The sequence below is a fragment of the Panthera leo genome, chromosome C1 (assembly GCF_018350215.1).
Source record: "Panthera leo isolate Ple1 chromosome C1, P.leo_Ple1_pat1.1, whole genome shotgun sequence".
In the NCBI taxonomy this organism is placed as follows: Eukaryota; Metazoa; Chordata; class Mammalia; order Carnivora; family Felidae; genus Panthera; species Panthera leo.
In genome coordinates, this window is record NC_056686.1 from 157,154,110 (window position 1) to 157,426,381 (window position 272,272).

General features: G+C 39.5%; 2 protein-coding genes and 1 pseudogene across 2 annotated transcripts; 1 reads left to right on the forward strand and 2 right to left on the reverse strand.

The window, feature by feature from the left end:
• Nucleotides 1-28,667: 28,667 nt before the first annotated feature.
• Nucleotides 28,668-225,604, reverse strand: LRP2 (LDL receptor related protein 2). The gene is made up of 79 exons (XM_042949038.1): nt 225,347-225,604; nt 186,852-186,959; nt 184,926-185,048; nt 176,120-176,236; nt 163,797-163,907; nt 163,351-163,464; nt 161,527-161,643; nt 160,346-160,498; nt 158,729-158,848; nt 152,866-152,994; nt 151,026-151,195; nt 149,799-150,016; nt 148,515-148,721; nt 145,506-145,708; nt 143,688-143,828; nt 141,363-141,566; nt 135,231-135,423; nt 133,357-133,482; nt 132,337-132,467; nt 129,602-129,739; nt 128,945-129,226; nt 127,551-127,790; nt 126,243-126,362; nt 126,029-126,145; nt 124,120-124,497; nt 122,675-122,923; nt 121,471-121,682; nt 120,452-120,636; nt 119,221-119,449; nt 118,007-118,184; nt 116,061-116,189; nt 110,335-110,501; nt 109,244-109,387; nt 105,104-105,213; nt 103,130-103,307; nt 100,771-100,984; nt 99,217-99,450; nt 97,535-97,723; nt 93,685-94,605; nt 93,387-93,552; nt 92,846-93,004; nt 91,410-91,696; nt 90,294-90,497; nt 88,938-89,180; nt 86,587-86,712; nt 85,119-85,238; nt 82,051-82,182; nt 79,732-79,933; nt 75,962-76,257; nt 74,369-74,885; nt 72,878-73,030; nt 72,186-72,356; nt 70,473-70,696; nt 68,541-68,718; nt 67,377-67,573; nt 66,188-66,433; nt 65,452-65,574; nt 64,341-64,460; nt 62,977-63,093; nt 62,153-62,269; nt 61,135-61,272; nt 59,074-59,196; nt 55,743-55,871; nt 51,321-51,452; nt 50,127-50,258; nt 48,287-48,430; nt 47,015-47,180; nt 45,232-45,360; nt 43,766-43,986; nt 42,792-42,968; nt 40,468-40,587; nt 37,870-37,960; nt 37,003-37,070; nt 36,505-36,622; nt 35,844-35,973; nt 34,761-34,865; nt 32,838-32,945; nt 29,184-29,255; nt 28,668-28,993 (listed from the first exon to the last, which is right to left on the reverse strand). The coding sequence occupies exons 1-79, from the start codon at nt 225,423-225,425 to the stop codon at nt 28,832-28,834; spliced, it is 13,941 nt and encodes a 4,646-aa protein (XP_042804972.1). The 5' UTR covers nt 225,426-225,604; the 3' UTR covers nt 28,668-28,831.
• Nucleotides 225,605-237,713: 12,109 nt separating this feature from the next.
• On the reverse strand, nt 237,714-238,756 carry LOC122227859 (cofilin-2-like). Its single transcript, XM_042952585.1, has 2 exons — nt 238,387-238,756; nt 237,714-238,149 (listed from the first exon to the last, which is right to left on the reverse strand). The coding sequence occupies exons 1-2, from the start codon at nt 238,752-238,754 to the stop codon at nt 238,017-238,019; spliced, it is 501 nt and encodes a 166-aa protein (XP_042808519.1). The 5' UTR covers nt 238,755-238,756; the 3' UTR covers nt 237,714-238,016.
• A 26,549-nt stretch (nt 238,757-265,305) lies between these two features.
• Nucleotides 265,306-265,608, forward strand: LOC122226026 (annotated as a pseudogene).
• Nucleotides 265,609-272,272: the final 6,664 nt, after the last annotated feature.

Sequence of the window (272,272 nt, forward strand, 5' to 3'; positions counted from 1 at the left end):
GTAGGTGAGTTCTCAGAGGTATAGCCTAAAAGTGGCAAATGAGGCATTAACAAAGTTGCCCTATTTGATTCCAAAAGCTAACTCTCTTGGACAGTTCCCTGTCAAGTAAACCACTTCCCTGCTATGGGGAGATGGGGTCACGATGCGGATCACTACTTTGAAATGACAGAGGGGAGCCGTTAGGGGCTGAATTGTGTCCCCTCCACATAAATAGATAGCTTGGAGCCGTGGTACCTCAGAATGTGACTTTATCTGGATATAGGGTCTTTACAGAGGTGATCAAGTTAAAGTGAGGTCATTAGGTTAGGCCCTAATCCATATGACAGGTGTCCTTCTCAAAAGGGAAATTTGGACACAGAGACAAGTACACTTAGAAGGAAGGCAATATGAAGAGACAAGGGGAGAAGATAGCCATCTACAAGCCAAGGAGAGAAGCCTAGAACAGAGCCTTCCCTCCCAGCTGTTGGAGGAATCAACCCTGCCAACATCTTGATTTCAGAATTCTAGCCTCCAGGACTGGGAGACAACAAACTTCTGTTGTTTAAGCCAAAGTTTGTGCTACTTTGTTAGAGAGCCATATGATGGTATTAACATCACATTGATTGGGCAAAATTATGGAGTAAAGCAATCCTTGTCAGCTCACCTACTCTGCCTTCTTGCTTCTAAGCATCTGTCCCAAATGAATACCTTTTAAAAACTGTGATATACCTTTCTAGAAGTGCTTCACAAGTAATTAAGAACAAAGACTCTCGGGGGTCCTGGTAGTTCAGTTAGTTGAGTGTCTGACTCTTGTTTTCAACTCAGGTCATGATCTCACAGTCATGTGATCAAGCAGGCTCTGCACTGGAGGTAGAGCCTGCTTAAGATTCTCTCTCTCCCTCTCCTTCTGCCCCTCCCCTGCTTGTGTGAGCTCTGAAAGGAAGGAAGGAAAGAAGAAAGAAAGAAAGAAAGAAAGAAAGAAAGAAAGAAAGAAAGAAAGAAAGAGAAAGAAAGAAAGAAAGAGAAAAGAAAGAACTCTTGGATTGAGCTGCTGGAGTCAAAAACCCAGTTCTGCCTTTACTACTGACTTTACTATTGATGAGTACTTAATTTCTCTAAACCCTAGTTTCCTCCTCTATAGACTGGGAATGACAAGAGTAGCTACCTAACACAGTTATAAGAATTAAATTAGTGAATGCATGTCAAGCTTAGCTCAATAAATGTCAGCTATTGTTATTGTTTATTTTGTTGGAACCTTCTCAAATTATCTAAGGTTCATGGTAGAACTTAGCTATAGGTCAGCCCCATCTTGGCCCATTATTTGAATGGATTGGCCAGAGACAAGGACAAGAGCAATATTCTGATTTTTGTTCTTCTCAATTCTATAAGTTAAGTGTGATAAGAAGGGATTAAATTCAGAGTGGAGCACTCAAAATGATGAAAGGAAGAACCAACACCTGTGGAGGAGAAAACAGCCACACAAACAGTCACCATTTTCTCAGCACCCACTGCGTCCTACCTAAGGTACTATGACAAAGACAGAGGACTGGCCTGACAAGGCATCCAGTTACTAGACATGTGTTAGAATTGGAGAAGCAGAGTGGTAAGACCCTTCAGATCTCTGACTCATCTTCTAATTTCAAAAAAAAAAAAAAAAAAAAAAAAAAAGGAACAAGAGTCCTGAAAGATAGGAAGACTGCAACAAGATTATCTGTCATTTTCACAACAGAGCAAGGCTCAGATAAGACCTGGGTTTCTTCTTTTGTGAGAAAGATAAGAGACTTCCATGATACAGAAGGAAGACTGACCCCAGAGAGTGACCTATACACATCTAAGACCCCTAACATCATCATTCCTGAAGAGCTGCAGAAATGGGCTGATGATAACAATAATACCACGTATTGAGCAACTACTATGCATGCATGGCACTATGTTAATTATTTTGCATGCATGAATACCTCACTTAACCTTCACATAACAACCTTGCAAGGTGGCTATGAAGAAGAGTAGAGTTCAGGTAGGATACTCAACTTACCCAGCATCTAGAGCTGGGGGGTATCAGTCAGGACAATCAGCTTCTACTCTGGACAGCCTCCTAGAGGCAGCCACCAGCACCAGATGCTGCTAAGGGTCCATCTTGCTCTATAAGTGTATATTTTTAGACTATCTAAGCCACAGCAATGAGAAGTTTTATTTTTTACGAGTGAAGTAAACTCACTTGATCTTCCATATGGAGTTTCGAACTATGAAAATTATCATCAAATAAGTACCACAATCATCTTGATGTAAGAACAGGTTCTTATACAAAATCTTTGGTGAATTTAGGTCTGATATTGTTTGTGCTACCATAAATTCACTGACATTATTGCCTTTCTCCCAAGTAATGACACTACAACATTTCCCCCCTGTACTTTCTTAGCACTGTGTAATGAAATGCAGTGGAAACCACAGGAAATATTGTGGTTGGGTTTTGAACTTGAGCCATCACACTCAACCCGAACACTGTGACAAGGGTACTATGGAATTAAAAAAAAGGGGGGGGGTCAAAATTGAGAGGTCCAGGTCCTTCTTTAGGTGACAAAGCAGCCTGGGGATGACAACAGAAACATCACTGGGGCACCTGACTTATGGCTCTTTGTTACAAATGTCTCCATTTAAAATCAAAACCAAGAACAAATTAGTGGGACACTCTACTTGGATGCCCCCTCAGCTCCCAGAAGCAGTGTGCTGACAAGAGGCTACATCTGATGATGCCTACAAGTATAAGTACTGGCATATTTCCTAGTAGTTAGCATTGTCCTTGGCTCTAAGTTAGGTGATGAGCATTTCCTTTGTGTCTTTTGTTTCTAGAGCCAAGTCAAGGGCTGGCAAAATGTCCTGTTGCAGGATTGCATAAGACCTCCCTCTACATCTCATCCCTAGATGGTTAAAGCGACAACTCTCTTACATTTCAGCAGGAAGTGAAGTAAGACCACCTGTTCCTTCTGTAAATTGCCAACGAAGCTTGCAAAAGATACATCACAAACCCAAAATAAGCACAAAAAGAAAGTGAATGAATGACAGTAGAAAGACATACCACGTACTGAACACTTTTTATGTGAATGTATGCATTATCTCACGTAATCTCAACAACCTTATAGTAGGTGCTATTATAACGAATCTTTTTACAGCTGAGAAAACCAGAGATTTGAGAGACATTGTCATGCCCAAACACACACACACACACACACACACACACACACACACACACACACCTGACTGAGGTGGAACTCAGTCCTAGTTCATTAGACACTTATGGATGTCTCCATTCCTCCTGCCCCTTCCTCTCACACACAAGGCAAGTTTTTCAAAATGACTTATTCATGTGTTCTAATTTATTCCCCTTTCTTCTAGGGAAGACTTAAGACTATGGTAAGAGAAGTTAGTCTGTAAAATATTTTCACATTTACCTATGCTACCTAGGCTACCCATAATCCCTCTTTTCTTCCTCCATTGTAAAATTGGAAAGGAGGAGAGTCTTTTCTAATTAATCCAAATTCTCCTGATTAAAAAAAAAAAAAAAGCTTCCCCAAATAAAGATAAGAGAAAGTTAGAAGCTAAGATTTGAGATTTTCCAGGAAAATATGTTGATATTACATTGGAGTGGAGTGGATCGCTAGGGAAACATATTCATGACTTTTAATGAAGCCAGAAGCTTTATTTCAGAAGAGTCGTTCCCAGACACTGCACGGCAGCCCATTAGGGGATTACCTCATTCAGCCGGCAGGCGGCGCAGGTTTGAATGCTCAGCATTTTCTTACAATTGCCAAAAGCCAAATGGCCACATCTCACGTGGAAATGATTGCATGAGGTGTTTTTTTGTTTGTTTGTTTGTTTGTTTGTTTGTTTGTTTTTGGCCAAGTTTAAGGGAGATTTACTTTATTTAATTATCATTTATAACAGCAAAAACAAAAACAAAAAAACCCACAAACGCCTATAATATTTTTATAAATGGAAATAGCATACTCATGAAGCCAGCCCGTGTAGCTGTGTGTCAAGCGAATTGGGCCTGGGAAGCAGTTTCAAATTGGGGAGGAGGGACAGGCAAGAGGCAAAGGGGGTCAGGTAGCAGGTGATTCACATATTTGTCTCATTCTCATCCTAACCTTGAAATACACTTACTCCTGCCACCACCTAGAAGGTGCCACGATCAAAAAGATCAAGCACTCGGTCCAAGGTCGCACTGTTGGTTAAAGGTTAAGTTAGGAGATGAGCTCCAGTGTCTCTAATTCCCAAATCCCAGGCTCTTTCCACTGCATGGACCTGTTCTTATGGTGATACTTGGTGAGGAAGCCCTAGCCTCGGTCGGCCCTTTCCCCGAGTGGTCTGGGGGCAAGACACTATGGCTTCCTGAAACTGGTCCCCTTCCTTCCTCTATTCCTCCCCTGCAACACGCCAGGCCCCAGGGAACGAATAGAAATTGCAATTCCCCTTCCTCTCTCCCTCACCTGTGCTATGTTTTTGTCAGGATTAAAGCATGCAAACCCACTGGTGCCATTTGGACACTAGGGGGCACCTGGTGCTCATAAAACCCCTGGGATTCCAGGAAGGGTCCTGCAGTTTCTGTTTGCTCTTCCTGGAAAGGAACATAATCCGTCCCTCTGCCCCTAAGAAGTATCACTTCTAATGGATAGAAATCTAGCATGTTCCAAAACAAACTAATTTCTCTGTTTAATAGCTTATCTTACTGAAGAATTCTTCCTCTTAGGCCATCTAAATCCGACATTCCTCTAGTTCATTGCTATGAGAACATAGTAAAAGTACAAGTTTCCTGTGTCTGATGGAAAACCATCATGCTCCCTGCCCCACTATTGCTAGCACCTGGGATAACCCAGGTTAACACAGAGCACAAACAATGATAAGTGTAATTTAAAAGAAGAAAAAAAAGCAGGTGACGGGCACCTGGGTGGCTTAGTCGAGTGAGAGTCCAACTCTTGATTTCGGCTCAGGTCATGACCTCACAGTTCATGAGATGGAGCTCCGCATCAGGCTCTGCACTGACAGCAAGAAGCCTGCTTGGGATTCTCTCTCTCCCTCTCTTTCTGACCCTCCCCTGTTCCTCTCTCATGCTCTCTCTCTCCAAACAAACAAACAAACAAACAAACAAACCAAGCAGGTGATCAAAAACACAGACATAAAAAGAAAAATACCCCTATCTCCAAATCCTGTGCCTGCAGCTCACTGCACGTGAATACCTTCATGGAGAAAGGCACACGGATGGGTGACATCAGCCACTTAGAGAAGCTGTCCTTCATTCCACCAGAGGAAGACCGGAGAGCAGCAGAAAGAAGGGGAACGGCGGGGTATTCTCATTTTGTGAAGCCCTCTGCAAAGGCCCAGGTGCCCCCCTACATGCGGAGGCCCTTCCAAGCTGGGCCCTTGGCAACAGTCTCTGAAATAACAGAGTCCTGGCAACACAGGTTTGACATGAATATGCAAATTAGAATATTCAAGTTGCCCACTTCCTGCTTTTGGATCTTTTAAAAAATTCAGCCACTAACCATGACTAACAAAAAATAAAGGAGAAAGAAAAAGTTTGACCTTCACTTGGTTTCTCCCACTGACCTCCCTGCGCTAGAGCCAAAGCACTTTTCAGAGGAGAGAAAAAGATGGCTGGGGTCTCAACGAGGAGCAGGGACCACTGAGCGCTAAAGACATTTTCACCTCCCCTCTCTAACAAAAGCTCGGGAATGGATAAATAGGCTATACTTGGCTCCGTCAATCAACTGCAGTTGCTCTATTTTCATTGCTACTAAGATGTATAAAAAGCTAACGTTTGCTACAAAGCCCCCATCAGTGTATTCAGGGAAATCCTGGGGGGGCTCACTGAGTAATGTCTGTAAACTTGCCAGGCCGCTAATTGTGCGTATCACTTCCTTACAGTCTCTCCATCCTGTCACTCTGGTCCCAATAATCACTTTGGCTTCCATACTTCTTTCTTTGTTCGCCTGCTCCCTGGAGGTGGGCCCTGGGGGGAGGCACCTCAAGGGCAGGCATGTCTTTATAACTAGAAGTGACAACGAGTTTGGGGAATTCAAGCTGGCTGAACATAATTATAAAAAGGAATTTTGCATCATTATCCATCGCTTTTCTGAGACAGGAACGTGAGTGGTCCCTCCCACTCTGAAGACTGTGGCAGCCCCACAGTGAGTGTTGACCCACCAACTGACCCACCCCGCCTGGGGCGGGGGGAGGGACCAATTTAAATAAAGCCTCACACCACTGTCAAACCAAACTTAATACAAATAGCTGAATGGTGAAGAAACAAAAAAACGTATTCGGTCTTTAGAAGATGAATTACACCCGTGTTCAAAATTCCTGGCACCCTTTGAGAGGGATCCATTTGTGGACATATCTTTGCTTGGGATCATCAGTGAGCAGGGAATTTTAGGCTTCTGCCTCAGGGACAGTCATGAGTTGTGGCCCAGGAGACAGGGCAGACTATGTTTTATCTGCCAGTGCAGAACCAGGAAGAGGTGGCCCCGAGGCCTTACTGACTCAGGGAACACGACTATGAAATACTAACAGGGATTAAAAAAAAGAATGCTCCCAGTTCCCACCTCTGCAGGCTGGTAGATGATCACCACACCCACACGTCCACACCCAACAACGTTCTCCAGCCCTTAGCTCTTGACTCCCCTCCAATTTTTGATAAATGTCCTTGCCTTCAGCATGAAACTGATATGCCCCCCCCCCCCCCCCCCCCCCCCCCCCCCCCCGCTCCTTCTGTGGAAATCTTCTCTAAGGCTTTGGCACCTTTTAAGGTTTCTTGGATTTTATCTCCTTATTGATATGGAAATACGTATTAGGAAGCACAGCCTTAAGGGGCACCTGGGTGGCCCAGTCAGTTAAGCGTGGACTTCAGCTCAGGTCACCATCTCATGGTGACATAAGTTCGAGCCCCGCATCGGGCTCTGTGCTGACCTCTCAGAGCCTGGAGCCTGCTTCAGACTCTGTGTCTCCCTCTCTCTCTCTGCCCTTCCCCTGCTCATGCTCTCTCTCTTTCTCAAAAATAAACATTTTAAAAATTAAAAAAGAAAGAAAAAGAATCCCAGTTGTTAGGTGGGAAAGATGAGGTGCTGGAACCACAAATGCCCCCTCCCACCCCCACCCCGGGCATGCAATATCAGAGCAACACTGGAATATGAAGGTCTCTGTCAGCCCGGTGGGCAACCGTGGTCTCCTAATTGAATGGATCTCCCCGGGTATTTCTCACTCTTAGCCTTGTCCTTTTCCCTCCTGCTGCAGATCAGTTTAGGCACCCTGGGGCCTGAAAGCCTCTACTGAGCAGTGGAAACTGGCTCTTTTCTAGAAACTCTCCTGGATGGGGTGGGGGCAAGGGTGTGGGTGAGGTGGAAACCACTTGTTAAGGTCAGGTTTAGGAATTAGCTTTTAACTTCTCAGATGCAATTTCCCCCTTCCGTCTTCATTATGGAGTATAATTAGGACGTGCCATCATATTTTATAATCTGTGAAAGGAAGTGCAGTGTTCCAGAGAAACGCATATCCAGATGGCACCAGAAAAGCTTGGTTGCAATGGATCAACCCCCAATGTCCTATTTCTTTTTCCCAATGCTTTGGCAACAATTCCTAGCATTCTTACTGTGGGCAGGGAGAGGAGAAGGAGGCAGTGGGAAGTGAGCTGGCTGCCCTTTGTGTAAAGTTTTGTCGAATCAGTTTGCTGTAGCTAACAAGGGGTGGCAGGGAACTAACTGGAAACAATTATAACTTATGTAACAGGTTAGGTCCATGAACATTTGCACCCATCTGGCCAGCTCCTCCTATTCCTCCTTTTACCTTCTCATTAAAGGGAAGATAGATGGGAGAAGACGCCAAGCAGAAATCCGCAGGGTGAATGCCTACATGTCAAACCTTGTGTATTCCAGAAGCCTCTATAAGAGTAACTCTGGTTCTGATAGCAGCCGAGGTTATGTTCAGGCGTGGTGGGGTGGGACCCTGGGTGCTTCTGGCAGCCAAGAGGCTGTGGGCACCAACAGTCCTGCCAGCTACTCATGGGCTCCTCTCTCAGCACCCCGCATCCCTTTGGGTGACAGGTCCGTCCTTGGCTGCCGAAGAACGATCTGGTCATCTTCCCCCTTCGCAACCCTGACATGGCCCCAGTCACTGCTCTCTCACAAGCATGATAAATCTTTGAAGAGGTACCTCGAGAAGCACTCCCCTGTCTGTATTTCTGTAACAGTTCTAGTGGGGCACATCTTTCCTTGGCTTTTTCTGCTCATTCAATAAGCTTCTTGCCCCAGGCCCCTTAGGAAACCTGGCTGGGAGAGGGTATGAACACTTAGATGACCACTCTCAAGATGTTCCTTGCTGTGCAAACGCAGCCAGCCTCCATCCCAGCTGATGCATCTGCGTTTTCTCTTCAAGTTGGGTTCTAGTATGTTAAGCTGCAGAAGTGCCTTTGGCCTCCAGTTTGATCATTCCAATTTATTCAAGAATTATCTGTCTGGAGCTGATAGCCCCAGAGTCTGCCTTGGCTCTCCCTGGGGGCCTGCAAATTCTTTATTATGCAAACAAAACTCCCCAATGCCCGTCACCAAAATCAAGCTCTGATTTGTCAGGATTCCAGGACAGGGTATAGAATGGGTTTCATTCTGAGACCTACACCATTAATCATCTGTTTGGAATTGGGAATGAATTTCTCATGGAAACAATGTGTCAATGGGTGGTTCAGGTCTCTCTCCAAATAGCAAGAGCCCATGGAATCCAAACTGTGGCTCAGCTGTAGAGCTAACTGTACTAGGCTCGGTTCTGTGATTTGACAAGAGAATTCACACAATCAGGAGGGAGGAGTATACAGAAAAAAGAAAAGAAAAATGTCTTTCTGCTTTTCTGGGTACAGGACTGGTCCTGGGAAAGTTCCTCAAACAAACCAGGCACATTGTGCCTTTGGCTTCCTGCCACTTCCCCCCTTGAACCCCTTCTTCAGCACCTAACAGCCTCTCCTCAAGCATTCCAGGACTCCTGCTGTTTGAAATGCTTCAGCTTGGCACCCTACCCAGGCCTGTCCTAGTCCTCAGCAGGCTGAAGTCACCAGCATTAGACCTGCTGCCCCAGTCCCACAGTCCCGCTGCACAGATCTACCATCTGGCTGAGTCATAAAAGGAAGCCAGCAAACTCAACTCATGATGAAGTGCGAGGGCCCAGCACCCAGGAGCACCCACAAAAAAGTCCTGGTAGATGAGTGGATCAGGAAGCAGCAGGGTGCAGGATGCATCCCTGGTAAAATAACGGTGGTTGTGATGCTCCATGCATTGGCCATGCTTCAGGCCCTGTGCTAAGTGGTTTGCCTACTTCATTTATCCAGCAAATATCTGAGCACCATAAACAATGGTGTGAGCATGAGGTTTAGGGTTGCAGCACAAATGAAGCAAATGTCTTTGTCCTCATGGAGCTTACATTTTTGTACATTATCTAATTTAGTTGTCATAGTCCCCAAAGAAGCCTGGAGATTAAATATGCACTATAAGAATATGCTGGTTAAGTACTGAAACCAGGACTCCGAGTCAGGCTCTCTGTGATGCGTGTGCCCATGTCTTTACTGCTGGGCCCAGCCATCCGGGAGCCAGAGCTCCCCGACTCCTGGTCCCCCACCACAGATAGGGCCAAAACCCTGGGCGTAATGGCCCCAGACTGTTGCTTTTGTCAGCCTCTTCCTTTTCTTGTCTTCTGAACTCGAAGACTCTCAAGAAGCCACACATTTCCCCCAAGCTCAGGGGAGGAGACAGGAGAGGCAGGCCAGGAGCCATGGGTCATATGTGAACCGGGGGTTGATTTTATGACCGCAGTCTCCATGGATCTAATTACAGGTTTTCTCAAGCCTCCTTGAAACCTCAAGAATAGGTAACTGTCAAAGGAGACCATCATTGTATTGATCTTGAAATAAAACATTTGGCGTAATAGATTCATTCAAAAGCTGTTACTCGGAATCTAAAGGATTGGCTTATGTTATCACCGCCACCAACAACAAAAGAATTAGGAAATATAAACTATCTTTGCAATCCAGTGTGAGACACGCACACTCACTAGTCAGTGAGTTAAAGAAGCAAATAAAGACATCTAGAGGGGCCAAGGTTCCCATGAGGTCTGAAAGTAGGTGCATTAAGTCAAGGCCAGCACAATGTTGACCACCCGACCTTTCTAGAATTGAGTACCTGTTTGGTTCTTTAGTATGACTCAGTGTTCTTCAGAAACAAACAAAACAAAACCCTGGGATACACTTCCTCTGCTAACACTTGATCTTAGGAAAATACCCTTCATATCTGTAAGCTCAGAATACCTCTCTCGTGCAATATGCAACTTTTGGTGCCACCCAAGTCACTTTTAGTTGCATATTCTCAGAAAACTGTCGGCTATCTTCCTCCATTTAGAACAGCTATCACGTGTAGTTCTGGTCAGCAAAAAGATTCTTACCCAGAAACAAAGTTCCCACTCCCATCCCTTCACTCTTACCCGAACCCCCTTTCCCACAAGGAGGCACAGTCCCTGCCCCCGTCTCCAGGGCAACACCAAAGGACCAATTTCATGCCCACCTCCCAAAGGCTGTCTCTGTCAGATTAGCTGGAGAATAAAACTAACAGAGAAGAGGTAAGGGGGAAGCAAACAGGTGAGAAGAGAGGAGTGTTAGCAACCTTCTTCTAGTGCTTACTCTGGATGGCTGATTTGTCAGGAAATCTGGCAAGTGGAAGGCCAGCCCATCTTCGTTTTTAGGTTGATTCATTCTTTGCTATATGCAACACAGTACTGGCTGGGAAAATTGTTCTGTTCTGTTCCATTCTGGTAATCAAGTATGCTAGGATAGAGTGGCAGCACCAGATGGAAGTTGAAGATTTGCCAGGTGATCCTTCGAGATACTCTTTGAGGCCCGTGTACCATTCCCCCAGCTGCTAAGTTCTCACCACCATGCCCTTTGATGGCCTTGCCCTCAGCAAGACTCACCTTATGCTGCCTCCCCCAAGGTTATGGGGGTATGATATAGAGTGAATTTTTGTGTCCTCCAAAAATTTACATGTGGAAATCTAGTCCCCCATGTAATGGTACTTAGAGGTATGGTCTTTGGGAGGTAATTTTGTCATAAGTATAGAGCCTTCATGAATGAAATTAATGTCCTTCTAAAAGAGGCCCCAGAGGGAGGAGCCAAGATGGCAGCACAGCATGGAAGTTTTCTGTGTGTTTCGCGCCCATGAAATACAGCCAGACCAACACTAAACCATCCTACACACCTAGAAAACTGATTGGAGGATTAAAACAACAATCTGCACAACCTGAACCACAAAATTCAGCAGGTACGCGGTGCGGAGAAGCGAATTTGGGGAGCGTGATGCCGCAAAAGGTAGGGAACCGCTTTTGCAGGTGGACAGAGGATGGAGACTGCGGGGAGAGCATACGGGAAAAGCACCCCTCCCCAAAAGCAGCTGGAGAGAAAGTGGAAAATTGGAAACAGCCGCAGGGACTAAACTAAAAAGGGAGAAAGGAGAGAGTTTAAATTCCATTAAGCCTGTAAACAAGGGGAACACAAAGTCTGCAACTCCACAGCTCGATACCTGGCGGTGCTCTGGTGGGAAGGGCGAATCCCCAGGAACAGAGTGGGGTCCAGGAGGTTCTCGGGCCACACGGGGAAAAGCGGTTCCACTGCTGGAAGGACATTCAGTAGAGACTGTTGAAGCCACCTGGTCCCAGCAGACCCCAGAAAACGGCCACATTCGCCGGTGCTGGAACAGGGTCATTGGGGGTGGAGCCTGGTGCCAGATGCGTTGTGATTTTCCATAATCCCTGAAACGCTGCTGCTACACTGTCTCACGGACTTTTTCTGTGGCGGGTTGTCTCTGGGCATCGGCAGCAGCAGGGTCCAGCAACCATTCCTGGGTGCAGCCGACATTCGGCCATTGCTCATCCGGCCATTGCTCGGTGAGACCCTCCCACAGAGGGGGGAACAGGTCAAAGCCACAGTCCATCGGAAGTAAGGGACTACTGGGGAAAACAGCTGCATCACAGACAAAACTCAGGGGAGCAGCCTGGTCACGGAGAGTGGAAAAGCGGGGAGTGGATGAGAGCTGAAGACAGAGGACGGGTGTGCGATTGCTGATCCGGGAGCACAAACTGGGTAGGTTGGTGGCACCTTTTCACGCCTCCCACCCAAGCGCATACGCACCTACGAGCACTGCAACAATCCACCCCAGTAGGCTAGCAGCGCCATCTAGTGGAGAGCGGAGCCGTTACATTGAGCCCCGCCAAACTGGGCCAATTTCGCTCTTCAAGAACACAAGTCTCACTGCTGGCTTAATTTATGGACTATAAAGAGCCACATAGACTGACTTCTAGGGGAAAACTAAGCAATTCGAGTCCTACTTCAATCTGCTAGCAGGTTCATCTATTCAATTTTCTTTCTTTTTTTTTCTCTCTTTTTTTCTCTTTTTCCCTTTTAAATTCTTTTCTTTTTATGGAATACAGAAAGAGAAAAAATTCATTTTTAGTTTCAATTTTTATTAAAAATATTTTTCTTTAATTTTTATAAGTATATTTTTTTACTTTTGTGTAAATTTTTTCAAATTCTACTTTACTTCCATCATTTTATTTTAGTCTACTTCAGTGTATTCACCTTTTCAAATTTTCAAACAATTTCTTTTTTCTGTCTTTTTCTTTTTTCTCTTTTTCATTTCTTTTCTTTTTCTTGAATGCAGAAAGAGAAAAATTTCATTTTTACTTTCAATTTCTACTAAAAATATTTTTATGTAATTTTTATTACTGTATTTTTTGCTTTTATGTAATTTTTTTTCAAATTCTATTTTACTTCCATCATTTTATTTTAGTCTACCACAGTGTATTCACTTTTTCAAATTTTCAAACGATTTCTTTATTCTCTTTTTTGTTTCTTTCCTTTTTTCTTAAATACAGAAAAGAAAAAATTCATATTTATTTTTAATTTTTATTAAAAATATTTTTCTTGGGGCGCCTGGGTGTCTCAGTCAGTTAAGCATCCGACTTCAGCTTAGGTCATGATCTCATGGTCCATGAGTTCAAGTTCTGCGTGGGGCTCTGTGCTGACAGCTCAGAGCATGGAGCCTGTTTCAGATTCTGTGTCTCCCTCTCTCTGACCCCCCCCCCCTTTCATGCTCTGTCTCTCTGTCTCAAAAATAAATAAACGTTAAAAAAATTTTTTCTTTAATTTTTTCTACTATATTCTTTACTTTTGTATATATTTTTTCAAATTCTATTTTACCCCCATCATCTCATTTTAGTCTACTTCAGTGTATTCATTTTTTCAAATTCTCAAACGATTTCCGTTTTTTTCCCTCCCCCCTTTTTTTTTTCTCTAATCTGTCAAACCACTTTCAACACCCAGACCAAAACACACTTAGGATCTAGCATCATCTATTCGATTTTTGTGTATGTGTATGTGTTTTTAATTTTTAATTTTAATATTTTTAAATTTTTAATTTCAATTTTTCTACCTCATTAATTCCTTCTCTCCCTTCAAAATGACAAAACGAAGGAATTCACCCCAAAAGAAAGAGCACAAAGAAACAACAGCCAGGGATTTAACCAACACAGATACAAGCAAGATGTCTAAACCAGAATTTAGAATCACGATAATAAGAATACTAGCTGGAGTAGAAAATAGATTAGAATCCTTTTCTGCAGAGATAAAAGAAGTAAAAAATAGCCAGAATGAAATTAAAAATGCTATAACTGAGCTGCAATCACGTATGGATGCAGCGGTGGCAAGGATGGATGAGGCAGAACAGAGAATCAGCGATATAGAAGACAAACTAATAGAGAATAACAAAGCAGAAAAAAGAGATTAAGGCAAAAGAACACGATTTTAGAATTAGAGGAATCAGTGACTCGTTAAAAAGGAACATCAGAAACATAGGGGTCCCAGAAGAGGAAGAGAAATAGGGGCAGAAGGGTTATGTGAGCAAATCATAGCAGAAAACTTTCCTAACCTGGGGAAAGACACAGACATCAAAATCCGGGAAACACAGAGGACCCCCATTAGATTCAACAAAAACCGACCATCAACAAGACATATCATAGTCAAATTCACAAAATACTCAGCCAAGGAGAGACTCATGGAAGCAGAAAAGGAAAAAAAGTCCCTAACATAAAAGGGAAGAAAGACCAGGTTTGCAGCAGATCTATCCACAGAAACTTGGCAGGCCAGAAAGGAGTGACGGGATATGTTCAGTGTGCTGAATCAGAAAAATATGCAGCCAAGAATTCTTTATCCAGCAAGGCTGTCATTCAAAATAGAAGGAGAGATAGAAAGGTTCCCAGACAAACAAAAATTAAAGGAGTTTGGTATGTATATATACCAAAAGCAACAAAGATTAGAAAGGCCCAGAGAACACCACCTGAAACTCCAACTCTACAAGCATCATAATGGCAATAAATTCATATCTTTCAGTACTCACTCTAAACGTCAATGGACTCAATGCTCCAATCAAAAGACATAGGGTAACAGAATGGATAAGAAAACAAGATCCATTTATATGCTGTTTACAAGAGACCCACTTTAGACCTAAAGACACCTTAGATTGAAAATAAGGGGATGGAGAACCATCTATCATGCTAATGGTCAACAAAAGAAAGCCGGAGTAGCCATACTTATATCAATCTAGACTTCAAAACAAAGACTATCAAGAGATGCAGAAGGACATTATATCACAATCAAGGGGTCTATAGACCAAGAAGACCTAACAATTGTAAACATTTATGTGCCAAATGTGGCAACACACAAATATATAAATCATTTAATCACAAACATAAAGAAACTCATAGATAGTAATACCATAACAGTAGGAGACTTCAACACCCCACTCACAGCAATGGACAGATCATCTAATCAAAAAATCAACAAGGAAACAATGGCTTTGAATGACACACTGGACCAAATGGACTTAACAGATATATCAGAACATTTCATACTAAAGCAGCGGAATATACATTCTTCTCCAGTGCACACGGAGCGTTCTCCAGAATAGACCACATACTGGGACACAAATCAGTCCTCAACAAGTACAAAAAGATCGAGATCATACTGTGCATATTTTCAGACCACAACATTATGAAACTCAAAATCAACCACAATAAAAAAATTGGAAAAGTAAAAAATACTTGGAAACTGAAGAACATCCTACTAAAGAATAAATGGGCTAACCAAGAAGTTAAACAGGAAATTAAAAAGTTCATGAAAGCCAATGAAAATGATAATACCACAACCTAAAACCTCTGGGACGCAGCAATGGCGGTCATAAGAGGAAAGTATATAGCGATCCAGGCCTTCCTAAAGAAGAAAAAAAGATCTCAGATATACAACCTAAACTTATGCCTTAAAGAACCGGAAAAAGAACAGCAAATAAACCCAAAACCAGCAGAAGACAGGAAATAATAAAGATTAGAACAGAAATTAATGCTATCAAAACCAAAAAAACAGTAGAACAGATCAATGAAACCAAAAGCTGGTTCTTTGAAAGAATTACCAAAATTGATAAACCACTAGCCAGTTTGATCAAATGAAAAGGGAAAGGACCCAAATAAATAAAATCAAGAATGAAAGAGGAGAGATCACAATCAACACAGAAGAAATAAAAACAATAATAAGAGAATATTATGAGCAAGTACATGACAATAAAATGGGCAATCTGGAAGAAATGGACAAATTCCTAGAAACATATACACTACCAAAACTGAAACAGGAAGAAATAGAAAATTTGAACAGACCCATAACCAGTAAAGAAATAGAATTAGTAATCAAAAATCTCCCCAAAAAATCAAGAGTCCAGGGGCAGATGGCTTTCCAGGGGAATTCTACCAAACATTTAAGGAAGAGTTAACACCTATTCTCTTGAAGGTGTTCCAAAAAAATAGAAATGGAAGGAAAACTTCCAAAGTGTTTCTATAAAGCCAGCATTACCTTGATTCCAAAACCAGACAGAGACCCCACTAAAAAGGAGAGCTATACACCAACTTCCCTGATGAACATGGAGGCAAAAATCCTCAACAAGATATTAGCCAACAGAATCCAACAATACATTTAAAAAATTATTCACCACGACCAAGTGGGATTTATACCTGGGATGCAGGGCTGGTTCAATATCGTCAAAACAATCAGTGTGATTCATCACATCAATAAAAGAAAGGACAAGAACCATATGATCCTCTCAATAGATGCAGAGAAAGCATTTGACAAAATACAGCATCCTTTCTTGATAAAAACCCTCAAGAAAGTAGGGATAGAAGGAGCATACCTCAACATGAAAAAAGCCATATTTGAACGACCCAACGCTAATATCATCCTCAATGGGTAAAAACTGAGAGCTTTCCCCCTAAGGTCAGGAACAAGACAAGGATGTCCACTCTCACCACTGTTATTCAATATAGTATTGGAAGTCTTAGCCTCTGCAATCAGACGACACAAAGAAATAAAAGGCATCCAAATCGGCCAGGAGGAGGTCAAACTTTCACTCTTCGCAGATGACATGATACTCTATATGGAAAACCCAAAATATTCCACCAAAAAAACTGCTAGAATTGATTCATGAATTCAGCAAAGTTGCAGGATATAAAATCAATGCACAGAAATCGGTTGCATTCCTATACACCAACAATGAAGCAACAGAAAGAAAAATCAAGGAATGGATCCCATTTACAGTTGCACCAAAACCCATAAAATATCTAGGAATAAATCTAACCAAAGAGGTGAAAAATCTATACACTGAAAACTACAGAAAGCTTATGAAAGAAATTGAAGAAGACACAAAAAAATGGAAAAAGATTCCATGCTCCTGGATAGGAAGAACAAATATTGTTAAAATGTCAATACTACCCAAAGCAATCTACATATTCAATGTAATCCCTATCAGAGTAACACCAGCATTCTTCACAGAGCTAAGACAAATCATCCTAAAATTTGTATGGAACCAGAAAAGACCCCGAATAGCCAAAGCAATCTTGAAAAAGAAAACCAAAGCAGGAGGCATCACAATCCCAGACTTCAAGCTATACTGCAAAGCTGTAATCATCAAGACAGTATGGTTCTGGCACAAGAACAGACACTCAGATCAATGGAATAGAATAGAGAACCCAGAAATGCACCCACAAATGTATGGCCAACTAATCTTTGACAAAGCAGAAAGAATATCCAATGGAATAAAGACAGTTTCTTCAGCAAATGGTGCCGGGAAAACTGGACAGCGACATGCAGAAGAATGAACCTGGACCACTTTCTTACACTGTACACAAAAATAAACTCAAAATGGATGAAAGACCTGAATGTAAGACAGGAAGCCATCAAAATCCTCCAGGAGAAAGCAGGCAACAATCTCTTTGACTTTGGCTGCAGCAACTTCTTACTTGACATGTCTCTGGAGGAAAGGGAAACAAGAGCAAAAATGAACTACTGGGACCTCATCAAAAAAAAAAAAAAACAAGCTTCTGCACAGTGAAGGAAACAATCAGCAAAACTAAAAGGCAACTGAGAGAATGGGAGAAGATATTTGCAAATGACAAATCAGATAAAGGGTTAGTATCCAAAATCTATAAAGAACTTATCAAACTCAACACCCAAAAAACAAATAATCCAGTGAAGAAATGGGCAAAAGACATGAATAGACACTTCTCCAAGGAAGACATCCAGATGGCCAACCGACACATGAAAAAATGCTCAATATCAGTCATCATCAGGTAAATACAAATCAAAACCACAGTGAGATACCACCTCACACCTGTCAGAATGGCTAACATTAACAACTCAGGCAACAACAGATGTCGGCGAGGATGTGGAGAAAGAGGATCTCTTTTGCATTGATGGTGGGAATGCAAGCTGGTGCAGCCACTCTGGAAAACAGTATGGAGGTTCCTCAAAAAACTAAAAATAGAACTACCCCATGACCCAGCAATTGCACTACTAAGCATTTATCCACAGGATACAGATGTGCTGATTCGAAGGGACACATGCACCCCCATGTGTATAGCAGCACTATCAACAATAGCCAATATATGGAAAGAGCCCAAATGTCCATCGATGGATGAATGGACAAAGAAGTGGTATATATATACAATGGAGTATTACTCAGCAATCAAAAAGAATGAAATCTTGCCATGTGCAACTACGTGGATGGAACTGGAGGGTAATATTATAAGTGAAATTAGTCGGTCACAGAAAGACAAAAATCATATGACTTCACTCATTTGAGGACTTTAAGAGACAAAACAGATGAACATAAGGGAAGGGAAACAAAAATAATATAAAAACAGGGAGGGGGACAAAACAGAAGAGACTCATAAATATGGAGAACAAACTGAGGGTTACTGGAGGGGTTGTGGGAGGGGGGATGGGCTAAATGGGTAAGGGGAATTAAGGAATCTACTCCTGAAATCATTGTTTCACTCTATGCTAACTAATTTGTATGTAAATTTTAAAAAATAAAATAGAAAGAAAGAAAGAAAAGAGGCCCCAGAGAACTTCCTTATCCCTTCTGCCACATGAGGACCCAGAGAGAAGACGACCATCTGTCTGTGAAACAGGAAGTGAGTTCTCACCAAACCCTGAGTCTCCAAGCACCTTGATCTTGGACTTCCAAGCCTCTGGACTGTGAGAAATAGATTTCTATTGTTTAGAAACCACCCTATGGTATGGTATGGACTCTGGTATTCTGATATAGCAGCCTGAACAGATTAGCACAAGGAAATTGGTGGCCAATGCCGGGCTAATACATGGATCAAAGGTTTGGCCCTTGCCTCAGTTAGGGACAACTTAAAAGGACTATATCTAGCTCCAGAGCATCCTATAGGATTGACTGAAGCCTTCATGGAAAATGTATCAGAATTTATCTCTTTGTCCTATCTTGCCTTTGTCCCACCCATCCCTATATCTATATGCATAGCTTTCCAGAACATTCTCAAGATCTCATAATATCAACATTTAGTTTCATAAAGGGATGGATCCAAGCATCTTTCATGGATAGACAAAGAATATTTTCTTCAACTCCTTCAACCTGTACATTAACTGAGTAGAAAGTGTATATATTTGCCATCAACTGGGATCTTTAGAGAAGTCCTGCTACCACAGAAGTCTCTCCACCATGAATGTAGTACACTGTGTTACCTGGCCTTGAGGGTTACCCTGCCTGGAGCAGGTGGTACCTGGTGAATAAGCAGGTGAGTTGCTGGCCCACATAGAAGTTTACATTCTGGAGGGAGAGAAAGACAAAACTAGTAAACAGACTTATATAAAAGATGGTGGCCAGGTCTAAGAAACAAAAATAATTGGTGATGTGACCCAGAAAAACAGGGTAGAAACTAGGCCAAGTGGACAGATGGGACTTTGCTGAAACTGATAACTCTGATTTGACTTAATTAGCTAAAAATATAAAAAGTAACTTCAGTAAATATAATTCTTTTGATGAATGATGCTTTTCAAAGCATGGGTCCCATGGAATTATTAAAAGGGGGCCTTCCTTTATGAAAGATTTTTGAACACTGATCTTCAATTCCCCACTTAAGAAATACAAAAGCAGGTAACTTGATCAGATTACTAATTTCTGGCCAACCTGGACCAAGACCTGAGTCTTCTCTCTAGAACAGAGATCTTTCCATTACATCATGTCTCAAATCACAAAGATGACCCAGAAACCAGTGCTGGCCATGGTTAGAGAGGTGCCCTGGATTGAAACCTCCTGGTTCAAAGCCCCACTCTGCTACTTACTAGTTATGTAGTTTTGAGCAGGCTATTTTAATTCTTTGCCTGTTTCCTCCTTCATAAATTGAGGATGGTTATAATCATACCTCCCTCAGCTTATTGTACTCTTTAAATGAGATACTAGGTACAGAAACCTTAGTACAGAAGAGCATATACTAACTTCTCGGTGGACACCAGCTATGACCTGAGTTCATATCAAGCCTGGTCTCCAAAGGCCAGAAACCCAGGGCAGTTTCATAAGTGGTTCTCGACAGCCTATTCTGTATGAGAGCACTGTTAAATTTTAGGGAGTGGGTGACCCAGGAAGGGTAGAGCTTCTCTCCCTACATCAGGTGAACTTATAGTAACAGCTTATTTCCTGTCAGGAATCTGGAAGGGTACAAGGTTAACTGCTCAGATATTGTTTAAACAACACCTGATGGGGGTGTCTAGGTGGTTCAGTCAGTTAAGCAGCCAACTCTTGATTTCAGCTCAGGTCATATTCTCACGATCATTGGATTGAGCCCTGCGTCAGGGTCTGTGCTGAGCATGGAGTCTGCTTGTGATTCTATCTCTCTCTCCCTTTCTCTCTGCCTCTCCCCCACTCATGATCTCTCTCTCTCTCTTTCAAAATAAGTAAGCATTTAAAAAATACATTCAATAAATAAAGAAACATCTGGCCATTCTATTCAATTACAAACCTTTATCAGGAGATTAGGAGAAAAAAGTCAAGATGTAAATTTAAACGGCAACTTATCAAGACCAGAGTGACCTCACATGCATTAACTTCTCTGAACCAGCCTGTGACATAGGCAGGATAAATGTGCACCTGTGAGATCATTCATCTTTCACTGGGGGCTCAGGATTCGATGGATTTCTTTCTTGCCTTAGCCTGTAACTTTGTTCATTTATTTACTTAGCCTAACATTTATTCAACACCTATTAAGTTCAGTGTTAGGAGCTATGGATACAGCAGTGAAAGCTAGCTGTTGTCCCTGAAACATTCACACAGGGTAGGAGAGACATGCAAAAAAAAACACCCATTGTAATAGATTATTCTGTAGTCTTTCTGAGGCAAGACCAGAATGGAGGCAAGCCGAGAGGGTCCGTGAGAGTGCAGGAGAAGGCCGTGCATCCCTCTTGATTAAAGCGAGACCCACCAGGAAATTACAAATAGAGTTTAGTCTAGGGTTAGATGTCTGAGCTGTTTGGCTCCGCTATCCGTGTTGAGGCAGGGCTCAGAAAAATCACTGCAGCTGCCTTTTTCTTGCATCTTTGTTCCCCGGGAACAGCCACCTTGCATGATAGGATGCAGGAGTCACACCACGAATCTTCAGCCCATCTTCCACAGAAGAAATCAAGGCCTATGTTCATTATTTCAATGCAAGTGACTCGAACAAAGAAAAGGTTAATGCTGGTTGGCACAGCTAGTCAGGGCTGGCTTGGCCCTTCATAGGGATAGAAGCCAGCACCCAGCTTGGGGAGGAGCACCCCGAGAGCCAGTCCCGCACGAGGAATTCCCTGTGACTGCAGCCCTTTCCTCCAAGGGCTCGTGTTAAAATCACATTAGTGCTAACTGACGGCAAGATAGCAACACACAGAGGCCAGGGGTGATTTATCTGACTCATCTGAGTTAGGGTCCTGGATCCAACAGTAGTTATAATAGGTTGTGCAAGTCATTTAATCCTTTCTGACTTCAATTTCTTCATCTGTAAAATAGGGGTGACAATACTAATCTACGTCATTGGGTGGTTGGGAAGATTAAACGAGTTCACGCTTGGAAAGTGCTTAGAAGTCTTGGCACACAGAAAACATGCTATAAATACCTGCTGTTATAGCTGTTAGACAGTATAGGTCACAAGAATCCATAGAAATAAAATAGGGGAAGTAAAGGAAAATTTCTCCTGGGTCATGCCGTGCAACCTACAAAGCATCTTCCCATCTGTTATCTCCATTTTCTGATCTGTGAGAGGGTAAAAATAGTAGTTCCTGTATAAAGCTTCCAGGAGAATTAAATGAGCTACTTCACATAAAGTGCTCAGTAAATGTTAGCTGCTACTATTTGATACTATGCCCTGGAACCTAGTAGATGCTCATTCACTATTTGTCGAATGAATCAGTTTATCCTCATGAGAGTCCTGTGGAGTTTATCGTCTCCATTTTCTTTTTTCTTTTTCTTTTTTTTTTTTTTTAGGTAAGAAACCGAACTTTTGCAAAGCCCAATAGTAGTGTGGGCAAGTCCAGCCAGCTAGTTAGGAAAAGAGTCATGGCTCCATCTCTACTTTCTGAGATGCCAAAACTGACTTCTAAACCAGAGCTTGGTGGCCGTTTGCTTAAGTTATTAACATTGGTGTCTTTATACTCTAAACACCACAGTGCAACCCATTCTGAGTGGTAACCCACGTGGCCATCATAGTGACTAAAGCATTCCCTCCTGGGCTGGACCTGCCTGAGCTACGTCTCCTGACATCTTTTTGTGCCATCTTTTTGCTCTGACACAGAGCAGAAGGAAATATCACACCTCGGTGATTTCCAAACATTATAAATAGCCTTCTAAGACCATCTTGGAAAACAAAAAGGCCCCAGATAGCAGATTGATGATTACAAATTCAAATTTAAAATTTTACGTTATGTCAGGGCACCTGGGTGCCTCAGTCGGTTAAGTGTCTGACTTCGGCTCAGGTCATGATCTCACAGTTCGTGGGTTCGAATCCCGCGTCGGGCTCTGTGCTGACAGCTCAGAGCCTGGAGCCTGCTTTGGATTCTGTGTCTCCCTCTCTCTGTGCCCTCCCCTGCTCGCACTCTGTCTCACTCTGTCTCTCAAAAATAAATAAATGTAATTAAAAAATTTAAAAAATAATTTTATGTTATATGTATTTCACCATAATTAAAAAATAAATTCGAGTTTAACTTTCAAAGAATGGAAGCCCTGTGATTAATTTATTTTATTCCTAGGTTCATCTCTTCTTTAATCCAGAGACCATGCATGGGCCTGGAATCTCATCAGAAGTCAGCAGGATACCATTGGTCCTTCTGGTTAAGGTCCCTTCATATGACTTAGGAAGCTCAGTATGGGCCTGGGGTCCCATGAAAGGCCCCTGAAGCCTTGGATGTATAAACAATGTTTGCAGGAGTTTTCTGCAGACAGGGGCACTTCATGGCAACTTTCAGCCCTAAAATTGACAGGCAGTCTTTCAAATACTTAAAAAAAAAAAAAAAAAAGATTTTCTAAAACGCATCTCTTTGATAGCTCACCTAGAGAGAGACAGCATTTGAGGATAAAAATTAAGATGCTGTCATTGAATCCACCTTCTTTGAAATCTCTGTAACAAGCCTAGAACTTATTGGAGCAGCTGCAGTAGGTTTGAAATGAACAGAACTCCACATGAAGGCTCAAGTACGGATAAATCATTGAACCATGGCACTTGAAAGCGAGAGGAGAACTTAGAGATAATTGTGTTCAACCCCTTCACTTTCCAGGTGAAGCTACTAATCACCGGGAGGTGAAAAGACTAACCCAAGGCACGCGGCCAGTTAGAGCTTTGCTCAATGTGACTAAAGTCCGTGTCAGCCGCATACATGAGGTCAAAGACAGATAAAGTGACACCCCCGCATGTCCCCCCCTGCCTCCTGAGTTTTTACTGCAAATAAGCCTCCATTGCCCTCCATCAAATGTATTTGGTCACTTTAAGATTCGGAAAATGGCAACAAAGTACTGTGCCAACAGCCTGAGGTTGCTCATCTTATAAAACTGAAGTGTCACTCTGAAATGCTTTATTCTTAGAACTTGCCCCAAAATAAAACCATAAAAACTCAACAAATGCACTCTTGTAACTATACAGTTGGACTCTTGGTCATAGACCGTGTCTTACCTGACTGGAGGTAAGTGGTGTTACTGTCAAGAAAGCTCAGGACTTTTTAAAGTTTTCTATTCCCTGGCTCCTAAGAGAGGCCTCTTGAGGAAATTATAACCACAATGGGGCTGAGGAAAACTAACAAACAGAACATAATGGAAGAAAAGTCCCTTGGAGCTAAGTCTGGAAACATGGGAAGGGATAAAAGAGTAAATTTCTGGGGCGCCTGGGTGCCTCGGTTAGTGAGTGTCCAACTCTTGCTTTTGGCTCAGGTTGTGATCTCACGGTTCGTGAGATACTGGGTTCTGTGCTGGACAGCACGGATGCTGCTTGGGATCCTCTCTCCCACTCTGCCCTTCCCCCGCTGTAGCTCTAGAACCTCTCTCTCAAAATAAATAGATAAATATTTAAAAAAAAAAACAAAACGTAACTTTCTACATCAGCTTGTTCTTCAATCCAGTGAAGTCCTGGGTGCTACACACTGGGAATTTTGTGAAAGACCCTACCCCTGCCTTGTTGGAACAAGAAATGTGGCTCTGAACATTGTGACTTAAATATGCACTTTACCTTTCTGGGTCTTGGTTTTCCCATCTTTCATGCCCAGGGGTATTAATTGCCTTCTCATTACACTTATGTAACAATAAAATGAGACCCCAAATTTTATCATCTCCACTCCGGCCTCATTACAGACAAGATGTGTCCATTCGTCCAGAGGCCCAAATAAAATCTTGACCATCCCCATAACATCCTTTATTAAGAAAAAAAAAATCAAAGATCAGCCTCTTGTAATTAGATCAGTAGTTCTAATGCTGGCTGTATATTAAAATCACCCAAGGAGCTTTTAAAAATATTTTTCCCGTTTTCAAAAAAAAAAACCTCTTCCTTCCTCCTCCACTCAATTAATGACAGTAAGCATGGCTACTGTGGACTGAGGGCTTCCTCTGTGCCAGGAAGTGGGCCGAATACATTCTTTACACACATTTCACATCAGACTCCCATGGCCAACCTGTTTTATAGAAGGAGCCTCTGGGGCTTTGATGAACAGCAGGAGGATGGCCTAGCGCCTATGATGAAGGCATTTGTCCTGTGATGATGGCTATCATCAGGGGGCATCAGTTTTCAGAGGAACAGAAATAGGTGCCCCTCCTCTCTGGTCCGCATAAGCAGAGACAGCACTCTATGACTGGCAATATTGTTATGTAAGTGGGACTCAATGCCCTCTAGTAGTTTCTAGAGACCTGTTCGTTTGGCTTCTTATCATTAATTGCAGAACATCACAGACACAAAGTGAACACGGAGGCTTGATTTTCAAACAAGATGCTCTGGGTTCACTTCCAGGAAGGAGTGGCTCAGAATTGGTAAGGCCAAAAGAACTGAGCAAAGCTGGTCACTTTAAAGAGCTGATACACCCAAGTGTTGTTGTTTTTGTTTTGGGGGGTTTTGGGGGGTTTTTGTTGTTGTTTTGTTTTTGGATCCATCCCTTGCAGTGGCTGGGGCAGGGCCCCTGGTGAGGTGAGCCAATCGGTGCGGATCTTCCTTTCCAGGGCATCAGAGACCCTTCATATATGGGCCCATCCAACCTTCTCTAAGCTACATATGCAGCTACATGTCTTCAGGATCTTCACCCAAGCAGTATCCGATGGAACAACACAGCACGGCTTGTGCTGCACCGTGTCTGTGCCCACTTCCCTGTCTTTGCCCATGCTATCTTTTCTGTCTCCCCTCCTCCTTGGACTTCTTTACTGACAAATTCATCTTTGGAGGTCAAATGTGAAGATCTGTGACAAGCGCTGTCCTCCTGTGCTCCCACATATTTTATTGGGATTAGTTTCCTGCACTAGACTGCATCCTCTGAGAGAAGTGGCCACGGCAGCGGGTTGAGACAGCTGGATTGAAATTCCAGCCCTGGAATTATTGGCTGTGCAACTTTAGTGTTTAACCAGAGGTGTTCAGCCACTCGGTGCCTCATCTGTACAATCTACCCAATCTACCACATAGGACTGTTATGAAGATGAAAGGAGATAAAACACGTAAAGTATTGAGAACTGAACCTGGCATGTAAACATTCTACTAGCTATTGTGATTTGCTGGTGCCTGTAACATGGGATTCTCTCGTGACAATTCATGATTGTGTGTTACTTAGGACAGCAAACAAACTGAAGGATGGGAGTTCCTAGCTCATTCAGGAAAATCTGAAACATACACCAGAATAGAGAGAATAGTATAATAACCCCCATGGACCTAAGGCCCAGCGGCAACATTTCTTGCCTTGTGGCCAATCTCTTTGTATCTCAATCCTGTTCCTCACTCTCTCCCCAGCACACACTGGCTTATTTCAAAGCAAATCACAGATGTGAAGAAAGCAACTTTAGCTTTATTCTCTTGAGGGAGCTTTCAGAAAGGAAACACATAGTCACATAGTATCCCCCTTAGCTTGTGACCATGATGAACGCAGGGGGAAGGCGGAACAGAGGCTGAGAGATCAACGGCAGCCAAGGACTCAAGCCTGCAGTCCAGGGCTCTTTCTAGGATGCCTGGGAAAACCTGTGTATCTCCAACCAGTTTCCTTAGAACCCTCCCTCACCCCAGGGCCTACATAGTTCTTAACTGTCTTTGAGCCAGTCTGAAATATTCCACCTCAAAAATCAAATGCTGGTCTTTTTCCATTTCAGAGAAAAACCAACATAATGGATGGACTTTTCAATGGAAAATTCTCCCATCACATATTTTCCTGAAACCCATGGTCTCTGCATCCCTTTGTCTGCAACTGAGTGCTGGTAGAACACAGAGAGAGTGAGTGAGTGAGTGAATCAGTGAGTGAATAAACAGGAGAAAGCTTACTGGGAAACCCTGGAAAAAGGTGACCGGTATGATCGGACAGCTTTGGGTGGACACACCTGCTGTGGTCATGATTCTATATTGCACACAATACTGCATGTCTGCTACTAAAATTGTCCCTGTTTCACGTGCTAAAATGATGAGCAACCTCAACTTCAGTCTTGTAAATAGTGCCCTGTCTCCCCGGTGTTCCTGCACTGGCAGAGTTTCCAAACAGCTGCCCTGGCTGGAAGGAAGGAAGCAGGGGGAGAACCCAGCACTGGGGGAGCCTACCAGGAGGGGCTACAGGAGGGCCAAAGTCCCCTGGAGAGGACAGGAAGGCACCAGCAGGCTCTCTGAGTCCTTTCTGGGATATACCAGGAAATGAAGCTGAGCAGAAAACGAATTCTCATAAAAGAAATTCCTGAGAACAATTTCATAGTGAGCTTAATGCCCAAAACAAATACCAAAGCTGGAAATTACAAACATTTCCAAGTGCAGGTTCTCCTGGCTCCCTTTTACCCGTGCATTCACACTTTCTACTGGCTGATGCAGCCACCCCCATGTTAATACATCAGAATACACACCCCACAGAAGCTTGAATTCCAATTTGGAACAAAACTCTCTCCAGCTGCAACTGTCCTCACTGCTCTTCTGTCAGGCTCAGCATGAGGAGCTCGGAGATCCCTCAGCAGTGGGTCCTTTCACTGAGCTCTGGAACACAATCAGATCCGAAAAGGGGGACTTGGCTCAGGGCCTACAGCGTAAGAAGAGGTGGAAATTGACTTTGAAAGGCAATTAAAGGGGCTGCCTCCCAGAGTTCAGGTGGGAACATAAGGAGCCTACTCCCCTCTGAGATTACCCCACCAGGCCTGTCAGGTCTGCATGTGCTGGGAATTCTTCCTCCCCTCCCTGAACTCTGGACACCCCTAGCTCTCAGGTTGCCTGGCACTTACAGCCCTGAGCTCTCTGCACAGCGAAATACAACCAATTCATGAGCTGGTCTTAAGAAGCACACCAAAGAAGTCTGATAAAATACACATTTATTAGAAATTTTTCAGCAGCATCATTTCCGTTTGCTTTTCTAATCAAAGTATATTTCAAAAAATTACAATAAGCTCTCAAAATACAAGCCACAAATATTTTGAGAACTCGGTAACAAAATAATCAGTAGTACATGTTTCATTCATCCATCCATCCATCCATTCATTGTTTTAAAAATGTGCAATATTAGCACAGAGAGCCAGAAATGCTACTCAGTATGGAACTTGTATATTCCTGCCATGGGTCCTGTTGTGAAGATATGCCCACTATTCAAGAGAAACTCTAGGCTCTACAGTACCTTCCGATACAAATGTATAATTTAGCCAAAAGGACCTAAAAAAGGCTCAATAAGAACAGTTTCCCTTTCTATTCATGTTCAACTTAGGAAATAAATAGTCATTATAATGATATTTTCAGACAGAAACAAAAACCCAGTTGAGGCTTTGCTTAACTGGTATTCGCTTTGCACCTTACTTGATGAAGACACAGATTTGGTTTTAGTCATTCAGCTGGTGAGCTCCAGTGTCTGGGGTAGGTGACCGCCTGGGATGCCAGGCAAGGATGGAAACTGCCCTATGGTCCATCAGGCAAAAGAGCTCGTTCAACTGGATACAAACTCTTTGCAGGACACTTGTACCTCCTGACATGGAATTTTCTCACAGACATCACAAATAAAAACGTTGACTTGACAGCTAGTGAGGTAACACATGTGAAAGTGTTCTGGCTAGACAACACAAACATGCAGAAGGGTGAAATTGAATTGGTTTTCTTCTACCTTCTGCATTATCTGAGGCATCTACGGTCAGACCCAGATGTCTAGATAACACACAGTGCCCTGTATCCATATGCCTACTAATCAGCTAATCGAATAATCAGCTAATCTTGAACATTAAGTGCTGAGGTGTAAAAATGGACCCAAGAGTGGGGCCTGGGTTTCTTTGCTTGATAATCCTATAGGGAATATGAGTGGTACCTCTTCTTTCGACATGGCGAAAGGCCCTAAGTCAATTCCTTTCTTTGTTGGGTCATTTACTGGAATGATCACCAACCAATTCAGCAGAGACTTTTCTCAGCAAATTTAATGATGTGATAATCTTTCCAAAATTTATAAATGTACAGTATATTTATAGCATTACCTTCAGATAGCTTCAGTGCAAAGATATCCATATAGTACATTGTGATAATTATTTGTAAAAATATGAGACAGCATAAGTAAAAAAAAAAAAAAAAAAAAAAAGACACACAAGACACGGTTTCCAAAGACACTTCCAACTACAGGCAAATGGGAAAAAATATATTTTTTTTAATAAAGTACTGAATGTTAACCTTTTCTTCATCTGTTTGTAAAAAATACATGTGCAAAAGTGTGTTTCTAATGATCCCTAAACAGATGGCATAGCTATACCTCAGAGTCTTCTCTAACAAGGTTTGCGGTGTCTGTAAAAGTGTCTTCCGTCGCGGTATAGGTTGGCACTGGGTCTCTCCTTGGAGAACTTTTAGCAGGAAGGGAAGGAGAGGGAGTGGGAGCCACAGCAGTGCTGTCCTTGTGTTCATTCTCCATCTAAGACCACAGGGAAAAACGAATCAGCCATTTATTCCCCCAGTGGGACTGGAAACAGTTTTGTGTGAAGAAAACAAATCTTTACCAGTTTTGCTCAGAATAATCTGAGTGCATACCCACCTTAGCCAGACAAGTTATTGCTAAGAAAGAATGCTGAACGCCTGTGGGAACAAAAATTGTCAACAATTACCTCCGCATAGATTGGGTTTTCAAAGTTAGTAGTTGGTTTCAATTTTCGTTTGAAGATACTCCATTTTGTTGCCTAAATGAAAAGGGGGAAACAGAAAACCTTCAGTAATGGAATTTTTTGCATGGATTTGTTCCTCCATGGAGGTTTTTTTTTTTTTTTTTTTTTAATTTTAAGTTTGTTTGTTTGTTTATTAGAAACAGAGCACAAGTGGGGCGGGGCAGAGAGAAAAGGGAGAAAATCTGTGCTAATAGCACAGAGCCCAATGCAGGGCTTGAACTCATGAAACTGAGATCATGACCTGAGCCCAAACCAAGAGTTGAATGCACAAGCGATTGAGCCACACAGGCGCCCAACCTCCATGTAGGTTTTAAAATGTCTTCTGAGTGAAGGAAAAAGCAAACTGGGACCTGGGACCCCATGACCTGACCCATGGGTACATTGTTCAGTTCCTCCTCAGACAGTCCCCAAACTGAAACTGAAAGTGTCTGGGCTCTTTTCATCTAATAATTTCAAAGACTTCCTTGACTTGACATGTATAGTTGACAGAATCTGTGCCAACAGAATCTAGAAGCTTTGACAGAGACAGGCAAGAGATTTCTTCAGGGGCTGCTTAAAACTTAAGGGGAAAACCAGATTGTAACTCTCATTTCCTAAAATGATGTCTTGATCCTCGGTCAACTCAAACCTATCCCTTCCCCTTCATCATTTCCTCCTGTAATCAAAATAGCAATGGTGACAACAAAAAAATAGCATCTATTGAGAGCTTACTATGTATCAGGGGTTAGTCTAAAAGTTTTACAAGTTTTCCCAATTAATCTCCCTGGCAACTCTGAGGTAGGTGCTCTTATTTTATAGATGAGGAAGGAGTCACAGCAGGCGCATATAACTGAACTGTAGGTGGAAGAGTAGGCAATGATGATAGGACTCAGCGGACCATACACTGAAGAACCCAAAGAGAAATCACCACAGACTACGGCTGGTGGCCCAGGTCTCGTTGAAAAGCTACCCATGGTGCCAGTGCCGGAAACAGCTCTGGCTGTTTCGAGATGGAAGAAGACAAAGGAACAGAAAGCAAGGGCGCGGACAGCCTACTCCAGCAGGAAGCTAAGGCAGCCCATATGTTTTAGGGGCATCTCTTGCTCTGTGAAATTAGGTGGCCAACATGTGAGGAAGTAGGGGGCACATGACTACAGGAGAAGACCATTCACTATAACCCACATGTAAGTGAACACCTACTCTGTACATGGCAGCCACCAAGAAAAAGATAAAGACATTTAGATCAAGAGCCTGGCCTCTGGACGCTTACACTTATGGGATGGGCTCCTTGGAGTTAAGCAATTACTTACAAGAGAAACTGGTGATTTTCACTTTTATCTCCTTGGGAAATCCAGTGCATGTCAACATGACTTGGAAAACAATAGAACTGAGTCATAGGAATTCTTGCTCCTAGCTTTGAGTCTTTTGAGCAGATTTACTGATGAAACATACATTTGTGAGCCACTTTGGCACATTAATGTCAACCTAGAGAGAGCCTAACCAAGTGCTGCCTTACTGCTTTAAGCCACATTAGCTGCCATCTCAGTGCCCAGGAGACAACCGATAGAGAGAGATCCCTAGACATAGCACGTAGGACAGACCTTAGAGGGTCTCAGCCTCAACTGATTAAAAACAACAAAACAGAGGAAGAGCCAACACACTGCAAAGGTGAAGATGAGAAAGAAAGGGACTATAACTGATGAAGATCTACTCTCGTCTGAAAAGTCTTTCAGTGTTCATTGTTTCTGATGACAGATGTGCAGGTCAGAGGCTGCAACATCTCCACCACATTCCCCTTCCTGCTCAGGCTGGGAGAGAGCTCTGTCCAGTGGAGAGGATCACTAGACTTGAAATGGACTGAAAGAAAAGTTGAGAATATAAAATAAATCTGGCACTGCCTTGGGGTTGAGTCCGATTTAGGGAACACTCAAGAGACACAACATTGCGACACTCAAGACTTGTGACATCCAAGTATTTCGGTGTCTGTAGAAAATTAATCTTCAAAATCCATTTTAAAATGTAGCTTAAAAAAAATTCAGTCCCTTGAAAAAATATAAAACTGAAAATTCCTTTCTAAGACATTTTTATGTGTCTGGTGTGTGTGTGTGTATGTGTGTTCGTGCATGTGTGTATCAGAAGAAGGAATTAGTAAATGAAATATGAAAAGGTAGAGACCTTTGTTATAAACTCTTCATTAGCATTAATTTAGTTCAACTTTTATTTTGATCCAAACAAGAAGAATAGGAACCAATTTCTGAGGTGCTGAAAATTCAGCATGACTTCCAAGTTAACTCTGCAGATACCAGTTATGCTTACAGATCATTTCAGAAACAAGGATTGTGTAAATAGTCAGATTTATCACTACCCTTGGATTTGTTTCTTTATATTACTTTACAGGGGTCATAGAACCTTAAAACTGAGACATTCCAGATCCTATTGCTCCCAGTTGGAAATGGGGGTGCTGAGGCAGAGTGGGGCTGATTTCTGGGATCACAAGGCATTGGGGGAGACACTACTGATGCTTAATGGACAGGGGCCAGAAATACTAAAATGTCTTGCAATGCATAGACAAACTTTTGTACCACAAAGAACTATGCCAATAGTGAGCCCAATGAGAAACATAAAGACTCTAAAAACCAGAGGAAAAATATTTTGCCCAAAATCAGACAGCTAGATCTTAAATAGCTTCATATGTGTCCATTAAAACTAGTGATGGATTATATATTAACACAAAATTTCATATCAAATTTAATTTAATTTCTCTCTGTAGACCAATATAAAAATTTCAAAGTGACTGAAAGCATGACAGAGAAGCTCTATTCGTGATCTTTTTTTCTTTTAATCTCCAGTGTTAAACCCTGTACCTGGCACACAGAGGGCAATAATGTTGTTGGATGGATAGATGGACAGATGAAGAGAGTATGAATTAGTGCCATCTCGTGGTGAATATAGGTAACAGCAGTAGAGCTAAGAACACAGTACATTATTCAGGGAACAAAGATGTAGACTGTAGAAAAACTGTATTACATGAAAAAGGAAAAGGTCTTCTATATGTGTGATTGACACAGTGAACTCTTTATTCTAAGTCATTCTGTAAAATCAAGTAACTCTAGTCTGAAGAGACTAGATCCTGAAATCTGTTGCTCCTCTTTTTTTTTTTTTTTTTTTTTTTTTAACATTTATTTATTATTGAGAGACAGAGACAGACAGAGCATGAGCATGGGAGGGGCAGAGAGAGGATGAGACACAGAATATGAAGGAGGCTCCAGGCTCTGAGCTGTTAGCACAGAGCCCGGCGCAGGGATCGGACTCACAAACCCAGCGAGATCATGACCTGAGCCAAAGTCAGCCACTCAATGCCCCAGTTGCCCTTCTTTTTTCCATATGGTCTCCCACATCACAAGGAATATCATTCCATCTCAATCCATGCTAGAAATGTGGTTTTAGTTAGTGGAACAATTTTCAATTTATTATTATTTAAAAATTACCTTTATTAACTGCCTATCTTGGGTCCATGAGCCTATCAGGGTCTCCCTAGTCTCCCCTAGCATTAGTAAACCCAGCAATTCCTAAGCCCTTTGCAAATCCCATACCATTTCAGTAGCCAGACACTATTACCTGAGTTGCATCAGCACTTGGGGAAGCCGGCTTTGTGTCTGGAGCTATTTCAGAAGGGTTTATGGGACTTCCATAGTTCTGGTTATCCACATTTCCAGATACAGTCACCTGCATGCATATTAAAGGATATTATCCAGTTTTGAAAGAAGTTTTGCTGTGAGGTTTCTTATCAGCTCTTTGGTTCTCTTTACTGCCTTGCTTTCCCACAGACATGGTCAGGCACTATTTGTCTTTTTTTTTTTTTTTAATTTTTTAATGTTTATTTATTTTTGACAGAAAGAGAGAGAGAGAGAGACAGAGCATGAGCGGGGGAGGGGCAGAGAGAGAGGGAGACACAGAATCCAAAGCAGGCTCCAGGTTCTGAGCTGTCAGCACAGAGCCCAATGCAGGGCTCAAACTCACAGACTGCGAGATCATGACCTGAGCTGAAGTCAGACGTTCAACCGACTGACTCACCCAGGCGCCCTGCACTATTTGTCTTAATAGGAGAACAATCCCGTGCCCTAGGACTAAACACCATTCCCATCTCCCCAAAATCAAAGCACCAACCACTATGTCATCTGTCTCATGCCTTAGTCCTGGGAGACAAACCCCATCACAGTCATACTCTCACTTAGTAATGACAATTTTATCGTGTTCTCTGTGCTGCCTTATTTCCACTGTTGACCATATTTTCAGACAAACAACTCCAATTGTATACTGGCAGCCAAATCTTAGAGGAACAGCATGAATTATTCCCAAACTCAGTGGAGAACTGAGACTCTTATCTTTGGATATTTAGAATAAAATTACTATTCTGAGATGACTGCATACAAGAGGTTGAATTTCTGAAACAAGAGACATAATGGAATTAATACCCCTCTAGACATTTTCTGCAACATTCATGTGATTCCAAGGTTCCCTCCTAAGCCCAAATTACCATGAATATATAGTTAACAAATTACAAGGTAAAAATTCACTCTTTTTCCTATATTTTTTACATTCACTGTTTCGTTTCTTCTCAAACATGTGTTTGTAAACATGGCCTCATTTTATTTCGAGCGAAAATGCCAAATGAAATGCCACATCTATTGTATCATGTGATCATATTTTTGCTACCTGGATATCAAAGGATCAGGAAAAATGCTTAAGATGCAACTGTTTCTGATCTTAAGAATGCTATCCATAAAATAAACCTTTTTATATTTAAAAGGTACCATATCTTATGATTTCAAATGAAGGTTAGGTATTAACCATGAAACTGCATTTCCCTGACGCTGTAGTTGTTTCAACAAAGGAAGTAGGCTAACTGCTGACAGGCACTAGAAGTGGTGTGGGAGCTACTGTTCCAGGTCCAGGGAAAAGTTCTTTCCCTTCATCTACTCACCTATGTCACCTCCCTGCTCCTCTTAAAGATGAGTGAGTAACAGGGCTGCACCAAAGGAAATTTAGGTATCTGCCTATCAACGTTGGGGACTTTAGTTTTCAGAAAAGTATGTGAAAGGCAAGCATAAGGAGGTCACCTCAAATAACACACTGGTGATACCAATAAGAACCCAGAGAGTATACCCAATCCCCCAAATCTCCACATAATGACCTGACAATCAATCACTTGTTCGTTTCACAAATATTTACAGAGAGTCTGTGTGAGTCAGGCACTGCTTGCCAAGCCCCTGAGTGGACTCATAATTCTTGCTCTGACCACTCAGCATGACAAGGCTCTTGGTCAGCACTCCGAGAATGGTTGCCAAGCCTCAGCGACTCTGCAACACGTTGGTGTCATACCCTTGGGTCAGTCCTATTATCGCATTTAGTGAACCTGAAGGGTGGGAACACTGCTTCCTTCCATTTGAGGGAAAGTTAGGAGAACCCTAGGAGGGCATTATTCAATAGCACAAGATTCAGTAGTAGCAGAACCTGAAAGAAAGGGCTGTGACTTCTTACCTGGGTTGGCTGGTGAACCACTTTGACATCACTGTCCCTGGATGCATACATTGGGTTTTCAAATATTATGGGCTGCTTCCCCATCTCCATGGCAAAGTGTTCACTCTGACGGAGAAAAGAAGTAGCTGGTTTACACAGGAAGGAAGGTGCCCTCCTCACACCTGGAGGTATACTAGTTGCTATGCCAAATTTATCCAAAAAGAACTTAAAGAAAAAGCCAGGAGACACAAGGCCTCCACACAGCAAACATCACATGAAGTAACAAATGCACTAATTCATCAGATCAAGGAAACAGAAACACTCTTTTACACCCACATTCTCTTTGGCTCGTTGATGCAAATATTCACTTGGGGATAGGTCTGCACAGCAGAGAAAAGGGTGGCTGGTGGAAAAAAGAGCAAAGAGGAGAAGAGGGAGAGGGGAAAGAAGAAAGAATAGGTAATATTGTACTTTTATGTGGAGGCTAAACATCAAAGATTTGGGAGAAAGGCAAAATATTGAAAGTTATTTTCCAGTCCTGGTTATAGACCCTCATAAAGTAGCCATTTGGTCCTCACAAGAGGTATTACTGTATCCATTTTATACATGGGGACAATGAGGGTCAGAGCGATCAAACTTCATGCCTATTATTACATTCTTAGAAGGCGGCAGAGTTGTGATTTGAACCAACCACTGCATCTAAAATCACTATGTATCCCAACTATACACATTGGTGGGAAAATACAGAAGACTAGGAAACATGGATTTCCCTACTCCTTCCCTTAACATACAAAGAGTCATCAAATAAAAACAATACCCATGCTCTCTCTCCCCTCTCCCCCAAAAAACATAAGACTCTTTAAGATTCTCATTAAACTTAACACTGTTTAGGATTCAAGTGTGGCTTAGAGCCGGGGTAAAGTGCAATTTTATTACTAATATGTTAGAGACCTTTCTGCAAAAACGTAATGTTTCCTAATTTTGTAAAGACTTCACGTTGAGAAGCATACCATTTCATTTTTATTCTAGGTTAATTTTATTCTCTATAAAAAGTGTTTCTTTTATAAAACAGTAAGCATACAGCCATTTTGCGGCCACACTCACCATCACCACTGATCTGTCAATGGCGGACTCAGGCCCAAAACCAGACACTCCAATATCCATGTTAACATCTGCTCCTGATCTGAAGGTCACCCCATTTCCATTTTCAGAGGATTTAACTAGACTGCTTAAGCTGAAATAAAGTAATTGAAACAGTGTACGATTTTTTAAGCCACCTGTTGCAATAGTACCCTCTCCTCCATATTGCTAAAGCTTACTTAAATGAAACGCTCAATTCCCACTCTGAATTCATACCTCAAATATGGTAGGAAGTTGCCTTAGCTACACAGAAGTGTTAAAGCACATTGTTGAATGCTTGACATCTAAGAGAGGGCTAACTTGGCACTTGCAGGAATAAAGCCTGGTCCAAACCACAGACTGTGTTCCAGTCTAATCTGAATCCCCACCAGTGGGCATAACTATTTGGACAATAAAGTGTGATTTGCATTCAGGCTTCAAAAAAGCATTAGATTAAGAGGTTGTGATTTGAAATGATGGCTTTTAAGTTCAATACTTTTTGTTTCTACAGAATAGGTTAAGCTGCACGTTATGCTATTTTAACTTACAAAAAAACCAAACCAAAACAAAACAAAAAACCCTGAATTATTCACATAGTCACATCACCCAAGCTTCTAAAATCAATATTCCACATGATGAAACTGACCTTGGTAGCTTGGGCAGAGAAGGCAAAAGGGAGCCAGTTCTCCTGTAGTGGAAAAATCCTAATGCTGCCAACGCTCCAATTATGATGATCAGGATGCCTGTCAACAGCACAGCCACTGCTGCCACCGAAGAGGGAAGAAAAGTGACCATATCAGCATGGGGAAAGGGAAAGGAACCAATAGACTTAAGAGTGGAAGCTGAGGGCAGAATCAATTCAAAGACTGAGTTAAATAGAATATAAACAGCTTTCAACTTAGGAGCTGTGAAGCATTTCCAGGTCACTCATATATATATTTTTTTAATGTTTAGAGTGCGAGAGAGGTGGGGGACAGAGAGAGGGGGGAACAGAAAATCCCAAGTGGGCTCTGCGCTGACAGCAGGAAGCCCGATGTGGGGCTCGAACTCACAAACTGCGAGATCATGACCTGAGCCAAAGTCGGACACTCAAACAACTGAGCCACCCAGTCGCCCCCAGGTTGCTCATATTCTTAAAACTTACTTGTTCCTGGAGGGACACCTTTTGAAAGTCCTATTTCACAATATTTTCCCATGTAGCCACTGGGACACCTGAAAGTGAAAGGAGAACTGCTCATAAGCTGTGGCATTCTTAGGCTTCCATAGCTATTGTACAAGCACATCTTCAGGTAGAGAGAGGTTTGACTGAGCAAATTACACACGGGACAGTCAGTGTATCTTGCACGACTTTGTTTATTCTGCCAAGATATGATGAGCAGCAAGAACAACTGACTTTGATCTGACTATGAAATTCACTTTCAATGCTGTGGCTATGACACCTGCAAGGTCATCAAATAAATGTACTGGTGTCTACTCTATGCAATGTTTCCATTGAGAATGAAAATGGAAACCAAGATTGTATTCTTTCCGCTGATATGTTTCCATTAAACAGTTTTTAAAGACCTCCATTTATCTTGCGCCACGTTAGAGCTTTCTCAAGAATTCTTTTTTTTCCCCTAAGTCTTTAGCCCAGTCTCTGCTCATCACAAGTGCTTGGGCTGACTCAGCTCTGCTGACAGCTGGTCTCCCACACTCCAAATGTAATTAACACCAGGTGAGTAGAGAAATTGGGGCTGTCACTTCTCTAATCCCTGTTACAGTTGGCTCACAATCCTGTGGGATCTCATGGGGGCTTGTTGGAAATGCAGAATCCCTGTGAATGAGATGATACTTATGCACAGTATGGTTTGAGAAGCACTGCCTTAGTTCTCTGCGGACTCTCCCAAGGGAGGGCAAGCTGGTCACGATGTGAAAATTAGTGAACTGGCAAGGCTCCTGTACTTGTTTTTCTGGCTACTTTGTCTTAAATTCCCCCAAGGCCTACAACTCGGACCTCAACATTCAGACTTACTTGCATTTGGGGAGGTCATTCTCATCAAAATAGCAATTTCCTCCGTACATACACCTGCATGGGGGGGGCATGTTGATAGGACTTTCGATGGCTGCAGAAAGGGAAAGCCATGCATGTGTTAGTCAGCCACACTCAGCAGAGCACCCAAACCATGCAAATGTGCTTCAGGCCCAGGGTCAGAGTGGGGAGTGGATGGGGTCAGGGCAGCTAATTAGTTTCCTCATCAAAACGTTACCTTCCACTTAAGTCAGATGAATATCCTTATCAATAATAAGGTCTTGGAGAGTAATGTACATTTGGTGGAAAGAAAGAGGCAATTTATAGCATTTTTACCCCAGTGGAGAGATGCTACACTCCAGAACATATATTAACATTTAAAAGAAACTTGTGGTAAAGAAATCTCTTAGGACATTCGTGTTCTCATTTGAAGTTTTCAGAATTCTCCTCTGCAAGCCCAGTGAAACACAAGAGTTCAATCTGGGCACACCTCAACACTTCATCTGAAGTCTTCAAAGCATCAGGGACCCATCAATCAAGCAACAATGCAGATACACAGATGCCTGATAGACAGCTGGTTAGAGATTTCCTATTTTTTAAGTCCTCCAACTTGCCCTTGCTCTGGGTCCCTGCTCCAGCTCAGCCCCCACGTACTCCTTGGAGGTGCCTGATGGGGCTGTTAGCGTTTTCATGTCTTATACCTAGAAGATGCTCAGTAAGTATCTGTCACATGTGCACTTATTTAAGGAGCTCAGATATCCTCCTGGCTCAGTCCCTCTATTTGAATCTCTACTCAAAGTTCATTTTATCACAGAGGCCTTCCCAGAGCTCTCTACCTAAAGGCCACCCAACTCCCACCCGACCCTCATCCCTCTTACCCTGCTTTCGTTTTCTCCTTTTGCTTTTACTATCTGACATTATACATTTGGGGAGGGGGGGTAGTCTCTATTTAGAATCTCTATTAGAATATAAGCTCAACAAAGGCAAGGGATCTGTTTTGTTCACTTTCATTATCTCCAGCACTTAGCACTTAGCCCATAGTAGGCTCTCAATAAATACTTATCAAATTAATTAATTAAAATGCCAAACTAAGACCCCATATGGAACAACTACCACCATTATCGTGCTTGCTTTGGTTAAAGTGCTTTTAAACAAGAATCTGACGATAATGCACTTGGCAAACAATGTAAATGAGGAAAGTAGTAGATGAAGTAACATCTTGGACAACACCGCCCATGAGTGCGAAATTGTGATAAATGTCAGAACCATCTGTCTACAGCATACAACAAATGTCAAAAGCTTGAAATTGTTTGGCTCAAAATATTACTAAATACTGTAATCTTGCCAATATTTCCCCCAGCCTCGGGATGAGAGTGGGGACAGGGGAAGAGAAGCGGGAGTAGCTGTTTTTTGGTTCCTGCGTTCATTCTCTAAACCCGCCAACTTTTCCGGCTGGTTCAGAAAAGCCAAAAGTTGGTGCCTTGTTTAACCACTTGCGCCCCCTGGTGGCCACAGGTGGTTAAGCATAGCGTCATCAGCTAAAACTGAGGGAAGGGAACCATAAAATGGGCCACTAAAAAATAAAAACAAGGATGTGAGCCACAAAATGGGCTGCTAGCAAACTACAGGATGATTTTTTTAATGAGTATTATTAAGAATTGGATACTAGCCAGGGACACTAGTTATTCCCCAGGACTTATATATACTCCCTAATTTAAGAGTCACTGAAGAAAGGTCCTGCTAGGCACAGATCATCCACAGCATTTGGGATGAAAAATAAAGCACTGTTTCCTTATTCCAGCCTCCAGCCTCCAACAATGTAAGGTGTCTTTTTTTTTTTAATTTTTTTTTTTAACGTTTATTTATTTCTGAGACAGAGAGAGAGCATAACAGGGGAGGGGCAGAGTGAGAGGGAGACACAGAATCTGAAAGAGGCTCCAGGCTCTGAGCTGTCAGCACAGAGCCCGACACGGGACTCAAACTCACGGACCGTGAGATCATGACCTGAGCTGAAGTCGGACGCTTAACCGACCAAGCCACCCAGGCGCCCCGTAAGGTGTCTTTTTAAATGTACCTTTTTCATTTGTCAAAACTTTGAAATGAGCATGTGAGGAAAAGAGTGACCCTCCTCTTGCCCTCCCATCTGCACTGGATAAGGTCCCCCACCTCAGGAACCTGATTCCCCACTTGAGGAACCCCAATTAAAGCCAGATGGATTCTGGGGCAACAGACATCCAGTATGGAGGTAAAGAAAGGAGGTAGAGACCTTATTGAAAACCCACTCTTCCAAATATCCTTACAAAACAACACAGTGGTAGATTTGGGGGCACTGGATTTGTACCCTACAGATCCTAGCAAATAATTCTCAGCAATCACTGGAACACCAACTCTGTTTGGCTCCCTAAGTCCCACTCAGCTCTGTTCATATCTCCCCATCTCTCATCCCTCCTCCGAGCCACCCCCGCTCTATCCTGCAAAGGACCCAGCCACACGAGGATTTTTTCCAGGCTCCTGCAAGAAGAGAAGCACAAGTAGGGAAGCTACTGAAGAAGGCAGAAGAGCATTCCCAGGGCCCCATGGCTGTGCAGACAGCACCCCTACCTGCGTTACAATCAGTGGTGCTTCCTGCTATAAAGGTGGAGCCTTGGGGACAGGCACAGCTGTATCCTCCAGGTCTCAGGAGGCAGAGGTGACTGCAGACATTTTTGCAGCGGTTGGGCACTGGAAAGCACATGAGGACAGTGGTTAGGGTCTGAAGAGGGAATGAATTCACCAACCAAAGATACGCCCATCAACTGAGTTGTGGCCCTGCCAGGTGACATCAAAGCCCAGCACTTCTAGGCCACATGGCACCTGGCTATTCACCTCATTTACATGACCGTCCCCATGGCACCCCATCAGAGTGGCACAGCCACCCTCCTACTTCTCACCATCCTACACTCACACTGTCTACTGGCCATCATTTATCTCCTCCCCGTCTCTGGCAGATTTGGAAGGTAGGTGTCCAGTCCACTGCACGACCACAAAAACTAATCAACGCAAAGCAATTTGAGATAGTTCAAAAGACCACAAAGACCCTATTATTATGTCAAGATTTGTCGTTACCTAAATTTGGATAGATCGTAATGTGTCCAAATTATATATTACATATGATTTCCACCCTACCCGCACAGGAGTACTTTCTTCAAGTACTTTCCTTACTTGAAAAACAAGGGAATTTAGACCTGTTATTATCAGAATCACCTGAGAGCTATGCACAACTACTGATGCCCAGTCACAGAAATTCAGATTTAAATTGGTCTAGGATGTTACAAGTGTTACCGTTAAAAGCTCCTCAAGTAATTCTAGAGTCATCTGAATTCTACCTTAGCATGTACTATGATTTCTCCAAGGTACAGATGATCTCTAAACTTCTTCTCAGACTAACATTCTGTGATCCTGATTCTCTGGCATCCGGTCTATAACTACAGACAAGGAAATGGCTATAAAATAATAAGCCATATTCCAAAGTCTCACTCAAAATCTGCCCCATTACCATTTCTTCAGCTCTCTAGAAAAGAGCTTTTCAAACTTGAATGTAATATAAACCACCTGGGGAATTTGATTGAAAAAGGCTGGGTGGGGCCTGAGAGACTTGCATGTCTCACCAGTGCTACTGGCCCACGGCCCATACTTGAGCAGGGCCTGGAGCAGGACTTCTCAAATGTGGTTCCTGAACCAGCAACATTGGCATCAGTTGGGAATTTGTTAGAAATGCAAATTTTAGGCCACCTCAGGCATATTAAATCAGAAATCTCTCAGGTAGGGCCCAGCAATCTGTGTTCAACAAGCCCTCTAGATGATTATGATATATGCTAAAATCTGAGAACTACTGGTCCAGAGTAAATGTTAATCTGGCACAGCTTGGTCTAGATTTCTGGCCTACACAGCAATCAGCATTCTCCAAAGGGGGCCCAGCCAACTCCACTGACTCCTAGGTAGCCTTTTCTACAAAGGCCAGAGAGGGGGCTCACCACATGTACCGTCCTCTCCCTTCTTGCCTTTAAAACTGCCCAGCACGAGAGCCCCAGGAGCATGGAGGACTTACGAGCTATTATACTGGTGGGGTTCCCTATATGTGAGATGAAAATAAAATCTAATTATAATTCTGGAGATTAACTAAAGTAACAAATGTCTGGATTAACACTTGAAGAGAGAATCTGACTTATAGAGCTTAATAAAAGCCTATTTCCTTTCCTCACTTCAAAAATTTCCTTCCCTTTTATCTAGCTTGATTCAGTGGTGAAGGATGAATTAGAACACAGGTAACCTGGTGAAGCAGGACCCACAACTAAGAAAATGGGAGAGAGGGGAGGGGGTAGAAATGCATGACTGACAATTTTAAACTGAAGCTCACGTAGCTCAGGATAACTTGACTAGCCTGATGTTCACGAAACCCATTGTTACCCACCTGACACCTAGCAAGGGTTTGATGCCTACTGGATTCTGTGGCCTAGAAGTACATACTTGTAACTCCAAACAATGAGGGCCGAAAAAAATTTTTTTTCTTAAACAGGCTCCAAGCCCAGTGTGGAGGCCAACACAGGGCTTGAACTCATGACCCTGAGATCAAGACCTGAGCTGAGATCAAGAGTTGGACATTTAACCAACTAAGCCACCCAGGCGCCCCAGGACTGAAATATGTTTACTTCATATCTGCTGGTGGTGTATATAATTACATTTGACCGCCAATTTTATTTTTCTTTGGTCGAAATGGTTAAAACACACACACACACACACACACACACACACACACACACACACACACCTTTCATGCACCAAGAGATCAGACTATTATAATCCACTACCATTTTCCAACAATATAGCCATTAATTTGAAATAAGATTTCTAGATAATGAGGAACATCTTACTCCAAGGGATGTTACCTGACCGATCGTATCTATGTTGATGGAAGATTCGAACTTGAGTGAGCCATGGGTTCACCATCAGCATTTTCTCCTTATCGTCTTGCCCAAATTTATCTTGCTTCCATACTTCTCCCTTATTCTTAGATATCCAGTAAAACTGGCCTTCAAAGATGTCCAGGTTATATGGGTTCATTGCTGCTTACGCACAGAGGAAAACCAAAACAAAGCAAGATAATTGAATAGAAAATTCCCTACCCCTCTTTTATGTCAGATGTCGTTATGCTTGAGTTATTCCCTAATTCAATGCCTTGAAAATCCAGGAACATTCAGGCAGACTTTCTGTACATGTGACCACAAAAGTGTGCTACTTTCGGAGATCAAGATGACAGACATTAAACTAGATTAATGTCTACTGGTTCATGCCAATTATAGAGTACTTGCTTGCTTTCAAGTTGCTGATTTGATTTTCTCTTTGGACAATAATTTGGATGGCAGAGATCCTTTTTTTTTTTCTTTGAACATAAGATACCACTTATCAGGAAAAGCTGGTAGATACTGGATCGTTGCAGTTCTGCAGAAATCTGGATTAGAAAATAAAATGTTTCTCTCCTTCTAGATGTTTCCAGTTGTACATAATAAACAATTGAGCATAATAAAAACAAATAGGTCTAGAAATGGTTAGACATGGATTTCCATTGGTACACATGACTGTCGCCCCTATCAGGGCAACCTAATAGGAAACTTGGTTATTTCAATATCTGTTGCTAAGAGTGTCTTTTAAAAATTATGTTAAAAGGATAAAAACAAAACAAAACCTTAATTACTACTAATGGATTCATTTGCATTTAAATCAGCAGCTGGAAGCTGAGGGGAGCAGTATCTAAGAAAATATATCAATCGGTTCCTAAGATTCAGATTCCTTCTGGAGAAAATGGGCAGAGAATGGAAATATATTTATTATTTAACATGGTAAATTGTAACTCATTTCTAACCTGCATTTGCAACGATTCTTCTATCAGTCCCATCATGTTTTATACTTTCAATATTGTTCTCCTTGAAGTCACTCCAGTAGATCCGGTCATTGTTCAGATAATCAATAGTGAGGCCTGTTGGCCAACCAAGGTCCTCCTGCACCAGGATGTTCCGATGTTGTCCATCCATCCAAGCAGACTCGATTTTAGGTTCTCTGCCCCAGTCAGTCCAGTACATAAGCCTGTAATGGAAAGTTTCCTCTAGTGAGGCTTCTACACTGAAACAGAGCATGAACTTCCAAAAAGGAAATCAACTATTTTTCATTGAGATCTGGGTGCTAAGTGATGCTATTTTTATACTTTACTTTAGAAGAAAGGGAGAGAAAAGGAGGGGCCAGTGCATCTGTAGTCCTTCCTGAAAACTTCCTCAATAGAGATTGCCCAGCCCTGTCCAAGTATATACATTCAGACAATTTAAAATGTATAATGACAAAGCTGTTCATTCTTCATAAAGTATTTATTGAATGCCTATGTGTGAGCAGCACTGTCCTGTGTTCGACATGTATCAGAGAACAAAACAAGAATTCCTATTTTAAAATGGAGACCAGGGATTGCACCACCTCAAATACCTGGAAAAGACCAGGCAGGCAAAAAAAATGACTGGAGCACAGCAGTCATGAACATCAAGCGATGGTGAGAGCAAAGCCCTGTCTACAAGTTCCAGGCAATACTGCATCAAGGAAGGGATACCTAACTGGTGTTACCAGTTGTTCTGGTTTTTCAAGCCAAACATACAGCGTAAAATTTGTGTGTGTGTGTGTGTGTGTGTGTGTGTGTGTGTGTGTGTGTGTTAGCAATTAAATTTAAAAAACCTAAAAGCTCTGTTTAGTTCAAGTAAAATATATCTGTGAGCCATATTCAGCTACCACTTTGCAGCCTCTAGTCTAAACCAATCACCAGGTATAAACCAATCCTTAAATTCTATTGAGAAATGTGTGGATTTTGGACAACTGGGTTATGGAAAAAATTGTGGCCAGAGGCCTTCCCCTTACACAGTATCAGTCTGAAGCTTGGATGGTCCTAAAGATCTTTAGGGCATCTGAAATTAGTCATAGATGTCAATGCAAAAAGTTCAAAGTCAATTTCAGTACAATTAGGAAAAAATAATTAAAGATATAATTTCTTGAAAATCCAGTGGCAAATATCTAGAAAATGAAAGACTCCTTCAAGTACTGGGGTGCCTGGGTGGCTCAGTTAAGTGTCCAACTTGTTTAAGTTGGACACTTGGTTAAGTGTCCAACTCTTGATTTGGGCTCAGGCAGGTCATGATCTCACGGTGTATTGGGCTCTGCACTGATAGCGTGCAACCTGCTTGGGATTCTCCCCCTCTCTCTGTCCTCTGTCCCTCTCCTGCTGGCATTCTCTGTCTCTCTCAAAATAAATAAACTTAAAAAAAAAAAAAAAAAAGGACTCCTATAAGTACTTACCCTAGTTTGGGATTCACAACCACTGCAGCTGGTTGATCCAGTTGGGTGGAAATCAGCCACTTTGTGTACCTCCCATCAAGTTTAGCCACCTGGATCCGTTTACTCTTGGCATCTGACCAGTAAATATGCCTGAATTTAAAGGGACAAAGTTAAAAATCCAAAAAATCTGGACTGGTCATTTCGAGGGAAGAGGTTTGAAGATGAAAGCATTCAGTTTGGAAGCTGGGGCCAACAAGACAACCACTTAGATACTCATGATGAGAGCAGAGTCTCCCTCCATCAGGAATGCTCCAATCTCTTCAGCCAAGGGAGCATCTTTGGAAAGTTACAAGTGGAAGAGTAAGGGATAGAGGGGACTCCTTCCTGATCAGCCAGGATCAGTGATGATGGTGGACATCACATCTGGCATTACTACGAGACATGTACTTTCCAGGTGGAAGTCACCAGGCATTGTTTAGCTGGTCCTTTAACTGCAACTGCCCTGTGAATCTGTTTCGATTCAACCAAGAGCCCCAGTGGAATTAATAGGAATCTGGCATCAGCTCCAATGAGCGGAAATAGCCTTTCCAAAATAATGAACTCAGCAAGGCCACCCTGCCCTATTTTCACTATTAGAGCTGCAGGTCTCAGTCTCTTACAAGCAGAAAGACTTCGTCAGCTTCTTCACTCGCTCTTTCATTAAGGCTGAGAAAGAAGCAAAACTTCACACATGAAGACAGATTTGCTACTGCCTGTTTGGTTTTCAGAAGGAAGTGCTACAGTCTATATAGTTTCAAGTTACTGACTCTCTGAGGCCTTGTTTCCTGACAAAAAATGCTGAAATGACTGTCCTGATAGCCTGTGGGCACAGCAGGGACCTAATTAACTTCTTCAGAGATATTCAAGTCTTCCAGGAGCATTAGACAGGTTTGTTAAAAGGTAAAAACTAATTTGTGCTGCAAATGACTCTCATTCTCCCAGAGGTCGGCAACAAGCCCCTGAGACTCCCCTCTCAAACATTTTTTTCATTATTCATTCCTTTCCAAGTCCATGGGGGAGTCTATGAATGTGTGAGCTCTGATTCCAACATAATCACTTTCCCATAAATGCCACTCCAATGCAAGGCTCCTCCTCAAAAAAGGAGCTTATGAACTTTTCCACATCAGTTTGCATGTCATGAATCTGCCTGAGGATAAACCTACTTAAGGCTCTTATTTAGAGATCATACAAAAGCTCTGGTTCTAGTCCCTGGGGCTCCAGGAGACCTAAAAGAGCAGAACAAAGCTGACACTGCTATTAACTCAACCCAAAGACTACACAGGAAAGTCAAATTTCCAATCTGTTCAGACAATACAGTCTGCTCAAAACACAAGATGTGGGTTGTTCCTCCTCAAAATAATTACCAGAGAAAAATGTCTCATCTCAACTGCCTTGCTGGTAGAATTGTGAGACTGTTCCATTTCTTCTAAAATGAATAGTGCTGCCATACTGGAAGTTAATTTTGGAATCCAAAATTCTGTCGGCAAGAAAGCTCTCCTAGATATAATACAAAATCTTGACTTCGGTGCTTTCCCAAACTTTTTCATGGCATACATAGACTATAGGAAATGATACTGTCTATATGACACCTTGGGGTAAGCAGAGGTGGTTGCTGGGGCTAGAGAAAGCCCAGGCATCAGCCAGCTGCACCAGCGCTGAATGCACCCATATCTGGGTCAGCTTAACTCACGTGGTGTGAGTTAAGCAGGAGGGAGATCTAGCCAGGAAAATAGAATTGACAAGAGGGGAACGTGGCTAAATTTACCTTCCAACCCAGTCCACTGCTAATCCGTCTGGCTGCATTATGTATTTCAGGTTCAGGTTAACCTTTGACACAAGATTATTAGTACCGGATTCAAAGTTGGGGATGTAGGCACGTTTAATAGCACCAAATTCAGAACCGTGGCCTAGCACAGTGTAATATATGACACCTGCAAGGGAAGACAAACAGGTGAGTTTCATCTTAAGAACATCAGGTAAGGGAGGAACTGGGGTCTAATCGGGTGGACTACTGTTCCTTCCTTGACATCTCTACTTCCTTATTGTTCCTATAAGACTAGTAATTCAATTACATATATCTGATCAAACTCAACACATTATACTTGAGCTACTAGCTACAAATACTTCAACTGATAGCTTATTGATACTGACTTAGCTGTCTCTATTTCAAGGTAAGTTATTAAAATATATTTCAGTCAAGAGCCTATTTTCTCTCATTAGGATCAAGTTCTAGTTTCAAAAAAAAAAAATGTATGGATAGACCAGGGGCAGACTATTCAATAACTGGCAGTAAAGGAGCTATGTAGACAAGAAATCCTATTTAGCGTATAGACTACAGGATAGTGGATGGCAGGCATTTAAAAATCAAAGGAAGACTATGGCTTCCTAGGTATTTTCCATGCTTAAAAATTTTATTGTATTGTGTAAGTGTGAAGACACTACCATAAGAAATCTTACATTGCATTGTTATTGATAGTATGCAAAGCATTTTCACATGTTATCTCATTTGATCTTCAAAAGAACTCTCAGAGGTAGTCAGGCAGACAAGAATACTGTTCTTATTTTACAGGTAAGAAATGGAGAACCAGAGAATTGTTACAATTATTTAAGGTGGTTTAGTAAAAGCATATATAAAACACTACGGGCTCATGAGTGAGTACTTATGGAACTGTGCCCAGGAAGAATTATAGAAGATGTCAGAGGAGGTGACATTTGAACTGAGTAGAAACGTTGAGTTTGAGTAGAAATTTTGAAAGGTACAGTGATGGGGAAGAACAGTCCCTACCTGAGCAAAGACAAAGAGATATGAGGTGGTCCTGAAAGGATAATCCCCAGAGATGGGAGAAGGTTTGGTTAGAAGTTGACAAAGTTTGGCTGGGACCCACCGTCATGCTAAGGCATCCAGAACATGCTGGACAGGAGGAGCTCCCTCTTCCACTCATGCAACAAAATTCACTCATTGAAAAATAAATTCCCCAAAGTTCAACACCTTATAATTCAATTAATATCAATGACAGATGTGAAAGTTCATACTCACTGAGACCTATGCCCTCAGGATCCCAGTCATAATCAATAGCCTGAATACGTTCCTCGCCTTCAAGATAATCTGAGAACTTCTCAGATGAGAGATTATACTTTCGAATTCTCACATTTTCAGGCAGTAGCAACAAAGGAGGATTACCTGTAAATAAGACAAGGGCCTCTTTATCTGTTTGAATTCTATCTGAATTCTTTTTTGTATAAAGTAGATATAAAATAGCAAGTATCCTCCCACCTTTAAAAAAAAATAAGTTTTTATAGAAATCTGACTATCTCTGCTAATCAGTAGAGCTAACTACCCAACTGGGTTGCCAGATCTGTGACAGTGGACATTCTTGCCTCCACTTTCAGGTGGAAAGCTAATATTTCTGCTAGGGATGTTATCAGTTCTTTATTCCTATCCACGGTGGGTGATGGTTTAGAACAGGGCAAGACTGAGACCCCTAGACTGTGTCCTCTTTTTCACTGATTTTTTTTTCTTTATTCACTGGCAATAAAACACAAGACTGTAGACAATCTCACAGAAGAAATACAATATGTATAGTGTTACTAAAAGTTTACCAGGAAGTCCTCATTCCTTACTCTTTACTGACAGAATTTATGATTGTTTTAGCAGGTAATCAGCTCCACAATTCAATTTATCTTCCAGCTAATGACAAAAACAGCTCATCCTTGTTCTTACCCAAAGCAGCTATTTCAATGGTTACTCATCTCGAAGTGCACTGTTTGAATTTTAAAATTTAATTTACTTGCAATAATATCAATCAAATCTCATTTAAGTAACTTTTGAAAGTTCACTTTATATATTTCCTCTGTCTTGACATTGTGCTTTATGTGACTACGAGAATTTATTTCAGTCATCTCCTTAGTTAAACGACTTGAACATTTTTTTAATTTGCTGCCTAATTACCAGACCAACTGCTCAAATGCCTTTACTCTAGTTTTCACTCAATGTCAGGAAGGTTTGGGGGGTAAAATATTTAAGTATGCTAATCAAATGTATGCTTTAAAAGCCCAATTTGTATAAAGAAATTGAACAGCCATTTTACTCTTAAATCTTAAAAATGTGATTTCCTTTTCAAGTTCTTTAAACTCCAGTACAAACTTCAAATTCAAATCTGTAAGACTTGTGAAGACCTATACCCTTCGACGGGGATATGCTGATTTTGGTCAGAACTCTGGAAATTTGGACTATATAATACTTCTGCCACACAGTCTTTCTCTTTTGTCATTTCTATCTAGTACTTATTACTGCTTTCTATCAGGCCTCTCAGATACTGGCATTAACCTAAAATGTAGAACAAATGGTTGAAATTATAAATGAGCCAGACTCTTTCTGTCTATGATCAGCAGTCCATGAACAGTAAAAAAAGAAATTACCAACAGAATGTCCTTGACTTGCCCCAACTGAATGAGACTATTTTTCATGAATTACAGGGTTCCCACACCTTAGTCTTAGAGTGGGAGCTGGAGGGTTTCATTAATTTCCTTCCGTTGACCACCACCCTATAAGCAAGCTTTTCTTGTGTAAATATTCTGGAAGGTGACATCTTGTCCACTTTTTGAAGTTTTTATCAAGGTGGACAAGATGCTAAGCCAAGAATAATAAATAATACCTGACTCTCATTTTAATTCCTACGTATTTGTTGTGGGATTGCAGTTACTGTCTTAATCTGGCAGGAGAGGAGAGAGAAGAGAGTGGATGGGTGTTGGAAGAGAAGTAGCTGGTGAATTAAAAATAAGACTGAGAGCCTAAAGCTTATTTTCTGGTATGTTGTACTCATCAGCATTTATTTCTCTAAAAGTCGATTGATTAATCCCAGCAGAACCCAGCATACCATCAGCTGCGCATCGTTTTCCATAGCGGTCACTCACAGACCTGAAGCCTTCGGCACAGGAACACTCATAACTTCCTTTGGTATTTTGGCAGTGCTGGGGACAAACCCCAAATTGCTCACATTCGTTGATGTCTGTAGATACAATAAAAGCAAATATGCACCATCTGCTCCCAACCATTCCTTAGAGACCCTGCTTCTGTTTAAATCCATACTCATAAACAATGCGGACTGAGAAAGCTGCAGACAAAAATAAGCCATGACACCATCATTTGTGGAACACTTACTAAGAGTCAGATGTGGTTTCACATGCCTCTGCTGTTTTTCCCTCATTTAGTCCTCCAGAGCGACTCTGCAATATGGAGTATTCCTAAACCCAAAGTCCCAAAGCTAGGAAGCAATGAAGATGGGGTTCAACTGCAACAGTGCAGCTCTACAATAGCAGAATAAAATTTTCACTTTTGGAAAGCCGCTGTGTGTTGGTGTTGTTCAGTTCCAGTTCCCTTGCCCTCACTAGCTTCAGGAAAGGGACTCATTCATTTGATTTTTTTTTGATTGAGTTCTTAAGCTTCAGCTTCCAAAAGAACTGTCCCAATCATCTGAGTATGATACATCATGAGTTAGAAACAGAAAATTCAAATAAGAAAAGACACTTAAAATCATACTCAGTCCTTACCATCTTGATAAGCTAGCTTCTAACCCCATACCTCAGAACTCACTTATGTTTGGCATAAGAAAGTGTGTAACAAATATATGTTGTTGGACTTTGATGAAGAAAATAAAATTTGTGTTTATTTAAAAAAAACTGGTCTCTCACACTGATACAATAAGCAGTCAGCATTACTGAAGTCTTTGGCAGACATTACTAAGGATGAGCTATCTGCCTAGCCATCTGCTAGGGATTGGCAAGATAGCATGGGAAAAAAGTAATCAGCATTCCTGAGTGTTGTTTTTTCATGTCCCAAGAAATTAGTGAGCAAAATCTTAACATCATCATTGGTTACATACATCATGAACGTACAGTTTATACTCTCAGAACTGATCGTCACCCTCTAACAGTAAAATTACTGGTGCATTTAAGTATTTTCATGAGCAAGAACCAAGAGTTTGGCCCCATTAAGGGAATTCAACAGGGGTTTAATAAAAGGGAATGAGTGGAAAACCTAAAAAGTAGGAATTGTAGGAAATATACTCTACCATCACAGGAGTTCCTGTCCAAAATACTGGCTTTGAACCCAGGTCTACAGGAGCAGATAAAGCCTCCTTCACTTAACTGCGTACAATTTTGTTCGCATAGATTCTCCGCACATGATCTTTCTTTTCCTGTATCTGGAAAAACAATCTTAGTGTTACAAATGAAAGGTATAAACACTTATCTATAGCCTATTATAGGACATCTCAAGATAACCCCTTTCCATAAGTCGTTGTGAAGGATTGAGGACCCCTGTATTCAAATATCTGGTAACACCCTGAATGCCACTTATACAAATGTATATAATGTTAGATTCTTGAGGCAATTTTTCCATTTTACTCATCACTGCCAGGCTTACCCTCAGGGCATCCAATTCCAGAGTCCAGAACTATGAAGTCAGAGGCTCTTTACAACTGTAACCATCTGTTCTGCTATTATATATATTTAGATATGTAATATCTGATATATTATATATATTAGGATTAAGATATATAAAATGATATATGTAATATATATCCTATTATATGTGTAATTAAGGACACTGATACAGGTTAGAGCAACATAACAAATAGGAGGAAATTATAAAGTTATAAGAAGACCAACTGAGATATGTATACACATATATATCAAGTGTTGGCCAGTTATAAGTCATACCACTGCTATAAGAACCATAGAGAGGCCTGCATTAAAAGGAATTTTGCAACAACATATATGAACCCAGGACTTTAAAAATATTCAGACCCTATTATCCAGTTTTCCATGTTAATACATTTTCCTTCAAAAAGAAATAAAAATGTGCACTATGATTTATCTAAGGATTATAAATTATTGATAATAAAATTTTGAAAACTTGAACAATTATGGTACACTGCATTTTATCAAATCTGAGTAAGCCACCACTGGTGCACTACTTTATGTAATACTAAAAAAGAAAAACTCTGGGACTTACACTATGGCATGTTATCAACTGAAGAATGATCCTTGTTTCAGAGATGTTAAAATGTGAAAATAAACATGCATCTTAGAATCAATGAGTTATGATTATCTACATGATGGATTGTTAGGCAATCATTCAAATTCATGATTTCAAATGATACTTTGACATGGGAAATATCTATAACAAAAATGGAGGGAAAGATTGTAACACTACATAAAGACTATGTATCTTTATTTTTTTTAATATTAATAATTTTTACACATACATGTGCAAAAAAAGACAACAGAAGTACACCAAACTTTAAGATTAGTTGTCTTTTAGTTATAGGATTCAAGTGATGTTTACTTTTGATGGTTAATATTTATTTTCTTGGTTTTATAGCTTTCATAATACAAAAAAAATTCAACAATAGTCCATTTTTATAGGGCTCATATGAATGACTCTTGTTATCCCTACTGTTCTGGGGTCCAGATACTCCAGGGAAGACTTTTAATAACTCATACTCCATCCTCACAGTTCATTGTTCCTCATTGCCCTGAATTCTTGTCTCTGCCAATATCTGTCAAAGCCATCTGGCTTTCATTTGTGTATTATTGTAACTTTGCATCTTTTATCCTGAGTCTCCATCTAACCCTCAAACCCAGGTCTTACAGGGAAGCTGACAAAGATGAACATACCTAGTGAGAGACAATGGGGGAACCAGGGGTGGGAAGGGCGGTGGTTATCTCCATAAAGGATTCAATCTTTGTCTGCCTCTCAAATGAAATTCTCTTGGTCACAGGCTTCTGAATATTTTAGCCAAAGAGACTGTGGTATCTCCTGGCTCAGTCCTTTTAAAGCAAAATAGATTTGTATCTATCTGCCTCCTATAGCAGGTAATGAGGGTTCCTTAGGGTACAATGACTATTTAAGCATATGAGGTTTGAAATGACTAAAAGCATTGAGTTCAAAAAAGAAAAATAATCACAAAATAAAGTACCATGGTATTCAATAGAATGTTGCCATTGAAGTTCATACTTCAAAGCTATATACATGAACGCCTTATAATAAAGGTCTTGTCTAGCTCTCAAGAACTACACATTGCTAAATAAGTCTATTCTGATTTTTTATTTTTTCTAGAGTCATGTCATTGTTTTGTCTTTCTAAGAATTTGGCCATTTCACCTAAGTAGTCTAATTTGCTGACATCAAGTTCCTCATAGTATTCCCTTTTAAATTTCTTTTAAATTTCTATAAGGTTGGTAGTGATGTCACCACTACAATGTTAATAAGTGTGACCTGTTTTTATTAATTTGGACAGCCCTAAGCTACACACATAACCTCTCTGGGTCTCATGTGTATAATTAGACTCTGTAATCTTCTGTGACTAAAGGTCCCATGAAGTAAACATTTCTAGACCAATTGCCTCCTTGAGTGAGTTATACTCTTATGAAGCAATAGTCCTTCAAACAAGAGCAGAAACCATATAACATTATAAGATTCTTCCTCAAATATGAGGAACTTATAACTTCTTTCATCTGAAAACAATCACCATCTTAATCCACAAACAACAGATCTATCCAAAACCAAACATGACACTGTATTTATAATATAGGCACTCTATTTTCTATTTTATGAAGGAATAAGAACACTAAGCAGAGAAATAGCAAGTCAATCTACCTTTATGGGGCTAATTATTTTCTTTATACTTCAATGATGCTAGAAAAATACTAATGTCTTTCTCTCTTGATTTTAAAATATTTTTTAAAAAGCAAATATATGCCCTGAACACCTCAGGGATCCTGTTTAAAATTAAAAGGATTGCTTCTTGGCCTTTTGGCTAAGATCAAGTGTAAAATTAAAAAGAGAAGGAGAAAGAAGGGGAGAAAGGGAAAAGAAAAGAAAGGCGAGTAGATTAGTAGCACCTGAGAACTGATATTTTAAATAAGAATTCTATGTCTTAAATTATTGACCCACAGAAGACTGAATTCGTTATGACATATCCACTTAATACCTAAAAAAAAAAAAAAAAAAAAATGCTGCTTCCAAACCTAAATTAATGTTTATGCTACTTACTCCCTTTCAATAAAGGCTGCTTTTAATCAAATGTCTTTTGAATTAAAAGTACTGTGGTCTATTGTGAGCCTTTTACATGGCAACTAAAAGAGGAACTAATGTTTGACCCATGCCCAACTTGGAAATTCTCCAAACTCCTGGGACAGTTCACATGTCAGTTGTGGCACCAAATCTAGACTCAAATCTAACACCTAGTTTTGCAAATCCTGTCATGTTCATACTTTTTAAAATATTTCATCAAGTCACATTGTTATGTCAAAAACTCCAAGCCCCACTAGGAAGTGGGTAAAATAAAAGGCAAATCAACTCATTATGACCAGTTATTTACCCTCCTTTGTAACTCACACAGGAGAAAATTTGCCAGGAAATCCTTGGGATGCCTCAGGAAAGAGCATTTAAAGCCCAAGAAGTTGAAATCTTGTGGAACTAACTAGGATGATTAAGTCATGGGCTCCTAGAGTTTGAAGAACTTTCTTTCCTAGGAAGAAACGGAGGCCTGGAGAGGTCGGTTGATGATCAAAAGGGCACAGCTAGTGGCAGAGCAAACTAGAGGTCTTGTTGGGACTCACAGGACTATTCGAATCCTGCCTCTGCCACTCTGCATGACCTCAAGCAACGTCCTAATAAAGCTCTCTGAGATTATATAGACAGACATAGTAATAGCAACCCAATGGGGTTGACTTGAGTGACAAATTAGATAATGTATGTGCAAGAATTTCATAAGAGCTCTAAAGGACTAAAAAAGTGTAAATTATTAACATGTCATCCCAACATTTCCGTCACAATATTGAACTAGAACCACCCATTGGTTGTGTTCATCATTCTTTTCCTACACAAATCCTCCCTCAACTTTAACAATAAAAATAAATGTTCCTTCCAAGGCTCCCTGTGACATCCCCATCTTTATCAACTCCCCTTAGAAGCTTTTCCCCTAAGTGCCAAAGGATACTGCATCTAGCTTATGGTCAAAAAGTATGCAGACTCATAAATGAAAAACAGCTTTCAGGTGCTGAGAGGCACCTAGTTAACGGGAGAAGGATGTGCTCTGCAGTTAGGTAGATCAGAATTGAAATTCCTGCTCAACCTCTTAACAGCAAAAAGGCATGGCCAGTTTTTTTAAACCTGTAACCCAGTTTCTTCATTAAAAATAAAAAAAAAAAATTGAGGAAGAGAATAATACCCAGCTCATAGGATTGTTACAAGGGTGAAATAAGATAATCCATGTACTGTTTAGCACAATGTCTGGTACAGAGTAAATGTCTGGTACCAACGTCTGGTAGAGTGAAGGCTCAGTAACAGGTAGCTATGACTGCAGTTCAGAGCACAAATTGAATTAAAAAGAACTATGTGGTTATCATCTACTTTATGTTCTTGCATGCTTTCATTAGGTAAACCTGAGTTACTCCAATGAACTCTAGAAATAAATATTTACTTACTGCAACCTGTTTCATCAAAATGGTCACCACAGTCATCGACATCATCGCATACAAGATGTTGTGAAATGCAATGTCCGTTGCTGCACTTAAATTCATCTTCTCTACAAGGTCTAGAGGTCGAAGCTACACCTGTAATTCAAGAACAAAAGTTAAAGTCAAAGTCAAAACCTTCTCTTCTGTGCAACAAGATGCTTCCCTCTGTGGCAAAGATGGTTATTGTTCACAAATAAGCCTGTGCTTCCCCTACATTTCCCAGTCCCCCCTGCAGTTATGTTGGGACCATGTGACTCGTTCTGGTCAATGGGCTATGAGTAGGAAGCGAGATATGTCACTGCTAGACTGAAACAAATAAAGCCCACGTGCCTCTCTGCTTTGACAACCTGGGAAGCCATGTGTTTCAGGTGGCCTAGTTACAAGATGGAGGAGGGTTGGGCAACCTACACAGGCCTTTACCTGGGTGAGAAGTAAGTCTTCATTAGGTTCACTGCTGAGAGTTTGAAATTTGTTGGGTGCAGCAGCTAGTATTAATTACCTTCAATCGTATATATATAAAGCGCTTCCATTATAAACACCTAAATTATTTGGCACTGGCTTCATAGTCAGGAGGCAAGCAATGAGGAAAGTGATATTGGAGGCAGGAAAGATGGAGACCCATATTATGCAATGGCAAAACATCTGGTAAAAGTGTGACTTGGGAAAAATCAGAAGGCAGACCAACTGCTCGATGAGCATGTCAATCTATGGAAAGAGGTTAGAAAACAGAATGTTAGTAGTGTGCATTCCTTGTCATTACCAGTTGGGCCAGATAGTATTAAGACAGAGAAAAGCTCAGGGAAGAACCAGATGATTTATAAGCAGAAATGAAATAAAGTAAAGTCTAGATGCATGGGAAGAACTGACTGCATTTAGATCCCAAACAGTGAGATTCTGCTGTTTAGAAGTCATTGAGACAGAAAGACCCAGGAAAACCTGACTTGGATGAAATGACAAAGGTACATGACAAAGGTACATGGGGAAAACAAAGCAAAAAAAGAAAGCAGATTCAAAAACTATGTCTCAAAAGTGAGGTTCTTCACTTTTAGAAGTGACTGGAATCAAACAGATGAAAAGCCTGTCAATTTCCAGGAAATATATGACCAAGCAAACCAAAATACTCTGATGGGGACTCTAAAACCCGTGGGCCCCCAAACCTACAAGCAGGGAGTGGCTGAAAGCTGTGCAGCTCCTAAAAAGGGCTTATTCTCTTGTTCCCTCTTCACCGAAGAGGGAAAAAGACAAGGAAATACTCCCAAGGGGTGGAGACAATGAGGGACAATAGACCCAGCGCTCCTCTCAGAGCAGAGCCATGGCCTCGTCAGTGAATCTCCTCCACTCCCCACTGTAGTGGCCTTCACAAAGTCTACATAGGGTAACCATACAGTCGAGAGTAAAAGGGCACTGTTAATAACTCCACCAGAGCAACAGACATAAATCAGGACTGCCATGCGCCAACATGTGTCACCTAGTGTCACCTGGTGTCTCAGAATTGCTACAGAGTGGTAAAGGCAGTAGATCTCTAATTCTTTCTTGCCCAGTGGGAATCTTTATTTCTATTATGCTTCCCCCTGATCCACCACTATCTGTTGGGGGCAAGGGGGACACAAATAAAACTTATTTATGGACCAAGGGGAACCGAATCTGGAATTGACAGCAGGGCTACAGCCTACCCATCCAGGGCTCCTAGATTTCAGTTACTGAATGGGACTATGAGTCACATCCCTTGGAGTGAGGGTGAGGGAGTTCTATGCATGGGAAGAAATGTGTAAACGGATTGTTACTGACATAAGGGTAAACTGTGGTGGAAATCATTGTTATTCATTAAATATCCATGCACTTCCCTGGGCTTCCCAGTCCCCCTTGCAGTCATATTGGGGCCATGTGACCAGTTCCAACCAAATGACCGCAAGCACAAGCAACATCTATCATTTCCAGGCCCAGAAGATTAAGAACCTGTGTACCTCTTCCATTTCTCTCTTCTCCTGCCTCAGCAACCTCGAAGACTATGTGTTCCAGGTGGCATAATTACAGGACAGAGAACTGCCTGACCTTCATTGAACTTTAAATCAACCTCTGCAATCTTCAGCTATTGAAATTTGCAGTTTATCTGTTGTGATGGCAAGCCATGATTCCTTTAACTAACAATTTACTCTTTGGGAAGAGTAAGTTTACAGCCCCTTTTATCCACTTTCAGATTTTCCCATGTGCTATAATTGTCTTGATCCATTTAAAAAAAAAAAAATGGCATTAACAGTAAGGGAAATGGAAAGGGAAGGGGGGTAGGGGGAAACTTGCCCAAAAATTTTTAAGTGTTTTATTTCTGGGTTTTCATCCTTTTGTTCTCTACCTCAAATAAACATAGCAACAATGTTATAACCATAGGTTAGCCTCTGCCAAAAGGAAAAAAAAAAAAAAAACATAAAATGGGTACAACTGGAGGACTGCAATAGTGTCAGTGTCCTCCCCAATGTCCCCTCCAGGATGAGAGCTGGCAGGGAGAATTCCAAGGCCACATCAATACAAGGGATGGAAAACAGAAAAATTAGCCATTTATGTCAATTTTCCCAAATAGTATCCTTTAAGGAAAAAATATAATTGGAGTCTGGGGAAATCATTTTCCTCGCTGACTTTTTCCTAAGTAAATTATCCAAAAAATTAATTAACTCTCCCATCCAATGAATAGATTTTAAAACATTCTCAAAATGGGGAAGCAGAGATTTTTTTCAATATCTAAAACATTAAATGCAGCCAGTTTGAAACTTCGATCTTAAAATAATCCCTTATTTTTCTCTTCTGAGAAATGAATTTTCATTTTAAAGATGCATGTAAGACAAGATCTGTTAACACCGGGGCTGCCTTATTTAACATGACCTTTTCGGTTGGACATTGAGAAGTTCATATGCCTACATTAGCAAGAAGTAACTCTAGGCTAAAAAGTAGTCAAACTTCATTTCTTTAAAACAAATAAACCATTAATTTGTGAAGTGCCAACCAGCAATTAGTGTTTGTTCTCATTTTAAGAGAAAAAAAAGGGGGGGGTGGAAGCTTATTGAATATTTAAATGAAGACTGAATAATTAAGGGACTTGCTCAAATCAGACAGGAAAAAGCGGGCAGGGATGCAACTGAGTAACACGTAGGTTTATACGTCTGTAAAGAACTGTCAACAGAGATCCACTGTCATAGGTCCAACTCGAGCCTCTACAGAATGAACTGAAATCCAAGAGGTACATTTTGCAAACTGAAGATAATTTGGGGCCCTTCGTCTTTCCTTCTTCTTTTTCACTTTTGCTTACACTGCTCCTCTTTCTCATCACTCCCATCTCCACAATCATCCACATGGTTGCACAGCTCGTGCTTATAAATGCAGCGATTGTTGTCACATCGGAACCGGTATGGTGAATCACAGGAAACATCCACTGAGAAAGGAAAGATGGCAAAACAAAAGTACACGTTAAGAGTAGAACGGGTCAGTATCTAAAATGCTCCCCGGCCAGCAACAGTCTGGCTTCATTCATCCATTCATTTGTTCATCCAATTAACCAACTGACAAATACATCTTGACTATCGAGTACACGCATTGTATCTAGGAACCAGATACAATGCCAAACAAGAAAGACACAGTCCTGGGGTGCCTGGGTGGCTCAGTCGGTTAAGCGTCTCTGACTCTGATTTCAGCTCAGGTCATGATCTGGTAGTTTTTGAGTTTGAGCCCCTCATCGGGCTCTGCACTGGCAGTGTGGAACCTGCTTGGCATTCTTTCTTCCTCCTCTCTCTCTGTCCCTCCCTCAGTTGCTCATTCTCTCTCTCTCTCTCTCTCAGATGAATAAATAAATTTTAAAAAGAAAGAAAGCCACAATGCTTGTCCTTATGAGCCACAAACTAGATGTGCTATGATAGCATCTACTGGCGAGACCTGATCCAGTTCCGGGGGAGGAGGGATAAGAAGAGGCTTCACTTGGGAAGGCTCTGAGTGGGGAAAGAGCATGGCAGGTGTTTGGGCCTGAATCAAAATCTCTGTAGCTGGAGCATGGAATGAGGGGGACAATGACAGCCATGAAGCTGGAGAGGCTGGCAGGACCCTACACAAGCTCTTACCCTAATAGCAAGGAGGCCACTGTTTGTCCCTCTGACTGCAGTTGTCATTGACTCTCTAGAGCATGAAGTTTCCCACCATGACAGACTTTCCTTCCTGAATTCCCTCACCTCTCTTACATTAAAGTTGCTATTTCACATTTGAACCCTGTCTCATTTTGTTGAATTAGACTTCTTGCTGATGCTTGTGCACCTGTGAGGAACCCAAAGGTAGAACCCAGGTTCCTTACTTGTTTGGTACAGGGGCATGGTCCTCCATGCATGTACCTGGAATTGGGTAAACTCAACACACATATGTGTTCTTCTTCTACATGGAAGGCTTTGGCTTTCCTTCTGCTTTTGCACTACACACAGGAGCAGAAGGAGAAACTTGTAATAAGGTTGGTTGGCGGGGGGCGGGGGGGAGGGAGGGGAGTCAGATCCAAGAGCTGATTCTTGGAAGTGTTGTTAATATTTATTTTTTCAAGTTCATTTATTTTTGAGAAGGAGAGAGAGAGAGAGAGAGAGAGAGAGAGAGAGAGAGAGACCGGTGCAAGCAGGGGAGGGGAAGAGAGGGAATCCCAATCAGGCTCTGCAATGCCAGCACAGAGCCTGATTGGGGGGGGGGGGGGGGTTGATCCCACAAACCATGAGATCATGATCTGAGCCAAAATCAACAGTCAGATAGTCAACTGACTGAGCCACCCAGGGGCACTGGAATTATTGTTAATAGAACTGTTGCAGAAATACTTTGCTGTGAATGACAGGTGCAACACTATAAAACAGTGTTGGTTACTTTTTCATGTGGCTATGTCTATGCCTCTCCAAGATTTAATTTTAGTAGCTGTGGGCACTTGATCTTACAGAGGGAGCAACTTCCTAAGGACTTCTTTGAAAGTTACACATACTTAAGATATTTTTCAAGATCCATTAAGTTAAAGCAAAACAAAACATGCTCAGTTCCTAACAAGAAAAGAGGTAGCAAGAAAAATGTTGAGATGCCACTGTGAAAATATAATGCATCCTAATCAAATTTCTCTGAAGGGAAGGAAATATTCTGACATGGCATTTTTGTCAAATCCTTGGGCTAAAAATGAATAGTGATGAATGTTTCAAACACAGATCTAAGGCAAAAGACCAAGTACAATCACAGTGATGCCACTCATGCATCCAGTATTCAAAAATTGTCCAACTGCTCTCTGGTATCACATGCTCCACATAAGAAACTCTGAGATTTTGCCAGATAACACCACTCCCATACCCGCCCTTTCTCTGCCTCTTACAGCACAGGTGAAGTTCTTCGTCAGAACCATCTCCACAGTCATTATCACCATCACATTTCCAAGATGACCTGATACAAACATGATTTTTACATTCGAACATAGTAGCCGAGCAATATGCACCATTGGGGAAGCGAGTGGCTGTGGGTGGGGAGGAGACAAATTCAAATTATTAGAAAAAGTACTAGTTTTGAAAAGTTAGCTTCTATTTCTCCTTTAGCCCTTTCCATTATAGCCTGCTCTTCCTTATTCATCGAGATGTTCTGTTGCCTGTCTGAAACCATGAGGGAATAATGAGGGAATACTTCTTAAGGACAGTTGTCCAATCCCAGTTTTCAAAGACGTGAGTCATTCTGTGGATAGCACTGGACTTCTTCTTTAGAGGCAAAGGCCACTCTTCAGCTGTGTCAGTACTGGCTTTACCCATCATCTATTTATACAGTTTCTTTGAAACCAGGTTTCAAGATGTGGCAACCACATCAATAATATCCATCACAGACAATCAACAACAATGAATATACATTCAGTGATTCATAAAAACTAAAATGTGAATAATCACATTGGCTTTCGTTTTAAAGAACTTTTTTATGCCATCATGCACTTTAGAAAAATGTTAGTGCTATAAATTCAGAATGCTCTACTACCCAATCCAAGTTCTTTATATCCATCTATTCATTGCTCAAATATTCTTGTTTACCTGTGTTTTTTTCCAATTAATGATTTGTATCGTAGTTAATAATGTGTAACTATTTTTCTTAGTACAGATATTTACTATATTTTCTATTTAAAATATTGTTAATGAAATGCACTTGAATGACTATTATGAACTACTTGGATACAGTGACTCAAATCCCAAGTGAACTGATAATTACCAATGAATGCATTGATAGATAATCAATGAATGCATAGAAAATCCCTATGGCTTTCTCATCTAAGAAGTAGTGGCTGATGGAGAGGTAGGTTCTACTAGGCCATATGTGTTCATTTCAGATAAACAGCACCACAGGTGCCTAGAACTTACGACAGGTGGCTTCATCAGAGGCATCCAGACAATCAGCGGTTCCGTCACATTTTGATTGTTCAGGCACACAGTGTCCACTCTGACACTGAAAATATCCAGGTTGGCAGGTCTTCAACTCTGAAGAGAAAAGACTGTCATTCCAGAAGGCCTTGTCATTCTCAGTCAGGTCCATGGAATATAGTAAGTACTTCATCACATTACTATCCAAACTTTGTGACTGGCTCACAGCAAATGCACAACTTGTGGTTAGCAAATGAATAAACTCTCAAAAAATATACTTTCCCCACTCAACAACCTATCTCTCCTCTATTAAATAATCTCCAGCTTTCTCTCACAAATCGGAATCCCCAGACCCAACCCTTAATGAGTAAAGAGCTATAAAAAAATCGCTTGGGGTTTATGATTCCTATTCTAATCCTCTGGCCCCTATACCAGGGAACTACAGTAATATATCCCTGAGGGCCACTTTCTGGGGAGCAGCAGGAAAAAATGAATGTATTTGTTGTTGTCATTTATAAGGACAATGCAGACTGAAGTCTGCTCCTAGGAAATGTTTAAGTTAAAATGAGATTTTTAAAAATCTCTTGCCATTTCCCCCTTGTATTAATCAAGACTGCTGTAAGTTAAGAATAAAAGCATAGAAAATACAGAACAGAAGGTACTGTGTTATGCTAAGGTTTATATATAACACAAATTACAAAAAAAAAAATTGTTTTACCCTGAAAAAACATATAAAGTCGCATTTGAAGTCCCTACTTCTGTCAACAATGCTGACCCTACTACCACCACCCCTGGTAAGCCTCTCAAAGCGCTCTGACAGTTACCACAGTCTCGTTCATCTGAGTTGTCTCCACAGTCATTGGTATGGTCACAGACCCAACGAGAGGGGATGCAGCTTTGATCATCACAACGAAATTCACTTTCTGAGCACTCCCGGGGGACTGAAAAGGAAAGCCACACAGCCATCAGTGAGGACCAGGAATCACACACAGAAGACAGACTTGTGAGTTGGCCTGAATACCCTCAGTGTGCGAGGCACTCCTGTGTCCCAAGTCCTAGCAATTTGCTTGGGCTGGCCGACTGTCTGCCCTCCAAAATGAGACCTTCTAACTCAATTTTAAGAATATAAAGAATGACCTTTATTAAGAGGTTTGTCCAAATATGATTTAATCTCAAGATAATTGTTGATTTCATGATAGTCTAGATAACCTCCAATAGAATTAAACATGAACTTTCTCAAATTTAAAATTCCAGTGGATCACACTTTCATGTAAGAAGTTTTTAGCCAATTGATATTTGCAGGTGCAATCAGCATTCTGATTCTCTCAATTGCCCATGGCAAACGGTGATCACTTCTTATTTCCAAAAGGTGACCAAAGTTACAATATATTCCATATTACAATTCACCTGGCTGGCTCAGTCAGCAGAGCATATGACTCTTGATCTCAGGGTTGTGAGTTCACGCCCCAAACTGAGTGTGAGGCTAACTTAAAAAAAAAGAATGCATTCCGTATTAGTCGATCTGAAATTGACATGTATATCATGAATCACTAATAATACGTTCAGGGCAGGGTCTCAAAGTTGTTTTCAGAATGCATCCAGTTATTCAAGACTGACTATCTAGTTTGATATGATCCAGACCTTTGGATTCCTTTTCTTGACCTCCCTATCCAATTCTTTGTAGTTAGCACCTTCATTGGGAGAGAGGAACTAAAACCTGACCAGTCATTTAACCATTAGCCTTCAAGATCTCTTTCCTCTGTTATTAAGGCCATTTTGGGGCAAGTGCTTAAGAAGCAAAGTCTTTGGGTTAGCACCTTTCCTTCCTTAACTTCTCTTCGTTCTGATTTTTTTTCTTCCTATTCTATTTATCTTGTTATATTTGTTCTTGATTTATTATAAGTCACCTCAAGTTCTTTGTAGAAAAAGTTAGATATAAATAAGTTTAACAAGCAAAAAACATACTTGGGTAAACATCCTTCTCCCCCAAATTTCATTATAAGCATCTTAAAAGGAGATGTTTATGTCTTTATCCAAAGAAAAAGTAGAAATGTAGCAGTCAGCAGAAAGCAAGAGGTCAGGTCATTGTCATCCTACCCATCGAGGAAGAATGGCATAGACAACTGAGTTATGGACAAAAAGAACAAGCATCACAGCTCTAGTGGCACACAAAACCCTGAACACTCACCGCAGTTTTCCTCATCTGAGTTATCTCCACAGTCATTGTGCCCGTCACATTTCCAGCGAAGAGGGATGCAGTGGTGGTTATTACAGCGGAATTCTCCCAAAGGTTTGCACGTCCTCTCCTCTACAAAGCACAGTCATTGCCAAGATTTCAGAAGCCAAAGGTCAAGAAATGCCAAGGTAGTGCTGGCTTTCTTGCGAGACAATCTGAGAATTATGCTACCATAGACTCAAAGCTCCCGGAGAGGAACACCAGCAACATGTACTATCAATATCCCTCTTTTGGCTAACCTGAACCTATCCTACTTAAACTTGAAACTGCTACAAATTAGATTCATTCTCTTTCATAGAAACTGCTCAAAAAATGAACTGGTATCTGGCTTGTAAATTTGCAACAAAGGCCTGGAAAGGAAGATTAAGTGATGCCACGAGCTAATAGAACATTTCCATCTCATTGCCTTTAGTTGATTAAATTCAGTGTTATTAAATTCGGTGTTAAAATAACCTGTTATCTTCCTTACTCTCTTCCAACTAAGCCTGGCATATACACTCACAGACATTCGGGTTTCAAGTGAAAAGTATATGGCTAACCTTGACAGATTCTATTAATTCATTGGGCCTTTTGCCCCTAAGTTCTGTCAATGTTGCTGGGGTGACTTCAGCTTTCTAATAGATGGTATGGACAGAGAGACATTCAGAATATGAAAATCTTCAGATAAGAAATACTCTGATGATGAATCATTTTTTTAGAGACAGATACCCCATCTTTTCTGTACCATCCTTCCATCAATTTTAATCAATCTATATAATTAGACAATTTAAACTTGTCAAGTGTGAATAAGGATGCCACATTTAGGAGAAATTATGTAAGTTCCTGATATCTTAACATCTTGCCCAATTACAACATCCTTTGGGATGGGATTTCATTTAAGATGATAAAAATTAAACTCCCCCCATTATCTGATAAAATGCTACAAAAATGTGCCATGTTATCAGAAGGTGCTCTTCCAGAGCTAAACAGATGAACAATAATGACACGGGAAATGCACTCTCATCTCCTAGATGGCACCTGACACTTAGGTTTTCTTGCTTTCCCCCCCTGCAGCCCCTCCTACCACAGCCTTGCTCATCACTGTTGTCCCTGCAGTCATCAAAACCATTGCACACAGCCCACTGTGGGACACAGCGGTAGTTCGTCCTACAGCTGAATTCTGTATGGTTGTCACAGCGATGGCTCACTGAAAAGAGAGGAAATAGCAAAGTCAGAACTGAAGTCTCAGTCCTGCATGAAAACAGCACCAAAAGATACCTCCCCATTGTCATATTAAGGAGTAAACAATTATCATGTTACCAACTGGATTAATTCTGGCAACATGTGTCTGTTTTAGGTGTGATCTATTTACCAAGAACAGAAAGTGTCTTAAGTTTCTTCACTATCCCAGTTACAGGATAACTATGGGGGCTGGGGTGGGGGAGAACCAGGCTTGAAGCAAAAAGAAACCTGGGTGTCAGGTCTACCACGAAATACAAATGTGATCATCCACTTAATGTGAACCTCAGTTTCCTCATCTGTAAAGTGGGAATTGGTAATACATTCCCTACCTCACAGTGTTGCCCTAAGGCTCAAATGAGAAAGCGCTAAACATACAAAATATTCTGGGTAGTAAGATGTTCGGGGTCTCGAGAGGAGGAATCAGACACTTTCAAAACTGGGTCTGGTTCCACCTGCAAGCCATACTTGGCCTTGCAGTGCCAGAGTTAGCAGGGAGAGCCAAGGGGAAGTGTGCCATGGGGCCAAAGCAGGGGCCCCTTGGTTTCCTGATCCGGGTCATGCATGTCCCTCACACTTACTGCATTCTGACACCGGCTCATCCGAGTAGTCTCCACAGTCATTGTCCACATCACACTTCCAGCCTTGAGGGATGCAGTGGTTATTGGCACACTTAAAATAGCCTGGCTGGCAGATCCTGCTGGCACAGTTGTAAACATCTTCATCTGAGTTATCCCCGCAGTCGTTCTCCGAGTCACACCGCCAGGCTTCTGGGATGCAACGTTTGTTGGCACACTGCCATTCGTTGGACTCGCAGCGGTGATGCTCTGCAAGCAGGGGCGTTGCGTTGCAAGGTGTCAGGAAAAGAAGCTCCTAATTTACGCTGATGGATCTTGGAGAGCCTGATCACAATTTCTTTTCAGAGGACGCACGTCCTAATGCGCTTATTGTCAACCAGCACAACTACATAGTCGGTTACTCTTTTGACTATGACCGTCTCCTATATTCATAAATATCTTTCTCTTGCATGCAGAATTAGGGGTTCAAGACTACTCTCTGATGGCATACTAAATTCACCCTCTCCTCTCCCTGTTCTCCTAATGGACAACGTGTTTCAAACTTCACGTTTGTTGTTATTAATGTGTTGTTTTTCGTTTGGAGGGTTTCCTTCTTGGCTTTTAAAAATGAAAACACAAATAAATATTACACACGAGTGTCCTTGTTTAAAATGAGAGTGGGAAACCCTCATTTCGCCCTCAATGTTAGCGCCCCAGGAGGATTCCTGCATGCATTCTTTCCATGCAGAGCACATGGTAAAGAATCACGGAATGCAGATGACATACGACCTACCTCAACTGTTTGCCCTATAAAGACCTTACTTTATAAAAATATAGTACGGACGCGACATTCCTTCTAGGATTGTGGACTAGTTTTTGGGTTACGGCATGCAGAAGATCCCCACAGAATCACAATCGCACACAATCTGCTATAGAAATGGGCAAAGAGGGGCGCCTGGGTGGCTTGGTCGGTTAAGCGTCTGACTTCAGCTCAGGTCATGATCTCACGGTCCGTGAGTTCGAGCCCCGTGTCGGGCTCTGTGCTGACAGCTCAGAGCCTGGAGCCTGTTTCAGATTCTGTGTCTCCCTCTCTCTCTGCCCCTCCCCTGTTCATGCTCTGTCTCTCTCTGTCTCAAAAATAAATAAACGTTAAAAAAAAAATTAAAAAAAAAAAAAGAAATGGGCAAAGAAGGCATAAAGCAATTCAACACACCACAAAGAATCTGGTCTTCATCAGAGCCATCAGGGCAATCTTGGTGAGCGTTGCACAGGAAGTGCGAGCTGGTACAGTTGCCATCCTTGCACTGGAACTGGCCTAATGGGCAGTAGCGCTGTGGGCAAAGGACTGGTTCATCAGAGCCATCCGAGCAGTCTCTCTGTCCATCACATTTCCACCAGATAGGAATACACCTGACAGACAAAACGCAGCACTTCTCTTAGCAAAACACTTGGTAGGAGAGGCTATCCAGAGAGAAGATGTCAAACCTGAATCCCAGGTGATAATACGCAGGACTATTTTACTGTGGTGTATTTTCAGAGAAAATATAACTAACTAGATAAGATGGAACAGGTTGGTTAAGACTCAAATGCATGCTGGAAAAAATGCTTTGACCTAACGATTGAATTCCTGCCACAGAAGACAGTGGAGTGTGTGTTTGGGGTTGTGATTCTGGTAGCAGGAATTGGTTGGCAATATCTGCTGGGGTGACATAAAAGGCATACAGGTATTGGTTGGAAAGGTAGAGGGCACTTACATTTATTGACAGCCTAGGTCAAGATAGGCATATGTTAGATCCTTAATCTAAGGTATTTTACTTAAGCAGACTAATCGGCCATTGAATCTTACATGCCATGATCTGAATTAACACCTCCCCCTGACTCAGTCATCAGTGGCCTACAGCCATTGTTAGGGAAATAACCTGTGGGCATGTTTTGTAACAGACACAAATGATCAAAAATGGATTTAAATGTATAATCCTGGATCCTCTGGCATAGTTAACTAAGAAGCTAGGCCAGTATATGAGTGGGAAAGAAAGAAATTCTACAACTCTTGAGGACTATTTTTCAGTGTGCACATATACAGTCTTGGGCCTGACACCTAGAACAATTTATTAGAAATAAAAAACACAGCTTGCTTTCTCTCTAAAATATAAATACTTGCATATGTAGGTATGACCTTTTGGTTAATAAATAGCTTCTATTCATGGGAGATATTATCTGAACTTGGAGACAGAGAGTCTTGGTGCATTCCGAATGAACCACATTAATTACCCAAAATCTGAGTTTATTAGGAAATTCCCATCCTTTGGACCCTCGAAGTTCAATGGGTGTCCACAGGGATGGAGAGGCAGTGGGGTGAGGGAAGAGAGAGCCTTACTTTTCATTGTTAGCACACAGGAATTGGGTGCTAGAGCACTTGGGCAGGCAGAAGTTGAGGTCACCCATATGGATGGTTCGGAAGTCATCTGGACACTCACAGGTGAATCCATTTCCTCCTGCTGTGATGAGGCAGAGATGAGAACAGCCACCATTGTTGGCCCCACAGGGATTGCTCACTAGTGAAAGAAGGAAAATATATGTTCATTCATTTAAAATATCAAGCACAGGTGAGCTGACTGCTCACCTAATCAAACTAGTCACCTCTCATAAGAAAAATCATTATCCCAGTTACATGCTTTTTCCAAAAATTCATAAATAGGACAGATGGTAGAACTGTGTAAGCAATGCTATGCTTTGAGAAAACTGATCTATGTGCTACCAGAAGTAAGGCATACCCACTGGTGTTTAGGACTAGAAAATATGTGTTTCTCAAAGTCTTTGGAGATCAGGTGGGGAACTTAGCTTAAGTTCATGTGCCCAGAACCTAACAGTTTTAATTTCTAGCAGATGCTAGAAATTTTTCTTTCATTCTGAGAATATGAGCAATAGAAGTATGGCCAAGAATGAAGCGAACAGGTAAACTGTGCAGTAGCACCTTTACTAATTTTCTGGGTCATCACTTGGAGGTAAAGATTAATTTGAACTTATATTTTATTATTAAGTAAATTCTATCCCCAACATGGGGCTCACACACAAGACTCCAAGAGCAAGAGTCTGTGCCCTACCAACTAATACAGCCAGGCGCCCCTAATTTGAACTTCTGTTTAAATAATATCAAAAGTATTTACTTCTGGGGGGTGGGAGGACCTGAATATCCTTATTTTGCCAATTCTCATTTTTCCTTACTTATAAGTTTATCATGTTTTAACAAAACACCACAACAAAGCAGGCCCACAAAATCCATTCTATCCCCAAAGCATATTCCAGACCTTTGCTAGATTATCTTTAAATTATACAATGGTTTTAACTACATGATGAGGAATATTAGTTCAAAAGAAAAAATTTTCCCTAACTTATGAGACACTGTGTTGCTCTTAACATTACTACCTTCCAGATGACAAGCATAACATATGTTTAACACATAAAATGTCATACACAACTAGACATTTAATAAATGATGTTTTATAATTATTGTAATTTTCTTTTTAAACATTTCCTTTAAATCAATCATTTAATAGATTGGTATTATGGAATGACTATTTATTGTGGTTACATAGGAAATGCCCTTATTTTTCAAAGGTGCTTTCTTAAGTATTTAGGGGTGAAATGTCATGATATTTTTAACCCACTTTAAAATACTTCAGTCCTCTCACCAAATACTTCAGCTCAGTAACTACAGCAACATAACAATTGTTAATTCTTATTAAAAACAAAAGCCCAGAATAAACCAGATGTTAAGAAAAAAAAAGTTATATACCACTATCAACAATAGCCAAACTATGGAAAGAGACCAAATGTCCATCAACTGATAAATGGATAAAGAAGAAGCGGTATGTTAATACAATGGAATATTACTCGGCAATGAAAAGAATGAAATCTTGCCATTTGCAACAAGGTGGATGGAACTGGAGAGTATTATGCTAAGCAAAATAAGTCAGAGAAACACAGACATCATATGATTTCACTCATGTGCAGAATTTGAGAAACACAACAGATGAACATAGGGAAAGGAAAAGAAAAATAAGATGAAAACAGAGAGGGAAACAAACCATAAGAGACTCTTAAAGACAGAGAAGAAACTGAGGGTTGGAGGGGAGGTGGGTGGGAGAATGGGCTAAATGGGTTATAAGCAGCCTTTCCCATATGCTTTGCAGGAAACACTAACAAGTGATGTCATTCTCTTTATAGATTATGTTTATGCTTAAAGAAATAAGAATGGCATGCACAGAAACTAAAGCAACTGGGCCAGGCTTCTCAGTCACGTACTCACCAACTGGCTGCCTGTATGGATGATACACGTGGATGTCAAACGGTTTATGTGTTGTGTTCACCAGGACAGTCCTATCTGATCCGTCATATTTGTTTCCCTTTTCAACTGTCCTTGTATTCCAATCTGTCCAATAAATAATGTCTTCAAAAATGGTAATAGCAAAGGGGTGAGAGAGTGTCCCGTCATACACGGTATGTCGATGGCGGCCCTCCAAATCAGAATACCTAGGGTGGGAGGAAGAGTCACTTAATGAAGCTAACTCCTTTCTTCTAATAGCTTTAGGGATAGATGAACTGAAAAATCAATTAATAAAATTCTACCTTCTAGTGGTAACTGAAGCCCACTCAGATCCTCCCCGAAACTCTTAGACTCTAATTAAACAAAAACCAAACTTAAAACATATTTTAGCTGAACACAAGATGTAAAAATTGAAAGAGCCATGCTTAAAAAATAGGAATAGCCACAGGAGTTCAACAATCCCTAAATCCTAACCATGGTTGCTTTGCTACAGATGCAGCTGGTTCAGCTCTTATAGGCTTATAACCTCTTACATTAATGTTCTCCATTCAACATCCTTTTGATATCCTGGGATGGACACAATTTTTGTTTCCTAAGTCACTGGAAGAAATCAGAGGATAGCAATATAAAGCTGGGATTTTGCCTTTTCACGAACATTTCTGAGGAGAAGCTGTCCTTAAGAGACAGCGAGGTTCTCAGTGTCACCTGCAAGGAATATACTAACTGAGTGAAAGTATAGGCCTGAAGGCTTCACTTTGCATACCCTGGCAGCACATTTATTATGAATCATTCCTTGGGCACTATTGATGAGTACTTTTCCAGACAAATAAAATTCCAGAGGAGGTTTTCTGATTTCAAGATATCACAGAGCATCTATGGCCAGATTTCCAGGTCCTTCCAGTTCTATTGCCTTGCTCATTGCTATGAGTCTATGTCAAAATACTGGTATCAATTTTAGAGTAGACCCTAAAACTCAAATGGGAAGTGGAACGAGCTAGCAGCTAAGAAATTTGATGTTAGACATACAATATTAAAAATATCTCCAAAACATGATAACTTATGGTAACTTACAGGAAAACTTCAAGACCTTCTTGACCAATGTTATATGTCTCAATTTTCAAAACAAAAAGGTTAGGAGTGCCTGGGTGGCTCAGTTGGTTAAGCGTCTTATTTCAACTCAGGTCATGATCTCACGGTTTGTGAATTTGAGCCCCACATCAGGTTCTGCACTGACAGCTCAGAGCCTGGAGCCTGCTTCAGATTCTGTGTCTCCCTCTCTCTCTGCCCCTCCCCAACTCGGGCACGTGCGTGCACTCTTTCTCTCTCAAAAATAAACATTAAATTAAAAAAAAAAAACAGGTTAAAAAAGGGATAAGAAAATTAAGACGAGTTGAGCACCAAGCTGTCTATAATAAGGGAGAGTTTACTACCTCCATTTCCTAGATGAAAAAGCAATAAGAAATGAAAGCACCAGGACAAAAACCTAATCTATCTGGCTTCAATCTTCACATTCTTTCTACTATACCATAACCACAGAGCTCAGTGAATTGCCTATAGGCAGTTTTGTTTAGAAATGACTTCCAAGTGACTTCTAACACACAGGTAGTTAGAAGCTGCCTGGGAATAACACACTGGCAACAGAAGCCCTGGAATAAACAGTTGCCCAGTTTACTTTATCTTTTTTTCTGTACGTACTCAATGTAACCCAGGTGGGCATCTGCCCAATAGAGTAGATCGTTGGTGTAGTCAATGGTGATGCCATTGGGCCACTCTATCTTGGTAGAAATAATCACAGACTTATTCACTCCATCCATGCCTACTCTCCCAATGTATGCTCGGTGAGCCCAGTCCGCCCAGTAGACATGCCTGTTGGAGAAAACACAAAGGGTCAGTCCTTGAAGCCGAAAGAAGTCAGTAGCCAAAAGACATCGCTTTTCTCCAAATAGAGACATAGAACTGACATGCTACAGAGTCTCTCAGAAAGGAAAGAGAACTAACAGAAAACAATCTTTAAAAAGGATGATGTATAGGAAATACTCAAGAATGAACATGATTAACTGGGGATTTCAGTGGGTTTCACATGGAGAGTTCAGTAGAGGTGGTGTTTTGGTTTTTTTTTTTTTTAACCTCAATTTTCTCTGCATGCAGCCAAAACAGGTGACTTGAAAAGTGAAATGGTATGTCATAGCAAACAGAACAATTGATGAATATCATTTGAGTATGCCATGCTTCTACCCATTATAACTAAACCATTTACCAGTTAAGAAAAGCAGAAGACAAATCCCAGCAAGATATTGGCCTTGAGATAAGTATGTGAACAGCCTTTTTGGTTACAGAGGCAGAATAAGGGCATGAGAGAAGAGCCCAAGATGACAGGGAGACAATACCCATATTGAGGGTGGAGGGCAATTCCTCTGGGATTTTCAAAGCAGAAGGTATTGTTGACATCCACACAGTGCTCGGCCAACTTGCGGCGGTATCGACCATCAAGGTCAGAGACAGAGAGGCAATTCAGGTAGGCATCCACCCAGTAGAGTTTTCTGAAATGAAAGGCCAGGAGTTACTGATAAAGCTATTTTGCTTGTTAAACAGTTTAGCTACCAAGTTTCCTATCCGTACTATGGTGGAATCACAAAGACCGCTGCTAGAAGGCACTTTCCCCCAAGAAAACAGGGGCAAGGGGAGACAGGAAACTAACCTTCCTGCAATGAGGCAACAGAAGATTCAAGATTGTGAACTACAATTCCCACCTTAAAGAGATTGTCACATAGGGAATTCTGGGGCCACACCTCGAATAAGGATTTTGGCTTTGCTTTCTTAATGCAGCATAGGGCATCCTTCTCAGGCAATGTAAAGGCTTAGAGGAGCAGGGTCACAGAAGGGAAAGCAATTAGTGTCATATGAGAGAGCCGAGGAAGCAGATTTGTCTAAGTGAATTATTGAGACCGCGCGAAGGAACTCTGAATTATGACAACCTTAAGATACAGAGAAACCTTACCCCTCCCTGGCCCTGTCAGACTAGGCTGACAAAATGAGTTGCTTATTCTGGGCAATCTTACTTAATCAAACTTAAGAACCTTCAGACACTTATTAGAATCTTTTAAAAACCTCTACCTCAAGGATATTTCAGTTCTAAATATATTGCTATTCAGTAAAATCCATTTATTTTCTATTCTTAATCTGTGGTCCTTAATCTACCATCAGCGTAGGTGAGGCTTTGAGGGATCTATGAACCTTCCAAAACCAATGCAAAGTTGTGCAAGTGTAAATGTTCTAAGTGCTTTTATCCAGCAAGAGGTTCACGACTTTCACCAGAGTCTTAAAGCAAAGGATTCAATGCCCCCTAGAATTTGAGGGTCATTTAAGATCTGATGGTCAGTTCCAACTGGAAGGAGAATGAGTGTCTCCTTGCAAGAGGGGACCCCTGTTCCAACCAACCTGGATGTTCAGACTATTTAACTATTAGCATGGCAGCATCCTTTTAAGGACGAGAATGAGGAAATGAGTATGCATAAATCTACAAGAATTGCCAGTTAATTCAGTTGGGTAAATCCTGATGAATGAGGTGTCCACAAGCTTGGATTCAATTCTCTACTAAGATAAAAACAGGGGCACCTGGGTGCCTTATTCAGTTAAGCGTCCGACTCTTGGTTTCAGCTCAAGTTATGATCTCACGACTCCTGAGTTCAAGCCCCACATAGGGCTTGGAGCTGCTTGGGAATCTGTCTCCCTCTCTCCCTCTGCCCCTCCCCTGTTCACTCTGTTTTTCTGTCTCAAATAAATAGACAAACAAATATTTTTACAAAGCTGAAAACATTGCCTATAATATTTCTTAAGAGCCCTTTTAACTTTTAAAAAGCTCCTCCATGTTTTCTTACCTGGTAACCCAGTCTACGGCCAGACTTTCTGCAGCTGGTAGTTTGTGGTTTATGACTATCTCCCTGTTTGTCTTATTCAGAAACATTCTCTCAATGACTTTATTCTCTGCATCAATCCAATACAGTCTCTTTTCTACTCGGTCAAAATCCAATGCCACAGCATTGCCCAGTCCTTGCAAAATGAGGGAGTAAAAATGGCCATCTAGAGTTAGATTTCTCAAATAGTAACGGTTGCTAAAAATGAGATAGGGCTCGATGTTACTGTTCTGCCGACAGCTTTTTCCATCTGGTTCTCGGAGGTAGCCTGGGGCACACTTACAGATGTAAGAACCCATTACATTCTCACACTTCTGGCTACAGACAAAGGGCGTCTCCTTGCATTCATCAATATCATCACAACTCCGATTGTCAAACATAAGCTTGTAACCAGGACGGCAAGAACAATAGAAACTGGTGAGGGTGTCTGTGCAGTTTTGGTCACAGCCACTTAGTAAAGGGTCATTGCATTCGTTAATACCTGTAAGTAAAAGACAGGTATTAGAGAAGCTAAAATGTCCACCAAGGACCCACCATAATGGGTCAAGCTTCCCACTCGACGGCCCAATTCTTAATGAAACATGCTAAAGGAAGACAGACAATAAGGGCTTTCTAAAGGCCATAGATTATTCAAAAGTCACCATTTTTCAACTTCCTCCCCTACTTAATGCTTCACTGGTGGTTTGAACAACTAATATAACTAGTAAGATTAAGTTTGACTTCTAATCCTATACCTGCTACTCTCCTTGTAACTAATAATTTAAAAAGTAAAACGGCGGGAGAGAGGAGAAAGAAGAGCAAAAGGAAAGAGCCTGGCAGGTGTTATGCTGGTAAAACAGCATCTCGGGGAGGGGGGGCGGGTAGGTAGAGGAATGCTGTGATTTGTAGCATCTCCCATTTCCATGGTATGACTCTCTCACATGACCAATTCCAGGTTACCAGGGCGACATCACTGAACAGGGTGCTGGGAAGAGATGTAGACATTTGGTTCTCATAAGATAGGATGAGCCAGCCAGCAGCCTCCTAAGTGTACTTGTAGCTGGTCCTGTGACACATAGCCAAGCTCACCCAGAAACTACGCAGGGAAGATAACATGTTCCCATTAATTCTATGTTTTATAAATGCTCAACTGGTTTACCTGGGGAGGTTAGAGTGAGAGGGGGTTTAAAACTCTCCCCTTCGGTCACCTGAGGATGAAAATGAATAGGCAAAGGAATCCTAGCAGAGGGACAGCTCAGGCAACAAGTCATTTCAAGGGTTCAAAGAGAATCAACACTGTTTGCCCTGTTTAACAATGCTGTTTAACTACCAATGGTATGAATTTGTTCATCTTCCATTCTCTGTAATAACTGCCCAACTGATGAATTAGCTGAACAATGTTTGTGTACTGACCTTATATACCAAGAAATCCTTGAGTTCTGATAGACAAGCGATAGTAATTTCCTAGTGATATACTATTTAGAGGACAGACTGGGAAGTCCCTGTGAGTCATAAAGGGTTGAGAATCCACATTCAGTCTCCCTGTTTTCCTTTTCCCAAAGCTTCTGCTATACTCACCACATCCTTTCTCATCACTGTTGTCTGAGCAGTCATCTAGGTGGTTGCAGACTTTTACCATATCGATGCAGTTCCCGTTGTTACACTTGAACTGATGAGGGGGGCACGTAGTCTCTGGAGTGTGGCACAAGTGCTCCTCCTCATCAGATCCATCTCTACAGTCATTTTCCCCATCACAGACTTCCTGCTTATAAATGCACAGCCCGTTCTGACAGGTAAACTCGCTCTCACTGCAGGTGGGGTACAAGCAGTCCCTCTCGTCACTGTAGTCACCACAGTCATTGCGCCGGTCACACCTGTGTAATGAGACCCAGTACCACACTTGGAAAGGTTGACAAGTCTCAACTATCACCTACTTGGGACTTTGCTTTCTTCTTCTACCTGAACATCAGGTGAACCATTTCAATAACAAGACCACCCATGTCCTTAGTTCCCTCTCCCCCAGAGAGGGAACCCCACCAATCTCCAGCTCAAGAAGAATCTAATATTTAGCATTCCATATGATTTCCCCAGGTGCTGGTTGCTACCATTAGACATGTGGATCTAGAGATATTAAAAATAATCATATTCATTTTTAAGCAGTTGACTAATTAAACACAACTTTTATAGATTTGGTGTTCATAATATCTATTCATCAGATAATGATGACAACTTATGGGCACGGGAAATATCCTGCATAGCCATGTGATAGAAGTGGCCATACCCAAGTGAAAATATATTATAAATGATGAGATTATTATGTGTCCCCTAACATATCTTCCAGTTGCAGGAATGTTTTCATTGTCCTGTTCTTCCATCTTTATTTATGATACCCTGCCACCTGTCATGAGATGTGAGTGGTCATGGTGACGGGAAGGAAGAAAAACTAAAAGTTAAGTATGGGCTGAGGGCAAAGGAACAAGGCATTTCCTATTATTGTCCGTGGACCTAGCATTCCCAGGCATCACGAGGACAACATAGTTCCCTGAAATTCTGTGGGTCTCTCCTCAGAGGAGAGACTGGTCTCTCCTCTCTATATTACTTCAAAATCCCATGAAAGTGATGGTTACTGATGAGGGTCTCGTTGACAGTAACAAAACATAAGTATAAAGGAATCATGAAATTCATAATAAAGGAATTCATAAGTATAAAGGAATCTCTTGAACAAGGATTGGTAAAGCTAATGTTTGATAGTTCATAAAAGGAGTTACCATGGAGGGCATAGGAGCTAGAGGCACAGTATTAAAAGATGTTAAGGTACCAAAGCTGAATGTGGTCAATTTTACAACTGATCTATGGTCAGGTCGCTAATCAGCAATGTCACCCACAAACCTAGGGCACTGGCAAAGTGATTCATAACAAAATGAGTGCATGTAACGGTAAAAAAAAAAAAAGCTGTGATCAGAGGAAGCTGGTTTAACCCCATTTGGTGTCCTGGGACCTATTTAACTCATTTCCAAATGATCTGAAACACCGATGCTGTCTATCCTCTAGTTTAGATCCAACTCTGAACTTAGTAAAGCAAATCACCAGGTTTTTGGACATCACAGCACATCAATATTCCAGAAAGCTGCTCACAACTCAGCCTCATCCAGGTTCTTCAGCAACATCATAATGAGCCAAGAAAAAAAAAAAATCAATAGGAAAACTGATCTCCTATATCACCATACAAAATGGGGGAACACACACTCTGCCAAGCAAGCAAAAGGATGCACATTAAGAGGGCTCTTAGTAGCCACTACTAGCAAAAAGAAGAGAACCCAAGGTTATGTTAGACTCTATCGTTCATGTGTCCAGATAAGAAGTATTTGTCGCTGTTTGTTGTTGTTGCTCTGCCATAGCTCTTGGCTAAGCAATTCAGAAAGCTGAGGCAAAAACAAAAACAAAAACAAAAAACAACCACTTGGGAGGGAGAGTGGGAGAGAGAGGGAGGAAGAATGGGAGGAAGTAAGGAACAAAGAAAGGAAAAGATGCAATCAATAAAAGTTTGGTAGGACAGGGGAAGTCAGCTGAAAGATCACAGTAGTAATGTAATGAGACAGAACTCAGAAAGTTCAGAAAGGAAGTAGAGAAATCTAGAATCTGACATAAAAAATTAAGATCTGATACAATTCTCTTCTGTAGCTCCTAAGGCTAGGTTTCCAGAATATATCTCAGACTGATGATACTAAATATTTACTGAATTCAGAAGAACAAATAGCAGAAGAGCATAAAAGAACTCTTGAGCAAATAAGGAGAAAATATATTATTCACTTTCATTTACAAAAATTTAAAATCTACAGAACACATCCATATCCATTAAATATAGACAAAGCATACTGAAACGCAATCTCACTACTAAAAGAGACAGCTCTGTCTCCTGAATGTCTTCAGGGTATCAATACGACCAGCTCTCAGCTGTGTCTACTTGGGCTTCGTCACTACCATTTTTTCGTCATCCTGCCAAGTCCCTGCTCCTTTTGCAGCATTCACAGAACGCAACTTGACCTTCTCTGGCTTCCTCAGGACTACCATCATGAACACACAGTTCCATACCACACTGGATTCCAGAAGTACTTCCGGGTACTGTTGAGGGCCTGCTTGCCCCAAAGCACATGGTTCCAGAAGCTCGGCTGCTCTAATCTTGCACCAGCATTGTGTATCTTTTCCATCTCCTTCCTTAGCAAACTGTAAGCTGACAGTTCCTGTTGCTATCCGTATGCATGTATGTCTTTTAACAGACCTTGGCACGTGCAACATCTTTTCTTAGCTCCAGTTCTATGTGTCCAAATGCCTGATACACATTTTCACCTCAGGAAGTCCCACGACATCAGACTTGCTGTCTACATAGAGCCAACTCCCTCCTGAACCCCCTCCTTTTGTTAATGTTCTTACTATTCCCCTAGTCCATCAGGATTGAAATCTACACATCATTTTTCTGCTCTACTTCCCTGTATATCCAAAAATTGGCCATGTGGGGATAGTGAGAAGGCGGGGCACCAAAAAAGTATAAACCTTTGGAATGGCCCATTTGGAGAAAGTGACAAGAAATCAAGCAACAGAATATTACAGGAGAGGTTTCCGATGCTGGCAGGCTGGGCACTGAATCTATTTGACCTGTAGTGCTCTTCGGATTTTAAATTTTGTTTCCAGCACTTAAAATCAGACTATTCCATATGAAAATCCATATTTCCAATTTCTCTAAAAACAGATCAGCACTCCCACACAATGTTGAACAGCGTTTGTATCTCTTAGCTAGAAGGTGTGTTCTCAGTTTACCTCACCTTCCTCTCCCCGCTGTTTCATTGGCTGTAAGTGCCAAGCTCCATTTATGATCATGTTTCTTTTGTTATTTTTCTTATAGCAGAGAAAGAAAATGAGGAATTTCTTGTACCCATTCCTCTATTCCAAGTGGAAAACCAAGAGTGTCACCTACTCCTGGAAAGAATTTTCTTATATCAAGCCCACTTCATTAATCTCCCTGGCCCTCTATGCAAGGTCCACATTGTAACTTTCATGAGCCATAAACCCTTTTACCATCATGGGCCCCTTTCTCCATGAAAATATTAAAAATTGTACTTAATGATCACATTGGCACAAAGGCAAATATATTAATATTATATGTTAAAATACTTTATTTGATCTAAACTCTCATTTTTTTCCTTTGATTTTGAAAGAAATCCAAAAATTTTTATAAGCCACTAAAATTTCTATGGACCCTAGGCATTGTGGTCACTATGCCTAATGGATAAGCTACCCCTGCCCCTTTGGACATTTGAGGTTACTGAGAAATTTGTTAATCCCCAATTCACCTGTATGAGTGTGGGACACACCGTCCATTACTACAGGTGAAATCATTTCCAGAGCAAGATCTCCTTGTGCAATTTTGATGCTCATCAGAGCCATCAGTACAATCCGCATCACCATCACAGACCCAGGACTGGGGAATGCACTTCCTGGATGGAGGCACATTATTTGCACAGAGAAACTCAGAACTTGAGCAGCTGTGACTGTCTGAAACCAAAGCACACAAGAATCAGAAACCACATGACAACTCATTCTAGCAGTTGAATTCATTCTGAGCCATTATTTCTCTTGCTTTATGTTATTTAATAGCCTGAGGGATGAAAGCAAATGAGGGTAAAAACACATTGACAAATAGACAAATCACTATCATAATAAAAGATTATAATAAAAAATACCTTCTAAATTCCATTTTAATTGCTCTGGACCTTGGATTTTTTTTTTTTCAGAAGTAGGAAATAAATACCTTGCTTAGTTTTCCATATAATTGATCTAAAATCATGTATTTCTCTTGGAGCTTCAGAAAACTACTCCCATTTTGTTATCTTTACACCAAAAATGCCCTATACTTGATAACAATTTTTGGTTAACAAACTGTAATTACAAAAACACAACGTGAGGGGCGCCTCGGTGATTCAGTTGAGCATCGAACTCTTGAATTCATAGTTCATGAGATCGAGCCCCGCTTCGGGCTCAGCACTGACAGTGCGGAACCTGCTTGGTATTTGCTCTCTCCCTATCTCCCTCTCTCTGCCCCTCCCCCACACTCTGTCTCTCAAAATAAATACTTTAAAAAAAACACAATGCAGGATAGGTATTTTTATGCCAATTCTTCAGATAAAAAATAAAGTTCAAAGTGGTTAACCAGATGAGTCCAAGTCACAGACCTTTCTAAAGACCTAGGGCTTCAAACCTAGGTCTTTTTTTTTTTTCCTCCAAATTTAGGGCTTTTTCAACTACATTACAGCTACCACCTAAGTAGAATTAGGGTATATAGGAGAGAAATATGTCAACAAGAGTTTTCAGCAACCATGACAACTGTTAGGAAAAAGATGAGATGCTAATCATTAATGCCTGCAGGATAAAAGAACTGGTATTTTATCCAATTTCATTGTGGATGAATGGGAGACAAAAGGAGGGGGTGTCTTGCTGAGTGGAGCTGGGAGAAAAGTACATGCCACAGTCTGTTTGTGCAGCTGCCAACTCCCCATTTTAATGGACTGAGTACATGTGGAGCTATAGACAACCACCAAAGTCAATGACATAAGGGGTTACGATGAAATGCAAACATCAGCAAACCATTGTTTTTATCATTTTACCATGGAAAGATGCTCTTCTAAGACATCTTAGCTAAGAGTTCCATGCTCTGTTGGTAATGGAGTTCTCTTATGAAATCCTGCCATTGGCAACCACGTGGATGGAACCAGAGGGCATTATGCTAAGCAAAATTTCAGTCAGAGAGAGACAAATATTCTATGACTTCACTCATATGTGGAATTTAAGATACAAAACAGATGGACATAAGGGAAGGGGAGCAAAAATAATATAAAAGCAGGGAGGGGGACAAAATATAAGAGACTCTTTTTTTTTTTTTAATTTTTTTTTTAACATTTATTTATTTTTGAGACAGAAAGAGACAGAGCATGAGCAGGGGAGGGTCAGAGAGAGAGGGAGACACAGAATCCGAAACAGGCTCCAGGCTCTGAGCTGTCAGCCCAGAGCCTGATGCAGGGCTTGAACTCACAGACTGCGAGATCATGACCTGAGCCAAAGTCGGACGCTTAACCGACTGAGCCACCCAGGCGCCCCTATAAGAGACTCTTAAATGTAGAAAACAAACTGAGGGCTGCTGGAGGGGTTGTGGGTGGGGGGATGGGCTAAATGGGCAAGGGGCATTAAGGAAAACCCTTGTTGGGATGAGCACTGGATGTTATATGTAGGGGATGAATCACTGGAATCTACTCCTGAAATAATTATTGCACTATATGCTAACTTACTTGGATGTAACTTAAAAAATAAAAATAATTAAATTTTAAAAAATTTAAAAAAAAAGATTGAGTTCTCTTTATCTGCTTCAGAAATGTAGGACATTATTTCTGTTAGCTAAATGCAAGAGAAAGAAAAAAATATTAAAATAATTTTTATCAGATTAAAGCATTGAAGTGGATGCTATCAAACAATTTCAGAGTGGAAAAAAATGGTAACATTTTACTAGTACACAACCAAAGAGGAATCTGCTGACAATCATACTCTCCAAAGACACAAAAACTAATCTCCCAACCTTCCATGGAATGTGACTCTGCAGAGGAATGAATGGTTTCACTTACCGCAGTGGTGCCTTTCATCCTCGTCACTCATGTCCCCACAGTCATTATCACCGTCACAGATCCATTCTCTTCGTATGCACCTCCCACTGTCACACTTGAACTCATTACTTAAACATGTTGCTTCATGGTACTCTGAGAAAAGATATAAAACACTCTCAGGGGAAAAGTGGTCTGTAGTCCAAAAATCTTAACAGAAGCCTGCTATCCCACAGACTGTCTAAAAACCTGAAACAGAGCACTACCCAGCTGTGTACAGCTATGCTGGGTCTTCCAACGAGTGTTGTACCAATGACCAGTGTTCTGAGATTGAAGTACTTGACTGACAGTGCAAAGCTCTCATTATCTTTTGTTACCAGGATGAGACTCGATATTCCCTTTCAGGCATGATAGAGGAATAACAGTCTTTTCCCAAGAGGGTATAAATAACTATTTCATTCATTTCATTCTTAAATCTACTTTTCATTCAAAAACATTTTGTTTGGCACAAACCATCTCCCAGCATGCCTGATCCCCGTATTCCTCCTCTCATTTTTGCTTTTCTCCATAGCACTTATCACCTTTCAACATGCTATACAATTCACTTACTTGTTTTGTTGCCTGTCCCCCCTCACTAGAATATAAGCCCCATGTGGACAGGGATCTTCGAAGTCTTTACTGACATAGTCTGGAAGTGCTTAGAACCTAAGTGCTCAAGAAATATTTGTTGAATTAAACTGATAAGACACCCTTATGCTTTAAATTAGCCATCACTGATTCAAATTCTTCCATCATAACCCCACATGTCCCTATCAACTATTTGTCACAGGTCCATACACCCAGGGACCTCTCAAAATTAACCTAGAGCAAAGTACATTAAATTTTAACTATGAAAAAGGCAGCCCAATGATAAGAGTAAGGATAACAGGACCTTTCATAAGCTGCTAAGGAAGGAGTACACATGACTACAGCCTACAAAGAGACACGGTCCCTTTGGCACACGGACACACACACACACACACACACACACACACACACAAAACATACTTCTAGAAATCCAGCCTTTAAGAATCTTCCCACATATGCACCAAGAGGTTTCTAAAAGGATGTTCATTCCAGTATTATTTTTCATAGTGAAAAAATGGAAATATCCTCAACATCCATCAGTTAAGAAAAGGAAACAACACACGGGCCGTCCATCCTTGAGATGGCAGGGCAAAGGAATAAGTAGCTTTGTGTTTGCTAAAGTGCTGACAAGATGTTGTTAAGCTGAAATGGGCAACGCTGCAGACAAATATGCATAGTGAGGTCTCCATTCGTGTGTGTTTTTGAAACTATATATTAGGATATACAGAAAAAGGTAAGGAGAATTCACACTCACCCTTAGCAGTGATTATCTCTGGGGAGTGAGATTAGAGAAGTCTAAGAAAATGAAAATTTCGCTTTTTTGTGTACATCTTACTATTTCTTTAAAATAATACTCCCGGGGTGCCTGGGTGGCTCAGTTAGTTAAGCAACTGACTCTTGATTTTGCCTCAGGTCATGATCAGACGGTTTTTGGGTTCGAGCCCCACGTCAGGCTCCTCACTGGCAGCATGGAGTCTGCTTGGGATTCTTTTTCTCTCTCCTCTCTCTCTGCCCCTCCCCCAAGTGTTCACCCCCCCCCCCCATTCTGTCTCAAAATAGATAAACTTTTAAAAAATGAAAATAAAGTAAAACTCCTTCATATTGTGAGAATGTATTCCTATATAGATTCTGAGTTTATCTTTATTTCATTGTGACAGGCAGCTGGTACCAACTGCAGTTATTGACTTTGGTTCCCATGGAGAAGTCTGGAAACTATACTTACTCTTCATATATTTGAACCAATCAGTCATATATCTAAACCAATCTCTAACACTATTCTACTCACCTAACAGTTATTTATTTCCTTTATAGATCCTCACAACTCTACATGCCCTTTGCTTTCTACAAAACTTTCAATGTTGGGAAAAAAGAACTTGGCAAAGAGCGTCAAATACCACTCTCCAACTATTAGCCACAGTATTTGAACCTGAGAGAAAACAGGAATAGAAAACAGTCTGGATTCAGCTGTAAAATTATGAAAATGGTACTAAGAAAATACCCCCCAAATAAAAAGCTTTATATATAATGATTTTACTGCAGCTGTATTTATAGTAAGGGAAAAGATAAAGCAATCGAAGTGCTTAAAATAGAGGCAGTTAACTCAAAGATAATATAACCACTCAATGGAATATCATACTGCCATTAAAAAGGAATGTGAAGACTGTGCAACCAGATAGCATAGGTCTCTCTTAACCAGATAGCATATATTTTAGGCTTACAGGACATATGTTCTCTGTCACACTCACTTGACACTGCCATTGTAGCACAAAAGCAGCCATAGACGTGGCTGCATTCTAATAAAACATTATAAAGACAGGCAGCCAGCCATGGTCATAGTTTGTAGACTGATTTATTGACAGATAAAAAAGCAATGACAGTTATATTAAAAAAATGTGCACGGATATAGATTAGAACTTTTAAGGTTAATAGCACCCCCCAAATAAATAGGCACAACTGTCTCCAGGAATACAACCAGAGGGTCTCTGAAACTTCTTGGGAAACTCAGATGACCCTGGGACCTTACCTTTCATAAGTCAGCACATAAACTGGAGGAGGACATGTGCCCATAATATGCCCCTTCCCCATATATATGATAATTCCAATCACTCTTGGATCCTCCCACAGCCTTATGGGCCAGAACTCAAACAAATTCAGAAATTCCAATTCACAGTCAATTAAAATTAATGGAGTTTAAAAGCCAGGCACAGTATTAGGGTATCACCAACATAATCTCATTTCATGATTATTAGGCAGCAACCTCCACACCCTGATCAGCTCCCCACACAGTACCCTACACAAATGGGTTTTTAATGAATGTCTGCTGAGTGGTTTCATCATCTTAACTGAGAGTAAGAGCAGAGTGCAAACATTAGGCAGCCATGAGCCTACTCTGTGTGTGGAAGTAGCTGGAAGAGGTTCTCTAGCTGCATCATAATGCTTGTCATGCTTGCTTATTACTCTCTTACCACAAGTGTCAGGTTCATCAGAGCCATCAGGACAATCTGCTTCCTCGTCACAGTACCAGTGTCTGGGGATACAACGTCCAGACGTGCATTTAAACTCCTCATTGTTGCATGTGTGAGTAGCTGGAGGATGAAAAGAAGGTAAAACCCAGGAGTAAAACACAAGCTTGTTCCCATCATTCTTAACCATCTGCCTATATCTCTGAACTAAGTAACAGGTGCCAGGGAGGGAAGACTGAGGCCTGGGAAAAGGGTTTTTTATAAACTTTCCACAGGAAGGGAGATGTAGGTGAGAAAGAGAAGACAGGCAATAGTGCTTCAGTTTTCCAGAATTTTTCTTTCTAGATTCTAGAAACCCAAAAGTAAATTTTATTTGTTAAAATATCTGTTTGACACACGAAACCACAAATAATGTATAAGAAGACTTAGTTCTATGTTTTCTGCTGTAACCTAAAATGAAATAAATTCTACTGAAATAATACTAAAAGCAAAAACAACATAAGACCATATCTGAGCTCACTACACACACATCCTTTGGCTGTGTTGAGACCATGGTTCTAAAAAGTTAGTACATCTGTGTTCTTATTCATCCTTGTTATATGGGACCTTTGAGTAAATGACTCTGCCTATGTTTGAATATTGATTCTTGTCTTGTGTAAACATAGGTAACTCTAGTTCAGATGTATTTTCTAAATTGTTATGTGGGTACGAACTAGAATCAAGTCTTAGAAATCTTCTGGTCTACGAGGCTCCCTTGCTTTGATCCATAATATCTGATGATTTTCCAGGGGTAAAATTGATGAGGAAGCAGAGGTCCCTCAAAGGTCAGCCCTGTCTCCAATCTATGTGTCCCTGTCTGATGGCTAAATCCTGAATTCTGCTTCCTCCTGCTGCTATTATACTACAACTGACACTTGCTTTCAGACTGTACCCTGGCCTGGCGAGAATTATTAAATTCTTAAATTATGCATCTATTTATAGTAATAGTTATCAAGCTTAAGAAAGGCCTTTTAAATCAGTCTACAAACCCAGGAAAAATATTTGAACCAAATTGCTAAATATGGAATAAAGATTTCTGAAACTCAAGCACATTAAAAAGACAGAAAAGGTATTTCATTTACTAATGGTGATTATAATCATATTAGGAGTAAATATAAGGACTTGACATACAAATTCTGCCTGGGGTTCCTGAAGACAAAAGGCCCTCGTCTCTGGGAGAAATGGCTCTGCAACTGTAAAAGGTCAGGTGTCAGAGCAGTTCTCTGGAAGAAATATGTGGAGTAGGGCATCCAGCCAGAAAACAGAGAGTGGGACTGCCCCTCTCATCACATCCTAAAAGAACTGCCCACTGCATCTACCATTGAGGTCAATTTCCAGTGACAAAAAGCGCAAACACCCAGACCATATATCTATGTATTAGCGGAAGACACGCGTCACGGGAACCACAGAAAGAGAAACAAGTTTATCTTACCACAGAAAACAGGGCTTTCATCACTCATGTCTCCACAGTCATTGTCTTCGTCACACAAGTAAAAATGAGGAATGCAAATATTCGTAGTCTGACATTTTACATATCCAGGCAGGCAGGCACGTTCAGCTTAGAAAAGACAGCCAGGTAAATATTGGAACGTATCTACCACATATATATATAGCATTAACAATGTCCACAAAAATAGAGCTCTTGGACTCAAAATAGCTGGGAAGACCGAAAGGGGAGCATTTTTAAAGCTATCACGGAGGCAATAACCATGACAGTTGTTTCACCATAGATTCTAGAGTAAAAAGAGGTATCTCTAGCTGGTAAGGGCAGGGGAGAAGGGAGCACGCTTACTTTGTAGTAAACCATCTATTTTAATTATTCAATTATTTAATTTTAATTATTTAATTAACTCATCAACAAGAGTCTCAACTCTTGGTTAAATAAACTGTGGCATATCCACACAATGAGGTAATATGTAGCTGTAAAAAGGAATGAAGAAGAGCTCTATATATTGACAAGTAATGATGGTATGATCTCCAGCATATTTGTTAACAGTAAGAAAGCAAGATTCAAAACAGCAGGAAAAACAATATGTGTAAGAAAAACAATATGTGTGTGAGAGTGTGTGTGTGTGTGTGTGTGTGTGTGTGTGTGTGTAATAAGAGAGATGCTTATAATAAAAAACAATAATCAGTCCCTCCTCGAGGCATCCAAGATGCTGAAAGGAAAGATGGCTAAGGGGAAGAAGGTGGCCCAGCCCCTGCTGTTGTGAAGAAGGCCAAGAAGGTGGTTAATCCCTCGTTTCAGAAAAGTCCCAAGAATTTTGGCATCGGACAGGACATCCAGACCAAAAGGCACCTCAGTCAATTTGCCAAATGGCCTAGCTATATCCGGCTGCAGCAGCAAAGGGCTATTCTCTATAAACATCAAAAAGTGCCTCCCATGATTAACCAGTTTACCTAGGCTTTGGACAGCTACTCAACTGCTTAAGCTGGTCCACAAATACAGACCAGAGACAAAGCAAGAGAAGAAGCAGAGATTATTGGACCGGGCTGAGAAGAAAGCTGCCAACAAAGGGGATGTGCCCACTAAGAGGCTGCCTGTCCTTGGAGCTGGGGTTAATACTGTCACCACCTTGGTGGATAATAAGAAGGCTCAGCCAGTAGGGATTACACATGATGTGGATGCCATTGAATTGGTTGTCTTCCTGCCTACCCTGTGTCATAAGATGGGTTCCCTACTGCATTATCATGGGGAAGGCCAGGCTGGGATGTCTGGTCCACACAACAACCTGCACCACTGTCAACGTCACACAGGTTAACTCAGAAGACAAAGGACCTCTGGCTAAGCTGGTGGAAGACATCAGGACCAATTATAATGACAGATGTAATGAGATCCACCATCACTGGGAAAGCAACATCCTGGGACCAAAGTCGATGGCTCAAGCTGGAAAAGGCAAAGGGGAAGGAACTGGCTATAAAACTGGCCTAAGTGGATGCTGTTATTTCTGCATTATAAAAGTAATAGAAAGTTCTCTTTCAGCCAGTGTCAAATAATAATAATAATATTATTATTATTATTAATAAAATAATGTTAAATTGAGAATACTTTAGAGTGAGTGGGGTGGAGAGGACAAGGAGGAAAGACTACTGTGAATGTACCTCATGATACAATTTTCACCATGAACCATGTACATTAGTTTGTATAAATAAAAACTAAGAAATAAAAACAGAAGAAGGAAAGCAATTCCTAAAATTTGGAAACAGTAACATAAGCAAACACTGCATCAAGTTAATAGCATAACAATTCAGAGAAAAAAAATTCAAAGGACTTTAAAAACCAGTATTTGGGATACATATCCCTAACAGGACATAATCTAAGAACAAGAGGGATCTAAAATCTTAGATTATGATTAGATTTACTGGTAGTAGTATTATGTGTGTGGTTATTTTGAAATTATTATAGGCATTTTGAAATTATTGTAGAATAAAGCAATAAAGTAACTATGTTAATGTAATCAGAAACCAATTTTAAGCACAAAAGAGATAGGATTTATAAAATATAAGTTTAAAAATGTAATCTTAAATTAAAATATAATTTCTCCCTTAAAAATTATATTTCCTAGCTCTAGTACACTGAAAAGCCCAGGAAGCAATGAAAGCCAAATAGGGAAGGGCAACTCAACACTGTGGTAATTTCTAAATCTACAAAAAGGAATGAGGTCTCTTGGGATAAGTGGCTAATTCCAGGTCTGAGATAGGTTATGGACTGAATGGGCCATGTTAAAATAACAGAGGAACCAACTTAGCAGAGCTCCCACGGTAAGTACTTGGTGAACTTACCGCAATTTTTCTCATCTGATGTGTCATTATCATGGCAGTTGTTTATGCCATTGCAGACAAACTGAAGAGGAATACACCTTCTATTATTGCAAGTAAACTCCGAAGTGGCATTACAGTCCCTGAACAGGCACCCTGCCTCGTCACTGTTGTCACCGCAGTCATTGTAGTGATCACAGCGGTAATGATATTGGACACATCGCCCATTGTCGCAGGTGAAGGCTGTCGGAGGGCAGGTGTGAAACGCTAAAAGGAAGAAAAGACATTGACAAGACTTCTTGATTAAAGCATTCAACAAATTAGAGGGGTGCCTGGGTGGCTCAGTCAGTTAAGCGTCCGACTTTGGCTCAGGTCATGATCTCATGGTCCGTGAGTTCAAGCCCCGCATTGGGCTCTATGCTGACAGCTCAGAGCCTGGAGCCTGCCTCAGATTCTGTGTCTCCCTCTCTCTCTGACCCTCCCCCATTCATGCTCTGTCTCTCTCTGTCTCAAAAATAAATAAATGTTTAAAAAAAACAATATATTGTTTAGAAATTAGGAATCCTAATTTCTAGAAAAATACACTCAAATAAAATGGGTACTTTGAGTTTACCTTCTAAAGCAAAATAGGCTGCAAAATGGACTGTGTGCAAAATGAGGTAAACTTTAGATTAATCAAAACATATTGTGTATGTTTTTAAAGTAAATTAGTTATCTTAAGCAAACGTTATTCTCTGTCATCTCAATTTAAAATTTTACCTCAATCACAGAAAAGCATGCAAATACAATCTCTTTAGGGAAAATAAAACTCTCAGCCCCTACAGTCTATTGGGAAAAGGTAGCTAACTTCCAGTGTTTTACTCACCCCATTACATGGAAGCTGAATACTGAATGATTTCAATAAATCATTAATGATCCTTCTGCTATGAAAATTAATAAAATGATAACAATCACCTAGTAGAGTTCTTAGTTCCATGCTAAGTCATGCTTCACATGTACCAAACCCCATGCTGTGTTTTTTATATACTGTCTCTCTCCTCACAAAAATCCTCCAGTTTCCAGAGGAGGTGTGTGAAGCTCAGAAGGGCTGGGTAACTTCTCCATGGCTTCACAGACTGTAAATGGCAGAGCTAGGATTTTATTCCAGCACCTTTGCTCTCAACCACGGAGGAAGTGCTTCCTACTGAAACATCATACATTACTCCCTGGCGGATATACCAGCTTCTATGTGATGTAATAGTCTGCATTCTCAGTTTTCAGTTCTAACAGGACACACTGGCACAAAATTGAAACCTACGCACACACAGAAGGATTCTGCACCAAAAACACGGCATAAAGACAAGTTTGCTTCCTAACGAAAGCTCTGAGAGTCCAACTCACCACAGACGATTTCCAGCTCATCACTGCCATCACCACAGTCATTATCGTTGTCACACTTCCATTGCTCTGAGATGCAGTGCCCATTGAGGCAGGTGAACTTGGAGCTATCACATCGTGTCCCATTGTCCACAATGCAGTACTTTTTGTTGTTGGCCAGATACCAGCGGCCCTCATGAGGACACTGGCACTCGGCACCATTTGGACCTGAAAAAAAGTTTCCGAATAAGCAAAGGATTTGCTTATTTTCCCCTCCAGAATAGCAGTGGCAATATTTCTATATTAAATGTGCTACAAGACAAGCCATAGAAACTCTTCCCATCAACTCTCAACTATATTCTGAGTCCTTTTTCCATGAAGAACAACCACCAATTCTAATAAATACAGCTAATTCACCTTAATCTTTAAACAGTTAGCTCTTGCCTGCACTGACACAATAGAAATCATTCTCCCTTCTCAGCAAAATCTATACAGCAATAGTACCAAAAGATGCATCTTTCTATGAACCTGTTGCTATCTATAAAACACACTATGAAACACATAATACACTATAAAATATCAAACTATAATAGTACCTCCTACGTGGAAGAAGTAAATCCTTTCATAAGGGAGGTAAGCTCAGTAATATAATTTATTTTTTTTATAAAAGTTTGTTAAGTTTATTCATTTTGAGAGAGAGAGAGAGAGAGAGAGAGAGAGCACAAGTGGGGAAGGGAAATAGAGAGAGGAACCCAAGCAGACTCTGCACTGTAAGCACAGAGCCCTATGTAGGCTTGGAACTCACAAACAGTGAGATCATGACCTGAGCCGAAGTAAGACAGGCGCCCCTCATTCATGGAATTTCTATTTAATTCATGAAGTTTGGCGGCCAAAGACTCCATGTTTCTACTTCCATCAACCTTGAGTTAAAATTGCCTTTTTTAAGAGGGCTCCATATCAAATAGAACCTATCAAAGTCTTCCTCTAAACATACAAACCCCTAAATCTATTTTATGAATTACCCTGAAATTAAGGAGAATTTTGATTTTCACCTCTTAGAGTTGAGTATCACTCAGCCTTCCCTACCAGTCATCAGCACTATTACACTACATGATTCGATCTTCATGGGCAATGCCTTACCTGGTGCACAAATATGGCTGCAGCCTCCATTAAACTCACTGCAAGGATTGCTACACTGCTGTTGGTTCTTCACAATAACGCGAATACCATTAGGCCGGAAGGGAAAACTCATGGTCATTGCCATCTGACCTGACCCATCATATTTGTTAGCTCGGTAAATTTTTTTTGTGTTCCAGTCAGTCCAATAAATGTACTGGCCATAGAGAGTCAAGCTAAAAGGATGAAAGGCTCTGTTGACAATGACCTCACGCTGTGTGCCCGTCAGAGTACTGCGCTCAATCTTCTGCCTAAAATAAAGCAAGAAACATGTTGCAATCCAGAAATAAGAAGTTCCTCAAATGGCAACCCAATGCTAACCATTCCAACCATTCCTTTACACAAGCCCCCAACTTTCTTTTCAAGGGTAGTATAAGGCAGGAAAAAAAGTTTCATCCAATGATGGAAGGTCTTGGTTTGCTTATGAAACAAGGGCCTGATCTCCAAACATTAATATAGCCTATAAGTAAGCCTACACAGGGAACCAGGCTGAAATTAGGAACAGGAGAATATTATGAAATAATACATGCAAAGCACGGAATTCAATGTTTAGTATATATTTAGTACATATGTTTAGACATATTAGTCACTCAATGAAATGTGAATTACTTATTCGTTCCTACTCCCTTAATGACAGGTTTCAATTTGACATGTACCTAGTCCTTTGAGGTATTTACCTAAAATGATCCAAACTTAGACACTTAAACATCACTGCTTGCTTCAAATGAGAAGATAAAGAAAAGATGAGATTGTTAGGTGCTAGTGTCACAAGACCAAAATCTTAAGAAAATAAGCAAAATAAGTTAAGATTTCTGACACGGAAACACCAGCAATAATAAATGAAATCATCTCATTTTTTTCAGCTGTACCATTAAGATGACTGGAATGTAATTTCAGGGCTACTTAAATAAGTTACATATAAAATTAGAATTGACCAAGGTTTATAAGAAAAAATTGCAAAATTGGCTGAGAAAAACCTATCTGAGAAGATGACCAATAGTCAAAGACTAAAGGAAAATGTTTTTAACAAGATATGGAAGACTAAAGCCTAGAGGAAACTTAATATCAACGTGCATTTAAAAGTCATTCATATTTTATAATAGTTACATGGGGCCTGGAGATTATAAATTGAGTGATTATATTTGTAATTATAATTGAAATTAACTCATCTTGTAATGTGTCTTTAGATGCTTTCTAGTTCATAATTATTCAATCTCATGATAGACCAATTTTCACAGGTACATTCATCAAGCTGAGACATAGTTCATAAAACTGTGACTCTACATTTTGGCCATGTCTATTTGGCATATTATATTTTCATCATATTATGCAAATCCCTCCTTTAGAAGTAGAAACAAGAAGTCTTATCAACACGCACAAGAATAATGAAAGACACATACAGACTGGCATCTGCCCAGTAGAGAAGGTCATTCTCGTAGTCCAGAGTGAGCCCATTGGGCCAGACCAGGCTGCTGTTCACAATAGGTACCCGGAAATTTCCTCCCAGTGTGGCTCTCTCAATTTTGGCATTGGTACCCCAGTCAGTCCAGTACATGTACCTAGTCATCCAAAAGGAGTCATAATTAATTCACCACAAGGAAGCTCACAATAATTAAAAAGGTTAAAAGAATGGCGGTCTTCTTTACCTGCAAATTTGACATTAATATGGCAAATGAAACCCACTCCATTCTCACCCACACAACTTGCCTAAAAGGGATTTACTGAGTCAGAACATTGATTCCTGATGAGCGGCCAGCCTTTCCAGCATCAACAGGAGTTACTTCCTAGTCAAAATCATTCATGCTTTTTCACACTTGAATATACAGCTATAGAGTTTCAAGCCAATAAAATGTTGGCTGTCTAGGAACATAATATAATTTCAGGCCCCACTCCCTCCAGAAATAAACATACAGAAATATGATAAACGAGACCATAGCATACCCTCGACAAGGATCTAAAACAATTGCTCTTGGCTTTGAAACGTGGGCTATCACAGTGCGCTTAGACCCATCCTCGGCCATTGAGTTAATTGTCTCATTGGTGTAGTCACTGTAATATATTCTTCTATTGATCCAGTCAAAGGCAATGCCATCAGGATTCCCTCTACCTGGACATATACCAATAAACACACACAAAGGTATTAGAATCTCAAAAAGCATTTTAGAACCTCTAGATCATCCACATGTGTTGATTACACTGTGTCAATTTCCAATATAAGCTGCTCCTGAAGTGCTCTTACCTGAAATAATGGCAGTAGAAGACCTGGTCCCTGAATTTAGATTGACATACGAAATCTGACCGTTTCCAGATCCTAAAGATTGTGTGAAGTAGATTCTGTTACTTATGTCATCATAGGCCAGGTCTACAGCAACTCTTTCCACACTTATTGGTTGGAAAGGTGGGCTATGATCCTCAGGGTCCAAGTGTAAGCTTCTCAAGGTATTTTCCAAGGCAAAGATGAGGAAATTTTCTGTTGGAATGGCACAGCTCTTGCCATCACCTTCTAGGGTTCCAAATGCACAGCCACATTTAGGGGTGTCCAATCCAGGGAGAGCAAAGCAGAAATGGGTGCATCCACCATTATTTTCCAAGCAAGGGTTGTGGTTGACCTCAGCTGGTGACCGGGGCTGAACACTCTGGTCAAAAATGGTTACATCTCTTAGCCAATTGATATTGTCCCTTATCACTGTTGGTGATTCATTGCTGTTTGGTTCCTTGCTAGCTTGGAAGATTTTTTTTAAATTTCTGTCTACCCATATGATAGAATTTCCAAAAACAGTGATGGCATAAGGAGTTGGATAACGACTGCCATAACGAATCACTTCAGACACCCCTGCCTCAATACCAATCCTTGCAATTATATCTAAAGAATCATCAACCCAATAAACATAGCGATTGCTATGGTCTACTGCCAACCCCCGTGGTGTGACAATGCCTTCTGATACAAGCACAGTTCGATTAGTGCAATCAAGAAAAGAACGTTCAATCTTTGGGCTTTGCCCATAGTCAGCCCAGAAGAGATATCTGTTCTTGGGGTCTACAACAATATCTCTGGGTCTATCCACTGTGGCTTTAAGGAGAATACGGCGGTAGGTGGTGTTGATCCGCAGAACTTCTATCAGTGTTTCAGACACGAAAGCATTGGTGAAATAAAGGTTTCCTGCAGGAAAATGAAAGAGCATGCTGGTAAGTGCAAAACCAAGAAGGAAAAAGAGGGTACCTTTCAAATTCAGAACAAAATACATACGGTTGAGGTTTGGATCAGTAAATGTTATCTTTTCCAAGATAATAACTATTTATTAAAGAAATTGTTTCTTCAAATTTAAAGAGACAGTGCCTACCTTCAGCTTCTAAAGCAGATTGGAATTTATAGCAAATGTGATAACCCACTTTCTACTGAAAAATATATTTTTCAGAACGTGCAACTGAATGTTTAACACCTAAATCTCCAAAGACTCTAATACATATTATCATGACATATCTTCTACTCCCAACATGAGGAAAGGAGTAAAGAGGGAAAGCCAGCAGTTTCTGACATTATCAATGTCATCAAGTGCTCTTTGTGCTTAGAATTAACATGAGTTAATAGTATACTCTAACCAGTGTAGCAGTTTTCATCACATGGACCTTCTACAGCCATCAAAACAAAAACCCATTTGTCTTTTGACATTACAAAACAATGTAAATGCTAGAAAGAAACAATGCTGTGGGGGGGCGCCTGGGTGGCTCAATCAGTTGGGGGATCTGACTTCAGCTCAGGTCATGATCTCACGGTTCATGGTTCAAGCCCCACGTCGGGCTCTCTGCTGACAGCTCAGAGCCTGGAGCTTGCTTCAGACTCTGTGTCTCCCTCTCTCTCTGCCCCTCCCCTGCTCATGCTCTGTCTCTCTGTCTCTGTTTCTCTCTCTCAAAAATAAAAATTGAAAAATAAATTAAAGAAAAAAAAACCCCACAATGGTGTGAAGGCAGTATGAGTAGATACTGATCCCATATTGATTCCATGTAGTCAAAAGCCTATTGTTGAACTGTCAATTCTGCTACCAAGGAACATCTATTTTGTTCCTAGGTCTGAATCAAAATTGCTCGGGAGAAATCAGGCCAATATGCAATATGTTACTGATCTACTCTGTGTATGTTTAAATCCTTCAATCCAGGCTTGGCAAATTTTTTCCAAAAAGTGCCAGATAGTAAATATTTCAGGCATTATAGAGCACATGGTTTCTTTCACAAGTACTCAGGTCTGCCACTGTAAACACAAAAAGCAGCCATAGATAATACATTAGCAAATAGGCACAGTTGTGTCTCAGTAAAACTTTACTTACAAAAACAGGCATAATCAAAAGGTACAAATTTCCAGTTATAAAAAAATAAGTACTAAGGATGTACAACATAATAACTATAGTCAACACTGCTGTATGGTATATATTAAAGTATTTAAGAGAGTAAATCCTAAGAGTTCTCATTACAAGAAGAAATATTTTTTTCTTCTTCTTTCCTTTTTACTGTATCTATATGAGATGATGGATGTTAGCTGCACCTATTGTGAATTATTGTGCACAATATGTGAAAATCAAACTATCATGCTTTATGCCTTAACCTTATACAGTGATGTATATCAATTATTTCTGAATAAAACTGTGGAACTAAAAACAGCCAGTGGGCTGCATTTGGCCCATCGGCCATAGACTGTTGACGCTATACTCTCAAAAGTAATATAGGAATTTGTAATCAGAAATGGGATTTAGGAACCCAATTAAACCCTTATCTAACCATACTATGATATTTACTATTTACAATAAACTCTTATTAGAGTACTTAGATTTTCATAATATATTTTAATATTTTTAAGTGCTGTCTACTTACCCAACTTGATTAACATACAATGATACCAATTTTTTATAGAATAGGATCATATTCTAAAAATTATAATACATTTAATACATTTGTTTCTCAGCATATCATTAAACAAAAATTAATTTAAAATTTAATTTAAAAGTAAGTACATGATGCCTGAAACTAATATTACACTGTGTGTTAACTAACTGGAATTTAAATAAAAACTTTAAAAAATAATAAAATAAAAAACAGCAGGTGATTTTGCTATATGCAAGAGTGGGAAAATGTCAAGTCACATGTGAGGATAGTTACCAACCAATTCAATGTCAGCATATCAAAGGAGAGACAAGGGTTATGATCAGGCAGGGGTTGAAGAGAGCTTCAACAATGGCTAACGAGGGAATAAGTCAGTGATGAGGAGTCCTGTTACCACCTGGAGATCCTATTTACATTCTTAGAGTTGTTTAGAATATTAATAAATGTATGTTATGTATTTCATTATAAAAAATAAAATAAATTTCAATAAAATTAAAACAGAGAAAGTGCCTAATAATCAAAGAGTTTTAACACATTAATAAGAGGAAGCAATTAAGAATTTGTCAGTTAAAATTGCTCAGCTTTGGGGCGCATTGGTGGCTAAGTCAGTTAAGCATCCGACTTCAGCTCAGGTCATGATCTCGAGGTTTGTGGGTTCGAGCTCAGAGCCTGGAGCCTGCTTTGGATTCTGTGTCTCCCTCTCTCTCTGCCCCTCTCCCACTCGTGCTCCCTCTCTCTCTCTCTCTCTCTCTCAAAAATAAATAAACATTAAAAAAAATTTCTTTAATAAAATTGTTCAGCTTTGAAATAAATTATTGTCATTTTATGGTTCACATAGTTTAATATCCTTATTTAATACCCTAAATTTTAATTTATATATTTCTAATTTAGAAATTAGGTGCTAATCTAAGTGTGAAAAAAAATCAACATAATTTTTCTAATCATTTTGCCTACAGTTCTGATGATGTTGATAATAGAAGAAAATGCATTAGCTGTTATGAATTTGTCCACGGAAGTACCTTATAATTAACTTAATAAAAGTATAGCTTAGTCTAAAAGCATAATTCAATTTATCTTAAATAATACTAATAATTCTCTAGAAAAATATTTTTGTGGTGCATATGGTGTCAGATTAAACTTTCTGGCATAAAACAAGACGATAGAGATGCAAACACAAAAAGAGACTTCTCAATAAAATCACTATATGGCTTACCTACCTGCTACCCAATCCACTGCAATACCCCGAACTCCATTTTCTCCTATTCCTTGTGTAACAATGTTTGTAAAAGAAGACCCATCAGGTCTGATTCTACGGATTGCATTATAAGATGTCACAGAACTGCTAAAATCACACCAATAAATAAAGCCAGAGAATACATCAACATCCACATGCAGTGCATTTCGTCCTGAAACATTTAAGAAAAGATCATTAAACAGTACTCTGGATCGAACTAGAACTTTAAAATGCTTGCCCTCCTTCTCACACCATCATTTCCAACCCCCTTCTCTGACTGTGCCCCCCACTGCAAAATAAAACTGTTTCCCAGTTGCAATGAGCACACCTACCACCCAGATCGTGGTTTCTAAAAACCATCTCCCACGATAAGAAACACTGGCTTCCGGGAGAAACAGCTGATTATAAGTTTGGGAATGGAAGGTTATAAGATAAGCCTAGAACACCTTCTTATACACAGAAGCAAGGAAGCACTCAAACACTAATGAGATCATGACATCATACAGGTAGCCATTTTAAGAGGTTTTACCTGGCCACAATGAATTCAACAGAGCATCAAGAGTAATTGTGGTAAACATTTATAATATATTGAATTGAAAAAAAAATAAAGTAAAAACTTGAGTCCATGATTACATTCTACACCTGAAACTAGTAACACTAAATGTATGTGCAGGTGTACATACACACACAGACTGAGAGTTCAAATGTGCTGAAATATTGACAATTTTTGTATCCAGGTGAAGGGTATAAGGATGTTCACTGTACCTTTCTTTCAACTTTCCTGTGTTTGAAAATTTTCAAAATAAAAGTTATGAGAAAAATTAATTGATTTTATATTATCTTTAGAAGATGGTAACTTAGATCCATAACTTTTTAGATATGAGTAAACAGTGCTCGCTTCGGCAGCACATATACTCCCTGACTTCTTACACTATATACTCTGCCACCTCTTCTGACCATCCACCCCTCCATTCCCTTCACTCTTTTTCTTCCCTTTCTATCTTTTATTTCTATCATTATCCTGTGGCACACTCCTTATGATGCGAGTAGACATTTAGTTCCCCCTGTGGTAACACACACCTAGAAATCTCTTGATTCATCTAGAAAGCAAGTGATTATTTTCTATGTTCACTGTATATAAGCATAAAGCAAAAATACAGTTACTAAGGAGATACTAATGCTGTCAACTTATTTCAACTCCTCAAACAGATATTAACAAATCAGATTATGGACTACTTCATTACTATTCTAAGTAGCATAATCTTGACCCTAAATCTCCATTAACTGTTCTTCTAAACACCAACTCTGATTACTTCTTGCAATCTCATGCTACATTCTATCTTTCTCTAGTCCTGTCATTCTCAGTGTGGTCCATGGACCAGTGACATCAGATGACCTGGGAACTTGTTAGGAATGTAGATTCTCTGACCCTACCCCAACTTACTAAATGCGATAGTCTGGAGATGGGGTCCAGACCTGGTTTTAACAAGCTCTCCAATTCTGATGCACACTAATGTCTGAGAACTATTCAAGGCAGAGCCAGTTTATTTCAGGAGAGAACCTCATTACATGCTGGATCCAAACGTGAAGAAATGCTTTATGGCACCAAGAATTCAACATGGCACAAGACAGAGTGAAATCTTACTTATATTGGAGTTGGCATACCTTGGCCTGCCACTGGCACCATGGCTTCTGAATGATCCGAAAATTGCAAGCTAAAGCCTCTGATTGTCGACAGCATTGAAACAACAAGGAAAGAACTATATGGAGAGCAGGTCCGATTATCAGGATTGAGTTTCATTCCACTGGCACAGGCACATGAGAACAATCCTCCCGGTATAGGCAGGCAAATCTGCTGACAGGCATTCACATTGTTGCTACAGCCATTGAAGGATGTGCCTAAATGAAATCAAAATTAGTTTGTAACTTTTGACCTCACATATTTGCCACTCCATCTCAAATACTTTATACTGGGTCATCAAATAATTAATAATAAATAATAAATAATTAATCAATAACACAATACCTGGGTTAACAACATAAAAACAGCATTGAATCAACTGCAGCTTATACAACTAACACATAAAGGTACCACAACCATTATTTAATAGAGATTAGAGGATCAATGGTTTTTCTTCCACAAATCATATAGGAATTAGAAGAATTAGAGAGGTCAGTATGCAAATTCTAATTTTCTTCACCCTTTCGACCTATGTACTGGCATTTAAAATTACATCCGTTTAATTATATGATCAACAATGTGATCGGCATTTGATTTAGAATATATTAAATAATAACATTTAAAGGTTTTTTCCCATGCAATAAAAACAAATGCCAAGTAGCAAACCTAGGTTATAGACAGCAAACAAACCATTTAATAAACTTCAGTTACAGACTAAAAGCTGTAAAATATGTCAAAATGTTAAAAAATCACCTCTAGATCATACTGCTATTCTAAGGGGAAAATCAAAAACTACATTATCTACGAAAAAATGTTGAAATCAGAAAGTATTCCTTTTAAGATTAAAAATTCTATCCTGTTAACATTTTCCTAGCAGGTATCCAACAAATATTTACTGACCACCTTCAATGTGCCAGCAACTTGTCTAGTTACTGTATATAGAGCAAGAAACAGGATAGACAAAATGCCTGTCCTTAGGGAGGTTACATTCTTTTACATTTTTTTTTTTAATGTGTATTTATTTTTGCGAGAGGGAGACAGAGTGTGAGGGGGCGAGGGGCAGAGAGAGAAGGAGACACAGAATCGGAAGCAGGCTCCAGGCTCTGAGCTGTCAGAACACAGCCGGATGCAGGGCTCAAACTCATGATCACCACCTCAGCCCAAGTCAATGCCCACCGACTGAGCCACCCAGAAGCCCCGGGAGGTTATATTCTAATGAGAAACAGAGACAACAAACATAGATAATATGTCAGGGACTGCTATGAAGCAAAAGCAAAGTAAGGAGTGATGAAGAAGGAATGGGAATAAGCTTATTCTGAAATCAACCTGGCTTTCCAAATGCCAGATTAGTCTTCGACATTTAGCCAAGTTTATGAGAGGGTTATCATTTTTTAAATATTTGAGGTAATTTCAACCTACATGCATGTGTACATATACAGGTCTGTGTGTGGGCACGTATTTTTATATGTAAGTGTGTAGATGTGTGGAATATGCATTATACATTTGTGAATATGTAGGTTTCAGTGACAAATACTTACCGTGTCTGTGATAAACTCGGAGACCCCTCAAATTTGGAATATTCTCTCTCAAGACTACTTTGTTGTCCCCAGTGGCCTTGTCAACTCTTTCAATGACCTCATAGTGTTCATCAGTGTAATAAAGGTAAGAATCATAGACAGCAATTCCCCAGGGGTGGGAAAGATGGTTTACCAGGATCATTCGATTTGTACCATCCACGTTTCCTCTTTCAATCTAAAAAGATCAGAATTGTTGTCATTGACTGATTCATGGTGAAATGAGAGAAAAAACTAACATTCTCGTAATAATAATACCTCACGTCGATATAGCACTCTATCCTTTACAGAGATTTTTCCTATTTGTTTTCTCATGTGGTATTCACAATTACATGGAGCAATAGATCAAGCAAATGTCATTATGCCTATTTCACTGATGATGAAGTTGGAGCTTAAGTAAGTCCAACAACTTTGTCAAATGGCACGGTGAAGGAAAGGGAAATAAGCCTCTTTAGGCCCTGCATGTGATATTCTGGATAAGGATACACATTCAATATCTAACCGTAGACCATTACCCAGGAGTTGACTGACCCTGCATTTAACATTTTCACCAACAATTTCTGCAATGGGAACAGAAAATATGCTCCACTCAATGACAAGATAACGAGACTTGAATGGGGCAAAGGGTAATGCTGTTATATTAGAAGAGCTAACAAGTCTTAGTGAAAATGACTCTGGAAAACTGGAAAAGAGCTCACAAAAATGAAGTTCCTAATGAGAAATGACAAGTTGTCTGCTTTTGGAAGAAAAATAAAATGTGGACATAACTGGTTTGATTTCATTCCAGAAACTTGTCTCAAGTGCCTCTTCTGTGCCAGGATATGAGCTGAGTTCTGGCAAGAGAGACAAATGAGGTTTGGCTCACTGCCTTGCTTGACAGGGAACCCAGCAGTTACAAGAGCAGGTTATGCCCTAGAAACTGACAGAAGTTTCAGAAAGCTAGAGCACAGGGAAGATAAGCTTAGAGGGGAGCTTTGAAGGGGTGACCAGGACCAGATTAGCTGACCATGCTCAGCTGAAGTGTTTGGAGCTACTCCTATAGACTGAGCAGTGATCAAACCTATTTTGTGGTTTTATGAAGGTAACAGGCCTCCATCATGAAAGCAAGGTTTATTAATGACAGCCGTCATCCACTCAAGGCTAGAGAGAAGAGGCTCAGTATGGTAGAAGTGGCAGAAAAGGGCAGAACATGAGAAAAGAGGCAGAGGACAATTTGTCAGGATTTTGTAATGGCTAAATAAGGACACAGTTATTCAAGTGAGGGGAAACATGAGGGTTCTGACCTGGGAGAAAAGATGGAGAGTCACACAAATAACAAGCTCACACAGTCAGGAGTGCAGAGCAGATGAAAAAGGGAGAAAGGTGGTGGGCACTGTCTGGAACAGGCTAAGTTGTTCCAGAAATCATGCCATGGGACAAGAGCTCCCTCATCATTGCACATGGGCATCAAAGTCTGTTAAGTGCTTTTAAAGCATCACTGCTCCTTTTTAATCCTCAAAGTTTATCACCATGATAAATACATACTAGGAATGAAATTAGCACTTGTTGAACTGATAATGAACTGAAAACCAAACCTACTGCACAATATTATGGTGAACACCAACATCAAAACCAGATCTGAAGTCACTACTATTTAGAAGGCAAGGAAGAGACTTAGCACACATTCGATTCCATATCCATAGCAATATTTTAACTGATCAAGTTATTATTGAGCACCTTCTATGTGCCTTGTCCCAGCTCAATTGCATAAGCACAACAGTGATGATCAAATACTATGTCTGTGAATGAATGAAATTATATAGTTTCTGCTTCTTATTGCAGAATATAAAATTACCTCTATAGGGGAGTTTTCATATATGTGCCAACCATATCAAAACATTAGAAAATGACATGTAGCTAAGAGGGGATGCTGTGCACAGGAACTTGGTATGTACATTTTTTTCCCCTTCAGTCTCTACAATTGGAGAGCCTAGAGAACTTTCAAAGAAAAGCATTGAAATCACTAAAACATGAAAGAAATGGCTCTTACAAGTCAAGTAAGAAATGTGAAATGGAAATATTTGATCTTGAAAAAAAACAAAGGATGATGAAAATGGCAATGCACATTATTCTATAAAGAACTGTGCACATACTAGAAAATATTGGACTAGAAAATATTCAACTACGGCAATATCTGCTCTAGGGACAAAAGTTATTGGGAGAAAGGATAATACAACACTGGTCCACGTGGCCAAGTGAGATTGTTTAGGAAACACAGCCACACAAGGAACAATCATTATCAGCTATACACGCTCAGCAATAAAGACCAGTAGGGTGTGCATACCACTCCCGTGCTGGTGACAGCCCAGTAGAGTTTCTGCTCCTCAATATCAAGGGTGATAAACTCCAGGTGTTCAAGGTTCCCAGTGAAGAGAACTTTTGGAAATGTGCCATCCATGTTAGCACTTGCAATCTTGGCAGGAACACCACTGTCCGTTCCTTGGTCCGACCAGTACAGTTTCCTACAACCATGAAAGAACACCAGCATTTAATAAAACAATTTCATTGAATATTTAAGAGAATTGCCCTCGAGATGTGCTCAAGTCAATGGAGGAAGTCTAAATCATTAATATCTTGTGACATACAATGTGGAAGAGTACATAACCAGTGTTCTATCAATGTCTGTATTTTTCCTAGTTATTATTGGGGTAGGATGCTAGCACCCTGCATTGGGAATATTTTACCATGGTCAGACAATTTGGAAGCTTATGACTGACTAAGAAATTGCCTACATCAATGGTCAATCCCTTTCAAAGAATCACACACTGTGCAGTGCCCTGGGAAGGACAAAGCTGATGTAAAAGTTGGCAAGTACCTCCCTGCTCGCCTCTCAGGCCTGTTATTTAATTCTTCTCTAAATCATCATCTAGCACAAGACCAGCTACTTTCTGTTCTGATTTCTGTGATGGAAAATGTAACATTACACACAAACCCTAATTGCCACACAAAATTGCCAAATCCATGATATATAAAATTTCATTAAAATATATACGGTTGCTTTCTATTTCCACTGAGGACAAACTGTCTAGATTTGAATCTCAGTTTCCACTCCTTTCTATCTCAGCTGCTGCCATAGCCTCATGAGACAATCCTCTTACACTCCCCCACAAGTCTTCAAACCCCTTGATTCTGACCTTTATTTGCATACTTCTTGCATGCCCGTCCCATGCGCCTCATCTTCAAGTCTAAACTTCCTACTTGTAAGTTCTCAAACTCTGACATTCTCTGCCTCAACCAAACTCCAATCTCTTCCCTTCCCCCATTTTATTTCTTCTACTGAGCCTGTTCTTCAACCTTAAAACTTGCCTGAGCTTCCAAGCCTTCCGTCGCTCTCTGCCTGGACCTCATGCATAACCATTTTAGCAACATCCTTATGTATTCTCATCATGTCCCATTGTGCCTACCTCACTAACAACTAGCCCTGAGTTCATGTCATAATTTTCTTTCTTTTCTTAAATTCCAGGCTATCAGAAGTTTGCTGGACAAAGTCACAAACTCTTGTGAATTCTGAGTTCCTTAAAAATTGAAGCTACCTTATCTTATCTGAGAACTCTCCTCCCTAGCTGAACACTTTCTCCTAATTGGTCTCCCTGCTCCTGGCCTCTTCCACTCTGATCCTGACCCATCCTTCAGAAATACAAATTTGATTTTATCATTTCCTTCCTCCAAATTCCCGACTCTTTATTTCTCAAAAGAAAGAAGTGCGATTCCTTAGCAAGAGGACATTAAAGTCCTTCCTTTGGCTTCCATCTTGTCAACTGTCACTAACCTCTAAGACTCTGGCTTCAGCCCTTTACACAATCATGCTAAATGCTGTGATGCTTCTGCGCCTTCCTTGTTTGGCCTCAAGTAGCACCCCCCCAGTTCCCAACCCATTCTCCACCCATGGGAAGCCTTCTCCTCCAAGTTCTATTTCAAATGTTATCTAGCTCCTTAAAGCTTTCCACATTCACTCAAAGTCAGAATGCATTGTTAATTGCTATAATTCCATTTTTAAATGTCTAAAATTCTTTCCTGGAATTAATTTTAAGTCCAGTGTTGCTAATTTAAAGAACATAGAACAAAACACATATTTACATCTTTCATGTTAGATGTAACTCAGAGGTATTCCTCTTTCTCACTGAGATCTGTATTTTTCAAAATGTTGGCATATGAAATCAGAAAAGGTCCTAAGTCTGAAATCTTCCATTTCATCAGGTCACAACATTAACAAGAATCGTGCTGCATAGAGCAGATTGTGTCATTTATGAACGCTCACCCATTAGCAGGATCAACAGTTATGCCAACTGGAATACCAACTCCAAGAACTGTCCCATCATTGGTAATCAGTGTTTTTCTGTATCTGACATCTCCCCGGAGTTTCAAAACCTATAGCATAAAGTCACTTATTAGAACTGAGTATCAAAACGGGAAACAAAGAAGGCTGAGGTGAAGGAGAACTTACACACACAACAAATTGAGATGAATGGGAGGGTTTGTATGAGATTCCAATAATCCCTAATTGCATTTCAGGGCTATGAGGAAATCCCCTCAATAGAAAATGAGTAAGAAAAGCAAAATCACCTCTCAAATTCCTATTTCAATTCACCTAATGTTTCAGGAGAGGACATTTATATGGATCAAAGAAGGATTCAAATGGGTGAACATACAAAATCACTGCCTAAGAGAAGCTACAAAAACGTCTTCAGAAAAAGATACAGGAAAACTCTGGAAGACAAATGAAAACCCCACAGCTCTCCTGCATCTCAGTGATGTGGCCAAGGCACCTGGTGGTCCTTCACTGAAAACACAGCTGACCAGACAGTCCAAATTTACTCAGAGTTAAAGTGAATTCTGTGCCACGTTAACAGCCTGAGTTAAAACAGAAGAGTTCAAATCCCTGCCCATCTAGATCTGACTGGGACAAGTAAATTCACCTGTTTGAACTTAGTTTCTTTGTGAATAAGGTACAGATGATAATGGCACATTGCACAAAGAGCTGTGAGATAATACATGTATAGCATTTAGCACAGTGCTCAGTACAAGTGTGTTTCCTATTTTGTTTATTCATCCATTTATTGAACACTTATTATGTAGCAGGCATTATACTAAACAGTATTGCACTGAATCCTCACGACTGTTCTGTGAGATAGATACCCATATTACAGATGATGAAAGAGGCCTATGGACATTTAGTGGCTTTCTCAAAGTTACCCATTTTTAATTATTATTGCTCTAATTGCTAATGTTAACAGAACTCTGAAACATCACAGAAAAATATGGATTACCAGACTAGAAGCAGTTTCTTATAGGAACAAGGCTATTCTAATAAGTACTTAAGACAGTCTGAGAAGAGAAACAGCTAGTAAGAAATTAGAAAATGTATATTGATTTTTTGCACAAAGGTTTTTCTATAAAGTTGCTTTTTAATGCAAATAGATTGTGTATCAGTGTTTATGTTGTTTTTGTTTTAGAGAGAGAGAGAGAGCACATGAGCAGGGGAGGGTCACGGGGAGAAAGAGAATCTTAAGCAGGCTCCACACCCAGGCTCAGTATCATGATCTGAGCTGAAATCAAGAGTCACTTAACTGACTGAGCCACCCACGGACCCCACAGTTTTTATGTTTTTATCTTTGCCCTCTCTCTGTCTCTCTCTATATTTTTTTCCTCCCTCCCTCTCTTCCTACCTCACTCACACACACACACACACACACACACACACACACACACACACACCCCTCTCTTTAATCCCTCACTCTCCTCTCTAAATTTTTCTCTTTCCTCTCTGGTGTCTTTTTTAAACTTGCCCCTTTCTGCCAAAATTTCACTCCTTTTCTTAAGGCTAAGGATCTCTTTGCTTCAAAGGAAAGTTCTTTTCCTTTTTGGGGGATACATCAAGTTCTCTCTCACACAACCATTCTGTAGACTTCTTTTCAGCTACAAAATTACATTTAGTGAACGGGCACACAGCTACCCCTAGTGGAAAGCATTTATTCAGTACTTCTCTTATTTTCAAATTTGAATCAAATAGGAGTAACTCTTACCCTGGAAGGATATTATTCGAGTAAACGGTAAGTGAACAGTATTTCTGTGCCCTTAAGCAATCTAACATTGCTTAACACCTGAGTCACCACTGATATCACGAAAGGAGAAAAACAATTAAAAAAAACAACGCTAAAAGGACAATTTACCTTTAGATCATTATTCTCATGGGCCCTCTGTGGATATTCAAATATATTGATGATTTGAGGGAAAAAGGACTCTGTATTCACAGGATATCTTAGTTTCAAGACATACTTTTAGTTACTGAGATATAACCCCATTTTGCAGATATGGAAGCAGAGACTCAGAGAAGTTAAGCAATTTGTGCAATATCAAATACCCTTTGAGCAGAGAAAATACAGTGCGTTTTCAAGTCTCGGTCTTTATCAAGTGCTTTTCTCTGCCTGGGGTGCTTTTTCCCTACTTCTTCATTTGGCAGCAATAAATATTGGCCCTCTTTCAAGAAAGACACAGCTCACAAGTCACTGATTCTCCTGCCATTCTCCCTCTCCACACTTTTACTTCTGCCCCTAGCCACAGAACAGTTCGTAGTCACTGCTCATATCACACTTAGCACAATGGAACAAAGCTATTTGTTTATATGTCTAGCTCTCAGAGCACGAACTACTTAAAAGCAGGAAAAAATATGTTATTCATCTTTGAATATCCAGGACTAACAATGGGACGGATTCATTTACTAGTATTTGTTCAATGAGTAAGTCAGACTCAAAGCAGGTCTTTTGACTCCAAAGCAAATTATCTTTCCTCTGTGCCTCACTGCATTGGGGCACAATTACTAACTTTATATGTTTATAGGTTTATATGATTAGGGTGAACTTACCAAGATACACATTTGCACACACACACTCACACAGTTATCCATCAGCAGGTGCCTTGTCATTGTACCTAATACTGATGGAGGAAACATGTCCCCTGCTTTTGGAAAACTATCAGTTTAAAAGGGAAGACCCCTGCTTACAAAACAAGAGACCAAAAGACAGAGTCTGAACATATTCATTGCCATTCAGAATGAAGACAGCTTTTTGTTAAGCAGACACTAGAGATGTGTTTGGAATTAAGGGTTTTAGGCAGTCAATTGTGCCAATGTTTTGATGGGAGAGTGATATTTTTAGTTGAGATCATGAAAAACTACCTTTTGTCACGGTCAAAGGGGGTTAAAGCAGACTGGATTGCTGGAGTTATCATTATAACAAGGCAAAGTCAGAACAGAACACTGCCTGGGAAGCAGGGCGGTGAAGCTGACTGCTTAAGCCAGTTTCTTAAATTATGTAAAATTCAGGAGCTTATCTAAATAACAAAGGGTTTGAACCAGATGAGCCTCCAAGGTTCCCCTCGTGTTAAGAGCTGATGATTCTACCTGGCTTGAGATAACTCAGAGGTTAGCATTTGTGCAAATTGCAAACTCCCCTCTAATTGTGTTGCTTGCCTTTGGGAACGTTGAGAGGACTAAAAGAGATCCTGTTTGTAGAAGACTTTGTAGACTGTAACCACTGTTCTGACCAATCTGCTCTAATTTCACCACTTGGCTGCTATGTGTGTGCCTTTCTCACCTTCAGCATTTCCCTTTCTGAATACCCCATAGAGAACCAACTTACTTACTGGCTGGCGCCTCACCCTGAACAGTGAACGGATCACTCTACACAGTCCTGCAGACTGCCCTTCTCACAAAACCCTCCCTTTGCTTTAGAAATTTTCACTTTCAAAATTATTATGAATTAATAACCTTGTCCCAGAATGGAACAAACCAATACTAGTTGAATTACCTCTGATTTACTCCATGCAATTGCATACCTGTGCCCCATCTAGAATTTCTTCTGGGAATTAGAGTAAAAAGAACACTTATCACACCGAGGAAAAGTATCAAAGGAATTAGAATCAAGTTTCTACTTTCTGTTGCACTGTTAGAAAAACTGCATTGGAGCCATAGAAAGATTTCCATCTTAGAACAGAAGTAACCTATAAATTTGGTTTGGGACTGAAACAGCATTACAGACTTGATGAGGAAAGATAGGGAGGAAAATCTCCTGCCTACTATATTCCTTCCATACCTAATGCTGAATTCCTTTTTTAAACTATTTTTATATATTTTTATAAATTATCTAAAATCCTTTTATATGAACAAGTTAGTATTGATGCTTAGGAAGAAAACAAAATAGGGCAGTAGAAAGTTCCAATAATTTATTTCTAAAGTGGTTTTACTCCATCGCTTCTAAGACTTTGATAGTTAATACCAATAGCTCCTCTCTTTTGCTTCTGCTTAAAAATAATTTCAAAATCAATGAAAGCATTTCCTGAGAATAGATTTTATATGCATCAAAAACTAGTGTTTGTGTAACTGGTATTATGGAATCATTACCTCAATTGACATTGTTCCAGGATTGGTGTAATATAAGTTTCTTGATATCCAATCTAAGGCCAGGCTCATGGAAGAACCCAACCTAGACAGAGAAACTAATACTGTCCTGTTGGTGCCATCTGTCTTCACTCTGTGAATTTCACCCTGGAAAGAAGGACAAGAAGAGGTGAGCTGGTTCAAAGGCCACAGCTTCCACATGGAAGCACAGCCACTGCTGGCTGCTATGTTTCTTGAACACTCCTCACACTTGGAGGAAAGGCAAAGGTCCAGCGCCATTGGGTGGGCTCGCTGCGTATAATACTATAACACCAGCAACACTTCAAAAATAATGATTTTTTTCAGTGTGTCAGAGGACTCTGCAAGGCTTATCATTCGGGTTGCTTCTGATATTGGCTACAGAGATTTATTTCCTAACTACCACAGGCCATAGTCATAAAAATAACCCATCAAAGGTGAAAATCAGGCGGCCAGAAGCATATTTTACATAGAGGTGACAAGCCTCAAACAGAAAGATCTTCCTCTCTTCTTTATTTGTAATCTCTTTGCCCCTTCCCCCTCCTCACAGCTTTCTCCTCTAAAGGGTGAGCTCCAATAGAAAGGGAACTGAAGGAGGGCTCTTTTTATCCTGGGGGCAAAGATGCTGAGAAGATTCCAGCAGCCACATCAAATGCTCTCCTGGAATTCTTTCAGAGAACTATTGCTTTTTGTTTTGATTCATAATCATTTTTATATTCATCTAGTATCTTCTATTAGCTTAAAGCTCCTTAGGAGTAATCTTTGTTACTGATTCTTGGTGTGTATTCTCCAGTTGGGAGTGGCTAGTTTGGCGCAGAGCAAAAGTAGACACTTAATTGCTTGCTGAATGAATAAATAACATCCAATAGGTTAAATGTGCCTATTATCTGCTCTTTGCTCCAGGTCAGCCTCCTATTTACATCCTTCACTGATTCAAAAAAACTTAGTGGTAAATTAATTTATTTCTGGACCATTTCCCTTTTATCCACCCAGCAAAAGTTGGCTTATAAGAAGGCATTAGTGTAGGTAAGCTCTTTGAAACAAGTTATATACTTTGAATGTTATTCAAAACTTACTGGATTCTCAACCCAATAGATGAACTGCTCTGAGTCATCAAATTCAACATCATAACCGTTCATTATCCCTGCTATGGGAACCATAGCATCATTGCTCTTCACCTCAGGATTGAGGGAGATTCCAAAAATTATACTGTATCTCACAGTTATTAAGAAAGGTTGATCATCTGTGAAAATAGCAGATATCAGTCAAAATTATATCCTACTATTCCCAGACATTTAGAGTAATGGAAAGCAGTGGATTGTTACCATCTCATAGGATAAAATGCCATTGAAGCTTTGTAGCAAAAAATACCGTACTTGGTAGATATTTCATCGGACAATCCAGGGCCTTTGATTGGGTTTCAGTGGGTTGCTAGGTCACCAAACCTCCAACCCTACATGCAACACTTCTGGACTTTCCCAACGTAGATCAGTATTTACCTTGCTCTTCATGAATTCCTTACTTACATGGATAAAGCATCCATGTGTGTTCAGCATCACATTCTACACATAGAGAAACCTCACTAATACTGAATTTAAAAAGTGAAAGAAAACATATAGACTATTCAATTTGTCTTAAGTGTGCTCAAAAAATAAAAACACTACCACGTGTGGCTTGGTGTTTATTAGATATTTTAATTACTAAATGAAATCCAATTTATAATCTCCCCAATTGCTGTTGCCCAATGGCTGTCTTTCACACTAGATTCTAACTCCCAAAAGGTAGTGACTATGTCTGATTTACTCACTATTATGTCCCCAGAACCTCGCATGTAATCGTTGCCAAATAAATATTTGCTAACTAAATGAATGACCACATAAATGAATAAATGGATGGATGCATAAGTGGAAGTGTAAATAGTGTCTTCTAAAGTTCTCAAAAGTATCTGTATTTTGCAACTTTAAACATCCTCAAAATATCTTATTCAAACTAGCAATTCACTTAACCTCCTTAATAGATAAAAGGTCCTTTTTCTTTTCTTTTTCTTGCTTTTTTTTTCTAAGCAGGTTCCAAGGTTTATTTCAAGACAAAACCAACCACTGTGTAAACAGAATGCTTGCAGTAGAAACACCACACATCTTCAGCCCATAGGAAAGCACAAAGTCATACTTGAAGTTGTTTGGTGAGCCTCAAATATGGACTCTGGCCACTCAGGTTTGATAGACTGATGTCTTCTCTCAGATTGGAAACTTGTTGGCTAGGGACCAGAACTGATGACCCAGATTCCTCATCCCTTCCCAGTGCCAAAGACATGGATACACCCTGGCCATCTGTCTCTTCTCTGGTCTAAAGGTCCTTTTTCAGAGATAATCTTTATCCTAGCTGTAGATGCTTTATCAAAAAAAAAAAAAAAAAGTCCAAAATGATGAAAGTCAAGAGTGACGTATTTAAATTCTCTCAGAAAAGCAAAACTGGGGGGCACCTGGGTGGCTCAGTCGGTTAGGCGTCTGGCTTTGGCTCAGGTCACGATCTCATGGTTTGTGAGTTCGAGCGCCGCATCGGGCTCTGTGCTGACAGCTCAGAGTCTGGAGCCTGCTTCAGATTCTGTGTCTCCCTCTCTCTCTGCCCCTCCCCCACTCACACTGTGTGTGTGTCTCTCTCTCAAAAACAAATAAACATTAAAAAAATTTTTTTTAAATAAAAGGAAAACTGGAGTGTGAGTTTCATGTTATGAAGACATGTATATGACATATACCACATATTAAGCAAAATATAAAATGATTAATCATTGCATAATTTTCATCTGCTAAAAATGATGCTTTCATTATTTTGATAATCTGGAAAATTTTCCATCCTCAATGTGATTTTAAATTTATTCTGAGAGAGAGACAGAGCAAGAGTGGGGGAGGGCAGAGAGAGAGGGAGAGAGAGGCAGGCTCCTTGCTGTCGGCACTGAGGGCTCAGTCTCACGAACCGGGAGATCATGACCTGAGACAAAACTCAGTCAGATGCCCAACCAACTGAGCCACCCAGGTGCCCCTGGCTCTTAACTTATTTTAACATCTCATTAGCTTTTCCTTTTTCCTGGCATTTCAGTTACTAAAAATTACTTAGCATTTATAAACCTGGAATAAATTTAAAGTAAATACTGCAACTATTAATGTTTATATTTTACAAAGTCTACAATATATAGCATTTCGTCTTTCCATTAAACCTGTGAAGTTGTTTTCAGCTGAGGCCAATGAAACTTGCAGGGGCTAGTGAGAGTGTAGGTTCACAAGCCCATTCTCTCTTAACTGCTCCACGTTGCCTCTCTTCTGAACAAATGAAAGAGCCATAATAATCGCCCCTATTTATTGAGAATATGGGCCATATAGTATGCACCAGATATTATTTCACTTAATTTATCTCCCAGAAGCCTCCAAACCCTGTTTGTTAGAGTGTTACCAACCCCAACCACACCCAACTTTCAAATGAGGCACAAAGAAATTAAACAATTGTCAGGTCCTCAGACTCCAAAACTGGGTCTAGTCTAGACTGGGTACTAGTTATTGAATATCAAATTACCACTCAATTCATTTAATTTAACACGCAGTAATAAAATGTGTAAGCTATATTGGGGGTTTATATGTACCTTGAAATTATATTGAGATATTTAATTATTTATTGATTATATGTTGTAAGTGTTCATTGGTTCAGTAAAAACAAGAAGTATTTCCCAATTTCACAGTAGAGATTATAAATTCTACTTACTCAAAACTGAATACTGCTCTTTTTAATGTGTAATTTTCATTTTGCTTAATTGGAGGAATTCTCAACCAAAGCACCTAAAGAACTGCATTTCTCATCCATCGAACATGGGCTTTCTTGATTCTTCCCAGAAGCACTCCTCTCAAGCCCTACCCAGCTCTACTCCTTTGGCCACTATTCCTTTGTCAGGCTAAGTCTCAGGCTCTTGATCTGATCGCTGCTGGCATATTTGAGAAAATATATATACCACTTACCACTAGTGAACATTTATGGGCAATGAACCAGAGGGTGGGAGTCATTTAGTGCTGCACTGGCAGAAAGTGTGAGAGCCAAGGCGAAGGATGATACCAGAGAGAGTGCATGAAAAGTGTTCTGTGGGAAAGATAAAACGAGTGATTTGATGACACAATACAGCCATAAGGGAATAAATAGGCGGAAAACACAGGAATGAAGAAGGAGCAAGAAAGAATATCGGAGGGCTTTGTCATTCACTGAACATTTACTGAGTGCTACTGCGTGCAACAAGCAAATATCAATGAATCAGGTGGAGGCTTAATCATCAAGGAACTTGAGTCTACAGAACTAGGCAAAGTATATGGATTCTGGATCATAATGGCCATGAAGGAATATGCACAAAAGTACCTGGGGTGGGATGGGAAGGAGTTCAGAAGGAGGTGATATTTAAGCCATCCTACCACAGTATGTCTTTTGAAATTAAAAATCATTACTTCATTTTTATTCTTTATGTCATGATCCCATTAAGATTAGCACTAGCAGGGCAAGAAGTAAAGAGGAAGCAGTTGGTAATGGGAAATTTATGTTGTAATTGAACAGCAATGTTTACTACTTCCTAGCTAGGTTCCCCTTAACTCAGACATTGCACTAAATGATCAGCGCCTCAACCTTTCTAACAGTGTGTGCAAGGAGTGTTTTCTTCTTATGTTGCACATAATCACTGAGACAATTGTCTTGTGTCTCGCTCACACTGAGTTGGAAACTCATTTTGGATTGGAGGTTGTTTATTGTAGAGGACGCTGGGCGATGTTTCGGTTTGCTAAAATGTTGTTGTTTATTTGGTTTTGGCATTGTGGAGAACATATTTTTGAAAGAATAAAAAGCTATTTTATGCAGAGAAAGATCTTGGCTTAAAATTTTATGTCACCTCATTAGGAAAAAATAGAAATATCTCATAATTCTCTTACCCAACTGTAACCACTATTGGTGCTTATGTGTGTTGTCTCCCAGATCTTTTTAATGCATATTTTTACATGGCCAGTGGTGAACAGCCTGCCTTTTCACTTAACCTCATCGTATGCACTTCCAAAGATATTCCAAACATTTAGTAAACAATATTTTAAAAGCTATTTAACCTGTAAATCAGGTAAAATGTTTTCATCTATAAATGTTAACAAGTCTTCTAAGCTTCTGATTGAAAAAAATGTGCCCCTCTTTTTCTTAGTTAACATATATTGGCATTCAGTTACCCAAGTGGTACTCAAAAATCAATTGAGCAATACTAAAAAAGTTCCACCTCAGTAAAGTCAGCCAATGGAAAACCCACTAGTGGAATTATTTGTGAAACAACAAAAGCTACTACTTAGATATCAATCACCATCAGATCGTTACATTGATTACACCAATCCCCAATGCACAGTTCAACAACCTTTGCATGGTGAAAGAATGCTTTGTATCCAAAATGTCTTTAGCCCAGTTTAATCTCCTGCTGAAAGACTCTGAGGACACACTAAATTAAACAGTGTCAACAAGGATTAGGTGCATAATAAGTCTCTGAAGAAAAATGGCAAATGCCAATCCCTTTGTAAGCATTACCAATAATTAAAATCTTTCATCATGAAAGTATCATTGCAAAATATTATATCTTGATGGAATTCAATTTTCAGTAGGCCTACATTTGCAAAATCTGTAAACACCATTAATTTCCTGGATTCAGCAAAAATTTTCCACTTGAAAAATAACTTTCCCTCTAGATTAAGATTCTGTTTTCTCTTAGCTTAAGGATTTTTTATCATTAAATATTTAATTTTAACTTGTCTGCAACCATTTTTGTCAGGACCAAAACACATTCAAAAACTAAAGTCAAAGACCTTGAATTTAGAATAACTCTCTAGATTTTTAAGCAAAGGTAAATGATTTTTAAAAAGACTTTATTATTGGGGGCAACTGTGTGGCTCAGTCAGTTCAATGTCCAAGTCTTGATTTAGGCTCAGGTCATGATCTCGCAGTTTGTGGGTCCCAGCCCCGCATCAGGCTCTGCACTGACAGCACAAAGCCTGCTTGGGGTTCTCTCTCCCACTCTCCACCCACTCCCTGCTCACACTCTCTCTATCAAAAATAAATAAACATTAAAGACTTTATTTTGTATCATGTACATACTCCAGCAGAAATCTCTTTTGTGGATTGACTATATCTTTCCCTTTTGTTCTCACTCCCTAATAATACTACTAATAATAAGAAGAATATCTCCATCAACCCAGTAAAGTATCTTGGATGACACAAAGATTAAATTGCTCAAATAATCACTTAACAATCTTTCATACAAAGAAAACTTTCATTTTTAAAATACCAGATATTAAAGTTACTGCAGTTGGAGTCAGAAGGCTTATGCTAGAACACTCATCACTGACTATTAGTGACAACAATAAAAATGAGATAAGGAACCTGAGAGAAGGAAGCCATACACAAGTGTTAAGAATCCTTACTTCCTAAGTGCAGAATTTGGAGCTTCCCATTATCACTGCTTGTCTAACTGTAACCAGGTAAAAGAAAACGTGAGCTTAAGGATTGTTTAATCATATCCACACACAATATGAGCTTTATATACAGAAACTATTACAACTGAGGTGCTCAATTAAATCACCCCACATGGCATGCGTACTCCAAGGGAACACAGCACACGTCCCACATGGCATGCGTACTCCAAAGACTTGCTGAATCAAAGGGAACACAGCACACGTTCCGTTAGCAAGTGGCTTAGAGCTCACACTGCTCTGCTAAACTAAGGCAGCCTCCACACTTAAAGGGCATACGGTACCTCTCAAGCAAGTCACAGAATCGTAAGAAAGACTCCATCCTGAAGGACAAGCACAAGAATAAAGGTGCGGCGTCTGTGAGGAAAGCAAGCATAGATGGCTGCAGGAGGAAGAAGCACATGAATTTTCACCTGTAATGGAAAAAGAAGAGAAGAAAACATTGGTGAATGGAAAACCTCCCACATGCACAGAATGAATTAATAAAGAAAATGTAGCAAAATGTAGTGTACACACACACACATATGCGATATCATTCATCCGTAAAAAAGAAAATCTTGCCATTTGCAATCAGCATAAACTAAGTGAAATAAATCAAAGAGAGAAAGACAATATACTTGTCTATACTATAGTATACTATATGATATACTATATGATATAACTTATGCTATAAGATATATAACTTATAAATACTATGTGCTATAACTTATACATGACATCTAAGAAAAACCAAATTCATATGGAGATTGGCAATTGCCAGATGCATGGAGTAGGTAGTGCACAAAATGGGTGAAAGTGGTCAAAAGGTATAAACTTCCAATTACAAGATAAATAAGTCCTGGGATGTTATGTGCAGCATTATGACTACCATTAACAGTATTGTATTATACATTTGAAAGTAGCTGACAGAGTAGATCTTAAAAGTTCTCATCACACACTCACACACACACACATACACACACACACACACGTTATAATTATGTATAATGGTGGATATTCACTAATCTTATTGTCATTATCATTTCATAATATATACATTTATCAAATCATTGTGCTGTGCACCTAAAAATATAATATTATATGTCAAATTTATCTCAATGTAAGTAAATAAATAAATTTTTAAGTATGCACATAGTCATGCTGTTATTGTCCCCCTGGAGGCCACCAGTAGAGACTCAAGTAGATTAAGTTAACCTATGTTGGATTGGTTTTTTCCTAAATTACTTTACCCTTCCCCGGCATCATGCTTTCAACACAAAACTCATAAGAGAAATAAGAGAGAGAAATGACTTGCCCAAGGTCACAGGTCAATCCTTTATGAACAAATAGCTACTGAGTAACCCAAAGCTCAGTAATAGAAATACGATGCCAAATAACATGTGTCTCCTTGCCTAAGCTAAAAGATCTTTTTACACTAAATGAAATCAATGTGCATTTTCCCTTTGTGACCTTGAAATTTATCCACTATTGTCCAAATTTTGGTTAAATAGTAATCTTTTATCGTTCTATTGATGATATCTTTGTGCGTCTCTGCTTTTTAAAATAAGGGAACCTATGTGCACCCCAGGCTCACAGGATGTCCTCTAGATCTTATACATTCTTATTATATATATTGCATTAGATTCATTAATCTATTCATTCACTCAAAAAACATTCACTGTGCTCTAAGCACTATTCTAAGCACTGAGAATACTATAAACATGGGAGCAGATATTCTAAAAAAGGGAGATAGAACTAAACTACCAATGCCAAATTTTTAAATCATCTAGCCACACACACATCTAGGATGTGTGGAATATATCACATCTACATCTAGGAAGACTTGGGATAGCTACACCTACAGAGCACTGGCGCCATAATAAACGAGTCCTAAGAATAAGCTCCTTAAGTCCTAAGAATAAGATCACAGAAGGGTAGCAATAAAAGGATCTAAGGGACTATCTGGTCTATGCAGTATTTGTCAGCCGAGGAAACAGGGATTTAGAAATTGTCACAGAGACAGTAGCCAATTGCTGAATAAAATGACACAGTTTAGGTCTGTTGTTGTTACATACAAGTTTTTAGTTTACCATGATAAATAAAAGTAATGAAAATGTTAGGACTGCGGTGGTTAGTAAAGAAGAAGGGAGTATATTGCCCAAACAAATAGGTCTACAACATTGTACACTTAGCATTCTCAGAATAAGTGCTTTCCAAGCTATTCCCAGGCAAGTGTCTCTGTATCACTTACTATTAGGTTGTTTCACAGGATGAACTGCAACAACCCCCAGGGGCTGCTGAACATTACGAATTATGACTGACTGGTTTCCACCATGCCACTTATTGGCTTGCAAAACCTGATAAGTAGAGCGGTCAGTCCAGTACACAGAGTCTTCAAAGATAGTTAGGGCATAGGGATGTCGCAGAATCTGTGAAGCGAAGAGAAAAGATGAGACTTTGCCAACAAGTACAAACCAAGGCAAAAAATGTAGAAAAGGATATCATTTAGGATTTAATCATTTAAGACATAGGGAAGTCATTGTTCAGGAGACAGACAAAAAATACACTGCTTGACCTATAATTATCCCACTATAGCACTCAAGATACTTTCACATTTTTGTCGCTTTCATATTGAGAAAGCACTTTCACATTGTGTCGCTCAGTCTTGATTTTTTCTCTGGTCATTACACTGGGCATCCATTTTACAAATGAAAGCAACACTGAAGGGCAGAAAGTAAGGTGACTTATCTGTATCCCCTACTCCCAACCCTTAGCTTCCCCCCCCTCCCCTGTTATCACCACTCGTTATCCAGTGCTATTTCTGCCACTACAGATTCACATTAATCTGACCGAGCCTACTTGCATGCTTCCTGAAGGGAGGGAGGCCCTGCCAGGGCCCCTTAAAGCCACAGAACTATCACCAATGGCAATTTTAAATAATGGCTCTTTGCTAAAATATATATTTTCTATATCTTCCCATTCAAATTGTGAAAATAAATTCACCATAATTTTCTGAATAAAAGTTGATTAATGTACAGAATTGTTGAATCAGTATGTTGTACACCCAAAACTAATATAGCATTGTATATCAATTATACTGAAATTAAAAAATACAAAATATACAACAGGCTATGATTTAACTGAGAAAGCTAAATATAAATTATTAATTTTTGCTCAACGCACTTTTTTGAAGTGTAGAAGCAACAGATCAGCCTCTACAGATCAACTTAATCACACAAATCGTTCCCAGACATGGCACAATCTGACCATGAACTAGAATAAAAATATTTATTTTCTGTTAGTAAGGAAAGATGGATTGGCCCTCACTCCTGTTGATATTTCCTGGATTGACCTTGTAATGTCTAAGATACAAAAATTAATCTCTTAGTTCTCTTGTTAACTCTATTTGCTTTCTACTAAGCCGCTATTGTGGGTTCAGCATGGTCTTCCTCAAAACCAACTTACCAAATCACTGGCTATAACCTGCCTACGATGCTGTCCATTATAATCACAATAGTCTATGTAGTCAAGATAGGAATCTATGAAATAGAGCAGTCTGTTGGGGTAGTCAATAGTTATGCCACTGGGCCAGAAAATCTTGTCCTGAACAATGACAGTGCGCAGACTGCCATCCATGCTAGCTCGTTCAATACGAGGGTGATGGCCCCAGTCAGACCAGAACATCAAATGGTCACTGTGGAAAGAAATCAGTTACCAGTCAGAAAGGATATATTTCAATAGGGAAAGTAACTGCCATTTTAAGTAATACAACATCATCTTTATGCTCTGCTTAAAGTAAATCATCTCTAATTCAGAACATCTATACAGAGTTTATTATTTCCTCTGAGTGTCACAAAGTAAAACTGTAATCATAATACAATCATAAGCCATCTGGGTGTTTCTAAAATGTTCATAAAACATGCAGTACATAATGACAATGAAATGTCTCAATGCCTATTCATGTTTCTGTACAATCCACAAATAGTTGATCTAGAAAAATCCATCTGGCCTTGTTTATCTACCCTGTCATTTTTTAAGATAAAAGTCAATTTATTCATCAGCAGAGATTCATCATAAATTTCACTGGTGTGTATTACTTTATAATATCTAGGAAATCTATATTGCATCAAGCATAATTTGTCTAACTCACGATCTTACAGAGAAGAACTGAAGTTAGAGAATTTTAAGTAAATTCAAGGAAAGAAGCCATCAAAGGTTTCTAAGCACATGGGAGAATTTCTTCTTCCCGTTACGACCAGCGGGCAAAACTTTTCTTCCTTCCATGACATAAAACGGAGTTCTAATAAACATGAAATTGAAGCAGGAAAATCTTGCCTTTTTGGTTGTATAACCATGTTACAGCAAACTGGCCCGTCTATGGAATACCACTGAATGCATTCATTAGAGACCTAATTATATAATTCTATGACAATCAATTCAATAATTGTGTTACCAAGCTAATAAATCAATGTGTTCTTAAATTGAACAACCAATGGCTCTTATGTACTTTATGAAGAAGAGTATACAGATAAAGGAAGGGTACCAATAACTACTTGGATGGTTACCATATCTATAGAAATGTTTAAACAAGGTTTCATTTAAAATCTTAAGATACACGTATAGGCCAGATCATGCTATTATTGTTTTTCCCTTATAACCATTTCAAGGCGATATCATTAAAAAAAAAAAATCTTACCTAGTCCTGGGATCTAATGCTAGTCCCCTTGGATTTGATACATTATGACTAATCAGCACAGTCCTGTGAGTCCCATCCAGTTTAGATACTTCAATTGTTTCCAGAGCATAGTCTGTCCAGTAAAGATTGCGACCTACCCAATCTACCACCATACTTTCAGTCATAGTGACACCACTGTTAAGTAGCTAAAGAAAAAAGGTGAATTAAGAGTGAATTCTATGGAGAATGAATAAATTGAAATTATGTAAACAATTATATGAATAGATTGAAGTTCTATGAAAATCTAGAATCAGGCAACTAAACTTGTCCTAGGATTGCTTGTAAGGATTAGAAAATGTCTTCCATGTAGCCAACCACCAAATCAACAGTACGGCATTCCACGAAAAATATACTACATTTTGTAGAATTGAATACTCTGGGATAACTCTACCGTTGGGTGAGTGTGTACTTTCATTTGGTTTCAAAGCTTTTGCATTTAAACAAAAGCTCTATCCATTCGCTAAATTGGCAACGCTATGAAACTTTATAACGTTCACATGCCAAAATAATATCTTTATTGATTAAATGCCAACAATTACAAAAATAAAGTCCTAAGGGGCAGAGGAAACATAACCAACAAGGGTCAAGAAACTGAAGCTGTGGGAGATGGATTGAGAAATATAACTAAATTAAAGCTAAAGAAAAGCAACCCCGTAACTACCCTGCATTTTCCTCTGCTCTCATCCACTAGGGGAAAAAAAAAAAAAATTACAAAAGCTATGTCAGAGAGTTTCTGAAGTCTCTGCGTCATGTGACCTGGAATTTAGAATCATGGATCTACCTTCAGAGGTCACATTCTTTTCTAAAACACACATATACTGGGAGTTATGAATGCCCAGGCCCCTTGGGTGCAATGTGGCCCAAAAGGAAAAATGAGAGCTACCCAGGATGAGGTAGGACCTGTTCTCACTGATGAGTAAGAGTAATAATCCCAAGACAGGGGGACTAGTGAGGCCATAGATCAGTAGAAATGTACTTACTACTCTTCTATCTGTTCCGTTTAGAAACGCACTCCAGATTGTACCCTGACCTCCATCAGACCAAAAGACACGACTACTGATTGAATCAAAATCAATAGCTACAATGTGAGAACCATTCCGGACAACTGAATAGATACTGTGAACCTGGGAGGTGATATTGTCAGCAACAATTTGGTTCCGACTTGCCACAAGTAGCAACAGACTTTCGGATGCTGTCCAAGAAGAAAATGCAAAAATGTCAATGAATCAGGGAGCAACCACAATTAAATTAAAACATCTCTTAAATATTTGATGCAATACTTTTGATGACAGAAGGAAGATATAATTCCAAACTATCGTAATAGGGAAAGCAAATTCCTAAAAAAAAAAATAATTTAATCACTTAATTCTTTATCTTGATAGTTAGCTCATTTTCATGAGTATTTAAAACAAGCTTTTTCCAAAATATCTTTTTTCCTTGAGTTATACCCCCAGTGTTTGCCTAAATATCAATCTGGAGCAAACTACACTTGCATTCTTCCAGTTACTATTTGTTACTTTTGCAGTTACTTTTGAATTTTATCTTCCTTCCTAGAATGTGGGCTTCCTGATAATTCTTCCTGATAAGAATTGTGTCTTAAATATTTTTGTTTTGCCTGAGGCACTGAGCTGTGGCAGACACTTTTAATTATCTCTCAATATCTCTTCACTTCCTTTTTAGTAATAAATCATACCAAGTTTTAGCATGGTGCACAGCCTTCCCCCACCCCTGGACTGTCTACCATTCAGCCTCTTACTTGAAAAAGAAACTATTATGATAACCTTCTTTCTTTGGTCATTTTTTAGGTGAACCATCCAAATCAATATCCTAATAGCTAGTATAATCACTTTCACATAGTAGAAACTGAATTAATATTGGTTGAATTGAATCAACTAAGCATTATATATAAAATGCTTAAATATGATATAGAAATATTTTTAAATAATATAAAAGCCACTGATACTTTAAATAATATAAAAATCATCTACCTATTTATATTTTACTCTCTATTTTCCAAAATATCCCAAGATCTTTACCATTATTAACTTATTTAATCCGCACAATAAACCCAACCAGGATTCAACTCCAACACTGTCAAATGCCTGCATGCAACATTTGATCTTAAACTCTGGAGTGTGCTGTTATTCTGGCTGGAGGTAGTTCACTTTCAAGTTCAGTTATTACCTGTAACTTTGCAAGTCCTTCCGTTAGTGTCTAACGTGTATTCTTTATCACACCAGCACCGGAAAGAACCTCTCATATTGTAACAATGTTGGCTACAAAAGCCTGGGACATCACATTCATAGATGTCTTCACAGGTCTTAGAGTCATTGGCAAGCAGGTATCCTGATGGGCACACGCATTGAGCTCCATAGGGCCCCTGAACACATTGGTGAGTACAACCACCATTGGAATCTGAGCAGCTGTCCTGGTCTAGAATAAAGAAAGAGAAATCACAAAGGAAAAAAAGTCAGGAATCTTTGCTTTTTTTTGTCCCACCCTGTTGTAATATTTATCATACGGTCTCATGCCACCTTCATTGTAATACCTGGGTAAGAGCTAAGAGCAGCTATTCACTTGGATGAGCTCCACAGGCTAGTCAGTATCTGCTCTAATTTCCTTAAGGATTTACTCTCCTCCACAATCACTGTACTTAAACCACTTTTTTTCACTACCACTTCTATTATAATTCCACTTAGTGCAATGAGAGAAACTTAGGGAAATACTGTCAACATCAAAAAACACAACTGTCATTGAGAAAGCATGAAAAGAGACCTAAATTACTTCCTGCTTGCTTTCTGACATTCTTCTACCTATACAGAAATGAAAGATGAGACATTCAAGAGCAAGGCTGGAAGGTCTATGAAAGGGAATAAATGGAAAGGGAAAGGAAATAAGAACATTAGAGGGCACAGATCCACCAACATGCCACCACTCCTTCCTTTCAGGGCCACAGCAGCAATGCCTGAAGCCACCCAAAGTTGGTTCACATGGCTGGTATGCAAATGCCTCTATTTCCATGTGTACTCTAACTTATTTTTAAGAGACATGACAGGAAACATGCTCCAGAGAGGGAAGTAAGTCAAAATTACTAGAATATTTTCAGCACAAACACAATCCATATAATATCATAAGAATCTAAAATATTTTGCAATCATACCTGGCTGGGGTTCATCTGAGAGTGAGCATTGATTAAAGAGGAAAGAAAGAAAGGACAGCAATTAGGATTACATGCCAATCACAGGATTTTAATCACAGCAAACACAAATCCCCGGACTTCATTTGCTTTGTGGCAAGTTCTGATTGAAATTAGAAAATATTAAAGTTAGAAAAACTTAGGACCACAATCCAAAACAAAAATTAATTTGACAATCTAATGGCCTCATTTAGTCCCATTTTTCTAAAAAAGAAGTAAAAACACAGAACCAAGTGCAAAGGATTTAATGAGAAATATCATCCAGTGGTGATTTATTTGAAGTCCATGATGCTTATCCCTACACAGATTTGAATTCATAGAGGAACTGAAATCCCTTCCTTAAAGCTGCATGGGGACTCTGACAATGGTGATGCACAGAAGGCCACTGCTCAGAATGAATTTATGGCCATTAAACTGTGGTCAGGAAACTTACTGCAAAGTGGGGATTCATCTGTCCCATTGGGGCAGTCAGAGATGCCATCACACACTGCACTCAGATTCACACAGATGCTATGACCAGGGCACTGCCATTGCCAACTGGGACAGTGAAAGGCCTGAGTAGGGCAGTCCTTCTCATCACTCATATCCCTGCAGTCATTGTCCCCATCACAGAGCCAATCTCTGTAGATGCAGTTTCCATTATCACACAGGAAGTGAGTTGAAGGGCAGGTCTTGGCGGCACAGCCGTGATGCTCATCAGATCCAAAGATGCAGTCTGGGTGCCCATCACACTCCCAGCTCTTCGGGATGCAGACACCATCTGCTTGGCACTGAAATTCATCTGGGTGGCACATCCCAGGAGGCCTAGTTGCTAAGATAAATGCATGGGAGAGATGAGCTTATGAAGGTAATTCATAATCCTTTTTATATAATTCCTAGATTAAGAAGAAATGATTTTGGATCAATGGTGGGTTTCTGATAATGACTATAACAAATTTAATATTAAAATCTAGAACGATATAGGGTTCTCAGACATTGCAGTGCACAAAAATTTTTCTACGAGTCCGATTTGTCCCTGAGTCAAAAGAAAATCGTTTCATGTGTTTTTGACGTTCGTTCAACTACAGGTTAATAATAAAATTCATCTTCTTCTTTATTAAATAATCACCAGTTACTTCAATAGAATTCAAATTGCCATTAATTTGTTACTTTGAATTGATCAGTTTAATATCAAGTATTTGGATGTTATTAATTTTCCCTCAAATGAACTACATCCAATGAAACCAGCACACGATAAGTAAACAAAGGGTGACAGTAAGTCCTTAATTCTTTGCTAAGTTTCCACTATTCATTGAAAGATGAGAGTTGCTTCCGTATATCACAGGGGTAAACCCAAGTTTCCTCCCAGGGACCTTGTAAGGCAACCACAAGTCAGTGGCAATTGGTAGTTTAACCACAAATCATCACAGAAGAATTCCATGTTTTCAACAGAAAACAGGAACACCAGTGACTATGAATTTCTGGGTGTTGTATACATCTATAAAGTATTAAGCATTTTATTTAACTTTTCTTTTTATACATAGGTTTAAAAACTTATTTTCTGAATGGGGAGGAAAATTGATAAACACCTGCTTTTCATGGTCTAAAACACCATTATTCTAACAAGTGATCAACTTAAATCCATTTGACATAATTAGTGAGCAATAAAAAATCATGTCCACTATAGGTCTCTAGCCCATGGAGATTATAAATCCATCAGATTTATATTTTATGAAGTTCTCCTTGAATCCTATGACTAGAAGGAATTTCTTTTCCATGAACCCAATTGAATTTTATCTGTATCATTTCTAAGGCCTTCATTAATATGTACCTTGCTTCAATTATTTCTTATGTTATATAATTTCTCTTACCCTACTCTAAGAACAAAGACCACACATAACATCTTAGTAGATATTCAGCAAAAAATAGCTACAAAAGAATTCAAGTCAATATCAAATACTACTCCACACCCTATCTATACCATGATTTGACCGATCTACTGAAATTTAAAAGAAACAATTAAGATATATCATTATATATAGCAAGCCTCAAAAATTTGAAACCCACGAATTTGGGATGTCCTAGGAAATATTCATAGTGAGAACAAAAATATCTAAGAAGCATGGAACCTACTTAAGAGACTGGTAAGTGCCCATTTGTAAAACCACTTGATTCACAAATTTAAGTTATTATTTGGAAATACCTAGTCAACTCTACTGTATATTCAATACTGTATATTCAATACTCTTTGATAATAGTTTGTAATTTAAGCTGTCTTCTCTCCAGTGTATGCGAATTAGAAAAAACCTGTGATAATATGAAATGACTCCTTGGCCTAAAACATGTAGGAATATGGTACTTACAACAGTCTACCTCATCAGAGTGGTCATTGCAGTCAAAAACACCATCACAACGATATATGTTGCTAATACATCGACCCTCACTGGCACATTTGAATTGGGAAGCAGTGCAATTAATTACTAAGAATGAAAAAAAAAAAGCATTCGAAATTAGCTCAAGGAAAAAATGACTACACATTTTTAAATGTCATGAATAAAAATAAAGCAATCCACTTACCACAACCATTTTCATCAGATCCATCAACACAGTCCTTGTCCCCATCACAGACAAAAGATAGGTCAATACATCGATGATCAGGACAACGAAACTGACTAGGTAGGCATGTCTCTGTAAATTCTAACGTCATTCAAAAACAAAACCAAGTAACAGTTTATTTCTTGTTCAGTGTGTACCGGACCGAAGCTGCAAAATGCTAAGGAGATACACAAGTTATCTCATTTGTACATGTGTTCAAAATTCCTTCACATCAGCCATATAGCCAAAGTCAGCCCAGAAGAGTACTCAAAGCCAGGACAGTTTGAGGGAAGAGGAATAAGAAGATTATAGGTCAGAGTCAGATTCTGTGATTAAACCTTGAAAAATACATTACGCTTACCAAAGTGAGCATCATGGGCTTGGACTGGACTATACCTCATGAATACAATTGGGTCTATGACTCTCCACCAAAGCTAAGCAACAGAGCCCAACTGGGCACCATGGTCAGCCTGACCCACATGCCGCAACAGTATATAGACAGATCATGACTGGATTTAGTCCAAACTCTAAGCAGAACGTTTCTAGAAGCCAGGGTCCTACCTTGCTAAAGAGACATACCCTTAGAGTCAGATGTGCTGGCTGTCCCATCCACAATATGAAACTATATTAAATATAGATGCACAGAATGTGAAAGCTAGAAGAGGTCTGAAAACCCATCTGCTACAGAGGGAAGTGACTTGCCTAGTCATGTAACCAAGACTAGACCTTGGTCCAGGGAACTCCATCCACCTTCAACTACTATTGTAGACACAAAAACAAACAACAACCTAAATGAAATCAGAACAGCAAGATGAAAAGCAGGCAGACAGCACCAATGAAATTTAAATTTTCTGTGCTTCTGCGCTTTATTCCCTTTTTGCCTGTATGAAACAAAAAGAAAAACCAATAGCCAAATGTCTTATATGATTTAGAATAAAACAAATTTGTGATATATAGATATATATATAGATAGATATAGATATCTATCTATATCTATCTATATATACATACATACATATAGTGGATATATAGTGGAGGAATTGTTTCCCACTTGTGTCTGGATGTTAGACACAGTCCTTTTTCTGCATCCATAAAACTCAGTGACCAGAGGACTCTAAGCATCTTTACTCTTTACTCTGATAGCCTATTGATACAGGGATTGACAGATGGAATAATGATTACAATCCAACAAAAATTGTGTGAGCCTCAGAGGAAAATGTGCAAGGCCTACTAATTGTTCAAATCTATTCATTAGGCTGACCAACCAAGAGAAGTCTGCGCAAAACTTACCGCAATTCTTCTCATCAGATCCATCTGCACAATCATTATCTGTGTCACAGAGCCAGCTCCTTGGGATACACAGATTATTATCACAGGTGAATAAGGATGCAGGGCAGGAAGTGGGTGCCTGGGACGGACAGTTCTGCTCATCACTGCCATCCACACAGTCATTCTGCTTGTCACACTTCCAGTGTTCAGGGATGCACTCTCCGTGGCTACAGGTGAACGCTGAAGATGCACAGGAATTATCTACAACGGAAACAAACTGGTCACAAAGACATTTTCTTTTACAGCCCTATTAAGTGAGTTCTTACCTTGTAAAAGCCCGGTTCTTCAATGGGAGCATATATACAAAATAAAGAGAGATGTGCACGTCATTCTTATCATCACCATTGGCTGACATTTATTTAGCAATTGTCATAAGCCAGGCATTTTTCTAAGTGTTTTATACATACTTTTTCTCTCTTAATCTTCACAAGTATACTGTGTGGTATGTATAATTATCTGCATTTTACAGATGAGGAAACTGAGGCTTTGAGAGATTTAGGAATCTCCCTAAGATTCAATCTCTAGTTGGTGTGACCTGACACCCATCCCGTACTTCTCAGCTACACTTCGTCTAATCTCAATTTCACACTTAGTCTAAAGAAACCTTGAAAAGGTGTCATTGGAAAAACACAAATTGATAAAATATTCAGGTAAAAATTTGTACATTTAAAACAAGAAGAAAATTTTAGAAATTTCAGACAAGTGGGCACTTTTATTTTCAAATCTGGCAGTCTTCTTTCTCTCCAAAAAGACAGGTTATCATTATTATTGATCTCACCTTGATAGAGAGTTCTTAGATTTCAATGATTCTTTTTTTAAATTTTAATGGAATGCTTTTGTTTTCTACAATAGCATTCATTAGGCCCCCGACTTTATACACCAGATTACCATGGAAAGAAGAATGTAAACATTAAGACCATCAGTTCACCCCTATTTTACTCCAAAGTGGGGGAAAGGAAATATACCACTTGAAATTTTCAAACGCAATTATTACAAGTACCGATTATGAAATATATTCTTTCAGATACTAAAGGTTATAATCTATTTATTCTGACTTGACTTTTGGAGGAGCTTGTAATGACTGCATTGGTCCAAACATCCAATGTCAGATAAAAACAAAATGTTGCTGAAGATAGCCCAAATCAATGGTAGAAATCAACTATAGCATGATCTATGAATGATATTTACTATCTAGCTTCCTAAAGCCTTGGGGGTACATATTAAAAAATCCGAACTTCTAGAAGATATTTTCCCCCACAGAGATAACCCAACCATAAAAAAGAAAAAAAAGAAAAAAAAGGTCCACCTCTCTGTTCTATTCGTCACTGAGTATCTCCTATGTATAAGCTACTTACTAAATTTGCCACATAGGTGCTCATCGCTGTTATCATGACAGTCATCTACTCCATCACAGCGGTAGTGACTGGGCACACATCTGCCGTTGCTACATGGAAAGGAAAGGGCACCACACTGCTCCAGGGGTGGTTCATGGGATGGGTCTTCCTGGCATGTCAAGTGATTAGAAGTCAAATTCATTCCATACGGACAACCACACACCCGCTGGAAATTTGGCACTGGGAAGCAGAAGTGGCTGCAGTCACCGTTTGGATGTGTGGGTCGGTTACAGTAGTTAGAACCTGCAAAAGCAATGAGGGAGACAGTGAGTTATGTACATTTCCACTGGGTTGATCACAGGGTTAGTGGTGAAGGAAAACAAATGGGAAAGAACAGTGTTCATACCCAACACTAAAAAGTAGCTGCTTCTTAGAAATCAACATGCCAAGTGGAACATTCAGTTTAAACACAGAAAACGTCCTAAAATGTGTTTTTCCTGACAATATCTTTAGGATTAACAAAGCTGAACAGAGATTGTTAAGTCTTACACTATTTAACTATCTGGGTAGCAGGAATATATAACAATCAGGAGCTATATTAAATCATACATACTAAAAAGTAAAGGAGCCACCATATTAAACAAAATACAACCATGTAAAAGAACTTGGCAACCTCACCAGTCTGAGTGTTGGCATCATATGATTTCACATGCATTATATTAGTGATGCCACTTCGGATAACTCTCATGTCTCCACCATCCATTTTCCTCACTCGAACGATGGCACCCAGTCTCCAGTCGGTAAAAAACACATAGTCTAAGAAGAAATACCAGTGATTAGTATTATCATCACAGCTCACTTTGGAAAATGCAATAGACTTGTAACGCTTCTTGCAAATGTGAGAAGATTCTCCCACAAATATCTGTAATATATTTCTGCGATCATTTTCTGTGACTTATTACTCTCTAGAAATGGCTCCTTAGAAGGCTACATATTTAATGATACCAGAGTTCTGGTTCAGGCAGGCATGTATGGAGTATTGTGATGGTATTTAATAGCAATTAGGTTTGGACTTCCATAGGTAAAAATAAAAAATTGGATTATTCAGTAGAGCATTAGATGTGTCTCATATGACCGAGTTCTTATCCCACCTAACGCACTAAACTTCTCAGTGCTTATAGGCAAGTACTTAACTGGATGAGGGTTCTTTTTTAGTAAAATTAAGGAAATAACTACATCTCTAAGCTCCCTTCCAGATCAACCCTTGTATATATCCCATGTCTTAATTGATGACACTAATTTTGTAGCTCTGGGGATCAATCAAATTATCCACAGAAGTGTGCCTACCTCTCCAACTGTAGTAATATTCCATGAAGTTCAAAATAGTTAGTCATGTTCCCTTTATGCTACCAGAGCAAGAAAGTAAACACACACATTTTGAATAGAATCAGTGGATTTTTCTTTTTAACAATACTTTAAAATTCCCAGCTAACCAAAAAATGCCAAAAATGCCACAAATTTTATCATTAGACCAATTTCCCTTATCTGTGGCCTAATCAATGACTAATCAGTCACTGGAGTTACTAAACCTTATCTAGACTGACTGACAATCTCAATTCCACCACTCATGAAGGTATCTTACTATACTTAAATAGATAAGAAGTTCCATAAACCTTTCACTCCTGTGTGGTGCACAGATAGCCAAGCATATCTAGTCTTTCCATAAAAAGAAGGATAATTTCTATGGTGTTGTGCAATCAAAGAATTTTCCAGGGGCCTGTGGGTGGCTCAGTCAACTCTTGGTTTCAGCTCAGGTCATGATTTCCCAGTTTGTGGGTTTGAGTCCCACATCAGGCTCTGTACTGACGTGCAGAGCCTGCTTGGGATTCTCTCTCTCTTCCCCCTCTCTCTCAAAATAAACTTAAAAAAAAAATAATTTTCTATAAGAAATTCACAATGAAGGGCAGTGTTGGGAGAAACCTATTATTATTATTATCATCATTATTATTACTATTATTATTATTATTATTATTATTTGGGGAACATGGTGCTGCTTTTGTGAGTATGCACTAAAATTTTTTTCATACTGATGAAACCAAAAGGTATTGAAAGTGCCTTTTTATTCAATCCCAAAACATTCCCTCAAGGAGCAGGAAAAATTTAACATTCTTACAATGTTCCTATGTGACATCAAATGGCTGTCTGACATCATTAGTGAAAAGGGCGTGAGTAAGTGGAAAGGCATAAATAGAAAGGGGTGAGTATGTAGAATTAACTCATCTCATCATAAAAACTTACTCTCTCAAGAGCATTTTTAAAATATTTTTAAATGCCATGCACTCCTCCACAGATAGACAGCAGGATGGAACATGCAATATATTTACTACCTATTCATTCCACACTATATGCATGGGAGAAAGTCTTTATGATTTACAGTCAGTATCTAGCCTGTTAAAGCACCTTGCTAATTATCCAGAGTAGGATGTTCCATCCAAGTACACAAGTACATATGGTCCAGGGCCTTTCGTGGATCACAAAACGGCACTAACTGGACTAATTATGGTTTGTCAAACAGAACCAGGTTAGATTTGAGTCTCTCTTCATCCTCTTGGCCTGGCAATTTTGTACAATGCACAAGCTATACAATCATTTGCAGAAACCTTGTGTTCAAGACTAAATAAACCACCTGTTTCACAATGACAAGCTACACTCAACTCAATACCACAACTCCACTCAAGGGGGGAGCCAGGACAAGGAAAACTGAAACATTGTGATCATTGCTGCTGTGTTTCCCAGAATTTCACACCCCCAAGCAATCTTTACTAGCAGCATTAAATTATCGGAAAGGTTCATGAAAAAACAACTACGTCTAGCTCTTTTTCACAAGACATATACTAATTTCTATATAACAACAATGATATCAGTTACCCAATATGTGTCTAAAAAGTTTCAGAGTCATTCAGTGCCTATGCAGTTGATAAACGTGTGTAGTAGCTTTCCCACATGGATTCTAAGAAGGTTTTTACAAAGAATAACAAAATGCAAGGCACCACAAACACTCCTAGTGTTTTATTCTTAAAAGTGATGAAATCAGTAGTTTATTTCTTTGGGGGATATTTATATCATAGAGTACTTGGGGAGTTTATAATACATGTAATCTACAAAATGCTATACCTGTATAAATTGTCAATTATTATCTAAAAGCGTCTAAAACAAAAAATTCACAAAGTGAAAATGGTCAGTTAAAAAAAAACAAATGTTTTGTCTACACATAATAGCACCATTCTCATTTTTTGTATTCTAAAGTAACCAACTTTTCTGGAGTTGTGAGATTGCCAAATGAGGATGAGTCTACTGTTAACAATTTGCAAAGTACAAAAAAAAACACACACTTTTATTGCTTCAAAGCATACCTCCAAAGACAGTAAGTCCAAATGGATGTGTCATCTGCTGTATATGGCCCAGGTTTCTTCTGTCTAAGCCATCAAAGGTGCTGTGCTCAATTTTATCAAAAAAGGCATCTACCCAGTACAACCGTAAAGCACTAAAATGATAAAATACTTAGTTATCTGTTATCCAGAAACTAGTAATGCACCCTTTCCACGGAGGACAATCATAAATGGCATGTTCAGTTGAAACATTTATTAAACAAAGTTTTAAAGATTAGATTATACTCACTAAAAATGTGATAGTTTTTGAAAATGGCATGATTTCATTCTTTTTCATCACCTTACTTATGCCCCCCACCATACGTTCTAACAAAGCAATTTTTAATTGTCTTAAAAATTTTTTAATGTTATCTTCCAGTTAGGTATTTTATTTTTCTCCTGGTTAAGTCCATAAGTTAACAAAATATTGGTAGTAATCTATGTTTAAAAGACTACATATATTTCTTCCTTTTGTCTCTTCTATAGACTACTTTGGCATTAATCTCTGTAAGCTTTTTTACCCCGTTATCTTTTCCTATGTTCCTAGATCATCAATTTCCTGAGAACTCTATCTTATACTTCAAAATTCTCCCAGAGTATATATATGCAAATACACATTTGTTAATTAATTGAAACTAAAGATTTCCTACCCACAAGATGCTCCCTATGAAAATTACGCATCACCTGGACTTCATCAAATCCCCTATCCTACTTCTAATGTGATTTCCGTCTTGCCTCCTCTGTACGGACCTCCCACAAGGTCCTATCATTCTGCTCCCTCTATCAATATCCTCAGAATGTTCATGAGTGCATTAGTTTTCATCCCAGCAGAAGTTGGCTAACTATGTGTTCTTTGTGTCCTTGTATCATACTATGTCCTTCTCCCAGTGCCAATGATGTAAAAATATCTGAGTGCAAGTAGTACCAGTTTCCTCACTCCATCATACTGCTTCATGTGGTCCACACTAAGAGGGAACTTAATAATTCACAATGATTCCTACTTACCCCCAGTCAATGGCCAACCCATTGGGCCATCCAAGAGTAGTGTTTACTATAGGCAAAAGGTTAGATCCATCACTCCATGCTCTCATAATTTTAGCAGGACGGAACCAATCAGTGAAGAATATATACCTAGAAAAAGAGGTAATAAATCAAAAATGTTAACACTGGAACAAACTACATGACTCAGATTTTCCAGAGACATGTTACAATTTCATTTTCTGTATATGTTCTTGGGCTTATGCAGAAAAAATAAAATCTGTTTAATAGGCAAGTTTAGTGTACTATCGATCTCTTAATTAAAAATTCAGTTAGCAATATATAACTAAAGTCATAAATACAATGGCATTAAAATGGGCATCCAGAGCAGAGAACCAATGTGCTAGACTTGGGACATGAAACTATTGTCACCAAGTAGATTCTTTAAAAAGACATAATTCAGGTTACATTTTAAGATTTTATTTTTTAAGTAATCTCTAAACCCAACATGGAGCTCGAAACTACAACCCCTAGATCAAGAGTCACACCCTCCACTGACTGAGCCAGCCAGGCACCCCTGGGTTACTTTAAATACTCCCAAGTTGTTGAAATGAAATAATATACTATGAGCAAGAATACAGATTTTAATCTCTCTTTCCTCTCTGGATTAAACATCTAGGTCACACTAGATAGCTCTTTAGTCATCTTCCACAAGGAAAGCATTTCATCTCGGTTGAAGAATGCACCCAAACCAACTCTCACTCTCTATCCAAGGTAAACTTTTATTCTGAGGAGTGACAAAAAGAAAAATCTAGGGGTAAAAAACAAACAAACAAACAAACAAAACTTTTCTCTCTCATGTGACCCTTAAAATTAGTCTTTCCAAAACATAATTTTCTGAAATGTGACTTCATATTATTTAAATGAAGGAGTCAGTAGGAAAGGAATTTAACAGCTCTTCAAAACCAAATGGCTAAGATTTAGTTTAAGATAAGTTCATTAGGAAATCAACTCTTTACAGGGCAATAAAATGTATTATTAATAATATCACCAGTTTTTAAATGTTTCTTACATTATTTCACAGGAAGAAATTTAAATACAAAATAAACACTCTGAGGCATCATACAGAGTTCTTTAGATACAAAGGCTTTGTAGTCAGATAGGTCTGAAATTTGAGTACTAACTGTTGTTTATCAGGTATTATATCTTCCTGCCTCACAAACCAGCTTTTGAATTAGACAAGATTATGTCAAGTGCTTACTCTGTGTCCTCCAGAAATCAGGTTTTAGTGACTTACCACTCACTTTCTTTTTTCTCTTTAAACTCCACTCAAATACAGCTACCAAGCTCAGACTTGTTCCAAACAAACATATTCGCTATTAACCAGATTTAAATAAGAAAGGTAAGAACCTAAAAGGAATAGTATAAACTGTTCTGTCTTTTCTTGTCTGACACCACCAATCACGGAATGGTTAAACATGAAACTTAGTCTGTGGTCTGAAAGACTTTTTATTCTGAAAACTACTGAATGATTAAGCAAGTTTTGCCACGCTTTGTATCAATACATTAAAGCGGGGAAAGAATTTGATCCTTTCCTGATAATTCCACTGCACATTCAATCCTTTTCTACTGAATCTGTATCACATTGTTGGTCCTCTTCAACTGTGGAAAAAAAACACACTTCAGTGAAGACTGGGAAAGCTGAAACTAAGGAGAAAGTGATTTCAAGGAGATGAAATGATTACTTAAACTTATGCTACAGGGATAAAATTTAAGGTGATTTCAATTTATGTAGTTCAATCTTATATTTGCTGAGCTTGCCAAATAAATGTGGCATCACTTTTCAATAACTTTAAAAGACATACAGTTTCAAGCTTTTCAGGAAACATGAACACACTTACCCAGCAATAGGATGAACTACAATTGATCGTGGGTTATTTAAATTCTGGATTATTGCACGTCTCGATTTATCAGCTAACCTCATGACACTGATACTCCTGTAAGAAGCATCTGTCCAATAAAGATTCTTTGAAATCCAATCAAAAGTCAAACTTTCAACACTTTCCACCCTGTTGGCGGTGAGAATTTCTCTTCCTGTAAGTTGAAATATGAACAAGGTTTAAGCTAAATATATTTTATGCCATACATTTTCCAACTACTGCATATTTAAATTGTGTCAAAGTTATAACATATTTCAGTAACCCACGTGGAATTCTTAAAAAACAAAACAAAAAAAAAACCACTGCTGAGCAACCAGAGATAAAACTAGAATCTATCCATTCCCAAAAGTTTGGATCTCAAAAAACAGATATGATTCTGATAAACTGAACCAGAAGTGGTATGCCCTACATTTACTCCCTTGTTCAACCTTCCAGAAAAAAATTTCTCATTGCAGAACATCTGAAAGAAGAGAAGATACCTGAGTTCACATATTCACAAGCACCACCCACAGAGAGCTCTGATAAGCCACCAGGTACCACTGGCAGGAGATCTCTGAGGTGTGACCGCCCAACCTTCTCAACAGCCTTTCAAACTGCAAAGTTGCCCTATTTTGAAAAGGCCAGCAAAGATTCCAAATGGAAATCAGAGGTACAGAAGGAAAAAAAAGACCACTTTTCTCTTGGTGAAATTTTTATGTCTTTTCCCCTTTTTCTTATTTTCATTAAGGAAATCTGAATCACAGTCAATAACACTTTTTGAAGTAGGGAAAACCATCGTAGTGCTTTTTCCATTCATTTACTTAGCAAATTATAAAAGAAAGTCTTCTATGTGCCAGACACCATACTAGATACTTAGGAAACATAATATTGCTAATAGTATTTGTAATAATAGCTTATATTGAGCACTTACAAGCCAGGAACTGGCCCAAAGATTTTACATGGAATCATCCATCATCACAACAGTTCAAGGAGGGCGGTATTATTAGCAACCTTATTTTGTAGATGAGGAAACTGAGTCATAGAAGAGTGAAGCATCTTGAAAGAAGTGTGGACACTGCCTTTGAAGGATTTATAATGAAGTGGAGGCAATTAAACTAAGAGGTAGAAATCAAAAAGTAATGGGTATTTTGACAGATGTGCATGGAATGGTATGAAACACAGACTCCAAATGAAGCACAAGGTGAGGTGGAGGTGTGGACAGTTTTCCCAAAGGAAGGGGTGAATTAGGTGCTGTAGGAAAGGAAAGACTTGGAAGTGAGAAAGAGAGAGATTGAGAACTCCATGTGTTTTGGAGGTTAATCAGTTAATGACAGAGGTTAAGAGAAAGGGAGAAATTTAGGTAACCACCAGACCCTGGGAGGAATGGGGGTGGGGAGGGGTGATAAGAGGGAAAGGGACAGTGGTCATGCTCTACATGCTCTAAGGCAGGAAGTCTTACATGGAGTAAAGATGTCTACTTACATCTGTTGGTTTTGAGGTAGTTGTGGGATATATGGTGAGATATGCAAAAGGCAGTTGGCATTATGGGTGTGAATCTCAGAGAGCTTGGAGGGAGATTTATGGAGGGATATTTATATCACCTGAAAAAAGCCTTCCCTGATCTTTCCCTCATTTGCCAGGTTAGGAGGAAAATCATTCAGTAAATGCCTTACCATAAGTCTCCCCATTCTAATTTATAATGGCTACATAAATGGTAATCCAAGACGCTGAAGGTGCAAAATTATGCAGAAAATAGGAGAAGAGACCCACATGCTGAACATAGAGAACACGCCTATATAGGAAACAGGCAAAGAAGGAACGACCTCTGAAGAACACCAGAAAGATAAGGAAACGAGATTGGAGGTGACCAAGATGAGAAGAGTGTGAAGTGACATAGTTGGCAGATTGAGATGGAGTGAGGAATAAGTGGAAAGTATAAATGTGGAAGTGAGAATAGGAACATGTAAGCCAATGTTCCAAGAAGTCCAACCATGAAATGAAAGAGAGAGAGAGCTGTAACTAGAGAGACACTTGGACTGAGATGTGGGTTGCACTTTTAGGATGGGAGAGATTTGATCATATCGGAGTCCCTTGAGAGCTTCATTCAGCTGATCTTGACTTTAACCTGATTTCTGACAACTCGTTCTCTACATACGTACTCAATGACACTTATTCGTGGAAAACAGCAGTGTAAAACCTCTCTCACCAAAGCATACTATAGAGTGTTTTAAAAGGTAACTTCCTCATTATGTAGACTGACAAAAAGGGTGATGAGAATTCCAGTTTGACAAAGCAGAAGGAAGCTGCTCTGTAGGAGACTGAGCCTACATGTGGCAAAAAACCTAACTCTGCTTTTTGGTGAAAGCTAACATTGACTGGAGTTCTCCAAGCTCAGTGGACCTAACTCTAGTCTTCAGATAGATGCAGTCTGGTTGAAAGTAGAAGACTGACCACACATCTTTTCTCCTCTTCCTTCCAAACTCTACTAACATGACAACAAAGGCACAGCAGATAAGAGATTTTGACACTTTGGAAGAGAAAGGGACTGCAGGTAATAACTCACTAAGGGCGGGGGTGGGGGGAGGGGGGAGGAAGATGCAAACTAAGTCCAGCAGGGGGAAGACCCACACACACACACACACACACTTCAACATATTCGTGGTCAGAGATACCGGGCTCTGCAACACACAAGGGTGAAGAACTAAAGTGCTTAGTTACAAGTTGGTATTAGAAGCAGTGAGACCACCAGGTCCTTCCCGGATCGTGAGCAATTCTGCCACTTCTGTCCATCTACCTCTTCTAACAGACCAGCAATCTTGTTCTCTGGAGGAAATGATGCAGAGACGCTGTGGGCTCAAAGACACTACAATGCACAACGGCACTGCATCTGCTTGGTGGAACAAAACTGAATACAGGCAAATTGTGTGACTAGTGAACTGAAGGGTCGGTCCTTGGCCCCCTGTCCTCTGTACTTCTCCTATAACACAGACGGCAAGCTACCTTCACCACCTCTTAATCCCCATACCAAGGAGAATGGAGACATCTAATAAGGACAAAGGACTATCCCTAGAAAAAGATTTACTAATATTGATGTTTGGAAGCTCCCCAACAGAAAGTCTGCCTCAATATCTGAAGTTATCCAGCTGATGAGGCCCATACAGACAGAAAGACCTTCTGTTGTCTTTTTCTTTTTTCCTTTGTTCATTTGTTTCTTAATTTCCACCTATGAGCAAACCATACAGTATTTGCCTTTCTCTAACTGCCTTATTTCACTTAACATTATACTCTCTATACTCATATACTCTATACTCATTATACTCTCCTGTGTTGAAAATCACAAGATTTACTTTTTTACGACTGAATATCATTCCATTGTATATATACCACATTTTCTTTATCCATTCATCTATTAATGGACATGTGGGCAGTTTCCATAATTTGGCTCTTGGAAATAAGGCTGCAACAATTAGGGGTGCAGATATCTTTTCAAATTAGTGTTTTCATTTTCTTTAGGTAAATACCAGTAGTGGAATTACTGGGTCATCTGTTAGTTCTCTTTTCAATTTCTTGAGGAATCAATTTACCTTCCCTGCAATGGTGCATCAGGATTCCCTTTACTCCACATCCTTGCCAATACTTGTTATTTCTTGTCTTTTTGATATTAGCCATTCTGACTGGTAGCAGGTGATGTCTCATCATACTTTTGATTTTCAATTCCCTAAAGATTAGTGATCTTAAGCATCTTTTCATGTGTCTGTGGACCATTTTGGACCATTTTGATGCCCTATTTAAGACAATGTCTATTTGGTTCTGCTGTCCATTTTTTAATTGGATTTGACTGTTGTTGTCGTCATCATTACTGAGTTAGACTGAGTTCTTTATGTATTTTGGATATTAACCCCCTTAACCAATATATAGTTTGAAAATATCTTCCTCCCTTTCTGTAGGTGGTCTTTTCATTTTGTTGTTTAGTTTGCTGTGCAGAAGCTTGAGTTTGATGTAGTCCCATTCATTCATTTTTGCTGTTGTGTTTGTGCACAAAAACTTATTGCCAAAACCAATACTAGTGAACTTCTTCCCTATGTTTTCTTCTGGGAGTTTTATGGTATCAGAAATAATTTTTTAAGTCTTTGATCTACTTTGGTTAATTTTTGTGACTTGTGTGAAGTAAGGATCCAATTCCACTGTATTACATGTGTTTCTCCAGTTTTCTCAACACCATTTGTTGAAGAGACTATCCTTTTCCCATTGATTATTCTTGAAACCTGTCTCAAATATTAGTTGGCTATATATGCTAGAGTTCAGTTCTGCGCTCTCTATTTTGTCCTAATTTTCCATTATTGTCTTTCGTGGTTCCCTACAAATTTTAGGATTGTTTCTTCTATTTCTATGAGGAATGCTTTTGGTCATTTGATAAGGATTGCACTGAATCTGTAGATGACTTTGGGTATTATGACCATTTTAATAATATCAATTCTTCCAGTCCATGAACTTGGGATGTTTTTCCATTTGTATGTGTCTTCTTCAATGTCTTCCATCTAAGTTTTGTAGTTTTCATTTTACAGATCTTCTACTTCATTGGTTACATTGATTCCTAAGTATTCTATTCTTTTTGATGCTATTGTGCATGGAATGTTTTGTTTTTATGTCTTTTTTGGATGCTTCATCATTAGTGTAAAGGAAAGCAACTGATTTCTGTATGTTGATTTTCTGCTCTGCCATTTTATTGAAATTATTAATTAAATTGCAACAGTTTTTGACTGATTCTTTGGGATTTTTTGTATATATAGGGTCAGCAGCAAATAACTGCCTTTTTGCTGCTTTCTTTCTAACTTGGATGGCTTTTACTTCTTTGTCTTACCTAATAGCTCTAGCGGGGACTTCCAGCACTATATTGACAGAGGGCATCCTTGCCTTGTTCTTAATCTTAGGGGGAATGCCTTCAATTTCTCTCCATTCAGTATAATGTTAGCTGTGTGTTTGTTGTACATGGCCTTTATTATAGTGAGATATGTTACTTCTATACCCACTCTGTTAAGAGTTTTTATCATTAAAGTATGTTTTCTTTTGTCAAATGCTTTTTCTGCATCTATTGAGATGATTGTGTGATTTTATCTTTCATTTTATTGATGTAGTGTATTACATTTATTGATTTGCATATATTGAATCATCCTTGCATCCCAGGGATAAATCCCACTTGGTCATAGTATATAACCCTTTTAATGCGTTCCTGAATTCTGTCTGCAATATTGTTTATTTTGTTGAGAAGCCTTGCATCAATATTTACCAGAAGTAATGGCCTAGAGCTTTCTTTTCTTATGGTATCCTTATCTGGTTGTGGTATTTGATAGAATTCTCCAGTGGGTTATAAAATCCAAATATAAGATGATGTCATCATCCAATAAAGTACACAACAGTAAAGTATGCATGATTATAATGTGTCTCTCTGTGATGATTATGAAGATATTAACAGAACCCAAATCAATTGAAAATTTATAGTAAATCGACACTCACATATAATTCATGTTTTTGTTTTTGGGGGTTGTTTTTTTTTTTTTACTATTATTTCAAGCCCAGCATCCTTCCCAGAGAGATCCTCTGGCTGCTTGAATATGAGGAATAGCTTCTAATCAATTAACCCATTACTGACTCTCCTTTTATGGAATGTCAGCTTCTTTTATATTAAAATTTCTCATCATTAAAAATATACCCTTAAGGGGTGCCTGGGTGGCTCGGTCGGTTGAGCGTCCGACTTCAGCTCAGGTCACGATCTCACGGTTCGTGAGTTCGAGCCCCGCGTCAGGCTCTGGGCTCATGGCTCAGAGCCTGGAGCCTGCTTCCGATTCTGTGTCTCCCTCTCTCTCTGCCCCTCCCCCATTCATGCTCTGTCTCTCTCTGTCTCAAAAATAAATAAACATTAAAAAATTAAAAAAAATATATATATACCCTTAAGAAAAAGTTTTTGTTTTAACTTAAGTCACAAGAAAAGTAATGGCTCTCTTTCCTTATTTAAAAATATTTAGCAAGCCAAGTAAGTTCTAGTTAGAAAATTATTATTATTGTTATTATTAAAAAACAGACAAAGCATGCAAAAAAATTTTAATGTATTCTCACCTGTGCCATTGATATTTTGTTTAAAAATCATGTCTTTTGATGTATCTGAAAAAAAGATAGTGTTCTCTTGGGCATCAAAATCAACCCCAACAAAGAAAGAAGGATTTCCTGTCACTGGAACTATGACATCTTCTTGGGTAGACAGGTTGAACGGGATGCCACGAACAGCCACCTCAGATGAAAAGATCAGGAACTGCTTAACAACTGTAGGAAGAACACATCGCCATGAGCCACAGGCTGGTTCTTGAATTCCAGAGAAATTACTTATACATCCACAATGCACATTTTATAATTCAGAAATGTACTTCTGAAATAAACATAAAAAATAAATCTGTGGAAAACATAGTTGGAAACAATGGGAACAGAGGAAAAAAAGATAAGCAGCTATGACGGCAATATAACTATTACAATCTTTCTTCTTCTCGAGAAATTTATCCTTAAGATTTATATAAAACATGGTCCATAGGCTGAATTTCTAAGGCAGTATTAACTGACCTGCATAGTAATTCCATCAAAATCCTTGATTTGGATTAACTTTTGAATAAAGATCTATACCAAGAATCCTACTGCAGTTTTTAAGGTATTAAGACCGGTGAAGGAAGAATTAACAGTAACCAGGTAAGTTATTTAGAAATAAACAAAGAAGGAAAAGATGGGAGGGGAGAGGAAAAATAGAGGAAATAGGGGAAAAGGAGTGATTTTAAAATCAAAGTAGGAGACAGTAATAGTATGTCAGGAAATCAAAAAGAGGTATACCCAAGAGGTATACCCAAAAAACTAAAATTGCAGGAGTTTAAGTGCAAAATCATTACACAATGTAGTGTCAATGTAACAGTCAGAAATACATGGCTTTTTAAATGTGGGTGATTTTTATCTGAGTCTGGGATTACCTACAAAGTCAACAAATTTGGGGTGCCTGGGTGATTCAGTTGGTTAAGCAGCCAACTTTGGCTCAGGTTGTGATCTCGCAGTCTGTGAGTTCAAGCCCCACATTGGGCTCTGTACTGACATCTCAGAGCCTGGAGCCTGCTTTGGATTCTGTGTCTCCCTCTCTCACCACCCTCTTAAAATAATAAACATTTTTTTTTTTAAAGTTAACAAATTTGTCCTTGGTAGAATTAGAGAATTTACATTCCAAGCCCAAAGCAGCACCATCTGGGGAGCAAGAATTTGTCAAGGCATTAAAAAGGAGAGTTTTCAAGGTGAAGACAAGAGAAACAAAAATTGTAGGAGTGTGCATTTCATCGCTGAAGCTGAGGCAAGAGCTTAATCATGAGTAGATGTGTAGGCAACAAAAGAAGAAAAAGGGGCACCTGGGTGGTTCAGTCGGTTAAGCATCCGACTTCGGCTCAGGTCATGATCTCACAGTTTGTGGGTTCAAGCCCTGCTTCAGGCTCTGTGCTGACAGCTCAGAGCCTGCTTTGGATTCTGTGTCTCCCTCCCCCTTGCTGCCCCTCCCCCACTTCTGCTCTGTCTCTCTCTCTCTCTCTCTGTCTCTCTATCTCTCTCTCTCTCAAAAATAAATGTAAAAAAAAAAAATGTAAAAAAAAAAAAAAGAAAGAAAAAGAAGAAAAGAACTGAATTGCATCCCAGAGCATAGACGCAGATATAAATAAAATCTGAACTGAAAAATGAAAAACTAGATGAGTAAATGAGCTGCCCCAACACTTAGTTTGCTGTGGAATGCAACAATAAAGGCAAGGCTTTATTCCCAATAAAGTTAAGGCTACCAGCTAAAGTGGAAAAGGTATACACAATAGAGAAAAGAACTCAAAATTGAATTGTATGGAATTTTAAGAGAATAGTTTAGGGGCACCTGGGTGGCTCAGTTGGTTGAGCGTCTGATTCTGGCTCAGGTCATGATCTCACGATCCGTGAGTTCGAGCCCCACATCGGGCTCTGTGCTGAGAGCTCAGAGCCTGGAGCCTGCTTCAGATTCTGTGCCTCCCTCTCTCTCTCTGCCCCTCCCCTGCTCACACTCTGTCTGTCTGTCTGTCTCTCTCTCAAAATAAATAAACATTAAAAAAAGAGAGAGAGAGAATAGTTTTAAAAGGAGACAAAGATTTCAGGAAGGAGACAAAGGGGAAAGGAAGTCCAAGGAAACCCTCAATGTGCAATTAAAGGAAAGACCCATGGGACAGAAATGTACATCTTCAAACACAGCTCTGTGTATGAAGGGAGTAGTGCCTACTGAGGAAGATGCTCTGTCAGCTACCAAAGGCTTATTCACCATTAAGAAGTATGACAGCTGGTCCAGTCCTGTCCAAAAGCAGCATATACCCTTATGTTGCCTGCCAAAAAGAGAGCCCAAAAGCGATTTCTTACCAACACAGTGGCGGTTATCCACATCCAGGCTGAAACCGAATGTGCACCTGCAGCGGTAACCCAAACCATCATTATCTGTTCTGTGGCTGAGGACACAGACCTGTTCACAGCCCCCATTGTTATCTCCACATGGGTTGTTAACTAGAGGAAAAAATATACAGGGTTAAATCTCAGTTAGAAATGTATGATTGCCCAAGACATGTGAAACCACTTTGAGCCCTGTAGGTGAAACAGAATAATGGGTTTGAAACTCAGAAACACCACTGCTGGTTGTTGCTGTGTACATCCACATTTACCTGCTCTGACTCTCCCACCTACTCTCAAACTGCAACACACAGGGTTCCCACAGCTGGATAACTTTGGGAATTCTTCTCCCCAAGACAATTATGTCAGACCCTGTCTGCTAGCCTCAGTGGTTAGAAAGTAACTGCCTCTCCCCAAAAAACTTTAGGGTTATTTTTACCATTCATAAGATATAATAAATAACTATTATTCACTGGATGCTCGCTTTGTAAGTAAGCCAATTTACAATCAATGACTCTAAGAGCTAAATATTATTATCTCAGTTTTATAACTGCCCAAGATTATTCAGCAACTGAACTGGAAGTCAAAACCAGATCTATTCCAAAACCTTACATGCCTGCAGTACAAACCAGTTTATACTTCCAAAACCCATTCTCAAAGGAATGACTGAAAAAGCTCACTGTACACAAAGCTTTTGTCATGGCCAAAAATGTCATGTCTGCTTTGAAAATTACCTTCTTAACCTTTGACTTACTCTTTAAAATTATCTCTTTACCTTCTCAGGTGGATTGATTTAGGGAAACTACAAAGAAAATTAATTTGGATGATAAAATTGGGTAATATTTTTGGTCAAGGACAAATAGGAATTTAGTAGCTGATAAACTGATTATTGCAAATAAATATTTCAAAAATGTTTTCAGGGGCAGCATGCATTTTCAGCCAACGTATGTTTTCCCAGGATGAATACACTGAAGGATATTCACCTGAATGTATCAGTTCTAGTGGCTGTTTTTTTGTTTAAAAAAAATGAATAAACCTAATTATAGTCTTTCTCCACTGTAAAGTCAAACCCGCCACTTAACAAGGGAGTTTTAAAGTAAAATCTGCCTTTCCCTGAATTAATGTTCATTGATTGTAAACTTTCTATCAACACAGAAAAGAGCCATATACAGTCATAGTCGTGCCAATTTAAAACAAGACTTACTATAAAATAACAGAAGTCTATACAATGTCTGAATCAAAATAATTTCTTTTTTTTTGATAAGTGACCAGCCTATGACACCAAACACAGTCAGCCTATGACAGACCCAATGCAAACCAAAGAACAGGTGTCATACATATACAACAGAGAAGAAGAGAAATTGGTTCTGACGTCACCTCAACTTGGGCATGTTATTTTCTTCTTCTGGGCCTCGATTTCCTCAAATTTAATATTAAAGGATTGAATACAAGATTTCTCCTAGTAGAATGAGAATACATATTTGGTTTGCTTTGTTTGCTGTCTGTCCCCAGCATTTAGACAGGACTTGGCACATTGCTGGTGCCAATTAATATCTGTAAAAGACATCTCTAAGTTCCCTGTAGATTTGGCATTTTAACTCTGAAATACGTCAATTTCTCCAGAAGGCCCAGGATCTACAGAGCCAATTTCAGAGAGTTTAACTCTCTAGATAACCCTCCACATATTTGAAAATGCCACCTAAATCTCATCACTAACTTCCATGGCTGTGAAAAAAAATCTTTCTACCAAGGCCAGTACTGAGCAGGATTTTCATTGTTGTGGGGCAAACATACCATAAGGCTGCCTGAGGGAATGATAAACAGTCACTCCAAAGGGCCTCAGGGAGGTCTGGAGGTACACTTGTGGACTGGTCTCCGTGAACTTGTTTGCCTTCATTACAGCCATCTTTGTCCAATCAGTAAAGTATACATAATCTTCAAACAAGCTTATTCCAAAGGGATGAGGAATGAGTGAGCCTCCGTAGACTACCGTCTTCCTGTTGCAAAAGATGTATATCACACAATTTTTTTTACCTTCTTTTTTTTTTTAATTTTTTTTTAAGTTTTATTTATTTTTGAGACAGGCAGAGACAGAGTACGAGCAGGGAGGGGCAGAAAGAGAGGGAGACACAGAATCCGAAGCAGGCTCCAGGCTCTGACCCGTCAGCACAGAGCCTGACTTTGGGCTCAAACTCACAAACCGTGAGATCATGACCTGAGCCGAAGTAGGACGCTTAACCGACTGAGCCACCCAGGTGCCCCATAACTTCATTTTGATTAAAGGTGGAATTAGTTCAAGTAAATGCATAAAAAGCTAAGTAATCTCTTGATCCAAATGTAGAATATATAGAAAAATATTTTTAAGTTGTAGGTATATCTCCACCTACATTTGATAGAAAGATTTTCATGTGTCTCTTGGGAAAGACCCTTGAAAATAAAATTCTATCCCCAGTCCTAGTTTATTCTAGACTTTTTGAAAAATTACTGTTTTCTCACATGCTTCTTTAAGGTTGTCTCACAAAAAAGGGGAAGGGGGTTAAGATGTGAGATACCATTTTGAAATCCATAGGTGAAAGAGTATAACAAGGGAATGGAAATGTAGTAGCAGATACCTTCAACTTACTTCACACTGCAGCATTAACCATTTCTTAGCAATTAGGGAGCTGGATAGTAAGTAGAACAATTCCAGAACAACCATACAGACCTATTCCTGATGTCATTCTGGAAAACCAAAAAATAGCACGACTACTGCCATGCCTCAGGATAAACCTGTTTGCTCACCACACTTGTAGTGGAGGCACTTAGTGGCCAGAGCTGCTTATGTAGAAGAAAATACAAGTAAAAGGTGCCAAGCAAGGACAATGTCTGCCATAAGTTCTTCTACATCAGTGATAATTCACTTAGGCCACATAAAGAAAGTGAAGTAGAAGCTGGTTCTGAGAAAAAAACTTATTTTTTGCCTCGTGACAAAATAGAAACACCTTCAAGAAAAATCTTAAGAGCCCTGAAAACAAAAATGCACTATAGAACTCTAAGAACTGAAGATGCTAAGGTTTCACACCAAAATGTAAAAAAAAAACAAAAGCAAAAAACAAAAACAAAGAAACCTAAGGGGGCAAGTAAGCACACACTTTAAAACACTCAATAATGACATGGCACATTAAGATTAGAGAATGGTTTTTCTTTTTCATTTAGCAAATTCCAGAACCCTGAATGCCACCTGCTGGCACAGCAATAGGCAGTGACTTTATGATTTCAGCTGTACTCATGAGCTTTAATATAGCTCTTTGATGTTGCTTCACAGCCAGCAAAGCACTCAAATATTTCTGAAACTACACTTATTTTTTTATGTTTTATGTTTTACTTGAACTTTAGCATAAAAATAGGCTATCTAATATAATGTCAAAACACCTGTGAAAGAGAAAAAAAATTTGGGCAATTTCTCAATTGTTTTTGTACAACTTATTGGGTTGATTGATATTTTATGTTAAATTGATTCATATTCTCATTATGGGAACCAGTTTCAGTGATAAGAAGTCACAGTCTTAATATCCAATCACTTCATTTCATCAAGTAGAGATTGTTTTAAGAATCTGAAATCTAGTGGTAAACTGTGATACCCTTAAAATATAAAGAAGAAAAAATATAATATTCCTTCCATTAAGAAAACAATAAAATCAAGTCATTTGGAAAATTAAATTGGCCAGTTTATTTGCTGAATCCACAGAGTAGTTTTTGCTAGTCAAATTTAAAGGCTATGGTTTAACCAATTTTTGAAAATATGAAAAAGAGAGAAACTAAAACAGTTAACAATTGAACTAATACAGTTAACTGTAATCAGACTAAAAAGATGAAATAAAAAGTATGTCATATGTTGGAGAACAGAGGGTTACTACTGGAGAGGCTGTGTAAGGGGCATTAAGGAATCTATTCCTGAAATAATTGTTCCACTATATGCTAACTAATTTGGATGTAAATTAAAAAAATAAATAAAATCTAAATAATAAAATAAAATTTAAAAATGCAAAAAAAAAAGTATGCTATAGTTTATGCTCAAATATTCTTAAGTATCTTTGAAGTACATCAGGTGAAAAGCAAGTCAGAATTTCTCTTTGAAATTTGAAATACATAAGGGCAGAGTAAAATCCAATTAATTCCCACCAGATTATGCTAAATAAATAATAAAACGTACTTATTCACTGGGGGAAAGTTAGAAAGCTAAACGATAAAGTGTTCTTTGGAAACAAACCATAAGGGACCCAGAGAAATAAATGGACTCAGGAGTTAATGAAAATAATGTGTTCCATCTGGGAGTGGGGGAAAGTTTGGAGAGGAGAAATCAAAGAACAAATGCTCTTCGTAATAATGAGTATTAACATGGAACACAAGAAAAGTTAACAACAATCCAAAAACAAAACCTTGTCGCTTCATGCAAATGTCAACACAAAAGTTATTCAAGATATTGAACCCACAAAGTCCGTATTTTTTTGAGAGGGGGGAGCACAAGTGAGCAAGGGGCAGAGAGAGAGAGGGAGGGAGAGAAGCGGGGCTCACCCAAAGCAGAGCTCAAGCTCACCCCATGGGGGACTTGAACTCACCAACCATGAGATCATGACCTAAGCCAAAGTCAGATGCTTCACCAACTGAGCCACCCAGTAATTTAATTTTAATTAAAGTATTTTAATTCTGGTCCTGCTATGTACCCCTCTCCATAAATTTATATATATACTATTTATAAATATTTATATTTATATGTATATAATTTTTTCCCAAACTTATGAAGCTATAAAAAATACTTCTTACCTTTGAATTCCATCATAAGTTACAGTCTCAATGTAATCAAACCGGCAGTCCACCCAGTAAACACGCTTTGATACTATATCCAGGGTTATCCCAGCAGGCCATCCCAATTTTGTTTTTACCAAGTCTTTCCGGTTGGTGCCATCCATGAAAGCCCTTTCCACCTTAGGTTCCCCAGAAAGGCTCTCCCAATCTGAGAAAAATAAATAACTACAAAAGAAAAACAAAAGATGACAGTTATTTTACAAGTTTCTCTGGAAAATATTTTTTTAGGTTGCTTGGATCAATGGAAATTTTCTCCAGAATCATCGGAGTATAAAACAACAAAAGAAAAAAATCAGAGACTATGAAGGCCAATCAGGAGAGTCAACAACTCCAAATAGCAACCATTAAAATGCACTGATATGGCAGCCTAAAAATTCATGTCATGAAGTGCAAATGAATAATCATCATTCACCAACATTTCAGTAGCCCAAAGTTCAGACAAGCCTTCTAATTTTTTTTTTAATGTTTATTTTTGATAAAAAGGGAGAGACAGAGTGTGAGCAGGCTCCAGGATCCAAGCTCCAAGCTGTCAGCACACAGCCCAACGCAGGGCTCGAACTCACGAACTTCAAGATCATGACCTGAGCCGAAATCAGACTCTTAACCGACTGAGCCACTCAGACGCTTAACCAACTGAGCCGCCCAGGCACCCCCAAGTGTTCTAAGATCCAACTTTGAGAATTTGGGAGAAAGCTAAGTCTCCTATAACTGTTTTCAAATGTGGACACAAGGAAAATTTGAATTTACACCTGCAGACAAGTAAGCATTACCAATCTTGTTGGTGTGTCGCACATTAAACAACTTGTAATTAGGTATTACCATTGTCATCTCAATCCCAGTTTGTAACAATTGCCAAAAGAATAGCTCCGATCTTCTTTCCCCTCTTTAAAAAACTACAGCTAATTCATGTTAGAGTGATCATCTTGATCACGGTGAATCAAAAGCAACATCTAGTTGTAACAACATTATTAGATTGAGTCAGAACAGAGTCTACTCTCTCAGCAGACAAATGTGGCGAACACTAAAAATAAAATTCATATCCCTAAAAAATCATATATTCTTAGTACACCAGTAGAGGTACTCCTTTAAAGCTTCTATGAGTGGAGACATAAAATAAGCATGGGTTTTGGAGCCTACAAGAAATCAGAATTAACCTTTAATTAATCCAATGGATGTTTTATGTATAAGAGGAGAGATAAAGCTCCAAAAATACTAAAATCAGTATGTTTCCACATCTCTTACCCAACAGTTGGGTCCACGGCAATTCCTCTAGGATGCCCCAAGTTTTCGGTTATGAGGGTGAGCCGGTGGCTTCCGTCTATATTTACCATATCTATGCGGTTGACCTTGGTCTCTACTAAATAAAGTTTATTATTAATCCAGTCTACGGCCAGATTCTCTGGATCATCAAGAGAAACAACTTCTTGGATATTTAAGCCATTAATGTCAACTGAAAAAACCTAAAAGAAAGAAAAAACAAAATTACATGTCTTAAGCTGTGGGCACTGTTTTCCTATATTCATTCAGTATATTTATCATCTATGCTGTACCAATCAGTCAGCTGGACTTAAAAAAAAAAATTCACTGAGATTTGCTAAAATATTTCATATAATGGGTTCCTAAGGAGAAAAGTATATTTCAAAGTATATGTAAGGCAAATATAAAAATTTGGATTTTTTTAAAATCCTGCATTTCTAATTCTTGGTAACTATCAAAAGTTTCATTAAAGAATGTGGATTTTTTTGTGGAGGAGGTGGTGATGGTTTGTTTTGATTTTTAGCTGTAATCAAATCAGTATTATTAATAATCCAAATTCTCATTTTTTAGAATTTTTATGCAAAAGTCATCACATAATTGAATTAAAATTTTACTAATAGTACAGAAAATGTGACAGGAAGAAATAAAATTCCATAACTCTTTAGAAGCCTCTAAAGTTTGTTTTAAAAATCTCTATTGCAACACTCAATGTTGAAATTAAATCTGTCACACTTTCCAAATAAGACAGCATAATGAAATTTTGGCTGTTAAACAAAGTGTTGTCAATATTTGTTACCGAATCTTCCATTACAGTTCCATTTAGAAGATGCAGGTAAAATCTGATTTTTATCATCCAAAGCAACAGAGTAGTTTTTACATTTTAAATGATCAAGTTTCAAAAATTACTACCAAATATCTGTCCAGTTTTGAAAGAATGTCTACTATTTCTTTTAATTAGGCTTTTGGACTCCATTTCGAATAAAATTAAAAGTTGCTCAAGGCTAATCCATATAATAGACTGCTTTGTTTAATAGGTCACATGTAATAGTATAGCATGGAAAAGGTGCTGATTAACACAAAATATCTCAAGGGCCTTTTTTGTTAGAAAACAAAAGAACTTTCCCCTTCACTCCCCCAAAAATGAAAGCTATCAACACTTTGTGCTTGGGGTTCTATCAACTCCCAAGCTACACTCCTGAAATTTCTATTTACCTTATCTTGCACAGTGTCAGTCCAAAAGACTCTGTGTAGGTGATAGTGAAAATCCACACCCACAGCCACTCCATGATTTTGAGACTCTACCAGCATGGAAAAGGTCCTTCCATGAATATCACCAATTAGCAAATCCCGACCGTTGGAGAAAATAACGGAGGCCTGCTCAGCTAAATGTGAAGAAGGAAGGTATTATCACACCTTTAAGTGAACAAACATATGCATATCACTCTCTCAGAAGAACTTACAACTGATAGGCTTCCTGCCTTTTCAAATACTTCTTCTATGTTATCTTATTTCATTTTAAAATACACTTCTGAGGCAGGCATATGGGTGTCATTCTACCCAGTTTACAGATAAGCAAATGGAGGCAAAAGATGTTTGATGAAGTGTTCAAAATCAAAGTAAGTTAGGAACAGAGTCTACCAAGAATTCAAGTGTCCTGACTGCTAGTCCAATGTGCTTTCAAGGACACTGAGGGGAATACATCAGGTATTTTCAAGAATCCTCTGTGATATGGGCACCTTACCCCATGTGCAACTTCAGATTATGTAAAGCACAGAACATATCTTAAGGATTACTGGGAAATCACTGTTAAAAATATGGCAATGATGATCCAAATCTGCTTTACCTACAAACTCACAGGCTTGCAAAATGACATGAGTATCAAGATTTTCCTCACAGTCTTGTCTGCAATGGCTAAAGGATCAAAAATGCAAAGGATAAAAAATGATATAAAAGTCCATTAGTAGGGAAATAGCTAAATAAATAATATACATCAAAAAAATGGACTATTATGCTACCATAAAAAAAGTGAAGAAAAGTTCTCTGTGTTGATACATATCAGCAAAATGCACAACCGTGTGTATAGAAAAATAGAATTAAATACCTATACTTGTACATTCTTATTTATGTATTTAACAATCACTAGAATTGAAATAAACAATGATATCCATGGGATAAGGGAAGTGGAAACTGGGCAGAGAGAAACAGAGATGGAGAAAGACATTTTTATAGATTAGAGTTTTTGAACATATGAATTTATTATCCATTTAAAAATAACTACATTTAATTGTTAAAAAATCAACTGTACCAAAAAGCTATTACACAGCAAGTCAGATTTCGTACAGGAAAATAACTTGGAAATGGGCAATTGATCAATTATATGAACAGATAAATGTCAGGCCAAAGGCACTTCAAAATAATATGTGAAAAAAAACATTGGCGAAAAGAAACAAAGTCAAGATCTTCTATCCCAGAAATGCATGATTCAATGACAAAATGTCATGATAAATGGAGGAGGGGGAATACCTTTTCTTTTTTTTTTTAACAGATTTTCCCCATAAATTTTCTATACTACAGTACTCTTAGATTGATTCCAACCAAACATCCAGAATGAGGGCATTCCCCAAAATTCCAACCCAAGTTTCATAGGTCCATTTGGAACCACCCCTAAATGTTTCATAAACAATACCAAAATTATTTCTATAGATACTAGTCACCCACATTTGTGGTAGGTAAATTAAAATTTAAATGTACAAGTAACATACCACAATTAAATGTTGTGGATGACACAAAAGCTCAGACTCAAAGTGGACAAGCAACCAATTAAAAAACTATATGAATAATGGTCATAATTAATCCACAAATTGGTCCCTAAGAAACAAAGTATAAAATTTACGTGGACCCGTTCTTCTGGCAGCAGCGCCCACTCCTAATTTGTGATGAAAAAACCCTGCTATCCACATAAATGATGATATTTCTTTTGTCATCTGCTATGGAAGGAGGACATTTCCTGTTTCCGGTTCCAATATATGGCAAGCGTACTTAATTTACTCACAGGAAGTATTAGCTTTGCAATGTTGCTGATGCTCCAAGACATACCCTTCTGCGCAGTGGCACTGGTGATGGCCAATTCGGTCTTCACACATCTGGTCACAAATTCCCCATATCTGGCAATCATTAAAATCTGCCACATGGGAAATAAATATTTATAACCATGTTTACCAGCATTTTTTGAACACACTCTGACAGAAGTCTTGGACGGGCCATATAGGAATGTGGTGATGCCCATATCTAAATAAGTACCCTCTGGAGGTAGCCCAGATTCTAGGCATACAATAAAAAATAGGAATTCAGAACAGGCATCTTCATATTATGGAAAATCTAAGATGATTTAAACAGTTTTTTTTTTAATCTGCACAAAGGATAATTTTACAGAGGATGCACAGCACTGCTTAGATTCATAGCCTTATGGTATTGCATTTCATTTTTTAATGTTGATTTACAAAATACCTGAATTTCTTCCCTTCAAAACTGTGTTTTCCCATATAGCAGCCACTAGCCCACCGTGGCTTCCTAAATTTATATTTCGATTAATTAAAATGAAAATTGGGGCGCCTGGATGGCTCAACTGGTTAAGCATGTGACTTTTGATTTCGGCTCAGGTCGTGATCTCATGGCTTGCACCTTGCCAGCACAGAGCCTGCTTGGGATTCTCTCTCTGCCCCTCCCTCTCTGCTCTCTCTCTTTCTCTCTCAAAATGAATAAACATTTTAAAATCAAATAAAATGAAATAAAATTAATAATTCATGTTCTTAGTCTTACTTGCCACATTTCAAGTGATCAACAGCTACATATGATCAAGGGTTACCATATGTGAAAGTGTAGATATAGTACATTTCCACCATTGCAGAAAGTTCTATTGGACAGTGCTACATCAGAATAAAGTAAGACCTGCCCTATATCTATCCCATCAAGAAGTTACAAAACTGTAACTGCAATAAAGTATTTGGAAAGATTCATTTGCCCAGCTGCCTTTCCTCTGACATCAAAAATTAAAACAAAAATTAAATTTAAATCATTTTTAAGACATTTTTAAAATATCTTCTCTTCTACTTATTCATTAACTTCTTATTCATTCATTCATTTAATAAGTGTTCATTGGAAGTCCATTATATGACTGAGTAGGGTTTACTGTCACCATTGTCCTAGTTCTACTTTCTAAAACTGACATATAAACAATACAGTATGGGAGGGGGGAGAAGCAGATGGAACAACATAAAATATATCGAGTCTTTCTCAAAGATTGTACACCTTAAGGGCTACAGAAATTGTAGCCTATCCTTAGTAGATTGTTGCCAAATATTTCATTTGACCCTCCAAGTTCACATCCACTCTTCAGTCTCCTTCACCCTGCTCTCTTCACCTGGGAGGAAGACCATCACATCCTATACCAACAGGTTCTCAGTAAATTATAATTTCTGAAAGCATTGTACCCTAGGGTCTAGAATTCTCCACATTTCTAGGACCCGATTACATTTGCAACAAATGTCACAGTTGTGAATTAGGTTCTACTATACTTGCTGCGTGGCCCTCTATCTCACAACTCCCCAACTACAAAGCTCAAGAAAGCGCTGGGATGAAGCTGAAGTTTCCAGTTTTCCCTCAAGATCAACTACAACAACATGGGCCTACATGGCCCTTTCCAAGAACTGTGACTAACCAAAGGAAAACATTAATCCAATTTGGACATGACAAGGTAAAAGGCATGTGTGTATAAATAAAAGGCCTTTCATGACTTATCTCTTGTGTGCCCTCACCTCGGCCCTGAGAAAGCACCACCTGAGGCTTCACCTCAGTAGAAATGAAAGTACAGGATATTCGCCCTCAAATTCCCAGAATGTCATGACCTCATTTTGAATGCAAGACCGATGAGAATATGTCTTAAGGGCCTGCAGTCACCCCGGGAACAGGAGTTCTGATGTCAAACAGAAGAAAACCAAAGGTGAAGAAGTCATAACTAAGAATTCTCGGGTGCAAATGCCCTTCCTATCACCTGGGCTACAAGTACTTTAAAGGTTGAATGAGTGTATAAAATCACTGTCACTTTTAATGAATGAATAAGATTACAGTCTGCATTACGGAGAAAAATGAAGGATAATTACTACACATCATCAGCCAAAGTGAAAACAAGAAAAATTAAAGTAGACTTGAGGCTTTTGATGAGAATAGAAAAGTAGTGCAAACTGTCTAAAACCCTAACACACTGCTTTATATGCCACCTCCCACGCCATTACCTTTACCTATTTTTCTTTCCTTTTTATTCTTTGTCACCTCATACCAACAGATACTGCTTTGAAAATAATTCAAAAACCCCTTTTTAGCTTAGACCCCCTTGGACACCCTCTGATCCGTCAGGTTGTCTGAAATCCCACCATGCTGAATGACCTCCCTGCCCTAACTCCGTACCATGATGTCATTCCGTCAACAAACAGCATGTCCTGTCAATCAGAAACAATAACCCTGGTAAACTGCTTCAGCATGCCTCGGAGGCTCCACAGCCAGGTCAAGACTACCAGGGGCAGATGAATGGTAGAAGTCCACAAGATTACTTGTCAGGATTATTCAATTTTATTCTTGATTACCACTGAGGCATTCACTGGGGAGCCATGTCTAAGATGATAGATGTTGCATAGGTTTCCAACACCTGAAGCCTCTGTAATGAGCCAGCCATGCAGGGTCACAGTCATACAGAGAGTGTTTATTGAGTTGAAATGCTTGAAAGAGCAAACCAAAAGAATTTTCCTAAAAGCCCTGCTGAAACAAGTGTAACTGGTTTCGTAATGTCACATATCAAAACTAATGTGTTCTCTTTACAAAGAGAGCAAAACACAGTCTGTGAAATAAATGTTAACCCAGCTTCAAAGAACACATCTTTGAAAAACAGAGATCACAGAAAAGGTCTCTACAGGTGGCACGGGACCTGACAATCACAAAGGCCCCCAACTGCAGACTTTTGAGTTTATCTCCAAATGAAGTCATCTGTACTAAAGTCCCAGGCACACACTGCAGGGATTAAAAAAAAGATGTTCATCATGTAAGTTAAAACTAGTGCCGTAGTATTAGATCAACGACTTCCAGTGTGCTAGGAACTGGGTGAGTTTTAGAAACCCTGAAATTATCTTATGCCACAGCAGAACATTGGCATTTTCTGTATTACATTCACTAATAGGTTAAATGTATTTTTAAAAACTCATTATGACAGTTTTCATTTATTTCAGACTTCAAAACAAAGTGGCCCAGACCTCTGACAAGTAGCCCTAGACACTTGAAAATAGAACCCAAAGCTCATCATAGACTTAGATACTGGGGGGAAAAGTGTTGGAAAATGTCTAAGAACAGGTTGTAGGGCATCACAAAACTAAGCCAAGGATTCTGAAAGAGCAATCACTTTTACTGAATAGACTTCACGGCCTATCAAGTTCCAAATGCAATGCAGCTCAGCAGCCGTCTCAGCCCCCTCTTCGGGGAGTGAGAGAAGAAAAAAGAGAGAAGCTGATGGAATACTGAGAATGTGGCTTCTGGTATTTCTATTGGAATTCCTTTTCTACTAAGAGAAAGGAGAAATGCCTAGAGAACTAAAAAGACTAGAAATCGAATTGGCAGGTGGGTGGCAATAAGTGGCGGGGTGGGGCGGGGGGTAGGGGGGGTAGACCCTGACATTTGCCAAAGACAAAAGGAGCAGCCTCGCACCCACAGGTGAACAGCACTCTGAGGAAAAGGGGACGCTGCCTTCACAATGAAGCCAGGCAGCACAGGCAGGGGCTCAGAAAACCACCTAACAGTTGAGAACACTCAAGTGACCGGTATTTTTTAATTACTTGACTGCATCCCCAATCTGATGATGGTGGTGGTGATGATGATGATTGTAATAATAAAACACAAAAAGTGTCCTGATTTCATTTAATGCCTGTTACAGATCATCATCTTTCTTTATAGAATATTTTCAAATGATTAGAAATTTAGGGGCTTCCTTAAATAATTTTGAGTTGTCTCTGAGTCTTCAGAATCTCTTGGAGTGATTTGTGTAAAGCACATGTCTTATCTTATATGCATGTCTTGTCTTGTGACATGTCTTATATTCAACAGGTAACTATACTGTTACTTCAGGGGAACAGTCAGATCATGGGCAAACTTTGGGGCATGGTCCCAACATTAGAAACCTAAAACTGCCTCCTTTGAACACCACAAGGACCACCTTAATTGGATTGCTTAGCGGATATAAAAATCTTATTTTTCTTTGGCATATGACACATAAGTGAGTCCCATTATGGTTCTCAATAACACTGAGGAATAGACTTTCTCAAAAGTTTCAAGTTAAAATTGTAAACCAGAGTTAATTTGTGGCATTAAATTTTTTTCTGGCTGTGAACAGTTATTAAGATCAACCATATTTGATATAGTATAACCAAATTGGAAGCCATGAGCTGAGACTAAAGACTGAATAACTTCATTACTTTTACCCAAATTCAGTATTTTTGGCCAAATTATATTAATATTTTGGAAATTACTTCAGGAGAAGCACTTTTGTAAAAGTATGTCTTACATATGCCATGTCTTTTTATTCAGAAAACCCTGAAGAACCCCTTATTTGGAAGGAATATCAAAAGAACACAAATATCCTAGGAAAAATCTGAATTATCTATCTTTTGGAGATCCATAGATGACTACCAAACTTAATTTTAAAGAATCATTACAGTTACCTTCCAGATGCCCTTTTGCCAACAACAGTAAAAACAAAGTTAAAAAAAAAAAACCTGGGGGCGTCTGGGTGGTTCAGTCAGTTAAGCATCTGACTTTGGCTCAGGTCATGATCTCACTGTTCATGGGGTCAAGCCCCACATCGAGCTCTGTACTAAAAGCTCAGAGCCTGGAGCCTGCTTCAGATTCAGCATCTCCCTCTCTCCCTGTCCCTCCCCTGCTTGCACCTGTCTCTCTCTCTCTCAAAAATAAACAATAAACATTAAAAATAAATAAATAGAAACCCCTATGGACACTTTCTGCTAATACGTTTGTTGTTTGTGTATCAAAAATCAGAAAGGAAAGAAATCAGAGCATTAAAAATCACTGTTTAAATCCTACAAAAACTAAATTGATGTTACTTGGCCATAGTAATTTTCCTATCATCAGACCCCATCCTAATCTCAGAAGGATGCAAAGCTGGCTCACATCACACTCAAAAATTTCCTAGTGGGAAAAATCATTGTTACAATTCAGATAAGAGAGATGTGAGAAGTATCTGGTACACCAGCATCTACTTCAATGCCAGCCAAATGAAGCAAAATGACAGTGTCTACTCTTGAACCAAGTTTCAAGAATCTTCAAACACAGGTGAAATCAATAGGATTAACAAGAAGCATGGCATGGGTACTGACTGGCCACCGTGGCCAGTGGAGCAGAGAGCTGATGATCTGTGTTACGTGACCACTCTTTAGTTGCTGGGTCCTGAAGAGGTATGAGCATCCTGGAGAAGAGGCCAGGGGTGAGAAGAAGCCATGTGGTAATACATCCACATGCATGTAATACCATATTAAACAACCAGTGTGGCCACACCAACCCTGCTTCCAAATACTAAAAAACACGAAAAGATTTCTTCCTTCATTATGTTGTGGACAAGTATCCATGTAGCTAGTCAACCCACTCAAAAGAACCACTCTTTTGCCTTGTGCATTTCACAAGTTTCTCAGACTTAAAACTTCCTATTGTCCAGGTTTTCTATGGGGACTGTGTTGGTCTTTGTTATAAAGATAGTCACTCCTATCCACAAGCATAAACACCTTGATGTCAGAGATCACATAACACATCAGTGTCACAGCGTTGCACTTGTGATGAAACACAAGGCACTCCCACCTGTCACTTACCAACACAGGTGCGGGTGTTATTTTGGTCAAGGATAAAACCTAGGGGACAATGACATATCCCTCCATTTGGTGACGGGTGGCATTGGTACTCACAGCTCAATATAGAACACAAATTCACATCTAAACAGAGAAAAACACTTTGTTAAATAAATAGTGAACTCTGGACAAGACTGATTTACCTATAAAGTAAAAGCTTCCTTTATCAAACCTAAAAGTTAATTAAGCATGTAGTAGAGACACAGAAATTATTACCATTCAAGCCTTCCTGCAATTTTATGCAATAAAAGCTCAATCCTATTTTTAAAAAAATAAATCCTTTTAAAGTTATAACTACATGCAAGTCAAGTCATCTTAAAGGCGGTTTATGGAAAAATCAACTCATAAGCCTATCTTTTTGTTTACATAGTAGAAAAAAGTCAAGAATTCCCAAGTGACTGGATTGGCAACATGAAACATGTTAACCATGGCTACTTCTAAACAACTACTAGATAATTTATAGACTACAGGTCATAAGTTGTATTCCCATATAGGACACTCAATTGTCCATACAGTTGATGGATTGACGGTGGGGGGATATTCTACAACCATTTAGAAAAAAAAGAAAAACTGGGGTGCCTGGGTGGCTCAATCAGTTAAGAGTCTGACTTAGGTTAAGCATTTTGGCTAAGGTCATGATCTCATGGTTCATGGTTCAGAGCCCCGCATCAGGCTCTGAGCTGTCAGCCTGCTTCGAATTTTGTGTGTATCTCTCTCCCTCTCTCTCTTTCTCTCTGTCTCTCCCTCCTCCACTCACTCAGTAAATAGATAGATAGATAGATAGATAGATAGATAGATAGATAGAAAAAAAGAAAAACTAAAGTTAGGTATATATCCCAGAAACCAGAAGGTTCTTTTTTTTTTTTTTCCAATATAGCCAGATAAGACTTCTCCATAAGTATAAGCCAGAGAATAAAATCTCCAGAACACCTTTAGAATCATCAAAATTGCCATTAAAACCATTCTGCTTGGGTGAAAGAAGAAACACCACAAATATTTTGAAGCTCCTCCCATTAAGAGATGGAGTTTGTTTCATCAATCCATTGAATCTAAGCTTGGCCAGATGACCTGCTTTGGCCAATAACAAATTTAGCAAACATGACCTAAGAAGAGGTTCAAAAGAGCTCATTCGCTAGGGTTTGCCTTTTCTATCACCATGTGGAAAAAGACTAGACTGGGTTTTCATTTTAACATCTTTGATGTGTCAATGAGCCGGTCTAGGCCACAAAACTTCCTAGCCAACCCAAAGGACCACGAGAAATAAATATTACTTGGTTTAATCCAGTAAGTTTTAGGATAGTTATGCAAACACCAATACTCTCTGTATTTGGCAATCTATTATAGAAAAACAGAAACCTCTTTATCTGAGGGGTGCCTGGGTGGCTCAGTGGGTTAAGCTTCCTACTTTGGCTCAGGTCATGATCTCGTGGTTCGTGAGTTCAAGCCCCACATCAGAATCTCTGCTGTCAGCACAGAGCCTACTTTGGATCCTCTGTCATCCTCTCCCTCCCCGACTCATGTGTGCTCTCTCTCAAAAACAGTCTTTATCTGAAAACTACCCAGATAAATTTCCATACTCACCACAAAATCGTCCTTTGGTAATATTGGTTTCATCTTCTCCTCCTGGACAATCTAAAGTCCCATCACAAACCTTTAAAACTGGGATGCATTTTCCAGACTCTGGACAAGCCCATTCGCCTGGGTAACATTCACGAATATGATGAGTACTGCTTTCTGCAGGGGGTGGAATAAAAGAGACACAGGCCACATGGGAGAGGGAGCCAACTCTTTTTAATCAATATAGAGAATATAGACCAGGTGGACAAGAGAAGTCCACAAGTATTCTTAGTAAACTAGTATTTCTAACTGTACTACTGGGCTTTTACTGAGATGAGAAGTGGCAAATGGAATTATTCAAGTTCTGTTCTAAGATAGGCAGACAGATTATAAGAGTAAGAAGACACATGGACCTGAATTATCAAACAAACTAGATTAATAACCCCTAGAAGAAAATGCAGTTAATTTAAATCCTGAATTATAGAACTAGGGTTATCAAGGTAATAGCAAGTTTCCTGGGTTTTTATTTTGTTTTTGTCTGTCCTTTTTTTGGTTGTTCTTTTTCTTTAGTGAAATGTCATCAATGTAAGAAAAACTACAACTAAACTGCAGGAAGACTGCTGCCTGGAACACTGAAACCAATGGATCTTCCCCAAGCATCACTCTTACTATATCAGGGGCTGGAACAGTACAGGACTTGCTTTATGCTGTGGGCGTTAGTAACTTCTGAACTGTTGGAGGTACTGCTGGTGAAGGCGGTGAATATCATTGTCAATTTCCTTCTCAAAGAATCTTGAAACAATTCCCTGGGTAGCAGAGTCTCCTGCAACTACCAATCCCTAACTCTTTCTCTCACACGTTGCCTATCTTCTACCACTGGATGTCAGTGGCTTGTGTGGTTGAAAATCCGAATTTGAAAACAGAAAAAAGTCAGCATATGTTAAAGAAGAGGGACAGACTGCCCCACCTATTCTGCTTTAATGATGACAGGGAAGAAATCATAATTTATTCTATAATTGGGTCCAGGGTCCTTTTAAGAAAAGCCAGGGGAGTCACCTCCTTCTTCCCCACCCACTAAGTTACTTAAAATGCAGGCAATCCTGAGACTTGCTTATCACAGATAATTTCTAACAAGGAGAGTAGGAATACAAGTTCTGGAAAACACTTTAAGAAAATGCTTTCCAATAAGAATCTCTTCTCCTTACCACATCCATTTTCATCTCCATTATCTCTGCAGTCATCCTCTCCATCACAAACCATATTTTGACTAATGCAGTAGCCATTGGAGCAAGTGAACTGGTTGCCTCTGCAGGTCTCGTAGGCTGGAAGAAAACAGCAGTTGCACTCCAAAGACACAAATCACTTGGGAAAAATCAAGAAGTTCAACTCACTGCCTAAACTGAAACGAAACTGACTCTGTCAATTTAGTCTCTAAAGTATCTCAAAACAAAACAAAACAAAACAAAACAAAACAAAACAAAAACAACCAGGAAAGAACAGGGGGAAGAGTGGAAAAAAGAAGGGGAGAAAACATAACAGCATCTTTGGGTCAAGGATGTGAACTCAGATGCCAGTCTGTCTCTCAAAATTACAAGGCAGTATGCTATAGGTTGACACAGAACAAAGAATGCAGATTGATAAATGTGCTATAGACAGGTCAACGTCCAGCATGCCCTTACTTTATCACAAGCACCGAAATTGCTATCTAAGACCAAATGATTCTGAGTCACCCATTCTGTGTTGTCACATTCTCTTTAATACAGTCACTGAAATAAGCCCAGGGGCCAGAAAGCAAGTCAGGCATGGCTCATAAAAAGTTAGGGTGATGGGGCGCCTGGTGGCTCAGTTGGTTAACCATCTGACTTCAGCTCAGGTCATGATCTCACAGTTTGTGGGTTCGAGCCCCACGTCTGGCTCTGTGCTGAACAGCTCGGAGCCTAGAGTCTGCTTCGGATTCTGTGTCTCCTTCTCTCCCTGCCCCTCCTCCACTCATGCTCTCTGTCTCTCAAAAATGAATAAACATCCAAAAAAAAATGTTTAAAGAAAAGTTAGGATGATACTGAAAATAATTTAGCAAGGCATAGGTGCCAATCAATCAAAATGAGTGTGGTTACAAAAATCACAACATTCTAGTACATAAATGACCACAAAAAGGTGCCACCTCATTTTGTGAAATCAGTAAAACTCTCTCACAGAGACTTCAAACTACATATTCCAATAAAATGAGTCCAGAGTGAGAGTGCCTGGGTGGCTCAGTCAGTTAGTGTCCAACTTCGGCTCAGGTCATGATCTCACAATCCATGAGTTCGAGTCCTGCATCAGGCTCTGTACTGACAGATCAAATCTTGGAGCCTGATTCAGATTCTGTGTCTCCTTCTCTCTCTGCCCCTTCCCTGCTCACATTCTCTCACTCTCTCTCTCTCTCTCTCTCTCTCAAAAATAAATAAATGTTAAAAAAATTACATAAAAAAAATTAGTCCACAGTTGGCAACCATGAGAGGTGATGTGCCTCATAGGCAATTAAAAGGAAAATAAAAAGTAGGGACAGAGTTAAAAAGTGGAGGCAACAAAATCCACCTGCACCACACTGAAACTTTCCTGCCCCTCCAATATCAATGTGGTAAGAATTTCAAAGTAAAGAGGGGAGCTAGGACCACTGAGATAAGGGAACTTCCTCTCCCTTCGAAGTGTTTCTCTCATTCAACTATCAAGGTTATCAGACCCATTACTGAAGTATGGGTAATTTGAGAGCCTAGTGATACAATATACCCTGTACCCTTGTAGCCTAAGGGGGAAAAATGCACACTGTCCATCAGCAATCCTTCAACTCTACACAGATCCTTAGAAGATAAAAGAGTCCAGGTCTAACTACACTGCTGAAACTCATGCCATGAGGCCTAAGTGATCTTCTGGCTTCATCTGCCATCAGACATAGTGACCCTTTTGTTTGAAAAGAGTGGTACATTCGTCAGAAAATAACTACAGCAACACTCCTAGCAACCTGACCCAGCATAAGGAAATCACCGTACCACAAGAACGTTCATCACCGCCGTCTTCGCAATCAGGGTAATGGTCACAGACATAGATACGAGGGATGCACACCCCAATGTCACACTGGAACTCGTGTTGTGAACATTCCTGAGCTGTGACACAAAGTTAACGAGGGCAAGAAGAAAGAGAAGTTCAATTCCACTGTAGCCATTTAATTTCACAGGAAGATTCTGTCTCAAGTTTAAAAAGAGATTTTTATTATGCAGCAGCATGCTGGTAAATGTTTAACAACCAATTCTCCAGGAACAAAAAGGCCCTGACTCGTAGTGTTTGCCAATTTCCATGGTGCAAATACTCCCACTTCCAAATACTGACTTCAGGCTACCAACATGAATTCACCGAACACAAATTCGGGAAGAGACTGTGGAATTGGCCAGCATAAATGACTGTGCACACCATTGCACATCTTGTATACATTACTCACTGCAATTGCTTTCATCAGAAGAGTCTCGGCAGTCAATTCTCCCATCACATTTCTGACTGCTGTTATAGCAGGCTCCACTGGCACAGGTAAGCTGTTCACATGTTGGGTATTCTAAAAAAAGGAAAATAACACACAAATCTTAAATTAAGACATTCCTTCTGCATACACTTCTTCAGTGACTACTACATGTTAGACACTAAATGCTGAGCATATACTGGAAAACAAAAGAGACCCGGTTCCTTTTACAAATTACAAACTGGGCTGTGTGCTAATGTGGAAAGTGCAGGGTTCTATGAGAATGCATAGCAGGGGGGAGTCCAGAGCCCAGGGAAGTCTCCCCTGAAGAAGTGACCTATGAGCTCAGAGCTAAAGAATGAGAAGGAATTTAACTTATTCCAAAATGGAACCTTCTTTTACATAATACAGATAACATCCCAGATAGCTAGTGTACTACCAAACAGGCTTTGAGAAGTGAAGGGCTGTTTCTTTTGCCAGAGGGTTGTTTCCTTTCTGAAAACAGGCTTCTAAGTTAGGAGGGATGGGACCACTCAGTAGCTATTTACTCTTACTCAAGCTGCTTATTGTCTCTGTTACCACTTCTTTATCCATACATTTACATAATTTAGTTCACAGGGTAGAGGGACCTCAAAACACAATGTCTACTATCGCATTCTGAAAAGCATAATGTGTTCTACAAGCACAAGTAACTATTACCACATTATACACATATGCTATTAACCAGATGCTTAACTCTGGTTTTCTAGCTCAAGATGGAAAAAATCAGGATGTCCCTTGCAGGAATAACATGCTGATAGTCCCTCTCCTGTGTGTCCCCATAATTGAAACACATACCTCTCATGATTCCAAATGAAGGCTTCATTCTAGTGGTTGTTTATCTGTTTCCCCCACAACATAATGACACCCTCTTAAGTTCTAGGATCCTGTCTTACCCATCTAAATTTTTTTTTAATGTTTTTATTTATTTTGAGACAGAGAGAGACAGAGCATGAGCAGGGGAGGGGCAGAGAGAGAGGGAGACACAAAATCTGAAGCAGGCTCTGAGCTGTCAGCACAGAGCCTGATACAGGGCTCGAACTGACAGACTAAGATCATGACCTGAGCCGAAATCAGATGCTTAACCGACCGAGCCACCCAGGTGCCCCTTGTCTTACCCATTTTAGAATCCCCAACACTTAGTGCAGGGACTGGATCATTACTCAAGGTGTTCAAGATATGTTAGATATTGCTACTGACTTATCACAGATGAACTTTTTAGGTAAAAAGCTTTCAAAACCATTTTGAACTTCTGCCTTTTATGGTCTTCAATATCCTCCTTCTCAAACTGATATTTTTCTTGGTCTTTTTTTTTTTTCCATTAAAGATTGTTCTCATAATGATTCTCATATTATCTTCAAATTTCTCTTTAAGCAAAAGGTATGCCTTAGATAAGGGCTCAAAGACTAGACAATAGAGTCCCACTTTGTGGCTCAATTTTTCATTTAAGAACCTGCTTTGAGGTTTCATAGATGTGGACAGATAATTCCTTAAACAGTCCCAAAGTCTCCTTCAAGCATGAGCAGTGCACAAAATCCTGTGCTGAAACTTTATTAAACTTATCCTGAGTTAACAACGTGCACTTTAATGGAAGATGAACTCTCAAATGATACTTTTCCATTTTTTGTACAGTGAAAGAACCCCAAATATTCTCATCTCCAAAACTTTAAAACTGGACTACTAAGTGTCTTAATACTTAGGTGTACTTAAATAGCCAAAGTTCCATTTAGTTAATCATATAATAAAATGGAAGGCATTTTAAAATAGCTGATTAAAATTTTTAATTTCTTCTGAATTTTAATTTATTTTTTTAGTAGTCTAAGAATCAGCTTAGGGTTACTGCTGTCTTTTCATCATTGAGAAGGTATGCGTTACAAATGTGCCTTCAAAGGGTCATACAGCTCTGTTTATTAATTCTCACTTCAAGAGATGCAACAGGCCAGTTGAGTCTGGCCAGCAATTCCCCTCCCTGTGTGCCAGACAGCTCCTAGAGTATGTTGTGTAGCCTTTTAAGCAGGAGAAAGATCTTAGAAAACCCTGTCTTTGTAATAGATAAGATATCTGTTTGGAGGAAAATTTATTTGGGGTTGGAGGGTGACTACCTCACTTAAGGTGATTATGGCAGATATGAAGGATCTGGGACAAATATACTGAGAGGATCACTTGTTCTCGCCATCCTGCCTTTTGAGAGCCAGTGCCATAAAACCGGAAAGGGAAGAACTACAACAGTATCCACTGACAAGACTAAAAGTTTTCTGACACGCCTCATTCCCCCCAACAAACAACAAGGCCAGCTTGAGGGCATCAGGGAGAGTATTGTGATGGTCAGAGGTCAGCAGTTAAACACCAGGAATGAGGAACAGCTTTCTTGTCTCCATCCACAATGATAATGAATCTCTTCTCAATCAGCCAAGAACCTGCCTCAACTCCTACAAGCCTTCTGGTCTAGTCTGTGCATAGTTAACTGTGGTATATGCCCATAGGGAAGACTGCATGGAACTACCCGACTCAGCTAAATACTGAAAATATTTGGAGACCCACACAGAGGGAATGGTTCCAAACTATTCACCCTGAACAAAATAAGAAATGAACAGATTCTACTTCCCTTAAAGATTTCTATTACCAACTCCAGGAAATAGGAAGTCACAATACTTTGGGACTGGCAGATACCTAAAATCTTATTTTTTTGGTTTATTTCCTAACCAGGTCAAGAGTCTAACCTCATAAACTTTTTCCCATGGAGCAAACCCATCATGTATCTGAAATGTCCTGCAAGATTTTAAGTAGAGAGAAAATTTAAGAGAAGAGATAATGCACAAGAAACCAGAGAAACCCAACCTTCTAAGTTTTGTCTTAATGGAAAGATTGACAACGATCAAGTAGCCCAAGACCTCTAAAGCTTATCTGACACAAAAATTCACAAAAAGAACACACTTGCTCACACCACCTCTTCCCTCTCCCTTCCTTACTTTCTCCACATGCCAAATGTATGTGTTTGTTCCCCTACAAATGGGAGCTTCCCCCAAATATCCATACAAGATTGGTGTGGTGCTTGAAGATTTTTAAAATTTTTCTATGCTAATGATTTTATTTGAGCAAGAAAGTACCATGTTTAGATAATCAAATAATTAAAGAGTCTGAAGTGGCTTGAAGATTTCATGGAACTCCCAGAATGGAAATCATTCACAGCAGAGCAAGATGTAAATATTAACACTACTCTTTATTATCTTGACAAGAGGGCTGTGAGTACATTCTAGTCTCAGAATTTGGCAAAACGGTCAAAAAGCACATAGAAAAGAAGACAAATTTATTACAAAGAAAGGGGAGACATCTTAAAGGTAGATTATGAAACTTAAGGTAAGATTTAAAGGAAAATAAGAAATTACTGATAAAAGTCTTGCCCAAGATACCTGAGACCTTTCAAGGTCTTAGCCTCATCCTTGTAAGTTAGTTACTCTGGCTAATCCAGTCAAAGTAATGATTTGCCAGAAAAAGTTTGCTAGTTTGGCCACCAGCACTTAGTTGCAAGTACTACCCACAGTTAAATAAGCAATGACAATAAAAGCCATCAATAACATAGACTGAAAAGTAGGTGCCAGAAAGTACTCAGTATGTATGAACTCATTTCATCCTTATCACAACCCTATGAGGTAGACACTATTACTCCCATTTATAGATTTCTATTCTATTGATGCTATATATGTACCTTTCTGAGGTTAAGTAATTTAAAAAAGGTCATACAACCAGTAAACTGGAGAGCCAGATTTCAAATTCAGGCAATGTGGCTCCACAATGCACATCCCTAGCATCACAATAGATGTAGCTACTGCTTAGAAGCTTCACAGCAAGCAGTAGGAAGAAGCAAAAAATTAGAGAAACAAAATGAAATTGAATGAAAGAAATAGAAACTCTTAGAAAGATAGTTTTAAAAGGAAAATAAATAACTCTAGAGAAAAAGCAAAGTTTTCGTTTCTTCCATTCAGTTTCCCATCCCACATTGGGAGTCTGGAGTGGTGAGGCCAACTCTAGATTTCAGCAAGTAATGGCATATTCTATTAAGGACTTCAATCTGGTATGATCCAGGAATTCAAGGAAACTCTATGCTAGGAAACAAAGCTTTCCAGGAGTACCAGAACAAACAAGAGAGTCGGCACCAAAAAAATAGACCACAATATAGCAGGGAACTCACTCTACCCCCTCCCCAGTTAAATTCAAATCCCCAAAGTGACTGCCATCATGAACTAGCACCAAAGAAATAAAGCAACATACAACAAAACAAGAGGAAAGTATTTCCTGCCACTCTTCAAAAATAATTAACAATGGCTTTCAATAAAAAGCATATACATAACAAGTTTTATAAAATGGAAATAGCAATTCAGCACCCTAGAAAGAGAAAGCAGGGATGCCTGGATGGCTTAGCCCATTAAGCGTCCGACTTCGGCTCAGGTCAGGATCTCACATTCGTGAGTTCGAGCCCTGCGCTGGGCTCTGTGCAAGCAGCTCAGGGCCTGGAGCCTGCTTCAGATTCTGTGACTCCCTCACTCTCTGCCCCTCCCCTGCTCTCTCTCTCAAAATAAATCAATAAACATTAAAACGAAAGAAAAAGAAACAGAGAGAGAGAGAAAGCAAACACAGTAATCCCAAGGGCTAGTACCATGGGACTAAAATCAAGTTTAATCCAAGTAGCTTTCAGGAAGCAGAAGCCAAAAAGAGAAAACACATTATCTATTCCTATCTGTTCCTTACAGTGATCCTCTGTGACTTATCTGGGCAGAACAAACACGCAAATTTTAACTGAAGAGACAGGAAGAGTACCCGCACCACTAGAATTATGAGAGTGGCCACTTGCAAACCATAGCTAGAAATGGCGTGGCTCAGTCTTCCTATCGAGAAACTGTTCCAGATAATTGAAGATTCATCAGCAAATGATTGCTGCATGAACGTCATTATGCTGAAAGCTAGTTATTCTACAGAGTGCTACGTTCCTTTTCATTAGAATTTCATTCTATCCAACATACATTTATTGAAATCCACCTCCCTGGATACTTTGCTATGAACTGGATAAAGAGATAAACTTTAAAATTACAAGTGAGGTAGAAGTTCCCACAATGTTGGGGGGCCCTGGGTGGCTCAGTTGGTTAAGTGTCCAACTCTTGATTTCGGCTCAGGTCATGATCTCACAAACTGTGAGATCAAGCCCCGCTTCAGGGTCCTCACTGACAGTGAGGAGACTGCTTGAGATTCTCTCTCTCTCCCCCTCTCTCTGTCCCTCCCCTGCTCGCACACCCTCTCTCTCTCTCTTTCTCTCTCTCTCTCTCAAAACAAATAAATAAACTTAAAAAAAAAGAAATTCCCACAATGTTTTAAAAAATATTTTATTCAATCAGGGCACCTGCGTGGCTCAGTTAAGCGTCCAACTTGTGGCTCAGGTCATGATCTCTCAATCCATGAGTTTGAGCCCCGCAGTTCAGAGGCTGGAACCTGCTTCAGATTCTGTGTCTCCTCCTCTCTCAGCCCCTCCCCCACTCATACTCTGTCTCCCTCTCTCTTTCTCTCTCTCTCTCTCTCAAAAATAAATGAGTGACAGTGAGGAGCAGCTCTCTGATAAGGTGACAGTTGAACAGGAGCCATTAGGCTTAGTAAAACAAGGTCATTGGTGGCATTGACAAGAATGCTTTCAGGAGATTGGTGGAGACTGCTGTTTTCAGGGAGTTCAAGAAGGAAAGAGGAGAGGAAATGGAGGCAGTGATATTAAAGACAACTCTATGTAACTTTGTTATAAAAGGGAGCAAAGAAATTGGACAACAGCTGAGAGGGGTCTTGGGAGCTTTTATTTATTTTTTAACTTTTTTTAATTTTTTTTTATTTTTGAGACAGAGAGAGACAGAGCGTGAATGGGGGAGGGGCAGAGAGAGAGGGAGACACAGAATCGGAAGCAGGCTCCAGGCTCTGAGCTGTCAGCACAGAGCCCGACGCGGGACTCGAACTCACGGACCGCAAGATCATGACCTGAGCTGAAGTCCGCCGCTTAACTGACTGAGCCACCCAGGCACCCCTTGGGAGCTTTTAATACATATTTATAATGTGCTTGTATGACGATTTATTTTCTTTTAAGTTTATTTATTTTGAGAGAGAGCATGCGTGCAAGCAGGAGAGAGGCAGAGAGAGGGAGAAAAAGAAAATCCCAAGCAGGCTCTGTGCTGACAGCGTGGGGTGGACCCCATGAACCCCGAGATCATGACTTGAGCCGAAAACAAGAGTCTGACACTTAACTGATTGAGCCACCCAGGTGCCCCTGATGGAGATTTAAATAAGAAATTTTTATTTCCCCAAGGTTTCAGGGCTCTGAATTCTATCTCGACTGTAAGAACACCAAAACAGGTATGTCTGTGATGTGATAGGTAAGGGTGTCAGTCTCTCTGCTTCTGCTTTCTCACCTGGAGTAGTAGAAAGAGAACAGTAAGAGCAAGGCTGAAGGGGCAGCTTAACCGTGGAACTGAGTTTGAAGAAAAGCATGTTCTTTACGAGCCATCATAGTCTACAGAATGACTTGAATCATCCTCTTTATTCCTCTGTTTCCCATTTGGAGTTTCAGCAATTAGATATATAAAGGAAAATGTTTGAATTCTAAAGAACAGAAAGTCAATAGAAATAAAACTTCACGGACAAAGCGGCCCCAGTTGCAGGCAGACCAAATACTGCTGATTACCAGCAAGAAAGCCTTCATTGTAATAGGGATTTTACCCTTTCTTTGGCATTCCTAAGTATCAAAAGAGAAGTACTGCAAACCAGTGATAATTAGCAATAGTTTTACTCACACCAACATCACTCTAATATGGCACTCGATAAAAACAAAATAATCTGTTCTCTTAACTGGGAAAAACTGTACTAGTTTTGAGCAACTTAAAGTCACTGTAATATATTAACTGAATGACCCATAATTGCTGCATTGTTCTGATGTTTATCTTAGACTCTGCATGAGTGGTTTTTCCTTGATGCTAATCCCATTAGAAGTAAAATGGACTGCAGTTTTGAATCTCCTGTTCCTTGGGGGGAAAAATTAATTGACAGCTATTTAATAGTAGGTGCCATTTTATAGATAGCCAGACTGAAGAATAAAATAACTTGGAGAAAATGAACTTTTACCTGTTTCACAGCTTTTTATAGTAGACATAACCAGAAATCGTTCTCACATAGTAGAATAATCAAAAAATACCTTATGCATATTGGAACACAGCAGACAAAAAGACCAAACAATATGAAAAGCTTTCATACAACACAAATTTGTCTCAAGGATAATCTTTTTAGTGGAATCTTGCTATGTTTGCTTTCCTCATCATCAGGCCCATTCTCTTCCCTCCCCTCTCCCTGCCTCCCTGAGAGAACTCTTATACACTTTTCTTTGTTCTGTACAAGGAATGTCTGGAATAGACACAAGGTGCTCTACGTTGGAGCACAGTGTCTTGATCTTAGAAAGCTTGAAAGGGTAAAGACTATAACCTAGGGGTCTGATCCAACAGTCAGGACTATGAACTACAGGGTCGAGCTTCCTGATCCTTTCAAATATTTGGGGAAAAGAATTAGGTCCTTCCTTGGAGCTTTTCCAACATCATTACTATATTTAAATGATTTCTAGGGGCATAACGTATTTAGACCCCTTCATGTAGACAATCTTACTTCTGAGAAATAGAGAAATGAAAGTCACACTCATAGGCTGATCCTGCATTTGTCCACAGGTAATGATTCCCATGCACCATGACTGCAGAAACAATAGAATAAAGTGTCATGTCTCATGAAAATGATTTCTGGGCAAGCCTTGTTTAATCCTTCATCATATTGTAATGTTCCAATTTAAAACAACTAATAAATAGCTGTTACATATCTGAAGTGAAGTAACTATGACTAAATGGATGTTAGCAACAATCAATGGCTGATAGTTAGACATGTGCCTCCTAGTGGAAATATACACCTGTATTTTCAAAGTATTGTGCCCCTACACACACAGACACACACACACACACACACACACACACACACACGCAGAAGTCTGTATCTGTTCAAGCCTCTAGACTAATGTTATTCCCAACTAGACTAATGGAGGGAGATTTTGCTCCCACAGGACATTTAGCATTGTCTGGAGACATTTTTGGTTGTGACAAATGGGAGGTACTGCTGGCTTCTAGTAGGCAGAGGTCAGGGATACTGTTAGACATTCTACAATGCATAATGTTCCGTGCAAAAAGGACCTACCTGGTCCTTGATGTCATTTGTACAAAGGTTGAGGAACCTTGCTGTAAATATAGCTATCAAAAACTACAGGACAGAAGAGCACGTTAAAGGACATCTGGGGATGCAATGAGCAAGACCCAGACTGTGGGAAACTCGGGACAAGTAATTTGGTTTTTTCAACAAATATATTGCAAGAGGTAAACAACAGAAATGGAAGGTAAACCTACAAATCAAAAGACAGCAACTAATTCCAATGCATAGATTTTATTTGGACTTTGCTTTAAATGACGCCACAAAAAAATAATAAAAAACCAATTGGGGAATTTTAAGAACTGATTATTTTAGTGGTTGTTAACTCATAGGTGTGGGTTGTGATATTGTTATGCTATGTTTCAGTCCTTATATTTTAGAGTTAAATATTAAATTATTTAAAGATAAGATTATGGGCCCCTGGGTGGCTCAATCATTAAGCATCTGACTTCAGCTCAGGTCATGATCTCGCTGTTCATGGGTTCAAGTCCCACAGTGGGTGAGTTGAAGCCCCACTTCGGGAAAAACAGGATCCCCACTTCCGGTGAACCCGCTTCTCTCTCTCTCTCTCTCTCTCTCTCTCTGCCCCTCCTGGGATTCTCTCTCTCTGCCACTCACTCACTTGCACCCTCTCTCTCTCTCTATTTCAAAAATAAAATATGGGCACCTGAGTGGCTCAGTTGGTTAAGCATCTGAATTCAGCTCCTGTCATGATCTCGCAGTCCATGAGTTCTAGTCCCATATTGGGCTCTGTGCTGACAGCTCAGAGCCTATTTCGGATTCTGTGTCTCCCTCTCTCTCTGTACCCCTCCCCCCACCTCAAGTAAATAGATAGATAGATAGATAAATGAAATAAAGATAAGATTATACGATGTGTGAAAACTGCTTCAAAATAAGAATAAAGAGATATAGGTAAGACAAAATTAGCTATGAGTTGGTAATTGATATAACTGGGTGATGAGTACAAAGGAGTTCATTATCAATTCACTCTGCTTTTGATTATATTTAAAACCTGCATGGGCATACAGTTTAGACCTAGGTTAAAAGCCTGAGGAGATGGTCATCACACCTACCTTGTGTCATTAAGGTAAAAATTGCATAAAATAGTGATTGGAGCCCAGCAAATGGCAGCTCTCTTCCCTACTTCCTGCAAGGGTTCCAAACAAAGGGAAAACAAAATGAGGCCAATTTGTCTCCCTATATTAGCACTTTCTAAAGACTTTGATCCAGGCCATTATTCTGTTTCTTGTACAAATCTGGCTGTGGCCAGGAGATCAAAGCACAAAGCATGAAGATTCTTTTCTTAACTTCCTGATTTGTTAGATTTTTTTTATACTTCTCCATAAATAACACGTAGTAATAAATAAATAAGGTAAAGAGAAATAGGAAAGAATACTTCATTACAAACCCCTTTTGCATGTGTCAGATTCATCTTAGAGCCATGAACCCTGAAGGATTCATGACTTGTATGATTCCAGGAGCAATTAACTATCATATAAATCTGGCTCTCTTAAGAAATCCTTATTGCACCTATTACTTGCACTTAAAAAAATAAACAAAACCTTGATTAAAAATTCCTGCTCAGATATTTTATAAAGCTCACTCACTTCCTTTCCATAACCCCTTTCTATAACAGCAGCCTGCATACTTGTACCCAGCCAGCTTTTTTCCGGAAGGTCTATTGGCAAAGTTGTGAGGCAGTTGTACTGATGACTTTAGACTTGGCTGCAGGGTGTTCACATGGAATAAATCCAAACAGTCTGTTTCAGTTGCCTTTTATTTTCCCTAGAGTAGCATTTCCTTCAGTTCCATTGCATTTCCAATAAAGCACTCATTTTTATCCACTTGTAAATTAGGGATAAAGACACAGACTGTTGGCTGGTGGCACAGCCTCTGGTTCTCTCTTAAACTTGCACAAGGTAGAACTTTCTCCTTCTGTAAATAAAGTCTTTCATGAAGAGCAATCACCAGACTTGGAACCAGAAGATGGATTTAGCCCTAGCTCTGCCACATATTTTCAACCTTGAACAAGCCAGTCTACTCTTTGCAATTTTAGTTTCTTTATTTGTGAGAGAATAATAACACCTGCTCGATTGTCCTCATTGAGGAACCAAATTAAGAATAACAACCAACATTTATATAACACTTACAGTTTACAAAATACTATAAAATATATGATTCATCACTATTATTTAGTCAAAAACATTTTCTTCACTTGCCACAATGAACGACCTATTGTTTGCTTTACAAAGTACTGACAGTACTTGACTCATGGACTTGATATTTTGTGACATCCAGGCATACACTACTATCTTTAAAATTGCCGGTAATTCTGTAAAATTTCCAAAATGAAAAGAGATCCAAATTAGAGACAACATAATCTCTTTCCGAGAGAACATTTAAGTTGGAAATTAAACCACAACACAACTATACCAGCAATCCTGCTAGGAAATGGAGATACAAAAACAAATCACAGTATTTTTCTCAAAGGAAAATAAGACCCAAGGAAAGAAAGCATCCAACTCTTGATTTCGGCTCAGGTCATGATCTCGCGGTCCGAGAGTTCAAGTCAAGCCAGCGTGACTGCTTGGGATTCTATCTCTCTCCCTCTCTCTCTCTTCCCCTCTGCCATTCATGCTCTCTCTCTCTCTCTCTCTCTCTCAAAATAAAAATAATAATAATAAATAAACATTAAAATGCACCATGTGATGATGGTATGGATGCAACATGAATCTGGACCTATTTGGAGCCAGATCTTTCCCTTTCACAATATTTCTTCCATGAAAAGTACAGTTTGAACAGTATGGTGAAATAGGAATGATTTGCTCATAACCAGTTTATGTTAGCTCCCTCCCAAGGCACTGCACCATATTGGGAAATGTACCAAAAAAAAAGAACCAGAAGATGGTTCTCTCCTCATGAAGCATAAAATATACCAATTGGACCAAAGAAAGAAGTTTAGGAACAGTCCAGAAAATTAAAATTAAATCAAAATGATCAAACAATAGAGGTGTCCCATGAGAATAGACTAAAACTTAAATCTCCGTTGGAGACATAACTAAGTTTACGATCAAGGCATTCAAAATCTATCCACTGAGTATTGGAATACTGAAATATTAAAACAATTCCCTAAACTCCGAAATATAAATTTAAGAGCAAAAGAAAGAAACTAACTGTGCTTAGCTCACAGTAAACTTATGAGACGCAGCCTATCAAAAGAAATTCAGGAAAAAATGTCTAAAACCTCAAGGACATTCTGATTCATAAATGATACCACAGATGATAAACGCATAAATAATAGACTTATAAGAACTTTTAAACAAAACTGAATATGTCTGAGACTAAAGATAGAGTTAGACAGACCACAGAACTTACATAGTAGAATAATTCCAATATTCTCACATTCTAACAATTCCACATAAACCTCAAGAGAGGCAGATTACTGATTTGTAAGAAGTACATGATGCACTATGATTATACACTCTCTTATTTTGGTTATGGTAATGTCTAAACATTACACATAGAATAGTGTGATTTCTATGCCTTATCTTGTAATCAGTTACAAACTAATATGTCATCATTGGAGAAAGCCATTTTCAGAATGTAACACTTTTCCAAAGGCAACCCAGAAAATACTGAGTCCATAAGAGCAGAAAACTAATGAGACATTTGATTTAACATCATAATTCAATAAAACCCAACATTGACCAAACTGGATTTTGTATTCAATGTATTCAATAACTTTTCAGGATTCTATGCTAATGTTAAAAGTCTCTTCCAAAAATACAGAAACTTGACATGCTAAGGCAGGACACACTTAGAATGTCTTGCTAAAAATAGTCTCCTATCAGAATATCACCTCTAATCCACAAAAGAATCTGCCAAGAAATTTCAATAACAAGAGGCATATTGTAGGCATTTCTGTCCATCAACAGATCTAACAAATTGATTAAAATGCCAAAGGGACAAAGGTGAAAGCAAACACAGTGCAAAGACTGAAAGGAACTCACGGCAATCTTTCTCATCGGTTCCATCTGAGCAGTCTCTGACATGGTCGCACCTGTATTCTTTTGGGATACATTCACCATTGGAGCATGTAATCTGATGGCTTGAGCATGTTCTCCCAGCTGTGGAGGGGAAAAGATACTACTTTATAATTACTGCCAAATACAGACCAATCCGTTGCCATTTACCAAAGATGAGTGAGGAAAATTTAAAAGCAAAGGCAAGAGAGTATATTGAACATAAAGTTTATAGGCTTAGAAAGCAGGGTACCCACCTACCCCAAGGTAGACAGTGTGAGCTGTCTACAATGCAAAAGCAAAGGTATCACGATACCATATCTAAATGCTCACAGAATCACATCAACACTCAAGCATGTGAGTGTAGACAATTATAGGATCAACATGTGTTGAGAATACAATATACATTGACAACCAAAATGGTAAAACAAAAACTTTGCAGATATAAGTAGTAGCCGAGTATCGGTTGAGGTACCTGTCATCGTAATACTTGCTTAAACAAGAAGGAAATATGCCAAAGGGTTATAACAGTGGTTATTTCTGAGTAATAAAATTGTAGGTGATTTTTTTTCTATGGGTGAGTTTTTCCCTATTATATCAGCTTTCTACATCGAACATGTGTCAATTGTATATATAAACAATTTAAACTAGCTTGTTTTTAGCCTATGTTGATTAGGGTAGGTAAAATCAGGACATCAGTAGCTTATCAAATTTGCCTCTGGATAAAACAGATAAAAATCAAAGGAGTTGATGCTGCAAGCACCATGTGAATGCTATTTGGGAAGCCTGAGGCAGGAATTATCATGGGATTTTTCAACTGTCCACATAAAAAGAGAAGCATTTGGGGGAAATGTGACCCACTGAAAAAAATTATAGTCCTCAAATTGAAGAAAAAAGGTTTCCCCTGCATTTTTACAGTTTCCTATACTTCCATATGGTAAAGATGCTTAAGTTGGCAAAATTTGCTTTTCTGATGAAATTACGTATCTGTTAAGGGGTGTGCCATCATCTAAACTTTCTAAAAAAAACCTTTCAAAAAGACAAGTGGATAATCAATCACAGTTTTAGAGCTGACACTTGAGATTCAAACATATACAGGTTATCATATGATAAGACATTCCGTGTTTAATTGACTATATCTTGTCATCCTGTTCTAAGAAAATTCTTTCATTATGTATGTGTTATGTAATTCTTGAATAGCAAACAAGATTTTTCCAGGCAGCCTATTTCTGACACTTCAACAGTATGATTTCATATTTTCTCCTGGTACCTTGTATTAATAAAGTTAGAATAGATCAACTTTTCTAGAAGTCACTTAAACATCTGAATTCAGCCAAAGCAGACACAATTTTATCTGAATAAGTCTAAAAAGATTAATATTTCCTCATTAAATTCCCATATAATTTACTTAAGTATGTATTGACAATTTCCACATAAAATTAAAGAACTTTTTTTAATTTATTTTTTAAGTTTACTTATTTATTTTGAGAGAGAGAGAGAGAAGGAGAGGCAGAAAGAGAGGTAGAGGGAGCATCCCAAGCAGGCTCCACACTGTCGGTGCGGGGCTCAAACTCCCAAACCATGAGATCATGACCTGAGTCGAAATCAAGAGTTGGAGGCTCAACTGACTGAGACACTTAGGCACCCCTAAAGAACTTTTCTTATTCACAAAACGGCAAGTCATGAGTAGCAGTACTAACAAATACGTAGAAAAACTAAATCAAGTGCCAATAGTATTTTAAGTATCTTGGCTTTCTTCTTAAACTGACACCCAAAGCAATTGTATATTTTCTGCTTAACCTTTCAAAGGGGTTTATGAGGGGGTAATTAAAAGCTCATTCAAAAGCTCTGCACTGCAAAGGAAACAATCAACAAAACTAAAAGACAACCACGGTGGAATGGGAAAAAGATATTTACAAATGACATATCAAACAAAGGGCTAGTATCCAAAATCTATAAAGAACTCACCAAACTCCACACCCAAAAAACAAATAATCCAGTGAAGAAATGGGCAGAAGACATGAATAGACACTTCTCTAAAGAAGACATCCAGATGGCCAACAGGCACATGAAAAGATGCTCAACGTCACTCCTCATCAGGGAAATACAAATCAAAACCACACTCAGCTATCACCTCACACCAGTCAGAGTGGCTAAAATGAACAAATCAGGAGACTATAGATGCTGGAGAGGATGTGGAGAAACGGGAACCCTCTTGCATTGTTGGTGGGAATGCAAACTGGTGCAGCCGCTCTGGAAAAGTGTGGAGGTTCCTCAAAAAATTAAAAATAGAACTACCCTATGACCCAGCAACAGCACTGCTAGGAATTTACCCAAGGGATATGGGAGTGCTGATGAATAGGAGTACTTGTACCCCAATGTTTATAGCAGCACTCTCAACAATAGCCAAATTATGGAAAGAGCCTAAATGTCCATCAACTGATGAATGGATAAAGAAATTGTGGTTTATATACACAATGGAATACTACTTGGCAATGAAAAAGAATGAAATATGGCCTTTTGTAGCAACGTGGATGGAACTGGAGAGTGTGATGCTAAGTGAAATAAGTCATACCGAGAAAGACAGATACCATATGTTTCCACTGTTATGTGGATCTTGAGAAACTTGACAGAAGACCATGGGGGAGGGGAAGGAAAAAAAAAGTTAGAGAGGGAGAGAGCCAAACCATAGGAGACTCTTAAAAACTGAGAACAAACTGAGGGTTGATGGGGGGTGGGAGGGAGGGGAAAGTGGGTGATGGGCATTGAGGAGGGCATCTGTTGGGATGAGCACTGAGTGTTGTATGGAAACCAATTTGGCAATAAATTTCATATTTAAATAAATAAATAAATGCTCGTTCAAACACAGAAAAATGACAAATTAAAATCATATGGTTCCATGAACCAGTCTGATGCTAGAATTCACTTATTCATTACATAAACCTCTACTGGGGGCCTATTATATACCACAAAGTACACCAATAATGGGAATATAATGATGAATGAGGGACACTCCCTACTCTCAAGGAGCTCATGGCTTTCTAGGGGACACTAAGAATTTATTAGAGGGGTGCCTGGATAGCTGTGTTGGTTAAGCGTCCAGCTCTTGGTTTCAGCTCAGGTCATGATCTCACACTTTGTGAGCTCAAGCCCTGCATCAGGATCTGTGTTGACAACTCAGAGCCTGTTTGAGATTCTCTCTCTCTCCCTCTCTCTATGCCTCTCCCCCACTTGTGTGCTTGCTCTGGCTCTCTCTCTCAAAATAAATAAACTTTTTTAAAAAAATTAAAAACAATGATGAAAGTGAATTATAGGCATACAAGGAATTATAGAAGGATCAGGGAGGTGTGCCTAATTCACTCTGAGATGAGAGTGTGAACAGGGACAGCTTCCTTTAGGAGGTAACACCTCACCTGGTCTTAAAGGAGAAGCAGTGAGGTTAGCTAGGTCATAAGGAAAGGACTGTCTAGCAACAAGCATTCAGCCAGCATGCACAGTTGTGAAAGAGGGACACAGCACCATATGCCCAAGGGAACTAGAAGCACCGCTGTGACCCCACATGGAAATTTCCGGGCATGAATAGCAAGTGATAGACATGGGAAAATAAGTGCTGGCAGTGTCTTAGAAGCCACTGTAAACCATGAAACCATGTTAAGGAGCTGGAGCTTTCTTCTTGGGATGGATAGAGAGATACCCAAGGGTTTTAGTTAAATCTTTGTAGTATCAGTGTCAGGGAGAACCTGAGGAGGCATAGGACTAGAGGCAGGGAGGCCAATCCAGAGGCTGCTGCAGTCACCCAGATAGATGCTGGAAATGATGCTATAAATGGGAAAGGGATGAACTTCAGAGGTATTAGGCCAGAGCTGGCTGACTAAGTGTGGGCAGGAGAATCAAGAATAATTCCAAATTTCCAGCTTGGGTGCCTAAGGGATTGTGCTATCCTTTCCATGCTAATTGATTACATCTTTAATGTCACTAACAGCCATCTTTATTTTTCCTCTAACGCTTTCATTATGAAATATGTTTCATAGGGGCGCCTAGGTGGCTCAGTCGGTTAAGAGTCCTACTTCAGCTCAGGTCACAATCTCACCACTGTGAGTTTGAGCCCCACATCGGGCTCTGTGCTGACAGCTCAGAGCCTGGAGACTGCTTCAGATTCTGTGTCTCCCTCTCTCTCTACACCTCCCCCACTCGCACTCTGTCTCTCTCTCTCTCTCTCTGTCTCTCTGTCTCTCTCTCTCAAAAATAAATAAACATTAAAAATTTAGAAAAAAATGAAATGTTTCATAAAATTCTAGATTAACGAGGAAAAAGACTCACTCTGCCTATTTCTAGTAGTTAAGACTGATGTTGTATTTTCTGCTAGTACCTTATAGTGAGTTAGTTTTATTTCTATAAAAAGATAAGGGTTCCTCAATGAGATACCACCTCACACCTGTCAGAATGGCTAACATTAACAATTCAGCAAACAACAGATGTTGGTGAGGATGTGGAGAAAGAGGATCTGTTTTGCACTGCTGGTGGGAATGCAAACTGGTGCAGCCACTCTGGAAAACAGTTTGGAAGTTCCTCAAAATTTAAAAATAGAACTACCATATGACCCAGCAATTGCCCTACTAGGTATTTATCCAAGGGATACATGTATGCTGTTTCGAAAGGACACATGCACCCCAATGTTTATAGCAGCACTATCAACAATAGCCAAAGTATGGAAAGAGCCCAAATGTCCATCGATAGATGAATGGATAAAGAAGATGCGGTATATATATATACAATGGAGTATTACTCAGCAATCAAAAAGAATGAAATCTTGCCATTTGCAACTATGTGGATGGAACTAGGGGGTATCATGCTAAGCAAAATTAGTCAGTCAGAGAAAGACAAATATCATGACTTCACTCATGTGAGGACTTTAAGGCACAGAACAGAAGAACACAAAGGAAGGGAAGCAAAAATAACATAAAAACAGGGAGAGGGACAAAACATAAGAGACTCAAATATGGAGAACAGAGGGTTACTGAAGTGCTTGTGGGAGGGGGGATGGGCTAAATGGGTAAGGGGCATTAAGGAATCTACTCCTGAAATCATTGTTGTGCTATATACTAACTTGGATGTAAATTAAAAAAATAAATTAAGCTAAAACAAAAAAAAAGATAGCAGTGCCTGGATGGCTCAGTCAGTGGCACACAACTTCAGCTCAGGTCATGATCTCACAGCTCATGGGTTCAAGCCCCATGTCGGGTTCTGTTCTGACAGCTCAGAGCCTAGAGGCTGCTTCGGGTTCTGTGTCTCCCTCTCTCTCTGCCCCTCCCCTGCTCATGCTCTCTCTCTCTCAAAAACAAACAGACATTAAAAAAAATTTTTTTAAAGGTAATTCACGTAGATCAACAAAAAACAAAAACAAAAAACAGTTCATGGGAGAAGATTATTAATCCCACTTGGGACACCTTGAATTTGAGGCATCCTGGAGATCTCCAACAGGCAGTTGAACATGCAAGACTGATGTGCAGGCAAGAAATCTGGGTCATAAGCATAAATTTGGGTGTCACCAGGTCATCCAGATTTATCGAAATCATAAGGTTGGTTGAAATTATCCTGGAAAAGCATTGAGTAAGTGCAGGGCTCTAAGCAACAGCCATACTTAGGGTCTGGGTAGAAAAGGAGTACAAAATGGAATGATCAAAGCAGTTCAGAAAAGAACCAGGACAATGAGGAGTCATGGCAGCCAAGATAGTAGTGTCCAGAAGGAGGGCGTGATCGCCAAAGTTGTGCAATAGGGAAGTCCATCCGATATTGAGGAGTTCCCTGGTGACCTTAGTGAATATGGTGGTGGCATATCCTGTCTGCAGCTAAGGATGCCCAATAAAGAATTTTATGACATTAGGGGCGCCTGGGTGGCGCAGTCGGTTAAGCGTCCGACTTCAGCCAGGTCACGATCTCGCGGTCCGTGGGTTCGAGCCCCGCGTCAGGCTCTGTGCTGACAGCTCAGAGCCTGGAGCCTGTTTCCGATTCTGTGTCTCCCTCTCTCTCTGCCCCTCCCCCGTTCATGCTCTGTCTCTCTCTGTCCCAAAAATAAATAAAAAAACGTTGAAAAAAAAAAATTTTTAAAAGAATTTTATGACATTAAAAATGCAAGAATTATATTGTGAAATCCACACTCATTTAAAATAGCATGTAACATTGCTTATAAATTACTGCTATGGGAACACCTAGGTGGCTCAGTTAGTTAACCGTCTTGATTTCAGCTCAGGTCATGATCTCACAGTTTGGTGCATGGGATTGAGACCCACATGGGGCTCTGCACTAACAGCTAAGATCCTGCTTGGGATTCTCTCTCTCTCCCTCTCTCTCTCTCTCTCTCTCCCCCCCCCCTCTCTCTGCCCCTCCCCCCCCATACTCTCTCTCAAAAATAAATAAACATTTTCGAAAATTAAATAAATAAATTGCTGCTATAACATTTTCTCCAGTCTCTTTTCCCAAGTGGTTGTCCTTAGGAGCTCGCATACCCTCTGTAAATATTATTATTGGCAAGGGGTCATCCATTACATTGTATCACAATCTACAGCTCAGCTTTCTCCCTACTTTGTGTGGGGAGCAAGAGAAAATGGAACCAAAATGGTCTATCTAGCCAAAAGAGAAATAACTCATCAGTCATTAATTCATTCAGTACCCGCTTATCAAGAACCTACTATCTGCTAGTAGGGATGCGAGCTGCAAAAAGCATATTCACTGCTCTCCAGAGATTCACAATCTAGCCCCATCCTGTTCTCACTGAGCACTCACTATCTGCAGTCATCGCTTCTTTCCCCTAGGACCTTTGAGGGATTGGCCAGAAAATAGTATTGGCCCAGACAGATTTCCTACAAACAAGGATTTCTTCCTGTGCCCTACTATGCCTGGCACTTTTAATTCCTCCCTTCACTACTTCTGAACTATCATCCCCCATCTCCCTTTTTCAGATCTGTTCTTCCCCTTTTGTTGTTCCTGAAACATGTTCACATCCTGAAACATAACTGGACCTCATCTGGACATCCCATGCTCCCATTTGGCCTTGATTAGCTCCTGTCCATGCCTTCCTCAAGATCGTCACTTGTCACCACCACCCTCCACAGCCCTACACAGTTTGCTGGTTTCTTCTTCATCACTTTGTCCCAAATATCACCATCTCTTTGTTGCTGGAAGTCCCCATGACCAACACTTACAAGCCCTAACAGGCTGTTTAATTATACAGTCTTCATTTTAGGAGTAAACTGAAGTCAAACTAAAGGGTATTTTGAGAATTCCTATCCTCTTCCTCAAAAGACCCTTGGCCCGACTGAAAAGAGTTCACAGTCAATGCTGGACTCAAAAGTACTGGGCTAAATTCCAAGCTCTTATAAATGAATCCAGGACCAACGATAGGCCATGGAATCTCCATTACTAGTCATATAATGACTAAACAAGTTCTCACACGAAGTAGCCATCAAAAACATCTGTTTCTTCTTTGATCTTTGTGGACAATGACTGTAAAAATGCCAACAGGATCTTGGCTGACATCTTAAAATCAAAAAACAAAGTGATTATAGATGCCCATGATTTGTGGGATGTGTATTTAATGAAACAAAATGTGGGGGAGGCTTAAAGGTGAATGCCACACAGTGATCAGAGCTAGACTCTTCCACAGAACAATTGGGGTCAAGAGCCTGAAGCAGTTCCTTACAGTCAGATATCTGCTCTCCAATTTCCATCTCAGTCTAACCTGGACTTCTAAAAGATCTTTGGTTTTTCACTTTGGGGGCTTTGGGTGGGGTTGTCTTATAAACACACACACACACACACACACACACACACACACGGAATGGATATTATGTTCTCCCTTCTAGAAGCTGAAATTATAAGGATGTGAATTCCAGGACTTCTACAGCTTTCATACAATCACAAAAAGAACCCTGGAACAACAATACACTTAGGCTTCTTATAGTGTGAGATAAATTCCCCCCTTTGCTTAACTTTTCTGAGACGTGTGTTTCATTCTTTGCAGCCAAAAACATCCTCATTGATACAGGAATAATTTGAAATTATACAAATATCCTTAATAGAGAAAGCAAAGGAATGCTACACATGGCATATTTCTCATATGCTGCCATCTAATATTTACCCAAGATTACCCTCTCGCTCAAAATTATTTTCAAGCCCACTTCAAACTCTTTTACAGTTTGATCCCAACGAAATTAGAATGGGAGCGTTTCTTCCAGTTTACTGTCCTGAACTCCCTCAGTGTCCAGGAATGCAGCAGCTGCCAAGGTCTTCCTCAGGGCTACCGTTTCCCTCCTTCCTGCAGTTCATCCGACGCAAGCTATACCAGCAGTCACTGAAGCAACAAGCAACAATGCTTCCAACAGACCTCGCTACACTGCCACTTAATCAAAAAGAAGGCAGTTTAACACCGAGGCAGAAGGGGTGGAAGGTTATTATGCAGTGTGCACTGCAGGACCCAAAGGACCCATCCAACCGCCAACCACACAAATGAAGACTGCCCGCCCCCCACAGATACCAATAAATGTTCTGTTTCTTTACTGAGTGTGACATATTCTTAATACTGAGAACCTATCCTAGTTCCAAATCGCTGGGGTATATTTATAATTCTTCAGCACGTTCACACTTTCAATATCTTCTCACCCTGGGTGAGATTGCCCACATAGGTGCCCCCTGTGATTTGAGTTCCAATTCAGCATTTATAAAGAATCATCCCATTATTATTTTTAAATTTTAGGTGTCCAGGGGGCCAAAACAAAATTCCTCTACAATTACTTACGGCAATGCTGATGTTCATCGGAGCCATCCTCACAGTCCTCATCATTGTCACACTCCCAGAAGTTAGGGATGCATAGACCTTCACCCTGACACAGGAATTGGTTCGACTTGCAAGAAGGGGGAGCTAAAACAAACCAGGAAAGGACTCAACTCATTGTGTGAAACATCCACCCTATTACACCAGCAAGCAATGCTTATTTCAAAACAATCTGTGTCAACTCCTGCTTAACACATTGATGGCAAATAGTAAACAATCCTATAAAACAGCCTGTGGACTCTAATCAGCATTCAATGCCAAATAATTGCAACAAAGGCATCACAACAAACTGATGATGCCAAGATTAAATACAAAGAATAAAACAACCAAAACACAAAGGCATGACCAAAAAATATCAAATTAAGAATGTAACTTAAATACAAACTAACCATGAGTTATTGCTAAACTATTTGAAATGCTTTGTAATAACTAATAGTAAAGCATCATGATGAGCTGAAAAAACATGCTATTTGGAAAAGAAGACCCAGAATTGAATAATTATTATTTCTATAATTTTCTTGACTTAAGATCTTTGGCAGGTTCTCTGAGCCTCAATGTGTGCACCATAAAATGGGGACTATATCTCATAGTTTGCTATAAAAAAATAAGTTAAATAATTTATGTGCAAGTGAAGTATAATGTTAGCTGCTGTCACTATTGTTGTTGGTACTGTTGTTATTATCGTTGTTATGGAACATTGTTATTACATTAACAATCTCTAAAGAGTTGTTGGTACAACTGTATTTGTTCCTCTGTCCCAGAATACACAGTTCTTGCTTTTCTGTTCCTGGTGTTTAATCTAAAAATGAACTCAGTAATCCCATAGGAGGCAAACAGATAGCACATGATCATGTCTCTGCAGATAGAACTACTCCCTTGCACAAAATATGATTCACAAACTAGCAGCATGAGCATCACATGGGAGCTGGTAGAGATGCAGAATCCCAGGTCCCACTCCAAACATATGGATGTGAAACCAGCACGTCAACAAGCTCCCCGATGCTCCATTTGTGCATCCATTTGTGCAAGTTTGAGAAGCACTGAATAGGACCTATTCCCCACCCTCCTCTCATTGTCAAATGCATCACGATCCAAACAATACACCAAAGTTTGTTCTGTTGTGCCACAGGATGGCCAACAATTGCAAACAAAATTAATTTTTCCCTGATTTCTTGGTTTTCAGATGATAACGCTTGTCTGTTCACAAATCAGAATGAATGAAACTGCAGTGGTGTGATTGATCATCTACGGCAAGCTGGGAAAGCAAAAGATGTTAAGGGCTGGGATTTGTGCAGGAAAGAGGCTTTTAATGAATGATTCAACTTCACTATGCCTGTTTCCTAATTTGAAACCTATCTCAGAATATTGACAGAATTAAATGAAGAAATATATGTGAATATATGTGAAAGTGATTGTTATTAAACTTTGGATTTACAATATATGTTTTTAACTATAATTTTTTTAAACATTTAAGACCACACTAACCTCTTCTGTGATCTCTTTGTGTAATTTGCATAAGCTACACAACGTCCTTTATACAAAAGACTCCTCCTTGAATTACAAATCACAGTTGGTGCACAAAATTTCCAGAGTGAATAATCTGAAATACTTTATTATAGGCTTTAGGAAACTACTCACAAATTTGTTTCCATATCAAGGTCATGGGATAAGGGTAAGATAGAAATGGATGTGAATTGAAGCCCTTCCTCCAAAGAACTAAAAGAATCATTAATGCCATCAGTTCTCTATTCAACAACAGACATCTCAAAAGACTTGAGCCCAGTCATGAATCTATCACTAAAGGTACAACTGTATCTTTGGTACAGCTGAATTCACCAAGAAGCACTTATATTACTCGAACAGAGTTTGGCCCGGCCTCTCCTCACTTACGGCAGCCAACTTCATCCGTGTCATCCAAGCAGTCTCTGGTCCCATCACACCTCCAGGTTGCAGGGATACAATGCCCATCTTCACAGCGAAAATGCTCACTGTCACATTCTTATAATGCCACATGCAAAAAAAAAAAACGAGTAAAAAAACTTACCCACATAGATATTTCAAAGAAATACAAATGTTTTATAAAAATAAAAGTTTTCAATCAATTAGTAATCAAAGGAACGTAAATTATTTATAAAATGAATAAAAGAAAAAAAGAAAAAAGAAAAAAATAAAATAAAATAAAATAAAATGAAGAAAACATTCTTATAATGGTTATTTTATTATCTGTTTCAGGGTCTGCAGGAAGATGGTCATTTTTGTGCATAGTTCACTACAGTATATCTTGACGTAACCAATCTGGAAAGCAATTTGACAACATATATCTTGCTTTTTAAAAGTGATTTTTCTTAGTTCTTTTATTTTTAGGTATTTTCCCCCCTAAGGAACTAATCAGAGAATTAGACAAAGATTTCTGTATGCAGATTTTAATCACAACATTACTAAATTGCAAGCTTCCTAGATATTCAATAATTTCAAAAAAAGGATAAAATTATTATCTTTATATTAACATATGAAGAACTCATTAAAATAGTTATGTAGAACTTCTAAATGATTTGGATAAAAACTTATATCATATAACAAAGACAAGGATGTATAATTTTACCTTTAACAGAGTTACATACGGAGTGTAGAGAAAGACCAGAATGTTATTGGTGCTTATCTCTGAATGATAACATCATGAGTAACTTCTTATTTGCTTGACTGTGCCTTTTTTCAGTTCTTCGCCCTTTATTTTTTTAAGTGCCTTTTTATTACTAAATCATATATAGCAATTTATGGTCCTACATTCTTAGATTCAGACCAATATTTTGGCTTTTTGTTGAATGCATTTGTAGGATGCCAGATCTGTAAGCTCATCTCTGCTTGTTTTAAGCCAAAAAAACGAACAAAAGAAAAATCTCTGTACCCCACGAGAGGGCACAAATTTGCCCCCCAAAGTTACTACATTCCCAAGTGGCAGTGATATCCCCTAGTGATACCAGAAAGAGAATATAACTGAAACAAGTTTATTTCATACAACCAATATAACCAGCAATTATCCTAGGTCTCCCCAGGGGACTAATTAGGCAGTTGGAAATCCTTTGAGTCCCCAAATATGTGACCAGTGACTTCCCCAGGTATCATGTGCCAAGTAGGAAATTTTTTTAAAGAAAGCAGCCAACATCAGCCCAACTTGGAGAAGATACAAAATTATTCTTTCACAAGCCCAGTGTGGTAGGAGTAATTTGGGGGGTTAAAAGAATACAATTATTCTCCCCAGGTATTTCAGTGATCATGCTAAATTACCTATTTCAGTTATTGGTTAATTAAGCAAAAATTAGGTAAATATACAGATCAATTATCTACTCCTAAGAGAAATAAACAATGTGCTATCCTGACTTGTGTAAATGCTGGCATATCAACAGCATGACATAAACATAGTTAAGTGATCTATTCCTAGGGGATATAGGCTACTTTGTTCATGGAATGTTCAAATCTGATTGTCTGGTAGTGACATCCTGATTTATAATGTATGCTGCAAATGGTCAGAAACTTCCCTTGGCTAAATGGTGGTACCGAGTGGTACAGGAATACGTACACCCAAATACCTTCTATAGACTAATGCACGATGGTGGTTGGTGGTGCAGGTCTGGGGTTGGTGGTGCAGGTCTCTTATCAACTACCTTTAAAACACAACAACCTCCCTTGCAAAAATGCCCCTAAGGAATGTACAAATTCACTCTGGAATCCCAGAACTTCTCATTGGATTTTGTTCTACAAAGCAATATTTCCATGGGAGATTAGGGGCTTTGGAGGTTTAGCTATTAACACAACATATATTAAATCACTTTTATCAATTAGGTCTATTGTTAGGAATCCAACATAATACATTTGTAGGTTCAGTACATTTGTCTCTCTTAGTATCTAATAATTTCTGGTTGAAAAATGGTAACAATCTAAAGGTCAGTCTACTTACAAAGAGTTTCATATTGCTATGAAAAAATGAGAAGCATAAACTTAGAAACTGAGCTTACAGAAGAAAATTCTCAAAAAGCAATTTATTGCCTGTTTTAAAATATATATAATCCTTAAGCAACTTTTATTACAAGTCAGATTTTAAGGTTATTTTTCATTTTTCCTAAAATATGAAGTTAAACACATCATAAAAAGAAATAGATACCCAAAAGTCACTTTTTAAAGCACTTCAAAGCCAAGTGCATAAAACACATGCAAACCAAAACTGGTAGGAGGAATTTTGCAATTAATCCTTTCTAGTTAGAGTTTTTTCATAATTGATCTCCCAGATACTCAGTTATCTAAAGAAATATATCAAACTCCATTTACTCACTTTATCAACAGATCCATGATAATTCATCCATCAAGTTCACCTTTTCAGTATTACCTTCTATGCCTGTTGTAACTCCCAAATGACTATTGTTTGGAAATACCTCTCCAGGAAAAACAAACCCATACTATATCATTGCTGGGTGGCCTCCCAGCAATCAAACAAAGTGCTCCACTGGTGTCAGAAGCCTGTCATTCACTCTATTATAAAGAGAATATGTGCTGTTTAGAAGCAAACTACTAGGGAAAGGTCTGGGTCAGGTCTGATAACAATGGCAGGTGCCCCCGATTTCAATTCATCTGTATGCACTTTATTTTCAGATTTCGGTTTGTTTTACATAAGTCAACCCGCCACAGGTATCTACACCTTATTGTTTAATAATTTGAAGTCCAAATAAGCAAGGAGAGGGATGTCATACACTGGAGCCAAACAGTTTATGAAGAAAAAAAAATCTAAATAGAGCAAAAGGAAAAAAATTGTTTTCAACAAACGGTCTCTAAACATTCATATCCAGTCAATCCAGTTTTAACCAAGAGGTAATTTTGCAATAACGAGGAAAACATCATAACCCACACTGAAATAAAAATCTTTTGTTAGGAACCAGGCAGCCATTGACAAGAAACCACTGGGACCAAGAAAACACACTATTTCCCCAGCACAAGCCTTGGCCTTTTCCAAGAATCAAAATAAATGAAAAGAAAAATACTTTCATGGTGCTTAAATGGCATGCACCACTGTAAGCACTTTGCCAACTTCAAGTCATTTAATTTCCATAAAAACCCTATGAGATAGATGTCATTTTTATGAACACTTCACAAATAAAGAACTTGAGGCACAGAGCAGTTCAGTCACTTGCCCAAGATCAAATAGCAAACATGTGCAATGCAAGAATTCGGACCTGACACCTATAGTTCAGGTCCAAAGGCATCTGTGCCGCATTGACCACTGCTCTGTGTTCCCTTACACCAAAGAAAGAAAAGAGAAAAAGCAAAAAGGAAAAGAAACAGAAATGATTCCACTAAGCTCGAGAATGAATGTAAAAATGTGACTTTTTTTCCAAAGTTGCTGTCAACATTAACTGAGTTTGTGAACTGGGCTTGTGTGGAATCCCGACCACATCATATGTGGTATGATTCAGTTGGAGAAGAGTGGTATAACTGGCAACAAACATTGCATATAAAGTTATTGGGCCTAGGGAAATTGGCCAATCAAAAGCAACAGTTTCAATCTCTTCAAGAAAAATTATATTAGACATGAGAATAAGCTTGTTTTCCAACCTTATAAAGCCTCAAGCTGGAGAAAAACAAGAATAATCCTTTCTTTATAAATAGCCATATCCCAAGCTTCCTGGTCTAAGTGTTGGACCAAGAATGTGTTAGAGAAACAGATAATGCCTAGAGGGAGGAGGAAGTCACTTGTTTTCCCAGTGCAGGAAATAGTACTGAATTTAGAACACCACTTCTGTACTCTTTCTAGCCTCTAGCACAGTGCTAGGCCCGCATGGAATAATCAACACGTATCCATCAGGTAATGAAAATTCCTCTTCGTAAGATTCAGCCTCTTGGTATCATATATGTAAAACCATTAGACATATAAAACCATAAAGGCAAGCAGTAACACTCTAAGAGTTTGTTTGCTATCTTAAATCCAAAGAAAGGAAAATGAGATCTGGAAAAATTTGAAATTACTTGAAAGAAGAATGTCCAGAAGTTTAAAAAAGAAAAAGGAAAAAATTGAGTCATATTGAAAGGTTTGATTCTCCTACCGTTTCCTGTAAAAGTTTCTTTTTTCCCTCTCATAAATTCTTTTCTCAAAAGAGAAAGGCAAGTTGTAGTCAATGGAACATTGTCCAAAGTGAACAGAGTAAGGTAATTTCTACGGCAAATCCTATTTTCCTGTTAGATCCTCTTAAACATGTGCTGGTTCTTCCAGATTCTTGGTCTACCTGAGGAAGAGGAGGTGCATGTACTCTTTTTAAAGATATGACGGGGCACCTGGGTGGCTCAGTTGATTTAGCATCTAACTTCAGCTCAGGTCATGATCTCATGGCGTGAGTTCGAGCCCCACATCGGGGTCTGTGCTGACAGCTCAGTCTGCAGCCTGCTTCAAATTCTGTGTTTCCCTCTCTCTCTGCCCCTCCCCCACCCATGTTCACTCATTCTCTCTGTCTCTGTCAAAATAAACATTAAAAAATTAAAAAATAAAGATACGTCATGTAAAAGTACATGACATGTTAATAGTGTTACCTTCGCTGTGCTCAAACAAATGTAAGAGGCAATTCCTTAATTCATCCATAATTCTTTCTTCACTTCTTCTGTACTTTATTTTTATTCCCTTGACATACATTCAGTGTTTGTAAGTTGGGTGATGGTTCGCTACAATTCTCACACCCTAACCCCACCAACAAAGCCAGTTCCCTTCAAAGATTTAGAGTCACTTGCTTATTTCCAAAACTTGACCACTGCAGCCATGACAGGCAAGGGTAACAAACTGTGGGGAAGACCTGCTCTGCCTAACATCAACTGGTGAAATTGTCAAGGACTCGATTGATGGAACTGAAACCAGACATGCCCAGCAAACCAACCTACTACTCTTTTTCTGTGCAACATTCTGGTTTTCATAACAGATTGTCAAATAGGTGGCCAGAATTCTTGTGGGCTTTTTTTTAATGTAGTTTACAAACCACTAAGTTGACTGTTTTTTCCAAAATAGTGTTTCAGAGCCCTGATACCTGATTCATTTCAAGAAGACATTCATTTCAAGGCATTTCAAGAAGTCAAGGACTTTGAGGCAGAACTCACAAAGCCACTCAATGAGTGATCATGTATACACATCATGTAAGTGTAGTTAAAAAAAAAGAGAGAGACCCAAAAGAATATGTCAGATTCACTAAAGCCACCAAAAAAAAAAAAAAATTCATACCTACTACATGCAAAACATTGTTCTAGAGCTTGTGGAAGAAACAAAGAAAGTTAAGATATGGTTGGGTTTTTTTTTAATAGAGTTTATAAATTCTGGGGGGACAAAAGTAACATATAATATAAATTAGCCATGTATTAAGTATTTTCTATAGATTATCCCACTTATCTATCACAACTCTGTGAGATTGTATTAAAAGCCCCATTTCATAGATGAGGAGATTGAGGCTTGACAAAATCTCACAACTAGTAGGTAGTGAGGTGGGGATTCAGACCTAGGTAGACTGATTCCAAAGCTGTGCCATATGACTGTAGAGGATTTGGTTCCAAATGAGCAACATAGACAATAAAAATCAACTGGTCTCAAGGAGAAAAAAATTAATACCACATGCTGGAGTGATTAGAGAAGGCTTCATGAAGGAGAATAAGACTTCACTGGGCCTTTGTGGATGAGCAGTATTTGGGTAAGTGAAGAGGAAGGACCAGTCCTTTGTGTAGCGTCCAAACAACTTGCAAGAAGCCTATCATGGGTAAAGGCCTAATGGGCAGGCCTCCACGGCATAAGGAACTACTTGTAAGTGGAAGACAACAAGGCTGGGAAGATGGACAATAAAGGGCCGAAAATGTCGAGCAAGAGAGTGACGTGATCAAACGGGTCAACTTTAAGAAAGCTTAGAGATCACTAGTGCCAGTAACTGTTTAAAAAACTAACAGTGGTTCTGGGTAGATGTAAGCCTGGAGGAGGATACAGACTTTGACCATGAGAAGGGCTTGGGGCTCTATTTCTTTCCCCAGAAACCGACCCAGAGCATAAATGAGCTCAGTGAGCAAGCTGGTCAGTGGTTCACTGAGAGGCTGCTAGCAGAGATGAGTCTCATCCTGAAGCCCTCAAGTTGCCCCAGGCCTGGTCCACTTGCATGCTAAATGATCAGCAAGTTCTACAGGTACACCAAAAGTATCCTACTGTCCTTTCCCCACCATCCTCTCACAGCTGAATGCATCTGAGCATCCAGCCTACGGAATTCAGTCATCCCTCAAGACAGTCAGCTGATCACTAGGAATTTATCCAAAGGATGCAAAAATGCTGATTCGAAGGGGCAGATGCACCCCGATGTTTATAACAGCATTATCAACAATAGCCAAAGTATGGAAAGAGTCCAAAAGTCCATCGACTGATGAATGGATAAAGATGTGCGTTCTCTCTCTCTCTCTCTCTCTCTCTCTCTCTCTCTCTATATATATATATATATATATATATAAATATATATAATGGAATATTACTCTGCAGTGAAAAAGAGTGAAAACTTGCCATTTCCAACAATGTGGGTGGAATTGGAGGGTATTAGGCTAAGTGACATAAGTCAGTCAGAGAAAGACAGATATCACATGATTTCACTTGTATGTGGAACTTGAGAAACTTAACAGATGATCATAGGAGAAGGGAAGGAAAAATAAGATAAAAACAGAGAGGGAGGCAAACCAGAAAAGAACCCTTAAATACAGAAAACAAACGGAGGGTTGTAAATGGATGATGGGCACTAAGGAGGGCACTTTTTGGGATGAGCACTGGGTGTCATACATAAGAGATGAATCACTGGATTCTACTCCTGAAGCCAAGACTACACTGTATGTTAACTAACTTAAGAATTAAAAAAAAAAAAGATAGTTGATCTCAGTCATTGCTTAAATATTCGCTTCCTCCCCTTCCCCCTAGTCTCTCACATCCCACTTATTTTTCATTGAGCACCTCCTACCCCAACAACCAGACTTTCAGGCAGTACTCCTGAGCATTATGAATAAAACCACACTTCTCAGGGGTTCTCAAGAGAACACAGTTGGCATTTAAGGTGGGACAATTATTTAATTGCCCCAGGCAAAGCAGAATGTATAGCACCTCTGGCCCCCATATGTGGAATGCCAATAGTGCCCTTCCCCGGGGTCACTGTGACAACAATAACACCCCATACATGTCCAAACATCACTCGAGAGTGGCGGTACCACCCCCAGTTGAGAACAACTTAGAACCTCTAAGCAGCTTGGACATTCAGAGCTCAAAACATCTTAATCCACATGAAAGAGATCATCTACCAAAACCCCTATAACAAATTCTTCCCTTCTGAAGATAATAAAATTTCTTAAACAGCAATCCCACTCCCTCCCACCCAGCAATAAGAGGGCCTGGGATTGGGCAATATGCTGCAGCTCCTAGTACCAGCAGCTTGAAATCAACTCCCCTGGGAGTGTGATAAAGAATCTAAGTTCCAGGGAGGCCTACTTCACCCTGGAATGTTCCACAGTGCATCCACAGGCTTACCCATTCAAGGGTGGGGGGAGTCACACAGAGAAAAAAAAAAGGCTGAAAATCTGAAATCCTCAGGCAGTTCTTCATTAATGTAAAAGGATCATTGTTAGGAAAAACAAAATCACAGACACATCTGCTTTATGGGGCAAACTTTTTCCACCTGTATAATTATCGTAACAAAAAATTTCTTCAAATGTCCTTACCCGATCTCTGCTACACTTAAAAATTTTGAAATAAAATATAAATTGGCAATCACATGAGTGCTTAAAACATTCAAAGGACTCTCCAAGATTTTACCCAGAACACTCTGCAATGAAAACTTCCTGGCAGCCACTACCAAAACACTGACACTATATTTGTATTAGTCTTTTCTGTACTTCCCCAAGTAATTCATGTAGTATTTTCTGTATCAGCTCAGTCACTGTGTTTCCTGTGGATGGACTCCTCCTCCACATGGAAGAAAACTAAGTCCAAGACCTTCAACCCCACTCCCTCTAAGGGACTACCTGGTTTTCTACCTCTCTAATGGCCAAAGAGCTATACTTACAGGATGCCATAAAGAACACTATCCAAACAGAAGAAAATTTGAAACAGTCGCCTGCTCAGGTAAGTAAGGAACCAATGAATCACGCTATACACAAGAAAAGTCTAAAATACCCTTCAGCACATAATAATTTAACAGGCCTTGTACAAAAACTATAAATCACCCTGATTTAAGTGCTGACTTCCAACCCCAATTGCCCCAAGTATTCTTATATGGCTTAGTGACTAGCAAATATGAATTACTGGAAAATGGTTGAATGGAATCAAACACTAAAAAAGAAACTAGGCACTTGTGAGAAATAAGGGACTACAGTCATCTCCAGGCAGGCAGCTTTCCTGCCTATGGCTTATAAATGGTGCAAAAGACCCACTCTCAACCCAAAGTTTACAGACAGCAACAAACTAAGGTTTTCTTGATGCATTAGCCCCAAGTGTTGAACCATAAATCAAATTGAAACAGATATGTTAAAGTTGCAAATATCACTACTAATTTGGTCACCTTAACAAGCAGATTAGATCACCAGGTTATCAAATGGACAATGGCTTGATACTGGAAATTACAATAGCAGCAGAAGGAGAAATTAATTCCCAACTGGTGGTGGATTTGGTGATTCTCTACAGCCACAGACTAAATCAGTTGTAACTGCTAAATAGACCTTCTTGACTGAATCTTACAAACACCTCACTGTACTCTTTCTCCTCTATTCCATGTTACTTCATTCTTAACTATTACAATAGTTACACCAACAAGCTCTGACGGCATGAAAAGAGCAAGAAGAGGCAAAAATAGAAGGAAGAGAAAAAGGAAGAGGGAGGAAAGGAGAGGTGTTATGGTCAATAATCAGTGTCCAGACACTGAATTTAATAAGAGCTAGCATCTTGAACCCTAACCTCAATTTGGTTAACTCATTCTTATTTAGCTTTGTCCCAAATCCAGACTGGACCAGGATGTAATTGCTAAGTGGGTTTATTGGTCACAAATTTCATGCTAGGAACTAAACAACCCTCTGATTCTAATGTGTACATTTTCAAAAAGTAGAGATCAGATATACTACATATAAAATACATACATAAATACACATATATACATATATATAATTTACTCTGAAGCAAACAATGTTTCCATGTCAATAAACAAGTGTGATGACAACTCTGATCAGGAGTTTTGATACTTATTGTGGGGCTCATTACATTGTTATTGACACAAACAGTGACTTTTATCATAGTTCATTTGTTAGGAGACTAATGGGGGTACACACACGTATGACTCAACCTTAATGATTTAGCTATGGGCATGTAGGGTTTCTGCCAACAAAGAACTTTCTTAAACTCTTAAATATTATGCAGCAAGAATGTGAAAATAATTCCACCAGTAAGTTTAAAAACCTGTTCTTGGGAATAAGTACTGATAATTAATCATCTGATAAACTGACGTCATTATTTTTAATAAAAATGTATGGTGTTATTATCTTTCTTAAAAAACTAACCAATTTTTGTTGTTTTACACATTTTTTTGTATTTTTTCCCTTCTAGTGACAAGTTATAGCTCAGAAAGAATTTTATACACAGAAGCTCAAAATTCTCCCACCGTGACCTGATATATGAAAAGTAAAGAACAGAGGAAGTAGATGAGATCAAGTGACCAAAGGAAGAGTAAATGGTAAGGTGGCAGGATTCAATTACAATCCTACCGTGAACAAAGCATAATTCTAAACTGCGAGCTCCTAAGGGCGGGACTAAATACTTCTGTAATCCTAGTGCCTAGTACAGTACCTGCTAGTACCCAGATGACATTCAATAAATAAACTATATATGATCCATGAGAATATATGGATGAGGGGCACCTGGGTGGCTCAGTTGGTTAAGCATCTGATTTTGGGTTCAGGTCATGATTTCATGGTTCGTAGGTTGGAGCCCCATATTGGGCTCTGTGCTGACAGTGCAGAGCCTGCTTGGGATTCTCTCTCTCATCCTCTCTCCCTGCCACTCCCCCACTCTCTCTCTCTCATTCTCTCAAAATAAATAATAAATAAACTTAAAAAGAAAAGTCTAAAAAAAATGTGTGTGTGTGTGTGTGTGTGTGTGTGTGTGTGTGTGTGTGTGTATGGCCAAGATGATTTCCAAAAGATGATAAAGGCTTGAAATCTTGGTAATTTCTGAACTTTGATAATGGATGCCACTGTTTAGAGGCACTGTTTCTTCTGATCTAATTAGCATTTCAACAATCATCTTCCATACTGACCTGGCATGAGACACCAGACAGACTGGAAGAAGTCAACCTCAAATCCTTGGGAGCCTATTTATATGTTCAGATTATTCTCTGCTTATTCACTAAAGGATGGGATCCCGTGTTTATATCCAGCACTACTCTAGAGTGGAAAAAGTACTCTGCACTCCCCCCCCCCCCCAAAAGCCTATAAGAACATCTGATTCCACAAATCAAAAGCTATAATTTTTATTATAAGAAATTTGCTAACAACATAATCATGATTTTGGTTTCCTTATACAGAGTCAAAGGTAGGGCTGCCTTTGTTAACTTGGGAATTTATAAAATAGGATCTGTTATATTTGCAAAGACTTTCACGTTTGAATGAATTTCTTATCTTCTCTGCTGTACTGATCTTAACAGATTGAGCAAAAATAACTTTAGGACATGCCTCGCCAGCTGGTTATCTGTTATAGTAAGAGTCCCTTGGCCCGGGTTTGTTATGCCTGTGCTGAAGAGCATTTATAGGTCTCCAAATCACTTCCAGTCTCTATAAATGTCATCACTTTGTATTATAATGTGATTACCATGACTCGAAACAACTCAATAGCTTATTGACACAGAATCAACGATACTATATTGTCTCCAACTGATACCTGTGTGTGATAAAATGGGGTGTGGGTTTCTGACTACATATGGTGAATTTTTAGTGTCCTAATATTAAGAACAGCTTAAATAAAATTATAAGTTTATCTGTGGTGATTGTCAGAAGCAGGAAAAACAATGTGGAGTGCATTTCCTAAGCTTTTACCTAATCTGTACTATAAACACAATAAATAATGATAGTAAAAAACCTACTGTCATTATAAATTTAAACTTTTAACCATGCATTAAAATAAAACCTTAGAATTTCAATGCTGGAAAAAAGTAATGATTCCAGTAATAAACTATACTAGAAAGTACACACAATAAAACCTTTATTGACATAAATAATTAAAACCATCTCTTATCGGAATATTGTTTATATTACACTTTTTAAAAAGGCAACCAAAAAATAAACTGACATGAAGGATTTGGTCAAAAACAAGAATTTTTAGTTGGCTGTCTCAATTCTGGAAATTGGATATCTATGGTTACAGTTGTAAATTAGATAATGAATGAATGTGCTGATATTCAGAATGAGTCCTTAGGTATTGCAATAATTAAAGAAATTTTTAATTAAATTTAGTAACAAATTCAGATTTTACAAAAAAGAGCTAAAACAAGATACTAATACAGAAAATACTAGATTATGAGCCAAGAGACATAACACATGGGTTTCAACCCTTGCAATAGCACTGACTGTCCCTACATCATTCTGAGTTCCATAAGGGTAGGAACTATTTGCCTTACTAACAATTGACTCTTCACTCAATAAATATTTGTTGCTTAACTGACTTACCTTGGGGGACCTGGATTTAAACTCTGATACATGGGGCACCAGGGTGGCTCAACTGATTAAGCATCCAACTCTTGGTTTCAGCTCAGGTCATGATCTCTCGCAGTTTGTGTGTTCAAGCCCCTCATTGGGCTTTGTGATGACAGTTGCAGAGCCTGCTTAGGATTCTCTCTCTCCCTCTTTCTGCCCCTCCCCTGCTCACTCTCTCAAAATAAACTTTTAAAAAAAAAATTAATGAACTCTGATACACAGTTTCCTTAACCTGCAAATTTTCTGACCTACAACATCAGGTTCAGGTGAGGACTGAAGAGAACTGTAAAACACCAGCACAATGCTAGAAATACAGTCCTTCCAATAAATATTGTCAAAATGTCAATACTACCCAAAGCTATCTACACATTCAATGCAATCCCAATCAAAATTGCACCAGCATTCTTCTCGAAACTAGAACAAGCAATCCTAAAATTCATATGGAACCACAAAAGGCCCTGAATAGCCAAAGTAATTTTGAAGAAGACCAAAGCAGGAGGCATCACAATCCCAGACTTTAGCCTCTACTACAAAGCTGTCATCATCAAGACACCATGGTATTGGCACAAAAACAGACACATAGACCAATGGAATAGAATAGAAACCCCAGAACTAGACCCACAAACGTATGGCCAACTCATCTTTGACAAAGCAGGAAAGAATATCCAATGGAAAAAAGACAGTCTCTTTAACAAATGGTGCTGGGAGAACTGGACAGCAACATGCAGAAGGTTGAAACTAGACCACTTTCTCACACCATTCACAAAAATAAACTCAAAATGGATAAAGGACCTGAATGTGAGACAGGAAACCATCAAAACCTTAGAGGAGAAAGCAGGAAAAGACCTCTCTGACCTCAGCCGTAGCAATCTCTTACTCAACACATCCCCAAAGGCAAGGGAATTAAAAGCAAAAGTGAATTACTGGGACCTTATGAAGATAAAAAGCTTCTGCACAGCAAAGGAAACAACCAACAAAACTAAAAGGCAACCACGGTGGAATGGGAAAAAGATATTTGCAAATGACATATCAAACAAAGGGCTAGTGTCCAAAATCTATAAAGAGCTCACCAAACTCCACACCCGAAAAACAAATAACCCAGTGAAGAAATGGGCAGAAAACATGAATAGACACTTCTCTAAAGAAGACATCCGGATGGCCAACAGGCACATGAAAAGATGTTCAACGTCGCTCCTCATCAGGGAAATACAAATCAAAACCACACTCAGCTATCACCTCACGCCAGTCAGAGTGGCCAAAATGAACAGATCAGGAGACTATAGATGCTGGAGAGGATGTGGAGAAACGGGAACCCTCTTGCACTGTTGGTGGGAATGCAAATTGGTGCAGCCGCTCTGGAAAGCAGTGTGGAGGTTCCTCAGAAAATTAAAAATAGACCTACCCTATGACCCAGCAATAGCACTGCTAGGAATTTATCCAAGGGATACAGGAGTACTGATGCATAGGGGCACTTTTACCCCAATGTTTATAGCAGCACTCTCAACAATAGCCCATTATGGAAAGAGCCTAAATGTCCATCAACTGATGAATGGATAAAGAAATTGTGGTTTATATACACAATGGAATACTACGTGGCAACGAAAAAGAATGAAATATGGCCCTTTGTAGCAACGTGGATGGGACTGGAGAGTGTGATGCTAAGTGAAATAAGCCATACAGAGAAAGACAGATACCATATGGTTTCACTCTTATGTGGATCCTGAGAAACTTAACAGAAACCCATGGGGGAGGGGAAGAAAAAAAAAAAAAAAAGAGGTTAGAGTGGGAGAGAGCCAAAGCATAAGAGACTGTTAAAAACTGAGAACAAACTGAGGGTTGATGGGGGGTGGGAGGGAGGGGAGGGTGGGTGATGGGTATTGAGGAGGGCACCTTTTGGGATGTGCACTGGATGTTGTATGGAAACCAATTTGACAATAAATTTCATATATTAAAAAAAAAAAATTAAAAAAAAAAAAAAAAAAAGAAATACAGTCCTTCCACGAAGGCTCGTTCCCTCCTGGGTACTCCCACCTGTCATCCAATTCTAACATTGTAACAGTCTAGGTAATAAAATACTCCAGGATCAATACCTCCACCAGATAAGAGCTGTTTGTTCTAATTGAGAGAAAACCTCCCAACCCTGCACACTTTGCTTCCAGGAAGCTCACTCAGCATTGAGAGCAAGGTGGTTGCTTTGCCTCCAGCCCAAGAACAAAGTATCCAATAGCCAAGTCTGGAGTCAAGGGCAAGACTGAAAATCAAGATTTATTCTAGGAAACAAAGGTCAAGCTAGACCCAAAACCAAGGCTGCCACCAGTTTCCCTTTTCTTTATGCATCTTTCTGTTTTCCCACAATGACCATTTTTTATTATTTCATCTATTTTAAAATCACTCTCTTTAGGTGATCCTCTGGAGTTTGTATGTGGAATACTGTTAAGTGTATAATTTCAACACACACACACACACACACACACACACACACTTGATGATACATATAAAGGCTTTCCCAGAATGAGCTTTGAGTCATTATTACACTATACAATGAACTCCCAAGTTTTCCTATTGACCTCAGTGTATGCCTCTATATGGACATAAAGAAATGAAGGTCATAAATAAATTCAGGATTTTAAAAGTTATTTATTTTTTGAGAGAGAGGGTAAGAGGGAGGGGCAGAGAGAAGGGAGAGAGAATCCCAAGCAGGCCCCATGCTGTCAGAGCAGAACCCGATGCAGGGTTCAAACCCACAAACTGTGAGACCATGATTTGAGCAGAAATCAAGAGTCAACACTCAACCAACTGAGCCACCCAGGCGTCCCAAGAAATTCAGGATTTTAATCAAGTGAAACTAAGCTAAAAATTGTTCCATTTAGAAAGTTCAGAAATGCTGCAGGTCCTAGGTTCAAAAGAATGGTATTTCAAATTCTTCCTACAAGTATTAAGATATTCATTATCCTAGTTCTCTAAACTTTCTCCTATATTATAGAAAAATGCTACAAAATGCAAGCATTTTTTGACTAAAATCATGTGTGATCATGCCTTTACAATACATTCAAAGGAAAACTCGAGATGACAAAGTTGTTCGCTTCTAGCTGAATGAGAAAGGCTTTATGAAACTCGGACATCCAATCCCTTCAAAAAGAAGAGTAAAATATCCCAGCGACATGACCCCAGCCTTAGGCTTCCCTGAGGCCTTACCGCCTTCCTAAGTATTCTCCAACCTCACAGAGCAGAGGCTCCAAATTCCAACACGGACTGAAGCTCAGGCAGACTTTTCATCTGTGTGTTCTTAAGAAGGTACAACAACAACTGGCAGGACACCTTTGTGAAGAGAACAAGGCCACAGATTGGCTCTCCTTAAGCAAACCAGTATAACCACCCCAAGTCCTGCCAGAAACTTAAGTGAAGCCAGTTCTTCCCCGAGGAGGGCTATGCTCACCGTTTACTAAGAGCACTCAACACTTCACTAAGTTTGGTGGGTAAAGTTACGAAGAAGGGAAAAGCAACTTAAACTTAAAAGGCTCTTCTGATAGTCCAGGAATGAGGCAATTAGGGCCTTATCTAGTTAAATGGCCCCACCTCCGCTTCATTTCCCCACACTCCTGTCTGAAAATCCTTTTCTTCTCTGTCCCTTGGATCCCCATAATGTGGCTACAGCTTTCATGGCTCTCACCCCTGACCCCCAAATCTGTTCCCAGTGACTTATTAACAGCAAAGTTTAAGTGGTTTTTAAAGCCCTTCCTTGGGTATTTGCATTTACAGCAGAAAATAGGGAGCCCTTCTGCAAAGGAATGAATTTTCTGATGGTGGCATTTAGGTATTCTCTAATGCACAAATACCTTCTTCACCAGCTTGGTGGGGCAGATTTTAGGGGGATAGAGTATCTTATCAGGACTCCACATAGGTGGTGGTACCTGTACAAGGCCATCTTTGCTGGTGCCAAAACCTCATCAGCAGTGAGACAGCACTTTTCCATAAAAGCACAGCCCAATTAAAACACACTCAAAGGGCTTCCCGGGAGAATTTGGTGTCATCTCTGCATCAGTGAACGTGTCTTAGATTACTCTGGGCTGAAGAGAAAGGCACTAAAGAAATACTGCAAAAGCAATGACTCCAAAGGCCTAGAGAGACCCAAATAACAAATGAAGATGATTTATTGAAATACTATTATTTGGGTTCTTTTGTAAACTGAAACCCCTTACTTTATTTGTAACTCAAAGAACTCCTTCCACTAGAAGTGCAAGATTTACCAATTCCACCCAATATGGAATCTACACGTACATACGCCTGTATACACATACAGGTACACACAAGGAGGCCCACCCAGTGTTACAAAGCTTGCTGATCAAGGAATGCTGATCAAAGCTTGCTGATCAAAGAGCAACTTTAGGAATGCATAGCAAATGTAATAGTCTGTATTTCCCTTCTTCCAATCAGCCCAGTATGTCTAAAAGCCAACAGCTTTTCTGTTGAAGATTAAAACACAAAGTCTGAATAACCAGCCAGCAATGTGGTTGATATACTACTCTAAAAAAGGAGGGAGGAAGGGAAGACTGACTGTTCAAAAGCCAAGTAATTTTCCAGAAGCCAGCCCCTGGAGTCCTACAGGCTAGATAGATTCAGACCCCAGCTCTTGCTTTAATAACACTATGGCGGGTATGTTATTTAATTTCTACGCCTCAGTTTCCTCATCTTTTTAGATGGGATAATAAGAGCTCTTACTTATGAGGTTAATATGAAGATAGAAAAAGGAGTATAAGCCTGGCACATTACTAAGTGTTCAACAAATGTTAGTTATTATTAATATTTTAGACAAGTGTTTTCTGGTCCTTTATATATTGTCTCCCTTTGAATTTTAGTTTGTTTCATACACATTTGCTCATACTCTAGCATTTCCATATTCATAATTGCAACATAGTTTGAAAATCTTTTTAAATTAACTTAATTATGATAGCTTCTTTCCCCAAAAAAAGTTGATTTAATACTGAAATTTGAATAATACCTTATTACTAAATTATCAGTTTCATCTTAAATTATATTCTCTCTCAGGACACCTGGGTAGCACAGTTGGTTAAGCATCGAACTTCGGCTCAGGTCATGATCTTGCAGTGAATTCAAGCCCTGCGTCGGGCTCTGTGCTGATAGCTCAGAACCTGGAGCCTGCTTCAGATTCTGTGTCTCCCTCTCTGTCTGCCCCTCCCCCACTTGCGCTCTCTCTCTCTCTCTCTCTCTCTCTCTCTCTCAAAATAAACATTAAAAGAAAAAAATTTTTAATTATATTCTCTCTTTAACTGTTTCTTATATCTGAAGTTTAGAAGAGAAAAATATATCTGCATTCAAAATAAAACTGAACTAGAAGAGTAGAACTTAATTCACAAAGATAGGCAAGTTTTCAGGCATGTGTCTACTCTATGCACTTTCAAAAATACATTACTACTTAGTGAAATAAACTCTCTGAAAGCTTATTTTTTTGTTGATAATAGCTGTTTTTAAGACATTTAAACAATTACATTTTAGGGGTATTTAAATTGTTTAGTACATAGATATCTCAGTCCAAAGAAGTTGAGAGTGACAGTATTTATTGTATTATTGAGTTAAAAAATATGAAGTTACTAAACCTTCATATTAAGTGTTTACAACCTAACAATTCTCACTACACCCTAAGTGTGGAAATTGTTTCTTACTCCACGACATTTTGAAGAAAGCCAAGCATGAAGGAAACCGAGGCCACATCTGGCAAGAGGAAATTCCTGTGCTTTGCAAAATGTAAACTGCTGACTGTATCACCACTAAAACAACCATTAAGAAAAGATTCGGGGCACCTGGGTGGCTCAGTCGGTTGGACGTCCAACTTCGGCTCAGGTCATGATCTCGCAGTTGGTGGCTTCGAGACCCACATCGAGCTCTGTGTTGACAGCTCAGAGCCTGAAGCCTGCTTCAGATTCTGTGCCTCCCTCTCTCTCTGACCCTCCCCTGCTTGTGCTCTTTCTCTCTCTCTCTCTCTCTCTCTCTCTCTCTCTCTCTCTCTCTCTCTCTCAAAAATGAATAAACATTAAAAAAAACTTTAAAAAAAAAAAAAGAAAGAAAGGGGGATTCTAGGAGCAGCTGAGTGGCTTAGTTGGTTTAAGCTTCCAACTCTTGATTTTGGCTCAGGTCATGATTTTGCAGTTTGTGAGCCTGAGCCCTAAGTCACACAGAGCCTCCTTGGGATTCTCTCTCTCTCTCTCTCTCTCTCTCTCTCTCTCTCTCTCTCTCTCTCCCTCCCTACCTCCCCTGCTTGAGCTCTCTCCCTTTTTCTCTCTCTCTCTCTAAAAAATATTTTTTAAGGCGGGGGGTTGATTTTGATATAAAGAAACCAGGGAACAAGCAGTATTTCTAACCTTAAAATCAGAGACTCACAGACATATATACAGTAATATAGCTCTACTACATAAGGTCAAAGGTTAAAAGAGACCTTAAAGTAGAATTCCAACATTCCATTGGTGCATGCTATGCACCAACAATTTCCTTCCTATCCCTCAGAACCATTTAAAATAGGCTTATCCTTCTTCCACATTATGGTCCTTCAAATGTCTGGGGAAAGCCAGCCATTTGTTCCCTCTTATCTCCCCAAGAAGCTCTAGTTTTTCCAGCCTTTTTCCCATAACATAGCCTCCAGTTCTCTCACCATCCTTGTTTCTCTCCTCCAAATTCATTTCAAATGGTCTCTGTCTCTCCCAAAATGTGATCCTCAACACTGAACAAATGCCCAGTGTTACCTGGCCATCTATGGCCAAGACCAAAGTAGCCTACCCCAATATTCATTCCCCCTTCCTATTCAGAAAGAGAATCTCAATTTTATTCAGGTGAACAGGTCTTCAGCTGAAAGGCTACATTTCCCAGACTTCAGCTAAGTGTGGTCATGGGATTAAGTCATAATCAAGGAGATGAAATGCAAGCAGAAGTGTTGTACAGGACTTCTGGGAAGTCTTTTTAAAGACAGAAGGCACACTCTTCCTTTTCCTCCTCCATTTCCACTACCTGGCACGGAGCAGTGATGGCTGTGGCTACAGCAGCTATTTCGGACAATGAGGTGACCTTAGGGATGGATTGCACCACCAGAGTATGGTGGAGCAGGAAGACAGGAGTCACAGGAGTACCAAGCCAGCCTTCTACTGCTGGTTAGAAAAACAAATGTTTATCCGGTCAAGCCAAACAAAATCCTCTCTGCAACAACAGTCCTATCACCTCTCCTAGGTGATGGAGTTGCTTTACTACACTCATGTGGTTCTTTTAAATATCTACCAAAACAAATATTTCTCAAGCTCCTGCTTCCACATGGCTTTGTTCCAGACACAGGATACCAGGGGAGGCAGGCATAACTCAGCATTAGTGGTCCTATTCTAGAGGAGATAAAATACATACATAAATAATTATAATTCATGGTATGATGATAAGTGCTGTAAGAGAGGTTTAGATAACATTGAGTGGAAATCGAGAAAGGCCCTGTGGAGAAAGGAGCGCATAAGCCCCAGTACGCAGATCTGAGGGATGGGTATTTCTGGCAGAGGAAACAAACTGGAACTGGCAGAGGCCGGAAAGTGTAAGGCATGTCCACGAAAGAGACACATTTTTCATCCTGTATCACTGACACATGCCTTCAAATTACAAAGACCTTGAGTGCTTGAGGCAGATTCCCTTTTACATGAAGTAAAAACCAAATTTTCAAGATCATAGCACCCTCTAAAACCACTTAGTGCCTCCATAGAGTCAATTCAATTTACAAGACATCTATAGAGCACCAACTGTTTTGCCATCAAGTAAGAGTTTCTCCTAATCAATAAATGTGATCATTTTCCATATTTTAAAAAATACTTGGAGGTGATACTTTGCTAATATTCTACTAAACTGGATGAAATGTTTCCAAGAGATGTATTCTGAGATATTTAATAAAGTATAAGCACACCATGCAAATGTATTTCTCACTGTCCTCTTGTAATTGATCAATCTATTGTATTAAACTGAGTATGTATTCAATAAAAGTTAAAGAATTGGGCGCTTGGATGGTTCAGTCGGTATTAGAGTTAATTAAGCATGCAAGACCCAGAGCCAGTCCTCCTACTCTGTCTCAGTGTGCTCATTTATAAAATGGGGATAGAACCTCCCCAAACTGACACAAGGATTGAACATATAACTATGGTGACTATATCACAGGCATATAGTAAGTTTCAGTAAAATGTCAGTTATTAGTAATAGTATTATTCCTTCCTTCACTCCCTGTCAACCAAGATGGACCCTCAACAGAAATACTATTGGCATTTGGGACTAGACAGCTCCTTGTAGTATAGAACTGTCCTGTATATTGCAGCTAGTGTAGCATCCCTCCTCTCAACGCCTAGCAGTGACACTCAGGCATTATGACAACGCCCCCCCCCCCAAAAAAAAAAAGCCTACACATTTCTAGATGCCTCTTAAGTGAGCTGTACCAACTAGGAGTCAGTGAGCTAAACCACAGAAGACATCACACACCATGCCTAGATGGTCAATGAGGTAGAAGTGTTTAAAACAAAGGATTCAAGAAAATACTATCAAGTAGTTATAAATGTATATAACATGGATGTACACTGAAAAGATATGTCTAATACTCCCATAAATAAGCATATCAACTTATAAAACAAATAACATGAATTATCCCCAAAAAGCCACAAATAAAAGCTTTCTCTCTATCCCATGGTGACTCTCCACATTTCTTATCACCTGCAGATCCACAGGTTTGGTTCCACCCTCATCATCTGTGGCTCCTCTAACTTAACTGGTTGATCTGCTTTCCCTCATTGCAGCAAGCATTATCTTTACAAAACAAAAGTCTGTTGCACTTCCCTCCTTACATTTCTTCAAAGGCACCAAACTTCTTGACAGACAAAGTCCTCCACGGTGTCACCAGACTCCACTCTTCCAACTCCATCTCCTGCTGGCACACCCTCCTGAAGACTCAGTTCAAACAGCCATCTTTATGGTCTTCTTGGCTCTTGGCCCCCTCAGGCCTTACTTGACTTCAATCCTTTCCTGTGTTCCCAAACCTCTGCTATAGCACCTCTCACAAGTGTTTATTTACGCGTCTTATCCCTCCGTGTCTCCACTTCTAGGCACAATAGGATCTCAGTAAATGTTTGTGGAATAAATACATTAATGATAATATTCACTGATTATTAACCAAAACTAGATTCGCTGATAGCTTTCTCACCCCCTTGAACTGACCTTGAACACCCCTCACTGACCTTGCTCTAGTTTCATGCAACAAAAAGACACTACCACAAGAGAAAAAGCACATCATTGATTGTGATTCTTACACATTCTGCCTAAAACCTCTCACAAAGCCAAGTGTTCATCTTCAAATATACTCTTCCCCCTAGAAATCCTTCTCCTTGACCAGGGGACACACCCAACTCTACTTAGCCCCAAGGTTCTTCACTGGGCTAAGTAGAGAGTATCATTGTCATTCTCAGTTACAAAGACCTCATCAGTAAACTCTGCATGGGATCAAGTTTCTAGGAAACACATACAGAACACATGAAATGGAAATACTGGATCCATTCAGAAGTTTGAAACCTTCTGTAACATTACATTTTGGGATCTGTGCTTTCAAGACCTGAAAAGTGAAGAACCAAAAATTCTTGGAGTAGAAAGACAGATTATAAGGCCTGTCTTCTAATGTTTCTTCTTTGTCTGATAGTTTCACCTCCTTAAAAAAAAAAAAAAAAAAAAAGATATACTTTTCCCCAGAAAGTTGTATGGATAGAGAATTTGACAAGTGGTTCCTTTATTTCAAAAGACCACAGCATGGTGGCTGTTCTGCTGCACTGACCTAACCAAGAGCTGGTCAACTATGAATGATTTAACACCAGGTTCCCTGTAGGGCCAAATGTTTACTGAATGCTCACCAAGTGCCAAGAACTTACATGTTCACAGTGTCCTTTAAATATTCCCAGGAGCCTGCAGGGTAGAAATTACTAACACCCATTGTATAGGTCAAGGAAACTGAAGCTCAGAGAGATCTAGTGGCCCAGGGGCACACATCTGGAAAGTAAGCAAGCTAAGTCTCCAAACTCCAACACCAGGCAGTGTCCCAGCACCAGAAAGGATTTGGCCACAAGTTAACCATGTCCAGGGTAGACCCTTGAGATTGAGGATCCTTGGGCAGGTGGAGAAGGGGCAGCGGGAAGAGCCCAAAGTTTTACTTAGCAGCCAGAGATTTAAATTTATATCACTGGCTTCAGTGCATTCCCACAATTTAGGCTACTTTCTGTACATTCAAGGAAACTTTAAGAATTTTCTCTTTAGAAAATGTGGTTTATTTTAGCATAGAATTTTTGCAAATACATACTAATTCCTCAAAAGTTATTCAAGATGCCAAATATTCCTTCTTGAAGCAATCCTAAACAACCTTAAAACATCTGGTATACAGGGCAAATCCCTGGAATATTCCATGTCTTCTAGGAAATGCAATGGCGTATTTGAGGGTATGGGAGATCATTTTTTAATGTTCCACCTCACATGTTTCATTGGAGATGAAGACATAATAAAATCTTATAGGCGGGGAAGTGAATTTTCAATTATAGAGATTCTTTTTTTGAATGTTTATTTACTCATTTTGAGAGAGAGAGAGAGTGCATCAGTAGGGGAGGGACAGAGAGAGAGGGAGAGAGACAGTCCCAAGTAGTCTCTGTATTGTCAGCGCAGAGCCCTACTTGGGGCTGGATCCCACACGGGAGATCATGACCTGAACTGAAACCAAGTCAGGTGCTTAACTGAGCCACCCAGGCACCCTTCAATTAAAAAATTCTAAAAACAACATTTTTTTGTATATTTATATGATATTTTTAAAACGCAGTTAAGCTTTACAGACTAATACAATCAATAAATCCAATTATTTTTATAAGTTCCCTTTAAATAGAGCACCTAAGATATCCAAAGGTTATTTCTAGCTAAAAGCCAAATTCTGTTTCATTTTATTATATCCATCATTCAGTTTTAACTTAGAAAAAGGAAGGAAAATAAAATTTTTTAAAACTTAATAGTAAGAGCTTATCCTGCAGTCAGTTTATTTGCTACTCACATTCTCCCTTAATATTATTATGCACACACTTACTCATTAAGTTTCATTTCCCTAAGTGATTCTTTCAACATCTGCTAAGATAGAGCAAAGGTGTCCTTCAGCCTGACTTTTCTTTAAAGTCATATATTAAAACTTAACCTGGTGTGTTCTTTCAAACTATAGCTACCTTGAGAATTCTCATTTGTAACAGTAAGGTTGGCAGGGAGGAAATGAGATGAGAAGGAGAAAATCTCTAATTTGTCATCAATAAAATAAATCAGGAAATACCCTTTAATCTCAAGAGTACAATTTACTGATTTAGTCATTTATTTACAAAATTGATGGAAATTGTTAACAAGGAGTTAATTGATTTAAGTCACCTGATTACTACAGTTAATTAACCACACTGACTTAATCTTCTTTGAAAACATCAACTAATCATTTCCCAGGTGTCAAGGGGTAAATCGTTAAATAAAAAATAAACCTCTGTCCCCCTCTTCAAGGGAGATTTCTTGAGCATGTTTTCTTTGCAGATTCCAATCTAGCAACAAGCCAAGTTTGGTGTGTGTGTGTGTGTGTGTGTGTGTGTGTGTGTGTGTGTGTGCGCGCGTGTGTGTGTGTGTGTGTGTTTTCCCCTATACAGCTATACTGAAAGAGCTGCCATCTTTCCAGGGTTTTTTCCTCTTTTATAATAAGGGAGAAGCAGCCTTACAACCCTACCATCCATGTCATTTTGAATTACTTTAAAAAATGAGCTAGGAACACTCTTCAAGTAAAAATGAGCAAATGAAAGGCAATGGAGACTTTCACATGAGAAAGTGAGTTTTCAAAAAAATAACTTGAGAACTTATTTGGAGGGTGTGACTACAAAGAAATCGTGTGAGGGAATGGGGCTGAGGGGCACGTTATTACTGAGCTGTTCTAATCTTTTAATTTCTTTTGGTTTAATTAAATTGTCTTTTTTTGTTTGTTTTTTGAGAGGGAGAGCGAGCAGGGGAGGGGCAAAGAGAGAGGGAGAATGAGAATCCCAAGCAGACTCCACACCATCAGCACAGAGCCCGATTCGGGGCTCAAACCCATGAACCAGAGTTCATGACCCAAGCAGAAACCAAAAGTCGGCTGCCCAACCGGCTGAGCCATCCAGGCACCCCTGAGCTGTTCTAATCTTGACTGTGGTAGTGGTTACACAAATATATACATATATTAAAACTGATAGAGCTGCACACTACAAAGTCTATTTTAGTCTGTGTTAATTTTTTAAATAAAACAAAGCACTTCATAATGCCAATATTCATAAAAACTATGAAACCTTATTCCCTTTTTTAAAGATAGAAAAATTAAGACAAATCACCTGCCCCCCCACCTCAATGAAAAGGGGGTGGGGAGGCATAAGAAAACCAATCAGAAGGAATATAACCCATGTCTCTCATGGCTACCCAGTTCTCAATTAGTAGACCCACTGCTTCTCTGAAAAAAAAATAAAATAAAGCCAATTGTCTTTGATCTACCAAAGCACCCACAGTACAAGAGGGCTCTGGAGGGAACCAAAGTCCCAGGTCACTGTGACAAATCACGCTTACACTTGCTAAAGGGAAAGAGCGCAAGGGTCTTGATAAAACCTGATTCCCCTCCCGCCCTTTTCTCATTCCTTCCATCACAGCAAAGTGTTTGAAAAATAAATCTGGATTACAGTGGGATTTTGTTGCACATATTCACAATCGGCAACAACTATTAAAGACCTCTAGGATTTCCCTTACAGAGAAGTGAAAGCCTTCAATACAAGATGTATCCCTCTGAGCTCAAGTCCCACGTTTTCTCTTGTCTGCACTGCTGGGTTTAATTATTTACAGTGAGAATCATCTAACTTTCACTGCCTTCCAGTTAGTATGTTCAATTTTTAAACCACGCATTTTGTTTTTCACCAGAATCTTGGCTTTCAATGATTACTTTGCAAATTCTTTCAACACCTCACTGCACCAAATATTAGGGAAGAGGTAAATTTTTGTGGCAGAAGTGAACTGGAAAAAAAATTCAGAGTTTTGGTACACAAAAATTAACCATTTATTGGGGGCGCTTGGGTGGCTCAGTTTATTAAGCATCAGACTTCATGTGAGGTCATGATCTCATGGCTCAGTCTGTGAGTTCAAGCCCTGTGTGGGGCTCTCTGCTGTCAGCACAGAGCCCACTCTGAATCCTCTGCCTCCCTCTCTCTCTGACCCTCTCCCACTTGCAGTTTTCTTCTCTCTCTCTCAAAAATAAAAAAAATTTTAAAAAACATTTAAAAAATCAACCATTTAACAATTGACTTAAGAAATATGTGCATTTTACTTTATTCATTTGCAAATTCTTTTTATTTACTACATGCTAAAAACAAAACCAGAAATACCTATCAATAGTCATCATTATGGTCTAGAAAAATCATAACTGCAACGTACAATCCGGAAGCCTCCTCTCCATCTTACTTGGCACTGATGAATCGCTAAGGAATGACTGATAGAGCCTTACAACTTTGTTGCTTTTAAGGTCCTACTTCAAATACAGCCAACTTGAGGAAGCAGAGCCATAGTAGAAGGTAAGAAGTTCTATCTTTGAAGTCCACTTGACAGATTCACAATAGAAATTCCCTGTAAAATCATCCTAAGACCTTTTTCTCCTAGAAATGCTGATTTAGGCAACCCAGTTGAGATGAAGTTGACTCCCTTCCAAGACTACCTCTCACCTCTGGCAGCTTCCTCCCTACTTTCATCCCCCATCAAACCATACCAGTTTTGGATCTCATTCTCAGTGAACCTTGCTCTAGCAAACTTTTACCTGCATGGCTATCTCACCAAACTCCTCTGCTCTAGAGGGGTAAACATTTCTACCCTTTTAAACAGAGTTTCAGGAGGAAACAATGTCTTACTCCTAAGGACTGGTTCTAACGATGACAAAGCAGACATCTTTGGCCAAGATGAGAGACGTTTGGGGGCCAAGAGACCTTTTAGCACCTCCAGCCCATAGGCAAATGCCTTCCACATCTCTACAAGAGCAGTCTCCTCAAGGGGCACCTGGGTGGCTCAGTCGGTTGAGTGTCCAACTTCAGCTCAGGTCGTGATCTCACGGTTCATGAGTTCAAGCCCCATGTCAGGTTTTGTGCTGACAGTTCAGAGCCCGGAGCCTGCCTCAGATTTTGTGTCTTCCTCTCTCTGTGCCCCTCCCCAGCTCGTGCTTTCTCTCCCTCTCTCTCAAAATAAACAAACATTAAAAAAAAATTTTTTTTTAATGTGTCTGATAGGGGCACCTGGGTGGCTCAGTCAGTTGAGCGTCTGACTCTGGCTCAGGTCACGATCTTGCAGTTCGTGAGTTCGAGCCCTGTGTCGAGCCCCATGTCGGGCTCTGTGCTCACAGCTCAGAGCCTGGAGCCTGCTTCAGATTCTGTGTCTCCCTCTCTCTCTGCCCCTTCCCCGCTCATGCTCTGTCTCTCTCTGTCTCTCAAAAATGAATAAATGTTGGGGCGCCTGGGTGGCGCAGTCGGTTAAGCGTCCGACTTCAGCCAGGTCACGATCTCGCGGTCCGTGAGTTCGAGCCCCGCGTCAGGCTCTGGGCTGATGGCTCGGAGCCTGGAGCCTGTTTCCGATTCTGTGTCTCCCTCTCTCTCTGCCCCTCCCCCGTTCATGCTCTGTCTCTCTCTGTCCCAAAAATAAATTTAAAAAAAAAAACGTTGAAAAAAAAAATTTAAAAAAAAAAAATGAATAAATGTTAAAAAAATTTTTTTAAGTGTCTGACTTTGGCTCAGGTCACGATCTTGCAGTTCACAAGTTTGAACCCCACATCAGGCTCTGTGCTGACAGCTCAGAGGCTCCCTGACAGCTCAGAGCCTGGAGACTGATGTGGATTCTGTGTCTCTCTCTGTCTCTGCCCATCCCCTGCTCATTCTCTTTCTCTCTCTCTCTCTATCTCTCTCTCTTTCTCTCTCTCTCTCTCTCTCTCTCTCAAAAATAAATAAAACATTTAAAAAAATTTTTTTAATAAAAAAAAAAGAGCAGCCTCCTCAGATATAGGGACTCCACTCTCACTTGTTCATTACTATCTTTTAGGATATTGAATAAGAGAACTTACTAAGAATTTTTCCATCAATATTAAATAACAGCCTTTTAAAATCTGTCATCCCTAAGAGGAAGTTAGAGTAGAACTCTCTAATTGGGTGTCATCTTTTGAATGAAAAGACATGTAATTATAGAGAAGAGAATACTGCCAGATAAGGAATGGTAGTATAGGAGGAAGCCAGCAAGCAAGAATCAATGGATACCCAAGGAGTATAGAGGAAAAAGTAGGTTAAAATAGAAGTGTACTCTTCTGAATAGTAAGGTATTTTGGACAGGCATATGTCACAGGAATCTCTCTATCCTTTGATATAACTAGTTACATCGCGCTGGGAGCATAAGGTCTTGATCAACATGTATTACATGAATGATTGCCAAAGTCACACAAAAATATCTGACATTTGGGTTGCAAAGCTAACAATCTCTGAAATGAGGTCACCGTAACATAACATGAACCATTAAATAAGGCTTTGTTTAACTGTGTAGACAGGCACTATCTTCCACCTGCTCCTACTTATCCACAGTGACAATATGTAAGAATAAGGGCTCTGGGTTCCAATCTTGGTTTCACCACTTAGTAAGTGGATGGCTTTGGGCACCTGTCTTTGCCTTGGTCTTTTATCCATAAATTCAGATTGTTAATGAAGTGGGTAAATTAATACCTGTAAAACACTTAGGATAGTGTCAGACATGTAGCAAGCACTCCAAAAAATTTATCCATAATTATTTTAGCTCATTCTTGCAACTTCACTACCCATTCATGCATGTAACTGAGCCATTCCTCTGCCTTTAACCTATTTGATCATGGTTGTATATAGAGTCCTCAAAAGAATGGGACCTGGAATGAGAAAGGTTGTGTCCACAGGACAAGCAGTCATGGGCATTTTTCAGCAGTCTGGTCCTTCTTTGGTTGAGCCCATTTTTCCTTCATTCATCAGGAACAAGACCGATGAATGTCTCGGCTTGACATGTGATGTTCTTTCCACCATAGTCCATGCCGCCTCCCTGAGTTGGGAAACCACTCCCCTCTTCAAAGAGGCCCTTTTGTGTGATCAAGGCTGTTTTCACCGTGCTGTGGCCTCAGACAGCTTTCTTTTGTATTGTTTAAACGCAGAATGGCAGTCCACTAACATAATGTCAAAAACTTTGCCTTATCTTTTTGTAAAAGCTACTGTATCAAATCTGTCCTAAAAATAGCAGAATGACACATTCTGTATATACAGGGGATTCTCACAGGGTAACCAAGTGTCTAAGTTAACGTTAGAAAGGTTAAAGAGACTGATGCAGGATCAGCTACTCTCAAATGCATTGGGAATCATCAGTGTTGGGGGTCAGCGAGGCAGAGGAAAGGGAAGAGTCAAATGGAGAGAAACAGCATTGCTAAGCCACTTGTTTTAATAGAGATAGCAATTTTTTATTCCCTCCATGGGATTTTTGATGGAGCCTGGGGGAATTAAAGGTTGGCAATACCAGGGACATGGTGATGAGCTGAATGCCCCTTCTTAGCTTTAGAGTCCATGGGGCATTTATCCATTTGTTCAACTTATATTTATTTATTTAGCCCTATTCTAGATACTAGGTATAAAGCAATAAACAAGGGAGACAAAAATTCCTGCCCTCATGAAATTGGCATCTTAAAGAAAGGAAGACAAAAGTAAATAAATAAATAAGTTACATACATTGTGTCAGATGGTTATAAGTGCAATGAAGAGAGTTAATCAAGAAAAATCTGAAGACCACACTGATAAGGTGACCTATGAGCAAAGACCTATAGGAAGCAAGGAGTGTGAGTCATGCACAATTTGAGGGAAGAGCACTCAGAGAGAAAGCAAATTTAAAAGCCTTAAGGTACACACTATGTTGGGGGTGGGGGGGGAGGAAGCAAGGATTATCACCATGCCTAGAGCATTGTGAGAGGGGGAGAGGAGAAAGGGTTTTCTACATTCACTCAGCTCTTTTGGGGTCCACTTTACTTATAGAAAGGCACCTTGCCCAAGGTCATGCCCTTATGAGGGCAGGCCACATCTAGTAACTAAAAAAGGTCATTGCAGCCTGCCATAGAACACTCTCACAGTCAAGTCTTGCTCCAGAGCTCCCCACTAGGTTGACTGAGGCCGTCTCAGAGTGTTTAACTTCTGCCATTCCTGCTTCCTCATTTCTCTTCAAGGGCAATGATCTTAATAAACATCTTTTACCCCAAACTCCACCTTAGTGTCTGTTTCTAGACAACTCAACTTGTGTGTGACAGAAGCCATTGGAGCTTTTGAGCAGTAGTAACATGATCTGACTGATATTCTAAATAGGTGTCAAGAGTAGACAGAAGAGGGACAAAAGGGAAGCAGAATGATCAGTAAGGAAGCTATTGCAATAATCTCGGTAAGAGTTGACTATGATGTGGATCAGTGTGGTAGCATTAAACATGGTAAAAAGTGATTGGATTCTAGATACATTTTGAAGATTAAAACAATGGGATTTTCTGATGGATTGAATGTAAGATATAAAAGAAAAAGGAATCCGGGCAAGGATGGTCCAGCCATTTACTAAGATGGAAAAGCCTATGTGGAAAGCAGGTTTAGGGCATTAGAGAAGATCAGAGTTATGGTATTGGTCTAGATTTGGATCAGATTCACAAATTTGGAAGTTGTCAACATATAGATGGTAAAGCCATGAGACAGGATGAGTCTCCAAAGACGTAGCGTAGGCAGAGATGAAAAGTAGTCAGTCAGGTAGATGGGCAGGAATAAAATAGCAAGGAAGAAGGAAACCAGGAGAATTTGGTTTCTTGGAAGCCAGATGACGTGTTTCAGGGAGGAAAGCAGGATACACAGTGTCAGATGCCTCTGATAGTTAAACAAAACAAGAGCTGAGAGTGGATTATTGGATTTAATAGCATGGAGGTCATTAGTGACCTTGGCAAAAGAAGTATCTACCAAGGGTGGGAGCAAAAACTTGAAAGGCATGGATTTGAGAAAAATTGGAGAAAAATTACAGTGGGTATAGACAAATCTGGGAAGGAATTTTGCCATAAAGAGGAACAGAGAAAATAGGAACAGAAATGTGGGGAAAGAGAGTAGACAATTAATTAGTGAGAGGTTAAGACAGAATTCAATGTAGGACATGAATGAACTGTTTGAACTTAAAGAGCATGGAAAGTTCATCCAGTGTAACCAGAGGGAAGACAGAATATACAGACAGGATGTATGCAGGTGATGATGGCTGAGTTATGGGAGCTTGTTGAGTTCTCTTCTGATTGCTTCTATTTTCACATTTATAAGAAGCAATGTCATCTGAGCAGGTGGTGTCGGAAGTTTGAGGAAAGAGGAGATATAAGGAAGTAGGAAAGTGAATGGCCTCACCAGACAGCAGGTCTGAGGTTGAGATTAGTTTCACAAATTTATAATGAGATCAGTCAACCTAGTTTTGTGTTTTCTCTTGCCACATTTAGCTACAGCAATGCAGATGTGGAGCATTAGATTTAACCAGGACTGAGCTTTGGCAGAGCACAAGAGAGCAAGACAACGGGACAGGGGGGCCCGACTGCTGGCGGTATAGGCAAGGAAGTAATGTTAATGAAGAGTCATAACAATATAAGATGAGGAAGTAAATAAACAAGGGATTTGAGGGACAGTGTACACGTGGTAGGATCACCGACTCTAAGTCCCAGTGGGGTCAACAAAGAATTGAGCCTAGGCTATAAAAGAAATGAGCTACAAGGTTTTCCAATACTCCCATTCCAACCATGGAATTGATGGCTGCTTTAGATGCCAGTGGGCTCTGTCAGGATGCTCTGACATAAATTGGAGGAGAGAGATTACAGTGGTTATAGAGAAATCTGCCTAATTTGGGTAAGAAAGGATTAGAGGATCCATCCAACAGTTGCTCAGCTTAAAGAATCAAAGGTTCTGAGAGGGGGAGGAAGGACTTCAATTGTGTCCAGGGACAGAGCAAAGAATACAATTAAGACACAAACAGTAGCTCTAGGGAGGGAGGGTCATGTTAGGCAGGATAGGAGATGGCCAGAAATGGGGGCAGCACTAGATATAAAAGAGTAGTTTTCCTTCTTACTGTAGCTACCTTGCAACATCCCCATTCAAAAGAAAGTATGGATTTAACAGAGTGTATTTAACTGCCTGCTAGAAGGAATTTACAGTGGCATGTTAGTATACCTTTAGCTACAAAACTAAAAATGAGAGATTACCTAGATCAGCTGTTTCCAAATTGTCTGACCCTCAGAATCAACTGGAAACTCTTTAAAAACAGATGCCCATACTCCTGATTTAGTAAGATTGGGTTTTTGCCTAAGAATCTATACACTTTTTAAAGCTCCCCAGGTGACTTTGATGATAATGCCAAGTTAGGGGAACTGGCTGACTTCTATCTAGGGTTCCTAAAAATTATAACATTCTTTAAGTTGTGGTGAAATAGTGCTTTTGAGAACATAAGCAAACTCTCAATGTTGAATTCACCCTAGATATGATCAAGAAAACATGCAGCCCCATTTGCTCTGGCAGCTATAATATAACAATAGGGGAAGCTGGACTGAAAACAAAGCTGAAACCTAGAAGAGAGTAGAGTCAAGAAAAACACAAAGAAAGAGAACTGGAGCCCTGACTGCACCTCACCTGAACCCCACTCAGCCTCAGAATTTTCTTACACAAGCCAATAAATACCCTTTATTGTTTAAGCCGGTTTGAGGTGGGTTTTCAGTTTCTTGTTTCTCACAACAAAAAGTATCCTCCACACCCTTCCTTCCCCATATCAAAATTAAACCAGTGTGGCAGCACATGTTAGCATTTTCTCCTCTTCTTTAGTGAGATTATAATGTGCATAGGATTGATATATTTCATATTTTAGAAAAACCCTTCCATTCTTCAGTTCAACTTTGAGGATTTCCCTAATGAAATAAATTATTTTGCTTTTTCAGCCTTTACACAAAAAAGCTTCTCCTTGCTAATGAAACAAAAACCAAAAATTGGGCCCAAAGAGACAATCAAATCTCTGACACTATAGGACAGGATGTTTTTATATAAGAATCCAAGAAAGTCTAGCATAACAGAACTGGCTATTGTCTTCTTCCCCTTGTTCACATTTAACACCTATAGGAACGTCAAAAGTAGATAGGTTTTCATTTAATGTCAATCAGTAGATTAGTGAGTAAAGGCTTCTGTTCAAAGTTACTAAGAAAGAATCTTCATGTGTTATTGACCGATAGTACATACACTTAAAGGAGACCTCTGGTATTGCTTACAAACTTGGATCTCAAGATCTGGACAATAAACAAGCCATTGTATCCATGGTAACAGTGGCTTAACTTTTCAATGCACAGAATGGTAATTACATTTCCTCCTTTCATTCATTTCTCCCTGTTCCCAATAACCTTGGGGGTCAGGCATGACCTGAGGGCTAATGACTAAAAGCATAGAGCTTTCATCATGAAACTTCACATTGTGTAACCCGTCACCTTTCTTAGAGAGACTTCTTATTTCCTTGCATTGGGTTTTGGCACTGTACTAAGTCAGAAGTACCCTTATATAAAAGTTAACCATCTTAATTTTGGAATGATAATGTTTCTAGTTTCTCAGCACATGCTTTAGAAATAAGACTTAAAGACCAGCAAAATAATTGGCATAGAGCGCATATATTTGACATTCCGAATCAATCCAGGGAGGTGTGAAAGACACCTGCTCTACCATTATTGAAGAAGTTCTTAGGTTAAATGCTAAGGACTCTTGGATTTGCACCAGGATGTATTGTCTCCATAGAAGCTTTTTTTTTTTTCTAATTAGATGCTTTTATTTATTTATTTGGGGGGGGGGGAGGGAGGGACAGAGAGAAAGGGAGAAAGAGAATCCCAAGCAGGATCAGCACAGAGCCCGACACAAACCATAAGATCATGACCTGAGCCGAAAACAAGAGTCTGACGCTCAACCGAATAAGCCACCCAGGCACCCCTCCAAAGAAGCATTTTAATGTCTCCAAACCTCCTCTCTTCTTTCTTTCCACCCCATTCTCATAGCCAAGGCCTACTGCCTGGAAAAGCAGCAAAGTCTTAGAAATATAAGCAAGAAAGCAGAGTTAGCTGGGAAAGGAGAAAGGACGTAGGATTCACTGAAAAATGAATCATATAATGGACTCAAGAGCTCCTGTACTCTGCTCTCTCAGCTCACTTTTCAGAACTTTCCTATCCATCACAAAGATCTGTTCCATATAAGAAGCCTTTAGGCTACACGTAAATCTTCTAGAAGTCCTTCTTTCTCCTGTTCTCCTAAACTTAAAATTGCAACATGATCACATGAACATAAAACTTCATCCCTTTTGCTTTAATACTTCCAATACGTTTCCCCCCTTCAATTCATTGAGTTTTTCCAGCACTGACTGCTCTTGAGAAATTTCTTCAGCCTTTTAAGTCTGTCTTCATGGATAAAACAAAAATAGCATCAGCTGGTTTTACCTGATAAAGTGTCCTAGACAGATTTGGTTTTTGCAGCAGCCCAGCCTCTGTTCACGTGGGAGCCCTATCCAAATTTCCCTCTATGGTCGACCTTAGTCCATGACTGCAGGAACCAAGCATATGACCCAAAGCCTAAGCCATGGGCACATTTCATGCCAGGTACAATGACTGGTTCTGCAATGAGTCTGTGACCTAAGCAGAGCCCAAGAGGCAACTTACACTTTTAAGACAAGACAAAAACTCTTGCTTTTTCCCAGAAAGAACGTGGCTCCAAGAGCCACTGACAGCCATCCTAAGACACTAAAGAACATGATTGAGAACAGTCTTCTCAGAGTCAGAAGATAGAGAAACCAGATTAGCTTGACATAGGCTGAGCCTCCACTTTATATTAGGCTGAGCAAAATATAAAATTTTATGTTAGGTTGAGTCTTTCTTAGAAAAACAGCAATCCCATATGGTTCAACCTAATAGTTATATCTTTACAATTATGTATTGAAATAAATTTCCTTTTTTTGTCTCCAGGAAGTTTAATTTAGATTTGTCATTTACAAATATGAATCTAGACTAACATTTAAAGTTGTAGCCACTAAGGGTGCCTGGGTGGCTCAGTTGGTTTGTGGAGCCCTGCATAGGGCTCTGTGCTGACACTGAGGAGCCTGCTTGGGATTCTCTCTCCCTCTCTCTCTGCCCTCCCCTGCTCACCTTCTCTCTCCCTCTCTCCCTCCCTCTCGCAAAAATAAACTTTAAAAAAAATGACCTAACAATTACCTTCAACTAAGAATAAATACCTATTCTGTACTATGAAATCCATAAACCTTAGTAACACGTTTCGATGGCCCAAGATTTTGAAAAATGGATCCAGAGATATGGTCTTTGAAAGGTGGGGCACTAACGTGGCATAAGTTCTGAACCAAGCTGGACATGACACATGGTTGTATTAACCTATCCTCTTAGACTTGAGATTCCTCTTAGACCCGGGATATGTGACCCACCCTATATCTAAAAATGATCAATTAGGGGCGCCTGGGTGGCTCAGTCAGTTGGACATCTGACTTTGGCTCAGGTCATGACCTCATGGTTCTTGGGTTCAAGCCCCAAGTTGGGCTCTGTGTTGACAGCTCGGAGCCTGGAGCCTGGAGCCTGCTTCGGATTCTGTGTGTGTCTCTCTCTCTGTCCCTCCCCTGCTCACACTCTGTCTCTCCCTCTGTCTCAAAAATAAATAAATATTTAAAAAAATTAAAAATGATCAATTAGGAAGACACAAAGAGGAGAGCTGGTTCTATCCTGGGCCACAGGCCCTTAGGCTAAGGGCTTAACCCCCCTCCCTTTCCCTCCTGTCAGTCCCCCTTTCTTCCCTCCAGGTTTAGTTACTTTTCTATAAAATAATGCAAGTAGACCAGCTGATAGCTAAGGTTTCCCCCATCTATAAAAGTCTAACTTTCTATTAGAACAGGACAGGCACAAGACTGAAGGGAGTTTGAGCAGAAGCCCTATGCTATAAAAAATGGCTAGGAAGAACTTCAAGCAGAGAAAAAGAAGCCAACTGCTGTGAAATTAAAGCAGCAGCAGTATCAGAGATGTGACAGAACCAAAATATTGCCTGTTTGTTACTGGGCCCATAATCCTTTTAAATACATAAACTTCACCTGAAAGTGTAATTGTCATAAAGCTGATACTAACTATAAAAGGCATAACCCAGCTTCTATTGAATGAAAGAATATAACTTAAAGACCAATACCATTTTCTCAAAAAAACTTTCAGTCATGTACTGGGATCTGGGAATTCCTCAAAGAAATGTTACTTGAAAATGCCTAAGGCTTCCTTATGTGCACTTGGAAATTAGAAATACGAATAGAAAACAAAAAAAGAAATGTTACTTTTAGAGTTGGTCAATATAATAATAGCTGTAGTTACGATCTTTGTCTATATGCCTTACATATTCAGCCCTTTTATCTCTTTATGTTAATGAAATGTCATGGAGTAGATTCTCTTATCATATCAATTTTGCAGATAAGCAATCTGAGCCATGAAAGTTTAGTGACTTCCCCAATGTCACACAGCTAGAAAGTGGTAAAGCCATTGCTAGAACCCAGACAGCCTGACTCCAGAGTTCAGGCTCTCCCAATATTTCTTAACAGCATTCTACAAAACATGAAGAAAATACAAATAATTTTAGCTATAGATGTGTTATAATATTTTTAAAGACTAACCATAAAATACTCAGAGGTCTTTTCCAATTTCTAATGATGCAAACTTTGCAGGAAGATCTTACCTAAAGTGTGTGCTCAAATAAGGATCTTTACAATGTCATACTTTACTTCACCTGATAAGTCAATACGACAGGAATCTAGAAATCTCCTTAACCTTACAGGAAGGTTACCTAGAGGTCAGGTGATAGAAACCTGAAAAGAATTTCTGAAAAAATATCCAGAGTTATGGTGCAAAGTGGCAAAGACTTGTAAAATACCACTCAGCTTCTTTAGTAACCTCATACATGGGTAGTGACTTAGGGAGCATGACATTTTTAGTACAAAATAAGAGACAGGGAAATAGAGGAGAGAGCCACACACTATAGCAGTTAAATTATAGCCTCTGGACTCAGAATCTCTTGGACTGGCCTCACAGCTCTGCCATTTTCGAGCAGTATGACCTTGAGCAAGTTAACTTCATTGACCCATGCCTCCATTTCCCATCAGTAAAACAGATACAGAAAGAGTACTTACATCAAAGGGTTATTATAAAGATTAAATGTCAACATTATAGTATTTATAGTATTATAAAAATTAAATGTCAATTAGTGTAAAGCACTTAGAACAGGGTCTGCCACATGTATAAGTGTATGATATGCTATTATTACTGTACATATTATTGTATATTATCAGAGAAGATGGATGGATTTAAACCACTAAAAAGAGTAAGTACAGGGGCGCCTGGGTGGCTTGGTTAAACGTCCAACTTCGGCTCAGGTCATGATCTCATAGTTCCTGAGTTCAGCGCGTTTGGGCTCTGTGCAGGCTCTGTGCTAACAGCTCAGAGCCTGGAGCCTGCTTTGGATTCTGTGTCTCCAACTCTCTCTCTCTCTCTCTCTCTCTCTCTCTCTCTCTCTCTCTCTCTCCCTCTGCCCCTCTTCCATTCGCTCTCTCTCTCTCTCTCTCTCTCTCTCAAAAATAAACATTAAAAATTTAAAAAAAAAAAAAAGAGTTAAGTACACCTTATTGGTGACTAAACCATCAATCCAGGGGAGAAAACACCTGTTTGGGTTGTATGGGAACAATCCAGATGTATCCCAGATGAATCCGGACAAGATTTCCTTTTGCCAGGCACTGACAGGAACATAGAGTAAATCCTATGGCTATACTTAGGACATACGATGTATATCACCCTAAGAGCTGCGGCAAACCCTCCACGATAATAATAAATCCTCTTTCCGTGTTACCAACCCTGAGAAAAAGGTGTGCAAAGCAAGAATTATTAACAGTCTCTCCCCGCCTCCCCTCCCTCTCCAAAGATTTTTACAAACCAGTGAGGTTTGTTGGCGTTTCCAAACTTCTCAGGAAGTCTGAAATGGGTACTGCTAGGAGTTGCTGTATAATTATTTAGTTGATTCCCTCTAAGGAGCTTACGCTAAGAATTGAGGAAAGAAAGCAGATTAACCATTTGAATACATGCCACGGCCCATCCACAAGCTTTTCCCTCTCTCTGCCATAAATGGGGACTTCTACAGTCCCCACCCGTCAACCCCAATATGTGATCCAGGGAAATCAATTTATTGCTTTGGCTAATCCTACAACAATAGGGGTTTCATTTTCATTGTAGGGCAATTAAGTTGTCCGACGGGAAGGAAGGAGCAGGAGGGGAGAAAAGTGGGGGGAGAACTCTCCCATCCCCACAGACAGATTAGTCCCTGTGGAGGCAGCAGCGTCCGTTCTGTCTGTCTGGTGGTCGGTCACACGCAGCTCTGGGCTGCTACCTAGCAACGCAAAGCCTGGAGAGAGCTCGCGGGTTCCCCGGCCTCCTCCTCGCCCTTCCCATTCATCCCTGGTCTCTCTCTTTCTCTCTTTCTCTTTCTCTCTCTCTTTCTCTCTCTCCCCCACCCACCCCCCACTCCGTTCGCTGCTCTGTCTTCAAGTTTGCTCCTCTCCCTTCTCTCCCTTTTTCTCCCTACTTGTCTTCCCTGTTTTTCACCCTTACTGTTTTAATTCTCTCCACTGCTTCCTCCCTTTCTTTCTCTGCCTCTGTTTCTATAAAAACGTAAATTCTGACAACTTGAGAGAATTTTAAAGCGCTTCATACCAGAAACTTTTGCATTCGAGCCCTCAAAACTCTGGCCACGCAGACGGGGCCCCATTCATCAACACAAAAGCCCCCACCTCCCCGTTGAAAAGGAAAACCCTTCAAGAAAATGCTCCAGTATATCAGCCGCTCTCTCCGCCAATCCCGCCTCTTTGCCTTATCTCGGCTCGTAAATGATCTGCATCGAGATGCAGTCTCTTGAGGGTCACCGCGGGACCAAGTTTCGCCGAGGAAAAGAAGTGGGGGGGGGGGGTGCTCTAGCCCTCGAAGGGATCTCCCCGGCTGCGCGCTGCAGGTGGAAAGCTGCGCACTGAGCAGCTCCGAGGACCGCTCAGCACCCCCAGGGAATAAATAAGTGGGGGGAACAGACTGCGCACAGGCTGAGAGAACCTCATTCTCCGGGTTCCAACTGCAGAGTGCTTTCCAGAGGGTCAGGAGAAAGTCCCGTGGGAACAAAGACGGGGTCCCCGTGGGGTGCGCTGTCACCGAAACCGGCGGAGCCGCTTTCTCAAGTTTGGCTGCTCGGTTGCCGGGCGGGCGAAGGAGGGGTGCTCGCGCTCGCCCCTCGCTGAGCAACCTGAGCGCCCCGGCGGGAGCCGCTCCAACGCCGCCGCCCTGCCCTGGCCCCTCCCGGCCGCGGTCCCCTCTGTGCGCTCACGGACTCGACCCCTGCCACTGCCGGGTAAGTCCCGAGCTCTGCGCGGAATTCCGGCCAGCGGGCGCTTACCTTGGCCACTGGCCGGCGCCAGGCAGGCGGCAAAAGCCAGCAGCAGCGTGCACGCCACCGCCGCCGCCCCGCGCTCCATCCCCGCGACCGTCCGGGGCCCCGGCCTCGCTGTTCCTTCCCCGGGAGGTGGGCGCGCGTAGCCCGCAGCACCGGCGGCACCTCTGCTCGCGAGCGCTCCTGTAGGCCTGCACCCCGGCGGGCTCCTAGTGGCAGAAAGCCGGCCCCAGCGCCCGAGGCATCCCGTTTTCTACCCGCGCAAGTCCCCACCCTCCAGACAGTGCATAAAGCCCTTGAGACCCGACCGCCCCGGAACTAGCATGCGGGAATCCAGCGGGGCAGGCCCCCTGCCGCCAGGCCCGCCCCCTGCACTTCTCAGCGTAGGGAGGAGTAGGGACTCGAACACACGTGCGCTCTCAAATGCACACCCCACGCGCGCGCGCACACACTCACACACGACTTCATAGGGTCGCGCGCACACCGTAGCCCACACTCCTCACTGTCACACAAACTGACAGTCTCACGCGCTCACTCGCGCGCCGGCACACACATTCCTAAGTCGCACACGCGTGCGGTACTCCACAGTCACACAAACACCGACACGTGCACGCACACTTCACAGTTAGGCATTCACACGCTTACTCACTCCTGGAAGCCTCACACTTGTGCGAACACCCGCCTGACACACACACACACACACACACACACACACACACACACACACACACACACGGGCACGTTCTGCCCTAGCCTCTGCGCGGGTTTGCCTGCGCAACAGAAGTCGGCTACGCAGTCCGCGGGGAAACCTACCACCGACAGTCTTAAAAAAGGAAGAAAAAGAAGAGAAGAAAACGGAAGGAATAAGCCCGCTGGGAGCGATTTGTGACCATTCTCTAGTCTGAAATCTCTAGGCTTCTCGGACACCCCGGTTTCGCCCATAGAGTTGAGATGATGAGATGGGTGCTGTTTTGTTTTTGTTTTTGTTTTTTTCCAAGAGAAAAGGGGCAGATCAATGTTGGGGGGAGAGTTGGATCCTTGTTCAGCTTTTCTTAAGCAGCACATACACAGGTGTCACCGCCGGATCGCGTTTCTTACAAATCTGTTCCATTTGAAGCAACATTGGAAAAGAATGAATGTCCTCTGGATTGATTGGTGCGCCTTTATATGAGGGAGAGACGTAAGGGGTTCAGGGAGCCCTGAAGCTCCCTCCTGCAAGGCAGCGTTAGGCTGCCGGGGACTCCGGCCCCCAAGAGCCCTGCGGAGGGACCTTACAGCCACCCTCAGAGCATCTTCCTCAGGCGGTTCGTGACTCTAGAGCCGGCAGAAAAAAAGGAGGGGTGGCGCGACTTATTTCCTGGACCTGGGATCCCTGTCTTATGAGAAGGGGCCGTTCTCGGGCGGGGGGTCGCCCCAGAATCTCCTGTCCCGGGCTCTGGATTAACTCCGCAGCAGGGCCCCGGGGGCCAGGTCCCGGTCCAAGGAGTCAGGAGCCCTTTTCCCCCAGCCAGAGGGGCCAGAACAGTGGAGGCGGCAGCCCTGTGTGCACTTAGTCCCGGACAGGGTCCCGCCGCATCGCCCTTCCCAGGAGCGAGAACCTGCCAGTTATTGTCACCCCTTCTCGCCGGGGCACCGACCGACCGTCTGGGGCTCTGCTGACCCCCGACAGTCCGGACCCCTACCTTCCGTGGACTTTGGTGATTGGTGACGCTCTGCGGGGAGGAGCAAGGGGAACTATTTTAGAAACACAAAAAGAGAGAAACAGACACAGACAGGGAAAACCTAGACTTAAAAAAAGAGGAGGGCTGTGAGAAGGGACAGCAGTCACTTCGTGGCTTTCTGGATTTGGAAATGCAGAGGTCTCTGCTCTGACCCAAGTCACTGGAACGTGGTTGGCCTCCCTGCAAGGCACTGGCGCTGTCCGGCGGCGGCGCCGAGGAGGAGGCAGGATTGGGGACCGGAGGGGCAGAGGGGTCTGGGAAGTAAAGAGGCTGAGGCCGGTGGGAGGAGGGAAGCGGCGAGGGGGCGAGAAGCTGCACTTCAGTCTCGGCTGGTGATTTATGCCGGTTCCGGGCGGCCGAGGCGATGGTACGAGACCGCGCCGGGGTCAGGCGGCTCTGACGCCCGCCCAGGCCGCGCTGCATAGTCAATGAGCGTCCCCGCACCACGGAGTTACAAAGAGCTGCGGCGGCCGCTGGGGAGGCGTGCGCGGGAGGGGCTGGGTGGCTCCCAGTGCGGGTGTGGGCGCGTGGGGGGTGTGGGAGGGTGAGCGCGGGCGCGAGTGTGGGGTGTGTGTGTGTGTGTGTGTGTGTGTGTGTGTCCTTTCACTGTAGCAGCCAGGGCTCCAAACATTCCTTTCTGCACTGAAGGGTTTTCCTCATTGTTGTTGTCTTTGTGCTCCTGTGTTGCCAACTTACTGGAATTCCTGACGTGGTTGCACAGCGGGGCTCAGGCTGACCGTACGAGCCAGCTGCGTTTGTGTACGGGGCCGACCCCGCCGTTAATCCCAGAATAACGCAGTGAAGGGGGGGGAGAATGGAGGGAGAGCGGGAGGGAGGGGAGCAGATAAAGGGTGGGGATGGGGAATGAGTGACCACTAACGGAGCACGGTCCATCACTCCCAACGCTGTGGGTGTAAATTCACACATCCACAGTTTTCCACTAGAAAATCTCATTTTCTCAGTGCAACCCCAAACTGGTGCCGCTTGAAAATAAGCATCTTTTTGCAGCCTGTTTATCTCCGGTATCTATACCTGAGAAAATCTAGATTTGGAGGGCTAAATCTGAGGACCAGCATCCGGGAAAGCCCGAGTTACCACAGTGGTGATTTAAGCCAACATTGTTTCTATATAATGTAAAGAGCAATTTCTTTTGTTTTCCACATTTCTGTCTATATATATGCATGTAAGACTTTACAGTTAACCGGAGACAGAGAGGAACAGTGCATAAAAGTGATATTCTATTAAATTTACGTTAATTGACTTCCTTGAAACATTTTCGACTTGTGCATATTATTTTACTTATGCATCTCAATAACAAATCATTAAAACTATTTTCAGAGAATTTGTTCCTATCTTGAACAAACTTCTGTTTCCTGCAGTGGGCATAAAGTTGTAAAATCTCCTTGAGTAAAATTCAACTTCAATTTGCTATTAATCCAACCCAGACTTGCTTCTTAAATGCTATTGAGCCAACTGCCCACTGAACAGCTCCAGTCTAATGTCCTTGATACCTTAAACTCAACATGGTGGAGCCTGAACTGTAAACCTTCATTGTTCCTTATCTCAGAAAGGGGCACCACCATCCAGCCCAGAGGCCAAGGCCTGAATTGTCATTCTTGACCCCTCCCTCTTCCCCACCCCTATATGCAATCAATCATGAAGTGCTGTTAACTTAAATTCTTCTTCAATCTACTTTCTTTACTCCCAAACCCACCCACTTCTCTCAACTTCATGGCCAGTAGCCACCTAGACTCTCTCACCTGAATGATGGCAAGAGCCTTATACAAGTTCCTTGTTGTCAGTTTTGCCCCCCCCCCATCTATCCATCTATTTTCCATTCTGCAATCAGATGATCCAAAGTGATATTTGCATTAGGCTAGTGCTTTCAAACAAAGATCATTACTAAGTAGAGGGTAAGAAATCAATTCAGTAGTTCAGACAAGAATTATTTTCAAATTAAATAAAACAGAATAGAAACTAAAATAACTTTCATGTGGAAAGCATACGTATTGTTTCACAAAACTGGTTCATTCATATGTATATATAGGTATATATGGTCACCTTATTATAGATAACAGTCAAAAAAATTTGAGGTATCTCTCCACAAATTACACATAGTAGGAGAAGTGGAGAAACCTGGCAGATACCTTAGTAGGTTTTATTATTATTTAGGTATAGTATGGTCAATAGATCAGGAGATGACTGCCATTGGAAAGGTAGTGTATTATATGCGTCCAGCTGCCAAGAGAGGGAAGACGTGTCACACCACTGGGGGGTCACACAGGGAAGTACCAAAGTGAGCATTCCCAGAGGGAGAGGAGGAAAAATGTGGGCAAGCAGCATTTCTGTGGTTTCTGAAGGAAGGAATACGCAGATAGGGTAAACACGCTCAGGGTTGGCCAGTTTGTATTTGAAAAACACTCCTTTGGGAGAACTCTCAGAGGAGGGAGGCACTGAGGGAGGCAGGAGGTCAAGGCAAGGTGACTAGGGCATACCATCAGGTTGTCCATTGCAAGGTGTGTCCAGCATATGCCTGCAGGGCAGATGTTAAAGCATCTTAAAGATTACAGAAGCTAGAAACTTGGTAAATATAGCAGATGCCTCATGGTAATACTGACAAAAATGCATAATATAGCCATGAGAAAGCAGCAGACAAACCCAAACTGAGGGACATTCTATAAAATTACCAACTTGTATTCTTCAAAAATGGCAAGGTCATGAAAGACAAAGACTAAGGAACCTTTTAGAGATATGGTAATTAAATGCAACACACAGGCTTGGGTTGGACTTGGACTAGGGAAAAATATAGGAAAAACTGAGGCATTTCAATGTCGACTATCTATTGGATAATAGTATCTTGTAATGTTAAATTGTCTGACATTGCTTAGGAAAGAGAATGTCCTTGTTCTTAGGAAATACATCCTAGAGGATTTAGGGGTACAGAAACATGACTTTGCAACTTATTCTCCAATAATTCAGAAAGCAAAATTTGTGTGTATGCGTGTGTGTTAGGAAGAGAGAGAGAGCAAATGGGCAAAGAGTATGTGAGGGTTTCTTTGCACTATTCTTGCAACTTTTCTGTGAGTTTGAAATTATATTGAAATCAAATGATTTTTTCAAGTTTGAGAAACTTGGAAATCATAAATCCACATGAACAGTTCCCCTCCTATGTCCCAGTGTTCACTCCTATTATTGCCTGTGTCCATTCTTTCCCTCCCAACACCTTTCTTCATCTGGTTAACTCCGATTAAACTTTCCAATCTCATCTAAAATACTTCTTCTTCCAGGAATACCTCCCAAGCCCCACATAGTGACTTAGGAGTCCCTTCTAATGTGTCCTCACAGCTCTTTTTCCCTCAGTCCAGCTGTCATCACACTTGTATTCCCGTAACTTCCTCAAAGTTTTCTCTCTGAAACCAGGATAATATTTTGCAGTCATGCAGACTACATAGATCACTTGGTTATAACACTTTGGTAGTTTTCACATTATTCTAAAATAAAAATCAAAATTTTTAGCATAATCTAGAAGTCTTTGCAGGATCTGGCCCCTGGCAATCTCTTGAATCTCATATGACAGTCTAGACACACTGGCCTCCTCTTGGTTTCTCAAATATACTATCTGCTTTCCCAGCACTGAGGGTGAGATTCAGAGACATAGGGGAGAGATAGGCAGAGGTTCTTGGAGCTGCCTAAACTCCTGACTCCACTCCAGGTCTAGCTCCTAACCTACTATATCCTTAAAATAATCCTTCTTTTGCTCGAGCAACTTGAGTGGATCTCTGCCACATGCAAAACAGAGCAAGACTGAAACCATCAAAAAGTACCAAAAAGACATCTTAAGGTATCTCACCTACCAGGCAGCCCCAGTATGCTTCTGATGTAATAACAACTACAATCCAAAAAGGAAAAACACTGCGTTTATGACTCTCCCACCGCCTACCTTTTTAAATAACTTGTAACCAGGTCCTGAGCCATAAGTCAGCTGTCGGTTCATGGTAGGTAGCCAGGGCCAAGAAAGCCACAGCAACACCTAAAGGGACAACCAGTGCAGCAGCCACGTTTTCCAAACCAAAAATGGAGACACCAGATATAGTATCATAGGAGAATCCTCCTGATTTGCAAATATAGTCATATGAAAAGTCCTGGCAGAATTTTAAAGAAACAACAGGGAATCTAGTAAGTCTCACAGATTGAAAAAAAAAAAAAGTTGAATAAAATTAGGACTCTGCTAAAAAATGTTAGGACTTAATGACCCAATCACAGGAAGCCCTGGGAGTCAGGTGAGCCTAAGGCATGCACAGATGTTCTGATCAAGCCAGAACTCACCAGAGTCAGGAAGCACCAGACCCCTCTGCCCCTCCAGTCCCCAATCCCACCTTCTCCTCCACTTCACAGTGCAGGGAGGCCAACCACATTCCAGTGATTTGGGTCAGAGCAGAGAGCTCTGCATTTCCAAATCCAGAAATCTCAAAAAGAAAGCCACGAAGTGACTGCTACCTTTTCTCACAGCCCTCCTCTTTTTTAATTCTAGGTTTATTCCTCTCTGTGTCTGTTTCTGCCTCTCTTTTTGTGTTTCTAAAATAATTCCCCCTTCCTCCTCCCCTCAGAGTGTCACCAATCACCAAAGCCCACGGAAGGTACACAAGGTAGGAAGGTACAGTCTGGACTGTTGGGAGTCAGCAGAGTCCCAGACGGTCAGTTGGTGCTCCAGCGAGAAGGGGTGGCAATAACTGGCAGGTTCTAGCCCCTGGGAAGGGCGAGGCGGGACCCTGTCCGGGACTGAGTGCGCTATATCAATGTCACTGCTGTGATATCTGGCACTTAGATCTCCCAGAACCCTCCTAAGGAGAATTTAGATCGAGTCTCAGAATTATTCCCCTGGATCAACAGGAGAACTCTTTCTCTTTCAGCTCCCATCCCCTATTGGTTAAGAGTGATCATGGGGGGCATTACCTTCCCTGTCACCTGGGGTATGCACGTGTGTTCACCCTAGCCACTAGAGCCTGCAGCAATGGAGAAGCTCCTGGGCACAAAATGAAAGAAATGCCACAGACACCTGAAGCATAGTGATTGCAGTAAAGGTGAGGTGAAACCCGTGTAAGGAGTCAAGTGACTAGGCAGTTGTCATACCTTAATGTTCTGTGGTACTTTTACCGTGTCCCCTGGTGAAATCATTCTGTCTAAGGATCAGGATCTCTGATCCAGCAGAACCTAAACTGCATTCTTGTCATTTAACAAACTCTTACTGTGATGATGAGAGGCACCAGCATATACCTGCCACATGCTAGATCATAGAAGACAATATCCCAATCCCACAGCTTTGTCCTTGAGCAAATTACAAAGCTTTGTCCTTGTAATTTAAATACAAATTGAACAAGTCATTCTATTGTACTATTAGGGAAGCTCCTTCTGGGTTATGAGGTATACATACCTTCTTCAACTTACTATGGGGTTACGTCCTCCTGATAAACCTATCAGAAGTTGAAAGTATCGTAAGTCAAAAATGTATTTAATACGCCTTACCTACCGAACATCATAGCCTAGCCTAGCCTAGCCTACCTTAAACGTGCTCAGAACACTTACATTAGCTTACAGTTGGGCAAAATCATCTAACACAAAGTCCATTTTACAATAAAGTATCGAAAAGCTCCTATAATTCATTGAGCAGAGTACTGAAAGTGAAAAACAGAATGGTTGTGTGGGTACAGAAGGGTTGTAAGTGTTATCCGTTGTGTACCCTCATCACCGCCTGGCTGACAGGGAGCTGAAGCTGCCACTGCCCAGCATCACAACACAGCACTATACCACCCACTGCCACCTCAGGGGAAAAAATCAAAATGCAAAACTTGAAATACTGTTTCTGTTGAACACATCTCTATTTTCTACCATTGTAAAATCAAAAAATCGTAAGTCAAATCCTAAATCGGGGACAAGCTGTATAATAAAACTAAAGCATTCCAAGGTCAAATACCCAGTATTAAACCTCCTTCACTTGTAAATAAGCTGCTTGTTCTGAGGCATCACTATTCAAGATCCCATGTTAGTAAATCAGGCATTTTTATGGTGCTGGCAGAGGCACTGTGAAAAGGAAAGACAAAACCACCTTCAAAGTACCAGTAGATTCTGGAAAGAATAAATCACCTCTTCCTCCATATATAAAGGGTCCAATGTAATCAATGTGCCACCAAGGGACTGATTTTTCTATTTTTTCTTATGTCAATGTTGGCAATTTTGCTTTTCTAGGAATTTTTCCATTTCATTCACATTTTCAAATATATTGGCATAAGTTTGTTCATTATTTCCTCTTATCTTTTTGGAATCTGCGTGATTTGCAGTACTGCCCTTCTTTTCATTACTCTATTGGTTGATTATTTCCTCCTTTTTTTTTCTTTTCTAGTATTACCAATTTTGTTGGTCTTTTCGAAGAACCAACTTTGGATTTGTTTTTACATCAATTACATTTTTATTTTTGTTTTGCATTTCATTAATATCTTTGCTTTCATTATTTCCATCTTTCTACTAACTTTAGGTTTTATATACTGTCAAAGTCATTTATTACATTTTTTATTTCCATCATTATATTTTCAGTTCCAGAATTTTCATTCAAATCCTTTTTTAAAGAGCCCAGTTCTCACATGAAATTGTCCATTTCATCATCTCCAACATATGAATTGTATCTTTTGAAACTGTCAATTGTTTATCTTTCTTTTTTTTTTTCCATTCATTTCATTCTAGCTTCTGGTATGCTTGGCAAATTTTAATTGAATACTTTAAATGAGTATAACATATTGTGTAAGCTATAGATGATGCTATCTCCTCCAAAGAGAATTTCTTTTCCTTCAAGTAGGCAGTTAAAATAGGGGTAAATCTTTGATCCAACCAGAATGAAGTGTCTTAAGACTAGATTTCAATCTTTTTTTTAATGTTTATTTATTTTTGAGAGACAGAGAGACAGAGAGACAGAATGTGAGCAGAGGAGGGGCAAAGAGAGAGGGAGACACAGAATCCGAAGTAGGCTTCAGGCTCTGAGCTGTCAGCACAGAGCCCAACATGGGGCTTGAACTCACAAACTGTGAGATCATGATCTGAGCTAAAATCAGATGCTTAACCAACTGAGCCTTCCAGGCACCCCTGGATTTCAATCTTTTTGAGGGCTGAACTAGTTCTGGTTTGTCCTTTAAATACCTCAGTAGAAAATGTGCAGCATTTTCCAGGAACTTTTCTTCCTTAGTGGCTCTGAATTCCAGTCTTTATCTCAGCAGCACCATACTACCAAAAGCTCTGATTAAACTCTTAACGTGTAAACATTTATTTATATTAGACTTCTCAGATCAATGGAGCTTACAAATTGGAAATGCTTTGAGAAGAAAAGTAGCAGAGAATTTCCAGCTTTCCTAAGTGTTTTCCCTTTCTTTCTTGGCTCATGGTCTCTCAAATGCTGAGTGTGCTGTAGTTCTCAAATGCCTTTACTGTTATTTCATATTTTTAACTTTAAAATATATTTTTCATATAATTGTGACTATTCTCTGATACTACACCAAAACTCAACAAGTTGTTCCTAAGAGTTAATTACAATAAGGAATTTGAAACCACATCAAGGAACTTTTCATCCACAATTACATTAAAATCCATTGGTCTTTAACTTTGAATGGATTTTGTATCATTATATACTAGTCATTTTGAAAATATTAATTCACTCATATGCAGCTCTTCTAAATGTTGATGTATTTCATTATAGAATATTTTTTTAAATTACATTGGCTAATATTACCACAAAACTCATTATAAAAAAAAGAAAAAAGTCTTTCAGTATACTTAAGCTATCCAGTTTCCAATGGCAGATACAGTTTTCCAAAATTCCAATTTTTCAATTCAAAGCATAATATGTTCTGCCTAATATTTGCAGTACACCCTGCTGTAATAGGAACCTCTTTAGTAACAAATATGGCACAAAAATAAAAACTCACTAAATTTGAATATATTGCAAAACAACATTTGGATGAGATATCATCCAAAATTTGCACATTCTGTCATCATGAAAGTAATAACTTTAAAATAATATTTAAGTCAGGGCGCCTGGGTGGCTCAGTTGGTTAAACACAGGACTTCGGCTCAGGTAATGATCTCACAGTTCGTGGGTTCAAGCCCCACGTAGGGCTCTGTGCTGACAGCTCAGAGCCTGCAGCCTGCTTCAGATTCTGTGTCTCCCTTTCTCTCTCCACCCCTCCCCTGCTTGCACTCTTTGTCTCTCTATCTCTCTCAAAAATAAATAAACACTTAAAAAATTTAATAAAAAATAAATAAAATAAAATAAAATAATATTTAAGTCTAGAAATACCTCAAACTGAAAGAAAAATTAGGCTAAGAAAAGTTTTTAAAATTATAGTAAAAATATAGCAATTATATATGGTCTTTTTGCATTCTCTTTGAAAGGCCATTTACTTCTCCCCATATCCATTATAAATTATACTGTCATTGGTTATATTTGGACACAGTCCCCTTGAATTTTGTGACACAGAAGCAGATGCTGATGGCAGAAACAAGTTGGAAGATAACACATTACAATAAACCTATGTTTACCCATCCCCAGAATCAGCTGAGGTTCCCTAAACTGAAAAAAAAAATTATAATAAAAATAAAACCTACCATTAATAATGTTTGGGAGGGTGAGTAGCACAGAGACATTGACTCTGCTACCATCTGATTACACTGATCTTGGTAATTGTGGGTAAACTGACAGAAAACTTTTTGGCCAAATAGCTCTAAAAATTATTCTTTAAAATTGATTTACTACTTATATGACTCTTTATAATCAAAATCCTTACTATTTCTCAAACTGAAAAATTGGAGGTGCTTCCTAATGCAGGTTTTAGAAGAGAGAACTGCAAATTCTTTTCTTCCAACACAGCCCTTTCCAGTGGGCAGATAAAGATAAGGATATTTTCCATACCTGAGTGCCTTTGCCTCTGCTCCTTCAGAGTTGGCTGGTTTTCATCTAGACTCCTGTCTTCACTCACCAGTCAAAGGAAGACTTCTCTCTGCTGTACCTTCCTGTTCATACAGTTATTTCAACCAACAGTTAGATAATTGCCTCAGTCAGAATAGAAGCGAAAGGGTATTATAAATGTGACCTTACAAATTAAAGTTAATAAAACAACTTTATTTGCTTTTCATAAACTCCTTACTTGTAAATTAACTCTAATTTAATTGCCATGTCACTTTGGTTACTAGAAATTTAAAGCATCAGCTTATGATAAAAATTAAGTATTATTTTCTGTTTATGTTTGAGAGAGAGACAGACAGAGCACAAGCCAGGGAGGGGCAGAGAGAGAGGAAGACACAGAATCTGAAGCAGGCTCCAGGCTCTGAGGTGTTAGCACAGAGCCCAACATGGAGCTTGAACTCACAGAACTGTAAGATCTTGACATGAGCCAAAGCTGGACGCTTAACTAACTAAGCCACCCAGGTGCCCCTAAATATTAAATATTATTTTTATCTTCATAAAAATGTTTAGGAAATCAGTTTGCAAAGTAACGTGCATTCTACATGCTATTCTGTTAGGTTGCATAGGCTTGTATGTGTCTGTGTGTGTGTGTGTGTGTGTGTGTGTGTGTGTGTGTGTGTGTAGAGACAGAGAGAGAGATGCATGAGGTCAAGATCAAGATTGAACTCCACTCTAAAAGAATGATCACTGAACCAGTACAAGTCTTTAGCTCCAAATGGTGGGATTTGAGGTGATCTTTTTTAACTTTTCTATGTTATTTAAATTATCTATAAGAATATATGCCATCTTTATGAAAAGAGAAAAAACAATTTCTATGGACACACACAGGAGGGCACACCTATCTCCCCTTTGAAAGGGAAAAATCAAGGTTGGGGAATAAAATGATCTATAAGCTGAATATTGAAAGATAAGTAATTCATATATGGCTGAAATGAGGAAGAAGGAATATAATAAAATCCTTTAATTGATGCATTATAGTGCCCAACAACCTTATGTGATAAGTATTTTTATCCACCCTTTTTATCCACCCAAGATCTCCTTTCCATTATTTATATCCAGGTTCTTTTTTTTTTTTTTTTCTTTTGGTAATATGCCACAACTTTTATTGCGATGTGGTCATTTTTGTGAGGGTAAGGAGTTTGATCTGAAAAACAATGTTCCATTTAAGGCTCTTTTATACAGAAATTGCCATCATGACTGATATTCAAAATATTTTTAGTGTTGCCAAACTTACATGGTAAACGTAAACTCCTACACTTATTCAGTAGTGTACGCTCAATGGAAAACAAAAAGGCATTAACAGCTGTTTCTTTTAAGATATGCAGGTAACAGGAATGAATACTGAGGTACTAGGATAAGCTGGTGACACTGTTAACAAAACTTAATTGGCATTCCTTTTGGGGGATGGAGAGTGAGTTAAACTCATTACAAAAAAAGTGCTTTCAATGCATAGTGTTATATCTGTGCTGCCATGTCACAAAAATAGGCTTGTCAAGGCAGATGAGGTGTATGAATGCTCAAGCCTCACAGAACTGCAATCAAGTGAAACTATAAATAATACTGAATAAAGTTTACCATCTGACCAGTGGATAATACTTTCAAGGCATTCAATCAGCTTACCCTTTGCAGTATTCTAAGCTATTCACATTGACAATCACTTTCACTGTAGTGCTTGCTGCAAGGGAGGCATATAACCAGTTGTTTTGGCTAAAATATGACGGGAAGGCATTCCTTGGGTTCTACATAAAAGTAACAGTATTAAACAGTCTAATGGCAATCACTGATAGGCTGCTTACATGAATGGTATTTCCTTCATTCACTGTATTGGAAGGACCCAGTGGGAAGAGAAAAAAAAACAAAAACAGAAACAAAAAACAACTAACCCTATTTCAATTGATTGAGCTGGAGAAATGGAAGCTCCTTAAGATCCAGATGGCACTTGACTGGCACTTTATAAGGGTTTTCCTTCAAGAGAAACTACTACGTTGCCTCCCAATTTCTCTCCAAGTGTTGAACGGTCTTTTATATCATCCAAGCCATTTACTTGCCATTCATGTTTAATACCTGTAAATTTCTTTTTAACGCATCTTTATTTTTTTTTTAATTTTTTTTAACGTTTATTTATTTTTGAGACAGAGAGAGACAGAGCATGAACGGGGGAGGGGCAGAGACAGAGGGAGACACAGAATCGGAAGCAGGCTCCAGGCTCTGAGCCATCAGCCCAGAGCCCGTCGCGGGGCTCGAACTCACGGACTGTGAGATGGTGACCTGAGCTGAAGTCGGACACTCAACCGACTGAGCCACCCAGGCTCCCCTTAACGGCATCTTTAGAGCTAGCATAAATCATGTTGCTTTTTAAAGGTGCACTCTCAGGAGCCCAGAATATAAATACTAGGTCTTCTTTCTTAGACTCTTTTGTTTCGTAGGTGGCATCGTACAAAGCATATCGGCAATCATTCAGAGGTAGCAACTTCACAAAAGATGTGTAGGGGTCCTCTACAGTATCATCAATGTCACCCACCAAGATCTGCTTTGCTTCCTCTACAATTATTTGTCTTTTGTCATCGCTTAAACAGAAGAGAACAGCTTTCTTTCTTTTTTTGATCTCCTCTTGTGTAGAAGATTTTCTTACTTTCATATCATTAAAAACTTTGATGACTTCATCATTCACTGTAACTCCAGAAGCCATAGTGTCCGTAGCTGTGGCGGCGGCGGCTCCGGCTCCGGGTCTGTGGCACTGGTAGGAGGAGAGGGAGGGGCAGGCAGGCAGCTGCGAGTGCAGGAGCTGCAGCCCTATATCCAGGTTCTTATATTAGGTATGTTTTTGAAGAGTAAAATTATGAATTCCCTCATTAAAAGTCTTTCATTGATAAAAGTACATACTTAACATAAAAGCTAGGTGTCTTAGAAATTGGGATGCTCAGAAAAAGGGCAATCTAGAAACACTAAGTATTTATGCACTAAGCATATTACTCAGGCAAAAACCTATTTACCTATTCATTAGATATTAAAACATTATCTGAAAACTTTAAGACTCCTAAAATAAAAATTTTATATATCATAATCATTTTAGCTTCTAGCTAAATTTGGGAGATTTCCCTGGACCTAGAAAAAACAAAATGCAATGAATAAAATGGACAAATTTGAAAGGTACATAAACTACCAAAACTGACTCAAGAAGAAAGAGAAAATCTGAATAGACCTAAAACAAGTAAGGAAATTGAATTAGTTATCAAAACCTCCAAACAAAGAAAAGCCCAGAACCAGATGACTTCACTTGTGAATTCTACCCAACACTTAAAGCAAAATTAACACCACTCATTTTCAAACTCTTCCAAGAATACTGAATAGGAGGACACATTTCCTAACTAATTCTATGAGGCTAGAATTACCTTGATACCAAAACTAGACAAAAATACTATAAAGAAAAGAAAATTATAGGGGTGCCTGGGTGGCTCAGTCAGTTAAGCGTCTGACTTTGGCTCAGGTCATGATCTCACAGTTTGTGGGTTCAAGCCCCACATTGGGCTCTGTGCTGACAGCTCAGAGCCCAGAGCCTGCTTCAGATTCTGCATCTCCCTCTCTCTCTGCCCCTCCCCTACTTGTGCTCTGCTTCTCTCTCTCAAAAATAAACATTACCAAAAAAAGAAAGGAAAGAAAGAAAGAAAGAAAGAAAGAAAGAAAGAAAGAAAGAAAGAAAATTATAGACCATACAAATCAAAACCACAATGAGATACCACCTCGCACCTGACAGAATGGCTAAAATCAACAACTCAGGAAACAACAGATGTTGGTGAGGCTGTGGATAAAGGGGAACCCTTTTACACTGTTGGTAGGAATGCAAACTGGTGCAGTCACTCTGGAAAACAGTATGGAGATTCCTCAAAAAGTTAAAAATATAAGTACCCTATGGCCCAGCAATTGTACTATGAGGTATTTTACCCAAAGGATATAAAAATATGGATTCAAAGGGGCACATGCACCCCAATGTTTATAGCAGCATTATGAACAATAGCCAAATTATGGAAAAAAGGACCCAAATGTCCATTGACTGATGAATGGGTAAAGAAGATGATGTGGTATATACATACTATGGAATAATACTCAGCCATCAAAAAGAATGAAATCTTGACATTTGCAATGATGTGGATGGAGCTAGAGTGTATTATGCTGAGCAAAATAAGTCAGAGAAAGACAAATATCATATGATTTCATTCAAATGTGTAACTTAAGAAATAAAACATATGAACATATGGGAAGGGGGAGAAAAGAGAGAGGGAAGCAAACCATAAGAGACTCTTAACTATAGAGAATGAACTGAGGATTGATGGAGGGAGATGGTGGGGCATGGGCTATAAATGGATGAGGGTGTTAAGGAGGGCACTTGTTACGATGAGCAATGCATGTTATATGTAAGTGGTGAATCACTAAATTCTACTCCTGAAACCAATATTACACTATATGTTAACTAATTAGAATTTAAATAAAATTTTGAAAAAAAAATAATAGACTAATATCCATTATAAATATAGATGTAAAAATCCTCAACAAAATACCAGCAAACTGAACTCAGTAATACAATAAGAGAATTATACACCATGACCAAGTGGGATTTATCCTTGTAATGTGAGGGTGGTTTAATAAATAAAAATCAATTAATGTAATATATCATATTAACAAAATGAATGATAAAAACCACATGATCACTGCCGTTGGTACAGAAAAAGTGTTTGGCAAAACTCACTTTTCATGATAAACAAAAGTACTCAATAAACTAGGAGTTGGAGGAAACTTCCTCAATATGATAAAGAATTTATCTGAAAGACCCACAGCTAATACAATAGTCAATGGTGAACAAAGTGAAAGCTTTTCTCTTAAGATCAGGAACAAACAAGAATACCCATTTTCACCACTGTATTTAACATAGGGCTGAAGGTTCTAACTAAAACAATTAGGCAAGAAAAAGAAATAAGAAGCATCCAAATTGGAAAGGAAGAAGTAAAATTATCTTTGTTCAAAGATGACATGATATCATATGTAGAAAACCCTAAAGAACACACACACACACACTGTTAGAGCTAATAAATGATTTCAGAAAAGTTGCAGGCTACAAAATCAACACACAAAAATCACTTGTATTTCTATACACTAGCAATGAACAATCCAAAATAAATTAAGAAAAAAAAATCTACTTATAATAGCATAAAAAGAATAAAATACATAAGAATAAACTTAACCAAGGGAGACAAAAGATTTATAGATTGAAAACATTGCTGAAACAAATTAAAGAAAGCAAGAATAAAGGAAAAGACAGCCTGTGTTCATGGATTGGAAGACTCAATATTGTTGAAATAGCAATAGTCTCCAAAATAATCCTCAGATTCCATGTAATCCTACCAAAATCCCAATGGCATTTTTTGCAGAAATGGAAAAGCCAACCTTAAAATTTATATGGAATTGCAAGGGACCCCAAAGATAGCCAAAGCAATCTTGAAAAAAGATAATCTGAATCAAGTTAGACAACTCACACTTCATAATTTCAAGACTTATTTCAAAGCTACAGGAATGAAAACAATGTGTTTCTGGCATAAGCGGAGACATACATCCATAGAAAATAATTGACAGTCCAGAAATAAACCCGTACATCTGTGGTCAATTGGTTGGGGTGCCACCCATAACCATTCAATGGGGAAAGAATAGACTTTTCAACAAATGGTGTTGGGACCACAGTATATCTATAGACAAAAAATGAAGTTGGATCCCTACACCTTGTACCGTAAATAAAAATTAACTCTAAATGGATCAAAGACTTAAGTTAAAACTATAAAACTCATAGGAAAAAAAAAAAAACATACGGGCAAATGACCTTGGATTGGCAATGCTTTCTAAAATATAACACCAGGGCATCTGGCTGGCTGAGTTAGTAGAGCATGTGATTCTTGATCTCGGGGCTAGGAGTTCAAGCCCCATATTGGGCATAGAGATTATTTTTTTAAAATATGCTGTTAATAAAGTACTTTGCAACTTGGATCTTTAAAAACTAATAATAAGAGGGGCACCTGGGTGGCCCAGTCAGTTAAGTGTCTAACTTCAGCTTAGGTCACGATCTTGTGGTCTGTGGGTTTGAGCCCCGCATCAGGCTCTGTGCTGACAGCTCTGAGCCTGCAGCCTGCTTCAGATTCTGTGTCTCCCTCTCTCTTCTCTTCTCCTGCTTGTGTTCTATCTACCAAAAATAAATAAACATTAAAAAAAATTAACTAATAATAAGATCAAATAAAATATGACACCAAGAGCACAAGCACCAAAAGAAAAAAAAGATAAATTGGACTTCATCAAAAATTTTTAAATTTCTTATTTATTGTATAACTGAAAGTAAATAGTCATGGGGATGACTATGATACAGCATAAGGGATCTAGTCAATAATATTATAATAACGTATGGTGACAGATTGTAACTACACTTACAGTGGTGAGCACAGAACTATTGAATCACTATGTTGTACACCTGAAACTAACATAACATAGGTCAACTATACTTTAATTAAAAAAAAAATGTTTTAACTTCTGTACCCCAAAGAACACAATCAACAGAGTGAACTCACAGAATAGGAGAAAATATTTATAAATCATAAATGTGATAAAAGTCTAGAATCCAGAATATATAAAGAACTCTTACAACTCAACAACAAAAAGACTAACAACTCAATTTAAAAAACAGGCAAAGAGATTGTCTCAGGCAAATAGATATGTCTCCAAAGAAGATATTCAAATATCCAAAAAGCACATGAAAAGATGCTCAATGTCATTCGTCATTAGAGGAAAGCAAACCAAAATCACAATGAGATACCACTTCAACACATTAGGATGATCATAGTAAAAAAACAAAGAAACAAACAAATAGAAAATAACAATGTGGAGAAATCAGGACCTTTGTGCACTGATGACTGGAACATAAAAACAATGTAGCCACTGTGGAAAACAGTTTGGTGTTTTATCAAATGTCAATTACAATAAACCCAGCAATTTCATTCCCGGGTATATAGCCAACAACACTGAAAATAAGAACTCAAGCAAATGTTTGTATGCCAATGTTCACTTCTGTACTGTTTATAATACCCAAAAGGTGGAAATAATCCAAGAGTCCATCAACAGATGAATGAATAAATAAAATGTGATATATACACACACTGCAATATCATCTAGCCAAAAAAGGAATGTAGTTTTGGTACATGCTACAATATAGATGAACCTTGAAAACATTATGCTAAGTGAAATAAGACACAAAAGGACTAACACTATATGATTCCACATGTATGTGATATGTGCACACAGTAGTCAAATTCACAGAGACATAAAATAGAATGGTGGTTACTGGGGTCTTTGGGAAAAGGGGACCCAAGAGATACTGCTTAATAGGTACAGAGTTTCTGTTGGGGATGATGATAAATTCTGGAAATGGATAGTGGTTATGGTTGTGTAACATTGTGAATATACTTAATGCCACTGAATTGTATCCTTTAAATTACTAAAATGGTAAATTTTAAGTGTATCTTGCTACAATCAATAAAATTCCAACAAGAAGAGAAAAAATAAATGAAAATCCACAATAGAGAGCCAGCTTTACTCTATTTTCTTTTTGTAAAAATCTATGTGGCAATCGAAATAGACTGAAAAGTGCCTTCGGAACTTCCTGTGTTTTTGTCCTCCTGAAAGGCCTCAGAATTTCTTGCTCTTTTCTTCACACTGATACAAACCCCTGTTCACACACTTTTCAAAAGCAAGTGTGTAATTTAAAACATTTATACTCCAAATGAGTTGTTTCTTTTTTAATAAACCTTAGGGTGAAGGGACTGCCACATTACCCACTGGGTCCTTTACGTGGCAACAGTATTTCAGTGGTTGACTCTGCTTATGTCAAGTTGCACAAGGAAAATTGATCACTTTTTTTGTTTCTCCAAACTTCCTTGTAGCTGAAAGAATAAGACAATAAATGAAATTGTCATAAACCATTCAAGTTTTCTGATTTTTTTCAATGGCATAGATATATGTCTTCTTTTTATGCCACATTAATTCCACAAATAACATGGACCTGGTTATTGAAAGGTTTTGTGGCAGGTGTTGTGTGAGATAGACATGAAGTTGTCTAAGATGTAGCTCTTGCCTTCCAGGGACTAACAATCTTGAACAGAGTTCAAACTGCAGGCCAAATCTACCAGATGCCTATTTCTGTATAGAACAGAAGCTATGGAGAATTTTTACAATTTTATATGGTTGAAAAAAATCAAAAGGAAAACAGTATCTCATGACATGTGAAAATTATGTGGAATTCAAATGTCAGTTTCCAAAAATCCAGTTTATTTGAGTACTAGTTCATGTGTATACTGACTATGCTGTTTTCATTCTACATATACCAGAGTTGAATAGCTCTGACAGAGACCACATAGCCCACACAGACTAAAATATTTACTGTCTGGCCATTTATAGAGTTTGCCAACCTCTACACCCAATCTAGAAGGTGACATGAAATGCATATGGAAATAACAGCAAATTCAGACAGGCTGGACTAAACACCATGTGACACCCAGCAGGTTCTGAGTGCTGGGAGCCTACAAAGGATAGCAGGGTGATCAAAGAAGACATCAGGGCAGAAGCAGCTTTCAAACTGGTCCTTGAAGGATAGTAAGGGTTTCCGTAAGCGATAATTCAGGAAAGAAAATTCTAAACAAAGGAAGAGTATGAACAGAGAAAGGATAAGGAAAAATATAAGCTTTGGGGATAGGACACCCCAACTCTATAATCAAAAGGAATTACTAGTGGGGCATCTGGATGGCTCTGTCAGTTAAGTGATCTCACAGTCACGATCTCACAGTTCGGTTTGTGGGGTCACGCTCCCCATCAGTGGCAGGTGGGGGGGGGTGGGGTGAGGCAGAGCCTGCTTGGGATTCTGCCTTTCTCTGCCTCTTCCCCACTCATACTGTCTCTCTCTTTCTCTCAAAATAAATACATAAACTTAAAAAAAAAAAAAGGAATTACTGGGAATGAAAAATGCGAATAGCCTACTGGTTGCTCTCTCTTTATCACATGCTGCAAATCATTAACGATCACAAACATCAAATTTTAAATATTATTTAATTCTTATTCTATACTCTTCTCTGGAATTTAGTGTATTGCAAGAACTATTACAGCAAAGTATGCTAAAAAAATTGTATAGTACAAAAAATAGGATCCACTTGGATTGGATTAGTCAATAGCCACACTATTGGTGATCTGAATAGACATGAATTTGTATGATTTTACTCTTCAGATTTGTCACTCTACCCCCCAAAAAATGTCCCAAAATTTTATAACTGTTTTTTTAAATATGTGAAGTCTACAATTGCATGTCTGGTGGCTGAAGAGACAGTTAATAAAAATGTGCTAGTCCCTAGAAATCCTATATGACTGCCAAAGTAGATGAACTGTGTCAATAATCCAAAGGTCCTGAGCCCCCTGGATTGATGGTCGCTAAGTAGTCAATTTTTTACCCCTTTGCCAAGGTGTTTGCTTCTTGGCAAGTTAAGAATCTTCTCAGAAAATAATCTCTTAGGAAAAAGCAAAGTTCCAACCTTTGGAACTTGAGATGATTAAGGTAACTGTTTTACTTGATAAACCATGGGGTTGGTTAGAGAAGGAAATGTTTAGCTTTTACTGCTGCTTTTGTGCACAACGTGTAAAGGGCTTCATGGGCAAGATTTGCTGGGCAATATACTGCCAGCATCAGGGCTGGCAGCTCTTCACAGGGAAGGTTTGCTGGCAACATAGAAAGACATTATTTTCATCAAGCTCCCCCAGATCCTCCCAGTAATAAAGCTGCTGAGCCTATCAGGCAACCATCACAATTAAGAGCTACATTGCCTAGGTTCAAATCCCAACTCTACTCAGTTATTATGAATGACTGTAAGGGGCGCCTGGGTGGCTTGGTCGGTTAAGCGTCCGACTTCGGCTCAGGTCATGATCTCACGGTCCGTGAGTTCGAGCCCCGCGTCGGGCTCTGTGCTGACAGCTCAGAGCCTGGAGCCTGCTTCGGATTCTGTGTCTCCCTCTCTCTCTGCCCCTGCCCTGTTCATGCTCTGTCTCTCTCTGTCTCAAAAATAAATAAACATTAAAAAATTAAAAAAAAAAAAAATGAATGACTGTAATATTTGAGTTCTCACAAAGTCAGTATAGTCATTCTTCTCTTCCTGTCAAAGAATCCTCAGTCTTCCCCAGGATTCATTCTATTAATGGTCCTACGGTTTTCACCATATAGTATAAACATCCAATTCTGTACACTTTCTTTTCTTATCACCATTCATCAGACCCTACTGAGGTCATTTATGGGATGTTAACACAGCAGCCTCAGAAAAGGCCTTCCCTTTTAACTTGCAAGAAGGATGAGCAGGCTAAAATTCTGTTTATGAGAGGTCTCTATCTATTATGGCATAGTCAAGCTAATGACCATCTGGATTATATTATATTTGTAGTTGAGGTCTTATAGCTGAAAGTGGGGCCAAAAATACCCTTTGATCCCTTAGATCTTCCAAGGGTCCCCAAGGATTTGTAAGCCCTTGTTGACTAAAGATAGTTCTCTGGCTGAAACTTAGATATGTGACTATTAGAATAAGAATCAATGGAGCACATGGATGGCTCAGTCAGTTAAGCTTCCGACTTTGGCTCAGGTCATGATCTTGCAGTAAAATAGTTTGAGCACCCCAAGTCAGGCTCTGTGCTGACAGCTCAGAGCCTGGAGCCTACTTCTGATTCTGTGTCTCCTTCTCGCTCTGTCCCTCCCCACTCACGCTCTCTCTCTCTCTCTCAAAAAAATAAAATAAATAAAACATTAAAAAAAACTTAAAAAAAAAAGAATAAGAATCAATGACAAAGGCCACTATTAGTACTCAAGAAGTCTCATAAAAACAAAGCTAAAAGGGGAGGGGCATGGGGGATGGTGTTGTAGAAGAATTATCTGTGAAAAGTCAACTGTTTCAAAAAAGCCTCATTAAAGACTGAAGGAGTTTGAGGCACCTGGGTGGCTCAGTCAGTTGAGCTTGCAACCTCAACTCAGGTCATGATCCCATGGTTCACGAGTTTAAGCCCTGCATTGGGCTTGCTGCTGTCAGCACAGAACCTGCTTTGGGTCCTCTGTACCCCTCTCTCTCTGCCCCTTCCCTGCTTGTGCACTCTCTCTGAAAAATAAATATATCTTTTTAAAAAATTGAGGTAGTTTGTTTTATCAAAGACCTAATATAGCATCTAATTTCAAATATCAACTTTCAAATATCTTCACCAAAGATGCCTTTGTCCTTTTTTTTTTTTTTTTTTTTTTACTCATGAAGTATAAAGACCCATTAGGTTTAATGAATTAATCACTCAGAAAGCAGTCTCACTTGCTTTGGAAAGTTTCTAATACTGCACCAGTGTGAATTGGCTTGCGAGCATAATTCATTCGGGAAACATGCCTGTAATCCAAAGCAGTCATATATCAAAGTGAATTTCAAGAACCATTGGCTCTATTGTGATCATGTGACACTCAGCATCACATACTACTCATATTGTAAGATATCGCTCATTTATCAAGTTAAAATTTATTAGAGGGGCGCCTGGGTGGTTCAGTTGGTTAAGCTTCTGACTTCAGCTCAGGTCATGATCTCACAGCTCGTGGGTTTGAGCCTCATGTTGGGCTCTGTGCTGACAGCTCAGAGCCCGTGGCCTGCTTCAGATTCTGCGTCTCGCTTTCTCTCTGCCCTCCCCTGCTCGTGCTCTGTTTCTGTCTCTCTCTCAAAACTAAACATTTAAAAAAATTAAAAAATAAATGAACACTAAAAAAAAATGTTTTAAGTACAAAACAATTTATTACAAATGTCTGTTCATCTTGCAGAACAAGTTACAATCCAAGGATTTACTATAATTAATTTGTGTCATTTGGGCTGTTATGAATTCATCAACAAAAAGAAAAAAAATGCTATTTTTCCTTTTTCTATTCAAGAAATACAGCCAAGTCTTTGTGTTTGAGTTTTAGGTTCCTTTGCCCCAGGAGGAATAACAGTGTTTTGTGTGTTTCCTAAGCTTTCTTTTTGGGAAGTCTTGACCCATGCAAGGAAATGGTATTAAGGCTTCTATGTTTCCTAGGAAATGAGAGTGCTGGCTTGGACTCCCAAATATTTGATTCTTGCAAGACTGGGAAAGGAATGGGGCTCTATGAGGAAAGGAAACTTCCACTAGCTTCTCCACAGTGCTCTAGATGTTGAAGGAAGTGGATGGGTACAGGGATATCTATGGAAGACAAGAGACTTGGGAATAGCAATGGGGATCTCCATGGCCAAGCTGCAGAAATTAGAGAGGATCTCAGGGAAGGATTGCTCTGTGGTCTACCTGGAGCCAAACAGTAAAGGGCCAGGTTGTGACAGAGGCATCATATAGCAGAAAAAGTGGATTAACAATGGTGACCACTATGGTCCAAAGACCCATCATGTCCATAAGGCCAGAGTTCTTGTACAGGCCCATGGCAGGTATGTGATTTATATTGAATTGTTTACTGACCTTGGCAAACAGGAATTCAGAAATAGACTCAATGTTAATTTAGATATCAAAACACTGCGACAAGTTGTTATGGAAAAACTCATATCTATTTTGGGTTCCTTTACTAATCCATAGACTGGAAATAATAATAACATCCATCTCAGAGATAATTGATGTGACCAAATGAGATATACTGTGTCAAGTATGAAATGCATTTCAAATGTTTTATGCTGTCTTATACTGTTGTGGATACCGTTTTCTTCCCTTGCTGGAGTGTTCACTAACCACCTGCCCCAACGTCATCTCTCTCTCGTCACTCAAATAAGTGAAGACTCAGTTCATTGCAGCCAGCAAGAGTAGCTCTATGAATGTTAGGAATGATAAGTTTCTTTTGGAAAGGCTTTTTTTCTAGGTCAGTCTATTTTACCAGTGTAGGGAAATTGATTTAACCCTTTTCTGTGCAAACACACACAAAAAGGATTCTTAATCCTTCCCTGAGGGCTTTTTTGTTTGTTTTAACATTTCTCTTATTATGTATTCTAGAATGACCTTTGAAGTTACAGTGACTTTTAAGCATGGCTACTGTGAATGCAGAAATCTAGCCAAACAATGTAGGAAACTTTATTCAGCCTAAAAGCCATCACTATGACTTTCTTGAAAGAATTATATTACAGGGGAAATGGTTTAAAATTCTAACTTGGGAGTTCTACTCCTGAAACCAATACTATACTCTATGTTAACTAACTTGAATTTAGATAAATAAATTTTAAAAATAAAATTCTAACTTGGAGGGGCACCTGGCTGGCTCAGGGCATATGACTCTTGATCTCAGGGTTGTAAGTTCGAGCCCCATGTTGGGTGTAGAGATTACTTAAAATAAAATCTTTCAAAAAATAAAATAAATAAAATAAAATTCTAACTTGGAGAGTAAGAGGGATAATCAGATAACAGATAATATTTAGATGACCATCTAAAATACGCAAATGTATCACCCTTCTCAGAATTTTAGTAAATGGTCTGTAAACAATTTCTTAAAATTAGCTAGAGGATTTCTTCATTCGCAAAACTTTTTGTACTGGAAACAATCACTCTCTACTACTCCTCCCAACAACCTTAGGAGAGAGATGTTATTAGCTTCACTTACACAAGAGGAAGCAGCTTAGGAATATTTAAGGAATTTGCCCCAAGTTCTAAGATGTAGGGAATGTCAGGGCAGGGACCAGGGCGCGTATATGTCTGAACCAAAGTCTAGACTCCACCGTGAAGCTCTAGGGTCATTCCCGCTTTCTGAACAACAGCAGCAAAAATCCTTTGCTACCTTTAAACTCTTATCTAACCCAGACCAATTCCTGACTCAAAGAAGAGTCTCAAACTCAAAGGCCTACAGGGCCTAGGCTGGTAACACAAATAAGTTAATATAGGTCATATTTAAGAAAAAACTCACATTGTTCCACAGTGTATGACTTGGCTACTGTTCAGCTTCAGTCAATTATTGTCCTGAGAGAAGTTAGACCTATTATTACCAGCCCCTAATTTTGTAACAGAAGCCAGAAATCTGGATTTTTGGGAAAAACACCCCAATTTTCAGATGTTGGCAATAAGGGTACTTGTTTTTAAAGAACAACACTTGAAAAAAATTCTGTATTTTTAAATAAAAAATAAAGCAATGCTACATGGAACAATATGTACAGGCTAAACTTTGTGAGACACAGTCTAGGGAGAAAAGGAAAACTTGTTCGATATTCTTACCTTTTGATTACTGACAGACTTTAGTCGATTTAGGTAAAAATAAATGACTTTCCAGACAGTACAATAAGAGAAAGGAGTCATGCCACAAGTACATGGTAGGAGAAAAACAGCTCATTAATTAATTGCAGTCTCATTTGTGTGTGTGTGTATATATATATATATATATATATATATATATATATATACCATGAAAATAATTTTTAGCGATCTTCCATCAGATTTTATTCCTTGACAACAAGGGTAAACATATAAAAATGTTGTGTACCAATTACTGGAAATATAGAAATTATATTAAATCTATGCATATTTCCTTTGACGACCAATTCATTGGAGTAATTTAAAGCTAAATCAAAATCAACTCATTCCTTTATGGCAAAAGCAATCTTATCTGCAGCCAGCCAAGAGAGCATTATCAGGTTTGGTGGTAGGTTTTTGTCCACACACCCCCCCCACCCCCATGACAACTTAAATGAAAAGCCCTCAGGTTGAATTACAGCAAAAAAGGGGGAAAAAAAATCCTATTTTCTAAAATCTTTCTCTAACTCTGACTCTCAGATCTCTGCACTAGAGATACGGCTGGAATGTGGATGTAGATGGGAGTAGTAGTGCCAGAATCTTTTCAATGGATGTGCTTCTAAGCACAAATTTTTTTAAAGAAGTTTCCCAATATCCCTCAATGGAAAAAAAAAAAATTAATCTCTGGGCCTCAAAAAAAGTACTGTCTCCATTTCATTTTTATCAGCCATTCGCATTAGTAACTATAATATTTTCATTTGTCTCTTTGTTTTCCCCTCTCAGTTACATATACTTTTTAAAATAGTGGCTGTGTTTGAAGCTTTGTAATTAAATTATTGTGGATCCATCCTTGCATTTGTGAAGGCACGGTTTTCAAATAATATGTATTGAAAGACTGGAAGATCAAAACAGTAAAAGTGCAGAACAAAATTAGTCTCAGGGACCCATTTTCTCTTTGGGTTTCTATCTATTACAATGATTTCGATCCTTAAGGCAAGGAAGAATCACATTCCTTCTACACAAAAGCAACTCTGAAAGTCACTATTTTGTATAATGCCTAACATGGAGCTTGATACAGAGTGAGTAGACTATAAGTGGAATTGCTGAACTATATTGCAAACATTTTGTAAAATCTGAATTTTAAACAGCATTAGGTCAAAATGTTTACTCTTTGAACTTCTGTCTTTTTATTTACTCATAGGTCCTTTGGTCTGGCTTGAGATGCACAGAGCTAAGACCTAGGAGATTTAGCACACCTTAAATAGGGAGTCAAATAGTATGCTAAGTGAAATAAGCCAGACAGAGAAACACAAACACTGCATGGAATCACTTATATGTGGAATCCAAAAAAAAAGTTGAATGCATTGAAACAGCAGAGAAGTGGGTGCCAGGGGCTGGGGAAAATAGGGAGAGGTTGGTAAAAGAATACAAACTTTCAGTTGTGAGATGAATAAGGTCTGAGGATCTAATGATCCAATGTATAACATGATCACTTTATTGCTAACAACTGTATTGTAGAACTGAAATTTGCTAGGTAAAATTTAAATGTTCTCAAATACAACAAAAAAGGCTAATATGTGAGGTGATGGATGTGTCAATTAACTCCATGGAGGGAATTCTTACAAAATGTACATGTATATCAAATCATTACATTGTACAGTTTAAATATCTTATAATTCTACTCATCAGTTATACCTTAATAAAGCTGGGGGGGGGGGTGGTGGGAAAGGGAGCCAAAGGCAGTGAACGGTTATATAAACCAAGTTAAAATGTTGACAAGCGTCTTGCCATTTCTGAATGTTTCCAACTATGTAAGGAGAACATTTTTCATTGCTAAAATGGGCATGTATAATTTTTTAAATTAATGTTTTTCTTATTTCAACCAGAAAAGGAAGAGTGAAATCAAAGGAATTTACACTTCCAAAGAATTTTTTAGGAATTTTGGATGCAAAGAAAAAGAGCAGCTTCATATGGTAAGTTGTCATGTTGAGAAAAATAAAAGGAGCTAATGAATGGGAATATAGAACCTTGAGACAACTATCACTGTATTTGTAGAAAACTGTTAGCTATTTTAAGTCTAAAATGGCCCAGGTTTTCTAGAATTAATTTCAATTTTAAAAATCTATAAAACTGCAAGCCCTGTACTTGTTCCGGTTGGGCCTATAAGAATGTCCTATTTCCATGGCAAAGCTTTAAGTAAAAATTTTAAAGGTGAAAATCATGGCAAAAGATCAAAGGATGAGAAATAGGTGGCAGGCTGTATAGTCAGTTCTACATCAATAGCATTCAGCCGCCTCCTCCTCCTATTTCTTGATAAAAACCCATTAATTCCCACTCCCTTCTGTGCTAACATTCAAGAAAAATATGCTTGGACCTGCCTCGCACACTGTGAGAAGCACAAGAGTAGAATCATGATAACATTTGAAATAGCTCTATTCAACTCGTGGCTGTGCAACCAGCACTCTCATCCATCCGCATACAATGTCCTTGCAAAGCCTGAAGGAAAAATGATCATCTCCTTTACTGCCTGGGGTAGAAAGATCAGATTAAGGCACATAAAAAGGTTATGCAGTAACCAAACAGGAGACAAGCATTTCTAACCCTGGGCTCATGGCAATAATTTTTCCATACAGTTTGGGCAATACCCATGGGGTAGATGTTTATCTGTGACATTTCTTAAATAAATTTGCTTATTTTGGAGAAAGCAGGAGAGAATAAAAGGACAAAGGTGGAGGATTAAATTTGACCATTCTAAAATGTGAACCTCTGACCTCCAACTATTACTTTCATGTGGGTAAAACATAGCACTTCAAGGTCTTACATATAGATGGCACCTAGCCAATCTACATCCTTCTCAGTAAACTTTTTAAAGAGGAAAATATATACACAAATCATTAAGTATACAGTTAGATGGATTTTTCATAAATTAATCCATGTAGCCAGCACCAAATCAAGAGTCAGAACATTATCCACATCCCAGAAGCTCCCCTCATGACCCTTTTGGTCACTCTCTTCCCCCAAAGGACACCACTATTCTCACTTCTAACCACATAGGTTCATTTTAATAAGTATATATTTTAATGCACTTAAATTTATGTCTTTTTGAGTACTTGGCTCCAGATAAAATCTGTATATATATATTAAACCAACCTAGCTGTCTTAGGCATTCATTGACTACTCAGCTACACTGAGTATTACACAGTAAGTACCATTTTGGAACAAAAGACCCCAGGTTTTGTCCCTGTGGCTCTGCCACAAATTAGTTGTGAGATCTAGATGGAGTAACTTTTCCATTTGGGCCCTTAAATACCTGTCTGTAAAGTAAGTATATTTAAGTAGAAAAGGTATAAGGTCTCTTCTGAAAGAATATACTTAGCATGAAAATATCATGAATATATACTTTCAACTACATATACCTTTCAAATACATACATATATTCAAATATAATACTTATATATTCAATTGAACATATATTCAATTACATATAATTATATATAAATAACTTATAACTTTAGACAGAGATTTACAAAATATTGTGCCTATTTACTTCAAAGACAAATATTTATTATGGCACTGTGGCCAATATACATGGGTAATAAGAATATATATGGGGTCCCTGCTCTCATGCTGTTTCCAGTTTTACTCTAACTTAAGCAAAAAAGTTAATTAGTGATTAATGATGAAGCAGGGCATATGGGTGGCTCAGTTAAGTGTCTGACTTTGGCTCAGGTCATGATCTCACAGTTCGTGGATTTGAGCCCCGTGTCGGGCTCTGTGCTGACAGCTCAGAGCCTGGAGCCTGCTTTAGATTATGTGTCTCCCTCTCTCTCTGCCCCTCCCCCACTTGTGTTCTGTATCTCTCTCAAAAATAAATAAACATTAAAATTTTTTTTCTTTAAATAAAGAAGAGAAGGAACCATGGGACTAAGTACCTATGGATCATTTCCTCCCAAAAGGACACAATTCAAGGAAATAAGGGAGCTCTATATAGAACTCCAGAGTAGAAAAAAATTACAGTGTCTGAGCCTTGATAATCTTTTCTTTTTTTCTACTCAGTGAAAACTTCTCTTCCCCAAAGTGTCAGCGCCCTTATCTCTCTCCCTATCAAAACCTATTATTAAGATTAATTTATTCTCATTAATGTGTAAATGGTTGCCAAACCTGAATATTTTCTCTCACAAAAGTGTTTATACTGACCAAGACATTTTGATTTTGAGAATGAATTTCTGGTTACAGAATTTCAAATATCAGAGAGTCAGAAGGGCAGGACCTCTTTTAGACAAGGAACAACTAAAATCACCCTCTTCAGGGAGCCTTAAAGCAAACTTCTCTCCCTGTGTTAGTGGCCACGATTTATTAAGCACTTACATTGGCCAACATTGTGCCAACCTCTTTATATACATCGTCTCATTTATTTCCACAGACACTATTATCATTTTTTTGACATTATTATCATTTTTATTTCACAGATGAAAAAGCTGTTAGTTCCTAGCCCAAGGGCACACAAGGAATGACACTAAATCCCACCTTTGCCTTTCTGAAATGCCAGTCTGATCCTGGGTTTGGTAGCAGTTACCAGCCAAAGGCAAAAGGAGAGGCCAAAGTTCCCCAGAGCAGTTCCAGGAAGGGAACACACTCTTCTGGAACATTGGTAGTAAAGGCCTGAGAGGAAAGGAAACACAACCACTGTTATTTCTGCTTCTGGCAGCTCTGGGCTTCCTCCTGCAGACTAGACCCTTACAGAAGCTGCATTAATGCTATCAAGGCCCTGATAACTTAAAGAGTGGCAAAATTCTAAGGGTGCATTGAAATACTGCTCCCAAAGGCCTACAGATCAACCTGCTGGGCAGCCCTGACTTAAAGTCATTCCCAGCCAACGTGTTATAGAAGCTTCTGAGGCTAATAGGGACTTCAGCTATAAATCAAGAGTGGCCTCTGAACATCCTGACAGGGCATAAAACATCCAAAACTCCCCTCTGAACACAAGCACTGACCATGTCTCCTAATTCTTATAAGGAAATGCTGCAGTCACTCCAAAGGGCTTGTTGTATACTGTAGGTAGAATTGTAAAGCCCTGAGGCTTTTCAAAGGGCCTTTACTAAGCAGGGGTTCTAAGTACTATGCTGAGAAAGAGAACACAGCTTGGTAACAGGTATCCCCAGCACTTAAAGGGAGTATCTCTAATGATTCCCACATATATGATGCAACATTCTAAAAGTACTCAAAACCAAAAATTAATTCAAAACCTAGGTACAATCTCCCACCATGCTTGGGATGAGAAGGAATATCAAAACCCTGCAATAGAACACAGCTACTCCAGAAAGCAAGGGATCATTGACTACTCATTGAAGCTACATCTCAACACGTGATGATTGCATTTGTTTCAAGAAGATTACTGGAATTTTGTCCAGAATGGTTTCAGTGCCAGTCCAACATAATGGAAAGGTAAGTTTGGGACTATGGCAACCCACAATAATTATAGAGACTCATTTGGGGCAGTTCCATTTATAGGAAGACAGATTGAAGTCTCAAACTACTAAATTCAAACAAATGAAAATATGCTCAATCCAAGTCAATTGCTCAGAAAGAAATGAAATTAAGCTGCATTGTTTTAATCCAAATGAGTTTTTCAAAATGTTATTCACAAATATCCAGCTTTATCTAATTTTATGATATATTTTATTCTAGGCCCTAACATTGCTACAGTTTGTCTTAGGGGCCAAGATATGGCTGTGACTTGGCTTAAGTGAACCACCAGCTTCTAAGGAGACTTATCAGGGAGTGTAAGATAAACAGAAGTCAGCGGTATGTTCAGGGTTGTTGGACGGGTTTTGAAGGAGGAGGAGAAGGGGCATCAAAGACTTGCACACCATCAGAGGTGAGGACGCCCAACTTCTCCGCGTTCCATTTCCTCTAATCTGGATTGGCATGTCTGACCAAATTCTTGCCTCTGGTGCCACTTTTAAAATCCTAAGAGATGAGAACATCAGAGGACTATTTATTATATTTTTAAAAGGATGGTCTCAATTCAAAATGAGGTAGATCTATATTGACTGACGTGCAGCAACTGCAAAGATACATTATTAAACATTTAAAAAAAGAAAGTTCCAGAATGTCATCTATACTGTGCTATTTGTGTATTTTTTTTTTTAAAAGGTGGCGGGGGGAGGAGAAAGGTATACATAAATGCTTTTTTGTGCATATCTAGATTCTAGAAGGATACATTAGAAAGAGGTACAGATAAAGGGATTAGATAAGGGGATCTTGGGACTGAGATATCCACCTACACTATACACCTTTCAGAGTTATACAATTTTTCTGGGTTGAGAAGGTAATCGTGAAATAAAGTGCAACATTTAATTGAGAGTTATATTTTCCAGACCAATATTTGACTTTGAAATTTAACACAAAGTACTGTGCAGAAATAAAGTCACCCAATGATGTCTTAAACAGCTAGTCAAGCCCAGGAGGATTTTTAAAGTGCAAATGTCAGTCCATTTTCAATAAACCTGCTTCTTTTGCTGCTGTTTTTAGTCTTTTTTTTTTTGGCCCTCAGATTTTCTGAAGATTGAAATCTTCATGGTTGTGAAAGAGAAATCACAAAGACTAAAAGAGAAAATGTGTTGTTGTGTTAGTTATTAAATAAAAGTGTTTCCCCTACTCTCTGGAGACAGAATTACAAAGAAAAGCTGAAGTCATCTAAGATTTATTTCTCAGTCCCTAACTGCTTGTGAATATGGATCAAGATTGACACCCAGTGGCCAAATTTAATCCTTTCTTTTTTTTCCACTGAAATTCCCTTTCTGGGTAATTAGCCATTTTCTAAAATGTCCCTTTATTTGTTTTCAATTGTAAATATTATTTAAATCTATGTCTTGTTTATTCAAAGTGTATCATATCTTATAAAGCCAGATTCAACTAGTAAGCCTTATTTCACACATAATTAATAGATTTATGTCTGTATCCTCTTTTTTTATGCATTTTCTTACCTAACAGTAAAAAGCAATTGGGGGGGGGGGGGGCAGAGGGATGGGCAAAATGGGTGAAGGTGAGTGAGAGAGTCAGGTTTCCAGTTATGGAATGAATATGTGACAGGGATGATAAGTACAGATAGGGAATATAATCAATGGTATTATGATAGCATTGTATGGTGACAGATGGTAGCTACACTTGTGAGCATAGTATGACATATAGACTTGTCCAATCACTATGTTGTACACCTGAAACTAATGTAACATTGTGTGTCAACTATACTTCAATTAAAAAAAAAAGACTATTTGCCTTCACTTGACAAAACAGTGTACTCAATTTCTAGTAGAAGCTAATGGAATAAATTAGAATTATATAGCAAACCTAATTGGACAACAAGATAATTTATATCCTTAACTTTTCCTAAAGCAAATAGCAAAATTACCTGTTCTGATTGGTAAGTTACTTATAGATAATTAAACATTAATGATTTTAATTTTGAAATCTTGAGGGTGATATAATTGCACATAAAATATGCTAATTAGGAAATTCTATCAGAGTTGAAGTTTGCTTCTATTTAAAGAGGAGAGGGGCACCTGAAAGACTCAGTTGGTTAAGCGTCCAACTCCTGACTCCTCGACTCAGGTTGTGATCTCAGTGTTTATGAGGTTGAGCCCCTGCTTCAGGCTGGCACTGACAGCGTGGAGCATGCTTGGGATTCTCTCTCTGCCCCTCCCCTGCTCTCTCTCTCTCTCTCTCTCAAAAATAAACAAATTAATAATAATAATAATTTAAAAAATAAAGATAAGGAGAAAAATGCATAGCATGTATAATTTTGTAAATCAATCTCTTATATGAACACTGGAAATTTTGTGGTAAGATTTGTATTGTGGCATCCATTTTAATGGTTCTAAAGAATAGAAAGAAAAAAACCTTAATTTTTATGATGTTAATATTTTAGCAAATACATATGACATGTGTAACACAGATTACCAAACAAGCTGTGAATTTAAGAATCAAAAAGATCAAAGTCCAAATTCTAACTGGGCAATCTTGGACAAGTCTCAGCATTTTACTAAACTTGAAATGCCTCGCCTATAAAATGGAGCTAGTAATCCTTCCTTGCAGGGCTGTCGTGAGGATTAAATGAGATATAATTTTAAATGCTTATCACGGTACCAGGCACATAAATATATAAGAGTATTTATTATTACCTGAATACCAGAAACAGCAAGGTTACTAAAGTCAAACCCCCATGAACCAGACTTATCTTCTTGAATCAAGTTTCCAATAGCTGCTTTGATACAGGTGAACAGGGGTCCCAGATAATCTGAAAGTATAAATAATCCAAAAAAATCAAATAATCCAAATAAAATCACTTACAAGTGGGTTTCTATTATACGATACTTTTATGGCCTACTTACTTTCACAATCATTTTTTAAATCAAAAATTAAAATTAGATTGAAAATCAGGGCTCTCCAAACTTTTTTCCTTTCAGGAAAAAAAAACCAATAAACCTATAAACCTCCATGTATGATATATGTAAATTACTGATATTTGGTATAGACACACTATTGACCTCTTACGCATATTATAAAATATGCCCAAAATAAAAATGTTTGAAGTATGAACTAAATATAAATTGAAGTGGAGACATTCTTTTCTATCTCACAATGGAATATCTTACACATGCTTGGGGAGGGTACCTCCCATTCTGGAGGTGTTACACTAACAGTTCTCTGACTTCTCACCAGTGAAGGGCAGAGAAACTGATTGGTGATCGGGCACACTGGAACAAGCAAGGGCTTTAAGGACCCGTCTTTTCTTGCATTGGAAATTGCTCTTCCATTTATGACTGGTGCAGTCTTCACAGATCTCTTCATCTCTTTAAGCCTCAGGGTCCTCTTCTATCAAAGGAAGGTGATTATACCCGCATATGATACTATCCATAAAACACAGTTGTGGGAGCACAGTATCGTTATTACTTAGAGGTGAAAGAAGCTTTCAAAGGTCACTTAGAACACTGAAGCTAGAATGACACAGTCCACCAGATTTTGAAGTCTGGGAGACTTGCCAAAAGCCACAGAGCTAGCTAGCTACAGACAAATCCAGAACCATCCTGTTGTCTTTACTGAGCTGTAAACTACCTCAAAAAGTGTGCTGTCAGGCAAGTTTTCTCTGGAATTGGGAATTTTAATTCTGCCATGAAATTTCCCATAAATTTTGTCCCATCTGTAATCTACATAGAGGTACAGTTAAGGATACAATTACCAATATACTCTTATGATATGGTTTTAAAAAATCCCACAAGTCACAAAGTAAAGTATGTCCTATTACCAGCACCAAAAATCTCTTCAAAATATTTTATTTTTAAATCTACAGAAGAGGAAAAGCTCTGGTCTAGAAGAAATGAAACTTAGATTCTGGTTCCAATTGTGATGTGAACAAATCACTTGTTCACTCTATACTTTATTTTCCTCAGCTAGGTATTAAAGGGAAATGATAATTTACTTATTGCAAGGACAGCATAAGCATACAATAAACAATAATATAGGTTAGTGAAAGGACTCTATGAATAACAATCATTGCTAATGACGCGCGCGCACACACACACACACTTGAGGACTCTTCCCAGACCAAAAGAAAGATCTGGTCCCTTTAGAGACGAGACCATAGACTACTCCACCAGGCCATGGGTTTCACCAACAAAAATCACTGTCATTTCTGCCTTCTCCGATCCCCCCTTTTGTCCTCTGACTACTATAGGGGCTGGCCTCTGTCCTAGACCTATTCTGAGCCATTCCTTATCAGCAGCCCCAGGCCCTCCAGCCTGTAGACAAGGTGTATGGTTTGCTAAGAATGAGCCTTGGAATCCCACATAGCCAGGTCACAACATTTCCCACCTGACTTCTCCCTGACCAAGTCATCTCAGTCCTTAAGACTGAGCAGCTGCCTTGGCTCAACTGTTTGGAGCTCTCAGCCTTTACAAGGACTGATGTCTTAACCAATTAAGAATGGATGTCATATTGTGGGTCTACTACTGTGCTGGGCATTTTACATACAGCATTTCCAATCCTTATAACAATCTGTGAAGTGGTGATTATTATTTCACTTTACAGTTACAGAAATTGAGACTCAGAAAGGTTAAGGAACTTGCAAAAGTCACACAGCTAAGAAGGGAAAATGCTTGGATAACCATTTCAGTCTGGCTCCAAATCATGTGTGCTTCATAAAATATTTCACATCCTGATTCCCTGCCTTGATCCTGCCTGATTTATCCCTGCATTCTGGATCCTGTTTATTATAACTTTGCAGGGGTCCTCCCAGGAACCACTGGATTGGCATACACAACAACTTCCTGCTTGTAGGCTTATCTACTAAATGGAGCACATATTGGAGCCCACAGAAGCATTTTCCTACTCTTGTATATACCTTAATTCGCTAACTGCCTGACAAGCTTATATTGCTACACCCTTTAGACCCAGAGCATCGTGTTGCATGGCATTCCCACCTGTACTTTTTTTTTTTTAATTTTTTTTAACGTTTATTTATTTTTAAGACAGAGAGACAGAGCATGAACAGGAGAGGGGCAGAGAGAGAGGGAGACACAGAATCTGAAACAGTCTCCAGGCTCTGAGCTGTCAGCACAGAGCCCGACGCGGGGCTCGAACTCACGGACCGGAGATCATGACCTGAGCCGAGATCATGACCTGAGCCGAAGTCGGACGCTTAACCGACCAAGCCACCCAGGCCCCCCCCCCGCCACCTGTACTTTCATTTCTCTCTCATCTCAAGCCCAGCTTCCTTCTTTTCATGCCAGCCCACGTTCCTGAGGTTCCAGCATGCTTTTACATCGGAGCCTGCCTTAGCAGCAACACACACAACACCTTATTATCTCCCTAAAATAATGTCTTAAGGAACTAACAAATTATTCACTACCTTGGAAAATATTATATTTCATTTGGATGGGTAATTGTGCATAAGCTTTTTTTTTTTAAAAGTAATATCTATGTCCAATGTGTAGTTTGAACTCACAACTCTGAGATCAAGAGTCACATGCTCTAACTAATGAGCCAACAAGGCACCCCTTGGATGGATAATTGTGATTCACCATTAAGAAAAAAAAAACAGCAGATATTTAGGCTGTCTTTTAAATGACAGAACAGTCATTTGAATTGAAAACATCTGAGTATCAAGAAAGCAAAAATCTTTTTAATCTTTATAGATACACAGGGAACAGAATGGGATGGTACCCCCCACCCACACCCCCCCACACACACACACACACCTGCTTTTTAAAATTCAGGGACAGTGATATAAAGCCTCAATAGAGGGCAATAAGCCACATGAAATTTTTAATTTTTTTATGTCTTTATTTTTTTTATTTTGAGACAAAAAGACAGACTGCGAGCCAGGAGGGGCAGAGAGAGAGGGGGAACAGAATCTGAAGCAGGCTCCAGGCTCTGAGCTGTCAGCACAGAGCATGACATGAGGCTCGAACTCATGGAGTATGAGATCATGACATGAGCTGAAGTTGGACGCTTAACTGACTGAGCCACCCAAGTACCCCAATCCATGTGAAATTTTAATGAGCTCACACTAATTCTCCAAGTTCAGGGAAATGCAAAAAAGCACTATAATCACATTTTATAGGCATTTTAAAAAGAAACAGAGAAAGTATAAATTAAAATTAACTATGATATTGTAAGACTGAACCTTGCAGATTTTACAGAATAGGAATCATGCCACACACTTGTGACAGGTCACTTTACTATACCTTAAAAGTCCTGATTTACAAGAAATATCCTGCACTTTTCATGCTCTAGTGAACAAAGCTATCTCCAAAGTTGAAGCCTTAGCTATGATCCCAATTATATAAATTTAGGAAACAGTTTACTGAAATTCAGACCTATAGCAGAAAGTAAATGCAAGGCTCTTGCAAAGTGGCTTCTACTCCTAACTTCAAATGTGAATGTGTTTCATCTGAGGCAACTGTGCAACAATTATCTAAACAGCTATTATCAAGGTTACATGGGAATAACTCTGTTCCCATCACCAAAAAGTGCCCAGAGAAACGTACCAGACTCATATGACACCTTTGCTCTAATTAGACTTTAAAGTCTAATTAGATAATGCACACTTTCTCCCTTCCTGTCTGGGGAATGACCAAATATCAAGTATCAAAAGTGGACTTGGGCAGAGTGATTCGGTAAGACCAGCCGGATAGGAAAAACATACTCCCTTAGACTATGCTTTTACTTCAATAAGTGATAGTGTTTCACTTTCGTTGGCATTGTTTTCTTTTGTGTCAGAAACTGTAAAGCCAAGTACTTCACCCTATTTGTGAGGACCGGTAAAACATGTCCCTTGCAACTCTTAATACAGCAGCCAAATTGCTAAGAGAATCTTAAAGGATAGAGATCAGAACTAATCAGCATCAGGGCCTTAGCAAAGCAGCTAGAGTCTACTCAAAACTTCAGACTTCAAAGAAGACAAAAGTTGGTTTCCACACAAGTTCCCATCAATGTTGACAAGGTCATGGATGTCAACCTGTATCAGGCCTTTTTCATGACTTGCTGCTATAATAATAGTGTGTATTGAGAGAAGATTTTCATGCCAAGAAACCACTCTGATTCTTTTTAATTTGCCATCAAAAAACATCACAAGTCTTCTAGTTAAATATAGAAACTGGTCTTTACATTTCCCTAAGCCTCTAGGAGATGATCTCTATTGATATTACCAGAAGGGAACTCATTCTGGATGTCCCGGAGCACAGGGAGGTACAGGTAGCCTTTGCCTGTTGCAATTTGATGTTGATATTTTGGTTCTTTTGTGCTCCTGTTGTCCCCTGGTTCAGTAATGGGACAGTGAGCAGAGGAAGTGGCTGAGGGATCCTATAATAGTTTTTTTTTTTCATGTTTACTTATTTATTTTGAGAGGGAGAGAGAGAGACCATGAGTAGGGGAGGGGCAAAAAGAGGGAAAGAGAATCTCAAGTAGTCTCAGTGTTGTTAGCCCAGAGCCTGATGCAGGCTCAATCCCAGGAACCATGAGATCATGATCTGAGCCAAAATCAAGAGCCACCATCTGAGCCACCCAGGTGCCCCTATCCCATAGTAGTTTTGCAGTCATAGGAATTCTCTTGCCCCAGACCTGCACATTCTTTGCCCTGTTGCCCATAAATAACAGGCTGCACAACATAATCACCAAAGCCACTGATTTTCCAAGACAAATGACCAATAAATTTTGATTAAAAACTTATAGTTCTGTATCAAACCTCTGCTACAGTAATCACAGAGTCATGACATTGGTTAGCAACACATGGATTACGAGATAATATTTTGACAATTCATGGTTAAATATAATTTTCAAAAAAAAGATAAAATCATAACTTTCATAGATACAAAGATGAATGTGTATTAAAGATTTTATTTAATTTAATGAGGAAACTGAGGAGGATTTACAACCAATCAAAGCAGAAGTCAAAAAAGCACAAATTTTCATGGAGTAAGGAAATGGGAAATGAATGCGCAAATGAAGGCAAAACTAGCTTCTTCCACAGTGGAGGATAGTCAATTGAACCTCTACTACACAGGACAGAATTTGCATGTCTATAGACAAGAATTTTTTTTTACATGACTATCAGTTATCTACAATTTACAGAACTGTAAAGCCCCCATAGAATCAGAATCAGATAACATAGAAGGGTGTCCCCTAGATAGTGCATAGTTTTTCACTGAAGCACAAAATTGTTCCTACAACATCTATGTTTATACCAACTTGAGATTAAAGAAGTAATGGATAGGTAACTGTTGTCCAAGTAAACAGTCTGAAAGAATGGTACAAATTATCAAAGATCTTTCAAGGAGCATGACCAATAAGACTTTCCCAGTTTTGTACCATTAAAATGTCACTCCATGTTCAACAATAGTATTAAATACTATTATGTGTGTAATTGTACATACAGTTAGTTCCAGAATGCTGGTTGAACCATTTTGTTCCATGTTCCTTGAGGAGCCGCAGCCCCAAACTGTTGAGACACTGTTCTATCTGCACCTAAACTTCACTCATCTCTTTTCTCTTTCTTTCTTCCTTTCTTTCTTTCTTTCTTTCTTTCTTTCTTTCTTTCTTTCTTTCTTTCTTTCCCCTTTCTTTCTTTCTCTCTTTCTTTTACCACAAGAGTAGGATCTGAATAAAAAAGAGCTCCTGGCTCCTGGAACCATAACTGAGATAATGACGACTCTTACATGCAGTGTTCCAAGTTCAGATGCCATATTGATTGACAATAAATGTCTTCCTCCAGCATCTCCTCTAGTATCATTTGGCTTTGATTTTACTTACTTTTATTTTATTTTATTTTATTTTATTTTATTTTATTTTATTTTATTTTATTCTATTCTATTCTGCTCCACCAACCAAGTTCTCACAACTCCATAAAGTCAGGGAAGCATTAATTCCTCCCTAGTCACTACAATTGCTGAAATGGAGTCAGCTGATATTTCCACAGTTGTTTGTACAGCTCAGAGACAACTTTATGAATGCCATACCCTTCCTTGACATTATAAGCCAAATGGAGACAAGTGGAAATATATGCCATAGGCCTGCCTAATAACTGGCACGTGTCAGGATCATATTTTTAAAATATTGAACTGATGCAGTTTTGGTCTCATAACCTTTAGTAATTCCTGGTTTCCCTGAAGCTCCCTACATATAGCCTAGAAGAAAGAGGCCAACTGAGTCTCTTCATCAGTTCACAGAAGACACAACTGTTTCAAAGCAAAAGCAAAGGGACTAAGGGAAGCAGCTTCCGGGGTACCCAGGCGTAGGCGACCACAGCTACCCTCCTCTTGTGATGGTAGGGGACTGTGTGCCACACGCTGCCTGTGGTTTGGGCCGGGTCTAGGCCTACAGGAGCAGCCAATCTCCACCACAGGGCAGCAGCTTCCTGGAGTAGAAGGAAAGAGGGGTGATTTGGGTCTCAGTACCCTGGTAGCTATTCTGGCTCCTACTCCAAGTCACCCATGGGGTTGCAATTCGGATACTCCCCAGGGCAGCAGGAAACCCACCCCGAGGGTTCTTCAAGGACATCTACACCCTTTGGATCAGGGTGTGGTGGAGAAAAAAGAATGTCTAATGAGTGGGAAAGTTATTTCAAGCCTTCAATGCTTGAAGACCCTTGGGCTGGCCTTGAACCCATATCTGTAGTGGATTTTAACCAACAATACAACAGTATTTAAACATTCAGAGGCAGAAAAGGAAGATACTTTTGTTAACATTTCTGAAATTCATCTAGAAGCTTCCCATGTCAGGAACATCTTGGACAAAACTTTCACTTGTGTAATTACATTGAACTTAAGATGGTGACTTTGAATATTTAGTTGGGTCTTCTTGATATTTTTCATCATATCAAGTATTGTTGATATTAGAGAAGACATACAGTAGAATAATTTGCAGTATTTAGCTCTTTAGAAGTGCCTACCACATTTTAGAGAATTTACAGTTTCCAAATATTTCACGTTCACAGTTATATAATGGACATGTGTCTTTCAATGGTTTTCCAATGTTTTAAAATAAAACATTTTGTCTTTTTAGAAAAAAAAAAAAGCAAAGGGACTAAGTTGCAAGTGCTTGATAAGGTACAGTAATGGTTTTGTTTTGAATTGCAACAAGATTTGACTGGCAAGATATCAGCCAAAGCCCAAAAGACTTTTTTTTTTCTTTTAGAGTTTATAACAACAGTGCCATTTAGAAAGTAAGGAAGGGCAGAATTTTAGCCCCACAAGAAGGATTAAAGACCTTTCTAGGTTGGGGGAAGAGGAGCGTTCACATACATAGTCTGATCCTTGGTTCCTTCCTTTTACCCTGGATGAAATTCAGGCAGTCCCAGAATTTTTCTGGTCATTCTTACATAACAAAAAGCCCAAATGGTTACATCAAGTTGCAAACAAAATATCAATTCAGGGAAAAAAAAGTAATCAGGTAATAAAAGCAATCTCAAGTAATTATCAATTTAATTTGATTTAACAATTCAACTTTCCCCTCTTTCAACTGGGGTCTTTATAGGTAGCCCCAAAGAATAGAACATGATGCTATTTCCCCAACATAGGCTTCTACCCCTATCTTGCTACCTTGCTAGCTGTGTTTTCTGACTCATCAAAGGTCAAAGCAGGAGGAGGAGAAAAGGGAAAGAGGAGCAGGGAAGGAGAACAGGAAAGTTAGTACTTGATCAAGACTATCCATGGTCCTTGCCCTCTGGTCTGACAGATGTCCAAAGCTGGCTCTAACTTATAGTACCTTTTGTGAGCCCCTTCAGAAATCCTCACTGGGAATATTCAACTTCATTTCTAGTCCTGGTGAATACATTTTCCTTTGCCTAGCTGCTCAACCTCAGCATTCCACCATCCGTTCTCTCCCTTGGGTTCCTATCACTCAGTCCAGGCTTAGACAAGATTTAAAAGAGCCCCAGGTCTGTTCTTTCTCCCAATGACTGTATCTGATGGAGTAAACACACACGCATCCTTTGCTCCCACCTTGGATCAGCTGGATAGTCCACATTCCTGCCTTTTACATTTTTCAGTCAGAAGTCAGACACCAGTCCACACTGCCACCCTCCTCCCACCAAACTGCATGAATCATGTATCAAGATTTCTGAGAAACTCTTCTCTCCAGGTCTGAGATGAGGGAAAACGAGGTACAGAAAGCTTACAACAGAGCTCTGTTCAAAAACATCCTCTGTCAATCCCTTCTTCCCATTTCCAATGCTATCCTTTAGAACTTCAATATGAGAAAGGTTTAGAAACTTCCTTCAAATTTTACAAATTCTATTCTGTGATCTCACAATCCACTCTGCCATCTGGCATTTGTCATTTTAAGATCCCAGCTTAAACTTCCATTTATAGATCCTATTACAAGTGTTTTCTACTATTAGAGGAAACAAGGACACATGAACAACATAGGTTAAGTATAGAGGGGGAAAAAAGAAAGTTAAATGTTAACACATCTAAGTTATGACTAAGTATTAACCCACCTCAATTCTTATTTGCCCTCAGTACAACATATGCATGTAGTAAAAGAGTCCTGGAAAACAGGGGTCCACAAAAAAAAACAAAAAAACAAAAAAAAACAAAAAACAATGGAAACAGAAAGTACCTCTCTGGAGAAAAAGCAATAAAAGAAAAGGATAAACAAGTTGGCAACCATCTGCAAAAAGATCAGGTGTCCTCTCCTCCATCAACATCAAAATAGTTTGTGTACCCATAGCTCGGCAACCCCAGAAAGATGTATGGAGAATAATTTAGTGAGTTGATGCCTACTGCTCCATCTGTATCTTCAATGGAAGTAAGAGGTAAAAATGTTCACAGCCAAAAAACAAACAAACAAACAAAAACAAAAACAGCAGAGTCAGGAACAACAGTAAAGGGAAATGATGGTTCTAAGGGAGTGAATTTGGGGCGCCTGGATGGCCCAGGAAGAAAAGCACATGACTCTTGACCTTGAGGTTGTGAGTTCAAATTCCCAGATTGGGTATAGAGATTACTTAAATTAAAAAAAACCAGTGGAGTGAACTTGAAAGAAAATTCTGAATTATAAGATTTGCTGCTTGCTGGGCATCTCAGGAAATGCTGGGTGACAGCCCAGACTGAGTGTGCCCATGAGCTTAACTACCCACCTATAAGAGTTAAGTGACATTATTTGTAAATTAGATAAATGAGTTGTACAGTGTGGAGTCCTACATGTGTGAACTTAACTTCCTAATGTTTGATATGATTCCATTTACTAATGTTCTTAATATAACTTCATTGTCAATATTAAAAACACTGTTTCAGATGTAACCAACAGCTCTAAGAAAGGGGAACTACACCACCCAGCAACATTCCATTAAAGCTGGAGCAACTCATGAAAGACTGGACAGAAAAAGAGAACATTAGTATTTTAACTCTTGTGCAATTCTTGTGGTTGCTGTTAAAGTAATATGCATGAAGGAGAGTTCCCAGGGTGGTATCAGCAGAATTAAGGACCACCACATGAAGCCTTGCTCATGGCTTATCCGTGTGTTTAGAGATTTGCTTCTACTAGGGGTGCCTGGGTGGCTCAGTCGGATGAGCATCAGACTTTGATCATCAGATCATAATCTCATGGTTCGTGAGTTCGAGCCCCACATCAGTCTCTGTGCTGACAGCTCAGAGCCTGGAGCCTGCTTCAGATTCTGTGCCTCCCTCTCTCTCTGCCCCTCCCCTGCTCATGCTCTGTGTGTATGTGTGTGTGTCTCTCTCTCAAAAATAAACTTTAAAAAAAATAATAATAATTAATTAATTAAAAAGAAAGAAATTTTGCTTCCACTCAATAGTCATCTCTTAACCTAGTTTTCTTCCCATGGAATCTAATGAATCTACTCCCTTTGATCCCTTCTATTTTATTCACTATTGCCATGTAGCAAATTACTCCATAAGTTAGCACCTTAAAACAACCATTTTATTATCCTGATGAATTCTGTGAGTCAGGAATTACAACAGGGCACAGTGAATAAGACTTGCCTCTGCTTCCATGGTATTTCATGTCTTAGATAGGAAGATTCAACAGCTAGGACTGACTTTCTGGCATGGGAGGGAAAGAAGTGCTAGTTACCTAGAGGTATAATCACTCACATGTCTGGCTGGTGATGCTGCCTGTCAGATCTTAGCTGGTGCTGAGCAGCTACACCTGGCATCTCGTGTGACCTAGATTTTCTCCCATCATGGCAGCATGGGAACTTACATGGTGGTTCAGGGTTCCAAAACCTGAATCTACATCACTTCTCTGGCCTAGCTTCAGAAGTGACACAGCATCCCTTCTGCTGCATCTATTGGTTAAGTGAGTCACAAGCCAGCTGAGATTCAAAGGAAGGGGAAATGTACTCTCTCAATAGTAGGGGTGTCAAAGAAATTGCAGCCAATTTTTAAAAACTGCCACACTTTCGGGGCGCCTGGGTGGCTCAGTCGGTTGAGCGTCCGACTTCCGCTCGGGTCATGATCTCGCGGTCCGTGAGTTCAAGACCCGCGTCGGGCTCTGTGCTGACAGCTCAGAGCCTGGAGCCTGTTTCAGATTCTGTGTCTCCCTCTCTCTCTGACCCTCCCCCGTTCATGCTCTGTCTCTCTCTGTCTCAAAAATAAATAAACGTTAAAAAAAAAAAAAAAACTGCCACACTTTCTTGAACATCACTTGAACACATGCAAGATTATCCTGAATGCACATCTACTTTTATTTTTGTCATTATTTCCCCATTTTGAGTTATCAAAGTAAGGTAAGGCTTCTCTGAGATAAATCACTGTTTTCGTCTCCATTTATCACCTCAACCTTGCCAAGTATACACACAGGCACATAAACATACATACTCACACACTACAGTTTTCAGGGAATTAATTAAGCAATGAACTTTAAGATTCAGGAAAATGGTCAGAGTCAATTTTTTTTTTCCACTGCAAAAGGAAGCAAATCTTGAACTGTTCACCATCAACAAAATTTACCTTTTCCTCTTTCAGAAAATCTTAGCAAGCTTTCTTTTCTTTCTTTTTTTTTTTTTTTTTTAATATACATCCAAGTTAGTTAGCATATAGTGCAATAATGGTTTCAGGACTAGGTTCCAGTGATTCATCCCCTACATATAACACCCAGTGCTCATACAACAAGTGTCCTCCTTAATGCCCCTTGCCCATTTAGCCATCCCTCCATCCTCTTAGCAAGCTTTCTATCAACTATTACATCAATTGATCCAATTTTTTTAAAAACATAATTAATTTTCCCACCAACCATTGTTTCATGATATATAATTATATAAACAATATTTCAAGGTAAATATTCTTTCTAGTCCTTAACAGAGAAGTTCAGTATTTAATCTATTAGTACTAAAATCATTCTTATCTTCTTTAAAATATGTACTTTATATATTTTCTTAATAACCAAGTGAACAATGACTATTGCTAAAGAAGTTGAGAAAAACATATTCACTTTGAAACATTTTTTCTTTAATCAAAACTGTTGCTGGAAAGCACTATATTGCTTAGAAGCTCTTCATAATCCTTCAAGAACAGGGGTGCCTGGGTGTCTTAGTAGGTGAAGCATCCCACTCTTTTTTTTTTTAATTTTTTTTTAACGTTTATTCATTTTTGAGAGACAGAGTATGAGCGGGGAAGGGGCAGAGAGAGGGAGACACAGAGTGTGAAGCAGTCTCCAGGCTCTGAGCTGTCAGCACAGAGCACAGAGCCTGACGTGGGGCTCGAACTCACGAATTGCGAGATCACGACCTGAGCCAAAGTAGGACGCTTAACCGACTGACCCACCCAGGTGCCCCCATCATCCTTCAAAGAAACACTTTTTCTGATTGTATTTTTGTCTTGAGTTGAGAGGCATATATTATACAGTCCAATTTGATACAATGTTTGCATAAGAATCACTCTAGTTCTTAGCAATCCTTCTTTTGTGGCTTCTTGGAGTGTCATTTGCTGCTCCCTGATTATGGCAAAGCCAAGGACTTAGAGGATAACTGCCCTGCCCACAGATCAATGAAAATGCAAAAAGAAAATACCTGTAACTTTTATTTAGTAAATTTACCAAACTATTCTATACTTGTTTTTACCAGATTATGCAAGGATAATGCAGGAATTCCAACCATGTCCCTGAATGGACAGTGATAAGCAGCACTGACAGTGAAATGGAAGAAACACAAAATGCTCCAGGGTTATCCAGCCTCGGTTGAAGTCATTATCCCAGGGGAATGAATCCATATCTCACAGGAGAGTTTACATTTACAAGGCTAGTTTAGAGGAAACTGATGTAAAGCAGAATATGAATGCCATAGGAAAGACTCAAAATGCTTTGGGGATTAAAAGGGTAAAAAAAATCACATACGTTAGAGGAATTATGAAAGACCTCATAGAAGAAGTGGCTACACACAGACAGCCAACCAACAGTTTAGGGCTCCACCCTTAAATATAATGAATGCCTAAGATTCATCAGATGTTTCTGGAAAACAGCAACATGTTTTAGAAAGACCCAAACAAGCAAATAATATGAAAAGAAAGGGAGAAAGAAAACTTAAAATTTTTGAGGAGTGGGAGGGAAAAGGAGGACACAATACAAAGAAGAGATAAAAACTTATAAAGAATAGCTTCAGAGAAATAAGAGAAGAGTAGCCTGAAAAAAAGAACAGGTACAAAGAAAACAGATAATCCAAGAACAGGAAAGACCTCTTGGAAATTAAACATTTGTATACTAGGGGCATCTGGGTAGCTCAGTTGGTTGAGTGTCTCACTTTTGATTTCAGCTCAGGTCATGATCCCAGGGTTGTAGGACTGAGCCCCGCATCAGGCTTCACACGGAGCATGGAGCCTGCTTAAGATTCTCTCTCTGTCCCCTCCCCCACTCACACACACTTTCTCTCTCTCTCTCTCTCTCTCTTAAAAAAAAAAAATCTATACACTAAAAACTTTCTAATTAAATAGAAGGATTAGAGGGGTGCCTGGGTGGCTCAGTCGGTTAAGCGTCCAACTTCAGCTCAGGTCGTGATCTCACAGTCCGTGAGTTCGAGCCCCGTGTGGGGCTCTGTGCTGATAGTTCAGAGCCTGGAGCCTGTTTCAGATTCTGTGTCTCCCTCTCTCTCTGACCCTCCCCTGTTCATGCTCTGTCTCTGTCTCAAAAATAAATAAATGCTAAAAAAAAAAAATTTAAATAGAAGGGTCAGAAAATAAAGTCTTTCCAGAAAGTAGAGAAGAAGAAAGCAGGGGAATAGGAGAAAGTTACAAAAGATAAGAAAATTGAATAATCAGTCCTGATTATGGAACATCTGATAGTTCTGAGTACCAGGAAGAGGAAAAAAGACCAAATGAAAGAGTGATAATCTAACAAATAATTCAAGACAACTAGTGGTGCTGAGGACAGAAGTCTGTAGCCTAAAAGGACTTG

Coding starts and splice junctions, on each gene's coding strand:
- LOC122227859 (XM_042952585.1), bottom strand. CDS start 238,754: ATGGCTTCTGGAGTTACAGTGAATGATGAAGTCATCAAAGTTTTTAAT. Junction 238,150..238,386: donor TATGCTAGCTCTAAAGATGC/CGTTAAGGGGAG, acceptor AAAATAAAGATG/CGTTAAAAAGAAATTTACAG.
- LRP2 (XM_042949038.1), bottom strand. CDS start 225,425: ATGGAGCGCGGGGCGGCGGCGGTGGCGTGCACGCTGCTGCTGGCTTTT. Junction 126,146..126,242: donor ATCTGATGAAAATGGTTGTG/GTAAGTGGATTG, acceptor TTTCATTCTTAG/TAATTAATTGCACTGCTTCC. Junction 47,181..48,286: donor TCCTGAGGGCATAGGTCTCA/GTGAGTATGAAC, acceptor CTTCCCTTGCAG/GTGTCATATATTACACTGTG.